Raw genomic sequence first — 272917 nt, 5'->3', positions numbered from 1 at the left:
CTACTCATTCAAGGGTTTTTATTTATTTATTACTATTTTCTACGTTGTAGAATAATAGTGAAGACATCAAAACTATGAAATAACACATATGGAATCATGTAGAAACCAAAGAAAGTGTTAAACGAATCAAATATATTTTATATTTGAGATTCTTCAAATAGCCACCCTTTGCCTTGATGACAGCTTTGCACGCTCTTGGCATTCTCTCAACCAGCTTCACCTGGAATTCTTTTCCAATAGTCTTGAAGGAGTTCCCACATACGCTGAGTACTTGTTGGCTGCTTTTCCTTCACTCTGCAGTCCAATTCATCCCAAACCACCTCAATTGGGTTGAGGTCGGGTGATTGTGGAGGCCAGGTCAGCACTCTATCACTCTCCTTCTTGGTCAAAGAGCCCTTACACAGCCTGGAGGTGTCATGGGTCATTGTCCTGTTGAAAAACAAATGATAGTCCCACTAAGCCCAAACCAGTTGGGATGGCGTTTCGCTGCAGAATGCTGTGGTAGCCATGCTGGTTAAGTGTGCCTTGAATTCTAAATAAATCACAGACAGTGTTACCAGCAAAGCACCCCCACACCATAACACCCCCTCCTCCATGCTTTACGGTGGGAAATACACATGCAGAGATCATCCGTTCACCCACACAGCGTCTCACAAAGACACAGCTCATCTCCAATGTTAACTCCAGTCCAAAGGACAAATTTCCAACCGTCTAATATCCATTGCTCATGTTTCTTGGCAAGTCTCTTCTTCTCATTGGTGTCCTTTAGTAGTGGTTTCTTTGCAGCAATTTGACTATGTAGGCCTGATTCACACAGTCTCCTCTGAACAGTTGATTTTGAGATGTGTCTGTGTAACGATTGTCTGACAGAGGGGACCAAGATGCAGCGTGGTATGTGCTCATATTAACTTTAATGACACATTAAACAAAACAAGAAAACGAAAGCCAACTGTTCTGCCAGGTAAACACACAAGACAGAAAACAACTACCCACAAAACCCCAAAGGAAAACAGGCTGCCTAAGTATGGCTCCCAATCAGCAACAACGATGTACAGCTGTCGCTGATTGACAGCCATACCAGGCCAAAACAAAGAAATACAAAGCATAGAGAAAAGGACATAGAATGCCCACCCTAGTCACACCCTGGCCTAACCAAAATAGGGAATAAAACCCTCTCTATGGCCAGGGTGTGACAGTACACCCCAAAGGTGCGGACTCCGGCCGCAAAACCTAAACCTCTAGGGAAGGGTCCGGGTGGGCATCTATCCGCGGTGGCGCCTCTAGAGCGTGTTCCCTCGCAGCGGGCCCCGGACTGGTGGGCGGCTCTGGCTGCGCTGGATTGGCGGGCGGCTCTGGCTGCACCGGACTGGCGGGCGGCTCTGGCTGCGCCGGACAGGCGGGCGGCTCTGGCGGCTCCGGACTGGCGGGTGGCTCTGGCGGCTCCGGACTGGCGGGCGGCTTTGGCGGCTCTGGACTGACGGGACTTGCAGTAGGCCTGGCTCTGGGCGCAGGCACAGGATTCACCAGGCTGGGGAGACATGCAGGAGGCCTGGCTCTGGGAGCAGGCACAGGACTCACCAGGCTGGGGAGACTTGCAGGAGGCCTGGCTCTGGGAGCAGGCGCAGGACTCACCAGACTGGGGAGACATGCAGGAGGCCTGGCTCTGGGAGCAGGCACTGGATTCACCAGGCTGGGGAGACATGCAGGAGGCCTGGCTCTGGGAGCAGGCACAGGACTCACCAGGCTGGGGAGACTTGCAGGAGGCCTGGCTCTGGGAGCAGGCACAGGACTCACCAGACTGGGGAGACATGCAGGAGGCTTGGCTCTGGGAGCAGGCACTGGACGTACTGGGCTGGGCAGGCGCACTGGAGAGAGAGTGCGAGAGGCAGGCACCTAATTGAAATGCATTCCACGTGACTACCTCATGAAGCTGGTTTTTGTGAACCAGTATTTGTCTCTTCACAGACCACGCTGTTCCATAAGGTATATTTTTTATCAGTTATTTAAATCTGATTCTACAGCTTGCAACAGTTACCTGATGTGGAATAGAGTCCCATGTAGTCATGGCTCTATGTAGTACTGTGTACCTCACATAGTCTGTTTTGGACTTGGGGATTGTGAAGACACCTTTGGTGGATTGTCTTGTGGGGTTTGCATGGGTGTCTGAGCTGTGTGCTTGTAGTTTGTCAACACTTCTTACAAAAACAAGTTGTGATGAAGTTAACCTCTCCTCCACTTTGAGCTATGAGAGATTGACATGCACATCATCAATGTTAGCTCTCCGTGTACATTTAACTTCTTATGGCTTGAGGGCGCTATTTTCACATCCAGATGAAAAGTGTGCCCAAAGTTTACTGCCTGCTACTCAGGCCCAGAAGCCAGGATATGCATATAATTGGTAGACTTGGATAGAAAACACTGTAAGGTTTCTAAAACTGTTTGAATGATGTCTGTGAGTATAACATGACTTATTTGGCAGGCGAAACCCCGAAGACAACCTATCCAGGAATATTTTTTGTTTTTAGGTCACTCTTTTTAATGGATTTTCATTGAGAATCCATCATTCTAAGGCAGTTGCTTGCAGTTCCTATTGCTTCCACTGGATGTCAACAGTCTTTATAAATTGGTTGATGTTTTTCCTTTGTATAATGAAGAAGTAGCCCTGTTCAGAATGAGGCTCTAGGGAAGTGTACTGTTTGATAGACCTGAAAAGCACGCTCCACTTTGTTTTCCTCCGGTATTGAACGCAGTTTATCTTAAATTTTATCAATTATTTACGTAAAAAAATACCTAAAGTTGTATTAGGAAACTTGTTTGAAATGTTTGGACAAAGATTAAAGGTAATTTGAGATATTTTGTAGTCATGTTGCGCGAGTTGGAACCGGTGTTTTTCTGGATCCAACGCGCCAAATAAATGGACATTTTAGATATATAACGATGGAATTAATCGAACAAAAGGACCATTTGTGATGTTTATGGGACATATTGGAGTGCCAACAGAAGAAGCTCGTCAAAGGTAAGGCATGAATTATATCGTTATTTCTGAGTTTTGTGTTGCGCCTGGCGGGATGAAATATGATTGTCTGTGTTGTTTGATGGGATGCTGTCCTCACATAATAGCATTGTTTGCTTTTGCCGTAAAGCCTTTTTGAAATCTGACACTGTGGCTAGATTAACAAGAAGTTCAGCTTTAATTTGGTGTATTGCACTTGTGAATGTATGAAAGTTAAATATTTATTAAAAAAAATTCTTAATTTGGCGCTCTGCCATTTCACCGGATGTTGTCAAATCAATCCCGTTAACGGGATTTGAGCCATAAGAAGTTTTAAGGGCCAGCCCTGCTGCCCTATTATGAGCCAATTGTAATTTTAGGAGGATTCCATCAGCTTTCTATAGGCTAGGCCTATTATATTTTCTTCTCAACTTTCCTAATATTAAGCACACTTATTTCTCTTTACAACAGGAGTATAGCCTACCTGGCTGGCATGAACATGAACCATGGGAAAAGTGTCCTCCATTCTCTATTTAAGTGCATAGATTACTTGTATTTTCCCCCCCTATTCCGACAGATGCATCATAATGGTCCAAAAGCTTTCCAGAACATGCAAACTGCTTTTAATACTGTTCAACATACCTTGTTCAACATACCTCAATTGAAGCTTATCCTCAATACTGACAAAACTAAACTACTGGTGTTTTCTAAAGCAAGAAATAGACCTCTGAACCTTTCACCTATTACTACCTGTCAGGGCAAGGAGATTGAGGTTGTAACCTCATATAAATATCTTGGAATTTTGATTGATGATGGCCTCTCTTTTAAAATGCATATTCAACAACTTACAAAAAAATTTAAACTGAAATTAGGATTTTATTTTAGGAATAAGGCTTGTTTTTCTTTTGAAGCCAGAAGGAGGCTAGTATCAGCTACATTTATGCCTTTACTAGACTATGGGGATATTTTATATATGAATGCTTCCGCTCAGTGTTTGAGATCAATTGACACCCTTTACCATGGCACTTTGAGATTTATTTTAAATTGCAAAACCCTTACTCACCACTGCACTTTGTATACCAGGGTTGGCTGGCCTTCTCAAGTCACTCGTAGGCTCAGTCACTGGTATACTTTTATTTACAAAGCCATTTTGGGTTTACTACCTTTTTATTTGGGCATTTTTATTGTTCAGAAATGTGGTGGGTACTCTCTTCGTTCCCGGGACTTTATCCTGCTAACTGTTCCAAATGTCCGAACTGAATTTGGTAAAAGGGCTTTTATGTACTCTGCGCCATCGTCTTGGAATGCCTTACAAAATACTTTTAAACTGGAAGAACTTGTCCCGATTGGTATTTTTAAATCACTGATGAATGATCTTGAGACTGATTCCCTGACATGTCAATGTTTTTAATTTGCTGTTTTTGATTTTGTTATATTCTTTGTTAATTCTATGGTTTTTACTAGATTAATTGTAGTTTTTCATGTTGTTTGTCTGTAATTTTTGTAATGACTTGGCGCTGCCTATCTTGGCCAGGACGCTCTTGAAAAATAGATTTTAAATCTCAATGAGCCCTTCCTGGTTAAACAAAGGTTAAATAAAAATAAAATAAAATTCTAAACCAAAACTAATTTCACACAAGTTTTGGACACACCTGCTCATTCAAGGTTTTTATTTATTTTTACTATTTTCTATATTGTAGAATAATAGTGAAGACATCAAAACTATGAAATAACACATATGGAATCATGTAGTAACCCAAAAAGTGTTAAAAAAAATCAAAATATATTTTATATTTGAGATTCTTCAAAATAGCCACCCTTTGCCTTGATCAAATCAAATCAAATGTATTTATATAGCCCTTCTTACATCAGCTGATATCTCAAAGTGCTGTACAGAAACCCAGCCTAAAACCCCAAACAGCAAGCAATGCAGGTGTAGAAGCACAGTGGCTAGGAAAAACTCCCTAGAAAGGCCAAAACCTAGGAAGAAACCTAGAGAGGAACCAGGCTATGGGGGTGGCCAGTCCTCTTCTGGCTGTGCCGGGTGGAGATTATAACAGCACATGGCCTAGATGTTCAAATGTTCATAAATGACCAGCATGGTCAAATAATAATAATCATAGTAGTTGTCGAGGGTGCAACAAGTCAGTAACACAAGAGTAAGTGTCAGTTGGCTTTTTCATAGCCGATCTTTGAGAGTATCTCTACCGCTCCTGCTGTCTCTAGAGAGTTGAAAACAGCAGGTCTGGGACAGGTAGCACATTCGGTGAATAGGTCAGGGTTCCAGCAGGTCTGGGACAGCAGGTCTGGGACAGGTAGCACGTCCGGTGAACAGGTCAGGGTTCCATAGCTGCAGGCAGAGCAGTTGGAACTGGAGCAGCAGCACGGCCAGGTGAACTGGGGACAGCAAGGAGTCATCAAGCCAGGTAGTCCTGAGGCATGGTCCTAGTGCTCCCGAGAGAGAGAAAGAAAGAGAAAGAGAGAATTAGAGAGAGCATATTTAAATTCACACAGGACACCGAAAAAGACAAGAGAAATACTCCAGATGTGATTGACCCTAGTCCCCCTATACATAAACTACTGCAGCATAAATACTGGAGGCTGAGACAGGAGGGGTCAGGAGACACTGTGGCCCCATCCGATGAAACCCCCGGACAGGGCCAAACAGGTAGGATATAACCCCACCCACTTTGCCAAAGCACAGCCTCCACACCACTGGAGGGATATCTCCAACCACCAACATACCATCCCGGGACAAGGCCGAGTATAGCCCACAAAGATCTCCGCCACGGCTCAGCCCAAGGGGGGGCGCCAACCCAGACAGGAAGACCACGTCAGTGACTCAACCCACTCAAGTGACGCACCCCTCCCAGGGACGGCATGGAAGAACACCAGAAGCCAGTGACTCAGCCCCTGTAATAGGGGACAGCTGACTCAGCCCCCGTAATTGATGACAGCTTTATGTTATTTATTTGGTATATATAAAGACAAGATTAAATCAATAATAGTGTGATGGGTGACAATATTAATCTATCACTTGTGAATTATATATTACCACTTAAGTTGTGAATGATGCCAAGTTTGTGTACAGTAAGGCAAGAAAATCATAGTCGCACACCTCATGTAGGCTAGCCCATAGGCCTATATGTATTGATAAGGTTAGTGTCACAACTAAAGTAGCCAAATAACTTCTTAAAATTAAGAAAATTAATCAGCTTTACAACGGGTTTAGAGTCTAACTGGCAACTATTCGCAGCACATGAGTTTGGGGAAGATCATTTTCACCATAAAAATGCACCTTTATAATAAAAACATTACATGCATAATCGCATTTGCAGTCACTTTTAAGAATGGTGTTTTCCCGTTAATGAAATATTTGTGCTTCTAGCCTACTGCCATGTGTGCATTGCTGTGTTTATAATGTGAAGTAGCCTAATAGTTTAACAAGATTTTTAAGCTAAACGTTCTGATCTGTTGCATCAGCCTCATTGCTTAAAAAGTTTTTTTTTGATGCTAATGGTTTTATTAATTTGGGATCTATCCCATCCCACAACTGTCCCAGAATTTGTTTGGAATATTTATTTCTCTCACAGAATAAAATAAGTAAACTTTTGTACTATGGGGGATAGTAGATTGACATAGGTGAGTGCTTTTGCTGTTCCTTAGGTCTACTCATCTTGTTGGCTGACGAAAAGTAAATGTGGACAGTTCTTCCAATATCTTCAATATGCGCCTTGGTATGCGCCTTGGAATTGGATAAGGATGCACACAGTTGCTTGTAGCCTGTGAGAAAGACCCGATCATATGACAGAGACCTATTTGAGTGAGAGGTGCCTTGGAGCATGGAGCCGGGAGAAAGGAATACTAATTATTATATGCAACCCAAGGGCACAAAGGCACATGCAACTTTTTTCAAATCATCATTAGAGTCGCATCATACAGCCTTCGAATGTATTAAAAATCAAAACATACAGTCCAATGTTTGTATCACAACTAAAGTTACATAAATAACTCATATAGGAGGACCTGTTTCTTTGTAACTGCTCAACACAGAATAGCTGCACGTGTGCACTCCCTCAAATTGTTTAGGAGAAAATACCCTTTCTATTTTATTCAGCTATGGTCAATTGTATTCTTCATACTATAAAATAATCTAAAATAATGCCATGGAATTCTAAGCAAACCTTGTCTGCTAAATTAACTAGTGTAGCCCACAGCCATATGGCATAGCCAGATCAGGGCCTAACATAAAGACAACTCAGAGTATGCTCTTCTGTTCTGAAATAGACTACATTTTCTTCATATCATGTTTCTTTAGACCTGTCTAAAATAAATCATGGATTTATTGTGAAGCTGTAGGCTATATTACATAGATTTATTAGACATGGATTTTTTTAATGTAGACGTTTCAAAGGTCTGCATCAGTGGCTTGTAGGCTATGCATGGAAGACAGTAGATGCTAAATGTGTTTATGTTAATTAACGGTCAATTACCGTGAGACCAGCAGCTTGACAATAATGGCTGACAAAATTTCTTGACCGCCACAGCCCTAGCCATAACATCAGACTACAATCATAATGTCAAAAGCAGTGCTAAAGTCTAACAAAACAGCCCGTACAATCTTTTTAGCATAAATTTCTCTCGGACAATTATTGGTCATTTGTGTAAGTTCTGTGCTTGTTGAATGTCCTTTCCTATAAGCATGCTGAAAGTCTATTGTCAATTTGTTTACTGTAAAATAGCATTGTATCTGCTCGAACACCATTTTTTCCAAAAGATTACTAAAGGTTGGTAACAGGCTATTTGAGCCAGTAAAGGGGGCTTTACTATTCTTAGGTAGCAGAATGACTTTTGCTTCCCTCCAGACCAGATGGCACACACTTTCTCTTATACACTATATTAGGCTTAGCCTTTGGAACATTGATTTTCCTAGATATTGCTACTATATTGTGATCACTACATCCAATGGATCTGGATACTGCTTAAAGCAAAGTTCTGCAGCATTAGTAAAGATGTGATCAATACATGTTTATGATTTCATTCCTGTGCTGTTTGTAACTACCCTGGTAGGTTGACTGATAACCTGAACCAGGTACAGTTTGAAGCTTTTTTTAAGTGGGCAGCTTAATGAATACCAGTCAATATTTAAATCACCCAGAAAATATACCTCTCTGTTGATATCATATACATTATAAAGCATTTCACACATGTTATCCAGAAACTGACTGTTAGCACTTGGTGGTCTATAGCAACATCCCACCAGAATGTGCTTTAAGTGAGGCAGATGAACCTTTACCCATATTTCTTCCACAGTATTTAACATGAGATCCTCTCTAAGCTTTACAAGAATGTGGTTCTGAATATAAACAGCAACACCTCCAGCATTGGCATTTCTGTCTTTTCTGTAGATGTTATAATCATGTTTTGCTACCACTGTTTCATCAAAGGTATTATCTAAATGAGTTTCAGAGATTGTCAGTATATGAATGTCATCTGTTACTACTGTAGCAAGTTATTCATTTCATGAACCTTGTTTCCTAAGCTACATATGTTAAAGTGGGCTACTTTTAGAACTTTTCTGTGATATTTGATTGTTTTCATAGTTTTAATGGGAAGCTTAGCAGCAGTAGACATGCTCATGTTATTTATGTTAGTGCAGGGTGAGCTGCACACAGTGGACTTCCTACTAGGGCACACCGCCTCAACACTAACAGTATACCTCCAGTTCATAGGCACATGCTTACTGCATACAATTGCTGTAGGATCAGCAGAGGCATTCAGGGCAGTTAGAGGGACATAAATTAGGTTACTTACATTGTGTCTACCAACACCCCTGGTATAATGTACATTTGCTGAAGCATTATAAAAACTCAGCAACACAATGGTAGGGATTAGCTGAGCTGGACTTGGGTCATTGATAAGTCATTATCTCAATGCAGCCTTATAGTGCTGTGAAAGGATCCAGGATCCCAAATGATTTGGGTGGATCTCATCCTTCTTATAAAATATGTTTTGTTTCCAAAAGGTATCAAAATTGTCAACAAAAGTTGCACTCATTGAGCTGCAATAATCACGTAGTCAGTTGTGAAGAGAGAGAATCCTGCTAAAGTGTCACGTCCTGGCCAGTATAAGGATGAATTGTTATTGTAGTTTGGTCAGGACGTGGCAGAGGGTATTTGGTTTATGTGGTTCGGGGTGGTGTTTTTTCTAAAAGGGCATTTGATTTAAGTATTCCGGGGGTTTTGGGCACTGTTCCTTGTTTACGTATTTCTATGTTGATCTAGCTGGTTGTATGTCTATGTTTGGTTAATTGGGGTGGACTTCCAATTGAAGGCAGCTGTGTGGTGTTGCCTTTGATTGGAAGTCCTATATTAGTTGGGTGTGTTTGTTTGTGTATTTGTGGGAGATGGTTTCTTGTTTAGCGTGAGTGAGCCTAACAGGACTGTCAGTATATCGTGAGTTCGTTTTGTTGTTTTGTATGTTCATTTTTGAGTTTATTAAATGTTCAAAATGAACTATCTCAACTCTGCTGCATATTGGTCCTCTTTTTCCGATGATGATTTCGCTATATCGTCTAACGACGAAATCCCTGACATAAAGCATTCAATGCCATGATTTAGAGAGTGCATAGGGCCAGATAGGATGGGATAGGACATTGTTTTTGCACCAGGAACAGTCACATTTCTTACCATGGAGTTGCTCCGAATTTGCCATTACGGATAGCATACAGCGTTCAGTGTTCTTATGCCTCCTTCTGGAGCAGTTTAGCAAAGTTCATTCAAATCAATCAACAGAGCAATTCAAAGACAATCAATTTAGAAATCATCCCTCCTATTATGGGACTACAGAACAAACAGCATCTCATTGGATGGAAGTAGGTTCGTTTTGGACTTATGCCCGACTGAGCATTCTACTCAATGAGTGACAGAGGTGCAACCTATGAATAAGCTATCAAATATCAGGGAGGGGGGGGCTCACTGGGGGAGGGGGGGGGGGGGGCTCCCCACTCCCCACTCCCCAGATAGCATATCATGTCATAAGCAATGATTTATCCGTTTTTTGAATGACAGGAAATTAGCTCTAACAGATATTTTCTCTGAGCCTCATGGAATAATGTGTAAAATAGCATAAGATTAGCTATACAATTTTGCTCGAACCTTGCGGGGGGGACCACGAAACTGCACTACGCCACTGGGCAAACAGTTCAAAGCAGACCGATATGAGCTTATATGGCTCTGGTTCAAAGCATGGTCTACTTCAGCTGCAATCTGAATTAAATATGGTTTACTATAGGAATAATGTAGAGGTAGTGCAGAGCTGATGCAGCCCCTGCCTGACTGTTTGCCTTCAAACCATATCATGGTCCTAGTCCTCTCACTGGGCTTTCCCCCTCTGTTCTGCTTAGCTTACTGTGTGACTGACAACAGCAGGCCTCCCATGGCTCTTATTTAAACTCTGAAACTCTAGCGGAGGGTAATCCTAACATTACTAAGTCTCTATTGCCACGGACGACTTGAATTCAGACTTCTTGTCTTTACTGAGTTACTGTATGTCCTGGGCTAAAATAATTGGAGTCCTAGAGAAGTGATACTCATGTTGAGTAATTAACCAGAGTCAGTCTAATTGTAGACTGACAGTCATGCTTTTGACAAACAATGGAAAGACTAATAATATTATGTTTCAGTGACAAGGCAAGGTGTATCATTTTTCATGCTTAAACTGTACCTTATAGGGGATAGGCAAATTGGATATAGGATCACATAAACTAAATACATAGTTGTACTGTATATGCTTTTAGAATTACAGGCGGTTTATCACATGTACAGTAATACATATAGCCATGTTTTGCTATCTATTTATGTTTGTACTATTTTTGATCAATGAGACCGACACTTCAATGTCATGATGGACACAATGTCAAAAGAGAATTTCCATACTTGGTATTGGCATGTCAAGTTCCAATGTCTCCAGCTTTGTGCACAGCTTCATACTATAACATTCAAACTTAGTGCTCAATGTCATGCATACAATTTACTGTAGTTATGCGAAAAATATAAACAACATGTGTTTTTTGATACATTTTAATGACATTATTATAACTGAGTATTACATTCATCATATGTGTGTTTTTTTGTTGTTGTATGTGTTTTACTGTCTACGTGTGTGTTTTATTGGCGCATGTGAATTTTCACAGTCCATCTTGAGTTGTTGTGAGTGAGAATATTATCAGAGCATGCATATAAAACCAGCTGGTCTAGTGGCTAGTTGTAAATCTTTTCCACACCCCTCAGTAAACACCCAAAAGACATTAACAGCAAGCGGTGCCATTTGTCCATTTACAGTGCTGCACATGTGCATCTGTGTAAATGAAGAGATTCTTACAGCAGCTGCTATAGACAAGAATGAGAAGATACTTTAGTGTGACTCATCTCCAGACAGTACTACGACAACAACACTACAGCAGTACTGAACTCTATTCAAGTTGATTTGTAGTGACACTTCTATATGTGCTCATGTAGATTGAAACAAAATAGGAAAGTGTGTGAAAATAAATGTCTGGAAATGTAAATGTATTATGTTTTTAAACATGATAAAAAAAATATCCAAAGCGATAAAGCGGTTGAAATGCCTTTGCTGCACAGGATCCGACCCTCTTTCGGTCTTTCACGTGATCTCTCTGCTGTCTACAGTCAAGTGCGTATGATGTGGGTGACTCAGACATGCACATGTTTTTGGGAAGATAACAAGAGAAGAGGTTTCACAGCATGTCCAGGAGATGGCGAGAATGAGACAGTATTACACGGTGAGCTAGCAAAATAAAGTCTACACAATAAAGAACTAGTTTAAGTGACTTTGAGTCCTTGAAAAGCGCTATATGTATATTTCCCATGTAATATTATTGTAATGACCCGGCTGGGTCATAAAGGGAAAAGAGACGGACTCTAGGTGTGCAGGTCAGAACACAGGTTTATTCCTAAACTGGGCTATTGTTCAGGCCACAGCCCACGCCGCTAAATGCCGAACGTACACAATTATACCATGTCGAGTTAAGGGTCACTCCCATAGGAACAGATCAAGGCCCCGAACAGAAGAGAAAGAAGATGAGACAGTAATCCCTATTTATGCATTTCCAAATCCCGCGGGATTACCCATCATACCCCCCCCAACCTTTCCCTCTGTCCTGACATATTTAACCCCTGCTAGTAGCCATGAGAACCATAACACACCCACAAACACAGAACACAATACCGGGTCGTTACATTATTATTATTATTACTACTGTGTATACTGCAGTGGATCTACAATTGAGAGCAGACTTGATACAGTTACATCATGGGTGGCAATAATGTGCAAATGTGAAAACCTTTTGGATCTTGGGACATAATTGGGACATAATTGTTCATCTATACAATCAAAGTAAAGGTATCAACATATGCATACAGTATAGGCCTACTGTGATGAACAGTATACTGCATTGTAATAACTGCCCACATACTGATATATAACCATTTAAAATGCATGCCATTGAAACTGAATATTAAATTCCCCCACATTATCAAATCCACAAGGAAAACATACAGTAGATCAGTAGCCTAATGTTCTTCACCTCTTCAATTCAAAATGATGCAAATCAATAAAATCTAGCATACAGATATGCTAGATATAGAAACTGAACGTTTTGTGTAGCTGTACATTTTTCTGATATGTGTTTACAGTTGACAATGCCTTGACACAGTGGCAGTCAGATTGCGAAATAAAAGGTTCTAAGCGAGTTGCAACACACATTTTGAGTGACGGGGGAACATGAGTCATGAGTCACGTTTCACATGAGCCACGTTTCACAACACTTTTTTTCCTGGCTGAGCTTTCCTACTGCTACTTGGCCAGCACCTTCAGAAGCATACGTCACTAAAGAACACTCACCTCCATATGTCAATGATCTGCTGTATCCTCAACAATACTGTTCCTATTCTTGTTCCTATTCTCATCACAGTAACAACAGGTTAACCCCGACGCATATTTACGCGTGATTAACCAGATAAAAATGTTAGTATAAAAGCTATGCTTACATTTCATTGCAAAATATAACAGTGGAAAGTAACAGCTGCAAAAGTTCAGTTTTTTTGTGTGTTTAAAATTATTTTCTTTATATTTACTATTTTCTGCATTGTAGAATAACTATGAAATAACACATATGGAATCATGTAGTAACCAAAAAAGTGTAAAACAAATATATTTTTGATTCTTCAACGTAGCCACCCTTTGCCTTGATGACAACTTTGCACACTCTTGGCATTCTCTCAACCAGATTCACCTGGAATGATTTTCCAACAGTCTTGAAGGAGTTCCCACATATGCTGAGGACTTGTTGGCTGCTTTTTCCTTCACTCTGCAGTCCAACTCATCCCAAACCAATCTCAGTTGGGTTGAGGTCGGGTGATTGTGGAGGCCAGGTCATCTGATGCAGCACTCCGTTATATATATACTGCTCAAAAAATAAAGGGAACACTAAAATAACACATCCTAGATCTGAATGAATGAAATAATCTTATTAAAAACTTTTCTTTACATAGTTGAATGTGCTGACAACAAAATCACACAAAAATAATCAATGGAAATCCAATTTATCAACCCATGGAGGTCTGGATTTGGAGTCACACTCAAAATTAAAGTGGAAAACCACACTACAGGCTGATCCAACTTTGATGTAATGTCCTTAAAACAAGTCAAAATGAGGCTCAGTAGTGTGTGTGGCCTCCACGTGCCTGTATGACCTCCCTACAACGCCTGGGCATGCTCCTGATGAGGTGGCGGATGGTCTCCTGAGGGATCTCCTCCCAGACCTGGACTAAAGCATCCGCCAACTCCTGGACAGTCTGTGGTGCAACGTGGCGTTGGTGGATGGAGCGAGACATGATGTCCCAGATGTGCTCAATTGGATTCAGGTCTGGGGAACGGGCGGGCCAGTCCATAGCATCAATGCCTTCCTCTTGCAGGAACTGCTGACACACTCCAGCCACATGAGGTCTAGCATTGTCTTGCATTAGGAGGAACCCAGGGCCAACCGCACCAGCATATGGTCTCACAAGGGGTCTGAGGATCTCATCTCGGTACCTAAGGGCAGTCAGGCTACCTCTGGCGAGCACATGGAGGGCTGGGCGGCCCCCCAAAGAAATGCCACCCCACACCATGACTGACCCACCGCAAAAACCGGTCATGCTGGAGGATGTTGCAGGCAGCAGAACGTTCTCCATGTCTGTCACATGTGCTCAGTGTGAACCTGCTTTCATCTGTGAAGAGCACAAGAGCACATCTTGGTGTTCTCTGGCAAATGCCAAAAGTCCTGCACGGTGTTGGGCTGTAAGCACAACCCCCACCTGTGGACGTCGGGCCCTCATACCACCCTCATGGAGTCTGTTTCTGACCGTTTGAGCAGACACATGCATATTTGTGGCCTGCTGGAGGTCATTTTGCAGGGCTCTGGCAGTGCTTCTCCTGCTCCTCCTTGCACAAAGGCGGAGGTAGCGGTCCTGCTGCTGGGTTGTTGCCCTCCTACGGCCTCCTCCACGTCTCCTGATGTACTGGCCTGTCTCCTGGTAGCGCCTCCATGCTCTGGACACTACGCTGACAGACACAGCAAACCTTCTTGCCACAGCTCGCATTGATGTGCCATCCTGGATGAGCTGCACTACCTGAGCCACTTGTGTGGGTTGTAGACTCCGTCTCATGCTACCACTAGAGTGAAAGCACCGCCAGCATTCAAAAGTGACCAAAACATCAGCCAGGAAGCTTAGGAACTGAGATGTGGTCTGTGGTCCCCACCTGCAGAACCACTCCTTTATTGGGGGTGTCTTGCTAATTGCCTATAATTTCCACCTGTTGTCTATTCCATTTGCACAACAGTATGTGAAATGTATTGTCAATCAGTGTTGCTTCCTAAGTGGACAGTTTGATTTCACAGAAGTGTGATTGACTTGGAGTTACATTGTGTTGTTTAAGTGTTCCCTTTATTTTTTTGAGCAGTGTATATATATTGAATTTAGTAATATACAGTGCCTTCAGAAAGTATTCTCACCCCTTGGAATCATTTTTTTAGAAAATGTTACAAATTAATTTAAAATGAACAGCTGAAATATCTTGAGTCCATAAGTATTCAACCCCTTTGTTATGGAAAGCCTAAATAAGTTCAGGAGTAAACATTTGCTTAACAAGTCACATAATACTTACTGTATGTTGCATGTACTAACTCTGTGTGCAATAATAGTGTTTAGCATGATTTTTTAATGACTACCTCATCTCAATACCCACACATAGAATTATTTGTAAAGTCACCAGTGAATTTCGAGCAGTGAATTTCAAACACTGATTCAACCACAAAGACCAGGGAGGCCTCGGAAAGAAGGGCACCTATTGGCAGATGTGTAAAAAAAACAAAAAAAAAATTACGTTGAATATCAGTTTGAGCAAGGTGAAGTTATTAATTACGCTTCGGATGGTATATCAATACAACCAGTCACTACAAGATACAGGCGTCCTTCCTAACTTAGTTGCCAGAGAGGAAGGAAACCAAAGATTTCACCATGAGGCCAATGGGGACTTTAAAACAGTTACACAGTTTAATAGCCGTGATAGGAGAAAACTGAGAATGGATCAACACATTGTAGTTACTCCACAATACTAATCTAAATGACAGAGTGAAAAGAAGGAAGCCTGCACAGAATACAAATATTCCTAAATGTGCATCCTTCTTGCAATAAGGCACTAAAGTAAAACTGCAAAAATTTGGCAAAGAAATTCCCTTTATGTCCTGAATACAAAACAATATGTTTGTGGCAAATTCAACACAACACATCATTGAGTACCACTCTTCATATTTTCAATCACGGTGGTGGCTGCATCATGTTATAAGTTTGCTTGTCGTTGGTAAGAATTAGGGAGTTTTTATATATATATAAAAAAGGAATAGAACTAAGCACAGGCAAAGTCCTAGAGGCAAACCTGATTCAGTTTGCTTTCCAACAGACACTGGGAGACAAATTCACCAGGACAATAAACTAAAACACAAGGCCGAATATACTGTACACTGGAGTTTCTTACCAAGACGATTGAATGTTCTTGAGTGGCTTTGGATTAAATCGTCTTGAAAATCTATGGCAAGACTTCAAAAAGGCTGTCTAGCAACGATCAACAACCAATTTGCAGAGCTTGAAGAATTTCAAAAATAATCATGTGCAAATATCAAATAAAATAAAATACAATTTGATTTGTCACATTCGCCGAATATGACAGGTACCTTACAGTGAAATGCTTACTTACAAGTCCTTAACCAAGAGTTTTAAGAAAAATAAGTGTTAAGTAAAAAATGTATAATTAAAAAATGGAAAATTAAAGTAACAAATAACTAAACAATAGCAGTAAAATAACAATAGCGAGGCGATATACAGGGGGACCGGTACAGAGTCAATGTGCGGTGGCACCGGTTAGTCGAGGTAATTGAGGTAATATGTACATGGAGGGAGAGTTAAAGTGACTATGCATAGAAAATAAACAGAGAGTAGCAGCAGCGTAAAAGAGGGGTCTGGGTAGCCCTTTGATTAGCTGTTCAGGAGTCTTAAGGCTTGGGGGAAGAAGCTGTTAAGTCTTTTGGACCTAGACTTGGTGCTCCGGTACTTCTTGCCATGCGGTAGCAGAGAGAACAGTCTATAACTAGGGTGGCTGGAGTCTTTGACAATTTTTAGGGCCTTCCTCTGACACTGCCTGGTATAGAGGTCCTGGATGGCAGGAACCTTGGCCCCAGTGATGTACTGGGCCGTACGCACTACCCTCTGTAGTGCCTTGCGTTCAGAGGCCGAGCAGTTTCCATACCAGGCAGTGATGCAACCAGTCAGGATGGTGCAGCTGTAGAACCTTCTTAGGATATGAGGACCCATGGCAAATCTTTTCAATCTCCTGAGGGGAAATAGGTTTTGTCGTGCCCTCTTCACGACTGTCTTAGTGTGTTTGGACCAGGGGCGGAAATCCCGGGGGGGACGGGGGACACACGACCCCCCATCCTAGGAAAAATATGATTTGTCCCCCCCAATATATCACTGAAACATAACTATGTAATTTAAATAATATTAATAATACGCAATGAAAGCAATTGTGGTGATTATAGACACTTAATAGCGCGTTTTTAAGTTTCAAAAGATTGCGACCCCCCCGCCCTTTGCCTCACAATGGTTTGATCCACTGCCAGTTCCTTAGCTTGCTACGTAACTGCCGTGAGGTTCATCCAGTCAATCGCGCACACACACACTAGCTGAATATGCAGAGCTAGCGCGCAAATATTAACTATTAAGCTAGCTAGTACCTATTCCATTTATGTGGCGTCGTCAAATATGGAATCAGCATGCAGATGATGTAAGTTAGTGCTTCCAAGTCCCTGTGATAAGGTTAGCGATAAACTGAAGTCCAAACTGAACAGAACTACACTCTCTTCTACCATTGTCTTAAATATATTTAATGGTCTCGTTGCAAAAGCTAAATTGTCGCAAGGGAACTTTTATTTATTTATTTTATTTCACCTTTATTTAACCCGGGTAGCAAAGATTATAGCAAACACCACTGAAACTGAATTGGTGCTCGCTAGCTTTGCAAATTCAGCTATTGTTGGAAGCCAGCCAATATGAAACAAACTATTAAAATTACAAAAGGTTGCATCATATGTTGTGTAAATGGTGAACTCATACAGCTGTCAACTCTTGTCATTTTAATCCGTTTCACATTTGCTAGCTACCTTTTAGATCGAAGCCCACATAGAATGATTGAAGATGATAGAAGCCCATCTCCTACTGTAAATAACCTACACACTGTGTGTGTAGCCAGCCAGCCAGCCAGGTAGAAAAATGGCAGAAAAATAAAAGACGGACATCAGAGTATTTTTCAATACACCAAAACGCATAGTAAGAACCCTAGTAGCCTAATATCTCAAAGACTAGTTGATCAAATGTTCATAAGAAAGAAATGAAATTCTAATGGAAATGTTTCACAATGATGTCATTAGGCAGAGCAGGCAACAGATGGCACACAGACAGCAGAGTTGGGGACAGATATGCAGGGACAGACTGGCAGAGACAGAGAGTCTCAGGTAAGTTTGTTGAGTCTTTGTTTGGCAACATTATGAAAGGTTCTCAATTTTTTTGACTTGTAAAATAGGAACATAATTGGAAAATGCCATGGATACCCCCACTCTCAACTTAAACTGGTGACTGAACTAAGATTTGTTAAACGCAATGGTATTGCTGTTGTGATTAGTTGTGTAGTTTTGGGTACCGGTAGTTAGGAGTACGGCAAACACCTTATTTCTTTGGTTCCTCAATATACATTTACCATATTACAATGTATGCTATGTGTTACAGCACTACTTTTGGTGTCCCCCTCAGGAATTGCTCTTGAGAAAATGTAATGCAATTGTCCCCTCCAAAGTGGATATCAGATTTTCGCCCCTGGTTTGGACCATGATAGTTTGTTGGTGATGTGGACACCAAGGAACTTGAAGTTCTCAACCTGCTCCACTACAGCCCCGTTGATGAGAATGGGGGCGTGCTCGGTCCTCCTTTTCCTGTAGTCCACAATCATCTCCATTGTCTTGATCACGTTGAGGGAGAGGTTGTTGTCCGGGCACCACACGGCCGGGTCTCTGACCTCCTCCCTATAGGCTGTCTCCTCATTGTCGGTGATCAGGCCTACCACTGTTGTGTTATCGGCAAACTTGATGATGGTCTTGGAGTCGTGCCTGGCCAGTCATGAGTGAACAGGGAGTAATGAAGGGACTGAGCACACACCCCTGAGGGACGCCCGTGTTAAGGATCAACGTGGCAGATGTGTTGTTACCTACCCTTACCACCTGGGGGTGGCCCGTCAGGAAGTCCAGGATCCAGTTGCAGAGAGAGGTGTTAAGTCCCAGGGTCCTTAGCTTAGTGATGAGCTTTGAGGGCACTATGGTGTTGAACGCTGAGCTGTAGTCAATGAATAGCATTCTCACATAGGAGTTGCTTTTGTCCAGGTGGGAAAGGGCAGTGTTGAGTGCAATAGAGATTGCATCATCTGTGGATCTGTTTGGGTGGTAGCAAATTGGAGTGGGTCTAGGGTTTCTGGGATAATGGTGTTAATGTGAGCCATGACCAGCCTTTCAAAGCACTTCATGGCTGCAGACTTGTGCTATGGGTCAGTAGGCTAGTCATTTAGGCAGGTTACCTTAGTGTTCTTGGGCACACGGACTATAGTGGTCTGCTTGAAACATGTTGGTATTACAGACTCAGTAAGGGAGAGGTTGAAAATGTCAGCAAAGCCACTTGCCAGTTGGTCAGAACAAATATTGTACAATTCCGGTGTGCAAATCTCTTAAAGACTTACCCAGAAAAGTGATTCTAACATGTATTGACTCAGGGGTGTGAATCCTTTCATTTTCAATTAATTTGCTAAAATGTAAAAAAACATGTTTTCACTTTGTCATTATAGGGTAATTTGTGTTAATGGGTGTGAAAAAAAATCTATTTAATCCATTTTGAATTTAGGCTGTAACACAAAATGTGAAATAAGTCAAAGGGTATGAATACTTTCTGAAGGCACTGTATATAAAAAACGTTTGACACTATATTGCATATTAAACAAGAAACATATCACACAATACTTTACAAGGACGTCTGTGATGATTCTTGCCATCCAATTATGTTTGCTTGTCAACTATCTCTCCTGGTCAATTATGTTTTGTATGTTTAGGTTTTCAGCACTTAAGTCCACTTTACATGTATACTTAATACACTTCCAAGTTTGACAAGTGCTAATTTCACTCAACAACTTTTCTTTAAAGTGCAGTAGACATTACAGATCATCATAGTCTAGCCCATAACGAATGACTGTTTTAGCATGTATAAAGTAGAATACAAAGCATACATCATCTTAACAAACATGATTAGAATTAGAATAATTGTTCATTACGCTGTTTATACTAAAATATGTATTTAATTTAGCAATATACTGCAAAGGGGCCAATGGTCTGACTGATCTAATTGGCAGACAACACGTAGAGCCATTTTCTCAGACACAGAGTAGGCTAACCCTACTCCTGGAAGAAGCATGACTACCCTCAAGCAGTGGTTTCCCAAAAGCCTGGATTGCTCAACCCTGGGTTTTCCTATAAGAACAAGACAGACTATAAAACAGATGGGGATCTCAGAGTAGGAATCAGACATGAAGATGAAGGCTCTGGTGAGATCTCTCCTCTTGCTCGCTGTGGCTAGCCTGCTGGTCAGAGGTCAGACCCAGACTGAGACTAGGTATGAAGACATCATCACAGCTGCTTCAAATCAGCTGCTTCCTGTGGAAGAGCAGGCTTTCCATCCACTTCTGAACCAGCTGGAAGTCGAGACTGTGAGTATTCTGACAGTATGAACGTTTCCCTCTTATTTACACAGTGCTGATGGGCACAAAAACGTTTACGTGTCATGGTTTGTAAATAGTTTTATTCCAGTCAAGTTCAGCGATATTTGTCTGTTTAATATGCAACAACATGTACACATTTTCAGATACTTTTTCATGGAAAAGAAATAGACTCAATGGGGGGGAAATGACCATTGAAAGAATTGACAATACTGTGTTTTCTCTCTGATCCCAGTTGAATACAGAGGATGTGGACCAGTCAGAGGTGACTGTAAGGTTGAGCTTCCCCCTGCAGGAGACGCTCTGCAGTAAGGCACAGGGGCAGCAAGGCCAACCATGCCCTCTGAAGAAAAATGGGGTAAGAACAATTGGATTTTACAGTAGTGTGTGAAATAATAGTCATGGGAAGCAAGAAAAGACCAATAATAAACTGAGATTGACAAATGGCTAACTGTCAATGACTCCTTCCTCTATAGAAACGAATGATGTGCAGCATGGAGGTCAGACATCCGATTCTGGAGACTGGCAACACCCTCAACACTGACCGGTCTGACATTTCTTGTGAATACATGGAGGCAGAAGATGCTATGCCAGTACTGAGCACTGCAAGTTATTTCTCAACATCTCCCTACCTATATTAGTTAGGACGTAATGCTAATGGTAGCCTAACAGTGTCAGAACAGTTGATCTGCAATAAAAAAAAATGCAGATGTGAAAAGTGTATTAAATGCTTAGCAGCTTACGAATTTCATGAATGTGCAAATTCATGTTTCTTCATAAAGGAAACACGTATCTCTTGAAATAATAACATTTTCCGATTAGTCTGGTCAAAAAGGTTCTGCTTTTTCCTTTTTAAAAGTTCTAATTCATATTTTTAATGATTACAGCAGAAGATTCGGACAAGAAGAGGCAAGCCCAGCGGAGGCTCTAGGGGCTCTAAGATGGGTAGTAAAGATTCCAAGGGGGGTTGGAGAGGTCGTCCTGGGAGTGGCTCTCGTCCTGGGTTTGGCTCCTCCATTGCTGGAGCTAGCGGAAGAGACCAAGGTGGAACTCGCAATGCATAGAACAGCACAACACACCCTTTGGATAACTGCAAAATATCTCACCAATCAAAGAAACTTCAAAAGCACTCAAAGTTGTGGTTAATGATTGAACATGCAACATTGAGCTTCTTTAAAAAAATGCTTCTGGTAATTCTTTTGTCTACATTCTGAATTGTTTTGTATTTTGTAGCTATCGTTGTGTGTAATAATATACCTATTCTTACATGCAATCTTTGAATTTTAACTACGGAAAATTATTTCCAGTTCGTGTTTACTGCACTAATAAACTGCAAAATACGTTTTCAAAAGACTTAGGAAGATTTTGAGAGATCTACGGTTTTGTGTTTATTGTTCTTTAAAAAAAGATCATTACTCTGTTGTTCTATTAGGCCGACAGTTTAGGCTTTTCTGAAACATGTCGGGATGGTTTCCTGGACACAGATTGAGTTAAGAGCAGTGGTGACCTGTCATTCAGGGCAGGTGGGGCAGAACCCCACATTTTTAGCCAGACATTTGCCTGTTTTGCATGTTATTTTGGCATTAATACGTGTCACATATCAGTTTGTAAACAATGCAAAAATATATATATTTCATTGACATAATAAAGCCGCATACAAACTTGGTATCTTTTCTGTTTTCTTGAGTAAGGCATCTCGAAAATGCAGGTGTTTCAGCCTAGCTCAGTGCTTTTTGTGGTGGTGGGGCAAGCCAGCAGAAAATACGGATCGTTGCGCCATGATTGGCTCAGTGTTCTGTCACTGACTTTACGTCACTGCCAAGTGTAAGAGGAGACATTGAAAATGCTAGCTCTTCGGTTGCTGTCATAGAAGTGCCCATCCAAGAAGGCCCATGGTCATTGTTCACAGATAAAATGATGTAAAATCACGTTATATGTACAGTAGATTTGATTGGACTGATCATGTCAGCATCATACTTTCAAAATCTTAGCTAGCAGTCATCATCATGAATCAAGTTGACAATCTACTGGCAAATCCTTTTTAATCCTTGTCATATAAAGAGAAATAATGAATTGAAATTATAGATAAAACGTATCGGTGCTCATCGGCCGTTAGACATAAACACTACACAACAAGTTGGAAATCACAAATTCAACGAGTGGTTTGGAAGGAATCAGTGACAGTGGCTGTGTGGTCACAAATCTGGGATTAAGGGGCTCTTTTCCAAGTTTAAAATGATAAACATTCAAAATTGGCCATGCTGTCAATGAAGCATGATGATCAAAATAACTGTTAACTTGGAGGACCGCCGCATTACCTTCCTGTTCAAGTGAGCCGAGCACAACAATTTGAGTCAAAAAGTGTAATGTATGCTGCTTCGTAAATGATGTAATATGCCAGGAAGATATGTATACTGTAGCTAAGAAAGCAATACTAGGTGTATGTTGTGTAGTAAGATGTTAGTAGCACATTTGTCTCACCCTAATAATTTGGTCTATATACCCATCTTAATTTCGCCTACTGTTCTGACTGTTCTAAGGTAGCCTATAACCTGTTTTAGAGAAATGTAATCATCTAATATTGTAAGAACTTTCATTATCCGCTTATATGCCCCATTTATTTATCCTACGGTTCTAACTTGGTGAACAGGGATAATGCTGTATGAACAGCCCATGTTCTGAATTCTGTTGCTGAACAAATAGTTATATTGACTAACGTTACATCCGTCCTAATCAAAATTACGGATTGCCTCTTATCCGCTTGTCATCCCATTATGCCATAGTTTTTACATCTCAATTGCCATTAGAAACCACATTTGTTTAACAAGTCAGACATACAGTATCAGCATTTTTTTTTTTTAAAGGCAGTAAATGAGGCTGAATGAACTGTTTCGCTGCCAGACAAGGCTCCGCTGATATCCAGGTGGAGCAGTGGTAAGATGTTGGGACCGCTGTTGGGACAGCTTGTGGGCACCGCTTGTCACCGTTATCATCCAATTAATGTATTGTTTAGTATTGTGTTGTGTAGTGGTTTTGCTGGCATGCATTCCACTTTCTTTTTTGTTGCCCACCAAGATTTACAGGCTAAAATTGCTACTGGTTATGAGTAATTAGTATGATCCCCGCCTAGCCAGTTAGGGGCCGGAAATGTAAGAAACTGTCACGTTCGTAATAAGGACGGGACCAAGGCGCAGCCTGTGTTGAGTTCCAAATCTTTTGTTTGAAAGTTTCACTTAAATAAAACAATAAACAATCAATGAAACGTAACCTCAGTGGTGCACATACACAAAACAATATCCCACAAACACAGGTGGGAGAAATGGCTACCTAAATATGATCCCCAATTAGAGGCAACGATTACCAGCTGCCTCTAATTGGGAACCATACAAAACACCAACATAGAAATATTGAACTAGAACACCCCCTAGTCACGCCCTGACCTACAACTCCATAGAGAACCAAGGGCTCTCTATGGTCAGGGCGTGACAGAGACATAATTCAAGAAAGAAAATGTTCTTCCTTTTAAGTTATTATCCGATTATTTTATGCAAATATTTTGCATGTTTGTAATATTAAGAACATACAAGGCATGATAAAACGTTTTGTATAGATTTGAGGACAAAAGCTATGCTTGCATTTCATTAAAAAAATATAACAGTGGACAGTAACAGCTGCAAAGTTTTTTGGGGGGATGTAAGGTTTGAGCGTAGTGGAGGAGGAATCAGACGCAGGAAGCAGCGATAAGGGTGATAGCTTTTAATGCTCGACACAGCAAAACACCAGCCACCCCAAATAGCGAACTGAGCCCACACAAAATTCAAGGTGCCCCAAACACAGGGGACAAAACACAGAGAGCGAAAAACCATGCACTAGCGTCTAATACATACAGCGCGTAAACAAGCAACACACAGAGAAACAATCCCGCACAAAGAGCAGGCGGGCCAACTAGCTAATATAGCCCCGCTAATCAACCCAACTAAGGACAGGTGCAAACAATAACAGAAAGGGGGAAAACAAAAGGAATCAGTGGCAGCTAGTAGGCCGGTGACGACGACCGCCGAGCGCCACCCGAGCAGGTGGGGGCGCCACCTTCAGTGGGAGTCATGACAGGGGGTGATTAGAATGATTGTTTATGATGCTGTTTTAAATACAATAACAATATATATACAGTACATTTGAAAAGTATTCAGACCCCTTGACTTTTTCTAAATGTTGTTACATTACAGACTTATTCTAAAATTGATTAAATCGTTTTTTCCCTCATCAATCTACAAACAATACCCCATAATTTATGTTATTTATTTTTATTTTACCTTTATTTAACTAGGCAAGTCAGTTAAGAACAAATTCTTATTTTCAATGACGGCATAGGAACAGTGGGTTAACTGCCTTGTTCAGGGGCAGAACGACAGATAATAATAATAATAATAATAATAATAATAATATTAATAATTATTAATAATGACAAAGTAAAAACCAGGCTTTATAAAAAAATATATATATAATACAAAAAAACGAAATATTACATTTATATAAGTATTCCAACCCTTTACTTGTACTTTGTTGAAGCACTTTGTCGTGGAAATTCTAACCAATAAGTAGAGACTTTTTTATTTCTTCAAACAATCATACTTCAATATCGATAAATTATTGCAATAATGGAGCTGGTCAACGACCACCCTTAGGTGATCATTGAGAGCCTGACAATACAGGAAATGCTGAGGTCTTATATAGTAGACCTAAAAATGCTTAGTCATGGCTAGTTCCATCCCTCCCCGGCATATCAGGGCATCATAAGCTACCTTGTTTTCTTCTTGTGGCTATCGGTTCATAGCGCACAAACAAGTGATAACATTAGTTCCGTTACTCCTCTCTGATCAAGACAGCCTCTGTTCACCTTATATCTGTGACCAAGTTGAACAGAGGCAGAGTGGAAAAATACCAGATTCTTCTTAAAAGACCTTCAAACAGACAGTGGAAATTTACAGGTTTAAGGCTCATACAGCGCATGTGCATAACAAAGTTTAGCATTAAGAACTATTCAAGTAATTCTTCATTACATTGTCTCTGCTGTACAAGCTTAAAATGCTTATACGGGATTTTTCCCCCTTACAATTTTTTTGCAGTGATTACAGCCTCGAGTCTTCTTGGGTATGATGGTACAAGCTTGACACACCTGGATTTGGGGAGTTTTTCCCATTCTTCTCTGCAGATCCTCTCAAACTCTGTCAGGTTGGATGGGGAATGTCGCTATTTCGGGTTTCTCCAGAGATGTTAGAATGGGTATGTGGCTATGTGTATCGGGTCATAGCGCACAAACAAGTGATAATATTAGTTCCGTTACTCCTCGCTGTTTAAGCCAGCCTCTGTTCACCTCATATTTGAACGTTTACCTCTCTGGCACACATATACATACAGTGTGCTCCAAAATTACTGGCACCCCTGACTGCCAATGCACAAACAAAAAATATAAACAATATAATTATGGAGATAAACTCAAAATACCAACATGTGAGAAATTCTGTACTTTATTAATGTTTCAATGTGTCACGACTTCCGCCGAAGTCGGGTCCTCTCCTTGTTCAGGCGGCGCTCAGCACTCGGCGTCGCCGGTCTTCTAGTCATCATTGATCCACTTCATTTTTCATGTGTTTTGTCTTGTTTTTCCTCACACCTGGTTTCAATTCCCTCAATTACTTGTTGTATATTTAACCCTCTGTTCCCCCAATGTCTTTGTGTGGGATTGTTTATTGTAAGTGCATGTGCACGTTTTCTCTGGTGTGCGATGGGTTTTGTACCCATTTGTTTGTTGTTCTGGTTTCCGGTGGTTTTATGAATAAAACTGCTCTGTTGATTACCCAGTTTTGCTCTCCTGCGCCTGACTTCCCTGCCGCCAGTTACCCACCAAAACCCACCAAAATCATTTATTGATTTAACAAAAAATCTATGTCCTCCAAATCAAGGTTTCACAATTAATGGCAGCCTTAAGATTATTGTAAATAACATCTACCAAAATTAAACCCGGAATTAAATTCCACTTATTTAAGTTTATCTAAGTCTTAAGGAACTATATTGAGTCATTACATCACTTCCTGTTTCACTGGGTATAAAAATGAGGTAACACGTATGCAATATCCCTTTGTCATCCAACACCATGAAGTTAAGAAAAGAACTGGCAGTTCAAAAGAGACAGATGGCCATAGACCTTCGTAAATCTGTTAATGGCAACAAGAAGATCCACAAACGATTGAATTTACCACTGAGCACTGTAAGGGCAATTATTTTAAAAATTCCAAAGATATGGAACAGTTGAAACCCTCACAAGTAGGGGACGCAAATGCATTTTGTCCCCCAGGATAGGGAGGAGGATCGTGAGAGAAGCAACAAAATCGCCAAGAATCACTGTAAAAGAATTGCAGGCCTTGGTGGCGTATTGGGGTCACCAGGTTTCAAAAAGCACCCTCAGACACCACATCCACAACCAAAGGCTCTTTGGAAGGGTTGCCAGATGAAAGCCCTTTCTGACCCCAAGACATAGACGCAAGTGCTTGGAGTTTGCAAAACGTAATTTAAATTATGACTGGAAGAAGGTGCTCTGGTCAGATGAGACCAAAATTGAAACATCGGCATGATTGGCATCGAAACAGAGATGTATACAAGGAGCACCTCCTGCCCAAGGTGAAATATGGTGGTGGGTCAGTGATGTTTTAGGCTTGTTTTAATTCCAGAGGTCATAGGGGCACTGGTTAACTTGTTATGGCTAGGGGGCAGTATTTTCACGGCTGGATAAAAAACGTACCCGATTTAATCTGGTTACTACTCCTGCCCAGTAACTAGAATATGCATATAATTATTGGCTTTGGATAGAAAACACTCCAAAGTTTCTAAAGCTGTTTGAATGGTGTCTGTGAGTATAACAGAACTCAAATGGCAGGTCAAAACCTGAGAGATTCCTTTACAGGAAGTGGCCTGTCTGACCATTTCTTGAACTTCTTTGCCATCTCTATCTATTACAAAGGATCTCTGCTCTAACGTGACACTTCCTACGTCTTCCATAGGCTCTCAGAGCCCGGGAAAAACCTGAATGTCGTCATTCTAGCCCCAGGCTGAAACACATTATCGCCTTTCTCAAGTGGCCGATCAAGGGACTGTGGGCTTAGGCGCGTGCACTGGCCGCCCCCGTCTTTGTGATTTTTCCTCTGTTTGCCGAAAAGGAGATTCCCGGTCGGAATATTATCGCTTTTTTACGAGATAAATTGCATAAAAATTGATTTTAAACAGCGGTTGACATGCTTCGAAGTACGGTAATGGAATATTTCGAATTTTTTTGTCACGAATTGCGCCATGCACGCGACCCTGATTTACCATTTCGGATAGTTTCTGGAACGCACGAACAAAACGCCGCTATTCGGATATAACGATGGATTATTTGGGACCAAACCAACATTTGGTATTGAAGTAGCAGTCCTGGGAGTGCATTCTGACGAAGACAACAAAGGTAATAACATTTTTGTTATAGTAAATCTGATTTTGGTGAAGGCTAAACTTGCCGGGTGTCTAAATAGCTAGCCCATGATGGCTGGGCTATGTACTTAGAATATTGCAAAATGTGCTTTCACCAAAAAGCTATTTTAAAATCGGACATATCGAGTGCATAGAGGAGTTCTGTATCTATAATTCTTAAAATAATTGTTATGCTTTTTGTGAACGTTTATCGTGAGTAATTTAGTAAATTGTTAGTAAATTCCCCGGAAGTTTGCGGGGGGTATGCTAGTTCTGAACGTCACATGCTAATGTAAAAAGCTGTTTTTTGATATAAATATGAACTTGATTGAACAAAACATGCATGTATTGTATAACATAATGTCCTAGGTGTGTCATCTGATGAAGATCATCAAAGGTTAGTGCTGCATTTAGCTGTCTTCTGGGTTTTTGTGACATTATATGCTAGCTTGAAAAATGGGTGTCTGATTATTTCTGGCTTGGTACTCTGCTGACATAATCTAATGTTTTGCTTTCGCTGTAAAGCCTTTTTGAAATCGGACAGTGTGGTTAGATAAAGGAGAGTCTTGTCTTTAAAATGCTGTGAAATAGTCATATGTTTGAAAAATTGAAGTTTTTGTATTTTTGAGGAATTTGTAATTCGCGCCACGCCTATCATTGGATATTGGAGCAGGTGTTCCGCTAGCGGAACGTCTAGATGTAAGAGGTTAAGATTGATGGCATAATGAATTCCACCAAGTATCAGGCAATTTTGGCTGACAATCGGGTTGCCTCTGCCAGAAGGCTGAGACTTGGCCGTGTGTGGACTTTCCAACAAGACAATGACCCAAAACATACCTCAAGATCCAGACAGAAATGGATCTGTGACAACAAAATCAATGTTCTGCAATTGCCATCTCAGTCGCCGGACCTCAATCCAATAGAAAACCTGTGGGCTGAGTTAAAGAGGGCAGTTGATAAGCGCAAACCAAAGAATGTGAAGGATCTTGAAAGGATCTGCATAGAGGAATGGTCCAAAATCCCTCCAGATGTGTTCCTTAACATTGTCAAACATTACAGGAAAAGACTCCATGCTGTTATCCTTGCCAGAGGTGGTTGCACTATGTACTAAATGGGGCGGCAAGTAGCCTAGTGGTTAGAGCATTGGACTAGTAACCGAAAGGTTGCGAGATTAAATCCCCGAGCTGACAAGGTAAAAATCTGTCGTTCTGCCCCTGAACAAGGCAGTTAACCCACTGTTCCTAGGTCATCAGTGAAAATAAGAATTTGTTCTTAACTGACTTGCCTAGTTAATATACACTGCTCAAAAAAATAAAGGGAACACTTAAACAACGCAATGTAACTCCAAGTCAATCACACTTCTGTGAAATCAAACTGTCCAAAGCAACACTGATTGACAATAAATTTCACATGCTGTTGTGCAAATGCAATAGACAACAGGTGGAAATTATAGGCAATTAGCAAGACACCCCCAATAAAGGAGTGGTTCTGCAGGTGGGGACCACAGACCACTTCTCAGTTCCTATGCTTCCTGGCTGATGTTTTGGTCACTTTTGAATGCTGGCGGTGCTTTCACTCTAGTGGTAGCATGAGACGGAGTCTACAACCCACACAAGTGGCTCAGGTAATGCAGCTCATCCAGGATGGCACATCAATGCGAGCTGTGGCAAGAAGGTTTGCTGTGTCTGTCAGCGTAGTGTCCAGAGCATGGAGGCGCTACCAGGAGACAGGCCAGTACATCAGGAGACGTGGAGGAGGCCGTAGGAGGGCAACAACCCAGCAGCAGGACCGCTACCTCCGCCTTTGTGCAAGGAGGAGCAGGAGAAGCACTGCCAGAGCCCTGCAAAATGACCTCCAGCAGGCCACAAATATGCATGTGTCTGCTCAAACGGTCAGAAACAGACTCCATGAGGGTGGTATGAGGGCCCGACGTCCACAGGTGGGGGTTGTGCTTACAGCCCAACACCGTGCAGGACGTTTGGCATTTGCCAGAGAACACCAAGATTGGCAAATTCGCCACTGGCGCACTGTGCTCTTCACAGATGAAAGCAGGTTCACACTGAGCACGTGACAGACGTGACAGAGTCTGGAGACGCCGTGGATAACGTTCTGCTGCCTGCAACATCCTCCAGCATGACCGGTTTGGCGGTGGGTCAGTCATGGTGTGGGGTGGCATTTCTTTGGGGGGCCGCCCAGCCCTCCATGTGCTCGCCAGAGGTAGCCTGACTGCCATTAGGTACCGAGATGAGATCCTCAGACCCCTTGTGAGACCATATGCTGGTGCGGTTGGCCCTGGGTTCCTCCTAATGCAAGACAATGCTAGACCTCATGTGGCTGGAGTGTGTCAGCAGTTCCTGCAAGAGGAAGGCATTGATGCTATGGACTGGCCCGCCCGTTCCCCAGACCTGAATCCAATTGAGCACATCTGGGACATCATGTCTCGCTCCATCCACCAACGCCACGTTGCACCACAGACTGTCCAGGAGTTGGCGGATGCTTTAGTCCAGGTCTGGGAGGAGATCCCTCAGGAGACCATCCGCCACCTCATCAAGAGCATGCCCAGGCGTTGTAGGGAGGTCATACAGGCACGTGGAGGCCACACACACTACTGAGCCTCATTTTGACTTGTTTTAAGGACTTTACATCAAAGTTGGATCAGCCTGTAGTGTGGTTTTCCACTTTAATTTTGAGTGTGATTCCAAATCCAGACCTCCATGGGTTGATAAATTGGATTTCCATTGATTATTATTGTGTGATTTTGTTGTCAGCACATTCAACTATGATAAGAAAAAACTATTTAATAAGTATTTCTTTCATTCAGATCTAGGATGTGTTGTTTAAATGTTTTGAGCAGTATATTAAGGTAGTGTAACTAAATGGGAAGTGCCAATAATTATGAAACCTTGATTTTGGTGAAATGTATTATGTATGATTTTGGTGAAATGTATTTTGTATTAAATAATTATGATTTTGTTGGGTTCCATTGAACATTAATAAAGTACAGTATTTCTCACATGTTGGTATTTTGAGTTTATCTCTGTAATTATATTGTTTATATTTTTTTAAATATTGTTTTGCATTGCCAGTCAGGGGTGCCAGTAATTTTGGAGCCCAGTGTATGTACAGTTGTGGCCAAAGGTTTTGAGAATGACACAAATATTAATTTACACAAAGTTTGCTGCTTTAGCGTCTTTAGATATTTTTGTCAGATGTTACTATGGGATACTGAAGTGTAATTACAAGCACTTCGTAAGTGTCAACGGCTTTTATTGACAATTACATGAAGTTGATGCAAAGAGTCAATATTTGCAGTGTTGACCCTTCTTTTTCAAGACCTCTGCAATTCGCCCTGGCATGCTGTCAATTAACTTCTGGGCCACATCCTGACTGATGGCAGTCCATTCTTGCATAATCAATGCTTGGAGTTTTTCAGAATAGGTGGGTTTTTGTTTGTCCACCCGCCTCTTGAGGATTGACCACAAGTTCTCAATGGGATTAAAGCCTGGGGAGTTTCCTGGCCATGGGCCCAAAATATCGATGTTTTGTTCCCCGAGCCACTTAGTTATCACTTTTGCCTTATGGCAAGGTTCTCCATTATGCTGGAAAAGCCATTGTTTGTCACCAAACTGTTCCTGGATGGTTGGGAGAAGTTGCTCTCGGAGGATGTGTTGGTACCATTCTTTATTCATGGCTGTGTTCTTAGGCAAAATTGTAAGTGAGCCCACTCCCTTGGCTGAGAAGCAACCCCACACATGAATGGTCTCAGGATGCTTTACTGTTGGCATGACACAGGACTGATGGTAGCGCTCACCTTGTCTTCTCCGGACAAGCTTTTTTCCGGATGCCCCAAACAATCGGAAAGGGGATTCATCAGAGAAAATGACTTTACCCCAGTCCTCAGCAGTCCAATCCCTGTACATTTAGCAGAATATCAGTCTGTCCCTGATGTTTTTCCTGGAGAGAAGCGGCTTCTTTGCTGCCCTCCTTGACACCAGGCCATCCTCCAAAAGTCTTCACCTCACTGTGCATGCAGATGTACTCACACCTGCCTGCTGCCATTCCTGAGCAAGCTCTGTACTGGTGGTGCCCCGATCCCGCAGCTAAATCAACTTTAAGAGACAGTCCTGGCGCTTGCTGGACTTTCTTGGGCGCCCTGAAGCCTTCTTCACAACAATTAAACCGCTCTCCTTGAAGTTCTTGATGATCCGATAAATGGTTGATTTAGGTGCAATCTTACTGGCAGCAATATCCTTGCCTGTGAAGCCCTTTTTGTGCAAAGCAGTAATGACGGCACATGTTTCCTTGCAGGTAACTATGGTTGACAGAGGAAGAACAATGATTCCAAGCACCACCCTCATTTTGAAGCTTCCAGTCTGTTATTCAAACTCAATCAGCATTACAGAGTGATCTCTAGCCTTGTCCGCGTCAACACTCACAACTGTGTTAACAAGAGAATCACTGACATGATGTCAGCTGGTCCTTTTGTGGCAGGGCTGCAATGCAGTGGAAATGTTTTGGGGGGATTCAGTTCATTTGCATGGCAAAGAGGGACTTTGCAATTAATTGCAATTAATCTGATCACTCTTCATAACATTCTGGAGTATATGCAAATTGCCATCATACAAACTGAGGCAGCAGACATTGTGAAAATTAATATGTGTGTCATTCTCAAAACCTTTCGCCACGACTGTATATATACACTACTGTTCAAAAGTTTGGGGTCACTTAGAAATGTCCTTGTTTTTGAAAGTAAAGCACATTTTTGGCCATTAAAATAACATTAAATTGATTAGAAATACAGTGTAGACATTGTTAATGTTGTAAATGACTATTGTAGCTGGAAATGGCTGATTTTTTACAGAATATCTACATAGGCCCATTATCAGCAACCCTCACTCCTGTGTTCCAATGGCACATTGTGTTAGCTAATCCAGGTTTATCATTTTAAAAGGCTAACTGATCATTAGAAAACCCTTTTGCAATTATGTTAGCACAGCTAAAAACTGTTGTTCTGATTAAAGAAGCAATAAAACTGTCCTTCTTTAGACTAGTTGAGTATCTGGAGCATCAGCATTTGTGGGTTCAATTACAGGTTATTATATGTATATATGAAGGGTCAATGCTCTGATTGATCTATTTGGCAGACAATTTTGGCTTTGTTGAAACATGTAAGACCCTTTTTCCAGATACAGATTAAGCCTAGTCCTGGACTAAGAATCTTAATACAAAATGCTTTTCAGTCCAGGACTTTATGTGTCTGGTAAACCAGCCTGGCCTATCTCTGACTGGCCAGGCTGGGAAAAGAAAACGAGTTGGGAATGCTGACTGAAGCATCACCTTGCTTTATACGTTTACCTCTCTGGCACAGACAGTAAACAGGGATTACCCCGCAGGCAGTGGTTTGACAAAAGGGATGTGGTTCCCCAAAATTGCTCATCCCTGGGTTTTCCTATAAACACAAGACAGACTATAAAACAGAAGTGGATCTCAGAGTAGGAATCAGACATGAAGATGAAGGCTCTGGTGAGATCTCTCCTCTTGCTCAATGTGGCCTGCCTGCTGGTCAGAGGTCAGTCCCAGACTGAGACTAGGTATGAAGACATCATCACAGCTGCTTTAAATCAGCTGCTTCCTGTGGAAGAGCAGGCTTTCCATCCGTTTCTGAACCAGCTGGAAGTCGAGACTGTGAGTATTCTGACAGTATGAACGTTTCCCTCTTATTTACACAGTGCTGATGGGCACAACAATGTTTACGTGTCATGGTTTGTTAAATAGTTCTTTCATTCAAGTTAAGCAATAGTTGTCTGTTTAATATGCAACAGCATGTACACTTTTTCATGGAAAATAAATAGACTCAATGGGGGGAAATGACCATTGAAAGAATTGACAATACTGTGTTTTCTCTCTGATCCCAGTTGAATACAGAGGATGTGGACCAGTCAGAGGTGACTGTAAGGTTGAGCTTCCCCCTGCAGGAGACGCTCTGCAGTAAGGCACAGGGGCAGCAAGGCCAACCATGCCCTCTGAAGAAAAACTACAGTCACAAAAGTTGCACAAGTCATATTTAGAATTCAGTTAAACTCTCTCACTACCCCCTCTCCCCCTCTCTCTTCTCCCCTCTCTTTCTCCTCCCTGCCCCCTGTCTCTCTCTCTCTCCCTCTCTCTCTCTCCATCATCAGTGATGCCAGTGCTGGTTCAGGCCCTGCTTGGGCTTGCCGGCCCCAGATCATTGAAAATGCTTGTAAGAAAGAGGTTTCTCAATTTTTATCCTATTAGGTGTTTGTGTCTGTTACATGTAATACCACCTGACATCTGTGAAACATGGGGGAATACAGAGAGATAAAAAGGAAGAGTTTGTTAGCAGTTTCAGATGTAGACATACAGTATATTCTCTCACGCAAGGCTTTGGCAGTATTTGCATTCATTCATATCCTGCCTATATTTTTACTAAATGGTTCACAGGCTACGTGAATATAACAGTGCAATACATGACGGCGGGGCACATTAAACAAAGTTAATCTGCAGTGCATACAAATATTAAGGACACTTCCACTCTGGTCTGATCAGTATTAAAGCAACATGACAGGTTGGTCTCTTGGCCTGCCACAGACTATAGGGTAGAGTGGTGCATTCTGCTGAGGAAAGAGAAGAGGCTGGAAAGAACAGAATGTTGAGACAGTTTGAGATGTAGTATAAATGTAACCTGGAATCATGTTTAGGCTACTATACAACTGCAAGACCAAGATGAGTGCTGAACGACATATCAGCATGAACATGTAATGCAACAATGTGGGTTCTACAATTGTCCAATTACTATTCCATCAAATGGATCACTTACACTATGCACATTTTTCTAAATTGTCATCTTGACTCCCTTCACTAAAAACTATATTAAAAACGTACTTTGTCAAAAGAAGACACCTCATGTGACGGTTTTCATAAGGTGAAGGAGACCAAGGTGCAGCGTGGTAAGTGCTCATGTTCAATATTTATTTTAACTCAGAACACTAAATCAAATCAAAACAACGGAAAACGAACGTCACGTTCTGCAGGCTAAACTGAGCTGTACAAAAACAAGATCCCACACTGAAGGAGGAAAAAAAAAGGGCTGCCTAAGTATGATTCCCAATCAGAGACAACGATAGACAGCTGCCTCTGATTTGAAACCATACTCAGCCAAAACAAAGAAATACAATGACATAGAATGCCCACCCCATATCACACCCTGACCTAACCAAAAGGAGAAAAATGGCTCTCTCAGGTCAGGGCGTGACACCTCATAACAACATTTTTAATTCATGTTAAAAACCTACTAGTTTGACCTGTGTTTCCCTGTGGATTCTCCATCAAAATCCGTCAGTTTAAGCAAGAGATATCAGTCCTCTGTATGCCTATGTCAGCCTTCCGCATCTGCTTTGAAAGGTGGCAGAGCTAGAGCATTGTTTGTCAGGCCATGAGACATTCCGAAAACTATTATGACCCCTCTATGGAAAGGGGACTCTCACGAACACGATGGTGTGTCACGGGACCCGTCTGAAGGTAACCCAAACAAATGAATGGAAGTATGGAGGTAGTTTTGTGCAAACAAAAATAAGGGGTTAAATATGTGTCTAAAACAACATTCTTTATTTTTGGACTGTCTTTTTTTACTACTACTACTACTACTACTACTACTACTACTACTACTACTAGCAGGGCTGAGATAAATTCCATTTAAAAGCAATGCAGTATAATTTGAACCCTGCCTATCATAATCCAAGATCTAAGGCTGTATTAGTTCATTTTAGACTATCAATAAATCTGTTTTATGAATTTGAGTGGTTATATCTTTCCAGCCTAACCCCCAGTTTGCCAAAATGTGGCCGGGCCAGGCTGCTGCAATGGCAGAATATGGCTAACATTAATGTAGTTGTAACTTTCCCTGTAAATGACTCTGATTGAATTAACTTCCTTTATTTTGTCTGTGTGTGTATCTTTGTGTGCTTGAGTGACAGAGGGAGCCATGTTGAGATATTGCAAATAATTTAATGACACCTTTCTTCAATGTTTCCTCAAAACATTTTCGGAACTGAACACATTTCTGGTCTGCTGAGCGCAAACTTGAACATTGTGAAAAAATTCTCACCAACTTCCAGTGCGCGTTTACTGTGAACACTGTGACTGTACCTGCTTTAAGTTACAGTTTTAACAGTGGCCAAGTAGGCTACTGTTGCTATTTGGTCATTATGTAGGCCTACCAGAGTGGCCTATCTTCAAAAACAATGTAGAAAATGCATCACATAACATTTTACCATGGAAATAGCTGTTCTATCATTCAGCCTACGGTAGCAGCCAATGTGTGGTGCTCAATGTATGCCTACATTCCATGAGACCTTTGGGAAAAAACATGCAGGGCTTGACATTAACCTGTTTATCCACTAGTCCTTCAGACAAGGAGGTGACTGAAAATGCTGTTGTGTTGTTTTATGCAAGAAACCACTTTCTAAAATAAAATGCATTATTATTCCCATACCATTATTACAGAGAATCAGACAAATTATGCGACCCTCTGCATATTGGCTACATAGCTTATTCAAAATACAACACTGCCTCTGTAAGACAAAAAAAAAGCTCTTTACCTGACTCGCTTTCAAAGATGTCTAGAAATGCATACGTTTTGTGCTCTTGTAGGAAGCAATCACTCCCCTATTGCCAACTACAAATTATCTATAACTGTGCACATGTGGCTACATGCAGCTCTAGCTTTGATCTCAAAACACAACCACAGCTGTTAACACAGTCCAGTTCAAAGTAAATGGCACAGATCCATATCTGGCAATGGTCTATTGCAGCTCTGGTTATGCCGGACCGGTCTGTGTAGAGTACAGGCTGAGTCATCAAATCAAATGTTATTGGTCACATACAAGTGTTTAGCGGATGTTACTGTGGGTGTAGCGAGATGCTTGTGTTTCTAGCTCCGACAGTGCAGTAATATCTAACATGTAATATCTAACAATTTCACAACATACAGTGGGGAGAACAAGTATTTGATACACTGCCGATTTTGCAGGTTTTCCTACTTACAAAGCATGTAGAGGTCTGTAATTTATATCATAGGTACACTTCAACTGTGAGAGACAGAATCTAAAACAAAAATCCAGAAAATCACATTGTATGATTTTTTAGTAATTAATTTGCATGCAGCTCCGGAAGCTTACAAGAAATCCTGCTATGCCCTGCGACCAACCATCAAACAGGCAAAGCGTCAATACAGGGCTAAGATTGAATCATACTACACAGGCTCCGACGGTAGTCTTATGTGGCAGGGCTTGCAAACTATTACAGACTACAAAGGGAAGCACAGCCGCGAGCTGCCCAGTGACACGAGCCTACCAGATGAGCTAAATCACTTCTATGCTCGCTTCGAGGCAAGCAACACTGAGGCATGCATGAGAGCATCTGCTGATCCGGACGACTGTGTGATCACGCCCTCCGTAGCCGACGTGAGTAAGACCTTTACACAGGTCAACATACACAAGGCTGTGGGGCTAGACGGATTACCAGGACGTGTGCTCCAGGCATGTGCTGACCAACTGGCAGGTGTCTTCACTGACATTTTCAACATGTCTCTGATTAAGTCTGTAATACCAACATGTTTCAAGCAGACCACCATAGTCCCTGTGCCCAAGAACACAAAGGCAACCTTCCTAAATGACTACAGACACGTAGCACTCACGTCCGTAGCCATGAAGTGCTTTGAAAGGTTGGTAATTGCTCACATCAACACCATTATCCCAGAAACCCTAGACCCACTCCAATTTGCATACCGCCCAAACAGATCTACAGATGATGCAATCTCTATTGCACTCAACACTGCCCTTTCCCACCTGGACAAAAGGAACACATGTGAGAATGCTATTCATTGACTACAGCTCAGCATTCAACACCATAGTGCCCTCAAAGCTCATCACTAAGCTAAGGATCCTGGGACTAAACACCTCCCTCTGCAACTGCATCCTGGACTTCCTGATGGGCCACCCCAGGTGGTGAGGGTAGGTAGCAACACATCTGCCATGCTGATCCTCAACCCTGGAGCTCGCCAGGGGTGTGTGCTCAGTCCCCTCCTGTACTCCTTGTTCACCCACGACTGCATGGCCAGGCATGACTCCAACACCATCATTAAGTTTGCAGACGACACAACAGTGGTAGGCCTGATCACCGACAACGATGAGACAGCCTATAGGGAGGAAGTCAGAGACCTGGCCGGGTGGTGCCAGAATATCACTCAAGGTAACCAAGACTAAGGAGATGATTGTGGACTACAGGAAAAGGAGGACCGAGCACACCCCCACTCTCATCGACGGTGTAGTGGAGCAGGTTGAGAGCTTCAAGTTCCTTGGTGTCCACATCAACAACAAACTAGAATTGTCCAAACACACCAAGACAGTCGTGAAGAGTGCACAACAAAGCCTATTCCCCCTCAGGAAACTAAAAAGATTTGGCATGGGTCCTGAGATCCTCAAAAGGTTCTACAGCTGCAACATCGAGAGCATCCTGACTGGTTGCATCACTGCCTGGTACGGCAATTGCTCGGCCTCTGACCACAAGGCACTACAGACGGTAGTGCGTACGGCCCAGTACATCACTGGGGCTAAGCTGCCTGCCATCCAGGACCTCTACACCAGGCGATGTCAGAGGAATGCCCTACAAATTGTCGAAGACCCCATCCACCCCAGTCATAGACTGTTCTCTCTGCTACCGCATGGCAAGCGGTACCAGAGTGCCAAGACTTGGACAAAAAGGCTTCTCAACAGTTTTTACCCCTAAGCCATAAGACTCCTGAACAGGTAATCAAATGGCTACCCTGACTATTTGCATTGTGTGCCCTCCACTCAACCCTCTTTTACGCTGCTGCTACTCTCTGTTTATCATATATGCATAGTCACTTTAACTATACATTCATGTACATACTACCTCAATTGGGCCGACCAACCAGTGCACATTGGCTAACCGGGCTATCTGCATTATTTCCCACCCACCACCCGCCAACCCCTCTTTTACACTACTGCTACTCTCTGTTCATCATATATGCATAGTCACTTTAACCATATCTACATGTACATACTACCTCAATCAGCCTGACAATGATATATATATATATAACTGCATTCTATATGTTGTTGAATGTATGTTTGTGTTGCAACAATTTTCAAGCACTTCTGAAACCTCTCAGTAAGGTTAATATTTTTTTCCTTCTCAGACCGGTGTCTGTATGTAGCCTTGCTACTTTTATAGCCTCGCTACTGTATATAACCTGTCTTTTTACTGTTGTTTTATTTCTTTACCTACCAATTGTTCACCTAATACCTTTTTTGCACTATTGGTTAGAGCCTGTAAGTAAGCATTTCACTGTAAGGTCTACACCTGTTGTATTCAGCACACGTGACAAATAAACTTTGATTTGATTTGATTAACGGGGAACGTTGATAGTGTTAACAGGGAAAACTCTAGAAAGTTAAATTAAGTTCAATCTTGTGCTTCTCTTCATGGGTGCAGTCCCGGGGAGCTGCACCCAGTCTCGGGACTACTGCGCACCCGTGGGAACATTGCCTTTCTTAATTCAGCCCAATGGTCCTAATATGCAGATGCCGAAAGGTCATGTAACAATTGGAAGGATTAGTTGCGTTGCAGTTGCATGTGGTTTTGTTGCCATATAGGCATAGTATTTAGCCTTTGTTGGGGTCAGCCAATGGGACTGTAATTCCGTAGATGCTGGTTACTAAAGATGTAGCCTTAGTGGAGTTGCCAACAACCTGGATCTTCTGGTTTTCAGGGATACAGCTATTTTCAACCTAGCTTCCAATGAAAACTGGATATGGGAACTCCTCTCTTACGCCTGCTACTTCAGGTTACTAAAGATGTGTTAGCTCCCAGGTGATAAGGCAGTGAGTGAGAAAGAACCTGGGTGGTCAACACAACTTGGTTAAATACAACCTGTCAGAAAAAGAAGTACCTATTAAGTGTCTAGCTAGGCCATGTCACATATAAGCTGTGCTCTGTACTGTTCTGAAATCATCATCATTACAATACTACAAGTCAACTGTGATTCCAATGTCTATCATCTGTGCACTAACCAGCAGCCGAGAGTGAGCCAGCACCGAAGAAAGGACAGTCCCCAACAGCTCCCGCCAACAGACTGGGTATGGCATAGGCATATGCCTATCTCTGATATCCAGATATCTCAACCTTTAGTATTAAGAAAATAAGCCACACTTCCAGTTCACATGTCTTTATTTTACTTGCTCTAGAGGGAAAAATGGCCAAATCAGAACGTACAAAACATACAATGAATTCCCAATGGCTGTCTTTATTGTAATTTGCATTGCAAACAATTTGACACGTTGAAAAAATTGTCGCTCAGCCATGCATTTCAATAAGTAAAGGGCAACTATCAATTTCCCATCCAGTTAGTGTGTTACTGGGCCAAGCCTAGGAGACACCAACATTTCAAACTGGCACCAGTGGTTTCTTTGAAGAGTACGAAATGTGCCTCAAAGTGAGTCTCTGAACACAATGTACAGAGACAGGACGAGGGTCATTAAGAATAATGTGAATTTAATGCCAACGAGGTTTGTCTTGTCAAAGAGCACAATTTATTCCAAGAGCTGGTCACTAGTCTTCCCTGTGGCTCAGTTGGTAGAGCATGGTGTTTGCAACGCCAGCATGGTGTGTGCAACGCCAGGGTTGTGGCTTTGATTCCCACGGGGGGCCAGTACAAAAAAAAATGCATGAAATGAAATGTATGCATTCACTACTGTAAGTTGCTCTGGATAAGAGCGTCTGTTAAATGACTAAAATGTAAATGTAGAAAATCCCAGGAATCCAGGAACAACGCCCACTTAGGCAGAAAATGTTATATTGAGAACTAGGACTCGTTGTTTCCTTAACTGCTACTCAAAGATATCTTACTTATTAAGTCATAAAATTCACTGCAATAAAGTTGTCTGAAATATATTAGCATAACTACACAGAACCGTAAAATGAGAGACCTACAGTATCGCCGTTTTAAAATGTGTTCGAATGTACGAGCTACATGCCTCCCCCCACTGGGGCGTGGCTTACAGATCGATGAACGCTCCTCCAATTCGTAATTACTAGTGAGAAACTCATCTATCATCCTTGAGCTCCGACTTCTCCCACATTATGAACTCTGACATCACCTACTAAGTAAATTACCTCGATAGCAGATTCTTTTGCAGTTAAATGCAACAACAAAACATTATTTCTAAAAATCTATATCGATTAATATGTGTTTTTGTTCACGAGGATGGTAGCCGAGGTCGATTTTTAGTTTATGGTTATCGCTTGTTTGCCATTAGCCAATCGGTGTTAACGAGTTTAAAGCACGTGAATGCACACAATTTATTTTCAGTTTCCCACTTTTTATGAATGCAGCATCATTACACCCGTTTCATAACCCAAATAACGCATACTCCTGGATAGCCATGATCAATGAAGCATTCCTTTAAAAAAAAATGTTTGTTGTTGTCCAGGACACACTGTATAGTGTCAGGCCTAATCAACAGTGTCACAGCATCCACTCACCCTCACTGGTAGAGAAAAGAGTCAGCAGGATTCAGAGGAGCGCCATTTGCAGAAGGCAGTTGAATGTGCGCCGTTATAGAGGTTAGTGGAATAAAATGTTTGGAATGTCTTTTTTTTTTCCTTCTTGAAGAAACACATATGGGCATTTCAAAGTAATAGCGAGCATGAATGTATATGATTTGCCTCAATACAGGAGTGCAACAAATATAAATATAGCCTCATTTAAATGTAAACCCACTTTGTATAAACATTCAGGGTTAAGACATTCAGAACCAGGAACTAATCGAAAAGCGTCCTTCCCTCTCCTATCATATTTCGAAGATAGCAAGTGTAAATGTGTATAAAACATTAGGGACATCTTCTTAATATTGAGTTGCACCCCCTTTTGCCCTCAGAACAGCCTCAATTTGTTGGGGCAAGGGCTCTATAAGGCGTCAAAAGCATTCCACATCGAGGCTGGCCCATGTTGACTCCAATGCTTCTCTCAGTTGTGTTAAGTTGGCTGGATGTCCTTTGGGTGGTGGACCATTCTTGATACACTCGGGAAAGTGTTGCAGTTCTTGAAACACTAAATTCGGTGTGCCTGGCACCTACTACCATAACCTGTTCAAAGGCACTTAACTCTTTTGTCTTGACCATTCACCTTCTGAATGGCAGACATACAGTGCCTTCGGAAAGTATTCAGATCCCATGACTTTTCCACATTTTGTTACATTACAGCCTTTTTCTACACACAATACCCCATAATGACAAATAGATTTGTTGGTTGTTGAAATGTTAGCAAATGTATTAAAAGTAAAAAACAGCAATACCTTATTTACATAAGTATTCAGACCCTTTGCTATTATTCTCGAAATTGAGCTCAGGTGCATCCTGTTTCCATTGATCATCCTTGAGATGTTTCTACAACTTGATTGGAGTCCACCTGTGGTAAATTCAATTGATTGGACATCATTTGGAAAGGTCCCACAGTTGACAGTGCATGTCAGAGCAAAACCAAGCCATGAGGTCGAAGGAATTGTCCGTAGACAGGATTTTTTTGAGCCAGAGATCTGGGGAAGAATACCAAAACATTTCTGCAGCATTGAAGGTCCCCAAGAACACAGTGGCCTCCATCATTCATAAATGGAAGAAGTTTGGAACCACCAAGACTCTTCCTTGAGCTGGCCCCCCCCCACCAAACTGAGCAATCGCGGAGAAGGGCCTTGTCAGGGAGGTGACAAAGTACCCGATGGTCACTCTGACAGAGCTCTAGAGGTCCTCTGTGGAGATGTTAGAACCTTCCAGAAGGACAACCATCTCTGCAGCACTCCACCAATCACGTCTTTATGGTAGAGTGGCCAGACAGAAGCCACTCCTCAGGAAAAGGCACATGACAGCACACTTGGAGTTTGCTAAAAGGCACCTAAAGCACTCTCAGACCATGAGATACAAGATTCTCTGGTCTGATGAAATCAAGATTGAACTCTTTGGCTTGAATGCCAAGCGTCACGTCAGGAGGAAACCTGGTGGTGGCAGAATCATGCTGTGGGGATGTTTTTCAGCAGCAGGGACTAGGAGACTAGTCAGGATCAGGGCAAAGATGAACGGAGAAAAGTGCATAGAGATCCTTATAAGCACACAGCCAAGACAACGCAGGAGTGGCTTCAGGACAAGTCTCTGAATGTCCTTGAGTTTCCCAGCATGAGCCCGGACTTGAACCCAATCGAACATCTTTGGAGAGACCTGAAAATAGCTGCGCAGAAATGCTCCTCATCCAACCTGACAGAGCTTGAGAGGAGCTGCAGAGAAGGGGAGAATCTCCCCAAATACAGGTGTGCCAAGCGTGTAGTGTAAAATTATAAGGGGTGCGTGTTGGTGGCAGGGAAGTCAGGCGCAGGAGAACGAACTTGGTATAAACAGAGTTATTTAATAAATGCTGACAAAACTCCAAAACAACCAAAATGTACAAAATAACAAAGTGAGTACAAAACCCGTCGCACATCACATACAATCAAAACAAACTCCGACAAAGACATGAGCGGAAACAGAGGGTTAAATACTCAACATGTAACTGATGGGATTGGAACCAGGTGTGAAGGAAGACAAGACAAAACCAATGGAAAATGACAAATGGATCAGCGATGGCTAGAAGGTCGGTGACGTCGACTGCCGAACACCACCCGAACAAGGAGAGGGACTGACTTCGGTGGAAGTTGTGACAAAAATACTGTAATGTAAAATACTCAGAAATCCTGAAAGATAACCCTTTTGGTTAGACTGCCACTTGCGGTCTAACCAAAAGGGTTATCTTTGATTTCAGAGTATTTAAAAAATAAAATCATAATAGATGTTATCTGTTTGAATATTTATATTCCTGAACTGTATCTGACGACACCCAAACAAAACAAATCACACGACCTGTCTAAAATACCCGTGTAGGATATCATGCTATGCAGGTAGCCCATTGGGCACAGACATAAATTCAATATCTATTCCATGTTGGTTCAACATAATTTAATTGAAATGACGTGGAAACAACCAGTGTGTGCCCAGTGGGAGGCTACTGAGCACTGGAAGTTTATAAGACACAATGATGAAGAGTGAGTGACAGAACAATTCCACTTCAATCAAAAAATGCATATGTTAATTATTTGTTTGAAGTTCATGTTTCTTGAAGTGAACATGCACTTCTTGCAATTATCTAATTATATTTTAAACATTTTTATTCATATTTTTCATGATTGCAGCAAAAGATTCAGATAAAAAGAAGCAGTAGTTGAGGCTTAAAGGTGGGCAGCAAAGGTTCCAGGGGGGGGCAGAAGAGTTCTCCCTAAAAGTGTCTCCATCGCACCTCCATGACTCCTCCGATCTGTTAAAGAAACTTAATAAGAACTTCAAGTTATGGTGGGTGAACAACTTTTATTTAGCTCTTTTTCTAAAATGCTGCCAATAGCTTTGTTTTCTTACCTTCTGAATTGTTTGCAATTAGTTTGAATTAAAATTATTTATAGACCTATTCTTATATACCAATTGTTGAATGTTAACTAGTAATAATTATGTCCAGTTTGTTTATCACACTAATAAACTGCAAAATACATTTTAAAAAGAGAATGACTGTGCAATGCATTATTTATTAAATGTTTCATGGCAGTTCAGGAATACTATTTGAAAAGTTTGTGCCAATGCAAACATTGCCAAGGAAACTCAAGAAATGCCTAGAACAGAATGTATATTACATTTTTTATTTCAAATCAAGTACATTAGATCTTGGGACACACTTCAATGATTAAATACACACAATAAGAATTCCTTTGCCTATTCAGTTACAGAAAACAAATAAAATGTGTATGATAAAGCTTTGCTGAAAACAAGTTATTTTGGCATTGTTCATTCTCAGCTAGTGTTTCTTAAATTAAACAAAACAAACAAAAAGAACAAACCTAAGTAACAAAGAATAGATGGCTCAAAATCTATTCAACACTAGAATATGAAAACGTAGCACCTTGTACCAGTCAAAATGTTTTTGTTTTTTGGGGGACTGGTTTGTAGTGGATAAGAAGCGATGATATTGAATGGGGAGCCTCAAGGATGGAATTAAATAATAATTAAACATAAATGAAAAGGGTATAAAACATTTCCACTCCCCAACTGATTATTTTGGACTGTGGAGGCAGACAGTACAGAACGAAACACTTTGATCAGATTAATTCTGTCATCAGGTGAAAGTCATTTGACTACTTTGATGTCAAATATCAGTCTGTTGTAGTTAATGTTACACAGGACTCACCAACAATATTAGAATACAATTCCCACTGTATACTTGGTGCCAAAACATGACAATCCTGCCAAAAGAAATACTGTACATTATGTGCTGCTAAAATACAAAGTAAAATTAGCTCTGACGGTTTCAATGGTTTCTAATAAGAACTAAAGCTAACCCTAAGGCACTGCTCAAAAAGAAGCAAAATAATAAAATAAAAAAAGATAGGGAGAGGCAGTGCAATCTAGCTACGGAAACTGGCAAGACTCATGAACTACCATGTCTCCCCTAAAAATCATTACATCAGTAAAACAAATGGAACACCAACAGCAATACCATATGTGGCATTGACTAGGCCTATAATGTTACTTAAAACATTGACAGACATTTCCCACTAATTGGTGAACCTTTGCTGACCAGAGGTAACAACAATCAGGTCTGTGATAGGCCCACGTTATGGATGATAACAATCCTACATATGGTTATTATATATACAGTGAGAGAGGCCATTCAGGATGGGAGTTCCACTCACTGTTCCTTTGAGACCTCGGCTTGATCTAAAATTTAGTTTGATGCAGGTCTCTATCAATATAATTTTTATTTTCAATCAGTGCAAAACTTTTTGAGTCAACGTTAGCTTAGCATAGTGGGGTTGATGTCTACATCCACACCACTTCAAAACACAAATGAACAAAACGAAATGAAGGGAAAAAGTCGTCAAACACATATACTCTCTAAAGTCTTACAATAGTGGTCCTGTTTGGCTCAGTTGGTAGAGCATGGTGCTTGCAATGCCAGGGTTGTGGGTTTGATTCCCACCGAGGGACCAGAACAAAAATGTATGCACTCGCTACTGTAAGTCGCTCTGGATAAGAGCAGCTGCTAAATGACTAAAATGTTGTGGAGGATACAGAGATATACATATAGGTGTGGACTAGGTTATTGTATCAGTGGGACATGGATGCAGTAATGGAGCTTTTGTGTAATGTTTCAATAAGCCATTCTGGCTACAGTACCAATGATACATCATGCCACTTATTTCTAGGGATGATGGCTGGGTTACATTCAGCATTTACATGCAGACAAGTTTGCTCTCCTTTGAGTTGTATTGTACTGATGAAACCAGCAAGGGGTGCTGAACCACGCATGAAGGACTGTTTCATGTCAAAGTTGCATATCCAAATATGTTTTGTCAAAGGCAATTTAACAAAAAGATTCCAAAAATCAGTTTTGTTCAATGTTGTATGAGACATACATTAAGGAAAACAAGTTAGATTTACATGGGGCACCTTCAAGATTTCTGTTAAGACATTCAGTTATTAACATTAGATCCCAATCATATTTGGTATGAATGGATTTACTATAAAGATAATTTTTCAACAATAAATACTAAATGAAATATATTAAAGTAACTCTCCAGTTTCCAGATTTCTATGAAATATGACATAATTCATTACAACATGAGTGAAATAGTTGTTTTCCTTCCACATTTTTTGAATGAAGTATGTAAAATTCTTTAAAAAAAAAGAATGCTATTCTCTGTTGGAATGGTGTGGGCATACCCAACAACAGAATGGTGTGGGCATACCCCAACAACAGAATGGTGTTGGCATACCCCAACAACAGAATGGTGTGGGTGTATAACAGGTCATTAAAAATATTAATGTGAGTAGACCGCTGATTGGCCAGCTCACATCATCCTCTCTAACCCTCAATCTCAACTCTGGATTTCAAAGTTAGTTCCACTGTATTGTTTCATTGTACCCTCTAATCAGGGACTAATTTAGACCGGGGACACCAAGTGAGTGCAATTAACTATCAGGTAGAACAGAAAACCATCAGGTTTAACCCTCAAGATCTGATTGCTGAAATTGCAAAATAATAATAAAGTTCACTTGTGTGTACATAGGGGAAAGTGATTCGTAAACAAAATGTTGAGCAGTACATGCAAAATCATTGTATACAACAACACTTCTTGATTTACTGTACATATTATGCAACCCTCCATTGCTTATTCTCATACCTACCCACAACAATGTAGTTACTGCTTCGGCAAATATGTAATCTTGATGTATGTACCTTTGTCAAGTATAACACCCCTGTTGCCAGTGGAGACTGTACATGGAAGATACTTTGATACAAAATAATCAAGTTATTATATGTTGAATCCTGTCTTAGAGTCACCCAAGATTTTAAAGAAAGAGAATAATATTAGGCCCATTTAAATCAGACAGCAGCTTTTAATTAGATTTTATCCAGTTTACAATTGTGGTTAATTAATCTAGCCCATCTGTAGGCTTTTGTCAGATTTTCTTGTGGGGTCCTATCTGTAGTAGCAGTAGTATAGTTGCAGCCTGCTTCATGTCACTGTTTTCAGTACTTTTCATCTCCCCCAAGGATTAAAACTGCCCCAAGGACTAAAAACAACAAAACTTAAATATTCATATAGAGGTAAGATGCTAAAGTGTATTTACAAATGTCAAGCAATAAGTAAGGGCCAAATACGCCAATGTAGAATTTTGCACTTAACTTTCCTCATGTAGTGAAAATGGTCAGGCAGCTAGTATGATACACCTTCACTCTTCAGCACCAGGAAAGACACCATTTCCACCATGAGAAAGTGAACACAGACCCACATTGTAAACCTCCCAAATGCACAAATCAAACACATACACATATATATATATATATATATATATATATATATATATATATATATATATATATATATTAAAAACATGAATACGTAACAAAAGTGTGACAGGTTTTGCTACGTACCATGCTCAAGCCTGCCCTGCAAGTGTCCTAGCTGTGCATGCCACTCTTTCCCAGAGTCCCAACGCACGCACGCACGCACGCACACACGCACACGCACACGCACACACACACACCTCTATGAGCTATGTAAATACAGTCTATAACAAAACAATGACATGGAGAGAGGGACGGAAGACATACAGTTGGTTTCCCTGACGACAACACCTCTTGATATGATAGGAGGAGAGGCATGGAGACAGTGGTTATCCAATGAGTTCCCCAGCTGCCTGTGCTGTGTGACGTCATAAAGGTCCTATCTATCCTATACTCCAAAAAGATCATCTAAGGCCACAATGTTCATCCAGAAAGGAAAGTGTAAACACTGCAAAAGAAGAGAAAAGACAGTCAGCCACACATCCCTTGAGGGATATATATACTGCTCAAAAAAATAAAGGGAACACTTAAACAACACATCCTAGATCTGAAGGAAATAAATAATCTTATTAAATACTTTTTTCTTTACATAGTTGAATGTGCTGACAACAAAATCACACAAAAAGAATCAATGGAAGTCCAATTTATCAACCCATGGAGGTCTGGATTTGGAGTCACACTCAAAATTAAAGTGGAAAACCACACTACAGGCTGATCCAACTTTGATGTAATGTCCTTAAAACAAGTCAAAATGAGGCTCAGTAGTGTGTGTGGCCTCCACGTGCCTGTATGACCTCCCTACAGCGCCTGGGCATGCTCCTGATGAGGTGGCGGATGGTCTCCTGAGGGATCTCCTCACAGACCTGGACTAAAGCATCCGCCAACTCCTGGACAGTCTGTGGTGCAACGTGGCATTGGTGGATGGAGAGAGACATGATGTCCCAGATGTGCTCAATTGGATTCAGGTCTGGGGAACGAGCGGGCCAGTCCATAGCATCAATGCCTTCCTCTTGCAGGAACTGCTGACACACTCCAGCCACATGAGGTCTGGCATTGTCTTGCATTAGGAGGAACCCAGGGCCAACCGCACCAGCATATGGTCTCACAAGCATATGGTCTCACAATCTCATCTCGGTACCTAATGGCAGTCAGGCTACCTCATGGAGGGCTGTGCGGCCCCCCAAAGAAATGCCACCCACACCATGACTGACCCACCGCCAAACCGGTCATGCTGGAGGATGTTGCAGGCAGCAGAACGTTCTCCACGGCGTCTCCAGACTCTGTCACGTCTGTCACGTGCTCAGTGTGAACCTGCTTTCATCTGTGAAGAGCACAGGGCGCCAGTGGCGAATTTGCCAATCTTGGTGTTCTCTGGCAAATGCCAAACGTCCTGCACGGTGTTGGGCTGTAAGCACAACCCCCACCTGTGGACGTCGGGCCCTCATACCACCCTCATGGAGTCTGTTTCTGACCGTTTGAGCAGACACATGCACATTTGTGGCCTGCTGGAGGTCATTTTGCAGGGCTCCGGCAGTGCTTCTCCTGCTCCTCCTTGCACAAAGGCGGAGGTAGCGGTCCTGCTGCTGGGTTGTTGCCCTCCTACGGCCTCCTCCACATCTCCTGATGTACTGGCTTGTCTCCTGGTAGCGTCTCCATGCTCTGGACACTACGCTGACAGACACAGCAAACCTTCTTGCCACAGCCCGCATTTGATGTGCCATCCTGGATGAGCTGCACTACCTGAGCCACTTGTGTGGGTTGTAGACTCCGTCTCATGCTACCACTAGAGTGAAAGCACCGCCAGCATTCAAAAGTGACCAAAACATCAGCCAGGAAGCATAGGAACTGAGAAGTGGTCTGTGGTCCCCACCTGCAGAACCACTCCTTTATTGGGGGTGTCTTGCTAATTGCCTATAATTTCCACCTGTTGTCTATTCCATTTGCACAACAGCATGTGAAATTTATTGTCAATCAGTGTTGCTTCCTAAGTGGACAGTTTGATTTCACAGAAGTGTGATTGACTTGGAGTTACATTGTGTTGTTTAAGTGTTCCCTTTATTTTTTTGAGCAGTGTATATATTTTTAAAAGGTCCATAATGTAATTCTGTATGACCCGACTGTTTTCAAATATACATTTTAGTCACTGAAAGCAAGTCTGATAAGCAGTAGATCCATTATATGTGCAATATTTCTGTTTCCCCTCCACAAGTTTAATTTTTGCTTCTTTTTACTTTCGGTTTTGTACATCAGCTTGAAACAGCTGAAAAATATTTTTGGTTATAAAGCTATTTCATATTTTTGGTTATAAAGCTATTTCACAGCGGTTTAGATGGCACAATAATTCTCTACATTTGAGATGTACATCTAGAGATGTGATGGAACAAACCTATTTATTTAAGGCACTTCAATAGCTACTCCTAGAGTCCTGTTTAGGAGTCGACCCGCTGTTGAGGATTTCCTCTTCCTCTGCATCCCCCTCCTCTTCCTCCGTCCAGCCTCCCAGACACAGCGGGGTGGGCATATTAGACAGGCTGACTGCTGTGTGGACGCTGTGCATCTGAGAACCTGATTGCGTAGATAGAGGGTCGGAGCATAGACAGTTGGTCAACTGGATGTCATAAGCTAAAAACGATCAACAACCAAACACGCTCCATCTGACGTTAGCCAAGATCTTACGTAAGTAAAAACAGAATGACTGTTTCGTACCAGCGTTGCTGCCTAGCTCTCTCATTGGCACTGGGTTCTGCCACTGGCCGAATGTCCTCTGGTGGGGGAGCGAGTTCTGTTGGTGGACCTAGGGACAGAGTGGAACACACGTCACACGCTCGGGGGGTGTGTGTGTGCGTGTAGAAAGGTAAATGAAAAGAAGGACCCTGAGGCCACCTCTTCGAGGTTACCTACCTCATGCATGTAAATAGCATGGAGACTCATCTCAGCCGAGGCAAACTCTGAAAGCAATGTAGTGCTCTTCATTCGAGAATCACTGGCTGACATGCTGAGGAAATAAAAACAAGCTATTATCAGCAAGTAAAAAAAAAAACATCTAAGTACATTGTTATTAATCACTTAATTCACAGACTATCAACTAACCTCATATTCAATCAATAATGCACCTTCGACAAGCAGGTACTGTATCAAATCAATCAACACTTTTGCGTTATGGATGAACCTAGACAACAGTGTTGTGTTTGCAGAGTGTGTGTTTGCAGAGCATGGTGTCGGTCTACCTACCTGTCGATGATGGTGCGGTCACTGCAGTACATGGTGCTGTCGGGGTGGGTGGAAGGCAGATGGACATGCGAGCGGGAGCGGCTGGCGTGGGGGAGCTGAGAGTGGGAGCTGGATAGCGAGGCCAGGACGCTGGCGGCGGCAGAGGCAGCCGTGCTGGGAGGAACGAAGCGGCGGTCTCGGCCTGGTAGGCCTGACGCGGTCAGCACAGGGTGGGCCAGGACACTTGCCAATAGGTTGTCAGGCTGGACAGGAAAACATAACCCAGAGGTCAGTACACAAGCAAATTGTCAAGATATAACTCAACATACTGTAATCCAATAACAAACCTTAGTCAAATTGCAATACATTGACATCATTGTTGGATGAAACAGTTGAATGACTAGCAGAGTCGGGTTGCCATTATAGTGTTGAGGAAAATATCTACCTGTGTACTAACTGTGACTGACAATGAATTAGCTGGATGGGGATGTGGGTGTAGTGGGGAGTTACTGTAGTTACTAACTTCATTGCCGGACCCGTTGGAGAGCAGTGAGGAGCAGAGCGGGGCCTCAGAGAGCAGCAGCTGGGTAGGGGGTCCTCCCTGGGCGTCCTGGTGCACCTTCTCCTTCAGATGGCTGATGAACACTGAGCTCTCCTGGGGGGGCTGCCAACGGGGGTTCTTGATGGTGAAGTGCATCAGGGACAGCTCAGTCTTGCCGTTCTCAGCCTGCTGGTACACAGACGCCTCCGTCTGGCCCTCAGACATCCACTGAAACAGACAATGTGTGACAATTACTCACTGGAACAATGCAATATTGAAAAAAATGTACTATGCGGCCTTTTGAGTGGTGCAGCGGTCTAAGCCTTTGCATCTCAGTGTTGTGACGTCACAACAGCCTGGGGTTCCATCCCAGGTTGTGTCACAACCGGCCGTGATCGGGAGTCCCATAGGACGGCGCACAACTGGCCCAGCGTCGTCCGGGTGAGGGGAGGGTTTGGCCGGGGGGCTTTACTTGGCTCATTGCGCTCTAGTGACTCATTGTGCAGGCCGGGCACCTGCAGTTTTACTTCAGTCGTCAGTTGAAAGGCGTTTCCTCTGACACATTGGTGTAGCTGGCTTCCGGGTTAAGCGAGCGGGTGTTAAGAAGCGCAGCTTGGCGGGTCATGTTTTGAAGGAAGCATAACTCGACCTTCGCCTCTCCTGAGCCCGTTGGGGAGTTGCAGTGATGAGACAAGATAGTAATTGGATGGCAATTGGATATCATGAAATTATGGAGAAAAAGGGGGTAAATAACAAAAAAATATATAAAATAACTATGCATAAGTGACTAATATCAGGAGAGGACGCATTCACATTAATTTCTGATGCAATAACGATGACCTGGTGATCACTGACCTAAAAACAGCAGTGAGAGTCTTCATTTCAACAAAGTAATGACAATACTTTCCATATCAACGTCCCTTTCCCATACCCTAAATTACAGGCACTAACCAGAGGGTTTCCATGACGACGGATGTCCATCTGTGCGAAGGAGCAGATGTCTCCGACCCCAACTACCTCCACAGTGAAGTTCCTGAAGAAGTCAATGATCTCCAGGGACTTGTTCCTCAGGAGGAAGATGAGAATGAAGGGCGTGACGATGGGGCTAAGCAGCTCCTCCAGGATAAACAGCTAAACAGACAGACACAGAGACACAGACACAAAGACAGACAATACTGGATTTGATGGTATTCAGACTTGATATCTGCACCCTTAACTTGAATTTTCACATAGCCTATGTCATTCACTGATTGTTAATAAATTGATGATAAACTGATTGTGGGGGCTGTCTTGTTAGACTTCAGTGCAGCTTTTGACATTATTGATCATAGTCTGCTGCTGGAAAAACGTGTGTTATGGCTTTACACCCATTGCTATAATGTGGATAAAGAGTTACTTGTCTAACAGAACACAGAGGGTTTTCTTTTATGGAAGCCTATCAAATATAATCCAATTAGAATCAGGAATTCCCCAGGGTAGCTGTTTAGGTCCCTTACTTTTTTCAATTGTTACTAACATTGTTACTAACAACATCACTTTAAGACATGAGGGTCAATAGGGAAAATTTATAGAATTTTTTAAGTTTCCTCAAGTGCAGTCGCAAAAACCATCAAGCGCTATGATGAAACTGGCTCTCATGGGGACCGCCACAGGAATAGAAGACCCAGAGTTACCTCTGCTGCAGAGCATACGTTCATTAGAGTTACCAGCCTCAGAAATTGCAGCCCAATAAATGGTTCACAGAGTACAAGTAACAGCTCCCGAGTGGCGCAGCGGTCTAAGGCACTGCATCTCAGTGCTAGAGGAGTCACTACAGACACCCTGGTTCGAATCCAGGCTGTATCACAACCAGCCGTGATTGGGAGTCCCATATGGCGGAGCACAATTGGCCCAGCGTCGTCTGGGTTTGGCCAGTATAGGCTGTCATTATAAATAAGAATTTGTTCTTAACTTGACTTGCCTAGTTAAATAAAGGTTAAATAAAAACAGACATCTCAACATCAACTGTTCAGAGGAGACTGTGTGAATCAGGCCTTCATGGTCAAATTGCTGCAAAGAAACCACTACTAAAGGACACCAATAATAAAAAGAGACTTGCTTGGACCAACAAACACGAGCAGACCGGTGGAAATATTTCCTTTGGTCCAATGTCCAAATTTGAGAATTTTGGTTCCAACCGCCGTGTCTTTGAGAGACGCAGAGTAGGTGAATGGACGATCTCTGCATGTATATTTCCAACTGTAAAGCATGGAGGAGGAGGTGTTACGGTGTGGTGGTGCTTTGCTGGTGACACTGTCTGATTTATTTAGCATTCAAGGCAGTTAACAAGCATGGCTACCACAGCATTCTGCAGTGATACACCATCCCATCTGGTTTGGGCATAGTGGGACTATCACTTGTTTTTCAACAGGACCATGACCCAACACACCTCCAGGCTGTGTAAAGGCTATTTTACCAAGAAGGAGAATGATGGAGTGCTGCATCAGATGACCTGGCCTCCACAATCCCCCGACCTCAACCAAATTGAAATGGTTTGGGATGAGTGGGACTGCAGAGTGAAGGAAAAGCAGCCAACAAGTGCTCAGCATATGTGGGAACACCTTCAAGACTGTTGGAAAAGCATTCCAGGTGAAGCTGGTTGAGAGAATGCCAAGAGTGTGCAAAGCTGTCAAAGGCAAAGGGTGGCTAGAAGAATCTCAAATATATTTTGATTTGTGTAACACTTTTTTGATTACTACATAATTCCATGTGTTATTTCATAGTTTTGATGTCTTCACAATTATTCTACAATATAGAAAATAGTAAAAAGAAAAACCCTTGAATGAGTGGGTGTTCTAAAATATTTGACCAGTAGTGTATACTAAATAATATATGTGTGACATTTGTTTTGATTTAGAATAGACCATTATCATGCACCTGTATCGAAACAGGGCAGCGGGAAAAAAGACATGTCATCTACGTACTTAAATAGCGAATGGAGGACACTTTTTCACATGGTTCATTTTCATGCCAGCCAGGTAGGCTGTACTCCAGTTGTAAAGAGAAGCAATGAGCTTAATATTAGGAAAGTTGAGAAATAAATATAGTAGGCTTAGCCTATAGAAAGCTAATTGGATCCTCCTATTTTTTAATAGCGGCCATCACTGTTTTCTTCCACAATTGCATAGCCTATGGAAATGTTGCGTAACATGAGCTAATGAGCTATCATGAAGTGTTTGATTAGATTTTTGATTACATTTGCATTGATGTCAGAGTGACAGTTAGCAAGTTTGGTAGGCTACTAATGACCAGCAGCAGAATCAGAGCTTGGAGAAGCCTAATTACCGTGACTAAACGGTCATGTGGAATTTGACTGCCTTCATGACTCATGACCGCCAGTGTGGCGGTAATACGCCCACCGCAACAGCCCTAGTTACAAGAGCATTTCAATTTCAGATCGTATGTCATAAAGTCATACACTGACCAGCTGAATCCAGGTGAAAGCTATGATACCTTATAGATGTCACTTGTTAAATCCACTTCAATCAGTGTATATGAAGGGGAGGAGGCAGGTTAAAGAAGGATTTTTAAGCATTGAGACAATTGAGACATGGATTGTGTATTAGTGCCATTCAGAAGGTGAATGGGTAAGACAAAATATTTAAGTGCCTTTGAACGGTGTATGGTAGTAGGTGCCAGGCACCTGTTTGTGTCAAGAACTGCAACGCTGCTGGGTTTTTCACGCTCAACAGTTTCCCGTGTGAACCAAAAATGGTCCACCACCCAAAGGACATCCAGCCAACTTGACAATTGTGGGAAGCATTGGAGTCAACATGGGCCAGCATCCCTGTGGAATGCTTTCGACATCTTGTAGTCCATGCCTCGACGAATTGAGGATGTTCTGAGTGCAAAAGGGGTGCAACTCAATATTAGGAAGGTGTTCCTAATATTTTGTACACTCTGAATAGTTGAGTAGTTCCATTCTATCTAAGCTGCAGCCAATGAGCAGTCTCTATTTACTGTCTGGCCCTTCTCACCCACCGCTTTGTACTGAAACAGCTGTGCCACCTCGTCCCGGGTCTCGCTCTTGTTGGCGTTGCCCCTCCAGTGGTCTGGCATGTAGTGGATGTGAGCCAGCACACACTGCAGCAGCTGCTCCGGGCACCACACCATGTGTTCGTCTGGGATGAAGGACCTAGGAGGAGGGCATATTCACAGACATCATCTCTCTATTTCACACAACATTTAACACAACATATTATATGGATTATGGACAGACTGGTATGTCTGGGGGTTTAACATAGGCTGAAATGTTCTCTAACAAAGACGTTCCCTTCTGCTCCCTCGCTCATTACTGTCTGTTAGAACTGGTGGGGTGACAACAATATGGTGGAATCTAGGTGGAGCTGTTGCATACCAACTCTGCAATGGGAAGGGGTAAGGAACGACTTTTTCAAATGATACACAGCCACAAATCACTGCAAGAGAGGTCCCGAGAGGTCACCATTCCCCCTGTCCCGTGGCTTACCTGGTGATGGTGATAACCACTCCCAGCACGGTGATGGCGGTCAGGATGTGCTGCACGGTCAAGACATCCTCATCATATACGGTCAGTGCGATGAGCACGGCCAGCACCGAGCCCGAGAAGAACGCCACGTTCTTGGCCAGCACGGTGAGGAGCGGCGAGGTGAACGAGTTCATGTACTTGGAGATGGGCTTGTAGCCGCGGCCTAGCCTGCCATGCAGCTCGTGGTCCAGCTCATTGAAGTGGCGCAGGTAGAGGCGGCCGAACATAGACCAGCGGCGTGCTCCCAGACTCCCTGGCTCCCTCCTGATGACCTCGGTGTAGCTGAAGAAGGCGTAGAGCACCTGCCACACCAGGATGAAGGGGCAGAGGAGCAGGTTGGCCACGCCTAGTAGAAGAATGACCCGGCTCAGCTGCTGAGCCAGCTCCAGACGGTTCCCTGCTCGCTTGTACTTAGGGTGCAGGTTCCATTTGTTCTGGAACAGCGACCCCGGACCCCAGAAGAGAATCAGCTCAAAGTTGTACTTGAGGCCCTGGGTGAGGAACACCAGGTTTCCCAGAAGGGGGAGCTGAAGCTGTACAGGTAACAGGGACTTATTGACCATGGCCACCATGTAGTTCTTGAATCGCAGGATGCGGTGGTAGATGTCCAGCTCAGTTAGCTCCTTCTTGTGGATACACATCTGCTGCTCCCGCTGCAGGCTGATCAGACGGTCCTGGACCTCCTGCCATGTGAAGTTACACAGCTCGTCCTGGAAAGGGGAGAGGTCAAAGGTGTTCAGACTTTGTACCCTGATATGAGGGACACCTACTTACAGGTAAGCTGGGTGGGTATAACAAACGTTTTTCTTTATATATTTTGAAACCAATGGATTCCAAGGAAACTGACAACTACAGTAAGCTAAAACGGTCTGAAAAAAATAAAATAAATAAATAAATAAATAAATAATCGGCATACCACTGTTTCATGAGACTCTAGGATCAAAAGTAAAATACAATTATCCCTTAATGTGTTATTCCTGGTCCCTGAAACCTTTAAGGGGTTGACATAAAATGTTGGGGTTGACATAAAAATGTCAACCCCTTATGTCCAGTGGACATAAAAAAAGCCTTACCATGCTGATCTTCAGTGCTTTGATGTAGAACTGGCGTATCTCCCAGTAGCTGAGGATGTTGCAGAAGACCTTGATCATCCGGTAGACCCAGAAGATGGTCGCCATGATGAGCAGGAAGATGATCCAACTGTTCTCCTGGATCCTGGGGAAAAGAAGGGATGAAATAATTCATATTTTTATTCTCTGTTTGACATTAGAGGTTGATTTCAATGAATGCATGTGTATAGAGGGTATAAAACATTAGGAACACCTTCCTAATATTGAGTTGCACCCCCTTTGCCCTCAGAACAGCCTCAATTCGTCAGGGCATGGACTCTACAAGGTGTTGAAAGCGTCCCACAGGGATGCTGGCCCATGTTGACTCCAATGCTTCTCACAGTTGTGTCAAGTTGGCTGGATGTCCTTTGGGTGATGGACCATTCCTGATACACAAGGGAAACTGTTGAGCGTGAAAAACCCAGCAGCATTGCAGTTCTTGACACAGTCAAACAGGTGCACCTGGCACCTACTACTATACCCCTTTGGATGATGATGCAGGCCATGCATAGAAGGTCAAAATTATTTATATCCACCATTGATGTATGACCATAACTAACTATCTACAAATGAGAGTAAAGGAGCCTTAAAAATCTGTTAGTTTAAGACTCCTCACACGTGACCTGAACCAACCTTATGTTGTAATGTATGTTGTTGGGCCTGAGAGGTATCTTAGGTAAATTAACTCCTGTTTAAGGTGGGTGGGTGGCTTGGTTATGTCCAACTAACGTTGTCTCTCCTGCGTTTCAGAGAGCTGCTGAGAATCAGCTGGTAAACTTTTAAGTATCCCATGTCATTTCAAAACACAGAACAAGTCACACACAGGTTATGATCTAGCTCAGTAGTTCCTAAACTCCAATTTTTTTTTTTTTAAAGAAACTTAGTTCACTTTTCAACTTACTCTTGAAAGTTTAAATAGTAGAATGCACAAGGTGCAATTAAAAAATTGGGTAGTGCATCATTAGTGGGGGGGTGTTCCCTAATGCTGGAAGTTTGGGAACCCCTGATCTAGGTAACCACCCTGGTAAACATATTCAGGAGAATGAACAATGAACATAAACATACATTCAGGAGTTTAATTTGGAAATAAAAAAACTAAAAACAAACAACGTGACAAAGTTAGGCTACTTCCGGATTTGTGTGACATCTTTTCATTTCCAGACCAACTCAAATGGTAAAATAGGGAGGAGTTAGGAGAGCAGGCAAAGTCTGTGGTTTTAAATGATGGGACATACTGTTCCTCGATTAGAATTCCTAGCAGTGGTGTGTCATCATCTTCCGTCTAAACACCCATTCAGTCATGGAGGGTTCTTAGAGAAGGGATTCGGGGGGGGGGGGGGGGGGGGAGCCTATGATTGTGATTGTGTGCAGAACCAGATTAATGAGATGAAAACAGGAAAGCTTGTTTATCCATCTTGGAAAGAAATGTGGCTGTGGTGGAGGGGACTGGGTCTCGCAGCAGAGCTTGGGTGTGTCATGGGGTCCACAGACTGCCTGCCCAGACCTCAAGAGTGACTCCTTTCAGCTACTCAGTGAGCTGTCCCTGTGTGAGACTTACCATGTAGGGGCTATCCATTACATTGTTTTCCCTGGTATTACTCTGAACACAGTGCACTGATACACAAATAACCTGCTTCAAGAACCTGTCATCAACTACAGGCTGACGGTGTTGCAACTTGCCTCGTGTTTCCAAGTGTTTTAGGCCGAGGCTATGCGGATGATTTAGTATTTTGAAATAAACTATTCAAATGTAGTTGCAGGGAACTTAATTTATATTTCAGATTTGTCTTTGACAGAGAAGTCATGACTACCAAAGCCTTTGCTCGGTAGGTCTAACTAACTAAGCTCTTCAACACAAGGGTTCACCTAGTTCACAGCACACAAGGCTAACTAAAATAACTTTGGATCAAATTTCATTAAAACAGCAGCCTTCCCTCAGTCCATTGAACACAATTAGACGTACATGCCAATAGCACTCCAAATTAATTATCTAATTTCCAATTAGATAATAGGAAATGACAATGATAAGACTTCGCCACTCAAAAGAGCTCATATCGCAATTAGCATCTCTAATAAACAAGAAAATGATTTCTTCATCATAATGTTCTGAGTGGAAGTATAACCCACAGGCAATGTGAAAGTAGGCCAGAGCTCTGCGCTCCACAGCGTATCTCTATGAATGTGAGCATGTCTTACAGTAAAACCTCATCTGACACAACCCAATAAGCAAACATTAGCCTCAGAATTACAGGTCATCATTACATTTAGCTGGAAATCCCCTTTTCAGGCCTGATGAAGTTCTGCAGGCTCTGAGATGTATACCCTAGTATAATTCTGTCTAGTCACAAGAGAATAAAATACCCAATGTCATGAAGATGGATTTACATTCTGGCATTGGCAGTGATTTTGCGATCCCCATTAGTGACAGCTAGTCTTACTGGGGTTCGACATAAAATGAATAAGACATTAAAGACAAAACACTTTACAATTGACATACATGTAAAAACATTAACAAGTAGTGTGTGTGTGTGCATCTAACAGTTACACATACATGTCAGTAAATACACATAACAAGTAGGTCACATGGGGGAAGAGGCGTTTTAGTGGTAAGACAAGGGGTACGTCAGAAAACCACCCAAAATTACCTTTGCAGTCAAGGACTCAGATTTGTTTCTGAGGGATCATGTACAAAAACAATAAACCTGAACTGGCAACAATGACAAGTATTTCTACCTCAACTACACATGCCTATATAGGCTACCAATCCACCTATTAAGCCAATGTTGATTGACCTACCTCTCAGTGCACTGCTGGCTTGGTAGGATGGCATCAGGCAGAGAGACCTTGTTTCTGTCCAGGGGGTTCTGGCTAGGTCCTGTGTGGTTCACTGCCCGGTTGGCAAACAGTATATCATACTCCACACAGTTGAAGAGGAATGTTGTGAAAGTGACCACAAACAGGAACTGACTGCAATAAGGAGTTTGAGATGTTGGGGTTAAACATTAGCCGATATAAACTTTGAATATTGTCTTAAAAGTTGAAACAATCTTACATTAACATGAGGTTTGTAAACAAATGGATATACTTACAAAAGTTCAAAGAACTCTGATAACATCATACAAGCAAAGCCATTTTTCTGATGAAACTGATAGATGTGGAAATTTGAGTTAAGGAAAACAGAGTCAAGTGTTTTTTTTTTATCATAGCCTACAAAACAACCACTCTTGAAGTAATCGTTGATGGCTAATCAAATAATAACCATGATGTAGGTTTTTTTACGTAGACTTAATACATCCGTTACAGAGAAACAAAACCACAACAAAGCAACGTAAAGTGAACCAGTATGGCATCAATATCATTAAAGTACAGAGGACATTCTGGAAGGACACACATAATTGAAAGTCGTTCTCCTGAGGCAAGTCTCTTATTTAAAGTCACTGTGCATCATGAGCTGCATTTATTTACAGCCACATCGTACTGTCAGAATCATATTAATGTCAAAGCGGTGTTTAAAATTGCTCCTTTCTAAATGAGATTGTTAGGTGATAATAATGATAACAGACATGATAAAGCTGCAATTTTAAACATCATACTGAAAGTAATGCATATTTCCAAAACAATAAGCTACAATACACAGTACCAGTCAAAGATTTGGATACACCTACTCATTCAAGGGTTTTTCTTTATTTTTACTATTTTCTACATTGTAGAATAATAGTGAAGACATCAAAACTATGACATAACATATATGGAATCATGTAGTAACCAAAAAAATCTAAATATATTTTATATTTAAGATTCTTCAAAGTACCCTTTGACTTGATGACAGCTTTGCACACTCTTGGCATTCTCTCAACCAGCTTCATGAGGTAGTCACCTGGAATGCGTTTCAATTAACAGGTGTGCCTTGTTAAAAGTTAATTTGTGGAATTTCTTTACTTCTTAATGTGTTTGAGCCAATCAGTTGTATTGTGACAAGTTAGGGGTGTTATACAGAAGATAGCCCTATTTGGTAAAAGACCAAGTCCATATTAGGGCAATAACAGCTCAAATAAGCAAAGAGAAATGACAGTCCATCATTACTTTAAGACATGAAGGTATGTCAATACGTAAAATGTCAAGAACTTTCAAAGTTTCTCAAGTGCAGTCGCAAAAATCATCAAGCGCTGTGAAACTGGCTCTCATGAGGACCGCCACAGGAAAGGAACACCCAGAGTTACCTCTTCTGTGGAAGATAAGTTCATTAGAGTTACCAGCCTCAGAAATTGCAGTCCAAATAAATGCTTGACAAAGTTCAAGTAACAGACACATCTCAACATCAACTGTTCAGAGGAGACTGCTTGAATCAGGCCTTCATGGTCAAATTGCTGTGAAGAAACCACTACTAAAGGACACCAATAAGATGAAGAGACTTGCTTGGGCCAAGAAACACAAGCAATGGACATTAGACCATTGGAAATCTGTCCTTTGGTCTGATGAGTCCAAATTTGAGAATTTTGGTTCCAACCGCCATGTCTTTGTGAGATGCGGAGTAGGTGAACGGACGATCTCCACATGTGTGGTTACCACCGTGAAGCATGGAGGAGGAGGTGTGATGGTGCTTTGTTGGTGACACTGTCTGCAACTTATTTAGAATTCAAGGCACACGTAACCAGCATGGCTACCATAGCATTCTGCAGCGATACACCATCCCATCTGGTTTACACTTAGTAGGCCTATCATTTATTTTTCAACAGGACAATGACCCAACACATCTCCCCGCTGTGTAAGGGCTATTTGACCAAGAAGGAGAGTGATGGAGTGCTGCTGTAACCGATGTGAAATGGCTAGCTAGTTAGCGGGGTGTATGCTAATAGCGTTTCAATTGGTGACGTCACTCGCTCTGAGACCTTGAAGTAGTTGTTCCCCTTGCTCTGCAAGGGCCGCGGCTTTTGTGGAGCGATGGGTAACGATGCTTCGAGGGTGGCTGTTGTCGATGTGTGCAGAGCCCAGGTAGGAGCAAGGAAAGGGATGGAAGCTAAACTGTTACACTGCATCAGATGACCTGGCCTCCACAATCACCCGACCTCAACCCAACTGAGATGGTTTGGGATGAGTTGGACCGCAGAGTGAAGGAAAAGCAGCCAACAAGTATGTGGGAACAAGACCATTGGAAAAGCATTCCAGGTGAAGCAGGCTGAGAGAACACCAATTGTGTGCATACCTGTAATCAAGGTAAAGGGTGGCTACTTTGAAGAATCTAAAATATATTTTGATTTGTTTCGCACTTTTTTGGTTACTACAGTATTCCATGTGTCGTTTCATAGTTTTGATCTCTTCACTATTATTCTACAATGTAAAAAAAAAATGAAATAAAGAAAAACCCTTGAATGTTCAAACGTTTGACTGGTACTGTATATTGCCAGAGAAACATGTTTATCACAAATGTCTTAAAAGGATATTCTTGTAAAGAAGTTGTCCAGATTCTTGATATGGTGCCATGAGTCTGCAAATTAGGGTTGGGAATAAAAGTAACATTGAGACTTAATGAAACCATTACTTTTGTTCAACAAAACAGCAATAACAGTAGTAATCAGGTATGATTTGAAGAAAACAACAACTTTAAGTTAATCTCGAGCCTGGGCGTATAGGAAATAGTAGTACTGTGTCATTACAAGGAATCACATTATCACACCAAATCATATTATACCATAACATAGCCTTTATGTCTATCCCTGATAGGACAATATATATTACGTTATAATATAACCAGTACAGTACCACTCAGGCCCTCTGGCACATGCACTAATAGGTCCTCCTCCCCGGGAGGTGAGTCCTCCTCAAAGTCATCAATCCGCTGGTACTCCTGGTAAGCTTCAAAGTTCGCCATTGTCCTTCACATTCTCCCCTGTACCTCCTCCAATAGGCAAGTTGGGAACACACACAGTGTTATTGTGGTGTGGATTGAAAAAGAGCAGCATTCATCAACGACGAGTGTCAGACACAGTGAACACACACTACATAGATGTCAGCTGTGTGAGACAATTCATAGCAAGATGAGCTGTCAACAACATTCAGATAGATAACCAAGTAAGTGTAACGTTAGGTTTAAAATATCTGGTCTTCTATGCATTCTTGCCTTTCTTGGAATCTAACTTGCTAACGTTAGCTAGCAGTCGTGTTCACGACAGTGTGACAGGTAACGTTGGCTAGCTAACAGAAATAGACATAACGTTACATATCTAATGTTAGTTAGATTTATTAAATATTGGGTTATGTTGGTTACTTGTTGTCAACAACCAACCAGTCATTTTACAGCTAGCAAACATTCGCTAAAGCGAAAGCAGACAGCTGGGGATAGTTTGCTACTGTAGCTATTACGCTAGTTAACGTTAGTTAGATACGTAGCATTACAATGTGACGTTGAATGGTTAACGTTACCTAACACCAACAAAGGCAGCAACAAACTACCAAGTAGCTAACTATCTAGCAAGGTAGCTAACTGTTCTTACCTCGATCAGCTTATTTTCTTGCTTGCCAGTCAGTTAACGTTACTCGTTTATCCTTGCCTTGATGTAATGCTATTAACGTTATTGTTCCCTTCACGGTCCATTCGCAGAATTCTAAATTCAAGTGGCCTGGACTTCAACGTTATTTGTCGAGCTATTGGAATAACCAATATTATATATTTAACTAATAGCTATTAAGGGTTGATAACAACCTAACTAACAGTAGCTGGCCAGATAAATAGCTAGAGATCATTCGTGGGCTTCCACTGTTTTGTGTTTCACAAACATATGTCAACAAAACACAATTTGACGTCACTTAATTTTAACGATCGTCACTTCCGCGAGACGAATGTCTTTTTTTTATTTCCCAATGACAGAGATAATCCTTGCCAATGATAACGATTCATTATCTTTTAACATTGTTTTTAGCGACCAAAATGCTTGTTTTGTTATTGACATTAAACATGATCCAATTTACTGTGCCAATGAGATGCATTCTGGGATAGTGTCAACATGGCAGCCTGCATGTTGTTCCTTGTACCCTTCTGAGCTAAGCGCTCAGATTCTTTGAATTTTGTTAGATTTCCGTGAAAACGTCTAAATATGTTTCACTTACTTTGTAATAGAGTCAGCACAACTGCACCGTTGCGCCCCCTCTACTCGCATTTGAATAGAACACAAGATTTATGGAGACAGCCACGGTAGGACAACGTTCTAGTTGGCTAATGCCGGTAGTCAGCTGATCAGACAGCTACTATAGTTACAGACCTTAGACTTTACGCTAGCTAATATGATTCCTTATGAAAACAATATTAGTTCAGCTCTGTTCCAAAGTTGTAAGTAGTGTTGTTCAGTAAAGTGACGTTAATGGAATGGACCATCCAGAAGTGTCATATGCCCTTTGTAACTTTTTTTTGTCACCATTTTAACAATACATTGAGTGAAAAGCCCACCACATAGTTATTATTAGTTGTTAAGCTCATGTTGTCCATGTCTCTCAAACTTGTATAATACAGATCACACTACAAACAGTACAGCTTGTTATATTGTTTGTTTGTTTTGTTTTCGTTTCAGATCACGGCTATACACAACACAATTGGCCAATGCAGGCAACTCCTCTGGACAGCCAAGTAATGCTGCTGGGCGTATCTGGGGTCTGGCTCAAGCAGCAGTCCGCCAATCTGCCTGCTGGATGTCAAGACCACCAGGGGGGGCCCTGAAGTTCATCTTGGGGCCAGTGGTTCTCACCATTTCTGCTCGACTACTTGGCAGTGTAGCATATTGCCAGGCAGATGTGAATAACAATGTTCTGCTAGAGCTTCAAGCCAAAGAAACTGAGCCTGAGTTTGACTGGCATATCCTGTGGGAGTTTGTCAAACCCCAGCTTTTTGCCCTTCTTGGTGCTGTCGTGGTGAGCAACATAACTTAACACTACTGGACAATCTACTGTTTAGACAGTAACATGCTGGCTAAACTCCAGTGGTGTTTTAATTGTATTGGAATGCTGAGTGATTTCAGACCAATCATGATTTTCTTTCAGCTTGCTTTTGGTGCTGCCATCTTGAATATTCAAATTCCCCTGATGTTGGGCGATCTGGTGAACATAGTGGCACGCTACATGAGAGAACATACTGGGAATTACATGAGAGAGATGAGGGGACCTGCTCTGAAGTTGCTGGGATTGTATGGTCTCCAAGTAAGTTGTTTGTCAAAAAAGTCATTGTCAATGATTTAATTTAAATGTAGATTGAAAAATCTATTTCTGTGGAATACATAGAAAAACAATATGGTCATGAAATCTCTTTCTTGGCTTCAGGGTTTGCTCACGACTGGTTACATCATCCTGCTTTCCAGGGTAGGGGAGCGAGTAGCAGCAGACATGAGAAAGACTCTTTTCCAATCTTTACTCAGGTATAAACCCAGTTGCTGTAATATATATTGAAAGCAACAAGAGGTAGAATAGACCAATTCCAAGACAGAGAGTAGAGTGACTGACTAGATGTCACTAGACCTTCTATCCACTGTCCCACTTTTACTCTTGCTAACACAAGACTTGGCATTTTTGTTTCAGGCAAGATGTAGCCTTCTTTGATTCCAACAAAACTGGCATGCTGGTGAACCGTTTGACTGCTGATATTCAGGAGTTCAAGTCTTCCTTCAAACTGGTCGTCTCTCAGGTATGGCTGTGTACATATGAATTTATTGGATAATTAAAAGTAGTAGGCTGCTCCAGCCGGAGACAACATACATTCAAAATGATCTAGGATAAAAACACAATAAAGCTAATTTCCATTGTGGTCCCCTATGCACTTCCCTATTACATATTTCCATAACTTTTCAGTATAATTTATTCATTAGCTGTTGCTCCCATCCAGAGACAGTTCACAAGATCGATATCTAATGATGTTGCCTCAATTACTCATATCTACAGGGCCTGCGGAGTGTAACACAGACGGTTGGCTGTTTCGTGTCCCTCTATGTCATCTCCCCTAAACTCACTGGTATGACAGTGGTGATACTTCCCTGTCTGGTGGGGGCAGGAGCTCTGATTGGCTCATTCCTTCGCAGGCTGTCCCGATTGGCTCAGGAACAGGTGACATCATCACTCATTCCGACTCTGACTCATTCACTATCTAAAACACATTAGAGAAATTGATAAAAGTGTCAACTGAGAAAGCATTCTACTGAGTTTATCAGAACTACAGCATGGAGAATTGGTGTCTGTCTGTGTCTAGACTGATATACAGTATGTGTATTGTTGTAGGTGTCGAAAGCAACAGGGGTGGCAGATGAGGCCCTTGGCAATGTAAGGACAGTGAAAGCCTTCGCCATGGAGGAGCGAGAGATGCAGTGAGTTACAGTCTATTATAGTCCAGATCAGACAATATTATCAGACCTGCCCTATAATAAAGTCACAATTGTCTTTCAAAGCATTCCTAATTTCACCCCTTATTAGAGGGATTGTGTGAAAGAATGTAACTATTTGTCTGTGTTTTGCAGGTTATATGCCTGGGAAGTGGACAAATCATGCGAGATGAATGAATCTCTAGGCTCAAGGATAGCTGTTTTCCAAGGAATGTCAAATATCGTCCTGAACTGTGAGTTCCTTTTATCATGAATAGTGGATCGAACTTGCTATTTATTTAAGTATGCCATTGCTTATCTGTTACATGGTTCCTTTTCTTGCAGGCATTGTTTTAGGCACCATCTTTGCTGGTGGGTCATTGATGGCAGGTGATGAAATGTCTCCAGGTGACCTCATGTCTTTCCTGGTGGCTTCACAGACGGTGCAGAGGTAAAATACTTGTTGTTAGCAAAGATAACACTTAAGCTAAACTCTCACACTGTAACGTGCCAAATGCTTGCATTATCAAATGGAAGTGTTCAATGAACGTTAGGTGAATAACAAATTGGATTTTACCTTTCCTTCTGTTATTTTTCTTAGGTCTTTGGCCAGCATCTCTATCCTGTTTGGCCAAGTGAGTAAAGACTTGACGTATAGAAGAAGTCAGAAATACATTGCTATCAATGTAGAGTTTCAGGTTTCACAAGGTGATCAGTTGATATGGCAATAAGAAATTAGAACCTACCATGTTTTGCAGATGGTCAGAGGCCTCAGCTCTGGGGCCCGTGTTTTCGAGTACCTGTCTTTGGAGCCTACCATTCCACTTTCGGGTGGAGGCCGCATTCCTTACAAATCTCTGACAGGACGGGTGGACTTCATGAACATTACTTTCAGGCATGACCACATCAGAAAGACAAAATTAACAAAAAGACACACACAAACACACACAAATTATATATATCAGTAAGTTAATTGTTTTTAATTTGTTTTTCCACAGTTACCCAACGAGACCTGGCCAACAGATCCTAAAGAACTTCAACCTCATCATCCCCCCCTGTAAGACTGTCGCAATCGTTGGAGAGTCCGGAGGAGGTAATGTTCCATGCGTTCCCATGGATACAAGTTCTCAATTAGTCTGATTACATAAACATAATGAAATATTTATGAAAATGATGTGTCAGTTATGGTTCTCCTACACTGCAGGGAAGTCCACAGTGGCCTCCTTGTTGGAGCGGTTCTATGACCCCAGCAGTGGTGTGATCATGTTGGATGGCCTGGATATCCGGACACTGGACCCATCCTGGCTCAGAGGACAAGTCATTGGATTTATCAATCAGGTAAATGTTCTAGAATAATCATTCTGTTTTCTAGTGCATAAGGATGTTCTAGGATCTTCTTTCAGAACTGCTTCAGATTTGGTAATTTTCCTCCGTAAGAAACAGCCTTCTTGTGTGATTTTTGCCATAATAACAGTGATAGCAATGTTACTTTGTTATTAACAATTCAGAACCCACCCCTGCGTGTAGGAGCCTGTGCTGTTTGGCTCCTCCGTGATGGAGAACATTCGCTTTGGAAAGCCGGAGGCCACTGATGCTGAGGTCATCAATGCTGCCAAGCAGGCCAACGCCCACCGCTTTATCACAGGCTTTCCAGATGGATACAACACTGTGGTTGGTAAGTGACAACACATATTTGAGAAAAAAACATATTTTTTGGGGTGAAAGTTCCAGTTCTAACATCCTCTGATTTATTACTAGTCTATACCACTCTAATAAATCCCAGACACACATATTCAAATCAAATGTACTTAAGAACTTTTTAACATAAGTAGTACTAATTGCATTACAATAAGTGCTTTTACTGAGTATTGTACCTCTGTGGACACATAGGTGAGCGAGGAGTGACTATGTCAGGGGGCCAGAAGCAGCGTATTGCCATTGCCCGCGCCCTGATCAAGAACCCCAGCATCCTGGTCCTGGACGAGGCCACCAGTGCGCTTGACGCAGAGTCAGAGCGGGTGGTGCAAGAGGCTCTGGACCGGGCCACCACTGGACGCACTGTGCTCATCATTGCCCACAGACTCAGCACCATCCAGAGGGCAGACCTCATCTGTGTCATGAGCAACGGACGCATCGTAGAGGTGAGGGAGCGGCTAAAGCACTGAAGGAAGAGAGGGATGTCTATTGTCCTCTGTCCCATTGGTGTTTTTTTCCCAGATATTGGACACTTATCCCAATCACGTTTTCTTGTCATTAAAGTAATAATAATCGCAACGTTTTTTAAAGAGCATCACAACACGTGTAATGATGTATGTCAATTTAATTACAAAAGCTTGGTTGTATAGTTTTTGTCTTGTCTCTTCCTAGGCTGGAACTCACACGGAATTGCTGAGCAAAGGAGGGCTGTATGCTGACCTGATACGCAGGCAGAGATCAGAGGGAGAGAAGTGAACACTACTTTGATATGGCACAGAACTGTAGGCCTATATCATGAACTAGGGACAGCCTTTTCATAAGAAATGAAAAAGATGCATAGATATTATCACTTGTTTTATGTTGGTGTAAAGTTGATTTAGTTTAATGGTCCAATGTCAAATAAATTTTTTCCAAGCCAAATGTATGGGCGGACCAACTGGATTATATTTTATTGTGGCCCAAGTAAGGCTGCTGAAATTGCAAGTGTTTATCATGTGTTGTTTATAGGGAGAGAATACTAACTGTACAGGATGTGAATGTGGTTTTAGCAGGGTTACTTGGCCCTGTCCTGTGTCTGTACATTTTGCAAGACTTTTAATCATTTTTCTATTCATCCACTAATCTGTTTTCAGAGAGAGAGAGAGAGATTGCTAATTTGGTACAGAGCAGACCTAACCCACTCTATTAAATTAGTCAAAACAGGAACATTATACATCTGGCTAGAAACAGAAAAATTACCTTGTGTGCTACCTACAGTGCATTCGGAAAGTATTCAGACCCATTTACTTTTTCCACATTTTGTTACCTTACAGCCTATTTCTAAAATTGATAAATATTTTTTCCCTCATCCACACCCATAATGACAAAGTGAAAACAGATTTTTACATGCGTATGTATTAAAAATAAAAAAACTGAAATAAACCATTTACATAAGTATTCAGACCCTTTACTCAGTACTTTGTTGAAGCATCTTACAGCCTCGAGTCTTCTTGGGTATGATGCTACAAGCTTGGCACACCTGTATTTGGGGAGTTTCTCCCATTCTTCTCTGCAAATCCTCTCAAGCTCTGTCAGGTTAGATGGGGAGCGTCGCTGCACAGCTATTTTCAGGTCTCACCAGAGATGTTAGATCGGGTTCAAGTCCGGGCTCTCACTGGGCCACTCAAGGACATTCAGAGACTTGTCCTGAAGCCACTCCTGTGTTGTCTTGGCTGTGTGCTTAGGATCGTTGTCCTGTTGGAAGGTGAACCTTCATCCCAGTCCGAGGGCCTGAGTACTCTGGAGTAGGTTTTCATCAAGGATCTCTGTACTTGGTTCCGTTCATCTTTCCAGCGATCCTGACTAGTCTCCCAGTCCCTTACACTGAAAAACATCCCCACAGCATGATGCTGCCACCACCATGCTTCACCGTAGGGATGGTGCCAGGCTTCCTCCAGGCGTGATGCTTTGCATTCAAGCCAAAGAGTTCAATCTTGGTTTAATTAGACCAGAGAATCTTGTTTCTCATGGTCAGAGTCCTTTAGGTGCCTTTTGGCAAACTCCAAGAGACCTGTCATGTGCCTTTTACTGAGGAGTGCCTTCCGTCTGGCCACTCTACCAAGGCCTGATTGGTGGAGTGCTACAGAGATGGTTCACCCATCTCCACAGAGGAACTTTGGAGCTCTGTCAGGGTGACCATCAGGTTCCTGGTCACCTCACTGACCAAGACCCCCTTCCCCCATTGCTCAGTTAGGCCGGGCGACCAGTTCTAGGAAGTCATTTTTTTTTTTTTTTTTTTTAAGTCATTTAGCAGACGCTCTTATCCAGAGCGACTTACAGTAGTGAATGCATACATTTTCATACATACTTTTTTTTGGCGTACTGGCCCCCCGTGGGAATCGAACCCACAACCCTGGCGTTGCAAACACCATGCTCTACCAACTGAGCCACAGTTTGGTGTTTCCAAACTTTTTCAATTTAAGAATGATGGAGGCCACTGTGTTCTTGGGGACCTCCAATGCTGCAGACATATTTTGGTACCCTTCCCAAGATCTGTGCCTCGACACAATCCTGTCTCGGAGCTCTACGGAAAATCCTTCAACCTCATGGTTTGGTTTTTGCTCTGAAATGCACTGTCAGCTGTAGACAGATGTGTGCCTTTCCAAATCAAATCCAATCAATTGAATTTACCACAGGTGGACTCCAATTAAGTTGTAGAAACATCACAAGGATGATCAATGGAAACAGGATGCACCTGAGCTCAATTTCAAGTCTCATAGCAAAGGGTCTGAATTCTTATGTAAATACGTTTATTTTTAATACATTTGCAAAACTTTAAAAAAAATCTGTTTTCACTTTGTCATTATGGGGTATTGTGTGTAGATTGGAGAGGATTCTTTTTTTTTAAATGAAGCTGTAACACAACAAAATGTGGAAAAAGCAAACTGTTCTGAATACTTTCCAAATGCACTGTATATCCCCCAATAGAATCCTCATACTTTAACGATGACAGCTTCTCCATCCTAGAGGAGGAGATCAACCATTTCCAGGCCCAGGGACATGTACTAGTCTGTGGTGACTTAAATGGCAGAACTGGACAAGAACCTGACACTCTCAACACACAGCGGGACAAACACCCACTTGGAGGTGACAGTATTCCCTCCCAAATATGCCCCCCTAGACACAACCATGACAAAACAACCAATAAAAACATGTCACAACTCCTGCAGCTCTGTCGCACGCTGGGTCTGTACATAGTCAATGGTAGAGTTCGAGGAGACTCCTATGGTAGGTACACCTACAGCTCATCACTTGGCAGTAGTACTTTAGATTACTTTATCACTGACCTCAATCCAGTCTCAGAGCGTTCACAGTCAGTCCACTGACACCCTTATCAGATCAAAGCAAAATCACAGTCTATTTGAACAGAGCAATACTCAATCATGAGGTGTCAGCCAAAGGAACTGCACAATATTAAGGAATGCTATAGATGGAAGGAATCTAACCACTTCTGGGAAAATGTAAACACCCTAAACAAACAACAACACGAAGAGTTATCTATCCAAAATGGAGATGTATGGATAAACCACTTCTCCAATCTTTTTGGCTCTATAACAAAGAACAAACAGCAAAAACATATACATGATAAATTACAAATCTTAGAATCAGCTATTAAAGACTACCAGAACCCACTGGATTCTCCAATTACATTGAATGAACTACAGGACCAAATACACTGCTCAAAAAAAGAAAGGGAACACTTAAACAACACAATATAACTCCAAGTCAATCACACTTCTGTGAAATCAAACTGTCCACTTAGGAAGCAACACTGATTGACAATAAATTTCACATGCTGTTGTGCAAATGGAATAGACAACAGGTGGAAATTATAGGCAATTAGCAAGACACCCCCAATAAAGGAGTGGTTCTGCAGGTGGGGACCACAGACCACTTCTCAGTTCCTATGCTTCCTGGTTGATGTTTTGGTCACTTTTGAATGCTGGCGGTGCTTTCACTCTAGTGGTAGCATGAGACGGAGTCTACAACCCACACAAGTGGCTCAGGTAGTGCAGCTCATCCAGGATGGCACATCAATGTGAGCTGTGGCAAGAAGGTTTGCTGTGTCTGTCAGCGTAGTGTCCAGAGCATGGAGGCGCTACCAGGAGACAGGCCAGTACATCAGGAGACGTGGAGGAGGCCGTAGGAGGGCAACAACCCAGCAGCAGGACCGTTACCTTCGCCTTTGTGCAAGGAGGAGCAGGAGGAGCACTGCCAGAGCCCTGCAAAATGACCTCCAGCAGGCCACAAATGTGCATGTGTCTGCTCAAACGGTCAGAAACAGACTCCATGAGGGTGGTATGAGGGCCCGACATCCACAGGTGGGGGTTGTGCTTACAGCCGAACACCGCATTTGCCAGAGAACACCAAGATTGGCAAATTCGCCACTGGCGCCCTGTGCTCTTCACAGATGAAAGCAGGTTCACACTGAGCACATGTGACAGACGTGACAGAGTCTGGAGACGCCGTGGAGAACGTTCTGCTGCCTGCAACATCCTCCAGCATGACCGGTTTGGTGGTGGGTCAGTCATGGTGTGGGTGGCATTTCTTTGGGGGGCCGCACAGCCCTCCATGTGCTCGCCAGAGGTAGCCTGACTGCCATTAGGTACCGAGATGAGATCCTCAGACCCCTTGTGAGACCATATGCTGGTGCGGTTGGCCCTGGGTTCCTCCTAATGCAAGACAATGCTAGACCTCATGTGGCTGGAGTGTGTCAGCAGTTCCTGCAAGAGGAAGGCATTGATGCTATGGACTGGCCCGCCCGTTCCCCAGACCTGAATCCAATTGAGCACATCTGGGACATCATGTCTCGCTCCATCCACCAACGCCACGTTGCACCACAGACTGTCCAGGAGTTGGCGGATACTTTAGTCCAGGTCTGGGAGGAGATCCCTCAGGAGACCATCCGCCACCTCATCAGGAGCATGCCCAGGCATTGTAGGGAGGTCATACAGGCACGTGGAGGCCACACACACTACTGAGCCTCATTTTGACTTGTTTTAAGGACATTACATCAAAGTTGGATCAGCCTGTAGTGTGGTTTTCCACTTTAATTTTGAGTGTGACTCCAAATCCAGACCTCCATGGGTTGATAAATTGGATTTCCATTGATTATTTTTGTGTGATTTTGTTGTCAACACATTCAACTATGTAAAGAAAAAAGTATTTAATATGTCATTCATTCAGATCTAGGATGTGTTATTTTAGTGTTCCCTTTATTTTTTTGAGCAGTGTACAAACCCTCCAACCCAAAAAGGCCTGTGGTGTTGATGAAAACAAGCTATATGCACACAACCCAAAAAATTAGGTAGAAACTGAGCTGCCCTTCCTAACCTCCTACCAAATGTATGACCATATTAGAGACACATATTTCCCTCTGATTACACAGACCCACATAGAATACCAAAACAAATCCAATTTTGATAAACTCCCATATCTATTGAGTGAAATAGCAAAGTGTGTCATAACAGCAGCAAGATGTGTGATCTGTTGCCACAAGAAAAAGGCAACCAGTGGAGAACAAAAAGCATTGTAAATATAACCCATATTTATGTTCATTTATTTTCCCTTTTGTACTTTAACTATTTGCACATAATTTTAACTATGTACATAGTCATAATATGACATTTTAAATGTACCTATTCCTTTGAAACCTGTGAGTGTAATGTTTGCTGTTCATTTTTGATCGTTTATTTCACTTTTGTTTTATCTATTTCACTTACTTTGGCAATGTAAACATGTTTCCCGTGTGTGTGTGTGTGTGTGTGTGTGTGTGTGTGTGTGTGTGTGTGTGATAATCATTGTCTAAAATAGATTATACTGTGTGAAGATGGTGGTTCTAGCTAAACTATTAACATATTTAACAAGATTGTACGCCTACAGGCTGTCTAATTGGACCTCTGTCTGAGGATTTCTTTAGAAGGTAACATAAGAGATGTTACATTTTTTGTAAATATTTCTAAGATTGACAGTGATTACAGGTTTATTATCCACATGAATGATGTTTCACTGAGGGAATGGGTGGTGATTCACCCGCATGTTGCAGTTCATAATTTGACCGCTTTAGATGCCGGTGTAGCGGCAACATTTTAGCTGTGAATAACAGCTGGCTAGCGAACGTTCGTTAACAACATTTCCACTGGTGCTGCATTTCACTACTGTTAGCTAGCTAAAGGCTAGCTTTATTGACAAAATATGCAGAAGTATGAAAAACTTGAGAAGATTGGAGAGGGTAAGTGTGCCTGTTTCTTTCCCCGATAATCTGTAATGTTATCTAATAATGTTGTTTTCTGTTAGCATTGCTAGGTCGCTAACGTTAGCCAGCTAGCGATTTTGAATGACAAGTCATTGACATTGATATGTTACACACGTTTGATAATATTTAGCTAATTTGACAATGTCTTTACTACCTAGCAGCAAGATTAAGCCACAATGAAATTTTAGTTTGTTAATTTAATTACAGTTAGTTAGCTAGTTGTCATTATTCCAGTCATGGGCAAGTTAGCTTGCTTAGCTACATTGCTAGCTAACACAACCCATTCAGCCAAGCTAGCTAGCCATCTAGTAAAAGTTGTGATTTCTTTCTGCAGGTACATATGGAACTGTTTTCAAAGCAAAAAATAGAGAAACGCATGAAATCGTGGCTTTAAAAAGAGTGAGATTGGATGACGACGATGAGGTAGGAATTATTGAGAATACAAATATAGCTATGCTAAAGTTAGTCAACTGGTTAGTTTGCTAAGGTTATGGCATATTTGTTGACGGCTCACTTTGCTTGCTGGTTTCTTGTAGGGGGTCCCAAGTTCTGCCCTGCGAGAAATTTGCCTCCTGAAAGAACTGAAGCATAAAAACATTGTGAGGTATGTCTGATGTGAAATTTGTAAAATTCTGAAAATGCATAAATTAGCTATGTATGCCATACAATAGTTGGACATATTCCCGAATCAGAACTTAAGTGACTAGTAAATTACTTTTCAACAGTGTAATTTCTAGCATTATATTAAATATCTAGCTATGCAAAGAGTTTAATTCACATTTAATTTTGCTTTTCCTAGATTGCATGATGTTCTGCACAGTGACAAGAAGTTAACATTGGTGTTTGAATTTTGTGATCAGGTGAGTGCTGCCAGATGTATGTGAATGCCGTTTTTGTATGAAGAGGAGTTTGTTGCTTTAGCTATGACAATTTACCAAAACCAATTTAAAGTAGAAGTGCCCACAAGATAAGGGTGTTCTCCCCAGTGATTCACTTGTTTGATTTGATGTCTGATTTTTCTTTTTGCTGGGGTGCAGTGATTTAACTTGACTCTTACAACCACAGGATCTAAAGAAATACTTTGACAGCTGCAATGGAGACCTAGATCCAGAAACTGTCAAGGTGAGTCATTGAGATTCAAATAAGGGGCAGAATATGGCTCTGAGAAACATGTTTGTGTAACCACACCATGATGTCCCATGACTGTAAGTCAAATGCATGTAATGTCACACCAGTGGCGGTCAGTGCTGTTTAAGATGAGGGAGGATTTTTATTTTTTTTAAGAGCATAGCCTTATTTCTATTACAGCATATTGGATGAGACTCATTCATATTCCATTCACCCAGTTTAATGTAACAGCGATAGGTTTAGGCTACTACATGTTACTCAAATTTTTCCCTATACCCATCATGAGGTCGCTACAATCTATCCTATGAATAAAAGTAGGTGCACACAGGTCGAGAGACAAGTTTGAGGTGACAGACAGTGATATTCAATACCGCCTTGCACACTTGCTTACATCTAGCTGATATAGGGTGTAATCATTAGTCCAACAGTTGCAAACAAGAGTTTCTATTGGACAAATTCAGGTTTTGGTCCCCATTTTTGTTTCCGTTTAAGAAATGTTTTTGAACAGAATCAGCGAAATTAATACACCACTGATCACGCGTAAACACAGTTCACTTTCATAGCAGCCACGTTGTATTCCTTCTCGCATCAATGCGGTCTCCTCCTTTCACCTCTTCCCTTCACTTGTGGACTTCAATGCACATCAGCTGTATGTGACCAGGTGAAAAAAAACTTTCCAAGCCAAACCACTACACACAGCCTACATCGTTGTCACCATATTATGTAAAGTATTTTTTTTATTTTCCCTTTATTTAACCAGGTAGGCTAGTTGAGAACAAGTTCTCATTTACAACTGCGACCTGGCCAAGATAAAGCACAGCAGTTCAACACATACAACAACACAGAGTTACACATGGAATAAACAAACATACAGTAGATAAAATAAAAGTCTATATACAGTGAGTGCAAATGAGGTAAGATAAGGGAGGTAAGGCAATAAATAGGCCATGTTGGCGAAGTAATTACAATATAGCAATTAAACACTGGAATGGTAAATGTGCAGAAGATGAATGTGCAAGTAGAGATACTGGTGTGCCAAGGAGCAAGATAAATAAATAAATAACAATATGGGGATGAGGTAGTTGGATGGGCTATTTACAGATGGGCTATGTACAGGTGCAGTGATCTGTGAGCTGCTCTGACAGCTGGTGCTTAAAGTTAGTGAAGGAGGTAAGAGTCTCCAGCTTTAGTGATTTTTTGCAGTTCTGTTCCAGTCATTGGCAGCAGAGAACTGGAAGGACATGTGGCCAAAGGAAGAATTGGCTTTGGGGGTGACCAGTGAGATATACCTGCTGGATCGCGTGCTACGGGTGGGTGCTGCTATGGTGACCAGTGAGCTGAGATAAGGCGGGGCTTTACCTAGCAGCGCCAGCCAACAAGAGCGTACAGGTCGCAGTGGTGGGTAGTATATGGGGCTTTGGTGACAAACGGATGGCATTGTGATAGACTGCATCCAATTTGTTGAGTAGAGTGTTAGAGGCTATTTTATAAATGGCATCGCCGAAGTCGAGGATCGGTAGGATGATCAGTTTTACGAGGGTATGTTTGGCAGCATGAGTGTAGAATGCTTTGTTGCGGAATAGAAAGCCGATTCTAGATTTAATTTTGGATTGGAGATGCTTAATGTGACTCTGGAAGGAGAGTTTACAGTCTAATCAGACACCTAGGTATTTGTTTATGTCCACATATTCTAAGTCATAACCGTCCAGAATATTGATGCTGAACGGGCGGGCGGGCTGGCAGGTACGGGCAATGATCGGTTGAAGAGCATGCATTTAGTTTTACTTGCAATACTGTCATAGTCAGTGTAGCTAATGGAACTAACGCGTTAGTAAACACGCTACAATCATGCAGTAACGTTAGTGAACAGTCAGTAAGCAGTTACGCGGGCGGGCCCCGGTGGCAATAAATTAGTAATACCAAAAGCTAACCATGACTTGGAAGAGTTCCATTGTTGTGTTGGAAAGTCATAGCCAGCTAGCTAACATAGCATCCCTCTGTTTGAGCAGGGTGTTTCAATGTCTAGCTAGCTGCATTTGCTAGCTAAGTAAGTGAAAGTGAAAAAAGACTCTCTTGCTTCTCCTTCATTTTGGAAGAAATTAATTTGTTCAAATCTGTTCAAATATTGTCTTCCTCTCTCTTTGAGTCAACTACTAACCACATTTTATACACTGCAGTGCTAGCTAGCTGTAGCTTTCAGTACTAGATTAATTATTTGATCCTTTGATTGGGTGGACATGTCAGATCATGCTGTTGATTGTACGTTTGTTTATTCCATGTGTAACTCTGTGTTGTTTGTGTCACACTGCTTTGCTTTATCTTGGCCAGGTTGCAGTTGTAAATGAGAACTTGTTCTCAACTAGCCTACCTGGTTAAATAAAGGTGAAATAAAAAATAAAATGCTGCAAGAGCTCTGATAGGCTGTAGGACATTGTCTGAAAGTTGTCATAATTACTATATGTCTATGGAAGGGGGTGAGAACCATGAGCTTCCTAGGTTTTGTCAAGTCAATGTACCCAGAGGAGGACGGAAGCTAGCTGTCCTCCGGCTACACCATTGTTCTACCCTACAGAGTTCTGTTGAAGGCTACTGTTGGTCCACTTTATTGAAGGCTACTATGTTGAAGGCTACTATAGACCTTCTTTCCAAATAGTGTGTTTTAAATTATTTGTTGACGTGATTATATTTAGTATAGTTTTATCTAAAAATTATAACTTTTTAAATGTTTTAATCTTATTTTTATAAAATTCACTGAGGATGGTCCTCCCCTTCCTCCTCTGAGGAGCCTCCACTGTGTGACACAAATTATCGTATAACTCCGAAGAGTACCACCGACGTCCTCTCTCATTAATAATGAGAATGAAGTATTACTGCCTTGTTGTCTTTCTGTATCTCTGTGCTTAACTCCGTCTTCCCCTACTTTCTGTATGTGCAGTCGTTCATGTACCAGCTGTTGAAGGGGCTTGCCTTCTGCCACAGTCGGAATGTTCTCCACAGAGACCTGAAGCCGCAGAACCTCCTCATCAATAGGGTAAGTCAGTGGAATGTTGGGCTTTGACTGATTAAGTTCTAGAAAGTTAGAGGACACACTGCACTAAGTGTCTTAACTTAAATAGAAATGATCTTGCTTAGTTAGTGAGAAAATCATTTACCTTTTCCATAGTCTACAATGTGGAATGATTTGCTCCTTTTAGAATGGGGAATTGAAGCTGGCTGACTTTGGCTTGGCTCGAGCCTTTGGAATCCCAGTGAGATGTTACTCAGCAGAGGTGATATGACAATTATTGTATTAATTTGGATACGGGCAAAGAAAATAAATGCCTAAATTACTGGTGACATTCAAGCTTCTCTCTCTCTCTCTGCAGGTTGTGACGTTGTGGTATAGGCCCCCAGATGTGCTCTTCGGTGCTAAGCTTTATTCTACCTCTATTGACATGTGGTCAGCTGGATGCATATTTGCAGGTATGTATAACCTTAAGGTCAAAATTGCACAGCAAGTTCAAGGGGATGATTGTATACTCTACTTACCTGTGTTATATTCTCAGCGTCACCCAGAAGCTTCTCGACCCATTTCATTTTGCCTATCAGCCTAGCAGAGGAGTTGATGATGCCATTCTTACCCTCCTTAACATGGTCTATAGACATCTGGAGGATGCCAAATCCCATGTTAAGGTTCTGTTTGTTGACTTTTCTTCTGCCTTCAACACAACCCAGCCCTACATTCTGGCAGAGAGACTCATTCGGGACTGCTCCATAGATGATGGGGGGGGTGGTTTTGTGGCTGTTGGACTTCCTGAGCCAACGCTCATAGCGAGTCAAAATGGGTCCCCACGTGTCGGACATACGCAATACCAACACAGGCTCTCCTCAGGGATGTGTTTTGTCCCCACTCTTGTACATATTGTACACTAATAGTTGCACTACTTCCCATCCTGACAGACACCTCGTTAAGTTCGCTGATGACACTGCCATGATCAGCCTGTTGCATGATGACGAGGAACATCATGGCCCGGTCCTAGATGACTTTGTAGAGTGGTGTGAGGAATCACACTTGGTCCTCAATACCAACAAGACCAAAGAGATGTGCATAGACTTCAGGAAGTGTACAACACCTACCTCTGCAACGTCTGTCAGAGGTCAGAATATAGAGATTGTAGAGGAATACAAATACCTGGGTGTCCTCTTGGACAATAAACTTCAGTGGAGTAAATGTACAGACCTGATCTACAAAAAGAGCCAACAGAGACTATTTTCTCAAAAAGCTGGGATCTTTTAATGTAGGCTGTACTATACTGACTCTGTTGTACAAATCTTTCATTGAGAGTATTTTAACTTTTTGAATTGTTTGTTGGTTTGGCAATGACACTGTCAGCCAGAGAAATATGCTGAGAAGGATTATCACCAAAGCAAGCAAGGTACTTGGAGTCAAACGGACAGACCTGGATGAGATCTTTAAGGTCAGGGCCCTCCGCAAGGCTCACAATATAATTTTAGACCCAAGCCACCCCCTGTACCTGGACGTTGAACTACTCCCCTCTGGGCGCAGGTATAGGGCACCCCTCAGCAGGAAAAACAGAACTAGACAATCATTTGTGCCAGGTGTGATATCCCTCCTAAATAGCTCGGGCTAATTTTCCTATCGACTCATTAAGGCCAGCAGGCTAGTCTTTATAAAAAATATAAAAAATGTTTTATTGGTATGTAACTGTTATGAAAGTTGTATTGTCAATTTTGTTTTGTATTTAAACGTGTACATGACACTGCAACAAAATTTCCCCATGGGGACAATAAAGTAAGTAAATAAGTTAGGGCCTCTACCTTTTTGTTGGTCTTCTATAACCTTTGCTTCTTTTCATTTAGAGTTGGCAAACGCTGGAAGGCCCCTGTTTCCGGGTAATGACGTTGACGACCAGCTGAAGAGGATCTTCCGATATCCTTTCAGGGATGTTTAGATGGTAACCAGGTTCAGTATACTGTCTGTGTTGTATGGTATGTAGAAACAAAGACACAGAAACTAAAGTTGGTCCACTTTGTTGAGATTAATCTATTGCAGTGACTAAACTTGACCAGTCCTATTTACTGGTGAAAGTCTTTCCTTAATGCTGTGGCACATTGTTGGGTACACCAACTGAAGAACAGTGGCAGACAATGACAAAGCTTCCAGACTACAAGGTAGGCTATCCCACTGATGTTGTCAATTACTGATGATCATACAGAAACTCATGTTTTCTACTGCCTTCAGGAAAATAAGAATATATGGTTTACAAGGTATGAGAGTAATTGACGTTTGTAGATCAGATTAATCTATAAGAGATGGAACAAATATTTTCTGAGCTGCTGTATGTTTACTGTACATCCATTTTCTCTATCGTTGTTTTTACCTACAGCCGTACCCCATGTATCCAGCTACGACCTCACTGGTGAATGTTGTCCCCAAACTCAGTAGCACAGGACGGGATCTCCTGCAGGTTAGTATTGCCCCTCTCCCCCCCACATGACCAATATATTAATCAGTATACAATGTATTATCATGCTATATCATTCCTTGACGTTAACATAAACTTACAATGCAATGTCCTTCACTGTAATGCTCTGAATTAATATGTTTCACAAATACATATGAGCAAACCCACGCTGTGGAGTTACAACAAACTAGTTGTGTGTAGTGTACCTGGCAGACAGCTTAGACAGGAATATCACGTTGTCACTAGGTGGAGTCAGTGCAAAGCTTTTCCCAAATGTCACTTGAATACTTAAGAAATGTTGCCTTTCAAACAACACACATCTGACTTGCATTCTTTTTTTCTCTCTTTTAGAATCTGTTGAAGTGTAATCCTGTCCAGAGGATCTCTGCAGAGGAGGCATTACAGCACCCTTACTTTGCTGATTTCTGCCCACCGTAGATGAGGTGCCCAAACACATCACTCAACTGAACCTCCTCCATCGGAATCAATCCTCTTTCACTCCCATCTTCTCAACAGGATCTGTCAATCCCGACTCCCTACAAGGCTCATCCTTCAGCAGCACCTGTTTTAACTAAGACACTTCCCTTCAGTTCATCCTGTTGTGCCTCCTAATGGAATCAAGTCCTTGTGGGCTCTGCAATATTTTAGATTTTGTTAGTAAACCTGTCTGCTTTTTGTCTGAAGCGCACTGATATGGAAACATATAACATGTAGCGAGTAACAAAGTTACCCAGAGAAACCGTGAATCCTTCTGAGCCAATAGCTGCGCAGCAGAGTAAGAGGTTTGAACAATTGAAGTTGCGTGCTGCATAATGTACTGGCAAAAATTTAGGTATTTGGATACATTTCAAATAGTTTTAATGTGCTACTGCTGTTAACTTGTCAATATTGCATTAATAGGTCACAATAAGATTGGAGACAGACTTGCATATTTTCCTTGTTCTTCATCATAGTTATAACAATATTCCACTTACAATAGGAGATTGTCAAATGGAGGGGGAGGCATATTTATCAGTTACTTCTCAGGCTTGCTGTTTAGGTTGTGTTTAAGTTTTTTTGTGCACCTTGTAAATGGCAGTTGCTTTTTTAATAGTTTAGATCTCATCCACTCTATCAAGTTAAGTTGAACACTGAAAGTCGGTATTGTCGAAGCTGGGGCCAACTGATATTTATTATGAACAGTGGACCATACGAACTTGAGTCATTGCTTTTATTTTATAGTTACATTTTTGTAACTTTGTACAATCTTTCATAATTGACCTAATCTCTTATAGCTTAGAGAAAGTGAAGAGAGGAGGAAATCCACTGATACCTGTATTACCACATTACGATTGTTTTGCACCACTCTGACTTTGGCTGTGTTCACTCAGATGGGTAACTTAATTTTGTCAAGGAACTTGCACGTTTTTCTGTGTTATTTTACTCCAGATAGTCGCTACTTATCCCACAAAAGCCACAATTATAAGTAATCTACCAAAACATTGGTTTGCATGGATAGGGAAAATATGTATTTTAATTTTGATGATGGAAGTTGACAAGCAGAATGCATGTATTTATTGATAATTGAATGTCTGCTTATGTGTGCATTTAGTCCTTTTTTTCTACCAAACAAATTACTTTCAGGAGTTGTATATGCTCTTCTTATTCAAATAATGAAATTTGTGACACTTAGATCCATGACATTTGTACAGCTCTTTATAGTGTGCATTGATGTTTGCATCTGAGTTGAGATGCGATTCCATTATCACATGCAGATATGTTGGATCTTAATTTGACCCGTTTCTCACAGCAGGAAATGTGGATTATAATTAATAGACATTTTTTTTAGAGTTTGATACATTTTTAGATGGGGCAAATCAAGTCTGACATTTTAAAGTGAAAATTACAAGCTTTAGAAGCCTTTTAAACCTCAAATACACTATAAGTTTGCATTTCCTGCCGTGCAGGAAATTTCCTGCAACAGGGTGATAAAATTAAGATCCTACATCTGTAAAGACAAGCAATTCCAATGCTTATTTTTTAGACAAGACTGCTGTAGATTATTAGTTTAAATATGACTAATTTCTATTTTGAAAGAAGAGTGGACTTTGTACTTTTATCATTGTTTTATTGTAGAACTTGGGTCAAGTATTTAGACAATTGCTGTCAGCAGTGGTCTTTTTGTGTACATTTTAAAACACAATGGTTCAGTATTCAATAAAGTGGACTCAATGTTTTTTTTGTTCTGCTTTTGTTGTTGGAAAATGATTTCCTTTTCCGTAAAATCAAGACAAAGCTCCGTCAATTTCAGAGCAGGGACACGGTGGAGAAGATGGCCAACGACCGCCAGAAGTGGAGAGCCTTTGTTCCAACTTTATGCCCTATGCACCAGCCGGCGTGAGTGAGTTTCCGTGAAGATGTTACCATGGTCCATGACCCAGGATTTTAAAGTAACTTTTTGCACCAAATATTACCAAATAGAATACCTCAGTTACACAAATAGTTCAAATAGTTGAAGGAAGCCATATCATGGAGTGATATGTCATATCATGTGTCTCCCGACCCCTCCTGTCTCAGCCTCCAGTATTTATGCTGCAGTAGTTTGTGTCTGGGGCTAGAGTCAGTCTGTTACATCTGGAGTATTTCTCCTGTCTTATCTGGTGTCCTGTGTGAATTTACGAATGCTCTCTCTAATTCTCTCTTTTTCTCTTTCTTTCTCTCGGAGGACCTGAGCCCTAGGACCATGCCTCAGGACTACCTGGCCTGATGACTCCAGTTTCAACTGTTCTGCCGGCGGCTATGGAACCCTGACCTGTTCACCGGACGTGCAACCTGTCCCAAACCTACTGTTTTCAACTCTCTATAGACAGTAGGAGCGGTAGCGATACTCTGAATGATCGGCTATCAAAAGCCAACTGACATTTACTCCTGAGGTCCTGACCTGTTGCACCCTCGACAACCACTGTGATTATTATTATTTGACCCTGCTGGTCATCTATGAACATTTAAACATCTTGTCCATGTTCTCTTATAATCTCCACCTGGCACAGCCAGAAGAGGACTGGCCACCCCTCATAGCCTGGTTCCTCTTTTTTCCTAGGTTCTGGCCTTTCTAGGTCGTTTTTCCTAGCCACCGTGCTTCTACGCCTGCATTGCTTGCTGTTTGGGGTTTTAGGCTGGGTTTCTGTACAGCACTTTGTGACATCAGCTGATGTAAGAAGGGCTTTATAAATACATTTGATTGATTGATTGATTGTATAAGGGTAGATAAAGATGATGTTACATGATCTACATGTAATTACATGAATGATGATGCATAGAAGACCAAACAATGCTGATTACATTTCCAGATAATTCTGCATGTGATGTTTCACGTAAGATTGAGAATGTTACACTTGGTTAAGAGAGGGTATTCATTATTTAATGGATATTTACGGTCAATCACATGGTGGAAGTATCATATACATACAGTACATAGTGGCAGTTGATCCTAGTTCAGTTCCACAGCAGTCTGTAGGCCTCCAACAGGGCGAGACATACTATAATCTACTCTCTGTAAGATCCAGTCTTACAGAAGTATAACATTCCTTACAAGCCAGTGGCCACATACTGTACGTACAATAATTTATTTTTGTTGTCAGAAAACATATCACGGCTTCTCAGCCCCATGTTCAATACTTCATGGTCACTGAATATTGCACAACCCTAAGCCTAGTTTTTCATTAAGATTTTTTCATTCTAAAGATTGAACAGTACACTACCACACAACATGGATATTAACCATCTGGCCCCCAACAAAATAGTAAAGTAACATGGTGGCTGATTATACACAAGGAGGAGTACACAATGGTCATGCAAGGAGGAAAAGAGCTGAGGTGCAATAACAATACACATAATTAAGCTGCAAGAATTAAGGTCTTTAGACTATTAGTTGACATAAGTATACAACACTGTCATCTACTTGGCTATAATTTATTATGCTATAAAATACCCATTAAAAGACTTGAATCAATAAGCACAACCAGTATTGAGGTATTGTTTAAATATGACAGGACCATGTCCATATTCTGTTTCAGACTACTGACTATTGTGTTGCTTCTGGTCTGCTATTCTTTGATTGGCATTAAGGCAGGGGTAGATAAGGATTCTAGTATGGGGCACAGTACGGCACGTAGTACAAAGTATTCATACAACTTTAACCCCTTGAATTTGCCACCTGTTTTACTTTCAATCTGATTTGTAATGAATTTAATGTAAATTAGATTGATGCTTACAAAGCATACGCAAATAGTTGCAATGTATTCTGATTTCTTTTAAGTATTTAGTGTGTGTTTTTTTTAACGGAAGGCAGGTGATAAACCCTTGGTGATGAGTTCAATAACTAACCTCCACATTGTCATGAAAGACCAGACCACAATGGGACACACAGTTAACACCAAGACAATGTCACATCATCAGTTGTGGTAACCCAGTACAGAAATTAATTCCTTTATACCAAATCCACAAATTCCATTAGTAGGGGATCTGTGTGACCAGACTTGAAAATAAACAGTGTTAATAGCATTGATTTGACAATTACATTATTTTGGGGCCAATGCATTTATTGCTCATAACAAAACACTGATTAACCATATCTTCAAGTTTACAACTTCATAAAAGAGGCCCTTACTGAGTGATGTTTGGCTTGGTTCTAGTCTCACGCAAGACAAGGCTTATCCCAGGATACATAGTTGGATATAAGACATGCCAATAAGGTAGCCAGTCTTGATCAGAGAGGGAGGTAATTGGCTCAGGAACCAAGGCTGATCTCAAGGTCTTTGTGCTTCTCATCAACAGTCATCTAATAAACAGACAAAAGCATAGAATTATAACTTCTAGAATTAGACATTTTCTATAGGCAAAAAAGTAAAGGTACAGATGTCCCTTTCAATGTCCCTTTGAAGTGTTCTGGTTTCTTTTCTCTAAAATGACCACATAACAAAGTTTAACATGACTAGAACTAATTTCACATAGATCAAAAACTATGTTGTTAGCTAATTAATGCAATGATCAACATGAACAGTAGCATTAGAGAAAATAGACACAAAAGATTGACAAAAAAAAGGTATGTACATAGGAAGATGGTTAAATATATATTTTATTATATTTGATAATTTACACATCACAAACTGACTGTTATTTGAGTCTTATTACATGTACTGGAATTCCAATAACAATAGTATATAACAATGCAATTATACAATGCATTTCAGTGTTTTAAACCAACTGAACTGAATAAAGTAGGGAACCTGGGACATGTATGTTTTTGAAGCGCTGTAATAAACTGTCTCTGGCATCTAACAAATTCTACTCTGTGTCCGGTCCTAAAATGAAATAGAAACTGGAAGACACTTGAGGTCCACTTGGATAACAACACAAACTAATGGACAACTCTTGGGGTAGGCCATCGTGTGCTCATATGGCAAGTCTGCAGCTCCCTTGTCCTCCAATTCCCTTATGGCGCAACAGCAGTAATGGATACATTTTTTTGTCTTATTTTTTTACATACTATAAACATATCAACACATGAGCGAGATTGAATTTCCTAATGGCATTTTGATCTGGTATTTACACATTTCAATCAATATTTAGAACACCACCTTGACAATGTTTGTACTTCACTAGTTCCCAATAGAGAATAGTTTACTATCACAGGGGACTTGTGCTAATGAGTGTTTTTGTAGCAGTTAAAAGCCATGGTCATGGAACAAAACCATTTGAACAACACCCACATAAACTAACTTTAGGTTTGGGTGGATTGTCTTGCTTGTTTGTCTATTCTATTGAAAGTGGTGATTAGGAGGGGGTGCTGAGTTACAGCAGACTCCTGTGAAGAGTGTCCTTTTCCAGTGACAGTACGGTCAGTATGACAGCTCTATTCCCAGAAAAAATGGGAAACCACGACAGAAGAAAATGTTGTCATTGATGTACATTTTTTCAGCAGTAAACAGATAGAAAGCATGTGGAGCACTATATATAACAATGGGAAATATTCCTATTTTCCCCAAATCTTATGGAAAAGTTGTGATTGTTCATATGTGAAAACAAACACTTTTTTCCACTTTCTAATATGTAACTTGTAAACAAAGAATTGCATTCAATAATCTTGCAATAGTTTCTCTTCCGGGGACCTAACGCAAGAGGCTTTCATTACTTGGTGGTTTACAGTTTCAAATCAGTGATAGGATCAATCTCTGAACAGAATCATTTGAGTACGAAGGCAACACAATTACTGCGAACTGTCTATTACTGGGGGGGTTCAAGTTAGGTCTGCTGTTCTCCTTTGAGCATTGTGATCATAGTTGAGTGGGCATCACTGAAATCTGCATTCTCTTTCTCTCAATGAGTTATAAATGAAAGAGTGGTAACATGAATATGTCTTTAAAACCCCTCTTGATTCTACTAATGAATGGACCTGGCTATGCTGATGCTACACATGCTAACCATGGCTAGCCTCTCAATTTGATATTCAGCACACCAGAACTGACTGCTACACTGAACAAAAATATGAATGCATCATGTAAAGTGTTGGTCCCAAGTTTCATGAGCTGAAATAAAAGATCCAAGAAATGTTCCATACACACAAAAAGCTTATTTCCCTCAAATTGTGTGCACAAATTTGTTTATATCCCTGTTAGTGAGCATTTCTCTTTTGTCAAGATAATCCATCCCCCTGACAGGTGTAGCATATCAGTTATCTGACTAAACAGCATGATCATTACACAGGTGCACCTTCTGCTGGGGACAATAAAAGGCCAGTCTAAAATGTGCAGTTTTGTCACACAACACAATGCCACAGATGTCTCAAGTTTTGAGGGAGCATGCAATTGGCATACTGACTGCTGGAATGTTCAACAGAGCTGTTGCCAGAGAACTGAATGTTAATTTCTCTACCATAAGCGTCGTTTTAGAGAATTTGGCTGTACATCCAACCGGCCTCACAACCGCAGACCACGACGTGTATGGCGTTGTGTGGGCGAGCTGTTTTCTGATGACAATGTTGTGAGCAGAGTGCCCCATGGTGGTGGTGGTGGGGTTATGGTATGGGCAGGCATAAGGACAACGAGCACAATGGCAATTTGAATGCACAGAGATACAGTGACAAGATCCTGAGGCCCATTGTAGTGCCATTCATCCGCCGCCATCAACTCATGTTTCAGCATGGTAATACACGGCCCCATGTTGCAAGGATCTGTACACAGTTCCTGGAAGCTGAACATTTCCCAGTTCATCCATGGCATGTATACTTACTAGACATGTTACCCATTGAGTATGATTGGGATGCTCTGGATTGATGTGTACAACAGCGCGTTCCAGTTCCCACCAACTTCACACAGCCATTAAAGAGGAGTGGGACAACATTCCACAGGCCACAGTCAACAGCCTGATCAACTCTATGCGAAGGAAATGTTTTGCGCTGCATGAGGCAAATGGTGGTCATACCAGATACTGACTGGTTTCCTAATCCACACCCAACTTTTTTTTTAAAGGTATCTGTGACCAACAAGTGAATATCTGTATTCCCAATCATGTGATATCCATAGATTAGGGCCTAATTCATATATTTCAATTGACTGATTTCCTATGAACTGTAACTCAGGAAAATCTTTGAAATTGTTGCATGTTGCGTTTATATTTTTGTTGAGTATATTACAATGGTATAAATAAGTTGACATGAACTGAGACCACTCTTAAGTCCTTTCCATCTACATTACTAGTCTTATACATTACTAGTCTTATACATTACTAGGCTGATTAAAACCAATTCAAACACACTAATGTCACCCTGTTTAATAGAATGCAACATGAATGGAACATCAAATAAATAGTGTCGTCGACGCCTTGATATATCCGTCACCTGAGTTCTGCTTTGGAAATGGTTTTATTCTTATGATAGTGTTCTATTTCTATTCAGGCAATCGCTAGATCCTACTACTCTACACTAACCATGTTTGTAATAATACATAAGTTATTTCACAGTTTTCTGTCAAACCCCGAAGATCCCACGTGCCACCCCCCCTTCCCCCCCACCCTGCTTTATGTCGTCAACAAGCAAACTCCTCAAAGTTGCCTAGAGTCGGGTGACGAGGTAACATGTTCGGCGTGAATCCGAGACTGTCCGAGTGACTCCGGAGGGTGTCACAGGTGCTCTGTAAGACAAGGGAAGGGAGGGAGGGAGGGAGGGAAGAGGAGTTCAACCGTATTAAGGGAGGGGTGATGAGGGAGGGAGGAGAAGAGGAGATCGAGAGGCACACAGGTCACAGTAAAAATTGGAGGGGATGGGACATAAATAGGAAAAAAGTGGGACAATTTAACATAACCAGAACCAAGTGGAAACAGAATAGATGTAGATAACATGACGTTAACCATCATTTAGACATCAGACAGAGGGAGAGGGTTGAAAGCATAGTACACACATTGACAAAATAATACAATACAAATGGGTGAACATTAAATTGGTAGTGTAGGGGACATTTAAAGTAGGTCAGTTATGTTTCAGGGTATGGGTAGAGAGAAGAAAGAGAAGAGGGGTATGGTATGGATGAAGAAGGGAAAGAGAAAACAAAACAGTTTTTTAGTCCTTGTCTCTATGTTAGTATCTTAATTCCTACATGTTCATCGACATCCACATGATGTCTGCATACGTTTAGTGCAACTGCGGTTGTTTCAGTTAATATATTGCTGATATGTGGGTTCAAAAGAAGCATTAGCCATACCGTAGCTGTAGATAGCTATTTCAGCAGACAAAGAACCATTTAATTTGGTGCAAACTGCATAGCATGCAGACCTGTGATAGCATCACAAAGGAATGCATCTAGTGATGTTATTGGACACAGGTTCCAGTAAAATGGTCCCCTTAAATGGACCTTGGTGCTGCAGGGAAGCAATATGTAGATGATCCCCTGCGGATCAGCTTTTGTTGTGCCATCTACAACAAATTATGTATGTATACACGTTTATATTTTTCTCAGGAAACTGCATTTTATCCTAAGGGAAGGAAAGCATCTTTATTATTCAGTGAAAACAATAAGAAGGAAGCTAATTTTCTTTTAGCCGAGTCCCAAATTGTCTTAACAGATGGAGAATCCAAACAATTCATTGTTTATAAGAAACCGATAATAATCTCAGAATGAAAAATCCACACAGCAAATCTATTTACGGCATTAAGAGTCATTGATTTCAGAATAGTCTCTACAGAAAATACATTATATTGTTTTTAGCAAGATTGACCTAACGCAATGTTGGAAAAACAAATGTATAAAGTGATCACTACTAGTATGTTTTACATCTCTGCAAAATCACCCACAAAACCAGCTTCAGGTGAACCAACATCTCTACAAAATCACCCACCAAACCAGCTTCAGGTGAACCAAGATCTCTACAAAATCACCCACCAAACCAGCTTCAGGTGAACCAAGATCTCTACAAAATCACCCACCAAACCAGCTTCAGGTGAACCAACATCTCTACAAAATCACCCACCAAACCAGCTTTAGGTGAACCAACATCTCATTAACCAGAATGGAAATGATGTATGAAATGGTTCCCAGAATGTCTGAAAAAGAAGGACAGTATGGGTGGGAGGATCTATTATCAATGGGGTTTGCTACCTGGGGGCATGATTAGGCGTGACACCAGGGCTGGTTGGGTTCTCTGGAAACTCCTGGAATAGACATGATGAAAAGAAAGATGAGGGTGACTGAAATGAAATTAAAATACAATGCAGAGCTGATAAGTAAGTAAACAAGTGGCCCCACCAAGCAAGTCTGTCTGTGCACAATGGCTAGGCTACAGCCCTGTGTAATTGATTAGTTACAGAGAAGAATGCTGCACACCAATACATAAATGTCACAGAGAGCTACCTCCATTCAGCCATTTAATTTCAATGAAAGTCTCAAAATCAGAGACATTTGAGAAAGCAAGAGACCATTCTTAGTCTCTGCCCATGTATGTTTTTCATAATGTTTCAAAAATTGTAGACATTCCTTAAAATTAATAGAAATCACTAATATACTGTATCTTGATATGAAAGGGTTGCTATTGGCGCTATTCGTCTTACATGCCATCTAATGTACTATGTAAAGTCAGTCGTCTTAGAACTATCATACCACTATGTTTAACATTCATGTGCATTACTTATTTTACTGTTTTCATATAGCTCTTGTCTTGATCTCATCTAGATTGATTCATTGGGTGGTTAGAGAGGAGAGGTGGTGAATGGAGTTGGAAGTAAAGGAGAAGAGGATTGGGGAACATGAAAAAAAGCTATTAAATATGGCTTATCATTATGTTTCAATGCAAAGAAAGCCTCCAATAATGGATGATTACATGACATGGGTGGAGAAACAATGTTATAGTAAAACAGCATTACATCCACCTAAAGCTCCATGTCCTTGTTTCATGTTGCAGTATGTGCCTCTAGTCAGGGTATGTTACATAACATTGTTGGTTCCTGCTGATGAAAAGCATCTATAATGCTGAAACCTGAGGAAAAACTGTTGTGATGCCACAAAGGTCTTTTCTCTACTCTACTCTGTTTTGATTTTACTAGGATCCCCATTAGCCTACACCAGTGGCGACAGCTAGTCTTACTGGGCTCCGACACACAACGAAAAAGACAACATACTTTACAATTTACATATATTTAAAAACATTTGCATGTAGTGTGTGTGTGCGTCTATCAGTTACACATACATGTCAGTACATACACATAAAAAGTAGGTCACACGAGGGAGAGGCTTTGTGCTGTGAGGTGTTTCTTTATTTAATTTTTTTTAAAGCAGGTTTGATGTTCATTTGCGCTATATGAGATAGAAGGGAGTTCCATGCAATCATGGCTCTGTATAATACTGTATGTTTCCTTGAATTTGTACTGGACCTGGGACTGTGAAAAGACCCCTGGTACCATGTCTGGTGGGGTAAGTGTGTGTATCAGTGCTGTGTGTAACTTGACTATGCAAACAAATTGGAATTTCCAACACATTCATGTTTCTTATTAAAACAAGAAGTGATGAAGTGTATTTCCTTAACTCTTAGCCAAGAGAGACTGGCATGCATAGTATTGTTGATTCACTAAGAAACACTTAAGGCAACAGGCATGAAAACAGGTTTGGGAGAAGTGTTTCTCTCCATGTGTCCAGATTTAGCTGTTCAGATATGATGGGTTCTACCAGTATCAAGCTGAGATAGTGCTGACACAATGTGATACTAAAGACACTATTCGATGCCTGGAGCGGATCTCTCATAGGGTACATCCAGTTGAAATTGTTTACTTCTCCCTCCTCTTTGTCACATAGAATGCTCTGAATAAACCTGTTATTTCCATTTCAACAAGCAAATAAAAACACAGAACCATATCTATGATATTAATTGTCAAACATCTCTTGCCTTTTCGACTGTTTAAATTACTATATACCTTTTTGACGGTTTAAATTACAATAGACCTTTTCCACTGTTTAAATTACAATAGACCTTTTCAACTGTTTAAATTACAATATACCTTTTAAACTGCTTTTTTTAGCATACTGTAAGTCAAACTGTATCCAAGTGTCAACATGTCCAAATCCGTAGGCTGTATCCAACTGGACTTTCTATTTTACACATAATGCAAAAAGAGCTGAAAGCCAAGTAACAACAGAAGTGTATTTTAAAGCCTTCCTGTTCATTCAGTCTTAGAGTTCTTTTATTTTTTATTTGGTTTATAGGTTTTACAAAAATATCAGTAGGAGAAATACCTCCTTGGCACATGCAGCTGCAGTTATCTCAGTAGTGGAGCCAGGACATCTTTATCTAACCTTTTCCACCACATCAGTTTATGGGAAAAACTCCAAGACTGAAGCAGCCGTGCATGCAGATAGCTCATGCAGAAACAGAAACCCAGGGCTTTTTCACTACCTTCACAGAAACCCAGGGCTTTTTCACTACCTTGGAACCAGACTAACCAACTGGGCATATACAGTGCCTTCAGAAAGTATTCACACCCCTTGAGTTGTTCCACATTTTTTTGTTTTACAGCCTAAATTTAAAATGTATTACATTTAGATGTTATTGTCACTGTTCTACACACAACACACAATGTCAAAGTAGAATTATGTTTTTCGAAATTCTTACAAATGAAAACAAAATGAAAACCTGAAATGTCTTCAGTCAATAAGTATTCAACCCCTTTGTTATGGTAAGCCCAAGTAAGTTCAGGAGTAAAATTTTGCTTAACAAGTCACATAATACATTTTTAAAACCCTTGAATGAGTAGGTGTGCCCAAAATGTTGACTGGTACTGTATATAAATGAGATAATTCTGTATTTCATTTTCAATCAATGTGCTAAAATTGCAATTTTTTTTCACTTTGTCATTATGGGGTATTGTGTGTAGATGAATGAGAAAAAAATCTCTTTAATCCATTTTGAATTCAGGCTGTAACACAACAAAATATGAAATAAGTCAAGGGGTATGAATACTTTCTGAAGGCACTGTATATAACTAAAGAAAAAGTGCTCACTTGGATTTGCGTTCCACATCTGTCATTGATTGGTCATGAAAAAGGCTTGAGATTCTGACACATTACAGTGGATTACTTTGTTTGTAGTGCAGTGCAGAACTACAAACCAGTGAATTGTGGGAGACTCAAATTACCAGATTGTCGCTTGGACAACGCTGCGGTCGTTTCTTGCGCATGAAGTAACCCAAAACTTTATCCTTAAATACCTAAATACAAGAGTGTCTAGTTAACATCACAACAAACCAGACAGTGCAAACAGTTGAAAACACTTAAAACCATATAGACAGACAACATCATTAGGACAAGGGTTTGTCGTATTTTTGATTAAATTTAAATAATTCATCATCATGAATGAATTGTGTACGTTCAACATATAACCCCAACTCTACTACTTGAGAATACTTTTAAGTGATAAAAAAAATGTGAATGCCTCCACTTTACCTCATATAAGTAGTCAAATATTTCCAGTATAGTTAAAACACTGGCTCCAATGAACAGACCCATCTGCCCACCAATGTCACCTGAAAAGAGGATGACAGATGAAAAGACATAAACAGGCAATACCACAGTCAGACAGATAATAACCCCTCATCACTGTCAAACACTCCCTAAAACACTTCAGCGAGCAGGCCTTTCTAATCGACCTGGCCCGGGTATCCTGGAAGGATATTGACCTCATTCCGTCAGTAGAGGATGCCTGGTTATTCTTTAAAAGTGCTTTCCTCACAATCTTAAATAAGCATGCCCCATTCAAAACAGTTTGAACCAGGAACAGATATAGCCCTTGGTTCACTCCAGACCTGACTGTCCTTGACCAGTACAAAAACATCCTGTGGTGTACTGCATTAGCATCGAATAGCCCCCGCGATATGCAACTTTTCAGGGAAGTTAGGAACCAATATACACAGGCAGTTAGGAAAGCAAAGGCTAGCTTTTTCAAATAGACATTTTCATCCTGTAGCACAAACTGCAAAAAGTTCTGGGACACTGTAAAGTCCATGGAGAATAAGAGCACCTCCTCCCAGCTGCCCACTGCACTGAGGCTAGGAAACACTGTCACCACCAATAAATCCACGATAATTGAGAATTTTAATAAGCATTTTTCTACGGCTGGCCATGCTTTCCACCTGGCTACCCCTACCCCGGTCAACAGCCCTGCACTCCCCACAGCAACTTGCCCAAACCTCCCCCATTTCTCATTCACGCAAATCCAGATAACTGATGTTCTGAAAGAGTTGCGCAATCTGGACCCCTACAAATCAGCTGGGCTAGACAATCTGGACCCTCTCTTTCTAAAATTATCCACCGCAATTGTTGCAGCCCCTATTACTAGCCTGTTCAAACTCTCTTTTGTATCGTCTGAGATCCCCAAAGATTGGAAAGCTGCCGTTGTCATCCCCCTCTTCAAAGGGTGACACTCAAGACCCAAACTGTTACAGACCTATATCTATCCTGCCCTGCCTTTCTAAGGTCTTCAAAAGACAAGTTAACAAACAGATCACTGACCATTTCGAATCCCACCGTAACTTCTCTGCTATGCAATCTGGTTTTCGAGCTGGTCATGGGTGCACCTCAGCCACGCTCAAGGTCCTAAACGATATCATAACCGCCATCGATAAAAGACAATACTGTGCAGCCGTATTCATCGACCTGGTCAAGGCCTTCGACTCTGTCAATCACCACATTCTTAACGGCAGACTCAACAGCCTTGGTATCTCAAATGACTGCCTCGCCTGGTTCACCAACTACTTCTTTGTGTCAAATCGGAGGGCCTGTTGTCCGGACCTCTGACAGTCTCTATGGGGGTGCCACAGGGTTCAAATCTTGGGCCGACTCTTTTCTCTCTATATATCAATGATGTCGCTCTTGCTGCTGGTGATTCTCTGATTCACCTCTACGCAGACGACACCATTCTGTATACTTCTGGCCCTTCTTTGGGCACTGTGTTAACTAATCTCCAGACGAGCTTCAATGCCATACAACTCTCCTTCCGTGGCCTCCAACTGCTCTTAAATGCAAGTAAAACTAAATGCATGCTCTTTAACCGATCGCTGTTCGCACCTGCCCGCCTGTCCAGCATCACTACTCTGGACGGTTCTGATATGTGGACAATTAGAAATACCTAGGTGTCTGGCTAGACTGTAAACTCTCCTTCCAGACTCACATTAAGCATCTCCAATCCAAAATTAAATCTAGAATCGGCTTCCTATTTCGCAACAAAGCATTCTTCACTCATGCTGCCAAACATACCCTCGTAAAACTGACTATCCTACCGATCCTCGACTTCGGCGATGTCATTTTACAAAATAGCCTCCAACACTCTACTCAGCAAATTGGATGCAGTCTATCACAGTGCCATCCGTTTTGTCACCAAAGCCCCATACACTATCCACCACTGTATGCTCTTGTTGGCTGGCCCTCGCTTCATATTCGTCGCCAAACCTACTGGCTCCAGGTCATCTATAAGTCTTTGCTAGGTAAAGCCCCGCCTTATCTCAGTTCACTGGTCACCATAGCAGCACCCACCCGTAGCACGCGCTCCAGCAGGTATATTTCACTGGTCACCCCCAAATCCAATTCTTCCTTTGGCCACATTTCCTTCCAGTTCTCTGCTGCCAATGACTGGAACGAATTGCAAAAACCACTGAAGCTGGAGACTCATATGTCCCTCACTAACTTTAAGCATCAGCTGTCAGAGCAGCTCACAGATCATTGCACCTGCACATAGACCATCTGTAAATAGCCCATCCAACTACCTCATCCCCATATTGTTATTATTATTATTTTTTGCTCCTTTGCACCCCAGGATCTCTACTTGCACATTCATCTTCTGCACATCTATCACTCCAGTGTTTAATTGCTAAATTGTAATTACTTTGCCACTATGGCCTATTTATTGCTTAACCTCCTTAATCTTACATCATTTGCACACACTGTAGATAGATTTTTTTATACTGTGTTATTGACTGTACGTTTGTTTATTCCATGTGTAACTCTGTGTTGTTGTGTCACACTGCTTTGCTTTATCTTGGCCAGATCGCAGTTGTAAATGAGAACTTGTTCTCAACTGGTCTACCTGGTGAAATAAAGGTGAAATAAAAATATTAAGAAACACAGCGCACAAAACAACTCCTGAAACATTCACTTTAACTCTGTCTCTCAGTGAGATGAGAGCTGTCAGACTCAGAGCAGAAACTGTCCATCCAGACTATGCTTTTCATCTGCCTCTCCTGACTGAGTGCTCTTTTCAAGTACATTCTAAAAATGCATTCGACTGAGTCTTACAGGGTCAAAGAAAATAGTCTCAAAAGGAGTTTAGACCAGCAGGCATGATCACACAATGGGACAACATGTAGTGCTTGCTGAGGATGTGATGTTCAGGCCTAATGCGTTTCCTCTCAGTCTGTAAAAACAGATCATGAACCTGATGGGAAAACTTGAAACAATCGCTCACCAAGCAACCCTGCAATTTCATACGCCTTCTTCTGTTCAATCTTCTCATAATTCAATGCCTCAAAGAAGATGTCCAGGACTAGTAAGTTTTCTCTGGAGACAAAAACAAATAAATCGAAAAGGTGTTACTTTATAACGTACATCTTAGAGATACAATTGATTGATTTAATTGACTAATTCTGAGACATTTTGCATTAATTCACAATAAAGGTGAACAGTGGAGACCAATATCATACTTTTATTATGATTTTAATCAAAATCCAAACCTCTGATTGTTACGTCACTTACCGTAAAACTTCAATTAATAGCCCGGGTGATTATTTGCTTAAATCACTGAACACAACAGGCGCTTAATAGATAGAGACTTCTGTTTCCTTAATGTACACAGCTTTTGCTCATTTGCATACAGTTGAAGTCGGAAGTTAACATACAACTTAGCCAAATATATTAAACTCAGTTTTTCACCATTCCTGACATTTAATCCAAGTAACAATTCCCTGTTTTAGGTCAGTTAGGATCACCACTTTATTTTAAGAATGTGAAATGTCAGAATAATAGTAGAGAGAATTATTTATTTCAGCTTTTATTTCTTTCATCACATTCCCAGTGGGTCAGAAGTTTACATTCACTCAATTAGTATTTGGTAGCATTGCCTTCAAATTGTTTAACTTGGGTCAAACGTTTTGGGTAGCCTTCCACAAGCTTCCCACAATAAGTTGGGTGAATTTTGGCCCATTACTCCTGACAGAGCTGGTGTAACTGAGTCAGGTTTGTAGGCCTCCTTGCTCACACATGCTTTTTCAGTTCTGCCCACAAATTTTCTTTTGGACTGAGGTCAGGGCTTTGTGATGGCCACTCCAACCATGACTTTGTTGTCCTTAAGCCATTTTGCCACAACTTTGGAAGTATGCTTGGGGTCATTGTCCATTTGGAAGACCCATTTGCGACCAAGCTTTAACTTCCTGACTGATGTCTTGAGATGTTGCTTCAATATATCCACATAATTTTCCCGCCTCATGATGCCATCTATTTTGTGAAGTGCACCAGTCCCTCCTGCAGCAAAGCACCCCCACAACATGATGCTGCCACCCCCGTGCTTCACGGTTGGGATGGTGTTCTTCGGCTTGCAAGCCTCCCCCTTTTTCCTCCAAACATAATGATGGTCATTTTGGCCAAACAGTTCTATTTTTGTTCTATCAGACCAGAGGGCAAAAAGTACGACCTTTGTCCCCATGTGCAGTTGCAAACTGTAGTCTGGCTTTTTTATGGCAGTTTTGGAGCAGTGGCTTCTTCCTTGCTGAGCGGCCTTTCAGGTTATGTCGATATAGGACTCGTTTTACATGTTTCCTCCAGCATCTTCACAAGGTCCTTTGCTGTTGTTCTGGGATTGATTTGCACTTTTCAAACCAAAGTACGTTCATCTCTAGGAGACAGAACGTGTCTCCTTCCTGAACGGTATGACGGCTGTGTGGTCCCATGGTGTTTATACTTGCGTACTATTGTTTGTACAGATGAACGTGGTACCTTCATGCGTTTGGAAATTGCTCCCAAGGATGAACCAGACTTGTGGAGGTCTACAATTTTTCTTCTGAGGTCTTGGCTGATTTCTTTTGATTTTCCCATAATGTTAAGCAAAGAGGCACTGAGTTTGAAGGTAGGCCTTGAAATACATCCACAGGTACACCTCCAATTGACTCAAATCATGTCAATTACCCTATCAGAAGCTTCTAAAGCCATGATATCATTTTCTGTAATTTTCCTAGCTGATTGAAGGAACAGTCAACTTAGAGTATGTAAACTCCTGACCCACTGGAATTGTGAGACAGTGAGTTGTAAGTGAAATAATCTGTCTGTAAACAATTGTTGGAAAAATGACCTGTGTCATGCAGAAAGTAGATGTCCTAACCAACTTGCCAAAACTATAGTTTGTTAACAAGACATTTGTGGAGTGGTTGAAAAACGAGTTTTAATGACTCCAACCTAAGTGTATGTAAACTTCCGACTTCAACTGTCGTTCATTGTTTAATTCCACTTCCAGCATTTTAATATTTTTTATTTCCTGCACTAATGTGTTATCATTTACACACTGTGTTACATGTCTTCTGTCTAAGTATACCTCTATTTAAAATAAAATAAAACTTCCTTGACAGAATAATTATTCTCCTCTTTGACTGTGCATTTTCGTCAGTTTTTACTTTCGCCACTAGAGCGTGATCCGCCACTAGAGCGTGATTTCTGGGGGTCCGTACTCCCGAAGTTGTTAGCTGTTTTTATGCTAGCCAGCTAGCTAGTAGATCTCAGCTGTTAGCAGCCAATGGCTGTCAATTTCTTAATGACGATAAAAACAGATGATTGCCATATTTTTTCAGAGTCATTACTTAATTATTTAATGTAACAAATCTCACATTAAACCTAGTAAACAATTCATGGTAAAATTGGAAACAATTCATTTAGACCCAGCGTTTATTTGAAATAGTCATTTATTTGCTGAAATGTGTACCATTGCTGGCTATTAAAAGGGACAGGTGGCTATTTCAGCCTGAATTTGTTTGAAGTTGTTAACTCACTGTAACTATCCAGATACTTACCCGATGTACTGTTCAGTTTTGTTGAATTTCTTGGCCAGATATTTGGCAGAGGCTTTACTGGGTATTTTCACCATGGACAGCTCCTTGCCATAGCGTGTCATGCTGCAGGGTGTCTCACACACACAGTAGTCATTGTCTTTCTCTACCAAGAAGTCTGTGGGGGATGACAGTAGAATGGGAGTCCTGGGCTCAATTCACCATGATAAAAAGTAGTGCAATTCAAAAGAAGCTGCAAAAACAACCTTTGCTGCTCAGCAGTTCCTTATTTCAAAATGCTGTATTGTATAAACGCTTTCGTACTCATATCTCAAACTAAAATGTTGTTTGGTGTATCTACTGATCAGTGATAACTGGTTCATATTCCTAATCTTATATCATTACCATTGTTTCTGCCTTACCTAAAGCTGGGTCTGCACAGTCTTTGTACTGCTCGGGCGTGCATACCGTTGCGGACCCTATTCAACACGTCAGAGAGAGCGAGAGAGAAAGAGAGAGAGAGGACAAAACAAAAATGTAATGTTAACCTAACTACATATTCCTATGAATAACAACAACAACACAGAAAACATTATTAATCATATTCCATTGAGGAACTATGTGATGGTCAAGCCAAGATGTGTGTGAGTACCAGGCATGTGGACCATCCTGCAGTTACAGTTCTCCACCAGGTAGCGTGTCTCACAGTCGATACGGCAGGCTGTGATGCTGTACGTGGAGAAGAACTCAGAGTCGATGGGAGTGGACTTGCAGTCTCCCCAAGGGGGAGGGAGGTACTGAAGCTGGGACAGAACAGAGCATAGATTTCCCCTCAGTATATTGGCCACTGTCAACAACAGCTAGTCAAGCCCAGCAGGAAATCCAAAATAAAAGTGCACACAAGCAGACAAAAAAACAAACATATGTATTGAACATTTAATAAGGGAACATAATGAAATAAAGACATGTTTTCTGGATTCTGTTCACATCTATAAAAATATTACGCTCAAACAACGGTGTAACTGATAAACACAGCTCACAGAAAGCAACAAGCAGACACCATGCAGAAAATCAGTAATGCAGGTCAGGTCTAGTCCTGAAAGGACAGAGTACCATGGAAGGTATGGAGACAGGGCAAATATAATCTGTAAATATATAGCTTCAGACAGGACACCCCAATTAATGGAGAATTCTTGTTTTTAAAACTTCCCAGGGAATGTGCTACTGTTTAGGTCTACAGTATGTAATATGTTTATGAGGTTTTTAGATGAAAACAATGCCAAAAGACAGACTTTATGCAAACCTTGACGTCATACATTTTAGGAATGAATTTAGCTAATTATGATGTATTGAATGGTAACAAAAACACAATGTTATTCAAACTATGTTGGAGGGGGTATTTGTCCCTGATAAACTATTCTCATCACACTACTATACCATTTACCAGTTCTATCTACCTAATTAAAGTTTATTGTTAAGACTCCCACAAAGAATAGATACTTTTCTGGCCTCATTTTAGTCAAAGTGAAGACCATTATCTTCATCAGTATCTCAGTGACTCGGAGCAGCATTGCATATATGCATAGCTGAAAGAGGACGATTTCCAGACTAGATTAATAGATCACAATTGAATACTTGATTGAGTTCCTAGCCCCAGTGGATTAGTGCTGAAACTCACGTTACTCTTTATTTAAAACTGCTGTTTGAAGCAAAATGGCAAAATAAGTATTTTTGAGATCTTTAAAAATACCTCTTTCTTTTTTTCCTCATTTGTCTCACAAATTTTTTACCACCAACATGCCTTTTAGTCTCCTAATTGTAGACATTGTTTATGACAATCTATAGGTGAAGTCAGAAGTTTACATACACCTTAGCCAAATACATTTAAACTCAGTTTTTCACAATTCCTGACATTTAATCCTAGTGAAAAGTCCCTGTCTTAGGTCAGTTAGGATCACCACTTTATTTTAAGAATGTGAAATGTCAGAATAATAGTAGAGAGAATGATTTATTTCAGCTTTTATTTCGTTCGTCACATTCCCAGTGGGTCATAAGTTTACATACACTCAATTAGTATTTGGTAGCATTGCCTTTAAATTGTTTAACTTGGGTCAAACATTTTGGGTAGCCTTCCACAAGCTTCCCCCAATAAGTTGGGTGAATTTTGGCCCATTCCTCCTGACAGAGCTGGTGTAACTGAGTCAGGTTTGTAGGCCTCCTTGCTCACACATGATTTTTCAGTTCTGCCCACAAATTTTCTATAGGACCGAGGTCAGGGCTTTGTGATGGCCATTCCAATACCTTTACTTTGTTGTCCTCTAAGCCATTTTGCCACAACTTTGGAAGTGTGCTTCGGGTCATTGTCCATTTGGAAGACCCATTTGAGACCAAGTTTTAACTTCCTGACTGATGTCTTGAGATGTTGCTTCAATATAGCCACATCATTTGCCAACCTCATGATGCCATCTATTTTGTGAAGTGCACCAGTCCCTCCTGCAGCAAAGCACCCCACAACATGATGCTGCCACCCCCGTGCTTCACGGTTGGGATGGTGTTCTTAGGCTGGCAAGCATCCCCCTTTTTCCTCCAAACATAACAATGGTCATTATGGCCAAACAGTTCTACTTTTGTTTCATCAGACCAGAGGACATTTCACCAAAAAGTACGATCTTTGTCCCCAACAAGTTTTAATGACTCCAACCTAAGTGTATGTAAACTTCCGACTTCAACTGTATATCAACAGACACCTGCTACCAATATCAGAAGAAAAATACAATATTTTCAGAGCAGAATGGAGGGTGGGAGTCAATTTGTGTATTCAGCAAAACAATTGCTAAAATACTGATAATCCGTACAAACATTCAGGTATAATTTACCTGGATACCAACGCCAACAACAAATAACTAACTTACTATGTGAAGTTTTATACTTACAGTTGAAGTAGTAAGTTTACATATACTTAGGTTGGAATTATTAAAACTCGTTTTTCAACCACTCCACACATTTCTTGTTAACAAACTATCGTTTTGGGAAGTCAGTTAGGACATCTACTTTGTGCATGACACAAGTAATTTTTTCCAACAATTGTTTACAGACAGATTATTTCACTTGACAGTTCACTGTATCACAATTCCAGTGGGTCAGAAATGTACATACTCTAATTTGACTGTGTCTTTAAACAGCTTGGAAAATTCCAGAAAATGATGTCATGGCTTTGGAAACATCTGATAGGCTAATTGACATAATTTGAGTCAATTGGAGGTGCACCTGTGGATATATTTCAAGGCCTCCCTTCAAACTCAGTGCCTCTTTGCTTGACATCATGGGAAAATCAAAAGAAATCAGCCAAGACCTCAGAAAATAATTGTAGACCTTCACAAGTCTGATTCATCCTTGGGATCAATTTCCAAATGCCTGAAGGTACCACGTTCATCTGTACAAACAGTAGTACGCAAGTATAAACACCATGGGACCACACAGCCGTCATACCGTTCAGGAAGGAGACACGTTCTGTCTCCTAGAGATGAACGTACTTTGGTTTGAAAAGTGCAAATCAATCCCAGAACAAAAGCAAAGGACCTTGTGAAGATGCTGGAGGAAACAGGTACATAAGTATATATATCCACAGTAAAACGAGTCCTATATCGTCATAACCTGAAAGGCCGCTCAGCAAGGAAGAAGCCACTGCTCCAAAACCGCCATAAAAAAGCCAGACTACAGTTTGCAACTGCACATGGGGACAAAGATCGTACTTTTGGAGAAATGTCCCGTGGTCTGATGAAACAAAAATAGAACTGTTTGGCCATAACGACCATCGTTATGTTTGGAGGAAAAAGGGGGAGGCTTGCAAGCCCGAAGAACATCATCCCAACCGTGACGCATGGGGGTGGCAGCATCCTGTTGTGGGGGTGCTTTGCTGCAGGAGGGACTGGTGCACTTCACAAAATAGATGGCATCATGAGGCGGGAAAATTATGTGGATATATTGAAGCAACAACTCAAGACATCAGTCAGGAAGTTAAAGCTTGGTCGCAAATGGGTCTTCCAAATGGACAATGACCCCAAGCATGCTTCCAAAGTTGTGGCAAAATGGCTTAAGGACAACAAAGTCAAGGTATTGGAGTGGCCATCACAAAGCCCTGACCTCGGTCCTATAGAAAATTTGTGGGCAGAACTGAAAAAGCATGTGTGAGCAAGGAGGCCTACAAACCTGACTCAGTTACACCAGCTCTGTCAGGAGGAATGGGCCAAAATTCACCCAACTTATTGTGGGAAGCTTGTGGAAGGCTACCCAAAAAGTTAAACAATTTGAAGGCAATGCTACCAAATACTAATTGAGTGTATGAAAACTTCTGACCCACTGGGAATGTGATGAAAGAAATAAAAGCTGAAATAAATCATTCTCTCTACTATTATTCTGACATTTTACATTCTTAAAATAAAGTGGTGATCCTAACTGACCTAAGATAGGGAATTTTACTAGGATTAAATGTCAGGAACGGTGAAAAACTGAGTTTAATTGTATTTGGCTAAGGTGTATGTAAACTTCCCACTTCAACTGTATTTGTGTATCTACCAACATTCAGAGAAGCACGTGGCCCATTGGACATAACAGATAACTGAAAAAGACCTTGGTGTGGCTTAGAGATTTTCCGAACTTCTCAATCATTTTCCCCAAATCTACCCTTGACCGTCTCTTGCATCTGCATGCATTGGAAGACTGAGTGTGACAGATACAGAGTGCCAGTAAGTCATGAAGTGACTTGAAATGGAATACTTGATTAATTCTTTATGGAACTTTATTGCCAGGCTACAGCCTCTCATAAACATTATCCATGTAGGAAATAAAAACCCAGAGCAAATAACAGGCCCTCTAGACATTAAACACTCATTATCCAGTCTTTGTAGTCATACAAGCTGTTGAATATGGTGCAACCAATATTATTTTGCAGTTACAGGATGTTTATTTGTTTTGTTGTTTTTGTGCTTTGCATTTGAATGTTGCATACTGCTGGGATCCTCTACATCTGGTTAATGTCTCCTAGGACCTTACTCTGGGAGGGTAATATTAGGGTAACATTAAACACAACGATTGGCTAACAGGAGACATTAGCTAGATGTAGATTATCCCAGCAATATACAACATTCAAATGCAAAGCCAAAAAACCACAAAACAAACTAAAAATAACTGCACAATAATATTGGTTGCACCATATACAACAGCTTTTATGAAGTCAAAGAATGGATAATGAATGTTTAATGTGTTAGCTGGAAAGGATAACATTATGTGCTGATTCTCTATAGTGATGGTAGTTATGAAGAGACATAAGACAGAGATGAACCAGGAAGGGACAGTCGTTGAAATGCGGTCACTACAGCCACATGGAGGGAGGTGATTGATCCATTCCATCATGAAGACTTGATCGGTAATGAGATTGGGAGGTTTGCTATGTACGCTACTGTACATATGGTATGCTACAGTACGCTACGCTAAGCCACAGTACACTACGGTAGGCTATGGTACACTACGGTATGCTATGGTACGCCACCCGCTGCACTTGGGAGGAAACTAACGTTTGGAAGCCTGGGGTTACAGTTGGCTGAGGGCTTCCACCCCAAAGCCCATCTAATGTGGGAGAGGAGGCTCTGACTAATGAATCTAAACCTTTACTCAGGCCTCATAGGACTTCTCATTTAGGGGAGGGACCAGTGAACACGTCACCACTGACAGATAGCAGCAACAGTGATGCAACGGACAACATCTGTCAAAGCCCTTTGTTTGGCTCTCAGATATACAGTAAGCAGCCAGCCAGCCAACTTATAGATGTTCATCTTACTGAGCCCCAAAACAGCTGAGCCCATGTCTGAGGACTCAAACCCAAAACTGGTTCAGAAACGTACATTTCTTGTCATTCAGCCATCTCTCAATAATTGATCTCGGCCACTTGAAGCTCGATTGTTGGTCAAAAATAGTGTTCCAAATTTCCACCCCAAGTTACTATATTTGCTTGCTGCAGAATGAAGTTGTCCTTTAAAGACTGGATTTAGTTCAGACATTTCTTTCATTGAGATTGGGAGACCTGTTTGTATCATGTGGTTGAAGTGAGGCAGATTTGAGTGGTTCTGGTGAATGGAAGTATAATCATATATTGATATATTGATCAATCCCTCCGAAAAGGGTTTGAAAAGCATTAAATAATCAAAAGGATATGGGGCTAAAAAAATGTAGCAATCAATTTGGATTCATTTGAGATGGTGTTACTAGTATGATTACCGTAATTTCCGGACTATTGAGCGCACCTGAATATAAGCCGCACATGGAACATAAATAAGCCGCACATGTCTATAATCCGCAGGTGCCTACCGGTACATTGAAACAAATTAACTTTACACAGGCTTTAACGAAACACGGCTTGTAACAAAAATAAATAGGCTTTAACGAAACACAGCTTGTAACAAAAATAAATAGGCTTTAACGAAACACGGCTTGTAACAAAAATAAATAGGCTTTAACGAAACACGGCTTGTAACAAAAAATAAAAAATTTGCAGTAAGCTTTAGTTGTCTTTTTGCACTGAGTCAATTCCTCACGCTGCTGTTTCCAACGTCTTATCATCGACTCATTAAGACCAAGCTCCCGTGCAGCAGCTCTATTTCCTTTTCCAACAGACAGATCAAATCGCCTTCAACTTGAAAGCTGCATCATATGCATTTCTCCGTGTCTTTTCCACGATGAGGGTGACAAAATGACTACCGTAATCAGAATGATGGGAAGTTTGAGAGCGCTCGATTTAATCTAAACAGTAAACACAAAAGTTGTTTGACCTTAATCCGTTCGGCAATTTCATTGGTCTAATGAAAGCTTCATGCCGCCAAAAAACTGAGCACGTCACATAATGTGTTTATTTGGAGAAAATAAATTTGAAATTACAGTATTATATTTTTTTGAACCTTTATTTAACTAGGCAAGTCAGTTACGAAAAAAATCTTATTTACAATGACGGCCTACCACGGCCCTAACCCGGACAACACTGGGTCAATTGTGTGCCACCCTATGGGACTCTTGATCATGGCCGGTTGTGATACAGCCTGAGATTGAACCAGGGATTGAACCATGGTCTGAAGTGATGCCCCTAGCACTGAGATGCAGTGCCTTAGACCGCTGCACCACTCAGGAGCCTATGATATATGATTCCTATCAGATTTAAATGGCACACTAATCAATTCAGTACAACTTTTATAAATGAATTGCTCTAGTCATAAGAGCAGATGAATTTACATATCACCTTTATATATCTACTCATAGCTACTTTACAAGGGAAGTTGATTGAATTCAGTGTTGTTTGGATTGTTGTGTCCAATTGTCTGTTTTAGAGATGCACTGCACCGATAACCCTGTGCTATTCTGTTGATATGGCGAGAGGGATTTTGAAGAGACTTGTGACTTGTACCAAATAATATCTTCTCTGGGATCAAAGGCTTTTTTGAATAACTTGTGGTTCAAGGTGTAATTCTAGGTATTATAATTAATTTCTGATGAGTTTGTAACTCATTCAGTAGGAAAAGTGCTACAAACCCCTACTCAAGAGAAACTGAGTTCTGACACCTAATGAGATTTGTATCTTCAATGGGTGTAGAAAACGTGACATTGTGACATCAGTGACACTTTGTTGAGGTCCTTTACAATAAAAAATGGTTGCCAAAGAAAATATCTATCAAAAGATCACAGCTGTATTTCACCGTCCTGTCACTGTTTTCAAACCACAGGATTTCACAAGCTGCAGCCTGAGTGGCATGTTATTGCAATAGATTTTATTAGACTTTATTTTATGGACAAAAAAAACAATGTTCAATGCAGGGCCGGCTCTAGCCTTTTGGGGGCCCTAAGCAGGTTTCGTTGGGGCCCCCCCCACCTTGTGGAAAAGCATTTTAGTGGCCCCCCTCTTGACGGTGGAGAGAACATTTTAATTCTCCACATTTTGCCATATGCGTCGTAGAAAGTGGACCAAGGCGCATCGGGTATCGTGCTCATCTTCTTTTATTTATATAAGTGAACACTTAAAAATAAATAGACGTAAACCAACAGTTCCATAAGGACTATACGAAAAACAACTACCCACAAACACAAGAGAAAATAAACCCACTTAAATATGGCCTCCAATTAGAAGCAACGACAACCAGCTGCTTCTAATTGGAGGTCGTTCCCAAAACTAACATAGAAATAGAAAAACTAGAAAACCCACATAGAAATAGAAAACATAAAACATAAACCAAAAACCCCGAAACACACTAAACAAACACACCCCTGACCAAACTACAATAACAAATAACCCCTTTTACTGGTCAGGACGTGACAGCCATAGAGAAAATGTTGTCGTTTTAAAGCAAGTTTTCTGCTATTCTCTACATTTTGCAATGGGGAGAGAAAACTGCAATATTATAACATTTCATTCAATTCTACTCATTATGCCATGGGGCAAAGAAAATTCTTTTGCAGTTTTAGAGCAAATTTCCTGAATTTCTACTGATTTTGACATGGGTTTGAGAGACATTTTTGCAGTTTTAAAGCACATTTCCTGCAATACAACACATTTTGTAATTTCCTATGCCATGTTAATATGATATCTGAGTGAGAATGACAAAAAAAAAATCTATGGGGGCCCCTGGAGGTCAGGGCCCCTAGGCACGTGCCCTGTGTGCCCGGTCAGTATTTGGCCATGATTACTGCATGTTTAGATAGCTGGCTAGACTAACTACTAATCTAAAAGTTGTTCGCAAACATGGCTAATTGTGTGACTGTCAGTGACAGACATAACAAGAGGAAAACTGCTAATGCACAAACAAATTCTGAAGCTACACCTGGTGTATTCTACTATTCTTACTCTCAATAGAGTCAATTGAGACGTCTATGTCGCTTATGCCTGGAATCGGCGCTGTTGCACTGTTTGTAATACTGTTTTCTATCCTCTTTAAATGATTATGCCATAGTAGAAAACATATTCTTATGACACATTTTGATTTGTCTGGGTTTTGATGTGAAAAACAATGTGGGTATTATGGACATGCTCCTGTTCTATTATTGAAGGAACTGTTGGGTGCACACCTCGAAAGAACACTGCTAAGAGGGTCTATTAATGTATGTTTGATGTTCACTGATTTAACCCTGGATATGGTTACAGTTAGTGACAATGACAGGCCTGTGAAATAGATTACCTATGGATCTGGCAAACAGACCATTGTGACCACGTGGAATCCAGACTTATTAGAGACATTTTAGTTCAGTATTAAAATGACTCCCATGGTCCTGACATCTGCCCTAATGGAAGATTACATTGATTTTAATATTCGTGTCTGACAACTGGATAATGGATACTATACTGAACAAAAATATAAACGCAACATGCAACAACTTCAAAGATTTTACTGAGTTAAAGTTTATATAAGGAAATCAGTCAATTTAAATATATTAATTAGGCCCTAATCTATGGATTTCACATGAATGGGAATACAGATACGTATCTGTTAGTCACAGATACCTTAAAAAAAGGTAGGGGCGCGGATCAGAAAACTAGTAAGTATCTGGTGTGACCACCATTTTCCTCATGCAGTACAACACATCTCTTTCAGATAGAGTTGATCATTCTGTTGATTGTGGCCTGTGGAATGCTGTCCCACTCGTCTTCAATGGCTGTGCGAAGTTGTTGGATATTGGTGGGAACTGGAACAGACTGTCATACATGTCGGTCCAGAGCATTCCAACAGGCTCAATGAGTGACATGTCTGGTGAGTATGCAGGCCATGGAAGAACTGGGACATTTTCAGCTTCCAGGAATTGTGTACAGATCCTTGCTACATAAGGCCATGAGGTGATGGTGGCGGATGAATGGCAAGATAATGGGCCTCAGGATCTCGTCACAGATCCTCTGTGCATTCAAATTGCCATCGATAAAATGTAATTGAGTTCATTGTCCTTAGCTTATTCCTGCCTATACCATAACCTCACTGCCACCTTGGGGCACTTTTTTCACAACGTTGATATCAGCAAACCGCTTGCCCACACAACACCATACACGTGGTCTGCGGTTGTGAGACCGGTTGTACATACTGCCAAATTCTCTAAAACAACGGAGGCGGCTTATGGTAGAGAAATTAACATTAATATCTCTGGAAACAGCACTGGCGGACATTCCTGCAGTTAACATTCCTGCAGTGCTCCCGAGTGGCGCAGTGGTCTAAGGCACTGTATCTCAGTGCAAGAGGATTGGGAGTGATTGGTAGTCCCATAGGGGGTGGCGCACAATTGGCCCAGTGTTGCCGGGGTAGGCCGTCATTGTAAATAAGAATTTGTTCTTAACTGACTTGCCTCGTTAAATATTTTCTTTAAATTAAAATGTGCCAATTGCACGCTCCCTCAAAACTTTTGAAATCTGTGGCATTGGGCTGTGTGACAAAATTGCACATTTAGAGTTGCCTTTTATTGTTCCCCCTCACTGTAATGATCATGCTGTTTAATTAGCTGCTTGATATGCCACACCTGTCAGGGGGATGTACTATCTTTGCAAAGGAAAAATGCTCACTGTCAGGGATGTAAACGAATTTGTGCTAGAAATTTGAGAGAAATAAGCTTTTGCGCTTATGGAAAATTTGTAGGATCTTTTATTTCAGCTCATGAAACATTGTCCCAACACTTTACTTGTGGCGTTTATATTTTGGTTCAGTGTAGATGTTGCTGCTCTGTTACGACTGGTCACAGTGGCCAATAGATATAGGCTACTGTATAGGACTGTGGTTACAGGCACTGTCTGTAGCCTATATCTAGGTCTTTTTTTTCTTCTGAAATGTATCCATACAATGTAAATGAAATCTTCAGGAAATATTTTTGATTCAATGTACCAGATGCTCCATCATTCATGATTTGTATTTATTTAGCATGTGGAATTGATTTGAACAAGAGAGAGAGCATCTGAAGCAATGGAATTTCTGCTGAATTCTGTGCTAATCTTGGGAGGCATTTCTGACTACACTTCAGTCACAGCCGGTAATTCACAAAGCTTAATGATTTTGTTGGTCCTCTCTTACTCAAAGCCATGATAATTGTGATACCATTGCCTTTTCGTTACACCACAAAATGTAACTATATCGTTCTTCGTATTTTATGAAAAGCAAACCAAAGTCTCCCGAATGTTATTCTTCTCTCTACATAGTGTTATTATGCATGACTAAATCCAATTTATGTACACATGTAGGATGTTAATTTGAGCCAGTTCGCTACAGGAGGAAAATAATCCTGCATCAACAGGAAATGTGGATTATAATTAATTTATACATTTTTCATAAGGGAAAATCAAAAATGACAAACCTCAGAAGCCTGCATTGTAGGAACTTCTTCATGCAACAGGGTGATCAAATTAAGATCTTACATCTGTAGCAAATATTATGCTATTGTTCTCTATCCAAGTGGTCAGCAACAGCAAGATTATATGGAAAATATACTTTTGAGCTGTCAGAGATTGCGTGTGAACTGCCTGGGGTACTGTCGCTCTGGCCACCAATGACAGTGTAAATACATTTACAGACAATTTCTGCTTGGTACATCCAATCTGTCTCTCCCTCTGTATTCCTTGTTGGATACATACTGGGTAGCAAATATTATATTGTTACTACTTGAGTTCAGAATCATTAGATGGTTTCTGTTCAGATTTAGCGATTGTGCTGGTCGCATGTTATTACATGCATTATACAATAAGATAAACAGAATATATTTTTCTCCGGGCTCTGAGACACAGATGTATAGCCAATGACAGGAGAAGGAAGAAGGGTTGGGGGTTTGGATAAAAACACAGACAAAAGCAGAGCGAGAGGAGGATTGAAGTAGAAAAAAAGGAAGGAAGGAAGGAAGGAAGGAAGGAAGGAAGGAAGGAAGGAAGGAAGGAAGGAAGGAAGGAAGGAAGGAAGGAAGGAAGGAAGGAAGGAAGGAAGGGGAAGGAAGGAAGGAAGGAAGGAAGGAAGGAAGGAAGGAAGGAAGGGGAAGGAGGGGGGGGGGGGGTGTTTGTGCAAAAGGCTAAGCAGTAGGTACCAGTTGCTGCTGACATGACACAAAAGTTTGAAAACCAGGGGCCACACCAAATCCCAGCTGGTCAATGAAGGGAGGTTCATCCTGGCTGTGAATCTGAACCTTGATGCCTGCTTCGTACGAGGTCTCATCTGTGGATACATACAACAGCAGGCCAGAGAATGTAACAACAGAAACCTCTGCTCATCTGTGTTCTCTGGTCAGAGACATTGCTTGTTGTGTTGGGAATAAGATATGTGTTTTTACTGGATATGGGACATCTGCTGTGATAAAGCCACGTGTTGAAAATGCAGTGCTAAGAATTAACTATTTTTCCCAGGACGGAGACAATAAATGTTGTGTTGGATAAGTTGTTGAACTATATGTTGTTGTAATAGTGTACAGGTCAAATTCAGAGCGAGGAAGGAACCTTGAATGAATGCACGTCAGTTGGCTGGTTGATGTGTAAAGTTCATTCTACCAATGTCCCAAAATCCAAAGTCATTATTGTATTTATGGACAGATCAGTTATTGTGGTACTAACTAAGTGGAGTTATACCACTGGGTACTCACCTGTCTCTCCCCAAACAGGTAAGTATTCATCTTGTTGGATATCTAACATGATCTCCAGCCCATTTCCTGTCCCGCCTTTTAACGTTGTCAACATCGGGTTGCCATCCAAACCAGAGTTGAACGTGTAGCATTTTCCGTACCGCGTGTAAATCTGCAAGAAGAAGAAGGTACATGACATTAACTCAATGCAACAACATTGTTTTGACATAGCGACATCACAGACAGTAAACAGCACAGTCACTTTGAGCAATGGTTGCTCTCTGTGTAGACCAATTTAAACTGCGGTTGGGGATAGGGTTGCTGGGGAGGAAAGCTTTGCAGGTAATTATCTGAGAAAACACTGAACCAAACAAGATACTAGAATGATGAATGAATAAATAAATTAACACCTCTACTGTGGCAACTGGCAATCTTTACCCAGACCCATTTTTTTTATTTCCCCTGAGTAATTTAGATACTTCTTTAGGATGTATTTTCCATTCAAACTGAAAGCTCTAGTTAATCCAAAGCAATATAGCCAAAACCCAACCTCTACCATCCCACAAAACACTAAATTAGATTGTTCAAATACAATTTATATTAGGAAGTGTCTTATAGACCCCTTCGAAAGCATTAACTTGTGCCAATGCAGCTCAATGGTAATCTATAGATGTAGAATCTTAAAATGATCACCCTTTTGCAGGATCATTTTTCCATGAAATGTACAACTTGCAGTAGAGTTAATGTTTTAAAAGGCATTTGAAGCATTTCATTTCCACTTTGAAATTTCCTGCTTGACTTTCCCTTAAGAAAATGTATCAACCCCTACAAAAATGTTAATTAATTATAATCCACATAATAATTCACATTTCCTGTTGCTGCAGGATTGTTTTCCTGCTGTACAAACTGGCTCAAATAAAGATTCTACATCTGTACATAAATTGGATTCAGTAATGCATAATAACACTATATAGAGAGAAAAATAACATTGACTGGTTGGCTTTTCATAAAATACGAAGAACAATGGCAAGCTGTTGTCAACTTCCTTTTGTATAAAAGTAAATCCATTTCCTTTGAGTGTGAAAATAATGTTTTGTGGTGTAACAGAAAGGCAATTGTAGCAGACTCCGAGTAAGAGAGAACAAAATAAATAATTAAGCTTTGTGAATTACCGGCCGTGATTTAGGTGTATTAAGAATTGGCTCCCAAGAGCAGCACAGAATTCAGCAGAAATTCCACTGCTTCAGATTGCTGTAGCAAACCGGCTCAAATTAAGATCCTACATCTGTACTATTAAGTATTGGTGCACAGAAAATGTTGCCTGCAGCAAATAGCCAGCTGGTTTAACTGATTCAGAGATATACAGTGCTGATATTCCAGTATAGCACCACCATGTTCTTTTAGCACCATCTCTCACACATTTCATATTGACGTTTCATGCATTTGTAATTTTTATTTTTTTTACAAATTCTCTCTGAGATGGGCGACTTTGCTTTCATGTGTGCCAGCAGAGCAGAAATAATCATTAGGAGCCTTTTAGAATGCTGCATCTGATTTTGCATAACTGACACACATGGCTGGTGAGCTATAACTTAAACCCAAAAGTTAAAATAGATAAAGGCGATAATGGCTTTAAATTCTCTATGCATTTTGCTGTGTAAGTGATTTAATTTCACCGAGGTGGAATTGATTGGTCATGCAGTGCTCTAAGGGTTTTATCTATACTGTCATACAGTTATCACCAACATGTATATTCATAACCACAGGACAGGTGATACATCAGTAAGGTATAGGCACAGTTATCCATGACAGTGTTCATACACATGGGAATATTGCACATCCAAGATCATGGCACGAGACCCGCTTGCCTCTGCCTGCTTTCTCAACTACCATGTAAAAGGTACACCTGTTTGTTTGGAGTATTTTGTCTCATCAAACCAATAAGGCCTTATGATGGATAAATCCCCACTATTTAATCCTTTCACACTGCCAACTACCATTTGATTTGAGCTGGGGCATAATATGCCAGTATTTAATAGCCACTAACAGACACTAGCATGGTCAAGACAAGCCCTGTTGCTGAATTAATTACCACCTGGCTCAATACTCTGGTCCCACAGATATACATTAGAAGAGAAACAGGAAGCCCAGTACTCTGTAGACGTGGGCTACAGATTTCCCTTTCAATATCCATTGTGGTGAACATTTTAGGGAGAGGGATGATGGGGAAGAGAGAGATGACTCTGACAGCATAACAAAGCCTCTCTCTAGATATCAGTCAGGCTTCCATGTCCCGTCTTAGATAGACCCACATCGGCTCAGACGAACATGACAAGGCTTCAGTTTCCTCTCTCCTCCTGTCCATAATGAGGCCCTCGGAGCAACTGGCCCCTGCACAAAATGGCAACTGGAATTCCATTTTTTTTTTAAAGTTTGACCTTTGAAAATGTGCAGGTTTAATATAAAATAATCCCTAGGATGAAGCTTTACAATGCCTCACAATGAAGTACCAAATCTTTGTGGAAAATCTCTTTGTCAAAGCTGTCAAAAGACGGAACCTAAAGAGAAAAGTCCTCCTTTAGATGGAATCTCATTTAATCCGATAAAACTTGAAATGACAGACGATAAAAATCTCTGGATCTGTCAGCTACTTAAACGCAAATCCCAAATTGTCTATTCATATTTTTTCTAAACCTGTGCTATTGATAAATTGGTCATGTCTACTAAGCACTTGAATGTGACTAACAATGACATCCATTTTCTTTTCATGTAAAATTTAGCAGCAATCTGTTTGAAGAGTGCTAATAGCTTTGAAGTGAAATGATTGAGAGTAGCTGACTGTTATAATTATAGACTGGTGCATTCAGGGGCTTATTTTCACTGATAAGCCTAAAGCAATCCACCTCTCTGAGGAATAAGCTCATGAAATGGATGCACACAGTCAATAAACTTCCAGATGTTTAATATGAGATGCGGAAACTTTAATTTTGTACATTTATAATGGTTGAATTATTGATGCCTTCATTAGTCTTCCCTGAAGCTGCCACTGTGGTTTGAATAGCAGTTACTAAAAGGATCATGTTTGGAGATGGAGGCAATGTGAATGTGATAGGATTGACTTTGTTATACTGTACCACTGCGGCTCTAAAATCATCTAGCGTGTTAACAATATGTAAAGAAATGGATCAATAACCTTCTCTAAACTGTATTTGGATTATTTGGATTCTTACAATTAAATGAACAACTATTATATTTTATAGGCTAAAGAAAAGACTGCAATACTTTATGTGAAGGGTCCGTAATAAACCTTTTACAAGGCATTTCTAAAACATTTACAAACAGTTTGTGCACCGTTTATTAATCATTACTCCCACATTTGAAAATCTAAGTAAGCTAATTATTCACAAATGTATATATATATATATATATTTCCTTAAATATCCTCTATTGTGTGCCTATTCTTTTACCAGGTACTGCTGGAATGTCTACCAATGGCATGACAATCTTCTTGTGAGAAATAACACTGGACACTCCAAACATTTATAAAGTATTTATAAAGCATAAATAGCGCTCATTTTAGACTAGGGGCTGCAAAAAGACTTTACTAATGCTTAATAAATAGTGAACACACACTTTATAAATGCCTTATATATGTTTTATTACGGACCCTTCAAATAAAGTGTTACCAAAAAGACATGGCATGTTTACCAAGGACCAGACAAATCATCTGACTTGATACCAGTAGCTAGCCTTAAAACTTCAATACCTTCAATCCTCCTGCCTAGAGAGTACCTGCTAGAGTGAATATCATTCAAAAACACCCTTGAATTAATTATTATTACCATGTACACAAAATGCCATCAACAACACCTCTCAAACATTGGTCTCTATATCTCTAGACTACGTTACTTTACATACAGTGGTGAAGTTCTGGTGGGTGCAGTTCCCCCCCCGGAACCTGCATTCCAGCAACATGTCCTCCAGTTGGTGGCCCAGCCTGCCAATCATCTCAGTTGTGTTGACATGGTAATGTGGAGACGGGGTGTAGCCATTGAAGTCCAGCAGGTTGAGGAGGCTGTACTTGTGGTTGTCCCTCAGAAGAGCCAGGCTCTTCTCCATGACCGTGTGGTTCTGGTACATCAGGTCCATCCAGTAGCCGCTGTGGTATAGATCAGCCTTGGTCAGACTGGACACCCGGAACAGGTTGTGGTTGCAGAAGGTGACGGCCGGGAAGGACATGTTGTGAGCCCACACCATCTTGATCTTTGTGACGGCCGGGTAGGACATCAGGTAGAGGATGCGGTTCCAGGACCAGGTGAACAGGAGACCCATGCACACAAAGAAGGCCAGGAGCCAGAGGACCCGCTGGGGTAAGGTCTTGTCTCGGGAGAAGACAAACTTCAGCCCGTGGACCTTGGTCCTCCTCATGAAGGCTATGGTGATCTCCATCCATGACTGTTTCAGCATGCTCTTCTTCCTCCTTCCTGTTTTGTTCTGGGTAGTGGTTTCCTGGGCATCGTTAGGTAGAGACCCCGGGCTGTTTAATTCTGATGTGGGGGCAGTTAACATAATGATCTCTGTCCAAAGGCGACCTGTAAGGTTCAAGCCAAAATACAGTCTTCTTAGTCAAGCTTTAGGGTTTTCATTTTGCATACAGTGGCTTCCTGGAAAATCATAATGGGTTTTCTGGTTGAATTGGTGTTATCAATTCCAGGAAAAAGTGAAAAAGAATATCCTTTTCGATGCTCCAGATAGACTCAGCTGTCCAGTACACAGGCTTGATAACTTCACGATTTAATAAAAAAACTAAACGTAATTACAATTTTTTAAGAGAAGATAACCAACACCAGTCTCTCATCAACAGATGGGTGTGATAATACTTTGTTGCAGGTGCAGGCATGTAGTTCCATTCCTGAAGCAATCAGTCACTTAGGAAATGTGTAAAGACGTACCCCTGTTGCTCAGATGTTGTCTCTCTTTTTTCTCATCACCTTCCTCTTCATCTCCACAATGAGACAATAGCTCTCCCAGTTTCCAGTGGTTTGTGCCTTTTGTGCATAAGCTTCCTAGAAAGCTATCAACTCCTCCCTTCTGCTCAGCTGGAAGAGATGCTTTTTGTCTGTGGACTTGCAGCAGGAATATAGAGCTACTTTCCCCCTCACTCTCTTTTCTCTACAGTCGAATGGGAATGAGGTGGAGCCACTGAGTGAAATTGTTTTCCTCCAGTGATAGAATAGGCACAGATGTGAGGAGGGGAAGGGGAACGGTATTTCTACCCCACGCATAAATATTAAGAGAACTCAAAAATACAAGCAAAAATACAGCAAAAAGTCCTACTGCAACAGGGAATGCCTTGGTTCCATTTCCATCTACTGCTACCTACACTCTGCTACAGTGGTGCTGCAACAGTAGCAGCTTGTTTACTGGGATCCATGACAACTGTATTATTGATAAACCAGAGAACAGTAAATCAGATACTAGCCAATAAACATGAACTCAAATTACACCCTCAGAATTCTAGTTGAAAATCAATAAAATGCATGTATAAACTTTGATATATCAGTCACAAAGGGCTTTTACCGTAATCAGGCAGTATCAAATGTCACTTTTACTTCTTGTTTGTGATTCTTTGGGTCTTAGACAGTTCTACATGTTAGTTTCACAAATAAAGTGCAATGCAGCCAAGGAGCTCCTACACAATTAACAGATATGAAAGAAGCAGCTTTCTGTTCATTGAATCAGAGCCTCTCAGAACCTCGAGAGCCAGCCAGGCAGAGGAAATTGGACCCAAGAGTATTGAGATTCATGTCATTTTACGACATAATCAGCACAACATGCGTGGTACAAGTTTTTCCCCACTGGAGTATAATAGACATAATATTCTTTTAATTGGGAAATGTCCTACAGTATTTTTAGCAGATATTTATTGAGGGCTCAAAACACTGAGACAGATGTTCAAAGACTGCAGCAAAAACTCTCTTGAACTACCCAGTCACCTGTATCTAAGCGGTTACAAGTTGGGAGCATGTCATGCATTTGTTACTGCAATGGTTCAAACATATTTTAATCAATTTTAAATCAAGTTTAGGGTAGTGGAGAGTGAGTCAAAGGGTTAGTTGAGCCATACACAAATTCAATCATGTGACCAGACATCATTATATGGAGTCTGTGAAGGAAGAAACTACATGGACAAAGTGGTACGCAATTTAGGTTTAAAAATTAATTTTCACAAAGTCAAATGAATTTAGTTTTTTAAAGGTTTCATGATGCTTGTTTCCAAACCAAAGTAAATACACTGTAGTTTTATACATGATTTGGGCTCTCTAAAATTCACAATATGAGGTCCTAAACCAAGCATGAAAGTGCATACTTGTAGCTGTGTGGGCTAATATAGTCAAACTGTTTGCCTTAGGGTAATTTGAGACAAACGCCACCATACCACCACACAAATAACAACTGGTCAAGAAATGGAAGTGATATTGAACAGAGATAACTACAGTTGAAGTCGGAAGTTTACATACACTTAGGTTGGAGTGATTAAACTTGTTTTTCAACCACTCCACTAATTTATTGTTAACAAACTATAGTTTTGGCAAGTCGGTTAGGACATCTACTTTGTGCATGACACAAGTAATTTTTTCAACAATTGTTTACAGACAGATTATTTCACTTATAATTGTATCACAATTCCAGTGGGTCAGAAGTGTACATACACTAAGTTGACTGTGCCTTTAATCAGCTTGGAAAATTCCAGAAAATGATGTCATGGCTTTAGAAGCTTCTGATAGGCTAATTGACATAATTTGAGTCAATTGGAAGTATACCTGTGGATGTATTTCAAGGCCTACCTTCAAACTCAGTTCCTTTTCGCTTGACATCATGGGAAAATCAAAAGAAATCAGCCAAGACCTCAGAAAATTGTTTGCAGACCTCCACAAGTCTGGTTCATCCGTGGGAGCAATTTCTAAATGACTGAAGGTACCACGTTCATCTGTACAAACAATAGTACGCAAGTATAAACACCATGGGACCACACAGCCATCATACCGCTGAGGAAAGAGACGCATTCTGTCTCCTAGAGATGAATGTACTTTGGTGCGAAAAGTGCAAATCAATCCCAGAACAACAGCAAAGGACCTTGTGAAGATGCTGGAGGAAACAGGTACAAAATGATCTATATCCACAGTAAAACGAGATCTATATTGACATAACCTGAAAGGCCGCTCAGCAAGGAAGCAGCCACTGCTCCAAAACCGCCATAACAAAGCCAGACTAGGGTTTGCAACTGCACATGGGGACAAAGATCGTACTTTTTGGAGAAATGTCCTCTAGTCTGATGAAACAAAAATAGAACTGTTTGGCCATAATGACCATCATTATGTTTGTAGGGAAAAAAGGGGGAGGCTTGCAAGCCTAAGAACACCATCCCAACTGTGGCAGCATCATGTTGTGGGGGTTCTTTGCTGCAGGAGGGACTGGTGCACTTCACAAAATAGATGGCATCATGAGGCGGGAAAATTATGTGGATATATTGAAGCAACATCTCAAGACATCAGTCAGGAAGTTAAAGCTTGGTCGCAAATGGGTCTTCCAAATGGACAATGACCCCAAGCATGCTTCCAAACTTGTGACAAAATGGCTTAAGGACAACAAAGTCAAGGTATTGGAGTGGCCATCACAAAGCCCTGACCTCAATCCTATAGAAAATCTGTGGGAAGAACTGAAAAAGCATGTGCGAGCAAGGAGGCCTACAAACCTGACTCAGTTACACCAGCTCTGTCAGGAGGAATGGGCCAAAATTCACCCAACTTATTGTGGGAAGCCTGTGGAAGGCTACCCAAAACGTTTGACCCAAGATAAACAATTTAAAGGCAATGCTACCAAATACTAATTGAGTGTATGTAAACTTCTGACCCACTGGGAATGTGATGAAAGAAATAAAAGCTGAAATAAATTATTCTCTCTACTATTATTCTGACATTTCACATTCTTAAAATAAAGTGGTGATCCTAACTGACCTAAGACAGGGAATGTTTACTAGGATTAAACGTCAGTAATTGTGAAAAACTGAGTTTAAATGTATTTGGCTAAGGTGTATGTAAACTTCCGACTTCAACTGTATATCTGAATGTAGGCATACATTTAAGATATACAGTACAATATACCACACTCCCATTCTATGAATTAAACTTTGATTTACCATCACCCACTGTTGCACATACACCAAGGCGGCTCAACTTACCCTGTCCCTATGCTCAACTTAACCCATTCCCAGGGTAAATGGTGCCAACAAACCAACAAGCTACAGTCTTAGAAAAAATAGTTCCAAAACGGTTCTTTGGTTGTACCCATAGGAGAACCCTTTTTGGTTCCACGTAGTAGCCTTTTCAGTTCCATGTAGAACACTCTGTGGAAAGGGTCCTACGTGGAACCAAGAAGAGTTCTACCTGGAACCATAACAGGGTTTTCAAAAGGTTATGCTATGGGGACAGTTGAAGAACCCTTTTTGGATCTAGATAGCACCTTTCTTTCTAAGAGTGTATGTTTTCAAAACTGTTAAATTTACATGAATTCTGATTATTTCCAGAGATACACATTATCCTGAAATATATGTAGATATATCTGTTAGAAAAAATACCATATTTCCCTTGATGTAGTGATGCTGAATGTAAAAAATGGCTCAACATACCCCACTCTCCCCCACAGCAAATAATCATTGGATATACTTCTGTGACTTTCTTCCTGACAAATCTCCTTGGAACCAGGTGTCTGTCTGTGTTTGTAATGTTGAGCTGATCATCCCTGTGGTGAGTGTAATACTGAAATAAAGCATCCATTTAATAGTAAAAGATGCCCATCTCCTATATTCATAAACAGGCAAGACTAATTCTTTAAACCATACTTTGGGGATTCCACAAATCTCATAAAGCAAAAAGGCTGTGTCAGTCCATAGTCCTAATATTAAACAGGATATGATAAAATCTCTCCTGGTTAGGAGGGGAAGACTGGGTGAAGAGTTGACTGGAGTTCGAGGGCTTACAATAAATATTTGTTAGAGCTATAAAACCATAAGCGATTTGAAGCACTGCCTAAATCTTTAGCTTCAATCACCTTTTTCTTGCACAGTCCAATAGAGTTCTTAACAAACACAATTTCTTATCTGATCATTAAATGCCTGCCTGTGGTCTTGTCTAACCAGCCTTTTAATTATGCTTTCCCTCCCCGTTCTTTTTGCTACAAGAAGAAAGTACACTTGAATATTTAACGAGCCCAGATTACATTTTTTTCTCTGATAATTTTGTCTAAAAACAATTTGAATAAAAATGAATGGCATGAAAACATCTGTAGATGGGGGCTGATGCGGTGACCGTATTACCGCCACCCCATGGTTGCGAGTCATGAAGGCAGTCAAATTCCACATGACCTTTTAGTCACAGTAATTTGGCTTCTACAAGCTCTGATGCTGCTGCTGGTCATTAGTAGCCTACCAAACTTGCTAACTGCCTGGTCCCTCTAATCACTCTGACATCAATGCAAATGTATTTGAAAATTGAATCAAACACTTCATGAGGGCTCATGAGCTCATGTTGCGCAACATTTCTATTGGCTATGCCGGCTATTCCCAAACTGGGATCCGTGCAATGCCGTCAGGGGTGCGCCAAATAAAAATGTGATTCACATTTTCAAACATTTTTTTCTCGCCTGAGTAGCCTCGTTTCCCTGCCTGAAATAAAATTAAACCATCTTGTGTTCAGCCAAATAACAACACAATGTCAAATACAGGTAGCCTAGTCAAATAATTAACATCCAATCACATTAACCGTTACTCGCTCACGGGAATTCCACTAACGGTCCGTATGTAGCCAAACGTAGCTGCTGCTCATTCCGTTTTCTCGAAAATAGATAAATACGGGGGGAAAAGTAAGGCCCGCGTCCATAGAGATACATACCAGCTCAGGTGTAGCAGTACTACACCTGCACCTGTCGACGACACAAGTTGTTATGCTTCCATGAGCACATCCAATGCTAGCATCAGTAATTCTACATTTGTTGTTAGCCCAGCTAGCATGGACACTGACAGTTGTGAATCTGATGCAGCCGAAGAGCTACTGCCCCCTTACCCGGGACAGCACCGAACAACAGATAGGGACATTGGACCATTGAAGAGGCACAAATATGATGATAACTAAATTGATTTGGGGTTCACTTATATTGGGAGTAGTGCCTTTCCTCAGCCACAGTGTGTTATATGTGCAAAAGTACTTTCTCACAACTCGCCGAAACCATCACTCATGCGCAGACATTTAGAAACGAAACATGCCAATTTGAAAAATAAGCCACGGGAGTTTTTTTTTAACAAGAATTAAGAGGACTTTGCAGTAGTAAGACATGTATAACAGCAACAGATACCATTAATAAGAAGGGGCTAGAAGCGTCTTATATGGTGAGCTACTGAGTGGCTAGGACAGGCAAGCCCAGGGGGGGACACGACCCCCCCATCCTGGGAAAAATATGATTTGTCCCCCCAATATATCACTGAAACATAACTATGTGATTTAAATAATATTAATAATACGCAATGAAAGCAATTGTGCTGATTATAGACACTTCATAGCGCGTTTTTAAGTTTCAAAAGATTGCGACCCCCCCCCGCCCTTTGCCTCACAATGGTTTGATCCACTGCCAGTTCCTTAGTTTGCACGTAACTGCCGTGAGGTTCATCCAGTCAATCACGCACACACACACTAGCTGAATATGCAGAGCTAGCGCGCAAATATTAACTATTAAGCTAGCTAGTACCTATTCCATTTATGTGGCGTCGTCAAAGATGGAATCAGCATGCAGATGATGTAAGTTAGTGCTTCAAAGTCCCTGTGATAAGGTTAGCGATAAACTGAAGTCCAAACTGAACAGAACTACACTCTCTTCTACCATTGTCTTAAATATATTTAATGGTCTCATTGCAAAAGCTAAATTGTCGCAAGGGAACTTTTATTTATTTATTTTATTTCACCTTTATTTAACCCGGGTAGCAAAGATTATAGCAAACACCACTGAAACTGAATTGGTGCTCGCTAGCGTTGCAAATTCAGCTATTGTTGGAAGCCAGCCAATATGAAACAAACTATTAAAATTACAAAAGGTTGCAGCATATGTTGTGTAAATGGTGAACTAATACAGCTGTCAACTCTTGTCATTTTAATCCGTTTCACATTTGCTAGCTACCTTTTAGATCGAAGCCCAAATAGAATGATTGAAGATGATAGAAGCCCATCTCCTACTGTAAATAACCTACACACTGTGTGTGTAGCCAGCCAGCCAGGCAGGTAGAAAAATGGCAGAAAAATAAAAGACGGACATCAGAGTATTTTTCAATACACCAAAACGCATGGTAAGAACCCTAGTAGCCTAATATCTCAAAAACTAGTTGATAAAATGTTCATAAGAAAGAAATGAAATTCTAATGGAAATGTTTCACAATGATGTCATTAGGCAGAGCAGGCAACAGATGGCACACAGACAGCAGAGTTGGGGACAGATATGCAGGGACAGACTGGCAGAGACAGGGAGTCTCAGGTAAGTTTGTTGAGTCTTTGTTTGGCAACATTATGAAAGGTTCTCAATTTTTTTGACTTGTAAAATAGGAACATAATTGGAAAATGCCATGGATACCCCCACTCTCAACTTAAACTGGTGACTGAACTAAGATTTGTTAAAGGCAATGGTATTGCTGTTGTGATTAGTTGTGTAGTTTTGGATACCGGTAGTTAGGAGTACGGCAAACACCTTATTTCTTTGGTTCCTCAATATACATTTACCATATTACAATGTAGGCTATGTGTTACAGCACTACTTTTGGTGTCCCCCTCAGGAATTGCTCTTGAGAAAATTTCATGTAATTGTCCCCTCCAAAGTGGATATCAGATTTTCGCCCCTGGGCAAGCCCCATACTATTGTGGAGGACTTACTTCTTTCTGCTGCCAAGGATATGGCTGGGACAATGCTGGGTGAAAAGGCAAAAGAAAATATATACAGACGTCTTCATCAAACAACAATTTTTCCACGAGAAAAATCAGTGACATGGCAGGAGATGTTTTGAAACAATTACTGCTTCGCATACAAGCCTGTGAATTCTATGCATTACAGCTGGATGAGTCAACAGACATGGCGGGCCTGGCATTAACATGGTCAACACACAGGTCTTTCCATCATTGTATGATTGTTTTGTGTGCAAATGAACTCGAGCTTACAATGTCAATGTCGAATGTGATATAGCGAAGCACCTGAGTGAGCTGGGTGCAGGTACTTTCCCGAAACGGACAATACAAACAACTGGATTTGTTATTCGTTTCATGCCCTGCCTCTGTGAACATTTCATTTACAGTAAATTCCGGACTATAAACCACAACTTTTTTCCCAGACGTTGAACCTCGCGGCTTAAACAATGACGCGGCTAATATATGGATTTTTCCCACTTTCAATTTTTTTTCTCCCAAAAAAACACATTCTGTGACGTGCTCAGTTTTTTGGCGGCATGACGATTTCATTAGACCAATGAAATTGCCGAACGGGTTAAGGTCAAACAACTTTTTTGTTTACTGTTTAGATTAAATGGAGCGCTCTCAAACTTCCCATCATTCTGATTAAGTTAGTCATTTTGTCACCCTCGTCATGGCAAAGACACGGAGAAATGCATATGTTGCAGCTTTCAAGTTGAAGGCGATTGATCTGGCTGTTGGAAAAGGAAATAGAGCTGCTGCACGGGAGCTTGGTCTTAACGAGTTGATGATAAGACGTTGGAAACAGCAGCGTGAAGAATTGACTCAGTGCAAAAAGACAACTAAAGCTTACTGCTAATTTTTTATTTTTTGTTACAAGCCGTGTTTCGTTAAAGCCAATTTATTTTTGTTACAAGCCGTGTTTCGTTAAAGCCTATTTATTTTTGTTACAAGCCGTGTTTCGTTAAAGCCTGTGTAAAGTTCATTTGTTTCAATGTACCGGTAGGCACCTGCGGCTTATAGACATGTGCGGCTTATTTACGTTCAAAATAATATTTATTTTTAAATTCAGTGGGTGCGGCTTATATTCATGGGCGCTTAATAGTCCAGAAATTACGGTAATCAAAAGCCACTGCCAGATTTCTGGATAGGGCTGCGCTCAGAGTTTCCTGCCTTGGCAAATCGTGCTGTTAAGACACTGATGCCCTTTGCAACCACGTACCTATGTGAGAATGGATTCTCGGCCCTCACTAGCATTAAAACTAAATACAGGCACAGACTGTGTGTGGAAAATGATTTAAGACTGAGGCTCTCTCCAATACAATCCAACATTGCAGAGTTATGTGCATCCTTTCAAGCACACCCTTCTCATTAACCTGTGGTGAGTTATTCACAATTTTTTCGATGAACAAATAAGGTTTTATATGTAAGATGGCTAAATAAAGAGCAAAATGATTGATTATAATTATATTATTATTTGTGCTGTGGTCTTATAATAGCTCTTTATCACTTCCCATGAGCCGGGTTGTGACAAAAACTCACACTCATTCTTATGTTTAATAAATGTATCGTATAGTGTGTGTGCGGTAGGCTTACAATGATGGCAAAAAACTACATTTGAGAGCGCACTGACCCTTGTGCTAGAGGCTGTCCGCAGCTGGAGGTTGAATGTTTGAAGGGTTACGGGACTATAAAAAGTTTGGGAACCTCTGGGCTATGCATTTGCAGGAGAAAACAGAGTGAAGACGCTAATAAGAAGACGAGGATCCCATCAGCTTTCTATAGGCTAAGCCTACTATATTTATTTCTCAGCTTTCCTAATATTAAGCTCATTGCTTCTCTTTACAGCAGGAGTATAGCCTACCTGGCTGGCATGAAAATAAACCACTGAGAAAAGCGTCCTACTTTCGCTATTTAAGTGCATAAATGACATGTATTTCTTCCCGCTGCCCCTGTTTCCATACAGTTGCAGGATAATGGTACATTCTAAATCAAAACAAATGTCACACATATATTATTTAGTATATAAAATACAATATTAAATCAAGAAATGTCTATGATTCGAACAAGTCGCAAAAAAATATTGTGCTGGGCATCATTCACAACTCATTAGAACATATAGGCCTATGGGCTAGGCAACATGATTAAAATTATGCACATTAATCTGCTTTACAAGGGGTGTAGAGCCTAACTTGCATATATAAGCAGGGCGTGAGTTTCAAGTTAGGGGAAGATAATTGTCACCATAAAAATGCACCTTTATAATACAGTGAGGGAAGAAAGTATTTCATCCCCTGCTGATTTTGTACGTTTGCCCACTGACAAAGAAATGATGAGTCTATAATTTTAATGGTAGGTTTATTTGAACAGTGAGAGACAGAATAACAACAAAAAAATCCAGAAAAACGCATGTAAAAAATGTTATAAATTGATTTGCATTTTAATGAGGGAAATAAGTATTTGACCCCTCTGCAAAACATGACTTAGTACTTGGTGGCAAAACCCTTGTTGGCAATCACAGAGGTCAGACGTTTCTTGTAGTTGACCACCAGGTTTGCACACATCTCAGGAGAGATTTTGTCCCACTCCTCTTTGCAGATCTTCTCCAAGTCATTAAGGTTTCGAGGCTGACGTTTGGCAACTCGAACCTTCAGCTCCCTCCACAGATTTTCTATGGGATTAAGGTCTGGAGACTGGCTAGGCCACTCCAGGACCTTCATGTGCTTCTTCTTGAGCCACTCCTTTGTTGCCTTGGCCGTGTGTTTTGGGTTATTGTCATGCTGGAATACCCATCCATGACCCATTTTCAAAGCCCTGGCTGAGGGAAGGAGGTTCTCACCCAGGATTTGACAGTACATGGCCTCGTCCATCGTCCCTTTGATGCGGTGAAGTTGTCCTGTCCCCTTAGCAGAAAAACAAGCTTAAAATCCAAGCTAGTGCTTCACTATCCAAGTTGGTACTCATGGTACCAATACACTTTACAAAGAGAAGGATTAAATCCAGTTAATCTATTCCAACATTCCCAGTCATCTACTCATAACTGTATATAATCACATCTTTCAATCATTTTCTGCACTGATCAAGTCAAATCTAATTTTATTTGTCACGCTCGCCGAATATAACTTACTTACAAGCCCTTAACCAAGCCCCAGTTTTAAGAAATGAGTTAAGAAAATATTTACTAAATAAACTGTAGATAATAAAGAGCGAGCAGCAGCAGTATAAAAACAAAGGGGGGGTCAATGCAAATAGTCCATGTGGCCATTTTATTAATTGTTCAGCAGTCTTTTGGCATAGGGGTAGAAGCTGTTAAGGAGCCTTTTGGACCAAGACTTGGCGCTCCGATACCGCTTGCCGTGTGGTAGCAGAGAGGACTGGAGTCTTTGACCATTTTTTGGGGCCTTCCTCTGACACCATCTAGTGTATAGGTTCTTGATGGCAGGAAGCTTGGCCCCAGTGATGTACTAGGCCGTATGTGCTACCCTCTGTAGCGCCTTGCGATCTGATTTTTATTTACTTTTATTTCACCTTTATTTAACCAGGTAGGCCAGTTGAGAACAAGTTCTCATTTACAACTGCCACCTGGCCAAGATAAAGCAAAGCAGTGCGACACAAACAACACAGGGTTACACATGGGATAAACAAACATACAGTCAATAACACAATAGAAAAATCTATATACAGATGCCAAGCAGTTGCCATACCAGGCGGTGATGCAACCGGTAAGGATGCTCTCAATGGGGCAGCTGTAGAACTTTTTGAGGATCTGGGGACCCATGCCAAATCTTTTCAGTCTCAGGAGGTGGAAAAGGCATTGACGTGCCTTCGTCACGACTTTCTTGGTGTGTTTGGACCATGATAGTTCGTTGGTGATGTGGACGCCAAGAAACTCTCGACCCACTCCACTACAGCCCTGTCGATGTGAATGGGGGCGTATTCGGCCCTCCTTTTCCTGTAGTCCACAATCATCTTCTTTGTCTTACTCACATTAAGGGAGAGGTTGTTGTCCTTGCACCACACTGCCAGGTCTCTGACCTCCTCCCTATAGGCTGTCTCATCAATGTCGGTGATCAGGCCTACCTCCGTTGTGTCGTCAGCAAACTTAATAATGGTGTTGGAGTCTTGCTTGGCCACGCAGTCGTGGGTGAACAGGGAGTATAGGAAGGCACTAAGCACAACTGAGACAGACAATTGTTGTGAAATTCCTGCAGCTCAGCCCAACACACAAAGCCAAGGCACTTCTTAATAAGCAAAGTGGCATCTCAAAATTTTAACAGATATTCAAGTGGATTTTAACTTTCCACATCTCAAGCTACAAACTCCCAGCAGCTATTTTTTTTTACATTTCCAAAAGGGTATTTTTTTCCAATGATATCATTTAATGACACTTGCCTCAGCCTCACTGTGGAAAAAGACATCCAGGCTGTAGCATAAAACTGAGTGTGGAAGATGGATCGATTCACAGGGTGCTCCCACCCTGCATGATGCCTTTTCTTTTGCAAGTTGCAGTTTTTATGGTGAATCTTAAAAAAAATGAAATAACAGTGAACAACTGCTTTCATTAATAATCTGCTAAATGTTTATACCTGTCTTTTCCGACACGCTTGAAATACCATAAAGATTTCACAACTTCCATTTCTGCATTTTCTCCAGACAACAATTGACTATTGTCTTCATAGCTTAATCTAACTCTAACTATAAATCATGTGTTAAGAGTTTGTTATCCATAACTGGCAAGCTGATTAGTCAAAATTGGTCCAAACACTTACTGTATTCTGTGTTTATGTTCGAAAATCATTTTTACGGATGAGACTGTCATCCAAACTGAGATTTTTCTGTTATGAAATCTTCTCAAAGGCAGCGTTCAATTTATTCAGGAATATTACCAGCTCAAGGGCAATCGTTAATGAGTTTTCTGCTCTTTAAAATTTGAACCGCTACACCAGCTATTGAAAATACATTTCTATTGCCTAAACATTTGCATTGTCATTTTTCAAAGTGGGTCTAACAATAAATTACCATTTAATTAAACATTTACACAGTATGCATAATTTGAAGACTATCTTGCAAACCGATTTACCATCATCAATGCATAATCAACTGTCCTGATTGTTGTTAAAAACACAGGCAAAAGGAAAGAATCCTTAGAAATTAAACACCATTGAAGTCTGCAATGCTAAAGGTAAGGGTGCATTTAGGGCCATATATGAAGCCAATCAAGCCATAGAACCCTTCTTTGTTCTATCTAGCACCATTTCTTCTACAGTAGCAGCGTGATTTAAATTCCAGTACTGTGTCCACACCTTGAGAGTAACTCAACCTCAACCATACCTGTGCTGTGTGTCAGACAGAATCCTCCCTGATCATGTACAGTTGGTTTGAAGACCCAGAGGACTCATTAAAAGGCCAGAGGAGCAGAACATGGTTTGTACTGTATGGAGAGGAGAGAGCTAGCTCCTTCAAGGGCCAGTGAGAAGGAATGCTAGTTGCTTCACACATCACATCCTTCCCTAGCTGGCACCAATTAGACCACCTCAGAAATACGGAGAGAGGGGGGTAGGGGGGAGAGAGAGAGGGGGATGGAGAAAGGAGGGAGGGAGTTGGAGGAGGTGAAGTGTGGAGAATGCAGTCATGTTGCTAGAAATGGTTTAGGAGTCATTCATTCTCTGATGATAGTCTGCTGTCTGAACCTCAATACAAATATTATTGGAAATTAATCTGCAAACCTAGAAAGAAAAACATCTCACATGTGGTCCTAACTACTGGGATTTATAGAGTTCCAATACATCACATACAATTAAAAAGAGAAAACAAAAAACTGTGAAAGTGCATCATGTACCATCAACCTGTCAATTCATTCTAGCAGATTGTGACTCTGGCCTCTTCTTTTGTCGAAGAGGGACATCTTGTGGCCTGTTTTTAAATTAACCTAACCTCTGGCCAAGAGAGGGATCAACACATCCACTCTACACTCTACAGATGGAACGCAGGGAAACAAAGAATAAATTCACATCCAAGACTACTTCCTGCTGTAATGTTATTCATGTAAAATGTACAGTTAGGGTGAATATTGAACCATCCTACCTCAGAAAAATCAAGTACATTTCAAGGAAGAGGACATTTGACATTGTTGGGGATATTATGCAACCGCACAGAACATTTATTTGGAACCGTTGCTATTTGAAAGATTCACTTGAATCTATCTACAGTGCAGAACATATTTGTTAAAAGCTTCTTGAAGACAACAAAAACTGTCATCTTTTAAAAGGCTCCTATTTAGTTATTCAGTGGGGAACTGGGTCTAAATTCAAAATAATTACTATGTTGCTCTCAAGTCTAAAATGATCTCTCTCCCAGACAGAGAGAGGTTTTTTTCAGGTAAGAAGAGGCCAGGAGTCAGCAGCCAGCAGCGTTACTTATTTGAAATCAAATTGCCAACATCTCTGCCTGAGTGGGTGTTGTGTGTATTCCCTGGGTGAACTGAGCCTGAGCCCCGAGCAGAGCAGAGCAGAGGCAGTCTATATCAATAAATACCAGATGCAGTTGCCTTCACACACCCAGCAGGCAGCATTCATCTAAAGGAAACATAACCCACTGGGCACAGACATCAGTTCAACATCTAGTTTGATTTACATTTGATTGAGTTGTCAACAAACCTGAATTCAACGTGAAATCAACAAAATATTTCACCATGTCATTGGATTTAGGTTAAAAGTTGGGTAAAAAAAAATAAGACATGTTGATTCAACGGCATCACAACATTGATTCAACCAGGGGTTTTTTCACCAGTGGAAAGTGTTCTGTCTGTCAAAGACTTCTAGTCCATAGCCTGCAGTCACACTTTGAAAGATTCCTCATTCCTTGAATTCTCTCATCCTCTCCAACACATCATCTATTACATGGATCAAGCCCCTTCTGGTGTGGTAGTGCGGTAGTGCTTTCAGATATCCCCATGCATTGGGTTTGGGTTGTTCACATTGAACTTTTGAGGTTTCTTCTTGAGATCTGACTTTGAAAACTAGTTTGCTCATTCTACACAAAATCAAGTGGACTAAGCACTTGCCTTGTGCATAGTATGCTGTAGCTATTTAAAATCCAATAATATACAGTTATGATTTGACAGGCACTTGTAGCCACAAAACCTGCGCATTAACAATATTTCATTGCCTAATCTAAATGTAAAGCATTTGAAAGAGCATCAGTTACTATAAGTACCTCATCAGTCAATGCTACCAAACTAGGGGAAGTGGGTTCGGAATAATGTGAACTTTCTGCTCATTGTCTCATCTCCCACTTCCCCACAGTACAAGGCCACGGAACCCCTTGGGGAATCTCAATTTACAGGGAAGTAGATACACAATACCACGGAAGGTGCTACAAGGCTTTCTTATTGGCTGAGAGGGCTGTGCATGGATCGGAGATTCCATTAGAGGGAAACCAAAGCCAAATATTGACCTGAAGTGATAACAGAGGTAACTCTATATCAAAGGTGATTTGATATCAAATGATGAGGAAGACTCCAGTCTAGTGATTCTGCCCAATGGTAATCTGAGGAAAACATTATGTTCAAGGTAGACAGTGGATATTGAGCCAACTTTATAAAAACTATAATCTATCTAATATGATAAAATAGCGGTGTGACTGCTATTTGTTGTGGATGAACGTACTCATGCTTGGGTCTAATGTCTCAACCTTACAACATAATGAGGTTAAATGGTCTTGTCACTTAGCTCTTCCACAGTCTGACCTCTGTTCGATGTCTCTGTCTCTCTCTCTCTCTCTCTCATAGTCATTGCACTTGCACTAAGAGTAACCATAGCTCACTAGTTCTATGGCTTTGTCTTCATTCTATCTCTGTTGAGTCCTGTCTGCTTGTACCCATCCAGTTCTCCTTCTCGTATGCTGTAGACATCACAGCCTTATAATCCTTAGACTCCTTCACTCTATTCTGTCCTTCATCTCACTTAATGCCTGTTTCCAGTTGTTTGTAGTTCCCTGGACGGCTGGGCTGCTGGCTGAGCTGCCAGCATTGCTGAGTCACCATGTGCCTGTCAGGCCTAAGCCTCCGTCCCACTTCTCTCACTGGGTCTGTGTCTGTGTGTGTGTGTGTGTGTCTCTGTGTGTGTCTCTGTGTGTGTGTGTGTCTCTCTCTCTCTGTGTGTGTGTGTGTGTCTCTCTCTCTGTGTGTGTGTGTGTGTGTGTGTGTGTGTGTGTGTGTGTGTGTGTGTGTGTGTGTGTGTGTGTGTCTCTGTGTGTGTGTGTGTGTGTGTGTGTGTGTGTGTGTGTGTGTGTGTGTGTGTGTGTGTGTGTGTGTGTGTGTGTGTGTGTGTGTGTGTGTGTCTCTCTGTGTGTGTGTATGTGTGTGTGTGTGTGTGTCTCTGTGTGTGTGTCTCTGTGTGTCTGTCTCTCTCTCAGTGTGTGTCTCAGTGTGTGTGTGTCTCAGTGTGTGTCTGTGTGTGTGTGTCTGTCTGTCTCTCTGTCTCTCTCTCTCTCTCTCTCTGTCTCTCTCTGTCTCTCTCTGTCTCTCTCTCTCTGTCTCTCTCTCTCTGTCTCTCTCTCTCTCTGTCTCTCTCTCTGTCTCTCTCTCTGTCTCTCTCTCTCTCTCTCTCAATTCAATTTTCAATTTAAGGGATTTATTGGCATGGGAAACATGTATTTACATTGCCAAAGCAAGTTAATTAGATAATAAACAAAAGTGATAAAGACATTTCAAATGTCAGATTATGTGCAAATAGTTAAAATACAAAAGGGAAAATAAATCTTTCTGCTGTGATGGCACACTATGGTATGTCACCCAATAGATATGGGAGTTTATCAAAATGGGGTTTGTTTTCATATTCTTTGTGGGTCTGTGTAATCTGATATCTAATCTATCTAATCTAATATGGTCATACATTTGGCAGGAGGTTGGGAAGTGCAGCTCAGTTTTCACCTCATTTTGTGGGCAGTGTGCACATAGCCTGCCTTCTCTTGAGAGCCAGGTCTGCCTACGGCGGCCTTTCTCAATAGCAAGGCTATGCTCGCTGAGTCTGTACATAGTCAAAGCTTTCCTTAAGTTTGGGTCAGTCACAGTGGTCAGGTATTCTGCCACTGTGTACTATCTGTTTAGGGCCAAATAGCTTCTAGTTTGCGCAATTTTTTAGTTGATTCCTTCCAATGTGTCAAGTTATTATATTTTTATCTCATGATTTGGTTGTGTCTAATTGTGTTGCTGTCATGGGGCTCTGTCCGGTCTGTTTGTGTTTGTGAACAGAGCCCCAGGACCAGCTTGCTTAGGGGACTCTTCTCCAGGTCCATCTCTCTGTAGGTGATGGCTTTGATATGGAATGTTTGGGAATTGCTTTCTTTTAGGTGGTTGTAGAATTTAATGGTTAATTTCTGGATTTTGATAATTAGCGGTTATTGGCCTAATTCTACTCTGCATGCATTATTTGGTGTTTTACATTGTACAATTTGGTGTTTGTCCCATTTTGTGAATTCTTAGTTGGTGAGCGGACCCCAGACCTCACAACCATAAAGGGCAATGGGTTCTATAACTGATTCAAGCATTTTTTGCCAGATCCTAATTAGTATGTTGAATTTTATGCACCTTTTGATGGCATAGAAGGCCCTTCTGCCTTGTCTCTCAGATCGTTCACATCTTCGTGGAAGTTACCTGCGCCCTGATGTTTAGGTCGAGGTATGTATAGGTTTTTGTGTGCTCTAGGGCAACGGTGTCTAGATGGAATTTGTATTTGTGGTCCTGACAACTGGACCTTTTTTGGAACACCATTAGTTTTGTCTTACTGAGATTTACTGTCAGGGCCCAGGTCTGACAGAATCTGTGCAGAAGATCTAGGTGCTGCTGTAGGCCCTCCTTGGTTGTGGACAGAAGCACCAGGTCATCAGAAAACAGTAGACATTTGACTTCAGATTCTAGTAGGGTGAGGCCGGGTGCTGCAGAGTGTTCTAGTGCCCTCGCCAATTTGTTGATATATATGTTGAAGAGAGTGGGGCTTAAGCTGGGCCTGTGGAAAGAAATGTGTGTGTTTTTTGCACATTTTAACTGCACACTTGTGTGTGAGGTACTCAGAGTGGTCTTCTGGTCCGACTTAGGAGGCGTGCACACCACCCACCACTTTCAAGTATATTACTCGCTAATGTTCAGCCTCTGGATAATAAAGTTGACAAGCTTAGGGCAAGGATTTCTTTCCAGAGCAACATCAGGGATTGTAACATACTCTGTTTCACGGAAACATGGCTCTCTCAGGATATACTGTCTGAGTACGTCCAGCTAGTTCAGTTCTCAGTTTATCGCACAGACAGGAATAAATATCTTTCCCCGGGAAGAGGAAGGCCGGGGGTGTATGTTTCATGATTAACGACTCATGGTGTGATTGTGATAACATACAGGAACTCAAGTCCTTTTGTTCACCCGACATAGGATACCTCACAATCAAATGCCGACTGTATTATCTCCCAAGAGAATTCTCTTCAGTTATAGTTACAGCCATGTATTTCCCCCCTCAAGCAGATACCATGATGGCCCTCCAAGAACTTCACTGGACTTTATGCAAAATGGAAACCACATATCCTGAGGCCACATTTATTGTAGCTGGGGATTTTAACAAAGCAAATTTGAGAAAAAGGCTGCCGAAGTTCTATCAACACATTGACTGAGTACTCGCGTTGCTAAAACACTCGATCACTGCTACTCCAACTTCTGAGATGCCTACAAAGCCTTCCCCCAACCCTCCTTTCGTCAAATCTGACCACAACTCCATTTTTCTCCTCCCTTCTTATAGGCAGAAACTCAAACAGGAAGTACCCGTGCTAAGGACTATCCAACGGTGGTCTGACCAATCGGAATCCACGCTTCAAGATTATTTTGATCATGCGGACTGGGATATGTTCCATGTAGCCTCCGATAATAACATTGACGATTATACTGATGCGGTGACTGAGTTTATCAGGAAGTGTATAGGAGATGTTGTACCCACTGTGACTATTAAAACCTACCCTAACCAGAAACCGTGGATAGATGGCAGCATTCACACAAAACTGAAAGCGCAAACCACCTCATTTAACCATGGCAAGGTGACTGGGAATATGGCAGAATACAAACAGTGTAGTTATTCCCTCCGCAAGGCAATCAAACAGGCAAAATGTCAGTATAGAGACAAATTGGAGTCACAATTCAACAGCTTAGAAACGAGACGTATGTGTCAGGGTCTACAGACAATCACGGACTACTAAAGGAAAACCAGCCACGTTGCGGACACCGACGTCTTGCGTCCGGACAAGCTAAACCTCCTTCTTCGCCTGCTTTAAGGATAACACAATGCCATCGACACGGTCTGCTACCAAGGACTGTGGGTTCTCATTCTCCATGGCCGACGTGAGTAAGATGTTTAAGCGTGTTAACCCTCGCAAGGCTGCTGGCCCAAACGGCAACCCTAGCCACATCCTTTGCTTCAAGATGGCTGCCATTGTTCCTGTACCCAAGAAAGCAAAGGTAACTGAACCAAATGACTATCGCCCCTTAGCACTCACTTCTGTCATCATGAAGTGCTTTGAGAGTCAAGGATCATATCACCTCTACCTTACCTGCCACCCTAGACCCTCTTCAATTTGCTTACCACTCCAACAGGTCCACAGACGATGCAATCGCCATCACACTGCACACTGCCCTATCCCATCTGGACAAGAGGAATACCTATGTAAGAATGCTGTTCATTGACTATAGCTCATCATTCAACACCATAGTACCTTCCAAGCTCATCATTAAGCTCGAGGCCCTGGGTCTGAACCCCACCCTGTGCAACTGGGTCCTGGAATTCCTGATGGGCCGCCCCCCCAGGTGGTGAAGGTAAAAAACAACATCTCCACTTCTCTGATCCTCAACACTGGGGCCCAACAAGGGTGCATGCTCAGCCCCCTCCTGTACTCCCTGTTCACCCATGACTGTGTGGTGCCAGGAAAATAACCTCTCACTCAACATAAAAAAAACAAAGGAAATGATTGTGGACTTCAGGAAAGAGCAGAGGAAGCACCCCCATATCCACATCGATGGGATCGCTGTGGAGAAAGTGGAAAGCTTCAAGTTCCATGGCGTACACATCACTGACAAACTGAAATGGTCCACCCACACAGACAGTGTGGTGAAGAAGGCGCAACAGCACCTCTTCAACCTCAGGAGGCTGAAGAAATTTGTCTTGAAACCTAAAACCCTCACAAACCATTACAGATGCACAATTGAGAGCATCCTGTCAGTCTCTATCACCGCCTGGTATGGCAACTGCACCGCCTGCAACTGCAGGGCTCTCCAGTGGGTGGTGCGCTCTGCCCAACGCATCACCGGGGGCAAACACCTACCCTCCAGGACACCTACAGCATCCGATGTCACCGGAAGGCCAAAAAGATCATCAAGGACAACAACCACCTGAGCCACTGCCTGTTCACCCCGCTATCATCCAGAAGGCAAGGTCATTACAGGTGCATCAAAGCTAGGACAGAGAGACTGAAAAACAGCTTCTATCTCAAGGCCATCAGACTGTTAAATAACCTATATACATAGACTTGAAATCACTGGCCACTTTAAATGGAACACCAGTCACTTTAATTATGTTTACATATTTTGCATTACTCACCTCATACTGTAATCTATTAAATTCTACTGTATCTTAGTCTATGCCGCTCTGACATTGCTCGTCCATATATTTATATATTCTTAATTCCATTCCTTTACTTAGATTGTGTGTATTGGAAGGGAAAAGGAAAGGGGGGTACCTAGTCAGTTGAACAACTGAATGCCTTCAACTGAAATGTCTTCATGTCTGAATGTCTGAATGCCTTCAACTGATTCAAATGCCTTCAACTGATTCTCTGAATCAGAGAGGTATGGGGGGCTGCCTTAATCGACATCCACATCTTTGTGTCCCGGGGAACAGTGCCTTGCTCAGGGGCAAAACGACAGATTGTTACCTTACTGGCTTGGGGATTCGATCCAGGAGTCTTTTGGTTCCTGACCCAGTGCTCTGGGTATATGTTGTGAAATTGTTAGATATTACTTGTTAGATATCACTGCACTATCAGAGCTAGAATTACAAGCATTTTGTTAAACCCACAATAACATCTGCTAAACAGGTGTATGTGACCAATAGAATTTGATTTGATTTGTGTATATGTATTTTATAATGTTTTTCCCCCAACACCACTTTGCATCCATTTGTATAGTAGACACACATGCCAAATTGAGTCAAAAGCTTTTTGAAATAAGCAAAGCATGAGAAGACTGCCTTTGTTTTGGTTTGTTTGTTTGTCAATTAGGGTTTGCAGGGTGAATACGTGGTCTGTCGTACGCTAATTTGGTAAAATGCCAATTTGACATTTGCTCAGTACATTGTTTGAGTGTATGAGCGTGCTAATGATAAGGCAGAGGATTTTCCCAAGGTTGCTGTTGACACAAATCCCACAGTAGTTATTGGGGTCAAATTTGTCTCCACTTTTGTGGGTTGGGGTGATCAGTCCTTAGTTCCAAATATTGGGGAAGATGCCAGAGCTGAGGATGATGTAAAAGAGCTTAAGTATAGCCAATTGGAATTTGAGGTCTGTATATTTTATCATTTCATTTAGGATACCATCAACACCACAGGCCTTTTTGGGTTGTAGTTTTTGCATTTTGTCTTGTAGTTCATTCAACGTAATTGGAGAATCCAGTGGGTTCTGGTAGTCTTAAATAGTTCATTCTAAGATTTGTATTTGATCATGTTTATGTTTTTGCTGTTTGTTCTTTGTTATAGGGCCAAAAAGATTGGATGATTTATCCATACATACATCTCCATTTTGGATAGTTAACGCTTTCCCAGAAGTGGTTAGAGTCTATGGATTCTTCTTCTTCAGCTGATTTCTGACGTGCTGTTCCTTCTTTTTCTGTAGTGTATTTCTGTATTGTTTTAGTGATTCACCATAGTAAAGGCGTAGGCTCAGGTTTTCTGGGTCTCTATGTTTTTGGTTGGATAGGTTTCCCAATTTCTTTCTTAGGTTTTTGCGTTCTTCATCAAACAATTTGTCATTGTTTGTCACGCCCTGACCTTAGAGATCCTTATTATTCTCTATGTTTGGTTAGGTCAGGGGGTGACTCGGGTGGGAAAGTCTATGTTTTCTATTTCTTTGTTTTTGGCCGAGTGTGGTTCCCAATCAGAGGCAGCTGTCTATCGTTGTCTCTGATTGGGGATCATATATAAGTTGTCATTTTCCTTTTGGTTTTTGTGGGATCTTGTTTTCTGTTTAGTGTCTGTATAATAATATAATAAATAATCGATAACAGATAAATGCGTTAGTGTATTTACCCACCATCTTGGCACATCGTTGGTACACTGATGCACAAACCCAACGTTTGATAGCGATGACATTACGCAACTCCAACTTCAGCCTGATCACAGCATGTATTCACTGACAGCCAGGCTGATTTATGTGATCAGGGTTCTCGCTCCCTGCTTCAGACCTGTGAGTCAGGTTGAGCCGAACACAGATGCCTCTGAGTATTAATGAGCCTATCCATCAAACTCCACCTCAGAAGACAGCAGATCTGGGTTTAAATACTATTTGAAGACTTTTAAATACTTTTAATGTTCGCTTTAGCCTGCCTAGAGGGCCAGATGGGAGGGATTTATTGTGTTGTGAATATTCTATTGGATCCATTGCGCCAGCCAAGCTAAATCATGCCCTGATAAAGTATTTGAAATTGCTTCAAATAGTATTTGAACCCAGGTCTGGAAGACAGCCGCTATGTGATACAATGATTGGGCAGTGTGAGATAGGATCACTTTGATAATTAAACAAGGGGTTAGGAAATTTACTTTGGGCCGATCTACAAACATCTCTGTTTAAATGTTTGGAGACTCATGCAATCTTTTTGCTTAATTTCAGATGGAATACTTCATAAGACCTATCAGAAAGGGCATGTACACACCCGAACGCGCACACACACACACGCGCACACACGTACTGTACAAAACACACACACACCTTTGCTACAGATATAAAATGCTTACTGTAGCATTACAGTAAAATGTACATGACACCAAAAATAAGTCACAGATTCACATTTGTAAAACCAGGCAGTAGGATATATTTTAGTTTCTCTAATAATGACTACAACAGTGTCCAGGGAGAGACAATATCATTGAAGCGTTTGTACTTAATACGGTAACACATTTATATTTAGCTCTTGGCTGAGATACATCTCTGCCATCTGCCAGCATCTTTCTACTTGATACTGTTTCTTCTCCAGTGAATTCCTGCACCCAGAAACATTCCTTCACTACTTGCAGAGGAAATAATTATTCCTGGTGCCCTGATATTTCTCTCCCAGACTCCTCAATATTATCGCACCAATATCTAACTCATTAACGGAAACATCTGCCGTTTTCCCAACTGCTGTAGTCATGCTGTGACAGGGCTCATGCTTCCTCTCTCTCTCTCTCTCTCTCTCTCTCTCTCTCACACACACACACACACACACACACACACACACACACACACACACACACACACAAACGCGACCACACACACACACACACACACACACACACACACACACACACACACACACACACACAAACGCGACCACACACAAATCAAATGTATTTGTCACATGCTTCGTAAACAACAGTGAAATGTTTACTTACGGGTTCTTTTCCAACAACGCAGAGTTAAAGATACAATTTATTTTTTTAAATAATGTGAAAATGTATGCATGCACATGTTATCATATTTTATTGGTTGCATACACATATTTAGCATATTTTATTGCTGGTGTCGAGAAATGCTTGTGTGCCTAGCTCCAACAGGGCAGTAATATCTAACAATACACAAAGAAAAACACACAAATCTAAAAGTAAATGAATGGAATAAAGAAATATAGCAATATTAGGACAAGCAATGTTGTATTCCGGAGTGTGTGTGTGTGAATATATAAATATACACACATACAGTACCAGTCAAAAGTTTGGACACACCTACTCATTCAAGGGTTTTTCTTTATTTTTTATTATTTTCTACATTGTAACATCAAAACTATGAAATAACACATATGGAATCATGAAGTAACCAAAAAATAAATAAATCTATATTTTATATTTTAGGTTCTTCAAAGTAGCCCCCCTTTGCCTCGATGACAGCTTTGCACACTCTTGGCATTCTCTGAACCAGCTTCACCTGGAACGCTTTTCCAACAGTCTTGAAGGACTTCCCACATATGCTGAGCACTTGTTGGCTGCTTTTCCTTCAAGCTGTGGTCCAACACATCCCAAACCATCTTAATTGGGTTGAGGTTGGTGATTGTGGAGGCCAGGTCATCTTATGCAGCACTCCATCACTCTCCTTCTGGTCAAATAGCCTTTACACAGCCTGGAGGTGTTTTTTTGGTCATTGATTGTCCAGTTGGAAAAAAATGACAGTCCCACTAAGCGCAAACCAGATGGGATGGCGTATTGCTGCAGAATGCTGCGGTAGCCATGCTGGTTAAGTGTGCCTTGAATTCTAAATAAATCACTAACAGTGTCACCAACAAAGCACCCCCACACCATCACACCTCCTCCTCCATGCTTCACGGTGGGAACCACACATGCGGAGATCATCCATTCACCTACTTTGCGTCACACAAAGATACGGCAGTTGGAACCAAAAATCTCAAATTTAGACTCATCAAACCTAAGGACAGATTCCCACCGGTCTAATATCCATTGCTCGTGTTTCTTGGCCCAAGCAAGTCTCTTCTTCTTATTGGTGTCCTTTAGTAGTGGTTTCTTTGAAGCAATTTGACCATGAAGGCCTGATTCACGCAGTCTCCTCTGAACCATTGATGTTGAGATGTGTCTGTTACTTGAACTCTGTGAAACATTTATTTGGGGTCAATTTCTGAGGCTGGTAACTCTAATTAACATCCTCTGAAGCAGAGGTAATTCTGGGACTACCTTTCCTCATGAGATCCAGTTTCATTATAGCGCTTGATGGTTTTTCCGACTGCACTTGAAGAAACATTCAAAGTTCTTGAAATGTTCCGTATTGATTGACCTTCATATCTTAAAGTAATGATGGATTGTCGTTTCTCTTTACTTACAGTATTTGAGCTATCTTCTGTATACCACCCTGTATTCCACCCCTATTCCACAAATTAACTTTTAACAAGGCACAGCTTGTTAAAATGCATTCCAGGTGAATACCTCATGAAGCTAGTTGAGAGAATACCAAGAGTGTGCAAAGCTGTCATCATGGCAAAGGGTGGATACTTTGAAGTATCGCAAATATTGAATATATTTTGATTTGTTTAACACTTTTTGGTTACTACATGATTCCAAATGTATTATTTCATAGCTATGTCTTCACTATTATTCCATAATATAGAAAATTGTGAAAATTAAGAAAAACCCTTGAATGAGTAGGTGTGTCCAAACTTTTGACTGGTACTATATACTGTATATACACTACCATTCAAAAGTTTGGGGTCACTTAGAAATGTCCTTGTTTTTGAAAGAAAAGCACATTTTTTGTCAATTAAAATAACATCAAATTGATCAGAAAAACAGTGTAGACATTGTTAATGTTGCAAATGACTACTGTAGCTGGAAACAGCAGATTTTTAATGGAATATCTACATAGGAGTGCAGAGGCTCATTATCAGCAACCTTTGCCCCTGTGTTCCAATGGCACGCTGTGTTAGCTAATCCAAGTTTATAATTTTAAAAGGCTAAGTGATCATTAGAAAACCCTTTTGCAATTGTGTTAGCACAGTTGAAAACTGTTGTCCTGATTAAAGAAGCATTAAAACTGGCCTTCTTTAGACTAGTTGAGTATCTGGAGCATCAGCATTTGTGGGTTCGATTTCAGGCTCAAAATGGCCAGAAACAAAGAAATTTCTTCTGAAACTCGTCAGGCTATTCTTGTTCTGAGAAATGAAAGCTATTCCATACAAGAAATTGTCAAGAAACTGAAGATCTCGTACACCGCTGTGTACTACTCCCTTCACAGAACAGCGCAAACTGGCTCTAACCAGAATAGAAAGAGGTTTGGGAGGCTATAAATATAATCAATATGTATTCTATATTATAGAAACCAGAAATGTAAGCAGTTCCGCAACATAAACAGTCTCCCATTAATCAAAGTCCCACATTCATACAATATCACACAGTCCCTAAAACTAGGCCCTGAAAGTCTCCCTCCATGTTCCTCCTAGTTTGATTTGACTAGTTTGATTTGTCCTTCTCCAGGCTCCTTTTCATCTCATTTTACTTAAAGTGGCACTCCAGTCTCCTTTTCAAGTAATTTAACAGCTGATTTACTTAACAAAAGGCACATCTCAATAGGTGGTCCAGGTAAGTCATGACATGGTTCAAGTATGGTGGTCCTTTCCTCTTTTGTTCTCTATTGCTCCTCTATTGTTCCTTAAGAAACCCCTTGAATTCCCTACTCCTTGAAGTCTGCGGTTGTCTAAAAAACAAAACAAAAAATGTACCCTTTAGTGTGTGTACTTTACTATTTATTTATACAAAAATCGCTGGATGACGTCTTGAACAAAAGGCACATCTCAATAGGTGCATCAGGTCAGACATGACAGATGGGGTGGTGTGTAGTGGTAGTGGGTCAGCTGTTTGTTCACCCACACCCGCCCACAATTGCTAATAACCCATCCGCAACCGCCCTAATATATGTGATAAAGTGAAAATCTGAAGCTCACACCCGACCCTAACCTGGAAATATAGAAAATGCGCTGTATGCTACAGTCAGAGACGGCAGAAATATTTTTTGGGGCCCAATTTAGATATGGTCTGCTTATACTTTCCAACATTTTAGTAGGCTATTTGTTAGTCAACTTGTCTATAATTAGATACATGCATCGTCTCTTCTGTCATTACTTGTTGCAGTATAAGACTAAATAAACTCTTGCTCATCCAGAATAATGTCATAAATCGATAGAATGCTTCAATCTAGTTGACATCAGTCAAGTTCTCTGTCATCTCTGGTTCTTTCGTTTAGGGACCGAGGAAAAAGCCAATAATTAATTTTTTTTTAAACATTTCTAAAGGACATCAGTTTGACGGGTTCTAAGTAAATAGAAACCCGTGAAAATGACCATACATGTTTCTGATAAGATTTTAGTTTGGCATGGATGCATATTTTATTGAAATACTGTCAGCTTTTATGATGCTGATAATGATAGCACTTCTACAGATGTTCTATGCATTCACATTCTCTCAAGATGCTGAAAGAAAGAAACCATATTTCTCCACTCATGTTCCTGAGTCAAAATGTACATTTGGTGTAGAATGTTACTGCAAGAAATGATTTATTCTGCAGAAGTTCATATTAAGGCTATGTGAGAGGAATTACAATTGGTGTCCAGATTTCATTTTCCATTTAACACATCTGAACAGTAGACCTAGGCAACAGTTCCCTTGACATGCCAAAAGCCAACTTGAAGAGTGCTTTGTGACTTTTGAATTTGTATGGCACCTCACAATCATCACACACTGCTATCATCCTCTTTTACCACTTCACAAATCTTTCCCAAACATTACTTTTCTGGCCCTCCCTTCTCTTTATTTTCAACTCTACATTTCACAGCTTTTCTCTTATTGAATTAACTCTGACAATGTCCTTTTTGCCTCAGTGGATCGATGTTAACTTTTTCTGCCTGTTCCCAAAAGCATTTGGTGATTGGCGTGTAGGCTATTTGACACATGTACAGTTAGGCCCTAAAGTTTAGGCTTATGCACTAATGCCAGACAGCCTAAAATAATGAAAGAAAACCTCAAAGTAGCCTATAGATATAAATTGCACAAGAATGATACATTCATGGATTGTTTTCTCTTATTCCATTCTTTATTCAATCTATTTATTAATTACCGTAAACTCGCCCGCCCCGATGATATAACTGCGGATTATGAGTCAACCCGCGCATCACTAGTGGTGTGCCTTTCTTTTTTTGTTCTCTATTGCCCCAATATTGTTCCTCAAGCAAGGGGAAGCTGATGACATCACATTTGACCTGTATTTATACTTGGGATATTGCTTTTCAACAGGAAAAGTTAAAAAAAAATCGATCAAGGACTTTTTACCGTGGGTGACTCCGGGTATGTTTTGAACGTGTTCTCTAGGTCAGTGAGATGTGTTTCACACATAATTGGCCATAATGATTGCGGGTCTGGGCTTCCGGTGCTCAATGGTACACCCGATGACCGCATCCGCTGTACTGACAGGGTGGACAAGATCTGAAAATGAATGTAGTCCTGCTTTTCTGTGTCTTTTTGCATAGCCTCTATGTTATACCGATCACACTATACAGTGCATTTGGAAAGTATTCAGACCCCTTGACCTTTTCCACATTTTGTTACATTACAGCCTTATTCTAAAATGGATTAAATTGTTATTTTTCCCTAAACAATCGTCACACAATATACCATAATGAAAAAACAAAAACAGGTTGGTAGAAATGTTTGCTAATTTATTAAAAATAAAAAACAGAAATATCACATTTACATAAGTATTCAGACCCTTTACTCAGTACTTCGTTGAAGCACCTTTGGCAGCAATTTCAGCCTTGAGTCTTCTTGGGTATGGCACTATAAGCTTGGAACATCTGTATTTGGGGAGTTTCTCCCATTCTTCTCTGCAGTTACTCGCAAGCTCTGTGAAGCATGGTGGTGGCAGCATCATACTGCACAGCTATTTTCAGGTCTTTCCAGAGATATTTGATTGGGTTCAATTCCGGGCTCTGGCTGGGCCACTCAAGGACATTCAGAGGCCACACCTGCGTTGTCTTGGCTGTGTGCTTAGGGTCGTTGTCCTGTTGGAAGGTGAACCTTCACCCCAGTCTGAGTTCCTTAGCACTCTGGAGCAGATTTTCATCAAGGATCTCCCTGTACATTGTTCCGTTCATCATTCCCTCGATCCTGACTAGTCTCCCAGGCCCTGCCGCTGAAAAACATCCCCACAGCATGATGCTGCCACCACCATGCTTCACCGTAGGGATTGTGCCAGGTTTCCTCCAGACGTGACGCTTGGCATTCAGGCCAAAGAGTTCAATCTAGGTTTCATCAGACCAGATAATCTTGTTTCTCATTATCTGAGAGTCCTTTAGGTGCCTTTTGAAAAACTCCAAGCGGGTTGTCATGTGCCTTTTACTGAGGAGTGGCTTCCATCTTGCCACTCTACCATAAAGGCCTGATTGGTGGAGAGCTGCAGAGATTGCTGTCCTTCTGGAAGGTTCTCCCATCTCCACGGAGGAACTCTGGTGCTCTGTCAGAGTTACCATTGGGTTCTTGGTCACCTCCCTGACCAAGACCCTTCTCCCCCGATTGCTCAGTTTGGCCGGGCAACCAGCTCTACGAAGAGTCTTGGTGGTTCCAAATGTCTTACATTTAAGAATGATGGAGGCCACTGTGCTCTTGGGGAACTTCAATGCTGCAGAAATGTTTTGGAACCCTTCCCCAGATTTGTGTCTCGACACATTCCTGTCTCAGAACTCTACGGACAATTCCTTCGAGCTCATGGCTTGGTTTTTGCTCTGACATGCACTGTCAACTGTGGGACCTTTTATTGACAAGTGTGTGCCTTTCCAAATCATGCCCAATCAATTGAATTTCTGCCTCCAATCATGTTGTAGAAACATCTCAAGGATGATCAATGGAAACAGGATGCACCTGAACTCAATTTCGAGTGTCATAACAAAGGGTCTGAATGTTTAGGTAAATAGGGTTTTTACAATTTTTATTTGTAATAAATTAGCAACAATGTCTAAAAACCTGTTTTTGCTTTGTCATTACGGGGTATTGTGTGTAGATTGATGAGGAAAGACATTCATTTAATCCATTTTAGAATAAGGCTGTAACGTAACAAAATCTGGCAAAATGGAAGGGGTCTGAATACGTTCCCGAATGCACTGCATGATTGTGTGCATGTAGATATGGTTGTCCTTGCTCAATAGAACCATTGGACGTCTTTCAGTGATGTTCCTATCAGCGGATTCATTGCTAGATATACTGAACAAAAATATAGACGCAACATGCAACAATTTCAAAGATTTTACTGAATTACAGTGCTTATAAGGAAATGAGTCAATTGAAATAAATTCATTAGGCCCTAATCTATGGCTTTCACATGACTGGGATTACAGATATGCCTCTGTTGGTCACAGATACCTTTAAAAAAAAAAGGTAGGGGTGTGGATCAGAAAACCAGGCAGTATCTGGTATGACCACCATTTGTGTTGTGCAGCACAATACATCTCCATTGCATAGAGTTGATCAAGCTGTTGATTGTGGCCTATGGAATATTGTCCCACTTCGCTTCAGTGGCTGTGCGAAGTTGCTGGATATTGGTGGGAACTGAAACGCGCTGTCGTAAAAGTCAATCCAGAGCATCCGAAACATGCTCAATGGGCGACATATCTGGTGAGTATGCAGGCTGTGGAAGAACTGGGACATTTTCAGCTTCCAGGAATTGTACACAGATCCTTGCGACATGAGTCTGTATGCATTATCATGCTGAAACATGAGGTGATGGAGGCTGACGAATGGCACGACAATGTGCCTCAGGATCCCGTCACGGTATGTCTGTGCATTCAAATTGCCATCGATAAAATGGAATTATGTTTGTTTTCTGTAGCTCATGCCTGCCCACACCATAACCCCACTGCCACCAAGGAGCACTCTGTTCATAATGGTTGACATCAGCAGGCCGGTTGGACGTAGTGGCAAATTCTAAAACGACGTCAGATGCGGCTTATGGTAGATAAATGAATATTCAATTCTCTGGCAACAGCTCTGGTGGACAATCCTACAGTCAGCATGCCAATTGCATTCACCCTCAAAACCTGAAAGATCTGTGGCATTGTGTCGTGTGACAAAACTGCACATTTTAGAGTGGCCTTTTATTGTCCCCTGCACGAGGTGCACCTGTGTAATGATTATCCTGTTTAATCAGATACTTGATATACCACACCTGTCAAGTGGATGGATTATCTTGGCAAAAGAGAAATGTTCACTTACAGAGATGTAAACACAGTTGTACACAGAATTTGAGAGAAATTACCTTTTCGTAAATATACAACATTTCTGGGATATTTTATTTCAGCTCTTGAAATATGGGACCAGCACTACATGTTGCGTTTATGTTTTTGTTCAATGTACAGTACCAGTCAAACGTTTGGATACACTTACTCATTCAAGGGTTTTTCTTTATTTTGACTATTTCTACATTGTAGAATAATAGTGAAGACATCACAACTATGAAATAACACATATGGAACCATGTAGTAACCAAAAAAGTTTGAAACAAATTTAAATATATTTTAGATTTGAGATTCTTCAAAGTAGCCTTTGCCTTGATGACAGCTTTGCACACTCTTGGCATTCTCTCAACTAGCTTCATGAGGTAGTCACCTGGAATGCATTTCAATTAACAGGTATAGCTTGTTAAAAGTTAATCTGCAGAATTTCTTTCCTTCTTAATGCCTTTGAGCCAATCAGATGTGTTGTGACAAGGTAGCGGTGGTATACAGAAGATAGCCCTATTTGGTAAAAGACTAAATCCATAGCATGGCAAGAACAGCTCAAATAAGCAAAGAGAAACAACAGTCCATCATTACCTTAAGACATGAAGGTCAGTCAATGCGGAAGATTTCAATAACTTTTAAAGTTTCTTCAAGTGCAGTCGCAAAAACCATCAAGCACTATGATGAAATTGGCTCTCATGAGGACCGCCACAGGAAAGGAAGACCCAGAGTTTCCTTTGCTGCAGAGGATACGTTCATTAGCGTTACCAGCCTCAGAAATTGCAGCCCAAATAAATGCTTCACAGAGTTCAAGTAACAGACACATCTCAACATCAACAATTCAGAGGAGACTGCGTGAATCAGGCCTTCATGGTCAAATTACTGCAGAGAAACCACTACTAAATGGCACCAATAAGAAGAATAGACTTGCTTAGGCCAAGAAACACGAACAATGGACAGTAGACTGGTGGAAATATGTCCTTTGTTCTGATGATTCCAAATGTAAGATTTTTTTGTGTCTTTGTGAGACGCAGAGTAGGTGAACTGATGATCTCCCCGTGTGTGGTTCCCAATGTGAAGCATGGAGGAGGAGGTGTGATGGTGTGGGGGTGCTTTGCTGGTGACAGATTTATTTAGATTTCAAGGCACACAGAACCAGCATGGCTACCACAGCATTCTGCAGCAATACGCCATCCAATCCAACTTAGTTGGACTATCATTTGTTTTCAACAGGACAATTATCCAACACACCTCCTGGCTGTGTAAGGGCTATTTGACCAAGAAGGAGAGTGATGGAGTGCTGCATAAGATGACCTGGCCCCCACAATCACCCGACCTCAACCCAATTGAGATGGACCGCAGAGTGAAGGGAAGCAGCCAACAAGTGTTAAACATATGTGGGAACTCCTTCAAGACTGTTGGAAAAGCATTGAGAGAAGGCCAAGCTGTCATTTATTTGTACCTTTATTTAACTAGGCAAGTCAGTTAAGAACAAATTCTTATTTTCAATGACAGCCTAGGAACAGTGGGTTAACTGCCTGTTCAGGGTCAGAATGACAGATTTGTACCTTGTCAGCTCAGGGATTTGAACTTGCAGACTTTCAGTTACTAGTCCAACGCGCTAACCACTAAGCTACCTTGCCACCCCAGGAATCTGTGTCATCAAGGCAAAAGGTTTGAAGAATCTCAAATATAAAATATATTTTGATTTGTTTAACACTTTTTTAATAGTTTTGATATCTTCACTATTATTCTACAATGTAGAAAACAGTCACACAAAAAAGGAGTAGGTGTCCAAACTTTTAAATGGTAATGTATATCAATCAATCATTGTCCCAATTGGGAAATTCACATTTTAGTCATTTAGCAGACGCTCTTATCCAGAGCAACTTACAGTAGTGAATGCATACATTTTATGCATTTTTCATACATTTTTTTTTTGTTGTACTGGTCCCCCATGGGAATCAAACCCACAACCCTGGCGTTGCAAACACCATGCTCTACCAACTGAGCCACACGGGACATTTGTTGTGCAGTCACGTTTCAGCAATAAAAACAATATTAAAAACAGTGACAACCATACAACAGATATGCACATAAGATAAATAATGAGCTCGGTTTCAGTCTTAAAATCATATTGGTCTAAAAGGTGACATGTGGGGGGGTGATTCCTGCTCTGGCCTCATCGTGCATTGTCCATTCACAATGAATGCCGGAACCTTGTGTTACACTATGAGCAGACAAATAAACAGGGAGTTGAAACTTCCTGATTCTACCAGTGAAATGCGCTTGTTCTAGGTTGGGTTGAGGAGATTTTTAATGTTTATGACAAAACATAATGTTGTTAATATAATAATGACTGTATACAGTGGCAGAGCTAAGATGAATTGTCCCTTTAACCTTAGCTCCATGATGCACGTTAGACGAGTCATCTGAATTCATTCACCTCTTACTGTATCTCCTCACTACTGTCAGATCATCAGGCAGAGGAGAGGAGGAGGAGGAGGAAGAGGAGGAGGAGAAGATGAGAAATGAGAAGGAGAGGAGGAGAAGGAGAAGGAGAGGATGAGAAAGGAGTAGGAGAGGATGGGAAGGATGAGAAGGAGGAGAAGGAGGAGAGATGAGACAGAGGAGAGGAGGAAAAATGAGTAGGAGATGAGATGGAGGAGAAAGAGGAGTAGGTGGAGAGGAGAAGGAAGAGGGAGAAGGGAAGGAGGAAGGAGAGGAGAAGTGGGAGAAGGAGGAGGAGGAGAGGATTCATGCAGCCAGAACCTGCCTGAGACAGAGAGAGGAGATCTTCATGAATCTTTAATCAGGCTCCTCTATACTTAGGCCTTCTCAGCTTCTCCAATTTCGGACATTTAGATGAAATCTGCTCTTCATATTGTGAGGACGTGATAAGCCAAGGTCAGCACACTGACTAACCACAGACACATAAAAACCTGCTTCTTCTGACCCCTCTATATGCATCAGTTTGCTTAGTACTGTAAGTGCTGTATTTATCTCACTTCATTTAGCTCAACAGCAAACAGCATTATAATTATTTTTAGAGTTCTGGAAGTGAAAAGAATAATGCTCCATTACAATACCTACAAAACCCAATTTTTAATTGTCTGTCTTAATGGACTTACTATACACGGATTCAAATACTTGCCTATTATTTCTATGTGAATGGTGACAATGCATGGAACACTAGAGGAGTCTGTGTCGGCACGCGTTTAACAGTGGGGAATCATTTTTCAATTTAGACCTTTGTCTCCCCACACAGAACCTTAATGGCCACGGTGAGGCGTCTATGTAATTATGATAAGTCATTTGCCTCTCAGTTTCACTTCTGCTGCTGTACAAAGACACTGCACTGCATGACAAACTCCTCCTGGTTCTAGGCTTTCATCACTCAAATCAATGGCCCATTTCATCGAAATACAATCCTTCCCCTGTCTCCGCAGCAGGACGATTAAGTTCCATTCAAATTCTGCTGACATGATTTTATCTCCTCTGCAGGGGGTTGTGGGTAAAGAAAAAACCTGAACCAGACAGAAATGACAGGTGAAATGTTGGAGAAAATAAATGTTCCTCAGCTTACTGTAAATCAAAATGCTGTGTTGTAAAAGAACATAAAATGTACCTGAAATGTTTTAAGTTCCTAAGATACAGTAGTTTAAATATCTGAGTGCTTGTCTTAGTTACTGCTGACAAAGCCTTCGAGATGATTAAAAGATTTCCATGGGCTTTTTCAAAAGAATAACAGTGATATATTGAAACCTCTACTGTACTGGAAATCAGCATATGTTTGCTTCATAATGCATGATGAATGGGCTCAGAAGAGATTTGGTCCGGCCATCTGACACCTTAACAGTTTGCATTTCAGAGCAGATACAATTTTAGAAATAGCTAGTATTCCCAACTGTTAAGAAAAAATGACCATAAAATGAGGGACAAAAACTTGTGGCAACTGTTTAAAAAAGTGGTTTGGCATTGCACCATATAGGGATTGGCATCACACCGTAGGAACTGGCATTGCCTACTAGGGATAATATTCACGCCTGAGACAGAAAAATTCACACTTTGTCTCGTACCTGAATTTTAATCACCCCAGAGCTACGTACAATATTCCTTTAATCAACATGCCAGGAATGTTTTCCAACAATGCCAAATGCTTAATCCTAATGAGCAGCTTGTGAATTTTAATCATCTACTCCACAATTTGAAAAGGAAGACATATTTAACATATTTGTTAACCTATTTGTTAACATATTTTGAATGTTTAAGTCATATTTACCCCAAAGGGTATTACTGTACTGTACAATACGTAGTCTGCATCTACTGAGCTCATTTACTTTTTTTATTCTCATATTTTCTTATTGTTGAAGCGTTATTGAGAGGGAACCCACAAGTAAACATTTTGTTGCACTGTGTATACCATATGTATCCTGTGCGAGAATAAACTTGAACTTGAACTTAAGGTGTGGTGGGCATCTCTTCTCATGACCGCTTTGGACACAGCTGGAATGACGTAGAACAAAATCAATCTTGGCCACAACAAATGTCCTAATTTAAATCTCCTGACATTCATAAACATCATTCATAAACATAAATTAAATGATAATTAAACTCACCATCTGGTATATCTTCAAAACCATCTCTTGAAGCAACAAACTACTTGAATTACTACAATTAAACAAAAAGACCCCCTACAGACTTTAAAAGTGCCAACACAATTATATTACCTTATATTCAAATGTATTCATAACTTAAGCAAGAGACAGGATCCTCTTTCAAAGAATTAATTACAATCCATCGCCTGGGTGCTTAGGCTCGGTAAGGCTTTAATTCGTCAACTCATTGACAGCATCTGTCTGGTTTTAATATATTTCATAACTGAGTGTACCCAATTAGATCCCTGATTTAGATATATTATAACATTGTTGGAAATGTTATGTAGCTCTTTCTATCTGGAATTCTGGAGACTCGGAAAGATCAATAGTCCTCCGTGGATCAGTGCTTACTACTTTACTCTGACAGATCCCCTTCAGTTAAAGCCGCTGATACCCCTAGACTGCCTCTGAGACTGCCCCATCCATCCATTCTTACCGTTGTAAAGTTCTCCGGACCGCACTCCCTTCCTCTGTATTTGCAGTCGAGCAGCATCTCGTCTATGTTGTGACTCGTCCGCTGCACAAACTCCAGCATGTTGAATGTCTTGCTGGGGAAGAACTTACTGTTGTCTGTGGGCTTCCCCAGTGCAGCCAGGAAGTCATCAAAGTCTCCCTGCTCCACGCCAAGCATCCCGGCCATCCAGAACAGGTCATTCCTCGTCATCTGGGACTTACGGAAGCTGTTATAGTTACAGAGAGTAATGGCTGGGAAGGGCATGACAGGGCTGTCCATCTCATCCAGGATGGTGACGTGGGGGTACTGGTAGTACAGCATCACCATTCCTGCCACCTGGTAGAGGAAGGAAGACAGGGAGCTGGTGAACGCGACGGACCAGAGAAGACGCCGGATGGTCACCCCGCCGGGAAGGAAGATGTGGCTGAGGCCGTGGAGGGTGCAGTTGGCCCCGAACACCGTGATGTCAGAGGGCCCCCGGGGCTGCTCTTCTTCCTCTGTCGGGGAACCCATCCTCCTAAATCAAGTAGTGAATTTGATTTGATTTTTGATTTGAATGTAGGAGTTCCTTCACAACCACAAGGTCTGCTCTGTTGGCCTGGGAAAGCTCTAAAAGACAGTTCCATTCAACCACAACTTCTGCTACTGTACACAAACTCCTGGTGCTCCTGTGAAGCTCAGAGAGACCGTTGGTGGCAGGGAGGTTGTCCAAAAGTAAAAGGGGCGAAGGCAATAGAACCAGGAAGGGTCCAGTTTCCCCAGCACCCAAGGGAGAACAAGGGGTGGGTTATCATCAGAAGCAGGAAAGGAGAAATGGATTGCTGAATCAGCCAATCCTTTGCGAGATCTTAGAGGGCACATTGAAGAGCAGGAGATAGAGTTTCATTAGGATATGAGACATAGGGCTGGGTGGGGCAGAGGGTTCAATCAGAGACACAGACTCCACAGCAATGACGCACATTGAATTGAATTATAGGAGATACGGGACTAGAAATTCACAGGCGGCACATATAAGAAAGTACTATATGCCTAGAAGAAACGTAAAGAAACGTCTTTGGATCTCAATGTTCTCTGCATGATGTGGCTACAAGGCCATGATCAACATGGAGTTATGTTATTGAATAGACAGACACTGGAATTCATATTTTTACTGGCAGCATAACGGTACTATGCTACAGAATACAGGAGAAGTTAGGTATCAATATTTGAATAAATGTATCATTTAGATATTTTTTATTTTTTGCTTCTTCAATGATTTTAACAAGTCATCTGTCTGGCCTGACTCATCTAGCAAACCAGTTCCATCCAATGACTTTAAGGCTGTTCCACAATCTAATGAAAAAAAACATGTCTGCATCGCCTGTATGCTTCTCCAAAACCAAAACGTCAACTAGAGGGAGCTGGACTCTTAACTTTGCTCAGCAGTTTACAGCGTGTCTTATTCTGCAGTCTCCCTACAGCATACATAATTAATGAACCTCCCTCCCTGCTACAGACGAAGGTAAGGTATAATGGGGACTAGGCCGATGTGATGCAAGTCTGGCTAAGGCATTATTATAGGCATCTGTTCCCATTCAAAATTTGATTTTGTGCAGACATGCTAGGGAAGATATTCAGGTTAAAGAAATGTTGAGGTTACTTAGGAGCTCTATAAAATCGTTTATGAGCTTTATGTTTTACCAAACATAACTATATATAGACATGTTCAATCTTTATTATTATTATTATGTTTATAATTGTAATTCAGTGTGATGTAGATCATAGGTGGGCAAGAGAATTTGGTCAAAGACCTTGGTGAACTGTATCAAATATACTCTTGTATTTGAAGAGCTAATGTTTGAGTTGGTTTTACAGCCACTGTGGTGAAGTGAATTTCCTGTGGAGAATTTCAACAGTGGGAAAGGGCTTAGAATAATCTCTGTTCCCTTTGTCCCAACACAGGGAACGGACAGGACTGTGCAGGAGGGTGGCTGTGAACACTATCTTTACAATAGTCAGAAAATAAATCCCATTCCACCTTGGGCTGGCAGCACAGACCATAGAGTTTGTATGAAAAGTGGTTGTAACTGAATGAAGGTTTAGGTGAGGGTTATCAGGGTTCCAATCAGAACGCTGTTGTGAACCCATAAATTATAGTATATGATTTTGGGTGACATGTTTACATTGAGTTGCTCTTATACCTGTGTAATAACGCTGTGAATACTCCAGTAAAAACATAACAGTGAAGCTGGCCTATACAACAGTAAGTACAATGAACAGAAATATAAACGCAACATGTAAAGTGTTGGTCACATGTTTCGTTGGTTGAAATAAAAGATCCCAGAAATGTTCCAGATGCACAAAAAGTTCATTTCTCTCAAATGTTGTGCACAAATCTGTTTACATCCCTTTTAGTGAGCATTTCCATCCACCTGACAGGTGTGGCATATCAAGAAGCTGATTAAACAGCATGATCATTACACAGGTGCACCTTGTGCTGGGGACAATAAAAGGCCACTATAAAATGTGTGGTTTTGTCACACAGAGCAATGCCACAGAAGTCACAAGTTATGAGGGATCATGCAATTGGCATAATGACTGCAGGAATGTCCACCAGAGCTGTTGCCAGAGAATGCAATATTAATTTCTCTACAAACGTTGTTTTAGAGAATTTGGTAGTATGTCCAACCGGGCACACAACCGCAGACCATGTGTAACCATGCCAGCCCAGGACCTCCACGTCCAGCTTCTTCACCTGTGGGATCACCTGAGGCCAGCCACCCGGATAGCTGATGAAACTGTGGGTTTGCACAACCAAATCATTTCTGCACAAACTGTCAGAAACAGTCTCAGGGAAGCTCATCTGAGTGCTTGTTGTCCTCACAAGGGTCTTGACCTGACTGTAGTTTGGCGTCATAACCAACTTCAGTGGGCAAATGCTCACCTTTGATGGCCACTGGCATGCTGGTAAAGTGTGCCCTTCACGGATGAATCCTGGTTTCAACTGTACCAGGCAGATGGCAGACAACGTGTATGGCGTCATGTGGGCGAGCAGATTGCTGATGTCAATGTTGTGAACAGAGTGCCACATGATGGCGGTGGGGTTATGGTATGGGCAGGCAAAGAACACAATTGCATTTTATCGATGGTAATTTCAATGTACAGAGTAACCGTGACAAGATCCTGAGGCCCATTGTCTTGCCATTCATCCGCCACAAACACCTCATGTTTCAGCATGATAATGCACGGCTCCATGTCGCAAGGACCTGCACACAATTCCTGGAACCTGAAAATGTCCCAGTTCTTCCATGGCCTGCATATTCACCAGACATCACCCATTGAGCATTTTTTTGGCATGCTCTGGATCGATATGTACTACAGCATGTTCCAGTTCCTACGAATTTCCAGCAACTTCCCACAGCCATTGAAGAGGAGTGGGACAACAATGAACAGCCCACAATCAACAGCCTGATCAATTCTATGCGAAGGAGATGTGTCGCGCTGCATGAGGCCAATGTTGGTCACACCAGATACTGACTGGTTTTCTGATCCACGCCCCTACCTTTTTTTGAAAGTTATCTTTGAACGACAAGTGCATATCTGTATTTCCAGTTAAAGTTGAAGTCGGAAGTTTACATACACCTTAGCCAATTACATTTAATCCCAGTAAAAATTCTCTCTCTTAGGTCAGTTAGGATCTCCACTTTATTTTAAGAATGTGAAATGCCAGAATAATAGTAGACAGAATTATTTATTTCAGCTTTAAGTTCTTTCATCACATTCCCAGTGGGTCAGAGGTTTACATACACTCAATTAGTTTTTGGTAGCATTGCCTTTAAATTGTTTAACTTGGGTCAAACGTTTTGGGTAGCCTTCCACAAGTTTCCCACAATAAGTTGGGTGAATTTTGGCCCATTCCTCCTGACAGAGCTGGTGTAACTGAGTCAGGTTTGTAGGCCTCCTTGCTCGCACACGCTTTTTCAGCTCTGCCAACACATTTTCAATGGGATTGAGGTCAGGGCTTTGTGATGGCCACTCCTATACCTTGACTTTGTTGTCCTTAACCTGTTGGGTCTAGGGGGCAGCATTTGCACGTCTGGATAAAAAAAATGTACCCGATTTAATCTGGTTACTAATCCTACCCAGTAACTAGAATATGCATATACTTATTATATATGGATAGAAAACACTCTAAAGTTTCTAAAACTGTTTGAATGGTGTCTGTGAGTATAACAGAACTCATTTGGCAGGCAAAACCCTGAGACATTTTCTGACAGGAAGTGGATACCTGATGTGTTGTATTGACTTTAAACCTATCCCATTGAAAAACACAGGGGCTTAGGAATATTTTGGCACTTCCTATTGCTTCCAGTAGATGTCACCAGCCTTTACAAAGTGTTTTGAGTCTTCTGGAGGGAGATCTGACCGAACAAGAGCCATGGAACGATGATGTCCCATTAGACACCTGGCGCGCGAGTTCATGTTGGGTACCCTCGTTCCAATACGTTATAAAAGAGTATGCATTCGTCCACCTTGAATATTATTCATGTTCTGGTTAAAAAAGGCCCTAATGATTTATGCTATACAACGTTTGACATGTTTGAACGAACGGAAATATATTTTTTCCCCTCGTTCATGACGAGAAGTCCGGCTGGCTTACATCATGTGCTAACGAGACGGAGATTTTTGGACATAAATGATGAGCTTTTTTTAACAAAACTACATTCGTTATGGACCTGTGATACCTGGAAGTGACATCTGATGAAGAGAATCAAAGGTAATGGATTATTTACATAGTATTTTCGATTTTAGATCTCCCCAACATGACGTCTAGTCTGTATCGCAACGCGTATTTTTCTGGGCGCAGTGCTCAGATTATTGCAAAGTGTGATTTCCCAGTAAGGTTATTTTTAAATCTGGCAAGTTGATTGCGTTCAAGAGATGTAAATCTATAATTCTTTAAATGACAATATAATATTTTACCAATGTTTTCTAATTTTAATTATTTAATTTGTGACGCTGACTTGACTGCCGGTTATTGGAGGGAAACGATTTCCTCAACATCAATGCCATAGTAAAACGCTGTTTTTGGATATAAATATGAACTTGATAGAACTAAAAATGCATGCATTGTCTAACATAATGTCCTAGGAGTGTCATCTGATGGAGATTGTAAAAGGTTAGTGCATCATTTTAGCTGGTTTTATGGTTTTGGTGACCCTGTCTTTGACTTGACAAAACATTACACACAACTCTTGTAAATGTACTGTCCTAACATACTCTAAATTTATGCTTTCGCCGTAAAACCTTTTTGAAATCGTAAAACGTGGTTAGATTAAGGAGATGTTTATCTTTCAAATGGTGTAACATAGTTGTATTTTTGAAAAATTTGAATTTTGACATTTATTTGGATTCAAATTTGCCGCTCTTGAAATGCACCTGCTGTTGATGGAGTGCACCACGGGTGGCACGCTAGCGTCCCACCTAGCCCCAAGAGGTTAAGCTATTTTGCCACAACTTTGGAAGTATGCTTGGGGTCATTGTCCATTTGGAAAACCTATTTGCGACCAAGCTTTAACTTCCTGACTGATGTCTGGGATGTTGCTTCACTATATCCACATAGTTGTCCTTCCTCATGATGCCATCTATTTTGTGAAGTGCACCAGTCCCTCCTGCAGCAAAGCACCCCCACAACATGATGCTACCACCCCATGCTTCACGGTTGGGATGGTGTTCTTCGGCTTGCAAGCCTCCCCCTTTTTCCTACAAACATAACGATGGTCATTATGGCCAAACAGTTCTATTTTTGTTTCATCAGACCAGAGGACATTTCTCCAAAAAGTACAATCTTTGTCCCCATGTGCAGTTGTAAACCGTAGTCTGGCTTTTTTATGGCAGTTTTGGAGCAGTGGCTTCTTCCTTGTTTCAGGTTAGGTCGATATAGGACTCGTTCTACTGTGGCTATAGATACTTTTGTACCTGTTTCCTCCAGCATCTTCACAAAGTCCTTTGCTGTTGTTCTGGGATTGATTTGCACTTTTCGCACCAAAGTACGTTCATGTCTAGGAGACAGAACGCGTCTCCTTCCTGAGCGTATGACGGCTGCGTGGTCCCATGGTGTTTATACTTGCGTACGATTGCTTGTACAGATGAACATGGTACATTCAGGCTTTTGGAAATTGCTCCCATGGATGAACCAGACTTGTGGAGGTCTACAAATCCACTGGTGCACCTCCAATTGACTCAAATTATGTCAATTAGCATATCAGAAGCTTCTAAAACCATGACATCATTTTCTGGAATCATTTTCAGCTTTTCCAAGCTGTTTAAAGGCACAATCAACTTAGTGTATTTAAACTTCTGACCCACTGGAATTGTGATACAGTGAATTGTAAGTAAAATAATCTGTCTGTAAACAATTGTTGGAAAAATGACTTGTGTCATGCACAAAGTAGATGTCCTAACCGACTTGCCAAAACTATAGTTTGTTAACAAGAAATTTGTGGAGTGGTTGAAAAACGAGATTTAATGACTCCAACATAAGTGTATGTAAATTTATGACTTCAACTGTATGTGAAATCCATAGATTAGGGCCTAATTTATTTATTTCAATGGACTGTTTTCCTTATATGAACTGTAACTCTGTAAAATCGTTGAAATTGTTGCATGTTGCATGCGTTTATATTTTCTGTTCAGTGTAGATCCGTTTAAACAGCAAACAGACACCACATACTTACTCCAAATGGGGCAACACTACTGTGTGTCTCCAGAATACTATCTTTGCAATTATGAGAGCAAACGTCACCCATGGGAGGCCTAATCCTGAGTTTGGGGTGATGTGAAAGCACATTTCAGTAATTAACCTCTGCACCCTGAGTGGAGTACAAGTCCCTGGGACTCTGTGATCGATAGGGCACCAAGAGTTTTTCACACGCTGGAAGTTAGCTATAGGTGCATGGTTAATACCCTGCCTCCAAACATCATCACATCAGTAGATTAGGACTTTTTTGCAGCAGGGCTGGCCGGCCAAACTCTTTTTTTATCTTCTTCCCTACAGTGGGGCGAGAGAAGCTGGAGCAGAGCTGCATTCACACGTGTGGAGATTACTGATCTCTTCGGAGACTAAGTGCCCCTTCTCATCATCCACTTTGTATCCCGGCCCAGCCATGCGATGGGAATGTCAGGGAGATCTGGTGTAGTGTATCTATAGCTGGCTGAGCACATGCTATAAGCAAACTACAATTTTCATAATGCTGAAAGGGCATTTGAATAAGCAGCATTGAGGGAGATGTTCTTTCTCTCTATTCTTTATATGATAATTGTTTTGTACAAGACCCCATCATCATCATCTGGAGAAACACCTTAGAAACTATGTGTCCCCAACCGTGCCCCCAACAGATTGTGTTTTTTGTTCGTTTATCTGCAATGTTTGTAACTTATTTCTTTACTATTTTTGTACATAATGTTGCTGCTACCATCTCTTATGACCGAAAATAACTTCTAGACATCAGGACTGTGATTACTCACCACGGACTAGAAGAATCCTTTTTCTTCTTTTAAGACTCTGACGAGCCCGAGGTGGAGGATATACGGCTCCCCCGGGAACAGGCCCCGACCCCAGAGATCTGCGTGAAGAGGAGGTCGGAGAAAGAGAGGCCGGAGGGCGGGCTGCCTTCTGAGGAGTAAGAGGCGATCGAATAAACCCCCACTCCCCTCAGTTCTGCTCCAAACATGCAATCTTTGGACAATAAAATGGACAAGTTATTGGGAAGATCGAACTACCAACGGGACACTAACAACTGTAACATCTTATGCTTCACGGAGTCATGGCTGAACGACAACAATATCAACATACAGCTGGCTGGTTATACGATGTACCGGCAGGATAGAAGAGCGGCGTCTGGGAAGACAAGGGGCGGCAGTCTATGTATCTTTGTAAACAACAGCTGGTGCACGATATCTAAGGAAGTCTCGAGCCATTGCTCGCCTGAGGTAGAGTTTCTCATGATAAGCTGCAGACCACATTACCTACCGAGAGAGTTCTCATCTATATTCTGTGTAGCTGTTTACATACCACCACAGTCAGAGGCTGGCACTAAGATAGCATTGAATGAGCTGTATTCCTCCATAAGCAAACAAGATAACGTTGACCCAGAGCTGGCGCTCCTAGTAGCCGGGGACTTTAATGCAGGGAAACTTAAATCAGTTTGACCTAATTTCTATCAAAGTGTTAAATGTGCAACCAGAGGGAAAAGAACTCTGGACCACCTATACTCCACACACAGAGATACATACAAAGATCTCTCTCGCCCTCCATTTGGCAAATCTGACCATAATTATATCTGGGGTTATATCCTGGGGTTTTATCCTGCCTGTTTGGCCCTGTCCGGGGGTATCATCGGATGGGGCCACAGTGTCTCCTGCCCCCTCCTGTCTCAGCCTCCAGTATTTATGCTGCAGTAGTTTATGTGTCGGGGGGCTAGGGTCAGTCTGTTATATCTGGAGTATTTCTTCTGTCTTATCCGGTGTCCTGTGTGAATTTAAGTATGCTCTCTCAAATTCTCTCTTTCTTTCTTTTTCTCTCTCGGAGGAACTGAGCCCTAGGACCATGCCTCAGGACTACCTGGCATGATGACTCCTTGTTTTCCCCAGTCCACCTGGCCGTGCTGCTGCTCCAGTTTCAACTGTTCTGCCTGTGGCTATGGAACCCTGACCTGTTCACTGTGATTACTATTATTTGACCATGCTGGTCATTTATGAACATTTGAACATCTTGGCCATGTTCTGTTATAATCTCCACCCGGCACAGCCAGAAGAGGACTGGCCACCTCTCATAGCCTGGTTCCTCTCTAGGTTTCTTCCTAGGTTTTGGCCTTTCTAGGGAGTTTTTCCACCGTGCTTCTACACCTGCATTGCTTGCTCTTTGGGGTTTTAGGCTGGGTTTCTGTACAGCACTTTGATATATCAGCTGATGTAAGAAGGGCTATATAAATAAATTAGATTTTGATATCTTCCTGATTCCTGCTTACAAGCAAAAATTAAAGCAGGAAGCACCAGTGACTAGATCAATAAAAAAGTGGTCAGATGAAGCAGATGCTAAGCTACAGGACTGTTTTGCTAGCACAGACTGAAATATGTTCCGGGATTCTTCCAATGGCATTGAGGAGTACATCACATCAGTCATTGGCTTCATCAATAAGTGCATTGATGACGTCATCCACACAGTGACCGTACGTACATATCCCATCCAGAAACCATGGATTACAGGCAGCATCCGCACTGAGCTAAAGGCTAGAGCTGCCGCTTTCAAGGAGCTGGACTCTAATTTATAAGCTTATAAGAAGCTTATAAGAAATCCCGCTATGCCCTCCGACGAACCATCAAACAGGTAAAGCGTCAATACAGGACTAAGATCGAGTCATACTACACTGGCTCTGACACTCGTCGGATGTGACAGGGCCTGTAAACCATTACAGACTACAAAGGGAAGCACAGCCGAGAGCTGCCCAGTGACACGAGCCTACCGAACGAGCTAAACTACTTCTACGCTCGCTTTGAGGCAAATAACACTGAAACATGCATGAGAGCACCAGCTGCACAGGAAGACTCTGTGATCACGCTCTCCGCAGCTGATGTGAGTAAGACCTTTAGACAGGTCGACATTCACAAGGCCCCAGGGCCAGACGGATTACCAGGACGTGTACTGTGAGCATGCGCTGACCAACTAGTGTCTTCACTGACATTTTCAACTTCACCCTGTCCGAGTCTGTAATATCAACATGTTTTAAGCAGACCACCATAGTGTCTGTGCCCAAGAACACTAAGGTAACCTGCCTAAATGACTACTGACCCATAGCACTCATGTCTGTAGCCATGAAGTGCTTTGAAAGCCAGGTCATGGCTTACATCAACACCATCATCCCAGAAACCCTAGACCCACTCCAATTTGCATACCGCCCCAACAGATCCACAGATGATGCAGTCTCTATTGCACTCCACACTGCTCTTTCCAACCTGGACAGAAGGAACACCTATGTGAGAATGCTATTCATTGACTCCTGCTCAGCGTTCAACACCATAGTGCCCTCAAAGCTCATCAATAAGCTACCCCCAGGTGGTAAGGGTAGGTAGCAACACATCCGCCACGCTGATCCTCAACACAGGGGCCCCTCAGGGGTGCATGCTCAGCCCCCTCCTGTACTCACTGTTCACTCATGACTGCACAGCCAGGCACGACTCCAACACCATCATTCAATTTGCAGATGACACAACAGTGGTAGGCCTGATCACCGACAGCCTATAGGGAGGAGGTCAGAGACCTGGCCGTGTGGTGCCAGGACAACAACCTCTCCCTCAACGTGATCAAGACAAAGGAGATTATTGTGGACTACAGGAAAAAGAGGAACGAGCACGCCCCCATTCTCATTGACGCGGCTGCAGTGGAGCAGGTTGAGAGCTTCCACATCACCAACAAACTAACATGGTCCAAGCACACCATGATAGTGAAGTCGTCACGACAAAACCTATTCCCCCTTAGGAGACTGAAAAGATTTGACATGGGTCCTCAGATCCTCAGAAGGTTCTACAGCTACACCATCAAGAGCACCCTGACTGGTTGCAACACTGCCTGGTAAGGAAACTGCTCGGCTTCCTACTGCAAGGCACTTCAGAGGGTAGTGCTAACGGCCCAGTACATCACTGGGGCCAAGCTTCCTGCCATCCAGGACCTCTATATCAGGCGGTGTCAGAGGAAGGCCCTGAAAATTGTCAGAGATTCCAGCCACCCTAGTCATAGACTGTTCTCTCTGCTACCACACGGCGAGCGGTACCGGAGTGCCAAGTCTAGGTCCAAGAGGCTTCTAAACAGGTTCTAATCCCAAGCCATAAGACTCCTGAACATCTAGTCAAATGGCTACCCAGACTATTCACATTGCCCCCCCCCCCCCCCTCTCCACACCACTGCCACTCTCTGTTGTCATCTATGCATAGTCACTTTAATTAACTCTACCTACATGTACATACTACCTCAACAAACCGGTACCCCCACACATTGACTCTGTACCGGTACCCCCCTGTTATTTTTTACTGCTATTCCTGTTACTTGTTACTTTTACCTCTTATTCTTATCCATATTTGTTGAAACTGCACTGCCGGTTAGGGGCTCGTAAGTAAGCATTTCACTACAACACAACACCTGTTGTATTCGGCGCATGTGACTAATAAAATTTGATTTGATTTGATCTATCTAGAACCTAAAAGGTTTCTCCAGCTGTCCCCATAGGAGAACCATTTGAAAAACCCTTTTCGGTTCCAGGTAGAACCCTTTTGGGTTCCATGTAGAGCCGTTTATACAGGGGGTTCTACATGGAACCCAAAAGGGTTCTGCCTGGAACCATAAAGGGTTCTACCTTGAACCAAAAAAGGTTATCCTATGGGACACCCGAAGAACCCTTTTGGAACCCTTTTTTCTAAGAGTTTACTGACTAAAAACCTTGAGTATGCATTTTAAAAAACGTATAATCCTAACTTCATGAACTACTCACCTACGGTATAAGAACCCTGTTCTCAGATGCGCTGCTAAAGTCAAAGCAGGGTAAATTAGCTCAATTAAAAAGTGCTGAAAAATATGATAATACACTTTTCACACCCTTGAATCTTATTGAGAAAATTATGAACAAATATGCAAAACAACAAATTAGAAGAAGAGCCAATAAGGCAAGATGAAAATGAAGACGGAGCTCAGCGAGTGTTCGACCCTCCCACTGGATACCTATACGTCAGCAAGCATCTGCTAATATCTCCTTCTTTCATGTTCAGATGACACCTCTACTGAATAAGTTGAGGTATTTTCCTTATCTTTTAAAGGTTCAAGCCACTTCCTGTCAGGACTCTAAATGGCAATTATTTGTGATCACACCCTATTGCAGGTCCTTTGGGATTTCAGTGTAGGAGGACGGAAGATACAGTGCCTTCAGAAAGTATTCACACCCCTTTATTTTTCCACATGTCATTGTGTTACAAAATGGGATTAAAATGTATTTAATTGTAATTTTTTGTCAACAATCTACACATAATACTTTGTAATGTCAAAGTGGAAGAAAAATGTATTACATAGAGTAAGTATTCAACCCCCTGAGCCAATACATGTTAGAATCACCTTTGGCAGCGATTACAGCTGAGAGTCTTTCTGGGTAAGCCTCTAAGAGCTATCCACACCTGGATTGTGCAACATTTGCCCATTATTGTTTTCAAAATTCTTCAATCTTTGTCAAATTGGTTGTTGATCATTGCTAGACAAGCATTTTCAAGTCATGCCATAGATTTTCAAGCAGATTTAAACTGTAACTTTGCCACTCAGGAACATTCATTGTCTTCTTGGTAAGCAACTCCAGTGTAGACTTGGCCTTGTGTTATAGGTTATTGTCCTACTGAAAGGTGAATTCATCTTCCAGTGTCTGGTAGAAAGCAGCTGAACCAGGTTTTCCTCTAGGATTTTGCCTGTGCTTAGCTCCATACGGGTGATTTTTTTAATCCTGAAAACTCCCCAGTCCTTAACTATTACAAGCATACCCATAACATGATGCCGCCACCACTATGATTGAAAACATGGAGAATAGTATTCAGTAATGTGTTGTATTGGATTTGCCACAACATAACACTTTGAATTGAGGACAAAAAGTGAATTGCTTTACCACATTGTTTGCAGTATTACTTTAGTCCCTTGTTGCAAACCAGATGCTTGTTCAGGATTTTTATTTTGACTGTACAGGCTTCCTTCTTTTCACTCTGTCAATTAGATTGGTATTGTCAAGTAACTACAATGTTGTTGATCCATCCTCAGTTTTCTCCGATCACAGCCATTAAACTCTGTAACTGTTTTAAAGTCACCATTGGCCTCATGGTGAAATCCCTGAGAGGATTCCTTCCTCTCCGGCAACTGAGTTAGGAAGGACGCCTGTATCTTTGTAGTGACTGGGTGTATTGATACAGCATCCAAAGTGTAATTAATAACTTCACCATGCTCTAAGGGATATTTAATGTATGCTTTTTTTTATTTCATGTGTGCATTGGAAAACCTCCCTGGTCTTTGTGGTTGAATCTGTGTTTGAAATTCACTGCTCGACTAAGGGACCCTACAGATAATTGTATGTGTGGGGTACAGAGATGAGGTAGTCATTAAAAAATCATGTTGAACACTATTATTGCACACAGAGTGAGTCCATGCAACTTATTATGTGACTTGTTAAGCACATTTTCACTCCTGAACTTGTTTAGGCTTGCCATAACAAAGGGGTTGAATACTTATTGACTCAAGACCTTTCAGCTATTCATTTGTAACTAATTTGTAAAAAATTATATTTTGACATGATGTGGTATTGCGTGTAGGCCAGTTACAAAATCTCAGTGTATTGTATTTCAAATTCAGGCTGTAACACAACAAAACGTGGAAAAACTCAATGAGTGTGAATACTTTCTGAAGGCACTGTAGCTAGTAGTATCTCTTGAGGTTAGATGGGAAAATAAATGGTGAACACAAATTTACTCATTATCATAGTACAGTATGTCCATAGAAGAGACTGAGCTAAGTATGTCTGTGTGTATCTTTATATAGATTTGCTTTACTAGGAGCTACAGTTGCTTGATTCCACCATCCCTCTGTGTTAGTACGTTATAGTAATAAGAGCATTCCTTGCCCAGAATGATTTAATGCTTTAAATCTGCATTGGAAGTCATTCATCAGAGGGCCACAGGAGACTTCATAAAGCTGCTAAAGTACTCAAACAGAGGCAAGCAAAGGCTTCAATGTGGTTACTTCAAAGGTCCCTCTCCAAAATAACTTCCTCCCAGTCGGAGAAACCAATTAGCTAGTACACAGACAGCAAGCATAATATGAAAATAAAAGGTGACTTTTCATCCCCACTTAAGGGGATGATACAGTATTTTATTCTGACAAAATTAGAATAGGAAGAAGTGCTCATAAACCTTGACTCTTTCCTTTCATTTTTTTTACATTTTTTTACATTTTAGTCATTTAGCAGACGCTCTTATCCAGAGCGACTTACAGTAGTGAATGCATACATTTCAAACATTTTTACCGTACTGGTCCCCCGTGGGAAACGAACCCACAACCCTGGCATTGTAAACCCCATGCTCTACCAACTGAGCCACACGGGACCACTTTCACTTTACATCACCCTCCCAATCAATGGTATTGAAAGCAGTGTTTTTATACTGACTGTCCGGGGGACTCTTTTCCAATTACATAGTAAATTGGCTTGGTGTAACTGTCATCAGGCTACTGCTACAGACTTCAGTTAACTTATTAGGCCCACTTCATCCTGTAATGGGTGTGTTCAAATGCATGAGCAATTAAATTAAAGAGCCCCAGTAAACATCCTCTCGTACAACCTGTGACATCCACTCATGTGAACACTGATAGACCTTGCTTCTCTTATTCCCCCTTCCAATTACAAAAGTCACTCTTTTAGCTAACTACATTACTTACTGTGGTTCCGGTTGCTCAGTGGTTTAGAGTGTTGGTATCATCAGGATTGTGGGCTTATCTACAGTGGGGGAAAAATGTATTTGATCCCCTGCTGATTTTGTACGTTTGCCCACTGATAAAGAAAGGATCAGTCTATAATTTTAATGGTAGGTTTATTTGAACAGTGAGAGACAGAATAACAACAAAAATATCCAGAAAAACGCATGTCAAAAATGTTATAAATTGATTTGCATTTTAATGAGGGAAATAAGTATTTGACCCCCTCTCAATAAAAAAGATTTCTGTCTCCCAGCTGTCTTTTATACAGGCAGCGAGCTAAGATTAGGAGCACACTCTTAAAGGGAATGCTCCTAACCGCAGCTTGTTACCTGTAAAAAAGACACCTGTCCACAGAAGCAATCAATCAATCAGATTCCAAACTCTCCACCATGGCCAAGACCAAAGAGCTCTCCAAGGATGTCAGGGACAAGACTGTAGACCTACACAAGGCTGGAATGGGCTACAAGACCATCACCAAGCAGCTTGGTGAGAAGGTTACAACAGTTGGTGCGATTATTCGCAAATGGAAGAAACACAAAATAACTGTCAATCTCCCTCGGCCTGGGGCTCCATGCAAGATCTCACCTCGTGGGATTGCAATGATCATGAGAACGGTGAGGAATCAGCCCAGAACTACACCTGAGGATCTTGTCAATGATCTCAAGGCAGCTGGGACCATAGTCACCACACTACGCCGTGAAGGACTGAAATCCTGCAGCACCTGCAAGGTCCCCCTGCTCAAGAATACATATACATGCCCGTCTGAAGTTTGCCAATGATCATCTGAATGATTCAGAGGACAACTGGTGAAAGTGTTGTGGTCAGATCAGACCAAAATGGAGCTCTTTGGCATCAACTCAAGTCGCCGTGTTTGGAGGAGGAGGAATGCTGCCTATGACCCCAAGAACACCATCTCCACCGTCAAACATGGAGGTGGAAACATTATGCTTCGGGGGAGTATTTCTGCTAAGGGGACAGGACAACTTCACCGCATCATTTGACGGAGCCATGTACTGTCAAATCTTGGGTGAGAACCTCCTTCCCTCAGCCAGGGCATTGAAAATGGGTCGTGGATGGGTATTCCAGCATGACAATGACCCCAGACACACGGCCAAGGCAACAAAGGAGTGGCTCAAGAAGAAGCACATTAAGGTCCTGGAGTGGCCTAGCCAGTCTCCAGATCTTAATCCCATAGAAAATCTGTTGAGGGAGCTCAAGGTTCGAGTTGCCAAACGTCAGCCTCAAAACCTTAATAACTTGGAGAAGATCTGCAAAGAGGAGTGGGACAAAATCCCTCCTGAGATGTGTGCAAACCTGGTGGCCAACTACAAGAAATGTCTGACCTCTGTGATTGCCAACAAGGGTTTTGCCACCAACTACAAAGTAATGTTTTGCAGAGGGGTCAAATACTTATTTCCCTCATCAAAATGCAAATGCGTTTTTCTGGATTTTTTTGTTACTCTGTCTCTCACGGTCCAAATAAACCTACCATTAAAATTATAGACTGATCCTTTCTTTGTAAGTGGGCAAACGTACAAAATCAGCAGGGGATCAAATACTTTTTTCCCCCACTGTACAGTATCTTGCAATAACAACTACAGTACTTTGAAACCATGTAAATATACACAGAACAAAAATATAAACACAACATGCCACAATTTCAAAGATGTTACTGAGTTACAGTTCATATAAGGAAATCAGTCAATTGAAATAAATGGACTAGGCCCTAATCCATGGATTTCACATGACTGGGAATACAGATATGCATCTGTTGGTCACAGACACCTTTTAAAAAAGTTAGGGGCGTGGATTACAAAACCAGTCAGTGTAACAACCATTTGCCTCACTCAGCACGACACAACTCCTTCACATAGAGTTTATCAGACTGTTGACTGTGGCCTGTGGAATGTTGTCCCACTCCTCTTCAATGGCTGTGGGAAGTTTCTGGATATTGGTTGGGAACTGGAACACGCTGTAGTACAAGTCGATCCATATCATCCCAAACAGGTTCAATGGGTGACATGTCTGGTGAGTATGCAGGCCATGGAAGAACTGGGACATTTTCAGCTTCCAGGAATTGTGTACAGATCCTTGCGACATGAGGCTGCGTATTATCAGGCTGAAACATGAGGTGATGGCGGCTGATGAATGGCACGACAATAGGCCTCAGGATCTCGTCACGGTATCTCTGTGCATTCAAATTGCTCTCGATAAAATGCAATTGTGTTCGTTGTCCGTAGCTTTTGCCTGCCCATACCATAACCCCACTGCCACCATGGGGCACTCTGTTCACAATGTTGACATCAGCAAACTGCTCACCCACGACACCATATATACCCTGTCTGCCATCTGCCCTTACAGTTGAAACCAGGATTCATCCGTGAAGAGCACACTTCTCCAGCTTGCCAGTGGCCATCAAAGGTGAGCATTTGCCCATTGGAGTTGGTTATGACAACAAACTGCAGTCAGGTGAAGACCCTGGTGAGGCCAACGAGCATGCAGATGAGCTTCCCTGAGACGGTTTCTTACAGTTTGTGCAGAAATTATTAGGTTGTGCAAACCAACAGTTTCATCAGCTATCCGGGTGGCTGGTCTCAGACAATGAAGTGAAAGAATGTGGAGATCTTGGGCTGGACTGGTTACATGGGGTCTGTGGTTGTGAGTCCATTTGGGTGTACCGCCAAATGCTCTAAAATTCTCTTATGGTAAAGAAATTAACATTAAATTATCTGGCAACAGCTCTGGGGGACATTCCTGCAGTCAGACATTCCTGTGGCATTGTGTTGTGTGACAAAACTGCACATTTTAGAGTGGCCTTTTATTGTCCCCACCACAAGGTGCACGCACCTATGTAATGATCATGCTGTTTAATCAGTTTCTTGATATGCCACACCTGTCAGGTGGAACAATGTGTGAACAAATGTGTGAACAAAATTTGAGAGAAATAAGCTTTTTTGGGATCTTTTATTTGAGCTCATGAAACATGGGACCTACGCTTTACATGTTGCGTTTATATTAGTAAAACAGTAAAACCATAATCTGAAAATGTTCTCTGTGGATTGTAAGATTTCACCCCCCCAAAAATTGACATAATTTTGGTTAAAACAGTAGGATAAATAGACATGTGGGTAGAGTCCATTCTTGTAAATTATTTTCCTTTTCAATGACTTCTCCCACACCCACAAAGTGTCCTACAGTGAAGGAAATCTACAGTAATATTATTTATGAGGAGGTACTATCAGACGTTTCCCTTCTTGTTGCCCCACAACTTTTCTCTCGTCACAGTCCAGGTGCTGTAACGTCACTGAGGACAGTTACGAACACAAAGGCAACTCATTACTTCAGACGTAGTCACACTGTTCAGGAAAACATTTTGCCATTGCTTGGTTGGCCTTAGTTCACACCGGTCTTCGTTGTATTGGGTGTATGTGGGCTGATCAGCTGTGTTGTGCTGGACCCCTCAGAAGACAGACAGTGCAGAGAGAGAGAGGCATCAACTCGTTCTCCTTCCAAGAGCTGCCTCCTTAACAAGCTCTCTAGTGAGCCTAACATATATCCTGCTTCTTCACTGAACATCCACCAAGTACATACTGACAGTATCTCAATCCAATTCTGTCTTCCACACAAGACCTAAGACACGCACGCACACACACTGACACAGAGACGCGCACACACACACGCTCCTTCTCTACTCCCCAGTAAATAGCCTAACATTCTCAACAGCCACCCACTCCAACCCTAAGTCTCCTACAGGGACTGATACTATTGGCATTCAAACACATTACAGTGTAGTGTATTTAGCATGATATGTACAACTCATATGTCCTGGGGCTAAGTTACTAAATCTTTACCATTCTTTATACACACATACATTAATAGGATTTACATGAGCATTAGCAGGGTTACTAGCTTGACATTTGTATCCACTGAATAAGCCTGTCGAGTTAATCCATGGACGATGGGAAGAGAGGATGGCTGTCGTTCACTACATCTCTGTAGCAGAATCAAAAAGCAATTATTTTGTGGCCAAACCTGAATTAATAGAGTCTGGCAGCAGGTGGCAATGTTTATTTAGTGAGGGTACACAGACAGTGGAACTGTCCTCGCTTTGTTTCTGGCTTGATGAATAGACAGACATTGAGACACTCCTACAGGAGTCGTGCTATGACTAATTGATATAAAAATGTACATTAAAAACAAAACATTTGGAATATTTTGTCAGATCAACGTTATCGACATTGGAAACACTGCAGCTGTAGAAGGCTATTCAAGTCAAGATGACAGTGACATTTCCCACACCCACATGGTGTTCTATAAGTAGTTCATTTTAAATTGTATGCTGATCGATTCGACAGCGGCCGGCCTTTCCATCTTCCATCTAGGCTGGTCTGAATCTCAAGAGTTGCCTTATTTAAGCAATAAGGGGTGTGGTATTTGGCCAATATACCACGGCTAAGGGCTGTTCTTAAGCACGAGGCAATGCAGAGTTCCTGGATAAAGCTCTTAGCCGTGGTATATTGGCCATATACCACAAATCCCTGAGGTTCCTTATTGCTATTATAAACTGGTTACCAAAGTAATTAGAGCAGTATAAAGAAATGTTTTGTCATACCCATGGTATACGGTCTGATGTACCATGGCTGTTAGCCAATCAGCATTCAGTGCTCGAACCACCCAGTTTATAATAAGCTTTAAACACCTCACAGGTGGTCTTATCCTTGATTTAGTCGAAGTAGATGACGTTTATAAAATATGGTGTTTTTTCATTCATAATGGAAATGCACACATCTAAAACATTACACAGGCAATAGATGACAAATGCATGGGCTAGATGGACATGATGCCAGCCCCGACTTTATTCACTAATAAACCATGGCTCTAGGACAAATACCAAAGTATTCCATCATAGTGCAACTATTGAGCCACAAATCATTCTGTTAGCATTCACAAACAAGCTATCTATCCTCCCAACACAGGATATGCCCATGTCAGATCAAACAAGTGTGTAGATTCTCTATTTTCCCCCAGTCTTACTCGTAATGCCTTTTCCCTGTATGCTTGTATTAAGACAAAGGGTCCAATTTTGAGGTGTAGATGCATAAAAGATGCATTGCATTAGAAGTTCACCTTCGCCATGCATACCCCGCCTGCTCTCAAGTCTCCATGACCAATACCAGAAAAGCTGGAAAACAAGCCTGTCCAGCATTGATAAATGCTATCAGGGAAAAACTGTGAATGTGCCTGTCTGCCTGACAGAAAAGCCATTTACTGCCTCCACATAAACACTGCAGGCAATTTGAGGGGCTATCATCATCTTCTCTTATGTCCATGTCACTGTCAAGGAGAGAGAATAGAATTTAATATCAATATCTTGGTCGCTCCCTAGTGTATGTGCATATATAAAGAGCCTTTCATCATATACACACTGTAAATGTCAAAGATGACATACATTGTCAACCATGCCTGTTCAAGTTCATGATCAATTGGCCTTTTGATCTCTTTGTCTTTACACCAATCATGTGTGAGGCTGCAGCTGTTGGTTGTCAGATAGAGAATACACAGGATTACTAGCCCTGTTTTAAAGGCCCAATCTGTGATATTCACAACCATTTTGGATCATTCAAATGAATGATATGTACCCATCATTAGATACATAGTTCCATCTATGAATTTGAGATTGTCTCCATTTCTCCAGCCCTATTCCTCAGCTTTATAGCAAATCAAATTGTATTAGTCACATGCGCAAAATACAACAGTGAAATACTAACTTACGAGCCCCTAAGCAACAATGGAGTTAAAAAAATTTGGAATAAGCAATAAAAGTAACAAGTAATTAAAGAGCATCAAAAAAAATAAAAATAGCATGGGGGGGCTGAGGTTTTGTCGTTTTTCCAAACAAGGAGTTTACCTTTAATAAAGATGGACCACTGATGGGCCAAGCGCTGATGGATGGGAGATTGGATGGATTTGGTTTCAGGGCTGAAGCTTTTTAATTTGTGTGAGATCTTTAACGGAGAACGCTCTCTTGCTTGTGGCTCTGGAGAAGAGAGAGAGATCAAAGTGACGCAACAGAAGTAAAGCCCCTGATCTACCTAGCAGCTATTCATTCCTTGGTTTCAGACCGCTAAACAATTCCACACACAATATAACAACATTCTATACATTCATATAATATATTCTATGCACATACATAGTTTAATGCTGTACAAATGTGACTGTATACATTGCAGAGGAAGAATACCAACCAACTAGATTTTCTAAGAAGTACAAGCTGATTTATCCTGTATTTGTCATTGGATCCCACTCCTACGCTTGCAGCAAGGTGTGTGGGCTTTAAGTGTTGAACCGGGGTCTTTTATAGTGCTGCAGTCACTATGTCAAGTAGATGCATATACATAAACAGTGGTACACATCTGAGCTGGATTTGCCTGGCGGTGTAAAAATAGACGTGTGGTGCTGTAACCTCGAGTCTCTTTCCTTCCTGTTGCACTCTTTAAATGGTGCGTCATTCAGGGTTGCTCAACACCTAAGGAAATGTGTTAGCATGACTAAACTGAGTTTACTTTACTCTGCATAACTTATCATGGGCATTTCTGAGTCACACTATCATCCCCAGTAGGGCAATCATTGGCATAATGGATTTGATTCACACAGCAGCATTTTTTTCATGAGTTTGAAGCTCTTTAGTGTAGGCTACATTGTATGAGGGTATCTCACCTCATCCACTATCAATGTGTAGCACCCACCCAAATCATCATAATAACACCTATGGGTATTGTGTGCTGAAGTGCTCTAACTAAAACACACCACCTACTCAGATAGATGTAAGCCATAGCCTGCGGATTAGGATTCAATAGAACTGCCTGCCAGTGGAGACAGGGTGGTTGTTGATACATTGACAATGTATTCAAATGAATGATAGCTTCCAATCTGAAGTCCTTTTGACAGTTTTAATGATATAAAGGAAACTCCCATACTGGTGATCTTGATGCTTCCAAACATGTCAGTGTTTCAGTGATAAAATAGGTGTTGGATTTCCTCTAAATGGGGACAGACGTTCCATATTCCTATGGGAAGCTGACTCTAGCACAATGCTCTTCACTGGTTAAAGATGGAATCCGCAGTAGTGGGAAACAGCACCACTGTTCGCCTCACGAATGTTGTTATTGTTTTTGTTTTGTTGACAACCAGAGGTGGGGAGCACCGCGCATTCAATGTATCACGCGTTCAATTACCCGGCGGCAGGTAGCCTAGTGGTTAGAGCATTGGAGGTTGCAAGATCGAATGGTTGAAAGATCAAATCCCCAGGCTGACAAGGTAAAAATCTGTCGTTCTGCCCCTGAACAAGGCAGTTAACCCACTGTTCCTAGGCCCTCACTGAAAATAAGAATTTGTTCTTAACTGACTTAATAATTACTTTACAGCTTTAAGGAAGTGGTTAAATGAACAGTTTCTGTTAGCTTTGTCTGCTAGAAGTGAACACCCCATGAGTCAGTGGGTGTTTCCCCTCCCCCTAACCCCAGCCCACCCAATGGATGCCTCTTGATTTTCCCCCAAATCAATATAATACAACCAAGTATTGAACACGTCTCAATTGTGATTGCTCTTGGAGATCAAATGTTATCATAGCCAGGCTTTTTTAACTAACTAGGTTGGCTGCATGAGAATTAATTACGAAGGTGTTGCATTCGGTTTGTTACCCTACATTTATCCTTTGTTACATTAAAATGCAATAAGGAAGATGAATCTAGCATCTTCTATTGGCAAGTAGCTAGAAGACCGTTATCGACGATTGTCTTTGAGTGGGCAATCTTCGGAAATTCTTGAATGTCTTCTCCAAACGCAACTGAATGAAAAAATGCTGACAAAGCAGTAATGGATGAGTCTGGTACATAAGGTTAGTTTGTCTTTTTGTTGAAGCTAATATTTATGCCATGGTTCCAATGGAATTTCTCTGCTGCGGAGAGGGAGACGGGGAGAGCAGTTCTGCTGCGTCAGTCATATTAGATGTAAATGGAAAGTATGGTGGTGAATAATGTAGGTATTGAGGAGAAGGTATGTGTGAGAGAGTGGTAACTGATGTTGAATGCTGCAATGAATGGAGCTGCAAATCAGTCAGGTATTTTGCTTAGTCGTCATTTACGTTATTATTACCATAATTCAAATGTCTAATAGTTTGTTAAGCTACAGGTTAATACATGTGATAAGAAGACTATAATCTCCAACATGGGAACAGAGAATAACAAGACAATAAACAGTAAATAGCTCAACCCTAACTTCAGTTCCTTTTCTTAATTTCCTATTTCACTTTTCGAACATATTCGGTAATTATTCAGTCTATAACCTACTAATCCTCACAATAAAATCTCAATTAGTTTTACACAGAGAGAACCATATTCCCCAACACTTCCCTGCTGCTAATCCTTCCAAAACTTTGCCATTATGCAGAATTTATGATTCATTAAATTGACACTCATCTCAATTAAACAATGTGCATTCATCTTTGCTAACAGTTTTCATAAACAACCCCTTTTCATTTCCACCTTCTCCTATCTGTGATAACTTATCAAGGTGAAACTACCCGGGTTAGCGCCTGTTTGCCATCCGATGCATTTTAATCTCAAAGCAGCCAATCTTAATTCCCATGTTACAGTATATTTTGGTGTCTGTTCGTGTGTACGTAGTACAACATTGACACTATAGTATCTGAAAACGATCTGAGCAACAATGAAGCTCATTACATTGAGGTAATAAATGGGGGCTCTCGAAACGCTATTTGAATGGGTGTAGTCAAACATAATGTTCCAGAGACATTCCGACAAGGTCACAGCAAAACATGACATTGTTTTCAGTTCCTGGAGCTGAGAGAATGTTTTCCTAAAGTGTTTAGGGATAGGATATTACGTGAACAGGTGGTTCAATTAGTAATTAAACTACATTTTGCTGTAGCTTGGTGGTAGTTCAAATCTAGGTGGTGTTTTCACTCGTTTTTTTCCCATGTAGTGGTGTAGCTAACTACTGAAAGTACTCACAATTGTTTTTGCAAAAAGAAAATAAAGTATGAGTAAAGTAGACAAGAATGTGCTTTCTTTCGACATCAGACCTGCCTAATTCTCATTTGAAACATAGTTTGTGTGTTTAAACTGATGGATTTTGATGGGGATTTTTTTAATATGTTACTTAGATTAATGCACGTCAATAGACTCTTAAGAATTTTTTACAGAATGTGTAATTTAGCCTATTAAGCTAGAGATATCTGCATGGGCTGCGTCTCAATCTACCACATCCGCCTATATCGGCATTCCGCATCTGCGGTGGATGGTGGCTTAGCTACTGCGGTGTTTGTCAGACCATGAGACATCCCAAAAATCAGTCATCTCACGAACACGATGGTGTTCTCCGTTTTGCTCTACAACCCTCACGTGACTCGTCTGACGTCGGTAACGCTGATGTGCCAACTTCTGTCTGTAGCATTCGAACATTTGGGCTACAAACTTTTCACTGTGGAAAGGGGAGAATCTCTCAAACACGATGGTGTTCGCCGTTTTGCTCTATGACCCCAACAATGTTCCAGTGGTGTAAAGTGCTTATTAAAACTACTTTAAAGTACTACTTAAGTAGTTTCTGGGGGTATCTGTACTTTGCTAATTATATTTTTTGACAACTTTTGCTTTTACTTCACTACATACCTAAAGAAAATGATGTACTTTTTACTCCATAGATTTTCCCTGACACCCAAAAGTAGTCATTACATTTTAAAGGCTTAGCAGGGCAGGAAAATGGTCCAATTCACGCACTTATCAAGAGAACATCCCTGGTCATTCCTACTTCCTGTGATCTGGTGGACTCACTAAACAGAAATGCTTTGTTTGTAAATTATGTCTGAGTGTCGGAGTGGGCCCCGGCTATCTATAAATAAAATGCAAAAATAAGAAAATTGTGCTGTCTGGTGTGCTTTTACTTTTGATTCAGTACTTAAGTATATTTTTGCAATTACATTTACTTTTGATACTTAAGTATATTTAAAACCAATACTTTTAGACTTATACTCAAGTAGTATTTTACTGGGTTACTTTCACTTTTACTTTAGTCACTTTCTATTAAGGTTATCTTTACTTTTACTCAGGTATGACAATGGGTACTTTTTCCACCACTGCAATTGTCACGGGACCCATCTGAAGGTAACCCATACAAATTAATGGAAGTGTGGAGGTAGTTTTGAGCCAACTAAAATAAAGGGTTAAATATGTGTCCAATTTTTTTTTTTTTCCTGAGCTGTCCTACATCTCCTAGATATGACAGACTTCAAAATCGTATTCCTCATGATTTATTTATATTTTTTGCCATTTATGGATGTGTTATTCAATACATTCCAATGGGCTTTTTTATATACCTAAAGGGGTCCTACAATTCAAAATAAAATAGTCATACCATGGGTCATTTAGCTATGTTAAAACAATTCCATATGTTAACTCAGAGTCCAACAAACAAACAAACAAACAACAACCAGTCTACTTGATCCAAAAGGATAGCTTTGCTTACCCCCAGGGAGGTAAGCAAATGCCGTCGGGGCAATGCCGTCGGGGGTACGAGGCTACTCATGTAACCGATGTGAAATGGCTGGTTAGTTAGCGGTGGTGCGCGCTAATAGCGTTTCAATCAGTGACGTCACTCGCTCTGAGACCTGAAGTGGTTGTTCCCCTTGCATTGCAAGGGCCGCAGCTTTTGTGGCGCGATGGGTAACGATGCTTCATGGGTGTCAGTTGTTGATGTGTGCAAGGGTCCCTGGTTCGAGCCCAGGTTGGGGCGAAGAGAGGGACGGAACCTGCACTGTTACATTCAGTCCATTTATATTTTCCAACAGGGCTACACATTTGGGTGAGTATTTTTTCTGGCCTGAGTAGCCTCGTTTCACTGCCAAAAATGTGGCCATCTAGTGTTCAGTGAAATAACAACACAATGTCAAATACAGGTAGCCTAGTCAAGTAATTAACATCCAGTCACATTAACCGTTAGTGGAATTCAATTAACGGTCCGTATGTAGCCAAACGTAGCTGCTGCTCATTCCGTTTGCTTGAAAACAGATAAATGACAAAAAAAAGTAAGGCCCGCGTCCATAGAGATACATACCAGATCTACTGGTAGTACTAATACTACCAGCAGTACTACACCTGCACCTGTCGACGACACAAGTTGTTCTGCTTCCACGAGCACATCCAATGCAAGCATCAGTAATTCTACATTTGTTGTTAGCCCAGCTAGCATGGACACTGACAGTTGTGAATCTGATGCAGCCGAAGAGCTACTGCCCCCTTACCCGGGAAAGCACCAAACAACAGACAGATGTTGGACCATCGTAGAGGAGCAAATATGATGCGAGACTACTGTACATTGATTTGGGGTTCACTTATTTTGGGAGTACTGCCTTTCCTCAGTACTTTGCACATATAACACACTGTGGCTATCTCACAACTAGATTAAACCACTCTTGTGCAGACATTTAGAAACAAAACATGCCAATTTGAAAAATAAGCCACGGGAGTTTTTGGAGCGAGAATTAAGACAACTTTCGAGTAGGAAGACATGTATAAAAGCAAAAGATACCATTAATAAGAAGGGGCTAGAAGTGTCTTATATGGTGAGCTACTGAGTGGCTAGGACAGGCAAGCCCCATACTATTGTGGAGGACTTAATTATTCCTGCTTCCGCAGATATGGCTGGGACAATACTGGGGGAAAATGCCCCAAAAACTATACAGCCAAAGCCTTCATCAAACACTGTTTCACGACGCATCAGTGACATGGCAGGAGATGTTTTGAAACAGTTTCTGCTTCCCATACAAGGCAGTGAATTCTATGCATTACTGCTGGATGAGTCAACAGACGTGGCGGGCCTGGCACAGCTCCTGGTATATGTCTGTTACATTTATGGGGGGTCAATTAAGGAAGACAACCTCTTCTGCAAACCACTGGAAACCAGGACAACAGGAGAATATATTTTTTAAGTAGTGGACAGCTTTGTGATATCAAATGGACTTTGGTGGTCAAGATGTGTTGGTAGCTGTACTGATGGCGCAAAAGCCATGACAGGAAGACATAGTGGAGTGGTAATGCGCGTGCAAGCAGTTGCTCCCGACACCACTTGCGTACACCGCAGAATCCACCGAGAGGCCCTTGCTGCCAAGTGAATGCATGACAGCTTGAAAGACGTTTTGGACACTACAGTGAAAATGGTTAACTTTGTTAAATCAAGGCCCCTGAACTCTTGTGTATTTTCTGCACTATGCAATGATATGGGCAGCGGCCATATAACGCTTTTACAACATGTGCAGTTTATCAAGGGGCAAAGTATTGACACATTTTTTTAAATTGAGAGACGAGCTTAAAGTTTTCTTTACTGACCATAATGTTCACTTGTCTGACCGCTGCATGATGATAAGTTTCTCACACGACTGTCCAATCTGGGTGATGTTTTTTCTTGCCTGAATGATCTGAGTCAAGGATTACAGGGACTCTCTGCAACTATATTCAATGTGCGGGACAAAATTGAGGCTATGATTAAGAAATTGGAGCTCTTCTCTGTCTGCATTAACAAGGACAACACACAGGTCTTTCCATCATTGTATGATTTTTTTTGTGTGCAAATGAACTCAAGCATATGGACAATGTCAAAAGGGATAGCACCTGAGTGAGTGGAGTTGGGTGCGCATTTACGCAGGTACTTTCCCGAAACGGATGACACAAACAACTGGATTTGTTATCCCTTTCATGCCCTGCCTCCAGTCTACTTACCGATATCTGAACAAGAGAGCCTCATCGAAATTGCAACAAGCGATTCTATGAAAATTGAATTTAATCAGAAGCCACTGACATATTTCTGGATTTGGCTGCGCTCAGAGTGTCCTGCTTTGGCAAATCGTGCTGTTAACTTTTTCGGGCTAGGGTGCAGTATTCGGAAGTTTGGATGAATGAGGTGCCCAAAGTAAACTGCCTGTTACTCAGGCCCAGAAGCTAGGATATGCATATAATTTGTAGTATTGGATAGAAAACACTCTAAAGTTACCAAAACTGTTAAAATCATGTCTGTGAGTATAACAGAACTAATATAGCAGGCGAAAACCCGAGGAGAATCCATCTAGGAAAATATTTTTTGGGCTCACCACTAATTACATTGGCTGTCTATGGGAATATAAAAGGAATACCTCCCAGATTGCAGTTCCCAGGGCTTCCAGTAGATGTCAACAGTCTTTAGAAAGAGTTTCAGGCTTATTTTTTGAAAAATGAACTAGAATTTGTAGTTTTTGTAAGTGGCTTCCATGTTGGCTGTAGTGTTTGTAGCGTGCTCCGTTGAAGGCGCGCACTTCGTTATTTATCTTCGGTAATGAAAATATTATTTGTCTTAAATTTGATCATTTATTTACATATTAGGGTACCTGAGGATTGATTAGAAACGTTGTTTGACTTGTTTGGACGAAGTGTATTGGTAACTTTCGGGATTCATTTTGAACGAAGGAAACGGGTGGATTACTGAGTCAAGCGTGCCAACTAAACTGACTTATTTGGGATATAAAGAAGGACTTTATCGAACAAAAGGACCATTTGTTATGTAGCTGGGACCCTTGTGATTGCAACCAGATGAAGATCTTCAAAGGTAAGTGATTTATTTTATCTCTATTTCTGACTTTCGTGACGCCTCTGCCTGGTTGGAAAATGTATGTAATGCTTTTGTGTGCGGGGCGCTGTCCTCAGATAATCGCATGGTGTGCTTTCGCCGTAAAGCCTTTTTGAAATCTGACAAAGCGGCTGGATTAACAAGAAGTTAAGCTTTTAAACAATGTAAGACACTTGTATTTTTAGGAATGTTTAATATTACAAATTTTGTATTTCACGCTCTGCTATTTCATCGGATGTTGTCGAGGCCGGGCGCAAGCGGTACGCCTATTAACCTGTGGTCAGTTATTCACAATTTCCGATGAACAAGTAAGGTTTTATATGTAAGACGGTTAAATATTGAGCCAAATTATTGATTATTATATTATTATTTGTGCCCTGGTCCTAAAAGAGCTCTGTCACTTCCCACGAGCCGGGTTGTGACAAACTCGCACTCATTCTTATGTTTAATAAATGTATCATATAGTGTGTGTGTGGCAGGCTTACAATGATGGCAAAAACTACATTTGAGAGTGCGGTGACCCTAGTGTTAGAGGGGGTATGCAGCTGGAGGCTGAATGTTTGAAGGGATACAGGACTATAAAAAGTTTGGGAATCAATGACCTAGAGGGAGCCAAATACCATGCTCATGACTTATTTGTTGATTTCTCTTCAACGTTTCATACAATCCTGACTATGTGCTTTCTCTTCTGTTGTACATCTTTTATACCCAGAGTCGGCTCTAGCCGGTGGGCAGCCTCGCAGCAAAACATTTTAGTGGCCCCTGTCTTGACAGAGGAGGTTAATTTCCTGCAGTTCTCCACATTTTTCCATGGGCAATAGAGAAAATGTTGCAGTTTTAAAGCAATTTTTCTGAAATTCTACACATTTTATAATTACTTTTTCCATGTTAATATATCATGCTCGGCTATGAAAAGCCAACTGACATTTAGTCCTGAGGTGCTGACCTGTTGCACCCTCTACAACCACTGTGATTATTATTTGACCCTGCTGGTCATCTATGAACATTTTAACGTCTTGAAGAACAATCTGGCCTTAATGGCCATGTACTTTTATAATCTCCACCCGGCACAGCCAGAAGAGGACAGGCCACCTCTCAAAGCTTGACTAGTTGAATAAAGGTACAAAAAAAGGGCATTCCAGCTGGTGTCTATTCCACAAGTTACCACTGGCTAAATCTACGATGTTAAAATGCCTATTTACTCTGTTCCATCTGACTGCGCAATCCACTGTCTCATCAGCCCAGGCAGGGAAGTTATAAACTTGATCTCCACTATAAAAGCATCTAGATATAATATCACATTTCTTTTAGATTAACATTTAGTTTTCAACAGCGATTTGTATAAACCTTGCTGTCTGTCTCTCCGACATTTGCAACATTGTTTCAATATTCAAATTCAATCTCCAACTGTCCCATAGTTATGAACGTGTAAGGGTCGGGAGTTGGGACGAGAGAGAGGCAGGCAGCATTTATCAGCCAGTCGAAATCATGAATCAGCTGGCATCATTTTTATGGATATATATATATATATTATATATATATATTATATATATATACACACAAAGAAATGTCAATTGAAAAAAGTTAAAACAAAGCAAAGTGCAGCTAGTTTGCAGTCTTTCCAGCTTCAGTTTGATGTGATTGTGTTAGCTGTGTTGTTGGCTAGCTCCTCTGAACAGTGTCCTGACGAGAAAGAACATTTTCTATGCCAGGCGAAATCGTGCCTCATTAGCTCATTGTTATGGATGTATCCAAATAAATGTCACTAGAAAACAGCTTAAACAAATGCAACTAATGTTGTTATTCTGTCTGCACTGTTTGGCAATGGAACATTTAGAATGAACCACTGGGTTGCATCTGTAGATACAGAACAAAAAGACTGGGTCGCGTCTCTGGCTCCCGAAAGAATAGAACAAACGACCAGCTGGTGTCAGTGTCCGTGTATAGGAGATGAGAAATAGTCAGTCGCAGGACACCGAACTGAGTAAAACATACGTATTTTACTCTAAGAAAAGTTCATCATACAAAATCCACGCAGGGATAAAACAATAACTATACATACGACGAACACGACCAACAGTAAAACAATAACGCACAAAACATCATGAATATCAGAGGGTTTAAATAGGGAAGTAATCACAACGAAATGGGAACCAGGTGTGAACAATCAAGACATAACAAATGGACAAAGAAACATGGATCGGTGGCAGCTAGAAAGCCGGTGACGATGCCCGCCGAACGCCGCCCGAACAAGGAGAGGCACCAACTTCGGCGGAAATCGTGACAGCTGGCTTGGGTAGCAACCCTTGATTTGTTTTGCGACTATACTATATCTTGTGGAAGGATGAAATAGTATGAATAAGTTCATCAAAATAATGTTTTTTATGAAAATATGTCAATCATTATTTGAATATGTTGGCAACCCATTGTATAAAAGTGATAATGACCGCAAAGTCGGGGTTTGTAGGATAAATTGGCATGGTTTGCTGGCCGTCGACGAACAACACCCATGCCAATATATCCTCCAAACACCGGCTTCTCTGGCATTATCACTTAAATGATTACTACAAATTTAGATAGCTGGCTAGATTAACTACCAATCTAAAAATGGTTAGCTGACATGGCTAATTGAGTGACTGTCAGTGACTGATATAACAAGAGAAAAACTGCTGATGCACAACCACATTTCTAAATTATGCCTGGTGTATCTACTATTCTTGCTCTCAATAGTAAGTTGAGACCCGGACTGAGTTCCCCCTAACGGCTAGGGGCCCTAAGCGACCGCTTATGTCGCTTATGCCTGGAACCGTCTGTGTACACCAATGACTGTAAAAGCTTCTACCCTGGTAGACACCTGGTAAAGTTTGCAGACGACACAACCCTAGCAAGTCTACTCTAGGATGAGGAGGAGGAGCATGGCCCAGTCTTGGAGGACTTTCTGAAGTGGTGCGAAGACTCTCACTTAGTGATCAACACAAGGAAGACCAAAAAGATACACATTGACTTTAGGAAAAATGTAACAGCCCCCCCACTGACTGTTGTTAAGAGACATAGAGGTAGTGAAAGAGTATAAATAGACTATTTGACCAAAAGTATGTGGACACCTGCTCGTCAAAAATCTCATTCCAAAATCATGGCCATTAATATGGAGTTGGTACCACTTTTGCTGCTATAAAAGCCTCCACTCTTCTAGGAAGGCTTTCCACTAGATGTTGGAATATTGCTGCAGGGACTTGCTTCCATTCAGCCACAAGAGCATAAGTGAGGTCGGGCACTGATGTTGGGTGATTAGGCCTGGCTTGCTGTCGGTGTTCCAATTCATCCCATCGGTGTTTGAAGGGGTTTTCAGTCAGGGCTCTGTGCAGCCCAGTCAAGTACTTTTACGCCGATCTCGACAAACCATTTCTGTATTGACCTCGCTTTGTGCACGGGGGCATTGTCATGCTGAAACAGGAAAGGGGCTTCCCCAACTGTTGCCTCAAAGTTGGGAGCATAGAATCGTCTAGAATGTCATTGTATGCTGTAGTGTTAAGATTTCCCTTCACTGGAACTAAGGGGCCTGGCCTGAACCATGAAAAACAGCCCCAGACCATTATTCCTCCTCCACAAAACTTTACAGTTGGTACTATTCATTCGGGCAGGTAGCGTTCTCCTGGCATCTGCCAAACCCAGATTTGTCTGTCAGACTGCCAGATGGTCAAGCGTAATTCATCACTCTAGAGAATGCGTTTCAACTGCTACATGGTCCAATGGCGGCGAGCAGTACACCACTCCAGCCAATGTTTGGCATTGAGCATGGTGATCTTAGGCTTGTGTGCGGCTGCTCGGCCATGGAAACCCATTCCATGAAGCTCCTAACTAACAGCTATTGTGCTGACGTTGCTTTCAGTGGCAGTTTGGAAGTCGGTAGTGAGTGCTGCAACCAAGAACAGACAATTTTTCCGCACTACGTGCTTCAGCACTCGGTGGTGCCGTTCTGTGAGGTTGTGGCCTACCACTTCACGGCTGAGGCGTTGTTACTCGTAGACATTTCCACTTCACAATAACAGCACTTACAGTTGACTGGGGCAGCTCTAGCAGGGCAGAAATTTGTTGAACTGACTTGTTGGAAAGGTGACATCCTATGACGGTGCCACGTTGAAAGTCACTGAACTCCTCACCAAGGCCATTCTACTGCCAATGTTTCTCTATGGCGATTGCATTGGCTGTGTGCTCGATTTTATGTACTGGTCAGCAACAGGTGTGGCTGAAATAGTCCAATCCACTAATTTTAAGTGGTGTCCGCATATTATTGTAGATACAGTGTACTTGGGTGTCATACTTGACCACAAGCTACAATGGTTAAATCAGAGCAGATTTATAACAAAGGACAGCAAAGGTTCTACTTTTTAAGGAAGCTAAAACACGATTAAAAGAGCTTATTATCGCTGTTCTACAAGTCATTAATTGAGTGTCTTAACATATCATCTGCTGGTAGCCTGGTGGTTAAGAGCGTTGGCCCAGTACCCGAAAGGTCACTGGTTTGAATCTCCAGACTGACTAGGTGAAAAATCTGTTGATGTACCCTTGAACAAGGCACTTAACCCCAATTGCTCTGGATAAGAATGTCTGCTAAATGACTAAAATGTAAAATGTCTTAAGAAAAATTGCTAGCTCTGCAAGTAAGGTGCTGGGGGTCAAGCAGATGAGTCTGGAGTTATGATTAAAGAGCCCTCACTAAAGCCCACAAAGTACTGATGGACACCAGAAATGTTCTTTACCAGGAGTTTGAGATATTCCCCTTGGTTGTTACCAGGGCAACAGGGCATAAATGGAATAGGACCAAACAATAATTTGTCCCAGTGGCAGTAAGGCTCCTGAATATTGACAACCACTAATAGGACCAGCAGGCTGGCCTACAGTTGACATTGTAGATGACAGAATTGTCACAGTTGACTTGGACTGGTGTAGAGGCGGAATCAGATGCAGGAGACAGTTGCTGGAGGTGAGTGTCTTTTAATAAATTGACACACACAAAAAGCCGCGAGGCACAGGGCGCTACATACAGTCTGCCTGGGAAAAACACATTCCCATAAATACAAAAAATATATATTCACACGGCACAAAAGCAAGGGGCGCAGCCCGGTAAATCTTCTGACTAAAACTGTCAGTAAAAATGTATAAATCACGGCCCACCGTCCTGAGTGGACAATAAACAATCCCGCACAAAACCCCAACTGAAAACACACACTAAATAAGGCCCCACTAATGACAGACACAAAACAGGTGTGGAACAGACAGACAAAACCAAAAGACACAGAAACAACGATCGGTGGCAGCTAATAGGCCGGCGACAACGACCGCCGAGCGCCGCCCGACCGAGGAGGGGCGCCACTTTCGTTGGATCCTGTGACAGTACCCCTCAGCCGCGCGCCGACGCCGGCCTCGGGGACGGCCCGGAGGGCGAGGCGCCGGCCGATCCGGTCGGCGACGGTGGAAATCCAGCAGCATAGGGGGGTCCAGAACGTCCGCCGCCGGAACCCACACCTCTCCTCCGGACCGCACCCCTCCCAGTCCACGAGGTACTGCAGGCCCCCTACCCGACGTCGGGAGTCCAGGATGGCTCGGACTGTGTACGCCGGGACCTCCCCGATGTCCAGGGGGGGCGGGGGGACCTCCAGCACCTCGTTGTCCTGCTGTGGACCAGCTACCACCGGCCTGAGGAGAGACACATGAAACAAGGGGTTAATGCGGTAATACGAAGGGAGTTGTAACCTGTAACACACCTTGTTTATTCTCCTCAGGACTTTGAACGGCCCCACAAACCGCGGACCCAGCTTCCGGCAGGGCAGGCGGAGAGGCAGGTTCCGGGTCGAGAGCCAGACTCTATCCCCCGGGTTAAACACGGGGGCGTCACTGCGGTGGCGGTCAGCGCTCTCCTTGTGACGTTCGCTAGCCCTCCTTAAACATTCCTGGACCGCGTTCCAGGTCTCTTTAGAGCGCTTGACCCATGCCTCCACCACAGGAGCCTCTGTCTGGCTCTGTTGCCATGGCACCAGGACCGGCTGATACCCCAGCACCACCTGGAAGGGTGACAGGTTAGTGGAGGAGTGGCGCTGAGAGTTCTGGGCCATCTCGGCCCATGGCACGAACTGCGCCCACTCCCCTGGCCGGTCCCGGCAATACGACCGCAGGAACCTGCCCACATCCTGGTTAATGCGCTCTACCTGCCCATTACTCTCGGGGTGGAACCCCGAGGTCAGGCTGACCGAGACCCCAGCCTCTCCATAAACGATTTCCACACCCTGGACGTAAACTGGGGACCCCGATCAGATACGATGTCCTCGGGCACCCCATAGTGCCGGAAGACGTGGGTGAACAGGGCCTCCGCGGTCTGCAGGGCCGTAGGAAGACCGGGCAAAGGGAGCAGACGGCAGGACTTAGAGAACCTGTCCACAACGACCAGGATCGCCGTGTTCCCCTGAGATGGCGGGAGATCCGTAAGGAAATCCACCGAGAGGTGAGTCCAGGGCCGTTGTGGAACGGGGAGGGGCTGTAATTTCCCTCGAGGTAGGTGCCTAGGAGCCTTACGCTGAGCGCACACCGAACAGGAAGAGACATAACGCCGAACATCCTCAGCCAAGGTGGGCCACCAGTACCTTCCCTTCAGGCCCCGCACTGTCCGTTCCACCCCAGGATGACCCGAGGAGGGTAGAGTATGGGACCATCGGATCAGGCGATCGCGAACACCAAGCGGAACGTATTTCAGACCCACGGGACACTGCGGTGGAGTGGGTTCTGACCGACCCGCCCGCTCGATGTCCGCATCCACCTCCCATACCACCGGTGCCACCAGACAGGAGCGGGGAGGATGGGAGTAGGATCGATGGTCCGCTCCTCGGTGTCGTAGAGACGCGACAGTGCGTCAGCCTTCCGGTTCCGGGAACCTGGAATGTACGAGAGGGTAAAGTTAAACCTCGTAAAAACATGGCCCACCTTGCCTGATGGGGATTAAGTCTCCTCGCTGCCCGAATATACTCAAGGTTACGGTGGTCGGTCCAGATGAGAAAAGGGTGACGTGCCCCCTCAAGCCAATGTCTCCACACCGTCAAAGCCCTGACCACGGCTAACAGCTCCCGGTCCCCCACATCATAGTTGCGCTCCGCCGGGCTCAGCTTCTTAGAAAAGAACGCACATGGGCGGAGCTTCGGAGGAACGCACGAGCGCTGTAATAGCACAGCTCCTACCCCAGCCTCGGACGCGTCCACCTCCACTATGAATGGCAAAGAGGGGTCCGGATGCGCCAGGACTGGTGCATTGGTAAACAGAACCTTCAGACGATGGAAGGCTCTGTCCGCCTCTGCTGACCATCGTAGCCGCACCGGCCCCCCCTTCATCAGTGAGGTAATGGGAGCTGCCACCTGGCCAAAACCCCGGATAAACCTCCGATAATAATTAGCGAACCCCAAGAACCGCTGCACCTCCTTCACAGTGGCTGGGGTTGGCCAATTACGCACAGCCGTCACGCGGTCACACTCCACCTCCACCCCCGAGGTGGAAATGCGATATCCTAGAAATGAGATGGCTCGTTTGAAGAACTCACATTTCTCAGCCTTGACGTATAGGTTATGCTCCAGCAGCCGCCCAAGCACTTTACGCACCAGGGACACATGCTCGGCGCATGTGGCGGAGCAGATCAGGATGTCATCGATGTACACCACCACACCCTGCCCGAGCATGTCCCTAAGGACCTCGTCCACAAAGGATTGGAAGACAGCGGGAGCGTTCTTTAACCCATACGGCATGACGAGGTACTCATAATGGCCCGATGTGGTACTAAATGCAGTTTTCCACTCGTCTCCATCTCGGATACGCACCAGGTTATACGCACTCCTGAGATCCAATTTCGTGAAGAAGCGCGCCCCGTGAAATGACTCCACTGCCGTAGCAATGAGAGGTAGCGGGTAACTGAAACCCACTGTGATAGCATTTAGACCTCTATAGTCAATGCACGGGCGCAGACCTCCCTCCTTCTTCTTCACAAAAAAGAAGCTCGAGGAGACGGGGGACTTAGAGGGCCGAATGTATCCCTGTCTCAAGGACTCAGTGACATATGTATCCATAGCCACTGTCTCCTCCTGAGACAGAGGATACACGTGACTCCTAGGAAAAACCGCGTCGGCCTGGAGGTTTATCGCACAATCCCCTCGTCGATGGGGGGGGGGGGGTAATAGAGTCGCCTTCGTCTTACTGAAAGCGATAGCCAAATCGGCATACTCTGAGGGAATGTGCACGGTGGAGACTTGGTCTGGACTCTCCACCATAGTCGCACCGATGGAAACTCCTATGCACCTACCTGAGCACTCCCTCGACCACCCCGTCAGAGCCCTCTGCCCCCACGAAATCGGTGGGTTGTGTGTGGCTAGCCAGGGGATTCCCAGTACCACCGGAAACGCTGGGGAGTCAATGAGGAACAGGCTGATACGCTCCTCATGACCCCCCCACGTCTGCATCACCAGTGGCACGGTGACCTCCCCTACTTGGCCTGACCCTAGCGGTCGAATATCTAGGGCGTGCACGGGGAAGGGGTGGTCCAGCTGAACCAGGGGAATCCCTAACCTCTTAGCTAACCCACGGTCCATAAAACTCCCAGCTGCACCTGAATCGACTAGCGCCTTATACTGGAAGTGAGGGGAAAAATTAGGAAAACAAACGGAGGTGTACAAGTGGTCGACAGGGGGCTCTGGGTGTGGTTGGTGCGGACTCACCTGGGGGGTCGAAGTAGTGCTCTGCCTGCCCTCCGAACTCCCGGAGGGACCTCTCCAGCACCGGTCCACAGTGTGTCCTCTGCGCCCACATCGGGTGCAGGAGAGACCCCCCCCCTCCGGTCCTCCTCAATGCAGCCCCCCCTATCTCCATGGGCTGTGGAGCGGGAGGACTGGGAGGCGGAACGAACAGGCCCCGACTGGAACGTCCCCGGCCAGCCAGCAGGTTGTCCAATCTAATGGACAAATCCACCAGTTGGTCCAGAGTGGAGGTGTTGTCCCTACAAGCCAGCTCCCGGCGGACGTCCTCGCGAAGGCTGCACCTATAGTGGTCTATCAGGGCCCGCTCGTTCCACCCCGATCCAGCGGCGAGAGTCCGGAATTCCAATGCGAAATCCTGAGCGCTCCTCGTCTCCTGTCTCAAATGGAATAGTCGCTCACCCGCCGCCCTGCCCTCCGGGGGATGATCGAAAACCGCCCGGAAGCGGCGGGTGAACTCAGGGTAGTCACCCGGGCCGAGTCTGGACCATCCCAGACCGCTTTGGCCCATTCCAGGGCTCGACCCGTGAGACACGAGACGAGGACGCTCACCCTCTCTTCGTCGGAGGGAGGGGGGCGGACGGTCGCCAGGTACAGTTCTAGTTGGAGCAGGAACCCCTTGCACCCAGCGGCCGTCCCATCGAACTCCCTGGGCGGTGAAATCCGGATCCCGCCGGCACCCGCTTCAGTGGGTGTGGGTAGGGGCGCAGGGTGAGGGACCGGAGCTGGTCTGGCTGGGGAGGCACCTCTCTCCCAGCTCTCCAACCGGGCCAACACCTGATCCATGGCCGAGCCTAGGCGGTAGAGGAGGCCGGCATGTTGGGAGACCTGCTCAGCCATGGATGGCGCTTCTGCTCCTGCTGACTCCAAAGGTGATGGTGCGGGATTCTGTCACAGTTGACTTGGACTGGTGTAGAGGCGGAATCAGATGCAGGAGACAGGTGCTGGAGGTGAGTGCCTTTTAATAAATTGACACACACAAAAAGCCGCGAGGCACAGGGTGCTACATACAGTCTGCCTGGGAAAAACACATTCCCATAAACACGAAAAATATATATTCACACGGCACAAAAGCAAGGGGCGCAGCCCGGTAAATCTTCTGACGAAAACTGTCAATAAAAATGTATAAATCACGGCCCACCGTCCTGAGTGCACAATAAACAATCCCGCACAAAACCCCAACTGAAAACACACACTAAATAAGGCCCCACTAATGACAGACACAAAACAGGTGCGGAACAGACAGACAAAACCAAAAGACACAGAAACAACGATCGGTGGCAGCTAATAGGCCGGCGACGACGACCGCCGAGTGCCGCCCGACCGAGGAGGGGCGCCACTTTCGTTGGATCCTGTGACAAGAATGTTATGTTGTGTATAGTGTATATAGTGACCAGACGATCATTGATCATTCATGAACTGCTTTTTCTACCTGTATTGTCTGTACATGTCCTTGTCTATGTTTTTATATGCACAGAGCCACAAACAGTCACAAGAAGCTGAAACACTTTCTCTATGTAATCTAGCAGTAATCGTTAATCTCTCAAGTCTAATGCAATCATGATTACTGTGCTGCATCTGTATAATATTAAGCTTATACACAATTATCAGAGCTGAGCTACTTTACTTTTAATTTTGTTGATAGTCTAATAATAGAACTGAATAGACAAAAAAACTAATCTAGGAAGAAAAAACATTCAAAGCTTTCTTTCTACAATCAAAGGCAACAATCAATAGAATTAATGAAGTGTATGCCCTAGGACCCTTTGGGTGAATTAAATATCTAGGACTTCTTTATCATCAACAAAACCATCTAAGAAATCATTTGATAAAAGCTGAGAGCCAAAGCAAGCACTGTGACCAAAGGCATGATCTACACAGAATTGTAATAACTGCAGATATTAAAAGTATACACCCAGATTAGAATATATATTAAAAACAATTGTAGCAGGCCTATGTAGGCCATATTTATCAAAAATAATAAGCACGACATCATTGTTATTTAGGTCTTTTTTAGAATAATGATGTCACCGTTATGGTTTCTTGAGCTGCTCCAAGTTATCCACACAGGTCTCGTCACGACGGTTCACCCAACATTCATGATTGAAGGTGGGGGAATGAAAAGAAGCTCATTTTCTGATACAACCTAATATGGCGCCCCCATTTACTCCCTGACATTGAGGGAGAGCACTGGCTTAATCGCTTTATAGTAATTAAATGTTTGAATGAAACATTTTACAGTCGCAGTCAAAGTAAGGAACATATTTCATTTGTAGCTGTGTCGGATACTAACATGTATTTAAGGTGTGTATATAGGCGAGAAAAGGGAAAAAAGGTGTGCTTCAATGGAGCAGAAATCTTAAAACAGGAAATTCCTTTGCCTTCAAGCTTGCTGCAGAGATAAACATATGGATTTTTTTTCCCACCGCCTTCACTCTCTCTTAATTAAATGCAAAGCTCTCCGCAAAGTGATTTAATGTACAACCACAAGTCAATAAGAATGGATGGTGTGCACATTTCTCATGAGGAGAAAAAATAAAGAGTTCAAAAGATTCCAGATTGACCATGACAAGCGTTCATACACTGCTTTCAGGACCAGGCTGCTACAGGCAGAAGGCTGATAGGCCTATGACTGTATTAAAAGAGAACAATTCTACAAACAGCTCAGATTATCATATAGTCACATGAAAGTGTATTCATTTATCACATAGACCTAGCTGTTGGTAACTGTGTTTATAGATTGGCCATTTGATTTGTCATATGCTAACATAGCTATCTGTATCTCTAAAATTGTAAGACATTTGAGTCTGTTTACGAGTTAAAATCAGCTAGGAAAATATAATATACACCGAGTGTACAAAACATTATGAACACCCAGTGCTCAGTGGTGGCAAAAGTACCCAACTGTCATACTTGAGTAAAAGTAAAGATACCTTAATAGAAAATGACTCAAGTAAAAGTAAAAATCACCATTAAAATTCTACTTGAGTAAAAGTCTGAAAGTATTTGGTTTAAAATATACTTAAGTATCAAAAGTAAATGTAATTGCTAAAATATACTTAAGTACCAAAAGTAAAAGTATAAATAATTTCAAAGTCCTTTATATTAAGCAAACCAGATGGCACCATTTTCTTTCTTTTTTCTTTCTTTTTTATTTACGGAAAGCCAGGGGCACACTCCAACATTCAGACATCATTTATAAATGAAGCAAGTGTGTTTAGTGAGTCCGCCAGATCAGAGGCAGTATGGTTGACCCAGGGATGTTCGGTTGACAAGTGTGTGAATTGGACTTTTCCTGTCCTGCAAAGCATTCAAAGTGTAACGAGTAATTTTGGGTGTCAGGGAAAATGTATGGAGTAAAAAGTACATCATTTTCTTTAGGTATTAAGTGAAGTAAAAGCAAAAGTTGTCAAAAATATAAATAGTAAAATACAGATACCCCAAAAAAACGACTCAAGTGCAACTTTAAAGTATTTTTTACTTAAGTACTTTACACCACTGTTTATCCATGACATAGATTGACCAGGTGAATCCAGGAGAAAGCTATTATCCCTTATTGATGTCACTTGTTAAATCCACGTCAATCACTATTGTTGATGGTGAGGAGACTAGGTAAAAAACATTTTTTTTAAGCCTAGAGACAATTGAGACATGGATTGTGTATGTGTGCCATTCAGAGAGTGAATGGGCAAGACAAAAGATGTAAGTACCTTTGAACGGGGTACGGTAGTAGGTGCCAGGCACCAGGCACCGTTTGTTTCAAGAACTGCAACGCTGCTGGGTTTTTCACCCTCAACAGTTTCCCGCGTCTATCAAGAACGATCCATCACCCAAAGGACATCCAGCCAACTTGACATAACTGTGGGAAGCATTGGAGTCAACATGGGCCAGCATTCCTGTGGAATGCCTTCGATACCTTGTCGAGTACATGCCCTGACAAATTTAGGCTGTTCTGAGGGCAAAACTCAATATTATAACGGTGTTCTTAATGTTTTGTACACTCAGTGTATTTTCTGAAGGATAATATATTTGCTGAAGAAGCAAATGATTCAAAGCGTTCTCAGGTGTGATGATGCATCCCAATACGGGTATACAGGTCTAGACAATACCTAGGAGGAATACATTACACATACAAATAAGGAGACAGAACATTGTGTATTGCTCCATGAATCTGAATTTAAAGTTCCATAATAAGAGTTGGGTTTTCACTGAATGTTCTACCATTTCTTGGAATCGCTCGGAAGCCCTTTATCCTGTTCTATTAGGTCTGTGAGTTCTATCTCCCATTCCTCACATTGCAATGTTCCGCCAGCTAGAGACAGTAAACGAAGGATGAAAAACAACACATTATTTTTCAGTCCGTTAACTTCACAACCATGGAACCCTGAGACTTCATGACATCCCCGAATTGTCAATAGCAGTAGTTGCACAATGTGAACGCTTTCTTTGGGATCAGAAATACAGAATGTCAGAATGCTGAACGGCCAGTGTGAAATCCAAGCAGCCCTACTGTGTCACAGCAGGGGGCATAATGTACAGTAGTCATTCACACTTTATGCAATGTACTTCATGTTGGCCTTGCCTTTGATCCATCTGTGTAGGCACTTCCGTATGTGCCAAATGACACTGGGGAATCCCCTTACCCCTCACTGTAAGGGCATAGCTCCTACAGCAATAGCCAACAGCAGGTATTCCTGTGCTTCAGTGCCATAGACAGGAGACATAACATCTACCAGCTTGTTAGTGGCTCAGAGGAGACTACGTACAGGTACAGCTGGTCTACATTAACCCACAAGCCCAGATCATATCCACCTGGGACAGTAAACCGTGTGGTGTTCATTATATCTGTCCAATGGTAATAATTTCCACCCCTATTCATTCACATTAATCAACAGGAGATTGACCTCTGTGGAATGTTCTATGGATATTTTCCCATTTACAGTGGGGGCCGAAATAATTGACGCCCTTGATAAAGATGAGCAATGACTGTATAAAATAAATAATACAAAGAAAGGCCCAAACCACCCACCAAACCATTGGTGTGCATAACCATAGCACACGTTCCAATCCAAGTACCAATGTTGTTCAGCAAACTCCTGGCGGTGCTATGGTCAGATGACATGAAAATAGAGCTCTTTGGCCACGCACACCAACCTGGTTGCTTCAGCCAGTGGTCTGAAACTTGAATGCAAGTGAATCTTCCAGCAAGACAATAACTACAAGCACACATCAAAATCCACAAAGAAATTGTTAATTGACCACAAAATCAACATTTTAAAACGGCCATCTCAGTGTCCGGACTTGAACCCCATTAAAACCTGTGGTTTGAATTTGAGGGCAGTCCATAAGAGCAGACGAATGATATCAAGGATCTGGAAAGATGTGAAGGAATGGTCGAAGATCTTTCCCCATGTGTTCTCCAAATCTCATAAAACATTTTAGAAAAAGGCTCAGTGTCTTTATCCTACCAAAAACAAAATGTCTTTCTCTGAGCAAATCTATTAGTGTACAATATAGCTCAGTATTTAGATTATTATTGTATACAGTCTGTACAGTGCCAATAATTCTGGACCTGACTGTACATCTGTCTTTATGTCCCAGATATATACTTCTATGTCTTAGGAGAAACACAGAGATAAATATGATACATGGGGATTGATTAAAGCGACCCCACGATTTGGCCCTTTATACCAACAAACCACATATACAACACCAGAGAGTACTCATGGGGAAGGAAAAGGAGGATAGGAAAAGGGGGTGAGGAGGAGGAACAACTGCAGGAAAGTCACTGTGATCAGCTTTCAACAGGAACCTGCACAGGGGTGCCCTTTCACTCCATCACCACTGTGAACACGTCACACACACACAGAAGCATGGAGACACAGCAGGAGGGTAGCTTCATCAATCAAACCAGAACCATGAAGAACCACAGATATCTAGCTTTGTAGCCCCTAAGGGAGAACTTTGAAGACAGTCGGTGTGAAACAAACGTGACAAAATATCAACATGAGTCATGGATTGCAGCTGTTTGAGTTAGAAACAGAAATCTGGCGTGAAATAAAAACTGCTGATAAGGATTCATGTAAACTTTTCATTGTTTCTTTACAACTGTTACAGGCTAACATAGAATTGACAATAATAATGGTGCTGTGCAAGATGAAATGTAGAAAAATGAAATTTTTTTAAATGAAGGAAAGGAAATGAGAGGATTCAACACAATACAACTTTTTTTCGAACTGTGGCAGCCAAACTGAGCCAGAGAACAATATGAATGGTGCTGTGGAATATTAACTATAAAAAAGATAGCAATCCATTTTTGGAAATTAAGGAAGAGGAGAGTATGCATAACACATCTCAACGCAACAGTGGAGCCCTGGTCTGCTTTGCTCAGCTCTGGTTCCAGCAGGCTTCAGTGGAGCAGTTGAATTAAGATGATTTATGTGGACCTGTCCCGGCTACATACTGCTTGATTAGGAGACATTCCTGCTAAACAGAGATAACAGATTGAGAATCTGCGCTGTTCTGTGTTCTCCTCAGCCACAAAAACGAGTTGAGCTGGGATGACACAGGGCTTTAGCGAATGGGGAGAGAGTAATCTGAGGCTCTGAACCCATGCTGTCAAATCAGAACACAAATAACAAACCAATTGTATAGACAAAGGATAAATCATTGGCCAATCAGATTGAGAGAGACAGTAGAGTAGAAGGGGACCATTCATGTGGCCATGACCAAAATAAATTGAGAGAATTAACAGGTTTGGTGATGCATGTTTGTGACAAATATCTTAAAGAGAAGCTGAACCTACAAAATAAGACTTCTCTTGTTGAACAGGGACTATGTGGCATCAAAAGTAGTCATTAACATAAAATATAGTTCCAAATTTGACTAAAAAGTGTAAGTAAGGAAATCTTTGGTCATAAAATCAGTAACTGTGTTTTGTGAAATGGAATCGAGGATGTCACCAATTTCATAGAATAATTTAGGTTTGGGTTTAGATTTCAATCATGCCCACATGCTCACGGGACCCAAATCATCTGAGCATGCTGCACAGCTGCACGCTATCCAATCGTAGGAGCAGAATCAACCTAAAGCCCACCCATTTATTTACAGACAGCAGAACAACCCAATTGAGTCATTAGCACACAACACCTCTGGACTTGTTTGACTGACATGAGACCACAAACGAGACATAGATACAGTACAATACATCATCGCCAATGTTATGTTGAAAGAACGAGACTGGGGTTTTATCCAACTCAAACATCCACACATTTGTCAGTTAACGTTAGCATCACAAAGACAACTATCATTCCTTTAGTCAAAGTCAAAGACAGTATGGTGGCTCAGAATGTTTAAGACAACTCAACTTTGGTGAGTGAAGAGGAACAAACAACCGTAACTGCCAGAATATAATATAGCGAACATAACACACCAACATCAAATCAGACCCCCAAGACGCAAATCTCATTTATGTTTGCAGATGATTACTGGAAAGCTGTTATTACTCTGTCAAATTACCAGGTTTACGTTATCATTATTGATTACTCAACTGAATTAGAGAATCACATTTAAATTTGATTTCTTTTTTAGGTCATCTAATGCCAGAAATGGATGCCCATCAGTCCCTTGTGAAGTAAGACACGTTTCAACAAATGTGAGACATTTAAACCACATCTAAACCACATAAATATTATCAATTAACAACATAACATTTGAACATCAATTGCAAAATTAAGTAATAATAGCAGGTGCAGTGTTGACAAGACAGATGACATGCAACTATCAGCCTTGGGTTGAATAAAAATCTATTTGTATGCAACTTGAAATGATACCACACTACTGTACCTAAATCAAGTCACTGCATACTGTAGCTGCTACATCAAAATACAGTATAGGCACAAAACTTCTATTTTTCTCTCTTTCATTGTGTCTGAGACCAGCTGCTTTCTTTAAACTCTATGGAGGGAACAGAGCAAATGCTTCAAAGAGCTTCTGATGCAGTCTTAAAAGACAGGTTGGCTTTTAACATAAACGCTTTTAACATTTAACACAATGTGGTTACGGTTGTGTGTGTGGGGGGGGTCTTTTCTCAGAGTCTGGAGTATGACCTTTACACATATTTTAGTCCCCAGCTTCAAACAGATGAAAGTTCTGACGCTGATCAACTCTCTCAGCTTGTCTCTCATGCTCCCTTGAGTGGTCTTCCTTGCTTCTAACTTCTTGTGTCAAAAAAATTAATTAGTTAACCTCTTGCACTGTGAAAGTTTTCTGAGGGAAACTAACTAACATTCCAGTGATGCTATGGTGAAGTCTGATTGAATTTGACTGTTTAATTTCATTCTTGTCAAAACCCTAGCCCTCTGTCTGAACCTGACCACCATTCTACAAAGAAGACAAGGCATAATCCTCCCTTCTCTAAGTGAGTCAACCTGTGTTTGGTTAGCGGTGGTTAAGTGCTCAATTTCATACCTTTTGTACTCATAACAATACATTCACAGACTGTGTGCCCTCAGGCCCCTACTCCACCCCCACCACATACTGTATAAACTGTACAAAATCCGTGTGTGTGTGTGTGTGTGTGTGTGTGTGTGTGTGTGTGTGTGCATGTGTCTGTACCTATGTTTGTGTTGTTTCACAGTCCCTGCTGTTCCTTAAGGTGTATTTTTATCTATATTTTTTTACTGCTTGTATCAGTTACTTGATGTGGAATAGAGTTCCATGTAGTCATGGCTCTATGTAGTACTGTGTGCCTTCCATAGTCTGTTCTGGACTTGGGGACTGTGAAGAGATCTCTTGTGGCATGTCTTGTGGGGTATGCATGTGTGTCCGAGCTGTGCGCAAGTATTTAAAACAAACAGCTCAGTGCATTCAACATGTCAATACCTTTCATAAATACAAGCAGCGATGAAGTCAATCTCTCCTCCACTTTGAGCCAGGAGAGATTGACATGCATATTATTAATATTAGCTCTCTGTATACATCCAAGGGCCAGCCGTGCTGCCCTGTTCTGAACCAATTGCAGTTTTCCTAAGTCCTTTTTGTGGCACCTGACCACATGACTGAACAGTAGTCCAGGTGTGACAAAACTAGGGCCTGTAGGACCTGCCTTGTTGACAGTGCTGTCAAGAAGGTAGAGCAGCGCCTTATCATGGACAGACTTCTCCCCATTTTAGGTACTGTTGTTTTGACCATGACGCTTTACAATCCATGGTAACTCCGAGCAGTTTAGTCACCTCAACTTGCTCAATTTCCACATTATTTATGACCAGATATAGTGGAGGTTTAAAGTTTAGTGAATGATTTGTCCCAAATACAATGCTTTTAGTTTTAGAAATATTTAGGACTAACTTATTCCTTGCCACCCACTCTGAAACGAACTGCAACTCTTTGTTAAGTGTTGCAGTCATTTCAGTCGCTGTAGTAGCTGACATGAATAGTGTTGAGTCATCCGCATACATAAACACTCTGGCTTTCCTCAAAGCCAGTGGCAATTCATTAGTAAAGATTGAATTGGGCCTAGACAGCTGCCTTGGGGAATTCCTGATTCTACCTGGATTATGTTGGAGAGGCTTCCATTAAAGAACACCCTCTGTGTTCTGTTAGACATGTAACTCTTTATCCACAATATAGCAGGGGGTGTAAAGCCATAACACATACGTTTTGCCATCAGCAGACTATGATCGATAATGCCAAAAGCTGCACTGAAGTCTAACAAAACAGCCCCCACAATCTTTTTATCCTCCATTTATATCAGCCAATCATCAGTCATTTGTGTAAGTGCTGTGCTTGTTGAATGTCCTTCTCTATAACCATTGTGAAAGTTTGTTGTCAATTTGTTTACTGTAAAATAGCATTGTATCTGGTCAAACACAATTTTTTCCAAAGGTTTACTATGGGTTGGTAACATTGGTCGGCTATTTGAGCTAGTAAAGTGTGTTTTACTATTCTTAGGTAGCAGGATGACACACGTTCTAGTAGGCTTAAATTGAAGATGTTGTCAAGGTTGTGTGCTACTGATACGAAGTCAGGTGCAGGAGAGCAGTGAGTTGTGATCAGGCGCACTTTATTTGGCAGAAGCACAAAGACAGACACAACTGCGTCCAAAATCCTCCAGCCACAGGTAAAAGTAATTAAGCGCGAAAACACTCACAAATATAGAAATGTATGACAAATTCATACAACGGGTCAAAATACGATACCCGGGGGAAAAACCAGTCTGGCGCATAACTAAACACGTAACAAAACAATTTCACACAAAGACATGGGGGGGAACAGAGGAATAAATACATGCAGTGTGATTAGGGAATGTAAACCAGGTGTGCAGGGAACAAGACAAAACAAATGGAACAATGGAAAAATGGAGCGGCGATGGCTAGAAAGCCGGTGACGTTGACCGCCGAACGCTGCCTGAACAAGGAGAGGAGCCAACTTCCGCGGAAGTCGTAACAGTACCCACCTCCCCTTGACGCGCGGCTCCAGCGGCGCGCCGACACTGGCCTCGGGGATGACCCGGTGGGCGAGGCGCAGGTTGATCCGGCCAGCAATGGTGGAACTCCCGCAGCAGTTCAGGGTCCAACACATCCGCCACCGGAACCCAGCACCTCTCCTCCGGACCGTACCCCTCCGACTCCACGAGGTACTGAAGGCCCCCCGCCCGACGCCTCGAATCCAGGTTGGAATGAACAGAGTACGCCGGGGCCCCCTCGATGTCCAGAGGGGGCGGAGGAACCTCCCGTACCTCAGATTCCTGAAGCGGACCAACCACCACCGGCCTGAGGAGAGACACATGGAACGAGGGGTTAATACGGTAATCGGGGGGAAGCTGTAACCTGTAACACACCTCGTTCACTCTCCTCAGGACTTTGAATGGCCCCACAAACCGCGGGCCCAGCTTCCGGCAGGGCAGGCGGAGGGGCAGGTTTCGGGTCGAGAGCCAGACCCGGTCCCACCAGGGCTCACTGCGGTGACGTCTGCGCCCACTTTCTGGCGCAGCACGGCGCGCTGAAGGTGGACATGGGCGGCGTCCCATGTTTCCTCCGCGTGCCGGAACATGTCGTCCACCGCAGGAGCCTCGGTCTGACGCTGATGCCAAGGAGCCAGAACTGGCTGATACCCCAATACACACTGGAAGGGGGTGAGGTTAGTGGAGGAGTGGCGGAGCGAGTTCTGGGCCATCTCTGCCCAGGGCACAAACGATGCCCACTCCCCCGGCCAGTCCTCGCAATAGGACTTCAAAACCTACCCACATCCTGGTTTACTCTCTCCACCTGCCCGTTACTCTTGGGGTGAAAACCTGAAGTAAGGCTGACCGAGACCCCCAGACGTTCCATGAACACCTTCCAGACCCTCGACGTGAACTGGGGACCCCGATCAGACACTATATCCTCAGGCACCCCGTAGAGCCGGAAGACGTGTGTAAACAAGGCCTTCGCAGTCTGTCGGGCCGAAGGGAAACAGGACAAAGGGAGGAGACGACAGGACTTAGAAAAACGATCCACAACGACCAGGATCGCGGAGTTACCCTGTGAGGGAGGAAGATCGGTCAGGAAATCTACAGACAGGTGCGACCACGGCCGTTGTGGAACGGGTAAAGGTTGTAACTTACCTCTGGGCAGGTGCCTAGGAGCACCTGCCCAGGTGGAAACAGAAACCCTCACGTCCTTAGCCAAGATTTGCCTCCAGTACTTCACAGTCAGACAGCGCACCGTCCGACTGATCCCCAGATGACCAGAGGAGGGTGACGTGTGGGGCCAATAGATCAACTGGTCACGGACAGCAGACAGAACGTACAGACGCCCGACGGGACACTGGAGGGGAGCGGGCTCTGTACGCAACGCCTGCTCAATGTCCGCGTCCAGCTCCCACACGACCGGCGCTACCAGGCAGGAGGCCGGGAGTATGGGAGTCTGATCCATGGGCCGCTCCTCTGTGTCATACAGCCGGGACAGTGTGTCTGCCTTCATATTCTGGGAACCTGGTTTAACCTGTTGGGTCTAGGGGGCAGCATTTGCACGTCTGGATAAAAAAAATGTACCCGATTTAATCTGGTTACTAATCCTACCCAGTAACTAGAATATGCATATACTTATTATATATGGATAGAAAACACTCTAAAGTTTCTAAAACTGTTTGAATGGTGTCTGTGAGTATAACAGAACTCATTTGGCAGGCAAAACCCTGAGACATTTTCTGACAGGAAGTGGATACCTGATGTGTTGTATTGACTTTAAACCTATCCCATTGAAAAACACAGGGGTTTAGGAATATTTTGTCACTTCCTATTGCTTCCACTAGATGTCTCCAGCCTTTACAAAGTGTTTTGAGTCTTCTGGAGGGAGATCTGACCGAACAAGAGCCATGGAACGATGATGTTCCATTAGACACCTGGCGCGCGAGTTCATGTTGGGTACCCTCGTTCCAATACGTTATAAAAGAGTATGCATTCGTCCACCTTGAATATTATTCATGTTCTGGTTAAAAAAGGCCCTAATGATTTATGCTATACAACGTTTGACATGTTTGAACGAACGGAAATATATTTTTTCCCCTCGTTCATGACGAGAAGTCCGGCTGGCTTACATCATGTGCTAACGAGACGGAGATTTTTGGACATAAATGATGAGCTTTTTTGAACAAAACTACATTCGTTATGGACCTGTGATACCTGGAAGTGACATCTGATGAAGAGAATCAAAGGTAATGGATTATTTACATAGTATTTTCGATTTTAGATCTCCCCAACATGACGTCTAGTCTGTATCGCAACGTGTATTTTTCTGGGCGCAGTGCTCAGATTATTGCAAAGTGTGATTTCCCAGTAAGGTTATTTTTAAATCTGGCAAGTTGATTGAGTTCAAGAGATGTAAATCTATAATTCTTTAAATGACAATATAATATTTTACCAATGTTTTCTAATTTTAATTATTTAATTTGTGACGCTGACTTGACTGCCGGTTATTGGAGGGAAACGATTTCCTCAACATCAATGCCATAGTAAAACGCTGTTTTTGGATATAAATATGAACTTGATAGAACTAAAAATGCATGCATTGTCTAACATAATGTCCTAGGAGTGTCATCTGATGGAGATTGTAAAAGGTTAGTGCATCATTTTAGCTGGTTTTATGGTTTTGGTGACCCTGTCTTTGACTTGACAAAACATTACACACAACTCTTGTAAATGTACTGTCCTAACATACTCTAAATTTATGCTTTCGCCGTAAAACCTTTTTGAAATCGTAAAATGTGGTTAGATTAAGGAGATGTTTATCTTTCAAATGGTGTAAAATAGTTGTATTTTTGAAAAATTTGAATTTTGACATTTATTTGGATTCAAATTTGCCGCTCTTGAAATGCACCTGCTGTTGATGGAGTGCACCACGGGTGGCACGCTAGCGTCCCACCTAGCCCCAAGAGGTTAAAGGACAGGGTGAAAACAAAACGGGCATGACGAGGTATTCATCGTGCCCTGAGGTGGTACTAAATGCCGTCTTCCACTCGTCCCCCTCCCGGATAGGCACCAGGTTGTAAGCGCTCCTGAGATCCAATTTTGTGAAGAAGCGCGCCCCGTGCATTGACTCTATCACTCTGGCTATGAGAGGCAGCGGTTAGTTGTACCCCACAGTGATTTGGTTGATACCTCGATAGTCAATGCACGGGTGCAGACCTCCATCCTTCTTCTTCACAAAAAAGAAACTTGAAGAGGCAGGTGAAGTGGAAGGCCGAATGTATCCCTGTCCCAGGGATTCGGAGACATATGTTTCCATAGCCGCCGTCTCCTCCTGTGACAGGGGATACACGTGACTCCTGGGAAGTGCAGCGTCTACCAGGAGATTTATCGCACAATACCCCCATCGATGGGGCGGTAATTGAGTCGCCTTCTTCTTACAGAAGGTGAGAGCCAAATCGGCATATTCAGAAGGGATGTGCACGGTGGAGACCTGGTCTGGACTTTCCACCGTAGTAGCACCGACGGAAACCCCTAAACACCTCCCCGAGCACTTTCGTAACAGCCATTGAGAGCCCTCTGTTGCCACGAAATAGTGGGGTCATGACAGGCCAACCAGGGTATACCCAGCACCACGGGAAACGCAGGAGAATCAATAAGGAAAAAACAAATTCTCTCCTTGTGACCCTCCTGCGTAACCATGCTCAGTGGAGCGGTGGCCTCCCTAATTAGTCCTGACCCTAATGGTCGACTTTCTAGGGTGTGCACAGGGAAGGGCATATTCACAAGAAACAATGGGGATCCCTCAACTATGGGCAAAATCCTCTGTCAATAAAATTCCCAGCTGCGCCTGAATCTATGAGCATCTTATGCTGGGAATGCGGGGAAAACTCTGGAAAATGTATAAACAAAAACATGTGAGCAACAGGGGTCTCTGAGTGAGCCTGGTGCCGACTCACCTGGGGTGACACGAGAGTGCCCTGCCTGCCGTCTCGACTTCCAGAGGAACCTCCCCAGCACCGACCAGCAGTGTGCCCTCTGCGGCCACAGATGGTACAGGGAACGGCCCCTCCTCCGGTCACCCTAAGCGCAGCATCTCCCAGCTCCATGGGCATCGGAGCGGTGGTGCTGGGGGATGGAACTGACAGGCCCCGATCCAGACATCCTCGGGAAGCCAGCAGGTTATCCAGCCGGATGGACAGGTCAAACGTCAGAGTAGTATCCCTGCAGGCCAACTCCCGACGGATGTCCTCGCGCAGACTGCACCAGTAGTGATTGATCAGGGCCCTGTCGTTCCATCTCGCACTGGCGGCCAGGGTCTGGATGTCCAAGGCGAACTCCTGTGCGCTCCTCATCCCCTGCCTCAAGTGGAACAGACGTTCACCCGCCGCTCTACCCTCAGGTAGGTGGTCGAAAACTGCCGAAAGCGACGGGTGAACTTCGCGTAATGGTCCAACACCGCTTCTCCTTCAACCCATACGGCGTTGGCCCATTCCAGGGCTTTCCCTGAGAGACAGGAGACGAGGGCGGACACACTCTCATGTCCCGAAGGAGCCGGGTGGACGGTCGCCAGGTAGAGTTCCAGCTGGAGTAGGAACCCCTGGCATCCGGCAGCTGTCCCATCATACTCCCTCAGGTGTGCGAGCCGAATCCCACTGGGACCGGGTGAATGGTGGTGGCTGTTGTAGTGGTGCCGGTGGAGGCGCTGGCAGAACTCCTCCTCTCTCCCGTCGGTCCATCGTCTGCAGCACGCGATCCATGGCGGTGCCGAGATGTTGTAACATGGTCGCATGCTGCTGGACGTGCTTCTCGACATCGAAAGGGGGGTTGTCTGCACCTGCTGACTCCATTTTTAGGTGCGTGTTTCTGTAAAGGTCTGGGTGTAGCTGGTGCAGAGGAGTCAGGCGCAGGACAGCAGAGATGAGTAATAAAAGTAACTTTTACTCAAAATTACCAAATACATGTAGAATTACCAAGCCCACACAAAAGGACCGAAATACATAAAACAAACACGCACAAAAACCATGGGGAAAACAGAGGGTTAAATAATGAACATGTAATTGGGGAATTGAAACCAGGTGTGTAAAACAAAGACAAAACAAATGGAAAATGAAAAGTGGATGGGCGATGGCTAGAAGGCTGTTGACATCGACCGCCGAACATCGCCCGAACAAGGAGAGGGACCGACTTCGGCGGCAGTCGTGACACCAGGATCCTGTATGCATTCATAATGACAGGCCTACACACTGCTCCATTCTCTTTCATTGTACACTGGGAGGTTGTTGTTGTTTATTCTAGTGTCCAGGGTAAACAAACTACGGTCAGACCTTTTCAACTTCCTCTTGACAAGTCGGCTGAGCCAACCACCAACTGCTTCTCATAGAACCAACTGGTTCTATTTAGGGTTCAAACGTAACACCATCCTGCATGGCAGAAGAGACATTAAGGAGACATTAGAGTGGACAAGTGCATTTTAATACCTGTGGTGTTTGAGGAGGCCTCAGTCAATATTCCACTTGGCTTTATCTTAACTTTGCTGAATGGAGTGGCTGATTTATGGTGCAGTTTTATCGACAATGCAATTCCCAACCACTCGGGGTTGCACCAAAATCACATTCAACGACGGCTGGCAACAGGCCCTGAGATATGAAATTACTGCAAATATTCCTTCCACGTCTGGGTTGGTGTATGGCTCTCTACATTCTGCCTTGGAATCAGCTCTGTCTACCGATCTCGCACATTAAGAAGGTGATGTATATTCAGTGTTTCCCCTATCATTGTATATACCGGAAGTGCCACACCGCCTGTAGCATTGTTTCCCCCAACCTTAACTTTTACTTTACTGACTTTATTGTCCCAGTGGGAAAATGTTGTATACACATTTAAAATGGTGTTAAAAAGAAAAAGAACAATACATACTGTACAGTCAACAACAAATTCACAATACAAATTGATAACAGTGATACACAGAATGAGCAGTATGTGAAGACCAACCCCAGTTGTTAAGGATGGATATTGCTCATGGCACAAATTATTGTCCAGTTTTTTCTGCAAGCAGATGCCCTGTACAGTACTTGGGCCCAGGTGCAGTAGTTCAAAGTCTTGCTGCCTGTCTAACTTTGAGTACCTTGCTTGCTGTTGGCTTTGATTGGTTACAATTGAAAATGCCTGGATAGTTAAATAATTATTCTTAGTCTTCAACCATTTCAGTAAGTAGATGAAGATGACATATTATAGGTATTACTTTGTTGTCATTGTAACCCACTGAGATTTAACAACACCACGTTTCAAGGTTAAAGAAAGTCTTAAAACTGATTATCCTCCTCATATGTTCATTCATGTCTAGCTGTCAGAGGTAAATTAATTATCTTACTTTAGTCCCTTACAAGAACACGTTGAAAGGCTACTGTAGCCGTTTTTGCAGAAATAAAGAGGTATACACTGAGTGTACAAAACATCACACTGAGTGTACAAAACATATTTCCATGAGATAGACTGACCAGGTGAATCCAGGTGAAAGCTATGATTCCTTATTGATGTCACCAGTTAAATCCACTTCAATCAGTGTTGATGAAGGGGAAGAGACAGATTGATGAAGGATTGAGACAATTTAGATTGTGTATGTGTGCGATATCAGATGGTGAATGGGCAAGACAAAATAATAAAGTGCCTTTGAACGGGGTATGGTAGTAGGTACCAGGCGCACCGGTTTGTGTCAAGAACTACAACGCTGCTGGGGTTTTCGCACTCAACAGTTTCTCCTCTGTATTAAGAATGGTCCACCACCCAAAGGACATCCAGACAACTTGGCACAACTGTGGGCCAACATGGGCCAGCATCCATGTGGAACGCTTTCAACACCTTGTAGAATGTAGTCCATGCCCCAATGAATTTAGGCTGTTCTGAGGGAAAACAGGGGTGCAACTCAATATTAGGAAGGTGTTCCTAATGTTTTGTACACTCAGTGTATACAACGCTGCGGGAGATGAATATGTTTCCAATTCAATACACATGCCACCTAGTGAGCTTACTTAGACTGAATGAAAGACAAAAAAACTCCTAAATCTCCACTGCATACAGTATCTGTTAAATTTGGGCTAAAATCCCAAACCAAATGTAAAGCTGCCTGCTCAGCAGTTTCATCTGTGAGGAGGAGTCAGTCAGCCTACATAGTGGAATAACAGCAAGATACACGAGGCAGCACATTTGGTTGCCACCAGACAAAAGTACATTTCCTGATATCTTCCAAACCACTGCCTACAACAGTATAAAAAAAATCTATGTATATCAAAAATATATTTGTATGACAGAGGCGTCATGCCCATAGAGGGCACAGCGGCACGTGCCCCTTCAGATTTGTCCTGTTAAATCCATCTTAGCTGGCATGCCTGCTGGCAAGCTTGGTAGACATTCGAAAAGCAATCAATGACTAAATGTACTGAATCAATCTTTTACTCAGATTTTAGCAGATTAATAACAGAGTTATTATTGGTGATTCCTACTCAACATAGAATCTTACTGGCTGGTTTGAGTGGCTTGCTTATGAGGGGCGGTGTTTGAGTTAGAATCTTCCCAATCAATAAGTGCCAAGCCAGCGGTAAATTAAAGGGATTTTTATACTCCTACGTGCAGAATGGAATGTACAGGTTATATTAATTTGTTTGTAAACATTTCTATAATGTTGTACATGAGATTGTAAATATTTGTGGTGCATTTTGTCCAATATAATTTCAGCTAATGCTAACTGGTTATACACTGTGTCTGGCGGTGTTTTATGTATTTTGTAAAGCGCGTGCAGAGAGTACACTGCATGCACAATTATTAGGCAAGTGAGTATTCTGATCTTATCATTATTTCTATTCACATTTTCGAACTCCAAACCATATAAACTTGAATGCTTATTAGATTTAATCATTTTCAGGTGATATGTATTTGTGTAATGAGGGAGGGTGTGGCGAAAAGGAATAACACCTTATATCAAGGTGTGCATAATTATTAGGCAGCCTCATTACCTCAGGTAAAATGGGCCAAAATAGAGATTTAACTGACACTGAAAAGCCAAAAATGTAAAATGCCTTTCAGACGGATGCGACACTCTTTAAATAGCTAAACTATTGAGGCGTGACCACAATCAAACGTTTTTTTGCGAATAGTCAACTGGGGCACAAAAAAACGCATAGGGAAGAAAAGGTGCGAATTAACTGCAAAAGACTTGAGAAGAATTAAACGTCAAACTACCAGGAACCCATTATCCTCTAGTGCCACCGTATTCCAGAACTGCAACCTACCTGGAGTGTTCAAAAGTGCAAGGTGTCAAGTGCTCAGAGACATGGCGAAGGTCAAGAAGATTGAAACAAGACCACCACTGAATAAGATTCACAAGTTGAAGCGTCAAGATTGGGCAAAGAAATACCTGAAGACAGATTTTTCAAAGGTTTTATGGACAGATGAAATGAAAGTGACTCTTGATGGACCAAATGGATGGGCCCGTGGCTGGATCAGTAATGGACACAGAGCACCACTTTGAGTCAGGTGCCAGCAAGGTGAAGGAGGGGTACTGGTATGGGCTGCTATCATTGAGGATGAGGTAGTTGGACCTTATCGGGTTGAAGATTGACTGAAACTCAACTCCCAAACCTACTGCCAGTTTCTGGAAGATTATTTTGTCAAATAGTGGTACAGGAAGAAGTCCTCAGCATTCTAGAAGGCCAAGATCTTTATGCAGGACAATGCTCCATCACATGCATCCAAGTACTCCACTGCTTGGCTAGCCAGCAAGGGCCTCAAAGATGCCTGAATAACGACCTGGCCCCCTTCCTCACCTGACTTAAATCCTACTTGTGGGCCCTTCTCAATCGTGAGATTTACAGTGAGGGAAGACAATACACCTCTTTGAACAGCATTTGGGAGGCTGTGGTTGCTGCTTCAGCGAAAATTGATCGTGAACAGATCAAGAAACTGACAGACTCCATGGATGGAAGGCTCATGACAGTTCTTCAAAATAAGGGTGGCTATATTGGTCACTGAATATTTTTGAAAGGCCAAAAATGTTATATAATTGTCATTTAGTGTTACTTATCTGTTACACTTACTCTAAAAATTGAGAATCAACAAGTAGAGTTGAGAGAAATTATTTTTGTAATTTAGTTGCCTAATAATTCTGCACACTAATAGTTGCCTAATAATTGTGCACACATATATTTCCCTGAGAAAGACAAAACTCACTTTTCCTTTGTTAAACATTCAGGTTGTAGGTTCAATAACATTTTGGATTGACTGAGAGCATTGTGTTTGTTCAACAATAAAATTAATCCCGAGGAATACAATTTGCCTAACAATTGTGCACGCAGTGTAGAATTATCTGTGGTGGCTGCATTGCATGACGTGCTATCCATGCTGTTTCTCTATCAAGTACAATTATTAGTATATTGTATATTGTAATTTTCATGTATTCCTGTTGTGATAAACTTTTATTATTTTTGGTAGCTATGGTTACCCCAGTCAACAAGCGCCAAACCAGGGTGCATGAATGAAGAGTAGAATGATCTGTGATGGCTGCATTGCATGGCGTGCTATCCATGCAGTTTCCCTATCAGATAATAAACCCATGACTGGTGCTACATGTTGGAGTCCTTGTCGATGATTGTTCATAACACAAAGCAGAAGAAGAGTACTGTTACACAGAGAAGTTGCAGAGAAGCATATTTCGTTTATTTAAAAATAACCACCAGTCAGGAGGATACAGACAGCTCAAGAGCTGTGCTTAGATATGCAGAAAAAGAGACATAGAATTAAGTATAATGATTATGGCTCTAGATTGCAGGAAAAAGCTTTTTCAGGTGTTTGAAAAATGCTAAAATCTCCAACTGCGGAACACCCCGCAGCCATCCTCACATACTTTGTACCTCCTCAGATTTTTGGGGTGCATGATGACCCTGCTGTACGTTGAAAGGAATAGTGTGTGCAGCTACTTTTAGAAAGCCTAAAATACTGTAACACTACAAAGGCTTATGGTGCTGTGAAAAAGTATTTGCCTTTCAAATTTTCTCTACTTTTCATATTTTTTTATACTGAATGTTATTGGATGATTTTGTTTGGCAAAAACCAAATACTGCATTCCACAGTAAGAACCTAGTACCAACGATCAAGCATGGTGATGGTAGTGTGATGGTTTGGAGATGCTTTGCTGCCTCAGGACCTGTATCAGAGAATTCTACAGGAGAATGTCAGGTCATCCATTTGTGAGATGAAGCTGAAGCAGCTGGGTCATGCAGCAAGACAATGATCCAAAACACACAATCAAATCTACATGAAAATGGTTAAAAAGAAACACATTTTTCGTTTTTGAATGGCCTAGTCAAAGTCCAGACGTAATCGAAATTGAGATGTTGTGGCAGGACTTGAAATGAGCAGTTCATGCTTGAAACCCACAAATGTCGCTGAGTTAAAGCAGTTCTGCATGCAAGAGTGGCCCAAAATTCCTCCACATCAATGTGAGAGACTGATCAACTACAGGAAGCATTTGGTCGCAGTCATTGCAGCTAAAGGTGTAACAACCAGTCATTGAATGTAAGGGGGCATAACTTTGTTAATGAAACACATAAATTAAGAATATATTTTTTTGTTATTTGTAAACTCATGTTCCCTTTATCTAATAGTAGGTTTTGGTTGAAGATCTGATAAAATTCAGTATAAAAAATATGCAAAAATACAGAATATCAGAAAGGGGGAAAATACTCTTTCACGGCACTATACATGTTTATTCCTTTAATTGCATCCTACAAATCATGATAATTTCATCACATCTAGAAACGACCAGACCACTTATTACAAGTACCCTACAATCTCCACTAACCAAAGATAATTGTATGGATTTTTTTCTATTAATAATGTAAAATTAACAGCTGTACAGAAAGACCCAGGTGAAGGCCAAATTACAGAGGAGTACCATCTTGATGCAATTAAAGCCTTTAAGTCCGGGAAAACTCCAGGGTTGGATGGCATACCAAGGGAGGTATACCAAACCTTTTTTGATATACTCAGAGGACTGTTATTAGCATGTTTTAACCACTTCTACAAAAATGTTATATTATCAGATACTCAACAAGAAAGTCTGATTTCATTATTACTGAAACAGGATCAAAGTGGTAAATATAAAGATGCGGTCCATTTAAACAATTGGAGGCCCCTTACACTTCAGTGTTCTAGCAAAATGCATAGCGCATTGATTTAAAAAGGTATTGTCGGATATTATTCATCCTAATCAGACAGGTTTTTTGCATGGACTATACATTGGAGATAATATAAGACAAGTACTGGAAACAATAGAACCCTATGAAGCATCTGGGAAAACAGGCCTGACTTTGATAGCTGACTTTGAAAAGGCTTTTGATAAAGTTTCAACTGGATTTATATACACTACCAGTCAAAAGTTTGGACACCTACTCATTAAAGGGTTATTATTTATTTTCACTATTTTCTACATTGTAGAATAATAGTGAAGACATCAAAACTATGAAATAACACATATGGAATCATGTATTAACCAAAAAAGTGTTGAACGAATCAAAATATATTTTAGATTTTAGATTCTTCAAAGTAGCCACCCTTTGCCTTGATGACAGCTTTGCACACTCTTGGCATTCTCTCAACCAGTTTCACCTTGAATGCTTTCCCAACAGTCTTGAAGGAGTTCGCACATATGCTGAGCACTTGTTAATGCTTTTCCTTCACTCTGCAGTCCAACTCATCCCAAACCATCTCAATTGGGTTGAGGTCGCTTGATTGTGGATGCCAGGTAATCTGATGCAGCACTCCATCACTCTCCTTCCTAGTCAAATAGTCCTTACACATGCTGGAGGTGTGTTGGGTCATTGTCCTTGTCACGTCCTGACCAGTATAAAGGTTATTTGTTATGGTAGTTTGGTCAGGACGTGGCAGAGGGTATTTGTTTTATGTGGTTCGGGGTGGTGGTTTATGTAGTAGGGCGTTTGATTTATTATTTCCGGGTTTTTGGTCTTTGTTCTTTCTGGTTTGTTGTATTTCTATGTTTAGGTTAATGGGGGGTTGGACTCTCAATTGGAGGCAGGTGCTTTCTCGTTGCCTCTGATTGAGAGTCCTATATATGGGTAATTGTTTGGTGTAGTGTTTGTGGGAGATTGTTTCTTGTTTTGCCTGTGTGAGCCTTACAAGACTGTTTTGTTGTTCGTGCGTTCTTTATTTTGTTGTTTTTGGTGTTCTCTTTATTTAAAATAAATGATAAGATGAGCATCCACATTCCTGCTGCGTTTTGGTCCTCCATTCCCGACGACAACTGTTACAGTCCTGTTGAAAAACAAATGATAGTCCCACTAAGCACAAATCAGAGGGGATGGCATATTGCTGCACAATGCTGTGGCGGCGGGATATTCCCCAATGCTGGAAGGGGGCCCCGAGTGAAAACGTTTGGGAACCCCTGTGCTAAGCTAGCGCTAGTTAGTTAACGCCAGTTAGCATTGACTTGCAAACCTACCTCTAACATCTTTTTTTTAAATGTATTTTTTATTTTGTTATTGAGTTTCCGAAAAATACAATATACTTGCATTGAAGCCGCTCAACAACAACATCATACCAGTCATCCAACAGACTCCCATTCAGAGCGACACACAGAAGCATCCAGGGTCAATGCCCTGCTCAAGGGCACATTGACAGATCTCACACCAGGCCAAAAACGTGAACCCGAGCACTCCAAGATCCCCCCACAGTTCCCCAATAGCTGTCCCTCAACCATTCGAGACCCCTCCCCGCCCAAGAAGAAAAATAAAAAATACAATTAATTCCATTCCCTGCCCCCAAGAACCCCCATTGCACCAACAACCAAGAGAATGAACTAAAGAGGAAAAAGAAAAAGACAGAAGAAAACAGCAAACAACAATGCAACAAAAATATATATTAAATAAATAAATGTAAAACAAAGGACTTCCACGACAACTAAAAGTATAACAGCAATGCCAACTGTATATGTATATGTTTGTGTGCATGTCTGGCACTATTACATGTATGTGTGTGTTCTTGTATGTGTTTATTTGAATGAGAGTGTGTGTATATGCATGTGTACAACACCTGCACGGCATCAGCCTCAGCCTCAGGCAAACCGGCATTAGTTGTAAAAACACTGCCCCTTAGTGTCATTCAAATGTACTTTTTATTCTGTTTTATTTTGACTTTTTTAAACTTATATCTTAGAACATCATCTACTCCACTCCCACTTGTCTCCAATTCCACATCCCAACCCTCAGCTTCCCTCAGCCCATCCCATCAATCTCTGCTGGCCACCCACTTCGGGTTTCTACGCAACACAAATGTTTCTACTATGCTGGGATGTTTAACGTACAATTTCAATCTATCTAATCGAATAGAGTCCACAGATTGCGAGTTGAAGATAAATCCTTTACTAACAGTATTAGTATATTAGTAACTGACTGACCAGGTCTCTCCAGATCTCCTAACAGTACTATTTCTAGGGTCAATTTTAGATCAATGGTATGCATTTTCAGCCATTCCTGAACCTGAGACCAGAAACAGGCTACCTGAGGGCAATACCAAAATAAATGGTCTATTGATTCTGTATCCTCACAACAAAATCTGCAGAGCTTCGATTATTTTATTTACATTTTAGTAGACGCTCTTATCCAGAGCGACTTACAGTAGTGAATGCATACATTTCATACTTTTATTTTTATTTATTTTTTCGTACTGGTCCCTTGTGGGAATCGAACCCACAACCCTGGCGTTGCAAACACCATGCTCTACCAACTGAGCCACACGGGACACCTAAGTGCTTCACGGTTGGGATGGTGTTCTTCTGCCTGCAAGCCTCCTTTTATGCGACAAACACTCAACATTTTGTTGGTGGCAAGAATTCTATATAACAATTTTAGCTGAAAAACATGAAGTCTTAAATCTTGCTGTGGTTTTATATATCAATTCATACACCCTGTACCATAGAATCGGTACATCAAAAATCTCTTCCCAACTATGTTGCAATCTGTATGGCACAGTTGTCAACATCCTGGTCCTCAAATGAAACTGGTATACTTTTCTATTTATGCTATTTTTATTTCTGTCAGTTTTGATACTTTATATTGGGCAGACAGACCAGTTCCCTACCTCCTCCTGCTGCCACCTGCCTCCTCCATTTTTGGTGTAAAGCTGTAATCAATTGGTTGTACTCTTGGATTGTGCAGACCTTCCCGTACAATTCTGATAACTCCATGAAGGATATAACTCTACCATTCCAATTTACAATATTGTTTAAGAACAAAATACCCTTTTCAAACATCTTTCCCATAAATACAGGTATTTTGTCAACCAGCACATTTGATTTCAGCCGTAATATTTGTTGTAATATTTGTTCAATCTTTTCAGGGGGATGAAAATGAAATTGTGGCCAGCTTTGCAATGCTTGTTTGAAAAAGAGAGATACTTTGAAAAAAGTATAATTTTCAATTAATCGAAAATGAGCCATGGCAATCTGCACAAAGGCAAAAAGGCAATTTTTAAACAATGGATGAGCTTTTCTTTGTAATCTACTTGAGAACCATTTAGGGTTTAAGTAAAACTTTTGAATAAGTGAAGCTTTTAGAGAGAGGTTTAGTCCTTTTATATTTAATAATATCAAACCACCAAATTCATATTCATTATATTGATAGGCACGTTTTATTTTGTCTGGTTTAGCGTCCCAGATAAAGCAAAATGTTTTTTGCTCATATGATTTGAAAAACGAATCATCAAGTGTAGGCAGCGGCATAAGTAAGTGCGTAAACTGAGATATGACTAAGGAGTTAATCAGGGCAATTTTTCCATAAATAGACAGGTATTTGGTTGCAGGATCTTGTCTATTTTTACAAGGTTTCTATTGAAATTCATATAGGGAGAGCTTATTTATATATTTTGTGATATGAATACCAAGTATGTCTACTTCATCATCAGCCCATTTTATAGGTAAACTGCAGGGTAATGTAAAAGTTGTATTTTTTTAAAGATCCAATACATAATATTGTACACCTATCATAATTAGGTTTTAGTCGAGAGAGTACAGACAAGTTATTTAGATCTTCAATGAGACATTGAAGGGATCTTGCTTGCGGACTTAATATAAAACTTGAGCCATCGGCATACATGGACACCTTTGTTTTTAAGCCTTGGATTTCTAATCCTCTAATGTTGTTATTGGATCTGATTTGAATAGCTAGCTTTTCGATGGCCATAACAAATAGATATGGTGACAGCGGACACCCTTGTTTAACTCCTCTTGACAATTCAAAAATCTCTGAGAAGTAGCCGTTATTTATTATTTTACACCTGAATTTGCTATACATTATTTATACCCATTTTATAAGAGCATTATCGAAATTGAAAAAATCCTGGCATTTATAAATAAAATCCAGTCTTACTTTATCAAATGCCTTTTCAAAATCCACTATAAATACCAGGCCTGGCTTCTTAGATGTTTCATGATGTTCTGTTATTTCTAGTAGTTGTCGAATATTATCTCCAATGTATCGTCCATGTAAAAAACCTGTCTGATCAGGATGAACAACACCTGGTAAAACCCTTTTAATTCTGAGTGCTATGCATTTCGCCAGTATTTTTGCATCACAACATTGAAGTGTAAGGGGCCTCCAGTTTTTTAGATAGACTGGGTCTTTATATTTGCCATCTGGGTCTTGTTTTAATAATAGAGAAATCAGACCTTCCTGCTGAGTACCTGACAGACTACCATTTCTATAGGAGTAGTTAAAACAATCTAACAATGAAGCTTTCAGTATATCAAAAAAGGATTGACATACGTCTACTGGTATGCCATCAAGCGTTGGTGTTTTTTTATTATTTGGAAAGAATTCCTTACTGTAATCTTCATTCAGTGGGAGAGGATGAGACGGAAAAGAGAACATCTGCCTAAATTAATTAGCTTCCTCTTTTAAAATATAATTCGGAGAATCATAGTTGACTCCATCTTCAGTAACAAGTTTCTGCAAATTGTTTTTGTTAGCGTTCCTGTAATGCAGATTTAGGAAGAATTTGGAGCATTTGGAGCATTTTACAAAAAAATTTAAATGCATGAAATGAAATGTATGCATTCACTACTGTAAGTTGCTCTGGATAAGAGCGTCTGCTAAATGACTAAAATGTAAATGTACATTTTTCTCCATATTCCATCCAGTTTGCTTTATTTTTGTAATAGATTACATTAGATCGTTCTTGAATAAGATCCTCAAGTTCTTTTTGTTTTTCCTCTAACTTATTTTGTATCTCTGTAGTATCGTTTTTATTGCTATCTACCTGTACTATTAGTTCATGGGTTTCCCTTGTTAGTCTTCTCTCTTTAGCCAGAAACTGCTTTTTTATTATTGATGAATATCAAATTGAATGACCTCTGAAGGTACATTTAAAGGTATCCCAAACAAGAAGGGGATTTGCTGAACCTATATTATACTGGAAAAATTCAGTTATAAATTATTTTGTCTTTGTTAAAAATAAGTTGTCCTCCAGTAAAAGTTGATTAAATTTCCAATATCTCCGTCCACGTGGAAAATCTATAAATGTTATGTGAATGCCAATTAGATGATGATCCAATCACATTCTGTCTCCTATTAAATATATTTTTTAAATTTAACGTTTGATACAAGAGAGAAAGAGACAAGAAAGTAGTCAAGACGACTAGCTTGATTAAGTCTCCTCCATGTATGTCTCAATAGGTCGGGGCTTTTTAGTCTCTAAATATCCACTATTTCTAATGTGTCCATAATATCTGTGATTTCCTTAAGGGCACGGTGATGATAGTTTATAGAGTGATTACCTTTACGGTCCATTGAGGTACTTAACACTGTCTTATAGTCTCCTACAGTAATGATTTGATAATTTCTTGCCAGTAACTTCAATAAATTGGTATAAATGTTTTTGAAGAAGTATGGATCATCCTGATTTGGACCATATAGATTAATGAGCCAAATCAATTTTTCGTCCACTTTCATATTCAAAAAGATCCACCTTCCTTGCTAATAATTCCTGACTATTTGCACATTCAGATCGACATTTTTGTTAATTAATATCATCACACCTTTTTAGTTCCTTTGTCCATGACAGAAAATTATTTCACCACCCCATTCCTTTTTCCACACAACTTCATCTAAGGATGTAGAGTGAGTTTCCTGTAAACAGTATATGTTATTTTGCTTTTCCTTCAGCCATGTAAAGATCTTATTTTTTATAATCTGATAAACCATTACAATTATAACTGGCTATACTTATTTCACCCCTTACCATGACTAGATACTATTCTCAGTCTAAATTTACCATCATTTAGTGCTTGTAAAGTTACCGCCATCAGAGGTATTATGACAGTCAAAATTAGAGCTTTCAAATGTCTGATATTTAGAATTCAATAAATAGGTTCTAGCAATATTTGTTTTATTCCCTTGCCTGTTTGCCTGTGAGCCAATTCCACAGATGTTAGAAAATTGAGACAAGATATTATGTGTGTAGTAAATCTGAGTAGGTTGATGTGTATGATATTGGATGTGATTTAGTGAGAGTGTGTACGATGTCTGTATAAGAGTAAGACTATAATGTGTGATGTCCAAATAAATAATAACTCCGCCAATTTGCATGGTTGAGTGTCTATGTGTGTAACATGTAGTGCGTATAGCCTTAATATACGTGATGATAATTGTAATCCATATCGTATCACCGTCATAGTTGCATCATAATTACCTTTACATAATTGAAAAACACATTCCAGCATTTCCATAGCAATTGACGTTTCACAAGATCATGAAAGAGACCTTGCATTACTCTAGAGACGTCTTCACTACAGTACAAATGTATTCCATACAATATGTTATTATTCCCCAATGCCGCTATTCTGATATCTTCCCCTTGCTTATTGTAAACATATATAAACTTGTAGACAAATACATGAAAAATTATAGACAAACAACAAACACAAGTTATTATTATTGTTATGTATTTTGTCAACGTTTATGATGAGTTTTTTTGTAAATTGATGTGCTCATTCACCGGAAGTTTTTGGTGGGAATACATTTTCTGAACATCACGCGCCAATGTAAAATGCTGCTTTTGGATATAAATACGAACTTTATCGAACAAAACATACATGTATTGTGTAACATGATGTCCTAGAAGTGTCATCTGATGAAGATCGTCAAAGGTTAGTGCTTCATTTAGCTGTGTTTTGGGTTTTTGTGACACATGTCCTTGCTTGGAAAATGGTTGTGTGGTTATTTTTGTCTATGTACTCTCCTAACATAATCTAATGCTTTGCTTTCGCTGTAAAGCCTTTTTGAAATCGGACAATGTGGTTACATTAAGGAGAAGTGTATCTTTAAAATGGTGTAAAATAGTCGTATGTTTGAGAAATTGAAATGATTCGATTATTGGATGTTAACGGATGTTAACGGAATGCCTGTCCTCAACAGGTTTAAGCTCCTTTCCCCTGATTTTGATCAGTTCCTTTTGTTGGTAGTGTTCAAATTTTACAATAATCGGTCGGGGACCCTTGGTCTTGTCGCTCCGAGCTCGAAGTCTGTACTCGGTGGAAAGCCACCTTGTTTACAGTCTCTATAGGAAGTTTCAAGGCTGATTGTATGAATGCTCTGATTGCGCCCTCTGGATTATTGGATGCGTCCTCAGGAATCCCAGAAAAAAATTGATTTTCACGCATGCTATGACTTTGTATGTCTAGTACCGACTCCTTCATCACCCTGTTTTCCCTGAGTAGACAATCCATGTAGGATTGTGGATTTTACCTTGGCTGTGAGTGCCTTGTTTTCTCCTTGGAGTGTGAGAATTTCACTCTAGCTAAACTCCAAACTCCCCCTCAGCCCTGCTACCTCCTCACACAACTTTTCCAGTGTTGCATGGATTCCAGCCAGAGCACTAGCCTCTACTTCAATGGTAAGTAAATTGTCCGTGTCTGTAGATTAATCTGTTTTTCTATTTTTTGTTGAGTTAGTCGGATCTTTCCATGATGGAGTATGTTGTTCCTCCATAGCGTAAAGCTGTTGGTACTCGTCGATTTCCCTCAGGAACACAAACTTGCAGTCCCAGCCGTAAAGGCTAACCGTGTTGTGGAATCCTTAGTAACAAAACTTTAGTTCTGATTAAAATCAATTTCATTAAAATGTTTTAATATAAACAACAAATTGAGTGTAGACAGTACAATGTTCTGTTGCGCGCTCTGATGCTTATTTGAGCTTTTCTTGCCATAATATGGACTTGCTATTTTACCAAATAGGGCTATCTTCTGTATACCAACCCTACCTTGTCACAACACAACTGATTGGCTCAAACGCATTAAAAAGGAAAGAAATTCCACAAATTAACTTTTAACAAGGCACAGCTGTTCATTGAAATGCATTCCAGGTGACTACCTCATGAAGCTGGTTGAGAGAATGCCAAGCGTGTGCAAAACTGTCAAGACAAAGGATGGCTACTTTGAATAATCTCAAATATAAAATATATTTTGATTTGTGTAACACTTTTTTGGATACTACATGATTCCATATGTGTTATTTCTTAGTTTTGATGTCTTCACAATTATTATACAATGTAGAAAATAGTAAAAATAAAGAAAAACCCTTGAATGAGTAGGTGTCCAAACTTTTAACTGGTACTGTGTATGTGTGTATAGTTACAAAAAAAGCTACAATCTGCACTATTATTATTATTTTTTAAAGGAACCTACAATCTTCCACCCCTTCCTCATGACTTGAACTGATAGCAACATGCAAGTGTTTGCCAACTTCGTCCCAAAAAATTCTGATGTTTGATTGCTTTACACGTACAGCCCCAAATCCCCCAGTCACAAGGGAGATGGGTAAGTGGGGATGTGAGGGATCCTTGAGGCAAAACAAGCCATAATCCCTTGCCACTTGGCGGTACATGCCACCAGAATGAAAACAACAGGCAAAGCACTAGTCATTAATGCTTAGTAGATAACAGTAATGTATAAATAAAAAGGATATTCCTTTGAGTCTGGAACAGAGCAATAAAATAGGTTAATATGCAATGAAATTAAAAGGAATAAAAGTTAAAGATAGAGCTTTGGAGTTTTTTTTAAGTTAGGTTGAGGGTATTGAGGAGCCAAGGTGTGTGTGTGTGTGTGTGTGTGTGTGTGTGTGTGTGTGTGTGTGTGTGTGTGTGTGTGTGTGTGTGTGTTTCAGAAATTGACTCCCATTCCTCTTATGAGTTGAAATTAAAATTGAATTTGCCACACAATGTAGAACTTGAATTTGAGTGACAGGAAGTAGAATTTAATTCAGTGCAATTCAATAGAACATGAGTTTAATTGAATCTGACAGTTCACACTTCCACATATCAAAAAATATATAACTTTTCTCTGGAAACAATGTTCACATACTCTTTTAACCTTTGTGCTTAGATTATGCAATTATATTTCCAAAAATTGTATTTGTTTGGCTTCTTTTTAAAGGCGTTAGGGTTAACTTGAGGGTTAAAACTTACGCATTCTGGGAAATGTAGTATTTTTCCCATGTTGAACAACATTTAAAAGGTACACTATGCGGAAATAACGACGCCATTTCCTAGTTGCTAAAATTCTAATTATCAGGTATGAAGGGAAGACCCAGATGCAGACCACGTCGAATACACAATAGTTTAATGTTCCAAACAGGGACAGGCAATAGACAGGTCAAGGCAGGCAGGGGTCAGAGATGCAGAGGTGGGGCAATGGTACCAGACAGCGGCCAAGGTAAGGCAGAGATCGGTAATCCAGAGGGGGGCAGAGGTACCGGTCGGCAGGCAGGCTCAGGGACAGGCAGAGTTGTCAGGCAGGTGGGCTCGGAGTCAGGACAGGCAAAGGTCAAAACCGGGAGGGTGAGATAAGAGAGACTGGCCAAAGCATGTGCTGAGACACAAACCGCTGGTTGACTTGAATAAACAAGACAAACCGGCACAGACAGACAGAAAACACAGGTATAAATACACAGGGGATAATGGGGAAGATGGGCAACACCTGGAGGGGGGTGGAGACAATCACAAAGACAGGTGAAACAGATCAGGGTGTGACACTAATAGTTTGCCTAATTTGGGATCCTGAGTAGCACAGCGGTCTAAGGCAGTGCTAGAGGTGTCACTACAGACCCAGGTTCGATCCCGGGCTGTATCACAACCGGCCATAATCAGGAGTCCCATAGGGCGGTGCACAATTGGCCCTGCATCATCCGGGTTAGGGGAGGGTTTGGCCGGGGTAGCCCGTCATTGTAAATAAGAATTTGTTCTTAACTGACTTTTCCATTTAAATAAAAGTTAAATAAATTAATATACATTTAAATTTAAATTCAGTTTGTGACGAAACAAGCAAGTCTAGTTTAGAGAATCATTGTACCAAACCGTTGTGAAATATCATTTCCGTAACCAAAAATATTGCTTGAAGCTGGTGTACAAAACCGAAAGTAAAAGACGCAAAAACGTAACTTAAGAACGGGAAGCATAGAAATAGAACACAATATAATGCCTCAGACTTGCTTTCAATTAGTGACATATCTATAACTATATCTATCATTTCTATGTGAATTTGGTATGGTTGCCCAAAAAGTTACATATTGCAGCTTTAAGTGATTCATGAAGTTTGAAGTTTTATTGTCATGTGCACAAGTACAGTGACATGTCTTTCTTGCAAGCTCTTTCCCAACAATGCAGTAATCAATGTCAGTCACAGGAGGCTGCTGAGGGGAGAACGGCTCATAATAATGGCCAGAACAGAGCAAATGGAATGGCATCAAACACCTGGTGACCATGTGTTTGATACCATTCCACTAATTCCTCTTCAGTCATTACCACAAGGCCATTCCCCCTACCAACCCTCATGTGATGTCAGTAATATTATAAAATAAAGTAAAGTGGAACAGAAACACATGAGAAACAGAAATAAGAAGTACGTAAGTAAGCTATATACAGGGTCAGTGCCAATACCATATTTACAATGTGCAGGGATACTGGTGTGATAGAGGTAGATATGGATGGTGGTAAGGTGACTAGGCATTAGGATATATGATAAACAGAGTAGTAGCAGCGTACACTGCATTTGGAAAGTATTCAGACCCCTTGACTTTTCTACCTTTTGTTACATTATTGCCTTGTTCTAAAATGGATTCAAATTTTTTTCCCCCTCATCAATCTAACACAATACCCCATAATGACAAAGCAAATACTTTTGACATGTTTGCACATGTTGTTGTTTTTGTCGAAGCAATGAGTTTGTCTGATAGAGAGGCATCGTTGGGCAGGTCATGGCTGGGTCTTCCTTTGTAATGGACTATAGCAGCTTCACATGTGGCGGCCGTGTTATAGGATTCCACCTTGTTCCTATATTGGGCTTTTGCTTGCTTGATGGCTTTGCTGATATCGTAGCAGGACTTCTTGCACTTGTTCATGTCCTCAGCCGTAGCCTCGGGATTGGCTGTGATAGCCCAATGTGCAGTAACCCTGTCCTTTAGCTTAGCGCCAACCTCAGTGTTAATACAGGGCTTTTGATTGGGGGAAAAACAAACCTTCACTGTGGGGACAACGTCGGCGATGCTCTTCCTAATGAAGCCGTGGATGGAGGAGGTTAGCTTGTCAATGCTATGGGCAGAGTCCCCGAACATATTCCAGTCAGCGCTAGCAAAGCAGTCCTGTAGCATAGCCTCCGATTCGGAGGACCATTTCTCGACGGAGCGTGTCAGGGGTACTTCCTGGTTGGACTTCTGCTTGTAGACAGGAAGCAGGAGTATAGAGAGAGTCATGGTCTGATTTGCCGAAAGGGGGACAGAGAAGGGCCTTGTATACTTGATTGTGGGTAGAGTAACAGTGGTCTAGAACATTATCACCCCTAGTGACGAAGGAGACAAGTTGATGGAAGTTGGGCATCACATGTCTTAATGACGCAGAATTAAAATCACTGGCAACAAGAACAGCCTCCAGGTGCATGATTTCCTGCATGTATATAGCCTCGTACAGTTCGTTAAGTGGCAGCTTGTTGTTTTTCTTGTCCTGAGGTGGAATATATACAGCAGTCATGATAACAGCTGAAAACCCGAGAGGTAGAGGGGTCGGCATTTGACCATCAAGTATTCCAAGACGGGTGAACAATGGGTCGAGACTTCCACTGCCCGTGAGAGTCAGCACACCATTTGCTGTTGATGAAGAGGCATACCCTCCCCCTCTTGATTTCCTTGATTCCAATGTCCTTTACATGCAGTGAATGGATCATCCATCTTATTATCAAGTGACTTGGCCAATAGAATGGAAGGAAGATGGTTGTTATTGTTGAAAAAAAGAACATTTAAAAATTTCAGAACGCAAGGAAGAGGTGTCAGGTTCTCCCTTCGCCTGCCCCTTCTCCTGCCTCTGTAATGCCGGCGGTTCCTCTTGGGAAGCCTGAAAATTGGATTGGGATAACACAAAGAGCCCAGGGCAGTTGAAGTTGAAGCTGGAACTAATTAATAACTGCCGAGCTGATGTTCAAAAGTTCTTGTCGATCATAAGAAATTATATTGGATACATTTTCTTAAAAAAAAAAGTTAAGATCAATGTCACAAGTTGGGTCGGAGTTCGCAAGACAGCAGCCATACAGTACGGTGCCATCTATCTAAAATATTTGCATTTGAATTTCATTGAATTTCACTGAATTAAATAATATTTCCTTTAACTCAAATTTGAATTCCAATTCTGTATCTTGTTTACTACTTAAATTCAAATTCAATTCAAATTCAATAATTTTATTGGAATTTCTGAGGCATTCTCAATTCAATTCTGAATTGAGCACAACCCTGGTGTGTGTGTGTGAGCATGTGCGTGTGTGTGTGCGTGTGTATGCATGCATGTATTTGTGTGTGTGTGCATGCCCGCGCATCTGTATTTTCTTCTGTGTGACCAAACCTTTATCAAAGTCAGGTGTCCTCTTTGATTGTCAAGTAGCTGTGATTTGCATGACATGTCAAGGCTCTCCACTGTATCACTCAGTCATTTTCAATTTGGCAAAATCGCAGCAAACATGAAATGGTGCATAAAACATTCAGTCTCAATGTCTATGGTGGATAGAGTAAGTTAGGAATGCTGCTATGGCAACCACTTCCTAGCCCCAACAAGTTGTCTGTTTATAATCATTATCCAATCATCAGTTTATAACCCCATTTTACCCTGATATGATCTTTGCTGTCCATGACAACAGAGCTATGGAAACACTGAATTAGTGCATTTCAATACTTGTGCCTCCCCCTTCTCATCTCCTCTCTTTCATTTACACATTTGTGATCACATAGGCATTATTAAAGCAATATGAAGAATACCTACCAGGAATTTACCTGAATGTTAACTTTAAAGTCAGTGAAGATGGAGGAAAGGAGGTGAGGAGAGGAAACCACTTTAGAGAACTGAGATGCATCCAAGCTTCAGATGGGTCAGACACATTTCTTTCTCCTAACATCAAACAACAGCGGTCTGATGACAACATGGGGTTGGTCAATGGGGGTGTTGAAGACAAGAGTGGCGGCGTGTCTGTGATTGAAATAGCCTCGTAAGACCTCTGTAAACACAGCTGACACTAAAGACAGTTTGACTTTACAGACCAGTGGCCATCAGAGCCACAGCCCACCTGCAATCCATCACAAACACACCACCACAATGCATCAACAGCCAGACAGAGTGTATTGAAAAGCATATAGCCAGTAGTGACGGAGAGAGAAATTCTGCCCTCACATTTCTACTCGTCATCACACGCAGGCACACAAGCACACACACTGCAGACACTGTCTGCATTCGACATATAGCTCCAAATGTAAACAGCCATGCTTAGGTTGTGTGTGTGTGTGTGTGTGTGCTGAGTATACAGTTTGTGTGAGTATGCAGTGTGTGTCTGAGTATACAGTGTGTCTGAGTATACTGTATATATTCTACTCGGTTCCCCTTCTGCCATCGCTGTGCTATTTTTACCCTCTCATAATTCCAGGGACAGGAGCACCAGATAATTACTGATGTTTCAGAGCCTGTGGACCAACGCTGCAATAACAGCACCATTCGCTGCTAGAACACTAACCAGCCAGCCAGACACTCAGAGAGAAACCACCAGCGGCACTCTATTCTCTCTGTCTGTGTCTATAGACACTACTCCTGTACTGGAACAAAATGAAAAGACTAGGCTGCTACAGTACTGGCTCTGGATCACCTCACCCCATGCTCCCCTCTGTTCCACTCTCTGTTCCTCTCTGCTCACCCCATTTCCCCCTCTATGTTCCCCTCTGCCCACCCCAATGGTTTCCTCTCTGTTCCCCACTCTGTTCCCCTCTCTGTTCCCCTCTCTGTTCCCCTCTCTGTTCCCCTCTCTGTTCCCCTCTGCTCACCCCATTTCCCCCTGTCTGTTCCACTCTCTCTTCCCCTATCTGTTCCCCACTGCTCACCCCATTTCCCCCTGTCTGTTCCACTCTCTCTTCCCCTCTCTGTTACCTTCTGCTCACCCCATGCCTCTCTGTTCCCCTCTCTGTTCCTCTTGGTTCCCCTCTGTTCTGACATTGCTAAAAGACCAAAAACATGACAGTGATCCCTTCCTGAGGATTAGGTGACCTGGGATGGACCACCATGCATCACTCTACAGAGATATGATGTATGGTGCTTGGTTCTCTGTATGAAGATATAGCCATGGTTTTAGGCACATTGTTTTGATGTTGTCAGCTATTGTTTTCTGTGAAAATGCCTCACCCTGTGGGTGAGGTCTGTTTCCCATTGGAGCACATTGGCTGGATGTAAAAATAGATCTCAAAGGGTTCCAGGAGCACCGAGGAGGTATGCCTGCAAATTGCTATCGTGATCACTCTGTTGTTGCACAGAATTTTCCTGCACAGCAGAAAATGCAATCTTGTAGTATATTCAAGGTTTTAAAAGTCTTCTAAAGTTTGCAATTTCCACTTAAAAATGTCAGACTTGATTTGCCCGAACGAATATTTCCTGTTGCTGCAGGATTATTTTCCTGCTGTGAGAAACTAATCAAATGAAGATAGGACACCTGTTTAGATGAATAACATTCACCTCTACAAGAGATTATACAAGGACATAAAATGCAGGAATAAGACATTTGCGGCAGATGTCACACTGCTTGCTTAACAGTATAGCTTCCTTCCTAACTCACAAGTCCTTACCGGTCCTTGATCTTGGATCCTACCAACACACTTGACCACCCTCTTGACAACATCTTAGCCAGCTGTGCAACTGAAAAGCTAGCAATTCGATGGCACTGGTTGAGACATTTCAGGTTGAGTAGTGAGGTTACCAACCCTACTTTAGTCCAACTTCATTCCATCCCACATGGTTTCATTGACTGTACTAAGGTTCTTTCCTTCATTTAGTATCCAACTGGCCATCAATCTAAAGTGTGTTTTAACTGCTTAGATCCAGCTGTAAAGGACCGATAGTACCTTTTCGCTCTCTGATGTAGTCTGTCTGTCTGTCTGTCTGTCTGTCTGTCTGTCTGTCTGTCTGTCTGTCGAGCGAGAGGAGAAGCTCCCGGGTACAGCTGGCCTCCATGGCACACAGCCGACGGGAAATTAACTGAGTGTGTCCCATATTTCTTTCCCCCACTGACATGAGTCTGCACCCACCATCCGCCACACACACACACACACACACACACACACCCTAAACGCAACGCGGAGCAGTGCAACTCATCAGACCTCATAACGTGGCTTGGCACTTTTACTGTACAGAAAGGACAGCACTACTGTACCGCCATCACTTCCCGCTGCTGCTCCCAAACTTAGGGGATAATACATAGGAAAATAACCTGTAAGAATGACAGACATCAGGCACTCTAGTGCAGACATACTCAATCAAATGCCATTTTTAAGAAAACAAATCCTATTTCAACTCAGGTCTGGTCAAATAAATAGCTAAGCTGACTAAAAAACATATGTTACCATATTTTACAGTGAAAGGCATTACACTGAGACCAATTAATTAAAAAAAACATCTCCAATTATGGTGGAGGTTTAAAATTACTTCATTTCAAAATCGGTTGTTCTGGTATCCATCCTGATTCGAAAGCAATCAGAATTATAGCTGGTATTTTTTTTATCTCATCGTTTTAGTCTGTAGTGGAGCATCTCAAATCAAATTTGATTTGTCACATGCGCCGAATACAACCTTACCGTGAAATTCTTACTTACAAGCCCTTAACTAACAATAGAGTTCAAGTAAAATAGAATTAAGAAATGATTTACAAAATAAACTAAAGTTAAATAAATTATACAAATAAAAAAATGGAAAAGTAATACAAGAAAATCTGCAACATTTCCAGACATTGTAAACTCATCAAACAGGCATAGCTGCGGGAAGTAGTTTGGCAGCGGGGACACTGCAATTCTTTTGCCGAAGTAGTACTTATGTTCATTTCCTGAGAGCCTGATGATGATGAGATGCTGGGGGGGTGGAGAAAAATGTTTTGCCAGCGCTGTAAAGGCCCAGTGCACTACTTTTGTGATATTTTTTTAACTAAATGTAATTGAGTGTTCACCAGCATTTGTAAATTGAGTGTGATAATCGTCTGTACAAGCTTGATATATGTTTTCCACTTTCTTGAAATACTTCATTTTTGAAATGAAGACTGAAATGGTCTATTCATTCCTTTTCCATTTTAGTAGATGCTCTTATCTAGAGAGACTTATAGTAGTGAGTGTAAACATTTTTGTACTAGTCCCCTGTGGGAATCAAACCCACAACCCTAGCATTGCAAGCACCATGCTCTACCAACTGAGCCACATCATAATATCACATGATAACAAACCACTTGATGTTTCAATGTACTCAATTATTGTATTGTTTTTCTTCATGGTGATGGAAAGTCTACAGGTACAACCCTAGATGACCAGCCTATGTACAATACAGTAATGTACATTTACATTAAATGATATGTAAGGATAGTAAATTAATACTGCACAAAGGGGTTGTTTTTCATGTTATTTGATCAAGAAAAATATTTGATTTGCTGTGGATGTTTTGTGTCTTTGTCCATAACTTTGCACCTTTTGATGTAAATATTTCAGGACAGGGTTTTGTTCTTTCTGGATTCCATTAGAATGACAATCACAGAGAAAGGTACAGAGCAACAACTCTTACAATTCCAGCAAGTGAATCCTGCAAGATACTGTTCTTAATTATACAATTACATTTTTGCCAAAGCTTCTATGCTGGAAAACTTTTGTGGCCTACAGACATCTATATAGGTCCGCTAATACTAGTAAAGGCCCAGTGCACAACTTTTGTGAGAAAAGGTTTTTTATAAAAAATGTTAATCGCCTGATAGACAGCAGGGCAAATCACAAACACTAATATTCTATCTGCATGGTTTTGACATGCTGTGGGGAGACGAACCGACCGACCTGCTCTGGGACAATCACTGTTTGACTAAGGGAAATGTTACAGCCGTTTAAATACAAATACCACTCATCAGTAGTATTCTGCATCCATGAGACCCAGAAGAGGCTGGGAAGTGGCATGGTGGGGACTGCAGCTTTCAAGGGGAATTTGCTTGCGAGGTCCTGGTGCTTGAAGTTTACTGAATCAATGAGATGGACAGAAGGGCTCTGAGTTTACATTTACAAGATGAAGACTTTAAATTTGATCACTGGCAATTAGGGGAAATTCCATCTAAAAAGGTCAGCATCCACATTAACACTTCTCATACTGAATGAGGAAATACCGTAACTGTTCTTTGCTGCTTTAGGCTCCAGTATTAAATGCTTTAAATCAACTGAAATCTCCTCAAATTCTCCAACTTTTATAAGTAATTCTGCTAAGTGCTAACATTTTTGACTAAAAAGAAGGTAGTGCAAGAGAAATCTAAATCCAAAGCTATTATCTGAGATTTTCACTACCAAATTGAACAGAAGCTATTCATAGAATGTTGACAGGCGTAAAGACCAGCTATTGCTTCCAGTCAACGAAACCCTTTAATGGCCACTCAGTGGAATGTCTAGTAAACACCTGTTCAATCATTTTCCCACTCATTACTTCAATTTGCTTTTACAGTGTACCAGAAAAAAGCAGGGAAGGCACACCATAGCAAAACAGTTTGCAACAGAAAATGCAAATCTGTGTTCTAACTGGACAAGTTAAGGTAGAAACTCCCCAACTGTTTAAAATATGTTATCTCACTAGCCTAGCTTTGCCCAGCACTGCATTGCTGTGAAGTCATGCCATGGCATATGAGGTCTTGTCAGGGTCCGTTTTGCACCTTTTGAGGCCTAGTGGTGGGAGTCCTACTGCCTCATAAGACCACCAGGCTCCCGTATGGATGGGTGGTGTATCTACAGCACCCTGATGGATGAGTGGTGTATGTACAGCACCCTGATGGATGGGTGGTGTATCTACAGCTCCATGATGGATGGGTGGTGTATCTACAGCACCCTGATGGATGGGTGGTGTATCTACAGCTCCATGATGGATGGGTGGTGTATCTACAGCACCCTGAAGTATGGGTGGTGTATCTACAGCTCCCTGATGGATGAGTGGTGTATCTACAGCTCCATGATGGATGGGTGGTGTATCTACAGCTCCCTGATGGATGGGTGGTGTATCTAGCGCACCATGATGGATGGGTGGTGTATCTACAGCTCCCTGATGGATGGGTGGTGTATCTACCGCACCATGATGGATGGGTGGTGTATCTACAGCTCCCTGATGGATGGGTGGTGTATCTACAGCTCCCTGATGGATGGGTGGTGTATCTACAGCTCCCTGATAGATGGGTGGTGTAGCTACAGCACCCTGATGGATGGGTGGTGTATCTACAGCACCCTGACGGATGGGTGGTGTATCTACAGCTCCCTGATGGATGGGTGGTGTATCTACAGCTCCCTGATGGATGGGTGGTCTATCTACAGCTCCATAATGGATGGGTGGTCTATCTACAGCTCCCTAATGGATGGGTGGTGTATCTACAGCTCCCTGATGGATGGGTGGTGTATCTACAGCTCCATGATGGATGGGTGGTGTATCTACCGCTCCCTGATGGATGGGTGGTGTATCTACCGCACCATGATGGATGGGTGGTGTATCTACAGCTCCCTGATGGATGGGTGGTGTATCTACAGCTCCATGATGGATGGGTGGTGTATCTACAGCTCCCTGATGGATGGGTGGTGTATCTACAGCTCCCTGATGGATGGGTGGTGTATCTACAGCTCCATGATGGATGGGTGGTGTATCTACAGCTCCCTGATGGATGGGTGGTGTATCTACAGCTCCCTGATGGATGGGTGGTGTATCTACAGCACCCTGATGGATGGGTGGTGTATCTACAGCTCCCTGATGGATGGGTGGTGTATCTACAACTCCCTGATGGATGGGTGGTGTATCTACAGCTCCATGATGGATGGGTGGTGTATCTACAGCTCCCTGATGGATGGGTGGTGTATCTATAGCTCCCTGATGGATGGGTGGTGTATCTACAGCACCCTGATGGATGGGTGGTGTATCTACAGCTCCCTGATGGATGGGTGGTGTATCTACAACTCCCTGATGGATGGGTGGTGTATCTACAGCTCCATGATGGATGGGTGGTGTATCTACAGCTCCCTGATGGATGGGTGGTGTATCTATAGCTCCCTGATCGATGGGTGGTGTATCTACAGCTCCATGATGGATGGGTGGTGGGTGGGTGGGACTGGGCTCTCTACAAAGAACCAGGTGGCCGTACAGCAGGGGGCTCTTGGATGGGAGGGTGTAACACAGCGAGACTGGAGGGGAGGAGGACATTGTGAAGCTGGCTGAGGAAGCCGAGCAGAGCGCTTCTCACCCCCCTGGTACAAGCTGAGGCCCTTCATCCTGCCAAACACAGTCCTTAGGCAACGTGGGCCTTTCTCCAAGTCTGGGAGGGACGAGAGCGACTTTGATTGTTATGAAACTCGGTCTTGAGGCATTTTAAAGGCCCTGTACTTTACTGTACTTATGTTCATGTCCTGAGAGCCTGACGATGAGATGCTGGTCAGAAACTATTTATAGCCTCTCAGTCCAAATTTTCTGTCCAACTTAATAGATTGGGCCTGCATGGCAGGGACAAGACAAGACGTTAAACATTTCACACTTTCCAGACAAGTGGAGGAAATTGGTGTGGTAAATGAGATTAGGGGTGGCGGGGGGGTCAAGGAGCTTTGAGTCAAAATCCTCTTTAAAGGGTCTGGAGCAGCGATCTTCAGTGACAAGCCCGAATGAGGCCAGCCTTAACCTAGCCAATTAAGAGAGACCTGTCTGTATCAGCCAAAGAGACTCCCCCCCCCCACACACACACACTACATCAGAAAGCAGAGCAGGCACTGCCGCTTCCGTTACACCACACAGCAGCACGTTGGGAGTCTGACAGACAGATGATGAGAACAGTACCTCATATTATATTACAACTGGCATTCTGCACCGCATCCATGGCTCAGGGCCCAAATTGATGTGCGGCTGTTTGGTAGACTATGTGCAGCTAGATGGAACTTCAAATTACAGCACTGAATAAAATGTAAATATTATGAAAACAGTATGGTAACAAGTTATAGTTACTCACCATCACATCTATGTATTGGTTTATGCCTTACATTTGTGCCATTGTCAACATAACTGCGACAAAAAATAATGATTCTGATAAAAATCAATTATTACTATGTGTTTATTATCTTAGTTATTGAAATATAGCAAACAATTAAGGAACCTCATTGTCGTATTCACAGAAAAATTCACACACACATTTTCCAATAATTTTGTCCAAGGAAGACAATTATCAGCCCTATAATGACTCAATTAAGATAGAGAATACATCACTATTGACTATTTCACTATCTTAAAGTCCTGTATAAGTTTAGACTCAAGCAATTTAGATTAGCAAGACCCCAACACAGTCTGGGAAATGGTTTGAACAGATAACACTAAACACATCGGCCCAGAGAAGACATGGCATTGGAGAATACAGATACCAGCCAGTTACTGGGAGAACTGAAATGCAGGATCTTGTAAACAACATGTAACACCCTAGTAGTGTAGATAGCTGCCATTGAAAAGCATGTTAGAGCTCTGAAAACGGGAACGTCTAGCCTGAATAATGACTGATCTTTACCAAAAATCAATTGATTATTATTATTATTATTAAAAGAAAATCTTTAGAAATTGTTAATGACGGGTGTGGGCTGCAAAGAATCAAGACATTGTTTACTATTGGAAAGAAGACAATGTGTACTGTACATGTGCAGAATATTCCAAGTGTCAACAACACAAGATTGTTTATGAAAAAATGAAACAAGTCTGTCCAACGTGTAATCCTAATGAATCACCAGCAGTCGTGTCACCTACTGCAACACCGCCCAACAAAACAGATGCTGTCTTCACATTGTCATTACTCATCCCCTGCTCTGCACGACACATGTGAATGAGTTCAAATCTTCCATCATTAGCCCCTGAAACGAGTGTTGGCACATCACCGTGAGAAGTTTTGAAATAGCACTCAGCAGAGCTAGCAGATAATAAAGCAACAAGACAATTATCTCCTTTAATTTATATACAGTGGAGTGATCTCTCTCCGTCGTGTTGGACCTGACTCGGTATGGAGAGAGAAAGGGGGAGAGAGGAAGAGGAAGAGAGAGAGAGGGGCGTGAGAAAAATTGAGAGAGGGAATGGGAGAGAGACATTGACTTGTCAACACTGCAGCGAACCTTCCCACGGCCATGATCGATGTGGGTTGGAGGGGAAATGAGAGCAGCACCTCTTCCATTCTGTACATTCTGTAGTCAGCTGATGAAGGAGCTAATAGTGTAGTCTGTGGTAAATAAAAGGATATTTTTATCTTCTAAATTGACTTACAGTTCATAGTGACATTTATTCACTCTAGGTGGCACATGCTAGATTCAAACGGACAACCCTGGTGCTGCTAGCACTGGAACCAATACGTAGGTCTCCCACAAATTGGGTAAGAATAGCCTTGACTTCACTTTATTATGGCCAACTGACACCTGCTTGTAACAGAGAATTGGGTATAATAAGGGTAAATATAAAGAGTAACGTTATGTGATTACACAGTGTCTGGAGGAACATGACGCATACCCATTCCTTCAGAGACGATCCCTTCTGAGTAGAACACTCCAAACTGTTTGTTCCTCAATATCTGTTCAGCAGCGCTAAAGTTTCTTCAAAAAGCAGTGCAACCCTGTGGTTGTGAGACGTAGTCTCTAATAGGCTCTATCTATTGGAAGATGCGACAGAGAGAGGAGCGTGTAGAGCAGCCTTTACTGAGGAGAGAGATTCCACTGGGTCGCCCTGAACATTCCTAAGGTACATTCATTATATGAACCGCTGCGTTGGTTCAACTTTCAAGGCAAAGAGGATAAGTGCTGCACTACATTATCGTAGTAATCACTATATTCTCAGGCAGCCCAAATGTCATTGTAATAGCGATTCATTATTCAATAGCCCAGTTTTACTTCAATACACATAGAAATTGAGTGTTTTATTGAAAAATGAAGGTGGTGCACAGTGGTCTAATTGGGCCTAATGTGGTTATAACTGTAGTTCTGAAGACTATGATTTGGTAAACATGCCTTCTTTTTTCTCTGTGTTAGACTCATTTTGCATTCAGTAAACTGAGTGACTGATTCAGAAAGAACAGTTTGCACACAAAAAAGGAAGCACAATTAATTTTGCCCACATCAATAATAATTCATATGTGATTATATTCTGAGAACATTTACATTATCTGGTTAAAACAGAGAGGGAGCAAGCCAAGTGGAGTCTCTATGGTTGTGTTCGTAAATTCAATCTGGAGTGTCAGAGTGCGCTCAGAGTGTGCTCTGGGCGTTCGTAAATTCAGAGCATTGTCAGATCGTGAATCCAGAGCGTTTCGCTCTCGGAACATTCAGAGTGCTTACTGGACACTCTGGCCAAGGAGTAGGGCTGATCTGATCTGATCTGACCTCACAACGGCAGTCAAGCACCCAAGCTAACTGGCTAACGTTGGCTAGCTTGCTAGCTACTTCCAGAAACAAATGAGAGAACACCTCACTGACCATTTTACTCACCCTTGCAGAGCTTGTTAGGCTGTTTTCATGTTATCCAGAGCATTGGTAACTGTAACTGTGCTGCTGGCATCAATTGAATTACGCTTGAAGTTTACCGACACTGGCCATATTCAACAGTGTTTCGTGTTTGTAAATTCAGCAGTTATTCTGCGCTCTGGCACTCAGACGAGAGTGCTCAGACACTTGGAGATAAGTGGCAACACAGAACCAAAAAACTCAATGGAAAACAGATGAGTCACCACACTATCTCCTTCTTCACAGGTAAAAACAACATATTCCAGTTTAAGGATATTATAATAGCAGATAACAACACTGTTGTCCCGCATGTACTTTCGGTGTGTAACAAAACCACTGAGTTCAATTTAATTCATGGGGAAACAACACAAATCTTCAGGTCTCGACAAGCAAGGTGAGTCATAATGCGAGCGTGGTCCTGTACACTTACACCATACACTAGTCCATCTCTGGTAATAACCTGAGGCCTGATCATGATTCTAACACACACACACACACACACACACACACACACACACACACACACACACACACACTGACTGAACCACTGACATCCTGAAGGGGGATTTTCATTAGTATTCATTCTGATGTACAAACCAACCAACGGACAATACATACCGTAACCATATGTAACATAATGCAGTGGCTGCCTGTAAAGTGTTATGGCTTTGACCATGCATACAGATATGGGACAGCAGAGACAAACTGCTTACCATACTCTCTTAATTCAAAGACGTGCTGTGGTTTGAGGGGCTCAAAGTCTCCTGTGAAGCCATTATTTCATATCCTCCAGTTTCAGTCATAATGAGTCTCGGGGGAGGGCTGGCTAATAAGAGTCATCGTCTTCCACCAAACACAAAGGGAGACCGGAAGAAGGTTTCAATAATAAAATGGAACTTGTTGCAGTTGTCCTGCTGTGAATCGATCACATAGAGGATGATAGAGGATAGAAGGGCCTAACAATTTTAAACCTTTTTATAAGGAAAATGCTTACATTTCCATACATGACAAGGCACATATCTGAGGTAGCTTTAGCCTACATGTCAGTCATGAAATGCACATGATTGAGTATACTGTAAATAAGGCAATCTATTTTGCCTTAACACAGTCTGCAGCAGTTAATTTAATTTACACTCGACAATTATGTTCATTACCGTGACTCTTGTACACTAAATGAAGAAGCTTGAATGGTTTGAATTCAGGGATGTACCAGGCATTCTGATGGATGGAACTTTATCGAATAGAAATCCAAATTGCCACTGGAATTCAGTGAATACATTTACAGTGGGGGAAAAAAGTATTTGATCCCCTGCTGATTTTGTACGTTTGCCCACTGACAAAGAAATGACCAGTCTATCATTTTAATGGTAGGTTTATTTGAACAGTGAGAGACAGAATAACAACAAAAAAATCCAGAAAACCGCATGTCAAAATGTTATAAAATGATTTGCATTTTAATGAGGGAAATAAGTATTTGACCCCTCTGCAAAACATGACTAGTACTTGGTGGCAAAACCCTTGTTGGCAATCACAGAGGTCAGACGTTTCTTGTAGTTGGCCACCAGGTTTTCACACATCTCAGGAGAGATTTTGTCCCACTCCTCTTTGCAGATCTTCTCCAAGTCATTAAGGTTTCGAGGCTGACGTTTGGCAACTCGAACCTTCAGCTCCCTCCACAGATTTTCTATGGGATTGAGGTCTGGAGACTGGCTAGGCCACTCCAGGACCTTAATGTGCTTCTTCTTGAGCCACACCTTTGTTGCCTTGGCCGTGTGTTTTGGGTCATTGTCATGTTGGAATACCCATCCACGACCCATTTTCAATGCCCTGGCTGAGGGAAGGAGGTTCTCACCCAAGATTTGACGGTACATGGCCCCGTCCATCGTCCCTTTGATGCGGTGAAGTTGTCATGTCCCCTTAGCAGAAAAACACCCCCAAAGCATAATGTTTCCACCTCCATGTATGACGGTGGAGATGGTGTTCTTGGGGTCATAGGCAGCATTCCTCCTCCTCCAAACACGGCGAGTTGAGTTGATGTCAAAGAGCTCCATTTTGGTCTCATCTGACCACAACACTTTCACCAGTTGTCCTCTGAGTCATTCAGATGTTCATTGGCAAACTTCAGACGGGCATGTATATGTATTCTTGAGCAGGGGGACCTTGCGGGTGCTGCAGGATTTCAGTCCTTCACGGCATAGTGTGTTACCAATTGTTTTCTTGGTGACTATGGTCCCAGCTGCCTTGAGATCATTGACAAGATCCTCCCGTGTAGTTCTAGGCTGATTCCTCACCGTTCTCATGATCATTGCAACTCCACGAGGTGAGATCTTGCATGAAGCCCCAGGCCGAGGGAGATTGACAGTTCTTTTGTGTTTCTTCCATTTGCGAATAATCGCACCAAATGTTGTCACCTTCTCACCAAGCTGCTTGGCGATGGTCTTGTAGCCCATTCCAGCCTTGTGCAGGTCTACAATCTTGTCCCTGACATCCTTGGAGAGCTCTTTGGTCTTGGCCATGGTGGAGAGTTTGGAATCTGTTTGATTGATTGCTTCTGTGGACAGGTGTCTTTTTTACAGGTAACAAGCTGCAGTTAGGAGCACTCCCTTTAAGAGTGTGATCCTAATCTCAGCTCGTTACCTGTATAAAAGACACCTGGGAGCCAGAAATCTTTCTGATTGAGAGGGGGTCAAATACTTATTTCCCTCATTAAAATGCAAATCAATTTATAACATTTCTGACGTGTTTTTCTTGATATTTTTGTTGTTATTCTGTCTCTCACTGTTCAAATAAACCTACCATTAAAATTATAGACTGATCCTTTCTTTGTCAGTGGGCAAACGTACAAAATCAGCAGGGGATCTGTCACGATTCCCACCGACGGTGGCGCCCCCTCCTGCTTGGGTGGCGCTCGGCGGTCGTCGTCACCGGCCTATTAGCTGCTACCGATCCCTTTTTGGTTTTCCCTATTTTTGGTTTTGGGCACCTGTGGCCAATTAGCTATTAGAGGGGGTATTTAGTTTAGCTGGCCCGTCTGTTGTTTGTGCGGGATTAATTTGTGTCCAGTGACGACGTGTTGTTCGTCGGCTTTACCTGGTCGTCTATTTTGTATTTTATTCCCTATGGTTAGGAACTTTTGTTTATCCTGTGTTATTAAAAACACCACTCCCTGTGTTCGCTGCTTCCTGCGCCTCATTCCTCCTACCCGACTACCAAAGCTGTTACAGAATCCCGCACCACTGAAAAAGGCATGGAATCAGCGGGAGCAGCGGGCACTCCTCTTCCCTCGATGGAGGAACGTGTGCTTCACCACACTACGGTCCTACACCGCATCGGATCAGCGATGGACCAGATGATGGAGAGGATGGACCGATAGGAGAGAAGTGGAATCCTCTCTCCACCTCCACCTCCGATACAGCCACCTTCGCCTCCCACTACGTCTGGCTCTGGCGCGCTTCGTTTGGCGCTCCCAAGGGAGTACGATGGTGCGGCGGCTGGGTGCCAGGGGTTTTTGCTCCAGCTTGAGCTGTACCTGGCCACCGTCAGACCTGCTCCCACAGGAGAGGAGTGCGTGAGTGACCTCGTTTCCTGCCTGACGGGCCGGGCTCTGGAATGGGCTAATGCGGTCTGGAACAGCCCAGACTCGACGAGGGACCACTATCCAGAGTTCACCCGCCGCTTTCGGGCCGTGTTCGACCACCCTCCAGAGGGAAGAGCGGCGGGTGAACGGCTGTTCCACCTCAGGCAGGAGACGAGGAGTGCTCAGGACTTCGCGCTGGAGTTCAGGACCTTGGCTGCTGGGGCGGGGTGGAACGACAGGGCACTCATAGACCAGACCAGGTGTCCACCGTGCGCATTCCCCCTGAATACGCCGATTTGGCGATCGCTTTTTGTAAAAAGAGGGCGACCAAATTACCACCTCATCGACAGGGGGATTGTGCGATAGATCTCCAGGTTAACGCTGCGCTTCCCAGGAGTCACGTGTACCCCTTGTCACAGGAGGAGACGGCGGCTATGGAGACATATGTCACGGAATCCCTGGGACAGGGGTACATTCGGCCCTCCATCTCACCCGCTTCCTCGAGTTTCTTTTTTGTGAAGAAAAAGGAGGGAGGTCTGCGTCCGTGCATTGATTACCGAGGTCTAAACGCTATCACGGTGGGGTTTAGTTACCCACTACCTCTCATCGCTACGGCGGTGGAATAATTTCACGGAGCACAGTTCTTCACAAAACTGGATCTCAGGAGCGCGTATAACCTGGTGCGTATCAATTACATTTACATTACATTACATTTAAGTCATTTAGCAGACGCTCTTATCCAGAGCGACTTACAAAATGGTGCATTCACCTTATGATATCCAGTGGAACAACCACTTTACAATAGTGCATCTAAATCTTTTAAGGGGGGGGGGGGGGGGGGGTTAGAAGGATTACTTTATCCTATCCTAGGTATTCCTTAAAGAGGTGGGGTTTCAGGTGTCTCCGGAAGGTGGTGATTGACTCCGCTGTCCTTGCGTCGTGAGGGAGCTTGTTCCACCATTGGGGTGCCAGAGCAGCGAACAGTTTTGACTGGGCTGAGCGGGAACTGTGCTTCCTCAGAGGTAGGGGGGCCAGCAGGCCAGTGGTGGATGAACGCAGTGCCCTTGTTTGGGTGTAGGGCCTGATCAGAGCCTGAAGGTATGGAGGTGCCGTTCCCTTCACAGCTCCGTAGGCAATCACCATGGTCTTGTAGCGGATGCGAGCTTCAACTGGAAGCCAGTGGAGAGAGCGGAGGAGCGGGGTGACGTGAGAGAACTTGGGAAGGTTGAACACCAGACGGGCTGCGGCGTTCTGGATGAGTTGTAGGGGTTTAATGGCACAGGCAGGGAGCCCAGCCAACAGCGAGTTGCAGTAATCCAGACGGGAGATGACAAGTGCCTGGATTAGGACCTGCGCCGCTTCCTGTGTGAGGCAGGGTCGTACTCTGCGAATGTTGTAGAGCATGAACCTACAGGATCGGGTCACCGCCTTGATGTTAGTGGAGAACGACAGGGTGTTGTCCAGGATCACGCCAAGGTTCTTAGCACTCTGGGAGGAGGACACAAGGGAGTTGTCAACCGTGATGGCGAGATCATGGAACGAGCAGTCCTTCCCCGGGAGGAAGAGCAGCTCCGTCTTGCCGAGGTTCAGCTTGAGCTGGTGATCCGTCATCCACACTGATATGTCTGACAGACATGCAGAGATGCGATTCGCCGCCTGGTTATCAGAAGGGGGAAAGGAGAAGATTAATTGTGTGTCGTCTGCATAGCAATGATAGGAGAGACCATGTGAGGATATGACAGAGCCAAGTGACTTGGTGTATAGCGAGAATAGGAGAGGGCCTAGAACAGAGCCCTGGGGGACACCAGTGGTGAGAGCGCATGGTGCGGAGACAGATTCTCGCCACGCCACCTGGTAGGAGCGACCTGTCAGGTAGGACGCAATCCAAGCGTGGGCCGCGCCGGAGATGCCCAACTCGGAGAGGGTGGAGAGGAGGATCTGATGGTTCACAGTATCAAAGGCAGCAGATAGGTCTAGAAGGATGAGAGCAGAGGAGAGAGAGTTAGCTTTAGCACTGCGGAGAGCCTCCGTGACACAGAGAAGAGCAGTCTCAGTTGAATGCCCAGTCTTGAAACCTGACTGATTAGGATCAAGAAGGTCATTCTGAGAGAGATAGCAGGAGAGCTGGCCAAGGAGGCATGTTCAAGAGTTTTGGTATCAAGAAGGGAGACGAGTGGAAAACCGCCTTTAGTACCACATCGGGCCATTATGAGTACCTCGTCAGGCCGTATGGGTTGAAAAATGCTCCAGCCGTCTTTCAATCCTTTGTTGACGAAATTCTCAGGGACCTGCACGGGCAGGGCATGATAGTCTATATCGATGACATTCTGATATATTCCGCCACCCGCTCCGCGCATGTGTCCCTGGTACGCAAGGTGCTTGGTAGACTGCTGGAGCATGACCTATACGTTAAGGCTGAGAAGTGTGAGTTTTCCAAACGAGCCGTCTCCTTTCTGGGTTATCGCATTTCCACCACGGGGGTGGTGATGGAGTGTGACCGCGTTAAGGCCATGCGTAATTGGCCGACTCCAACCACGGTGAAGGAGGTGCAGCGGTTCTTAGGCTTTGCCAATTACTACCGGAGGTTTATCCGGGGTTTTGGCCAGGTAGCGGCTCCCATTACCTCACTGCTGAAGGGGGGGCCGGTGCGTTTGCGATGGTCGACAGAGGCGGACGGAGCCTTCAAGAAGTTGAAGACGCTGTTCACCGACGCACCCGTGTTGGCGCACCCGGACCCGTCTTTAGCGTTCATAGTGGAGGTGGACGCATCCGAGGCTGGGGTGGGTGCCGTGCTATCACAGCGCTTGGGTACGCCATCGAAACTCCGCCCCTGCGCTTTCTTTTCGAAGAAGCTCAGTTCGGCGGAGCGTAACTACGATGTGGGGGACAGGGAGTTGCTAGCGGTGGTCAAAGCCCTGAGGGTGTGGCGGCACTGGCTTGAGGGGGCTAAGCACCCTTTTCTCATCTGGACCGACCACCGAAACCTGGAGTACATCGGGGCAGCGAGGAGACTGAATCCACGTCAGGCGAGGTGGGCCATGTTCTTCGCCCGGTTTAGGTTTACCATCTCCTATAGACCGGGTTCCCTGAATACTAAAGCTGACGCGCTGTCCCTTCTCTATGACATGGAGGACCGGCCCATCGATCCAACTCCCATCATGCCAGCGTCTAGGCTGGTGGCACCAGTGGTATGGGAGGTGGACGCGGACATCGAGCGGGCATTGGTGTTGGAACCTGCGCCTGCGCAGGTGCCCATGGTGCGCATGTATGTGCCGCTCGGTGTTCGTGATCGTTTGATTCGGTGGGCACACACGCTACCTACTGCGGGTCATCCTGGTGAGGCGAGGACAGTGCGGAGTCTAAGGGGGAAGTACTGGTGGCCCACCTTGGCTAAGGACGTGAGGTCCTATGTCTCTTCCTGTTCGGTATGTGCCCAGAGTAAGGCTCCTAGGCATCTACCTAGAGGGAAGTTACAGCCCCTCCCCATTCCACAACGACCATGTTCGCACCTGTCCATTGACTTCTTGACAGAACACGGCGATTCTGGTGGTTGTGGATCGGTTCTCTAAGTCCTGCCGTCTCCTCCCATTGCCCGGTCTCCCTACGGCCCTGCAGACTGCGGATGCCCTATTTACCCACGTCTTCCGGCACTACGGGGTGCCGGAGGACATTGTCTCTGATCGAGGTTCCCAGTTCACATCCAGGGTCTGGAGAGCGTTTATGGAGCGGCTGGGGGTCTCGGTCAGTTTGACCTCCGGTTATCACCCCGAGAGCAATGGGCAGGCGGAGCGGGTGAACCAGGAGGTGGGCAGGTTCCTGAGGTCGTATTGCCAGGACCGGCCAGGGGAGTGGGCGAGGTATATTCCCTGGGCTGAATTAGCCCAGAACTCACTTCGCCACTCCTCTACTAACATATCACCCTTTCATTGTGTGTTAGGTTACCAGCCGGTCCTGCACCATGGCACCGGAGCCAGACCGAGGCTCCTGCGGTGGAGGACTGGGTCCAGCACTCCAAGGAGACCTGGAGAGCCGTCCAGGACTCACTAAAGGAGGCCAGTGCGCGGCAGAAGAGGAGTGCTGACCGCCACCGCAGTGAGGCGCCCGTGTTCGCACCGGGAGACAGGGTCTGGCTCTCGACCCGGAACCTGCCCCACCGCGTGCCCTGCCGGAAGCTGGGGCCGCAGTGTGTGGGGCCCTTCAAAGTCCTGAGGAGGATAAACGAGGTGTGTTATCGGTTGCAACTCCCTTCCTATTACCGCATTAACCCCTCGTTTCATGTGTCTCTCCTCAGGCCGGTGGTAGCTGGTCCCCTTCAGGAAAATGAGGTGCCGGAGGTCCCTCCGCCCCCTCTGGACATCGGGGGGTCCCCGGCGTACAGCATTCGGGCCATTCTGGACTCAAGACGCTGGGCGAGGGGCCTGCAGTACCTCGTGGACTGGGAGGGGTATGGCCCGGATGAGAGGTGCTGGGTGCCGGCGGAGGACGTCCTGGACCCATCTATGTTGAGGGATTTCCACCACCTCCGTCCGGATCGCCCTGCGCCTCGCCCTCCGGGTCGACCTCGAGGCCGGTGTCGGCGCGCTGCGGGAGCCGCGCGTCAGGAGGGGGGTACTGTCACGATTCCCACCGACGGTGGCGCCCCCTCCTGCTCGGGTGGTGCTCGGCGGTCGTTGTCACCGGCCTATTAGCTACTACCGATCCCTTTTAGGTTTTCCCTTTTTTTGGTTTTGGGCACCTGTGGCCAATTAGCTATTAGAGGGGGTATTTAGCTGGCCCGTCTGTTGTTTGTGCGGGATTAATTTGTGTCCAGTGACGACGTGTTGTTCGTCGGCTTTACCTGGTCGTCTATTTTGTATTTTATTCCCTATGGTTGGGAACTTTTGTTTATCCTGTGTTATTAAAAACACCACTCCCTGTGTTCGCTGCTTCCTGCGCCTCATTCCTCCTACCCGACTACCGAAGCCGTTACAGGATCAAATACTTTTTTCCCCCACTGTAGATGCAGTTTAATTGTGGGGCTGGTTATGGCTAGATGCCATAACCAATCATATTACATTCATCAAATGAAATCACATTTTATTGGTCACATACACATGGTTAGCAGATATTAATGCGAGTGTAGAGAAATGCTTGTGCTTCTAGTTCCGACAGTGCAGTAATATCTAACAAGTATCTAACAATTCCACAACAACTACCTAATACACACAAATCTAAGCGGATGGAATAAGAATATGTACATGTAAATATAAATATATGGATGAGTGATGGCCGAGCGGCATAGGAAAGATGCAATAAATGGTATAAGATACAGTATATACATATGAGATGAGTAATGTAAACATTGTTAAAGTGGCATTATTTAAAGTGACTAGTGATCCATTTATTAAAGTGGTCAATGATTTGAGTGTGTATGTAGACAGCAGCCTCTCTGAGTTAGTGATTTCTGTTTAACAGTCTGATGGCCTTGAGATAGAAGCTGTTTTTCAGTCTCTCGGTCCCAGCTTTGATGCACCTGTACTGACCTCGCCTTCTGGATGATAGCGGGGTGAACAGGCAGTGGCTTGGGTGGTTGATGACCTTGATGATCTATTTGGCCTTCCTATGGCATTGGGTGCTGTAGGTGTCCTGGAGGGCAGGTAGTTTGCCCCCGGTGATGCGTTGTGCAGACCGCACCGCCCTCTGGAGAGCCTTGCGGTTTAGGGGAGTGCAGTTGCCGTACCAGGCGATGATACAGCCCGACAGGATGCTCTCAATTGTGCATCTGTAAACGTTTGTCAGGTTTTTAGGTGACAAGCCACATTTCTTCAGCCTCCTGAGGTTGAAGAGGCACTGTTGCAACTTCTTCACCACACTTTCTGTGTGGGTGGACAATTTCAGTTTGTCTGTGATGTGTACGCCGAGGAACTTAAAACTTTCCCCCTTCTCCACTACTGTCCCGTCGATGTGGATAGGGGGGGTGCTCCCTCTGCTGTTTCCTGGAAGTCCACAATCATCTCCTTTGTTTTGTTGACGTTGAGTGAGAGGTTGTTTTCCTGACACCAGACTCCGAGTGCGCTCACTTCCTCCCTGTAGGCTGTCTCGTCTTTGTTGGTAATCAAGCCCACTACTGTTGTGTTGTCTGCAAACTTGATGATTGAGTTGGAGGCATGCATGGCTCCGAAGTCATGGGTGAACAGGGAGTACAGGAGGGGGCTGAGCACACACCCTTGTGGGGCCCCAGTGTTGAGGATCAGCGAAGTGGAGATGTTGTTTCCGACCTTCACCACCTGGGGGCGGCCCGTCAGAAAGTCCAGGACATAATTGCACAGGGCGGGGTTGAGACCCAGGGCCTCAAGCTTAATGATGAGCTTGGAGGGTACTATGGTGTTGAATGCTGAGCTGTAGTCAATAAACAGCATTCTTACATAGGTATTCCTCTTGTCCAGATGGGATAGAGCAGTGTGCAGTGTGATGAAGATTGCATTGTGTCTGTTGACCTGATGGGGCGATATGCAAACTGAAGTTGGTCTAGGGTGGCAGGTAAAGTGGTGGTGATATGATCCTTGACTAGCCTTCAAAGCACTTCATTATGACAGAAGTGAGTGCTACGGGGCGATAGTCATTTAGTTCAGTTATCTTTGCCTTCTTGGGTACAGGAACAATGGTGGCCATCTAGAAGCATGTGGGGACAGCAGACTGGGATATGGAGCAATTGAATTTGTCCGTAAACACACCAGCCAGCTGGTCTGCGCATGCTCTGAGAACGGGGGAGTGGGAGGGCCTTGTATGCATCATGGAAGTTAGAGTAGCAGTGGTCCAGTGTATTGTCCACGCGAGTGCTGCAATCGATATGTTGATAGAATTTAGGTAGCCTCGTTCTCAAATTTGCTTTGTTAAAATCCCCAGCCACAATTTTATTTAATTTATTTATTTCACCTTTATTTAACCAGGTAGGCAAGTTGAAAACAAGTTCTCATTTACAATTGCGACCTGGCCAAGATAAAGCAAAGCAGTTCGACAACATACAACAACACAGAGTTACACATGGAGTAAAACAAACATACAGTCAATAATACAGTACAAAAATACGTCTATATACAATGTGAGCAAATGAGGTGAGATAAGGGAGGTAAAGGCAAAAAAGGCCATGGTGGCAAAGTAAATACAATATAGCAAGTAAAACACTGGAATGGTAGATTTGTAGTAGAAGAAAGTGCAAAGTAGAAATAGAAATAATGGGGTGCAAAGGAGCTAAATAAATAAAATAAATAATAAATGCAGCTTCAGTATAAATGGTTTCCAGTTTACATAGAGTCCAGTGAAGTTCCTTGAGGGCCGTCGTGGTATCTGCTTGAGGGGGGATATACACAGCTATGACAATAACTGACGAGAATTCTCTTGGGAGATAATATAATAAAACGGCATTTGATTTTAAGGAATTCTAGGTCAGGTGAACAGAAGGACTTGAGTTCCTGTATGTTGTTATGATTACCCCATGAGTCGTTAATCATGAAGCATGCACTCCCGCCCTTCTTCTTCCCAGAGAAATGTTTATTTCTGTCGCTGCGACACGAAGAAACCCGGTGGCTGTACCAACTCCGACAACATATCCCGAGAGAGCTGTTTCCATGAAACAGACAATGTTACAATCTCTCTGATACAATCTCTGTCTCTCTGGAAGGCAACCCTTGCCATAATTTTGTCCACCTTGTTGTCTAGAGACTGGACATTGGCAAGTAATATACTCGGAAGCGGTGGGTGGTGTGCACGCATTCGAAGTCTGACCAGGAGGCCGCTCCGTCTACCTCTTCTGCGGTGAAGTTGTTTTGGGTCAGAGATTAGATCTCTGGGATTAGATCCAATGTCCTGGGTGGTGGTCCGAACAAAGGATCCTCTTTGGGAAAGTCGTATTCCTGGTCGTAATGTTGGTAAGCTGACGTCGCTCTTATATCCAATAGTTCTTCATGGCTGTATGTAATAACACAAGGTTTTCAGGGCTAACAATGTACTGTCTCTGTCGGCGCCATCTTGCTAACCTGACATCATCGGCTACTACTGCTTTTGGAGTATGTTGGGGCTGACATTATGCTATACTCTGTTGGACTCAAGAGCTCTTATCAATGTGCCTTATGCACATTTATATACTTTGGATTTAATTCAAATGCATACAAAATAACAGAGTGAAATATTGAGGGACCATGAACCAAAACAATGGATGCCCCTTTGTCCTTTCACTGGTCTCTCTGGAGGATAGAACGAACAATGAAACCAGTGGGAAAAAATTCCAAGTATTTCACTAGTCGAATGCCTTGGGCCTAGACTATTGAATCACATTTTCAAAGTACAAAATGTGGTCCCGATTTCAGGCCCAACATACTCAAAAAGTGGTTCCTTCGTATTTTAAAATGTTCTTCAAACCTGCATGTCTGTCAATAGTGAATGGACCAAGCCTCATTATGCTGTGAAACATTTATGAATAAATAGACTACAGCTGTCTCGTAAATGTCACTCGAGGACAATGTGAATTGAAAGGACCATGTACAGTTCAGTATGGCCTTAGAATCTACACAATAAAGGAAAGTTACCAGACAATATAAGAGGGAACCTACTGAATATACCTAGAAATCTTACATGCTGTGAAAAAAACAGTGGCAATTTAAGTATTCCCAGTGTTGCCCAATCTGCTGCTTTTGATAATACCAGAAGAGCCATGCAATCACAGATGAGACACTGTTACTGCCATGGCAACAGAACAGACTGGCCCACGGTAGCATGGGAAGATACTGCAATTCAGATGTGAGAAAAGAACACCCTGAACAAATCTGAATTCATGAAAATCCAACATGCCAATATCATGCTGCTAGAGTAGATAGAATGCACGGCTACACTGATCCAACATTCCACTTTACGTTGCGCTAAATACCTTGAATATTTACATATACAATGGCTATGAATGGGTTTGAGGTACAACAGCAGCACATGAGGGTACATGTATAGCCTACATATGCATCTAAAGCTCTACACTACATTGTGGCTTATACAGGTTATACTTTCTTTAGCTTTGACATTATTGTTTGGTTAGAAGATTTCAGAATTATACTCTCATCTGATAATGCCAGCATGTTTTCCCAGGTGATTTGTTTAGTTAAAGTTTAATAAGAAATGTGGTCAATAGATGATGGATTAAATGATGGATTACATGCTTTGCTGTTCACTGACTGATGATAATTTTGTCTCAGCTGATTGGAAGTCATAATGAATTATTCTCTGGGAGCAATTCTTTTTTATATTTTCTGTGATAAGCTTGTGTGTGTGTGTGTGTGTGTGTGTGTGTGTGTGTGTGTGTGTGTGTGTGTGTGTGTGTGTGTGTGTGTGTGTGTGTGTGTGTGTGTGTGTGTGTGTGTGTGTGTGTGTGTGTGTGTGTGTGGGTGTGTGTGTGTGTGTGTGTGGATATAACATTTTGGTTCCATTATTAGACTCTACTAATGATGTCAGTCAAGTTCTTTGTTTTATTGGTATTTCATTCATTTGTTTTCTTGATGCCCAGAAATTAAATCTATGAGAATAAACACAATCTTAATCCCCCAAAATAAATAAAAATCTCTCTCCATATTCCAAACTACATCTATCACATTTTAAAGATGTCGTAGGAGACCCAAACTAAATATTTAAATGCAGTTGATAATAAAAGGAGTTTCCTTTTGTATAGTTTGGTTGCCTCTCCCATCAGTTGTTGCTGCAATGTGGTTTCTGTAGAAAAGGCTTGCTGTCAGTAAGCCATAAAGTTACCTAAGGGGACAAAAACACTCACATGGAAACATTGTAATGGTCTGTTAACCTCGTGCACACAAACATTGACTGGATATACAGTGTATGACCTCATGCTCTCGTCACAGGCTAGTGCGTCTCGCTACATCTAACAGCTCTAGTGTCTGTCAGGCCTACTTACAGTGTGCTCTTTGACTGCATGGTGACTGCTGTTGCTGCAACTGCATTTGTAATTCAGTTTGAAAGCCTTCTCAGTTACAGTTGTTGTACAAACCTTGACTCCACTGAGTTCCATTGGTGTAACAGAATCATAGGATGAAAAAAATAATGCAGAGCGTTCAAGGGTTCTATTGATGGAACAATCAGAATACAGTAAGATATAAATATACGTTATAAAAAAATACGTTACAAAACAGCATTGCAAGTTATACAATGTGCCATGCGTATCACCCCAGGGCATGATACAAAGAGCAGGGAAGGCCTGGAACAAATATTCAATTATTACCAAATTAATTATCATTTAAAAACCACAATAGTACTGAGCAGGGATTCTTGTGGGAGAACTCAGAGGTAAGAATGCATGACAGAGCACGTTTAGTCAGTCGGTACCCAGAACAAACAAGATTCATTCTAGGGTTGAACAAAAGTTAATTGAGCCAGTGAAAAGCTAGAGACACACACACACACCAATCCTCTCTCTCTCTCTCTCTCTCTGAGATTAATTTCATAAAGAAAAAAGAATTCAAACTTCAAGCTATCTCACGTCTAGAAGATGAAAAGGCACGATCCACAAATTAAAAATAACTTTGAAACTTGCATCCAGTTCTCAGGGAAAAACCGACGCCACATCAGAACCCTATTTGTTGAGATGTTGGTGGAAGAAAACATTTCCTCTGTTCCTCCAAGTCTTCAGATTACACAGCTAACATATGTTAAGAAAAACACTTGGGCATTGTTGTTTAAACATCTAGAATCGGAAAATCTATAGCCGGTTCTTACGTGTCTTTTGATCCTTTGTCTTCTACTGTATCTCACAGCTGACAACGGGTTTTAAATAGTCATGAAATGCTAACAAAGCTGCTCACAGCATTATAATAGTCAGCATAAACAGTCAGCTAGTCAAGTGGGACAACAGAACTGGATCACATATGAACATTGACAGAATGACAGCTGGCTTTTTAAAAGATGACGAAGAAGAAAAACCCATTACCTTTATTGGAAACTCTCAGGTCTTTCTGAACCATTGTGGTGACCTAAGAGCACACTGGTGAAAGACCAAAATTGAATCACGGCAATTCCTAGTAGGAGGCTGGAAGGCCAACTTATACAGGACGAAACAACCCTTTAACAACATTATTCAGCTTCTCATTGCATAAAAATGGACCTCAGACTAGGTTCATTTCTTTCATGAATAGGACATGTGCGGTAGAACATGTTGTACAATTATTTGGCCTCAAGCTCAGTAATCCACCATTGTGGCCATTCATAAAGATAAACCTAACTGCAGCCAATTAATTTAAATGAGTCGGGAACCGCAGCGCCCCTTTTGACTACGCAAGACCGACTGCAATCAAGGCAGTGGCAGGTAAAAATACTTTTACTCGTTTAGTTTCACCATGCGTGTGTTGGTCATGATGTGTGAGGGTACACTGACATAATGTATTTTGAGGACTGGCCTAAGTTGCTGCTCTTAAGAGCTTCTTGCGCCAATTAGTTATTTGTTTTTCCGGGACAAATTTAAGGGGATTAATAAACATCCAGAACGTGTAGGAATGAGGCAGAATTGATTTTTAGAGTGACATTAACTTGAGCTCCACTTGTTTTGTTGCTGTAGTTTAATAGGAAAAAGCATTCGTGCAGATGGAAGGGCATACTTGGGGCGGCAGGTAGCCTAGTGGTTAGAGTGTTGGGCCAGTGACTGAAAGGTTGCTGGATCAAATCCCTGAGCTGACAAGGTAAAAATCTGTCATTCTGCCCCTGAACAAGGCAGTTAACCCACTGTTCCCTGGTAGGCTGTCACTGTAAATAAAAACTTGTTCTTACCTAGTTAAAAAAATATTTTTATTTTTTATTTCACCTTTATTTAACCAGGTAGGCCAGTTGAGAACAAGTTCTCATTTACAACTGCGACCTGGCCAAGATAAAGCAAAGCAGTGCGACAAAAACAACAACACAGAGTTACACATAAACAAATGTACAGTCAATAACACAATAGAAAAGAAAAACAGAAAAATCTATGTACAGTGTGTGCAAATGTAGAAGAGTAGGGAGGTAGGCAATACAAAGGCCATAGAGGAGAAATAATTACAATTTAGCATTAATACTGCATTGATAGATGTGCAGATGATGATGTGCAAGTAGAGATACTGGGGTGAAAAAGAGCAAGAGGGTAAGTAATAATATGGGGATGAGGTAGTTGGGTGTGCTATTTACAGATGGGCTGTGTACAGGTACAGTGATCGGTAAGCTGCTCTGACAGCTGATGCTTAAAGTTAGAGAGGGAGATATAAGACTCCAGCTTCAGAGATTTTTGCAATTCGTTTCAGTCATTGGCAGCAGAGAACTGAAAGGAAAGGCGGCCAAAGGAAGTATTGGCTTTGGGGATGACCAGTGCAATATACCTGCTGGAGCGTGTGGGTGTTGTTTAATGGATGTTTAACAATGAGAATGGCAGAATGGTGAACTTACTAAATGAAATGAGAGTTTGACTGTGTGATATTAGGTTGCTTCTTGTGTAAATATTTTCTGTCTGGATTTTAATGATTTGTACACAATACCATTATTTTGACAAGTTTTTGTAACTACATAATATAAATCTTCCTTATGTGTTTACATGCTATTTCTTTGATATCTTGTTAATAGCCATGTTATGTAAAAAAACAACTTTATTTCAGTGTGTGGGTGTGGGAGGGGAGGGGAGAGGGAGCGAATAGGGAACTTAAAGGGGTTGTGCACCGTCTGCATCAACAATCGATACCCGAGAATTGAAGTAGGGTGGGTGTTGCTATGGTGGTGATATATTGGTGGGTGGATGGGTGTTGCTATGGTGACCAGTGAGCTGAGATAAGGCGGGGCTTTACCTAGAAAATACTTTTAGATGACCTGGAGCCAGTGGGTTTGGCTACGGATATGTAGTGAGGGCCAACCAACGAGAGCATACAGGTTGCAGTGGTGGGTAGTATATGGGGCTTTTATGACAAAATGGATGGCACTATGATAGACCACATCCAGTTTGCTGAGTAGAGTGTTGGGGGCTATTTTGTAAATGACATCGCCGAAGTCAAGGATCAGTAGGATAGTCAGTTTTACGAGGGTATGTTTGGCAGCATGAGTGAATAAGGCTTTGTTGCAAAATAGGAAGCCGATTCTAGATTTAATTTTGGATTGGAGACGCTTAATGTGAGTCTGGAAGGAGAGTTTACAGTCTAACCAGACACCTAGGCATTTGTAGTTGTCCATATATTCTAGGTCAGAACCGTCCAGAGTAGCGATGCTAGTCGGGTTTTATTTTTATTTAAATAAAGGTTAAATAAAAATTTAATAAAACTAGTACTTGGTTTCCCACCGACCGACTACGCCAGAGCAAGGACTAGGTGCTTGTTTTACATAAACAGAATCATCCATTCTTATTTTATGTATCAATTGCTCTCTGGAGTTAAATAATCCTATAGTAGTGCTGCACGCTATGGGCAAAATAAATGTATTGCGATTTTTGAACCAAACCTTGCGATTGTGATTTTACCTGCAATTATAGACCAAAACACTTGGATAGACTGTTGTAATCATATACATAAAATAATCATTCTAATTTTATGGTTGGAATACAGTGGGCACTTGAAATGCAACTTTGTTTGGCATGGCAACGAATTAAAAAGTTAATAGAGGAGATGGTTGTGGCAGAGTAGGAACCAAAGTGTTGGACAGTGTTTCCCATGGGACCCTAATTATGTTGAAATAGATAGGTACATTCAGATGAAGATTTTAGAGTATTAATTGCACAAACAATGCTGATATACTCCCCCACTGCTACCAGCCTGTAATAGAGCAACAGTTTGCTAGCAAGATTTGCCTTATCTCAGTGGATTTAGCTACCCAGCTAGCTAGCTATAGCGATTAGCATTAGGCACTAACACACATTTTTTAGGCACATTTCAAATCAAAAGTATTGGTCACATACACGTGTTTAGCAGATGGTATTGTGTGTATAGCGAAATGCTTGTGCTTCTAGCTCCGACAGTGCAGTAATATCTAACAAGTAATATCCAACAGTTTCACAACATATACCCAAAATACACGTAAATCTAAGTAAGGAATGGATTAAGAATATATACATATATGTCAAAGCGGCATTGGACTAAAATACACTGGCATAGTATAGAATACAGTATATACATATGAGATGGGTGATGCAATATTTACACACAATTAAAGTGACTTCGATACCATAAAATAGTATAGAGTACAGTTTATACATATGAGATGAGTAATGCAAGTTATGGAGACATTATTAAAGTGGCTAGTGTTTCATTTCCTTAAAGTGGCCAATGATTTTTAATCTATGTCTATAGGCAGCAGCTTCTGATGTGCTGGAGGTGGCTGTTTAACAGTCAGTGGTGTATACAATGCAATACAGTAAATACATACTGTATGAGATGGGTGATGCAATATGTAAACACAATTTAATAGTGACTAAGATAACATAGAATAGTGTGGAGTCCAGTTTATACATATGAGATGAGTAATGATAGATACGGAACATTATTAAAGTGGCTAGTGATCCATTTCTAAAAGTGGTCAGTGATTTCTAATCTATGTCTATAGGCAGCCGCCTCTGATGTGCTAGTGATGGCTGTTTAGCAGTCTGATGGCCTTGAGATAGAAGCTGTTTTTCAGTCTCTTGGTCCCAGCTTTGATGGACCTGTACTGACCTCGCCTTCTGGTTGATAGGGGGGTGAACAGGCAGTGGCTCGGTTGGTTGATGTCCTTGATGATCTGTTTGGCCTTCCTATGGCATCGGGTGCTGTAGGTGTCCAGGAGGGTGGGTAGTTTGCCCCTGGTAATGCGTTGGGCAGACCGCACCGCCCTCTGGAGAGCTTTGCGTTTGTGGGCGGTGCAGTTGCCGTACCAGATGGTGATACAGTCCGACAGGATGCTCTCAATTGTGCATCTGTAAAAGTTTGTGAGGGTTTTGGCTGTTGCAACTTCTTCGCCACACTGTCTGTGTGGGTGGACAATTTCAGTTTGTCTGTGATGTGTACGACGAGGAACTTAAAGCTTTTCACCTTCTCCACTGCGGTCCCATCGATGTGGATAGGGGGTGCTCCCTCTGCTGTTTCCTGAAGTACACGATAATCTCCTTAGTTTTGTTGAAGTTGAGAGAGAGGTTTTTTTCCTGGCACCACACTCCCAGAGCCCTCACCTCCTCCCTGTATGCTGTCTCATCATTGTCGGTAATCAAACCTACTACTCTTGTGTCGTCTGCAAACTTGATGATTGAGTTGGAGGCATGCTTGGCCACGCAGTCATGGGTGAACAGGGAGTACAGGAGGGGGCTGAGCACGCATCCTTGTGGGGCCCCAGTGTTGAGGATCAGCGAAGAGGAGGTGTTGTTTCCTACCTTCACCACCCGAGGGCGACCTGTCAGGAAGTCCAGGACCCTGTTGCACAGGGAGGGGTTCAGACCCAGGGCCTCAAGCTTGATGATGAGCTTGATGATGAGTGTTGAATGCTGAGCTATTGTCAATGAACAGCATTCTTACATAGGTATGCCTGTGCAGTGTGGTGGCAATTGCATTGTTTGTTGATCTATTGGGGAGGTAAGCAAATTGAAGTGGGTCGAGGGTGGCATGTAAGGTGGAGGTGATATGATCCTTTACTAGTCTCTCAAAGCATGATGACAGAGGTGAGTGCTACGGGGCAAATTACCTTCGCTTTCTTAGGTACAGGGATCTTGACGCACGTGGGGACAACAGACTGAGATAGGGAGAGATTGAATATATCTGTAAGCACACCAGCCAGCTGGTCTGCGCATGCTCTGAGGACGCGGCTAGGGATACCATCTGGGCCGGCAGCCTTGTGAGGGTTAACACACTTAAATGTCTTACTCATATTGGCCATGGAGAAGGAGATCCCACATTCTTTGATAGTCGGCCGCGTCGGTGTCACTGTATTATCCTCAAAGCGAGCAAAGAAGGTGTTCATCCTGTCCGGAAGCAAGACATCGGTGTCCGCGACGTGGCTGGTTTTCCTTTTATAATCCATGATTGTATGTAGACCCTGCCACATACGTCTCGTGTCTGAGCCATTGAACTGGGACTCAACTTTGTCCCTATACCAACGTTTAGCCTGCTTGATTGCTTTGCAAAGGGAATGACTACACAGGTTTGTATTCTTCCATATTCCCAGTCTTCTTTCCCTGTTTAAATGCGGTGGTTCGCGCTTTCAGTTTTGCGCAAATTCTCCCATCTATCCATGGTTTCAGGTTGGGGTAGGTTTTAATAGTCACAGTGGGTACAACATCTTCTATGCACTTCCTGATAAACTCATTCATCGTATCGGTATATGTGTCGATATTATTTTCTGAAGCTACTCTGAACATATCCCAGTCCTTGTAGTCAAAACGATCTTGAAGCTTGGATTCCGATTGGTCAGACCAGCTTTGAATAGTCTTTACCACGTGTGCTTCCTGTTTGAGTTTCTGCCTGTAGGAAGGGAATAGCAAGATGGAATTGTGGTCAGATTTGCCGAATGGAGTGCGGGGGAGGGCCTTATATGCACTCTGGAAGGTAGTACAACAATGGTCGAGAGTTTTAGCAGTGCAAGTACAACAATCCATTTGTTGATAGAATTTCGGGAGCCTTTTCCTCAAATTTGCTTTGTTTAAATCCCCAGCTACAATAAATGCAGCCTCGGGATATGTGGTTTCCAGTTTGCATAAAGTCCAGTGAAGTTCTTTGAAGGCTGTCGTGGTATCAGCTTGAAGGGGGATATAGACCGCTGTGGCTATTATTGACGGAAATTCTCTCGGGAGATAGTACGATCGGCATTTGATTGTGAGATATTCTAGGTTAGGTGAACAGAAGGACTTGAGTTCCTGTATGTTATCACAGTTACACCATAAGTTGTTAATCATAAAACATATACCTCCACCCTTCTGCTTCCCGGAGAAATGTTTGTTACTGTCGGCGTGATGTACTGAGAACCCAACTGGCTTTACAGAGTCAGACAGTATATCTCGAGAGAGCCATGTTTCCGTGAAGCAGAGTATGTTACAATCACTGGTGTCTCTCTGAAAAGCAACTCTCGCCTTGAGCTCATCAACTTTCTTATCCAGAGATTGGACATTAGCATGTAAAATACTCAGGAGAGGTGGGTGGTGTGCACGCTTCCTAAGTCAGACCAGAAGACCGCCCCGAGTACCTCTCCTCCGCCGGCATTGTTTTGGGTCAGCCTCTGGAATAAGCTAAATTACTCTGGGGAGATTGAATAAAGGTTCTGTTCCAGGGAAGTCATAATCCTGGTCGTAATGTTGGAAGTTCTGGTGAGTTACCACCGCTCTAATATCCAATAGTTCTTCCCGGCTGTATGTAATGACACAAAACAATTCCTGAGCTAATAATGTAAAAAAAATTGTACATAAACAAACACAATACTGCAGAGTTTCTTAAGAAATAGTCACGCTGCAGCCATTTCCTTCGGCGCTATCATAGACCTAAAAGGGTTTTTGCAGCTTGCTAAGACCAACAAGCTAGTGTTTTGCAGAAAGCAAGTTACACAGACAAATAGTATTATATGAAAAACATGTGGATTCATATTAATAAGCAAAGTGGAAAGCTGCGTCATTCTTGTTTGGAAAAATCTGTTGCATGCTGTTTGGTCATTGTGAGTGAATCTCGAGCATGAGGAATTGGTCTGCTTGAGTGACAGGGAGCAGGGCTTGGTGTGTGTGGGATTGGGAAGCGGCCAAAGAGGAGCAACAGAGAGAACTTGAGCAATAAATCAAAAGTAAAACAAAAGTGACATTTTAAAATATCGCAGCCTCTTGCAAAATGGTTAACATTTGATTAATCGTGCAGCCCTATCCTATAGGACATTGTTTCTTATCCAGGTCCTGGGCATCCAAAGGGGTGCAGATTTTTCATTTTGCCCTAGACTAGCACTAACACACCGGATTCAGCTAATAATCTCACCAACAAGCCTTTGATTAATAGAATCTGGTGAGTGCTAGGGAAAAAAACTAAAATGTGCACCCCTTTGTGTCCTTAGGACCAAGAAGGAGAAACACTGCTATAAGATATTATGGTTGCCTCCAAAATGGAACCATATTCACACTACCTTTGACCAGGTAAGTATTGTAACTATATAGGGAATAGGGTGCTAAAGAGTGCTTGTTAGGAGCTCTTAGATTTACATGCTCAGTGGGTGCCGTGGTAATAGCTAAATCCATTAGACATAGCATTATGTCAATCAGCCCCAGTAATACCAGCTAGCGACCTATCACAGATACGTCTCTCACTCCCTCGACACCTGCTGTCATGGAGAACACTCAAGATGAAAGGCGATTTCAAGTCTTAAAGAAGAACACTGAGCTTCAGCAAAATGCAGTGATGAATACTGATTCTGTTTATTCGCAGTCAGATCTATGTGTGAGAAAATGCCAGGGTAAGGCGTACCCTAGAGGGACTTGTCATGACCTGTCAAGAATAAAGACTCTAGTATTACTTCAGTGCTATCAGTTTATGATAATCAACTTCTTGCTCACTATAGCTGACAAGTCCATCAAAGAGTGAGAAACAATTTACATGCTCTGCTGGGCATAGACTCTTGAAGGTGGCTAGCCAATAGATACATATCGATAACAGCTTCATCTTTGGCAGGAAAACATGATCATTTCACCATACTCTTTAAACCACAGTAGGACAATTGTCCTTGAAATAGTTAGCATAGGCCTATAATCTAATAAAGATAACAGTCATAGGGCGTATTCAAGCAAACCTTATGTACAGAGGTGTCCAGGATATGGCAAAACAACATTTCTCTCCAACTGTGAGAGAGCATTGCATAAATATTTAGTTGAATTTTAAATCAAATTGTAGCCAAACAAGCATTCTCAAAGCATGTAGAAAAAGTTTGGTCTGAACTTCTGGAATAGGCCACTTTTTCAACTGAGTAAAAAAATGGTAAGCCTTGCAATAAAATTCTATTAAAATAAAATCCTACTGTGTAGCTCTCCCACTGATCTTGAAAAGAAAATGTCTTAGCGGGCATTTCAGGATTACAAGGAAATATTATGAAGGGGTTTGCAAGTGGAAAGCTTTATGCAATAAATATTTCAATTGCAAAGCATTCTTAAGTACTTGATAGATGTGCGAATTAGGCCTGGCTCTTATTTGTTCGATCTCTCAATGGGCTCAGTGCTATTAAACCACTGCCCCAATGTGGACATGACAATTATGATCCAAATCAAAACTAATTTTGATTTTGTATTGAGAGACCTCTTCAGAGAAATGTCACATCCACAGCCAATGGGATTTTGTCCTTTGAAAGTGTAGCGGATGGCTAAGTTAGCAACGCTACTGCCTTCTTGAGTCCTGAAGTACTGTAGCCCCCAGACCAAGAAAGGCCCTGGCTTTACCACTACCACTGAATCAGTGGTATTGACAGTGCTCCTGCAGTATGTTGTGGCATGTGTTCAAATCCAAAGACCACAATTGCAGCAATAGACCACACTATAAGCACTCATACATTGCTGAGCATTTCCAAGTGAACCTGGAAGATAGGCCCCATAATGTAGTCTTTAGCTGAAACCTATTCAACAACAGCTCTTGGACACACTTAAATTAAACTCAGAAATAACATTGTAGCGAAATGAGGAAGGTCACAAAAAGCCAAAGCCGAAAACAAATCGATGTGTGAACAGCAGCCTTCACCTGTGAACTGATGAGGCTCTCTTCTCCAGACTAGCACTGCAGAGCAGCACAGCTTTGATTTCCCTTCTTTTATTAGCTAAACCATATGGGGATAGATGAAGGAACTAGTACCGTAAGACTAATGTCTGGGCAACTCTGTGTATTTATTTTCTGTGTCTTTTCGAATATACAGCAGGTTTGTATGATGGGTGGAGGGGGTTACAAATGAATTTTTTGAATGACATTGAAAATGTAAATTGTGATCTTTTTTTATTTATTTTTTACTTTAAGGTGAATTTTAATGATTTGCAAGCTCCATTGTGTCACACTCCAGACTTAATGGAATTCCTTCCTCGTTTACTCAAGGTCAAAGCTCATCCCTCCCACAATCCTTTGCATTGTAAATCTCTCTCACAAGACCTTTCTAGGGGCATTTGAATAATTGAATGTTTCCTGTGGCATTTCTCTAAATATTGGTCTATAAGCCTACTGCTTTTTTTTAACAAAAAACAAATTCACATTATCACAATGAAAAGAAATGCATCAAATGACGTAAGGGTGGAATCTAATTCAATCATATCATAATTAATCTTGACTGATTCACATGTGTTATGCACAATTCTGAGCATAATCACAGTGTGCCATATAGCAGGTTTTCAACAGAGCAGTTACCCCCAAAGAGGGTTAATGGGATAGATGTAGTGTAGCACTGAGCTCACTTCTGGATCAGTAGTATGTAGTCCTTCTGGCATCCAGCCCAACAGTGACAAATACTTTTCTGCATGGGGGTGCATGATGTAGTATATTGTGGCGATGCTTCATTCACTCCATAAAAACACAGCAATACCTGATTGCTGGTGTGTGTTTGATATTGTTGGTTTGACTGATGTTTAGTGCTTCAACACAATCATTTAATTATCAGATATGGTGTATGACAAGGAATGTGTAAGACCACATGTGCATTCAACCACCAGCGCCAATGGAATGTGCATTCACAAAGATGGGCTCAAGTGGGCACTACCTTAACCAGGTCTTTGACCTGGCAAGTGTTTTCAATCGAGCATTACAATGTAAATTACTGATGAAAGATTTGCTGTTCCAAGGCAAAGACTGTTGCTTGGCAAGAAACATGGAAATTAAGATATTTCCATTTCATACAAAGAAGGAACATGCAATTGAAATGACAGTTGTGACTACTTCACAAGCAATGTGGGATTTCAGTTTAAATGCCCCATTGCTTAGACAAGAGAGTTCACCAGAATACCAAATCATAGTCACAGTCTAATCATATAAGCCCACACTGGATATGCCAAGCCATGTGCCAAGTTCCTATTTCAAGGTCTACAGAGAGCACAGCGTTAACACTCTTAAGACACAAAATGTCTTCTGAATGACCACATGCAGTTGGTTCACACAAACTCACTTGTCAATGGCCAAATATTACTCTTCCCAAAACCTGTAAAAGCGAGGTTACATGATTCTATTGCTGTGAATATGAAAGTCTGTGATAGAAACAGAACCCTGCACATTGGTGTACCTGCTTCTTCTTCTTCTTCTTCTGATAAGCTAGCCACTGGTTTGGTGGTAAAGTAATCCTTAAGATACAGTAAGTCTACTCCGTCTCTGCTGAGAGTCAAACCCCAAATTGACTTTTTGTCACACCCTGATCTGTTTCACCTGTCTTTGTGCTTGTCTCCACCCCCCTCCGGGTGTCGCCCATCTTCCCCATTTTCCCCAGTGTATTTATCCCTGTGTTCCTTGTTTGTCTGTTGCCAGTTCAGGCTTGTCTCGTCAAACCTACCAGCAGTTTTCCCATACTCCTGTTTTTCTCTACTCCCTGTTTTCTAGTATTCCCGGTTTTGACCATTCTGCCTGACCTGACCCTGCCTGCTGTTCTGTACCTTATGACAGTGCCCTGGATTACTGACATCTGCCTGCCCTGACCCTGAGCCTGCCTGCCTGCCATTCTGTACCTTTCGGACTCTGCTATAGATCACTGACCTCTGCCTGCCCTTGACCTGTCGTTTGCCTGCCCCCTGTTTTTGTAGTAAACTTTTGTTACTTCGAACTGTCTGCATCTGGGTCTTCTCCTGAGCCGTGATACTTTTGACCATTAGCATACACATGGCTCAGAGGAATACAACAAAGAACGGACAACGTTATGGACCAGGTTACTTTGAAACAGGGAGAGAATTCCATTTACTTCATTTACCAATCCATTGCCGTCAAGCACTCACGATAGGAGGAGAAATGCTATGACTGAATCAGTGTTCCAATAAACCTAAAATGTGTTTTTGTTGCGCCACAATCCAATAGCTCCAAGACTATTTGACTAACTTCGTTATCTGTTACATTTTGCAGCATAACTTGAAATGTATAAAGAGTTGGAATGTTACCAGTAGTACTGTAAACTAATCCTAAACCAGTCCTAAGCGCTGTATAGCTATTTCAGGTGCATATGATGCCATGTTCGTCAGAAGAATGTTGCAAAGCAATCCAATAAAGAGGGCCATGCCTGGGGAAAATCAGTTGAATCATTGAATCATTCTAATAAAATAAATGGAAATAAAACCATTTCACCTGATCAAATTTAAGGTTGCAACTAGCTTCGAAGCGTTTCTAGTTCCACCTGAGAGGGCATAGGGGAATGACATACATGATGTGAGAGAACTAATGAGCCCTCTCGGAATGTAGTCTACAGTACTTTCTGCCGAGTCACATTTAGGGTTTGAGAAGGAATAAGGAGGAAGAAAGACATTTCTGCTTGCTGCAACAGTACTGCCAGAAATACTGTATATAAAATATAATATATAAAGCTTTAGTAAAGCATTGACTTAATCAGACACTTTTCTAGGTCAAATCTGTACTGTATTGTGTCAGATTGATTGTGATATTGATATCAGTGTGTCCGAAGGATTTTCCCAGTGAAAATAATACCTGCTTAGTTCTTTGTTTGGAAGAATATTAATTTAACCATTAATATGAGAGCTGAGGTTTTTAAGATGATGAGTAGGCACAAAATCAAATTCAAACCAGTCAAGATTCAAACTTTTGAAAGTTTATTGTAGCCTACCAGTGTACTGTAGATCAAAACTATTGGGTGAGAAAATTAGAATTTCCCTGAACCAATACCTCATATCGCCACCATATTCACAATATCTTGAAGTACTAATAATGTAGATGTCAGTTTAAAGCAGAACCTATGACTCAGTCAACTGTAGCTACAGGTACTGGGTCTACAGCTCTGTTATATCATCTGGACTAATAGAGGGTTTCTATTTCAACTCATCACTTCATTATCCCTCAGGTGCACAGGGGAGGGGCAGCACTCACACATAACTTGAAACAGAAATCATTAGGCAAAGGAAATATATTCCATTTCTGTAGCACTATGATTAGCCTAGCCTAAATCCTGGTAATGCACACATGCAGTCTTTATATAAAACTATATGAAGCCATTTTAGGCTCCAAATTGTAAGCTAAACTGTTTCCATTTCATTTCCTTTTCAATCACACACATAGCATCATCACACGCTGTCTCCATTTCCTGACCATAATGGTAACATCATCGGCGTATGTGACATTTAACCAGAATACTAAAAGTCTCATCTGGTGAGATGTCAGTTTTATTTGACCAAAGTATAAGATTTAGGACACTACCTAATGAGCTTACTGATTTGGAGGAATACTTTTTTTCTCATTCACACAGGATCAAAATAAATTCCTTAGAGAACTGTGAGATCAATAGAAGAACTTGGTCCATCATTTAAACAAATACTAATCAGTAGTTGGTTTCCATCCAATTGGCAATAGATTTTCATGCATATTTTTTCCCACCATTGGTGTGTTTCCACCAAACTGACTTGTTGCAGATAACAATCTGTGCATGATAAATTCTACACCTGCATTGTTTGCTGTTTGGGGTTTTAGGCTGGGTTTCTGTACAGCACTTTGTGACATCAGCTGATGTAAGAAGGGCTTTATAAATACATTTGATTTGATTTAATGATGACGTAGTGCAGTGTTTCCCAACCCTGGTCCTCGAGTCCCCCCAACAGTATACAGTTTCGTTGTAGCCTTTAACAAACACACCTCATTGAACTCATTGAGGGCTTGATGATTAGTTCGACAAGTTGAATCAGGTGTGCTTGTCCACGGCTACAATAAAAATGTGTACTGTTGGGGGTACTGGAGGACCAGGGTTGGGAAACACTGGCGTAGTGCACACAAAAATGTACTTTTTTGCTTAAGTTTTCTTTCATGTAAACATCACAAAAACTGTTGCGTTAAATAGCAAATGTGCCTACTCTGGTTTTGGCACATGCTCGCAGATACAGTGCGGTAAACTAGTCTACATAATGAGATTTATACGGATAAGAGCGAGAATATTTGTATTTGTCAAACGGCAGTCACTATCCATCATCATGTCACCAGAATCAGACCCTCTATATTTATTGGAAAGGAGCATCAAGATCACTGTACACTTTCACCACCCTGTGAAGTTCATCATAAGTTACTGTATTTCATCTGTAACCTAATAAACTGCATGGTTTCCCGAGTTGTGGTGGGAGGACCACATACCATATCATGCATGACTCCAAGTTTACCTCGATATGATGATTTTTTTCTATCAATATTTGCGCATAAAGGCATTTCCACCGCTATTTCGCATTACTATTTTACCGACACAAAAATATCCCATCATGTCATACGAACAAATTATCTGTTGGCATTCAAAATTGTACTGAAACTTCCTGTTGCAATCACAGCTGTTGTGATTTACTCGCATAAAAACGTGGTTATTGTTATTGGTTGGCGGCATAACTAAATGGAATATGAATATAAGTACGCATTAACACACGACATACTGTGCCTTGCCAGGGAATTACCGCACACTTCAGCGGTGTGAGAAGGCACAAGGACCAAGGCCTTTCTTTTATTCTGCTATATCTGACAGCCTTATGTAAAGTTGGCCCAGTGTGTTGATAAGGCATTTTAAATGTAAAAACATTTTCCAATATGTCAAATCACAAATAATTATTCACATACAGCATGTACCACATGTACCAGAGTAGCTGTCAGGATTGACAACACATTTCACAATAAAATAATGTTTTTCTTCGTCACAATGTAAATGTACATCAGAATTTCTCAACCAAATATTCCATGAATCATAAAGTCAGTTATCAAAAAACACATAATAAAACACCAATGAATATAGGTTAGGTTACACAACTACAGCATACCCAATGGTAATGCTATTGGAAGTTGCTGCCAAGGGCACATGCAGTATGTAATCCACTATCTACATCGTTATGAGTACTAGATTTACACCGTTTTTTTTTAAGTACACATAAAGTACTGTTATACTCTGGCCAGGAGGTTTCAAAACTTGCCCCTAAACTGTAATTACCCCTAGGGGGATAAATACAGTTGTATTGAATTTTAACTGAATATGGTGGTAGGCCTATTTTGTTAATGCCTCACACTATATTTAGGGATGAGAATTACCAGGGACCTCAAGATACAATCATTGATACTTAGGTACCGATACGATATGCATTGCGATTTTCACGATTCTTATGATTCTCACGATTCTATATGTATTGCGATTTGATGTTCCAAACAAATTGCTCACTATACAGTATGTCTGCTGAAGAGGGACAAGAGAGAGCATGATAAAATAATTGTTTTGTTATATACAGCACCAGTCAAAAGTTTGGACACACCAACTCATTAAAGGGTTTTTCTTAATTTTTACTATTTTCTGCATTGTAGAATGATAGTGAAGACATCAAAACTATGAAATAACACATATGGAATCACGTAGTAACCAAAAAAGTGTTAAACAAATCAAATTATATTTTATATTTGAGATTCTTCAAAGTAGCCACCCTTTGCCTTGATGACAGCTTTGCACACTCTTGGCATTCTCTCAACCAGTTCCTCTGTCCAGTGTCTGTGTTCTTTTGCCCATCTTAATCTTTTATTTTTATTAGCCAGTCAGAGATATGGCTTTTTCTTTGCAACTTTGCCTAGAAGGCCAGCATCCCAGAGTTGCCTCTTCACTGTTGACGTTGAGACTGGTGTTCTGCGGGTACTATTTAATGAAGCAGCCAGTTGAGGACTTGTGAGGTGTCTGTTTCTCAAACTAGACACTCTAATGTACTTGTCCTCTTGCTCAGTTGTGCACTTGGCCCTTCCACTCCTCTTTCTATTCTGGTTAGAGCCAGTTTGCGCTGTTCTGTGAAGGGAGTAGTACGCATCGTTGTACGAGATCTTCAGTTTCTTGGCAATTTCTCGCATGGAATTGCCTTCATTTCTCAGAACAAGAATAGACTGACGAGTTTCAGAAGAAGGTTATTTGTTTCTGGCCATTTTGAGCCTGTAATCAAACCCACAAATGCTGATGCTCCAGATACTCAACTTCTCTAAAGAAGGCCAGTTTTATTGCTTCTTTAATTAGCACAACAGTTTTCAGCTGAGCAAACATAATTGCAAAAGGGTTTTCTAATGATCAATTAGCCTTTTAAAATTATAAACTTGAATTAGCAAACACAACGTGTCATTGGAACACAGGAGTGATGGTTGCTGATAATGGGCCTCTGTATGCCTATGTAGATAATCCATAAAAAATCTGCCGTTTCCAGCTACAATAGTCATTTACAACATTAACAATGTCTACACTGTATTTCTGATATGTTATTTTAATATACACATTTTTTTTTTTAAAACAAGGAAATGTCTAAGTGACCCCAAACCTTTGAATGGTAGTTTACTTGTAGGTAGGTGTAAAGTGACTTTATTACTGTATGATTGAATCAATACCAAAACCAGATAGTATAACCAATAACAATATGCCCTTCACAATGTTTGAACAATACTGTGCTTTTGTTCATGAATGTCTAGATTAGATCATAATTTGACCTGTTGATGGCACCTCATGGGCAGAGTATCCCAACTTCTACCGTATATCACCATCTGTTCCATGCTACTAAAATGTATGGATTTAATCATGTATCATTACTTCTCTTCACGAAAACAACAGCTTAGAGAAATTAAGGGCATGTCTCTAACTGTGCATCCTGAGTTTCTCATCGCTCACCCCGTCTTTTACCAAGGCCACTAGAGTAGCCTGAACCACAACTAATGCTTTTCTTACAGTAGACTACCATCTACAAAAAATATAATTACAGCTAGCCATTGACAGTGTTCAATGGCTCGGCTACATTGACAGTGTACAATATTATTAATGTGACCGTCATGTCCAATTCTGGATTTCCCTTTAGGCTATGGATCACCTTTAAACATGTACAACTTGCAGCACAGCAACACCACAGCAGGTCTCAGGTGAGTAACTGTACCTTGTCTGTAACAACACAAGCATGAAAGCTTTTGGTTTTAATCCAAAGTTACTGTGACAATCAATTTCTATCCTCAGCAGAAGCCTTATGTGAATCTTGAGGGAGCATTAGGACTACACAAAAACCAACATGTCCACTTCTGCCTCTATGGGGACAGTGAATTAGTTCCAAGTTCTCTGAATCAAGATATTAGGTGTTCCTCTCAAGCCTCAATTAATATAGAAACTACTTAACTAAAACTGTTGAAATCCAAACTTTGTTAAGTCTGGAAAAGAACACCTAACACAAACCCAGAGGCAAACCCCAAACCACATAACCAGAAATGATTTGAAGAGACTCACGGTAGTGAAGTTCCATGGGTAACACTCCGATCCCCGGAAGGTGCAATGCAGCAGCATGTCATTGATATCGTGGCCCGTGCGGTTGTAGAAGTCTGTCATGTTGAACTGCTTGGGCTTGAAGTTGAGGAAGTTGGCCTTATCCTTGAGGGCGTCCAGCACCTCGGGCTCGGCCAGGTGAGTGTTGGCTATCTGATAGTTGGAGTTCAGGAGGGCCAAGAGCTCCCCCACATGATACAGGTCGTTCCTGGTGATCTGGGAGAAGCGGAACTCGTTGAGGTTGCAGAAGGTCACAGCAGGGAAGGTGAGGTTAGGCGCCGCCACCTCATCCAGTTTAGTGACGTGAGGATACTCAAAGTAGTAGGACACGCGGTCCATGCACACCAGCATCAGCAAGGCCAGCGAGCCCAGGAACGAGAGTGTCCAGAGGAAGCGGCGAAATGTCATGTGCCCGTAGGCAAATATGTGGCTCATGCCATGTAGAGTGGACATGTTGGCGAATGCTTGCAGGTTGGAGGGCCGGATGCTCTCGATGCTTTCCTCTGAGTCCCCCTTCATGGTTGCAGGTTGGGTGAGTGATCCTCAAGACACTAGTATTTCCTCAACAAGAACTTCAGGTTCGAGAGACTTGCTTAGCAACAGAACGTAGCATAAACCAACCAGTCGCCAGTGTTTTGGCGTGGCAACCTGAGCCTTTTATTCCAACGATAATCTGCAAGTGGCAAATTATAACCGCTATCTTAAAATGGTTGTCAGCCGCTTTTACAATTTCTCTTTTATAACAATTCGCCTTCCAGAGGGTCTTAGTTCTTCCATGTAGTCCCAGGTCCCCCCTTTTCTTTGAAGCTCCTCTTCTATTCTCTTTCTCTCTAGCGCTCACTCTGTCTCTCTCTCCCGCTCTGCTGTCTTTTGTAGCAGAACCAAACACAATGACAGCTCCAGAAACACCCACTTCTACCAAAAAGGGAATGCCTTCTGTACCCTGGGCAGTGTGAAAAGGATCATGAAAAGAACAAACAGGAGAAAATAACGGTCGGAAGTGAGGGAGAGGAGAGGGAGAGATGGGGACTGGTAATGAAAGGGCTGCGGAGGGCTGAAGAGAAGGGTTCAGCCTCAACAGTCAATGGGACCCTTCCTCCTCCAATCGGCATGAACGCCACTACATTTCGGTGATAAAGGGATGCGATGGATTTTGGAATGGGGGAAGGAATAAAGAGAGAGATGGCTCACTATCCCTCGCTGCCACCTTAATTTACTTTATTTTCTCTCTCTGTCACTCTATTCTCTCTTTTCTCCAGATGAAAATGATGAGGGGGGTCATAGACCTCCCACTAACCCACCTCTCCTGTGTGGTTGACAGACAAGCCCAGTGTTGGTAGGTAGCCTCCACGGTATGTACTTCCTTGCTTCGCTCTCATCCACAATTAGCAAGGAAGCCCATGCACATCTTGATGCTTTACGGCCACCTTCGCCATCCGAGCCACTAAAGCCTGTTCAGCACCATTAGCGTTTCTCCTTATCTCAACATACAGATTTCTATTCTTCCCTCTCTTTCGCTCCCTAGCTTGCTCGCTTGCTGCTCTTGCTCCCTCCCACCACCACTCTTTCTCACCCCCCCCCCCCCCCTCTTTCCCTACCTCGTTAGTAGTCAGGATCCATCCTACTGCCGAATGGCTGCTTTGCCTGTGTGTCTGTGCTCACAGGAGGAGTCTCTCATTCTGTGCTGTCGGTAACTTCACTATTGTTATGGTTTTCTAATATGTTCTAACAGTCAGCGTCTGTCATCTGCAATCCAGTGATAGCTCCTACTGTGTATGGGAATTCCACAGGTTGCATGTAGATATGGATGTAAAATTCATAGCCACAAAGAGTATGATTTATCTGTAATAGGGGATGTGGTTGCAAGAGCTGAGAGCATGTGTCTCCATTTGATATTAACAGACACAAGTCAAATAAATGATCCAAACATTGCAGAACTGAATCCCTCGATCTTCTCATGGTGAAAGTAGTATTTTTCTCAGGAGTATTTGGTTTCTTCTAATAGGATAGTGCAGTGAACACATTGGCTGCCATTTCATTTCTGTTAGACTTCGGTAAGTATTAACGGGTCCTACATCCCCAGAGCTCATTGTTGCCGCCTTGGGCCAGGGGACCAATCAACCCCCGGAGGGTCTTTCCCTGATAATTATTGCTCCATATATGGTCCAGGGTTTCAAGGCTTGACCAATAATAATTGGCTTGGGCTTTTCATTGGGGTTAAAAGTTAATCTCATCCTAAAGAGAAACCCCTTTCATTATTCTTAAGCGCAAACAAGATGATCACTCATTGGCTCACCCTGAGAAGCCTTATTATCATAACAGTAGATGAATTACCAAGGATATGACCACAACCCTGGAGGATTAAATCAATATATATGTCCTGGTAACCAAGAGCTCACACTCACAGCATAGCAACCAACCATTACCCATCCGCGATACTAACTTCATCAGTCGTGCTATTGAGATAATACAGAAAATACCCGGTCATGCATCAACTTGTCAAATGGATATTGGCATAATAGAAATAGCAATTTGAAAAACACTCTGAGGAAGACACAACATGATGCCTGGAGTGATAAGACAATTTGGGTTTTATGTCCACATTCTACATTTCTCTGTTTATTCTGCTTTTGGTTTTTATTACAAGTTAAGACATTTTCTTTGGAAAACACAACCATCACCCTGCTACGGGTGTAAAGGTATAAAGTATGAAGAAAAATGTGGGTTAAAATTCTAATTACATCTTGGTTAGTCATTCATATACTTTTGGACACCAAAAATCCTCCCCACAGTGATAGCCAATGTTCTGTTAGTGTTGTGTTCTGACACAAAATAGCTGTCACCCATCACTTAGGTGGGTGCTATTCCTTGGAGTTGCATGAAGTCACCCCCTTACTCCCCCTTTTGATGTAAAGGGCTTTGAGACCTAATGAAAAGCTTTAAATAAGCAATCTCTGATCATTATGACAATCCATCGTGTCATCCCATTTGTACCACATAAACATGTCCATACAATAGGTACCTAAGTTTGACATAGGGGCCTAATCAATAAAGGTACTCAGTTGTCAACTGCAATTTGTTCACCATATTTGCATAGATTTTCATCTAAATAATTTAAACTCCACAAACGTATTCAAGAAATGCAAATAACTAACAAACTTACAGCCTATGCACTTATTTGCATTTTACTTGTACTACTGTAGTACATTATATGTAGACAAACAGATTATACAAAATCAAACTGGTTAAAGTTTTTGCATTCATGCTTGTTACAGATTGTAGAGGGGAAAACGGTGGACTTTTCCCTTAGTAATTGGCTTTCAAGTGGCTGGTGATTTGCGAGGCATAATGCAGTGAATATTAATAGGAAGAGAAACATTTGAAGCACTCACTCCTAAGCGATATATAAATGGTTCTCTTTATGTGGGTCTTTTTGAATGTGTGTGCCTGTCACTAACTACAGCAAATACAGACACAGTTATGTCTCTCTGACTGCAATACAGCTCAACCTAAATGTAACAAAAGTCTGCTCCTACATACAATGCACCAAAAACATGTCTTCATACTGCACAATGCACCAAAGATAGGCTTTATACTGTGATGCACGATGCATCACATAAATGTCTTCATATGTTCTACTAGTTCAGAGAAATGCTTGTAAATGCAAAGAGTCATCCTCATATTGACTTGGTCAATTCAGTATTCAAGGAAAGTGGAAGGGAAGCAGCTAAAATGATACAGCTTATAATTTATGTCCAGTACTCTGCATAGCTGCAGGGCCTAGTGGGATAAATTAAATCATGATTTATTTGACTTTATACTGATGGAGTGGTGAAGGTTTGTTGGCTAGTTAACCTAGATAGTCCTACAACAGGAATAAATTGTAGCTTGTGACATTTTCAATATAAGATATGTGTTGAAATTTGAATCACACATGAGTACCTCAAGTCAGGACGCAGCAGGTGATGTCTTTGTTCTATGGTGTAATCAATAGAAGGAAACGTTTCCTGCAGTCAAATGACCAAATCGCACTCTAGTGGCCTCATGGGTGAAATGTTATTAATATTTTTCATAATTTCGTAATTACTCAACATTATTTAAAAATAAATAAAAAAATCTGGTGTTTCTATGTCAAACGGTTTTGTTATGTTTCAGTCTTCTGTGATGTATACATATTGGGATGCAAACTCAAAATTGAATAGATTTCAACTATATATCTGATATGTTTAGGGTGTCTTCTTTTTTACCGTGTGCGAGGTGTATAGAGTTGAAGGCCGTCATTGTAAATAAGAATTTGTTCTTAACTGACTTGCCTAGTGAAATAAAGTTTTTACTTTTTTATATATGTATATACACACAGTGCCGTTCAAAAGTTCTGGGTCACTTAGAAATGTCCTTGTTTATGAAAGAAAAGCACATTTTTTGTCCATTTAAAATATCATCAAATTCATCAGAAAACAGGTTAGACATTGTTAATGTTGTAAATGACTGTAGCTGGAAACGGCTGATTTTTAATGGAATATCTACATAGACATACAGAGGCCCATTATCAGCAACCATCACTCCTGTGTTCCAATGGCACGTTGTGTTAGCTAATTCAAGTTTATAATTTTAAAAGGCTAATTGATCATTAGAAAACCCTTTTGCAATTTTGTTAGCACAGCTGAAAACTGTTGTTCTGATTAAAGAAGCAATAAAACTGGCCTTCTTTAGAGTAGTTGAGTATCTGGAGCATCAGCATTTGTGGGTTCAATTACAGGCTCAAAATGGCCAGAAACAAAGAAAAGTTTCTTGTGTGAAAAGTTTCTTCTGTGTGAAAAGTTTCTTCTGAAACTCGTTAGTCTATTCTTGTTCTGAGAAATGAAGGCTATTCCATGCGAGAAATTGCCAAGAAACTGAAGATCTCGTACAACGCTGTGTGCTACTCCTTTCACAGAACAGCGCAAACTGGCTCTAACCAGAATAGAAAGAGGAGTGGGAGGGCCCGGTGCACAACTGAGCAAGAGGACAGGTACATTAGAGTGTCTAGTTTGAGAAACAGACACCTCACAAGTCCTCAACTGGCTGCTTCACTAAATAGTACTCGCAAAACACCAGTCTCAACGTCAACAGGGAAGAGGCAACTCCGGGATGCTGGCCTTCTCACATGGAATAGCCTTCATTTCTCAGAACAAGAATAGACTGACGAGTTTCAGAAAATCATTCTTTGTTTCTGGCCATTTTGAGCCTGTAATCGAACCCACAAATGCTGATGCTCCAGATACTCAACTTCTCTAAAGAAGGCCAGTTTTATTGCTTCTTTAATTAGCACAGCAGTTTTCAGCTGTGCTAACATAATTGCAAAAGGGTTTTCTAATGATCAATTAGCCTTTTAAAATTATAAACTTGGATTAGCTAACACAATGTGCCATTGGAACACAGGAGTGATGGTTGCTGATAATGGGCCTCTGTATGCCTATGTAGATATTCCATTAAATATCAGCCATTTCCAGCTACAATAGTCATTTACAACATTAACAATGTCTACACTGTATTTCTGATCAATTTGATGATATTTTAATGGACAAAAAAATGTGCTTTTCTTAAAAAAAGGACATTTCTAAGTGACCCCAAACTTTTGCACGGTAGTGTATATTTTGTTTAAAACCAAGAAACACTCTGTGTGACCCTGATTTAGCCCACTGCATTGAAACAACATAACTTGTCATTTATAATATACAACAGGGAAGGGAAACTCCAGTCCTCCGGGACCGAGGTGGTGTCACACTTTTTCCCCCATTCCTAGCTGATTAAACTAATCACATTCTAAACTGACGATCATGGTTGATTATTGAAGTCAGGTGTGTTAGCTGGGGCTGTGCCAAAAGTGTGACACCAACCCCCTCATGCCTGTCTACATGAATGAATCCTGGTCTACATCTCTAAAGTACTCAGCTGGTGTATTACATATTGTTCTACTACAGTCCTTTAGGATTGCTATTGTACAAATCTAAGCTCTCCAGCCAAGGAATTTTCTAAAGATCCCTCTTGCTCTTTTCAAATGCCAGCTCTGTTGGTATCTGCAATTGTAAAGTCATCCTCTCAATCACAAACCTACCCAAAGAAACACCATCTGTGCTATCCAGAACAGCCAAGCATGGCCAGGAAATGATTGGGTTCCTAATTTCTATTGAATACTTCGAGAAAGAAATCAAATCTTAGGCACCAGAACATTTGATGGTCCAATAACTATTCCATTCCTCCTCGTGTAATTAAATAAAATGCCATTGCCTCTTTTACATTTCCAATAACACACCCAGACGATTCAGTCATTGCTACAGTGCCTTGCAAAAGTATTCATCCCCCAAGGCATTTTTTCATATTTTGTTGCATTACAACCTGTAATTTAAATGGATTGTTATTTGGATTTCATATAATGGACATACACAAAATAGTCCAAATTGGTGAAGCAAAATGAAAAAAATTACTTGTTTAAAATTTTTTCTAAAAGATAAAAAACTGAAAAGTGGTGCATATATATGAATTCACCCCCTTTGCTATGAAGCCCCTAAATAAGATCTGGTGCATCCAATTACCTTCAGAAGTCACATAATTAGTTAAATAAAGTCCACCTGTGTGCAATCTAAGTGTCACATGATCTGCCACGTGATCTCAATATATACACCTGTTATGAAAGGCCCCAGAGTCTGCAACACCACTAAGCAAGCGGAACCATAAAGACCAAGGAGCTCTTCAAACAGGTCAGGGTTGGGTTATAAAAAATAGCCGAAACTTTGAACATCCCACAGAGCACCATTAAATCCATTATTAAGAAATTGAAAGAATATGGCACCACAACAAACCTGCCAAGAGAGGGCCGCCCACCAAAACTCACGAACCAGGCATGGAGGGCATTAATCGGAGAGGCAACAAAGAGACCAAAGATAACCCTGAAGGAGCTGCAAAGTTCCACAGTGGTTATTGGAGTATCTGTCCATAGGACCACTATAAGCCGTGCACTCCACAGAGCTGGGCTTTACGGAAGAGTGACATGAAAAAAAGCCATTGCTTAAAGAAAAAAATAAGCAAACACGTTTGGTGTTCACTAAAAGGCATGTGGGAGACGCCCCAAACATATGGAAGAAGGTACTCTGGTCAGATGAGACTAAAATTGAACTATTTGGCCATCAAAGAGAACACTATGTCTGGTGCAAACCCAACACCACTCATCACCCCGAGAACACAATCACCACAGTGAAGCATGGTGGTGGCAGCATCATGCTGTGGGGATGTTTACCATTGGCAGGGACTGGGAAACGGGTCAGAATTGAAGGAATGATGGATGGCACTAAATACAGGGAAATTCAGAGGGAAACCTGTTTCAACCTTCCAGAGATTTAAGACTGGGATGGAGGTTCACCTTCCAGCAGGACAATGACCCTAAGCATACTGCTAAAGCGACACTCAAGTGGTTTAAGGGGAAACATTTAAATGTCTTGGAATGCCTAGTCAAAGCCCAGACCTCAATCCAACTGAGAATCTGTGGTATGACTTCCAATTGAGAATCCGCTGTACACCAGCGGAACCCATCCAACTTGAAGGTGTTGGAGCAGTTTTGACTTGAAGAATGGGCAAAAATCCCAGTGGCTAGATGTGCCAAGCTTATAGAAACATACCGCAAGAGACTTGCGGCTGCTATTGCTGCAAAAGGTGGCTCTACAAAGTATTGACTTTGGTGGGTAAATAGTTATGCACACTCAAGTTCAGTTTTTTTGTCTTATTTATTGTTTGTTTCACAATAAAACATATTTTGCATCTTCAAAGTGGTAGGCATGTTGTGTAAATCAAATGATACAAACCCCCCAAAAATAAATTTTAATTCCAGGT

The 272917-nt window shown here is 42.0% G+C and overlaps 7 protein-coding genes across 12 annotated transcripts; 3 read left to right on the top strand and 4 right to left on the bottom strand.

Annotated features, from left to right (window-relative positions):
• Positions 1-20145: 20145 nt before the first annotated feature.
• LOC100136439 (cathelicidin antimicrobial peptide) lies at positions 20146-22082 on the top strand. Of its 4 annotated transcripts, none has more exons than XM_014140493.3 (4): positions 20146-20407; positions 20652-20774; positions 20893-21009; positions 21304-22082. In XM_014140493.3, exons 1-4 carry the CDS (start codon positions 20228-20230, stop codon positions 21478-21480), a joined length of 597 nt encoding a protein of 198 aa, XP_013995968.3. In that variant the 5' UTR covers positions 20146-20227; the 3' UTR covers positions 21481-22082. The 4 variants fall into 4 exon arrangements, with proteins under 4 accessions (XP_013995968.3, XP_082816762.1, XP_013995967.3 ...); XM_082960636.1 differs by having other exon boundaries at positions 20893-21019; positions 21302-22082; XM_014140492.3 differs by having other exon boundaries at positions 20893-21021; positions 21307-22082.
• A 22629-nt stretch (positions 22083-44711) lies between these two features.
• On the bottom strand, positions 44712-64139 carry atg9b (autophagy related 9B). Its single transcript, XM_014140636.3, has 15 exons — positions 63834-64139; positions 63103-63238; positions 62784-62827; positions 60432-60496; positions 60139-60309; positions 57307-57448; positions 56195-56943; positions 55708-55861; positions 52639-52818; positions 51670-51915; positions 51168-51409; positions 50838-50931; positions 50643-50730; positions 50323-50501; positions 44712-48384 (listed from the first exon to the last, which is right to left on the bottom strand). The coding sequence occupies exons 2-14, from the start codon at positions 63209-63211 to the stop codon at positions 50341-50343; spliced, it is 2445 nt and encodes an 814-aa protein (XP_013996111.1). The 5' UTR covers positions 63212-63238; positions 63834-64139; the 3' UTR covers positions 44712-48384; positions 50323-50340.
• Positions 64140-64301: 162 nt separating this feature from the next.
• Positions 64302-69806, top strand: abcb8 (ATP binding cassette subfamily B member 8). 2 transcript variants are annotated; one of them, XM_014140637.3, is made up of 16 exons: positions 64302-64531; positions 64905-65241; positions 65371-65526; positions 65647-65741; positions 65902-66007; positions 66262-66423; positions 66595-66680; positions 66831-66928; positions 67020-67125; positions 67276-67309; positions 67433-67569; positions 67673-67767; positions 67879-68012; positions 68202-68349; positions 68565-68815; positions 69042-69806. In XM_014140637.3, exons 1-16 carry the CDS (start codon positions 64434-64436, stop codon positions 69123-69125), a joined length of 2127 nt encoding a protein of 708 aa, XP_013996112.2. In that variant the 5' UTR covers positions 64302-64433; the 3' UTR covers positions 69126-69806. The 2 variants fall into 2 exon arrangements, 1 of the variants encoding a protein (XP_013996112.2); XR_001320481.3 differs by lacking the exon at positions 69042-69806 and having other exon boundaries at positions 68183-68349; positions 68565-68812.
• A 4601-nt stretch (positions 69807-74407) lies between these two features.
• LOC106569348 (cyclin-dependent kinase 5) lies at positions 74408-83472 on the top strand. The gene is made up of 12 exons (XM_082960917.1): positions 74408-74640; positions 74999-75087; positions 75201-75268; positions 75464-75524; positions 75730-75786; positions 78728-78823; positions 78987-79061; positions 79158-79254; positions 80653-80724; positions 80906-80964; positions 81180-81260; positions 81609-83472. The coding sequence occupies exons 1-12, from the start codon at positions 74604-74606 to the stop codon at positions 81693-81695; spliced, it is 879 nt and encodes a 292-aa protein (XP_082817043.1). The 5' UTR covers positions 74408-74603; the 3' UTR covers positions 81696-83472.
• Positions 83473-85014: 1542 nt separating this feature from the next.
• On the bottom strand, positions 85015-266599 carry LOC106569349 (acid-sensing ion channel 1C). Of its 2 annotated transcripts, none has more exons than XM_045694204.2 (11): positions 265016-266599; positions 112417-112567; positions 111868-111995; positions 100445-100595; positions 100215-100271; positions 99817-99970; positions 97230-97321; positions 94217-94296; positions 93910-93981; positions 90887-90939; positions 85015-89425 (listed from the first exon to the last, which is right to left on the bottom strand). In XM_045694204.2, the coding sequence occupies exons 1-11, from the start codon at positions 265568-265570 to the stop codon at positions 89347-89349; spliced, it is 1572 nt and encodes a 523-aa protein (XP_045550160.1). In that variant the 5' UTR covers positions 265571-266599; the 3' UTR covers positions 85015-89346. The 2 variants fall into 2 exon arrangements, with proteins under 2 accessions (XP_045550160.1, XP_013996118.1); XM_014140643.3 differs by lacking the exon at positions 265016-266599 and adding an exon at positions 152524-153243.
• On the bottom strand, positions 116296-117586 carry LOC145860312 (acid-sensing ion channel 1C-like). Its single transcript, XM_082960669.1, has one exon. The coding sequence runs from the start codon at positions 116962-116964 to the stop codon at positions 116296-116298; it is 669 nt and encodes a 222-aa protein (XP_082816795.1). The 5' UTR covers positions 116965-117586.
• LOC145860311 (uncharacterized) lies at positions 238517-239812 on the bottom strand. Its single transcript, XM_082960668.1, has 2 exons — positions 239507-239812; positions 238517-239311 (listed from the first exon to the last, which is right to left on the bottom strand). The coding sequence occupies exon 2, from the start codon at positions 239264-239266 to the stop codon at positions 238517-238519; it is 750 nt and encodes a 249-aa protein (XP_082816794.1). The 5' UTR covers positions 239267-239311; positions 239507-239812.
• Positions 266600-272917: the final 6318 nt, after the last annotated feature.

This window comes from Salmo salar, chromosome 14 (genome assembly GCF_965601325.2).
Source record: "Salmo salar chromosome 14, fSalSal1, whole genome shotgun sequence".
NCBI classification, from domain to species: domain Eukaryota; kingdom Metazoa; phylum Chordata; class Actinopteri; order Salmoniformes; family Salmonidae; genus Salmo; species Salmo salar.
Note: the sequence above shows the minus strand (reverse complement) of the source record. Positions and strands in the feature narration are given on the sequence as shown.

Bases quoted from the DNA above. Each gene is read 5' to 3' on its own strand.
- LOC100136439 (XM_082960636.1), top strand. From the start codon at position 20,228: ATGAAGATGAAGGCTCTGGTGAGATCTCTCCTCTTGCTCGCTGTGGCT. The intron at 20,775-20,892 runs GTAAGAACAATT...CTTCCTCTATAG, and splicing joins GCCCTCTGAAGAAAAATGGG to AAACGAATGATGTGCAGCAT. The intron at 21,020-21,301 runs CTGCAAGTTATT...TTTAATGATTAC, and splicing joins TGCTATGCCAGTACTGAGCA to AGCAGAAGATTCGGACAAGA.
- LOC145860311 (XM_082960668.1), bottom strand. From the start codon at position 239,266: ATGACGGATCACCAGCTCAAGCTGAACCTCGGCAAGACGGAGCTGCTC.
- LOC106569349 (XM_045694204.2), bottom strand. From the start codon at position 265,570: ATGAAGGGGGACTCAGAGGAAAGCATCGAGAGCATCCGGCCCTCCAAC. The intron at 112,568-265,015 runs GTGAGTCTCTTC...TTCTTCTTGCAG, and splicing joins ACCCATGGAACTTCACTACC to ATTTACACGCGGTACGGAAA. The intron at 94,297-97,229 runs GTGAGCGATTGT...TCCTCTTTTCAG, and splicing joins TGAAATTGCAGGGTTGCTTG to GTGACATTGGTGGGCAGATG.
- LOC145860312 (XM_082960669.1), bottom strand. From the start codon at position 116,964: ATGTTAACTGCCCCCACATCAGAATTAAACAGCCCGGGGTCTCTACCT.
- abcb8 (XM_014140637.3), top strand. From the start codon at position 64,434: ATGTTTCACTTACTTTGTAATAGAGTCAGCACAACTGCACCGTTGCGC. The intron at 67,310-67,432 runs GTGAGTAAAGAC...CATGTTTTGCAG, and splicing joins TCTCTATCCTGTTTGGCCAA to ATGGTCAGAGGCCTCAGCTC. The intron at 68,816-69,041 runs GTGAGGGAGCGG...GTCTCTTCCTAG, and splicing joins GCAACGGACGCATCGTAGAG to GCTGGAACTCACACGGAATT.
- atg9b (XM_014140636.3), bottom strand. From the start codon at position 63,211: ATGGCGAACTTTGAAGCTTACCAGGAGTACCAGCGGATTGATGACTTT. The intron at 51,410-51,669 runs GTTAGTAACTAC...TTTCCTGTCCAG, and splicing joins CCAACGGGTCCGGCAATGAA to CCTGACAACCTATTGGCAAG. The intron at 50,731-50,837 runs GTAGGTAACCTC...CTCTGTCCCTAG, and splicing joins ATGCTATTTACATGCATGAG to GTCCACCAACAGAACTCGCT.
- LOC106569348 (XM_082960917.1), top strand. From the start codon at position 74,604: ATGCAGAAGTATGAAAAACTTGAGAAGATTGGAGAGG. The intron at 74,641-74,998 runs GTAAGTGTGCCT...TTCTTTCTGCAG, and splicing joins ACTTGAGAAGATTGGAGAGG to GTACATATGGAACTGTTTTC. The intron at 75,525-75,729 runs GTGAGTGCTGCC...TTACAACCACAG, and splicing joins TGTTTGAATTTTGTGATCAG to GATCTAAAGAAATACTTTGA.